The sequence below is a fragment of the Pristiophorus japonicus genome, chromosome 20 (assembly GCF_044704955.1).
Source record: "Pristiophorus japonicus isolate sPriJap1 chromosome 20, sPriJap1.hap1, whole genome shotgun sequence".
Lineage (NCBI taxonomy): Eukaryota > Metazoa > Chordata > Chondrichthyes > Pristiophoridae > Pristiophorus > Pristiophorus japonicus.
The window spans coordinates 13,931,963-14,220,320 of NC_091996.1; the positions used below are offsets into that span (position 1 = coordinate 13,931,963).

A 288,358-nucleotide genomic window follows, 5' to 3' on the forward strand; every position below is an offset into this window, starting at 1 on the left:
TAAGAACGAAGATCACGTAACAGGGTGGCCTGCGAGAAGGCTGTCATCATCCATCCCATTGTGTGCTGACCATGGGTTTGGGAGACTGGTGGGCTCCTGCCACCTCCTCTTGTTTGAAAGAAACCCAGTGTTTCATTTTTAAACCCTTTAATTTTCTCCCCGCCCTCCTCTTCTGCTGAAACCATTGACTCCTGCTGCAGTACAGTTCATCATTCAAGAGACCGTTCTTTATGTGTGAACTTGACACTGAGTGCAGTGGGCATCATAGCCTAGCCCAATTTCCATCCTCAACCCATCACGTCAGGGTGCTGAACCTGAGCTCGGCCTCTGAGCTAGGGATGAGAAAAATCAAGTCAGGATATTGCAGCTATTGAAAGGATACAGAAGAGGAAGACCAGAATCCTCGAGGAGGAGATGGAGCGATTGAATAATTATGAGCGATTCTGTAAATTGAATATATTCTCAATGGAAAAGGGATGGCCGAGAGGCGACATGATTGCTGTTAAGATTGTAAAGGGACTGGATAATGTAGAGCATAATGAGCTGTTTCAGCTTGTCCAGAACATAACCAAAAGACACGGCCTGCGCTTGAAGAAGGGATAAATGAAAAACTACTTTGCGGAAACTTTATTTCAGTGAGAAAATGGCCAATCTATGGAACAGACTCCCGAGGGAGGTGGTGGAAGCAGTTAGTGTTGATACTGTCATATACAAATTAGATTTCTTTCAGAAAATAATATTTTGGGATACACTATATGGGTAATTTGAGACCTGACGTGTGGCAAGTGTGTGCTTGGGAGGAAAGGTAACTTTGGACCTATGGTTCCCAAAGCTTTCCACCACGGGATTTCCTTGCATCATGTCTGGGTTATATTCCGTAGAAGGTTAAGAGGTGATCAGATCGAAGTTTTCAAGATATTCAGGGGAACAGATAGGGTAGATAGAGAGAAACTATTTCTGCTGGTTGGGGATTCTAGGACTTAGAGGGCATAGTCTAAAAATTAGAACTAGACCTTTCAGGAGGAAGTTAGGAAACACGTAGAACATAAGAAGATAAGAAATAGGAGCAGGAGTCGGCCATTTGGCCCCTCGAGCCTGCTCCGCCATTCAATATGATCATAGCTGATCTGATCTTGGCCTCATCTCCACTTCCCTGCCCGCTCCCCATAACCCTTGACTCCCTTATCATTCAAAATTCTGTCTATCTCCACCTTAAAGACATTCAATGACCCAGCCTCCACAGTTTTCTGGTGTAAAGAATTCCAAAGATTCACGACCTTCTGAGAGAAGAAATTCCTTCTCATTTCTGTTTTAATGGGCGACCCCCATTCTGAAACTATGCCCCCTAGTTCTAGATTCCCCCACGAGGGGAAACATCCTCTCTGCATCTACACTGTCAAGCCCCCTCAGAATCTTGTATGTTTCAATAAGATCACCTCTCATTCTTCTAAACTCCAATGAGTGCAGGCACAACCTGCTCAACCTTTCCTCATAAGAAAACCCCAAGATCTCCGGAATCAACCTCGTGAACCTTCTCTGAACTGCCTCCAATGCAAGTATATCCCTCCTTAAATAAGGAGACCACGATGGTGGTTTTGGAAAGTCCAGGTAAGAAATCAAGCTTCAAAGAGCACAGAAAACAGAGGGAGCTTTGAGAACATGTACACACAACTCCAGAGACAAAGTCAAACAGACAGGGGGAAGCACCTTGTTTTTATTTGGTCTTTTCCAGGTCTCTCCGCCATGGAATGTGCTAATTCCCTGCGTCCTTACTGCTGGCATTGATGACGCTTAACATTTACATCAATCGCTTTTCACATCAGTTGGCGGCTTTCCTTCAGTTGGTGGTTTGGATATTTCCCCTCTTCCAGTTCTGATTCAAGTCGTCCAGCAGATAATCGGTGCACTGTTCCAGCACCTGCATCACTCTGCACTGCTGGACTTCACTGAACTGGCCCAACTTATGATGAAGTAATCCACGCCTAGTTCTGTGCGGGGGAAAGCCAATGCCGATCAAGAGACGTGGCATAACCTTAAAAGATGCAAATACATTATTACACTATAGAAGGTATTTTGAAATGAACACTAAAGAAACCTGATTTGAAGCAGGTACCTAACTAACTAAGACTGGGAATAGGGTGGTGCAGTGACTTCGACACTAGTCTTTCACATCTGGAACCTGGATTCAAATCCAACCAATACTGAGGAGGTGAAAGTTCTGTCTACTGGTAGTAACAATTTTTCACTTTTTTTAAGATATTCAGGGGAACAGTTAGGATAGATAGAGAGCAACTATTTCCACTGCTTGGGATTCAAGGACTAGTGTGCATAATCTAAAAATTAGATCCAGACCTTTCACAGAGGGTGGGTAGAGGTTTTGAACTCTCTCCTGCAAAGGGCAATTGTTGTTGGATCAATTGTTTAATTTTAAATAGGGGATTGATAGCTTTCTATTAAGGGATACGGGCCGAAGGCAGGTATATGGAGTTAGGCAGCAGATCAGCCATGATCTCATTGAATAGTGGAGCAGGCTCGAGTGGCTGAATGGCCTCCTCCTGTTCCTACATTCTGAATTGTACAGGAAATGAGTTGTAGGCAGGCTCAAACCATTTCACAACTGTCATGGGTCAAAAGCTGACTGTCATTCAGCATCCCCACTCAGAGCGGTTGACCAGGAAAATGCTAAAATTCCTGGCGTGGTATTGCCCTTTTGACTTTGAAACTGAGACATGTTGTAGCAGAAGAAGCGAAAGTGGGAGCTTTATTTTGCACCTGACCTGCGGGTGCTTGATGCTGACACTTGGTTGAATGGTAAGCGGACCATGGTTCAATTGTACAAAAAAATACAAGTGGGGAAAAAAGCAATGAGGTACGGTTGATCAGAATTTCGGAAAGAAATAATAAGACTATAAATTAGGGGCTTTGAGGACATTCTAGCTACTAGATTAATCCCTGGGATGTCCTATGAGGAGAGATTGAGGAGCAGGAACCTATACTCTGGAGTTTAGAAGAATGAGAGGTGATCTCATTGAAACATAAGATTCTGAGGGGGATTTCCAGTGTTGATGCTCAGATTGTTTCCCCTGGCTGGATAATCTAGAACTCGGGCATAGTCTCAGGATAAGGAGTCGGCCATTTAAGACTGACATGAGGATGAATTTCTTCACTCGGAGGGTTGTGAATCTTTGGAATTCTCTACCCTAAAGAACTGGATGTTGAATTGTTGAGTGTATTCAAGGCTGAGATAGATGTTTGGACTCTAGGGGAAATCAAGTATGGAGATCGGGCAGGAAAGTGGAATTGAGGTCAAAGATCAGCCATGATCTTATTAAATGGTGGAGCAGGCTCGAGGGGCCGTATGGCGACTCCTGCTTCTATTTCTTGTGTTCTTATAAGTCAACCACAAATCTTGCCAAGTTTCCGCTCCCTCCTCCATAGAGGTACTGATTTTTGGTGCAGTAAATAGTACTGGTCTAGTACCTTTTGTATTGAAAAGATCCTGTTATGTTTCAAATAAAGTAATGTAACTGAGTACTGTAGACGTAAGTGTGACCTTAGTTCCTTTATTCTAACTCCAAAGTGCTGGTACAGCATGGGAGGCCTGCTTACATACAGTGCTCCCAAGGGATGCTGGGATCCCTTGGGACTCCAACAGGTACGCCCTCTGGTGGTGGTATAATACTGGTTACATAGGGTTGCATACATAGCATCACTCACTCCCAAAGTCAAAAGTACACTTATTTATAGAGTGAGACGATCTGGGGCCTTTCGCTCCCTAGTTGATCATCTCGGTACAAATGCAGGTGTAGGTGAGTTGGTTGGTTCTTCGCTGGGCTGCTGGAGATGGTGAGTTCAGCTTCGTGGTCAACCGTGATGGCAGTTGCCACTTGTGTAGTGTCGGAGGGTCGAAGTTGGTGGTGTCCTCTTCGGGTTACTCGTGATTGGTGATCATTTTCCAACAGTCCATCAACTCTTGGTCAGCTCCTATGGACTGGAGGGTAGCTAATGTAACACACTTTTTAAAAAGGGAGTGAGAGAGAAAGCGGGTAATTATAGACCGGTTCGCCTGACATCAGTAGTGGGGAAAATGTTGGAATCAGTTATTAAGGATGAAATAGCAGCGCATTTGGAAAGCAGTGACAGGATTGGTCCAAGTCAGCATGGATTTATGAAAGGGAAATCATGCTTGACAAATCTGGAATTTTTTGAGGATGTAACTAGCAGAGTGGACAAGGGAGAACCAGTGGATGTGATGTATTTGGACTTTCAAAAGGCCTTTGACAAGGTCCCACACAAGAGATTGGTGTGCAAAATCAAAGCACATGGCATTGGGGGTAATATACTGACATGAATAAAGAACTGGTTGGCAGACAGGAAGCAGAGAGTTGGGATAAACGGGTCCTTTTCAGAATGGCAGGCAGTAACTAGTGGAGTGCCGCAGAGCTCAGTGCTGGGACCCCAGCTCTTTACAATATACATTAACGATTTAGATGAAGGAATTGAGTGTAATATCTCCAAGTTTGCAGATGACACTAAACTGAGTGGTGGTGTGAGCTGTGAGGGGGACGCTAAGAGGCTGCAGGGTGACTTGGACAGGTTAGGTGAGTGGACAAATGCATGGCAGATGCAGTATAATGTGGATAAATGTGAGGTTATCCACTTTGGGGGCAAAAACACGAAGACAGAATATTATCTGAATGGCGGCAGATTAGGAAAAGGGGAGGTGCAACGAGACCTGGGTGTCATGGTTCATCAGTCATTGAAAGTTGGCATACAGGTACAGCAGGCGGTGAAGAAGGCAAATGGTATGTTGGCTTTCTTAGCTAGGGGTTTGAGTATAGGAGCAGGGAGGTCTTACTGCAGTTGTACAGGGCCTTGGTGATGCCTCACCTGGAATATTGTGTTCAGTTTTGGTCTCCTAATCTGAGGAAGGACATACTTGCTATTGAGGGAGTGCAGCGAAGGTTCGCCAACCTGATTCCCGGGATGGCTGGACTGACATATGAGGAGAGACTGGATCAACTGGGCCTTTATACATTGGAGTTTAGAAAGATGAGAGGGGATCTCATAGAAACATATAAAATTCTGAAAGGACTGGACAGGTTCGATGCAGGAAGAATGTGCCCGATGTTGGGAAAGTCCAGAACCAGGGGACACAGTCTAAGGATAAGGGATAAGCCATTTAGGACTGAGATGAGGAGAAACTTCTTCACTCAGCGAGTTGTTAACCTGTGGAATTCCCTACCGCAGAGAGTTGTTGATGCCAGTTCATTGGATATATTCAAGGGGGAGTTAGATATGGCCCTTACGGCTAAAGGGATCAAGGGATATGGAGAGAAAGCAGCAAAGGGGTACTGAGGGGAATGATCAACCATGATCTTATTGAATGGTGGTGCAGGCTCGAAGGCCCGAATGGCCTACTCCTGCACCTATTTTCTATGTTTCTATGTTTGGACTGCCCGTTCTGCCTGGCCGTTAGATGCGGGCTTGAATGGGGCAGATGTGACGTGCTTGATCCAATTGCGGGTCATAAATTCCTTGAATTCAGCACTGGTGAAGCACGGCCCATTGTCGCTGACAAGGACATCAGGCAGGCCATGGATGGAAAACATGACTCGTAGGCTTTTGATGGTGGCAGTGGACGTGCTTGCATACATTATTACACACTCAATACATTTTGAATAAGCATCCATAACAACCAAAAACATTTTGCCTAGAAAAGGGCCAGCGAAGTCAATGTGGATTGTAGACCACGGTCTGGACAGCAATGACCACAAATTTAGCAGTGCCTCCCTGGGTGCATTGCTCAGTTGAGAGCAAGTGTTTCAATGGCGCACACAAGACTCCAAATCTGAGCCGATGCCGGGCCACCGCACATGGGATCTGGCTATAGCTTTCATCATTACTATGCCTGGGTAGGTACTGTGTCGGTCACATATGAACGATTCCCTGCCTTTCTTAGGCAAAACCATATGATTACCCCACTAAATACAGTCCACCTGTATGGACATTTCATCTTTGCGCCGCTGGAACGGCTTGATCTCTTCATGCATCTCCGCTGGGACGCTGGACCAGCTCCCATGGAGGACACAGTTTTTTTACAAGACACAGTAAAGGATCCTGGATGGTCCAGGTCCTGATCTGGCAGCCCATAACGAGTGACTTTTTGTTTTCAAATGCATCCATCACCAAGAGCAAGTCTGCAGGCTGTGCCATTTCCACTCCGGTGGTGGGCAGTGGTAGCCGACTGAGAGCATCAGCGCAGTTCTCTGTGCCTGGCCTGTGGTAAATTACATAGTTATATGCAGACAGCGTGAGTGCCCATCTTTGGATGTGAGCAGAGGCATTGGTATTAATCCCTTTGGTCTCTGAGAATAGTGATATGAGCGGCTTATGGTCAGTTCCTAATTCTAACTTAAGCACAAACGGATACTGGTGCATTTTTTGCACCTTGTAAACACATGGCAGAGCTTCTTTTTCAATCATGCTCTAGGCCCTTTCGGCCTTGGACAAACTCCTGGATGCATAATCGACCGATTGTAATGTTCCCAATTCGTTTGCTTGTTGTAACACACACCCAACCCTGTATGAAGATGCATCGCAAGCTAGCACTAAACGTTTACATGGGTCATACAGAACAAGCAGTTTGTTGGAACATAACCGATTCCTGGCTTTCTCAAACGCAGTCTCTTGTGATTTCCCCCGTACCCTTGCTTAGCAACACATGTAGAGGTGCTAGCAAGGTGCTTAACCCAGGTAGGAAATTACCAAAATAATTAAAGAGTCCCAGGAACGACCGCAGCTCCGTCACGCTCTGTGGTCTCGGCGCGTTCTTGATGGCCTCCCGTCTTGGCGTCGGTAGGTCTGATGCTGTCTGCCGCGATTCTTCTCCCTAAGAACTCGACCTCTGGTGCCAGGAAAACACACTTCGAGCGTTTCAACCTGAGTCCTACACGATCTAGCCGACTTAGAACCTTTTCCAGGTTCTGCAAGTGTTCGATGGTGTGCCGATCTGTGATCAATATATCGTCCTGGAAAACCCCGGTGCGCGGAACCGACTTTAGCAGACTTTCCATGTTCCTTTGAAAAATAGCCGCGGCCGATCGAATCCCAAACGGGCATCTGTTGTAGATGAACAGACCTTTGTGCGTGTTGATGCAGGAGAGGCCTTTTGAAGATTCCGCCAGCTCTTGCGTCATGTAGGCCGAGGTCAGGTCCAACTTGGTGAATGTCTTCCCTCCTGCCAGTGTCGCAAATAGGTAGTGGGTACTGGTCCTGCAGAAAAAAACGGTTAATCATTACTTTGTAGTTCCCACAAATTCTGACGGTGCCATCGCCCTTGAGAACCGGAACAATCGGACTGACCCACTCGTTGAACTCAATCGGCGCAATGATGCCCTCTCGTTGCAGCCTGTCCAGTTCGATCTCCACTTTCTCTCACATCATGTGTGGCACCGCCCGTGCCTTGTGGTGGATGGGTCGTGTACCGGGAACCAGATGGATCTGTACCTGGCTCAAACAACGACGGGAACTTGCTCAAAACCTGGGTACATGAGGCATTGTCGATGGACAGTGTGGGGCCATCTCCTGGTACAATCCATAGTGGTCGTTCATGCACCACTCCATCATAGGAGACTTTTACTGCTGCACTGCCAATTACAGGGATCAGCTCTTTAGTGTAAGTTCTCAACTTGGTATGAATAGGGCTCAGCTTGGGCCTGTGTGCATTGTTGCACCATAGTCCCTCGAAGGCCTTTTTGCTCAGGATAGACTGACTTGCACCCATGTCCAATTCCATGGATACTGGAATTCCGTTCAGTTCAACTTTTAATATGATCAGTGGACATTTTGTGGTGAAGGTGTTTACCCTGTATACTTCTGCCTCCTCGGTTTTAGTCTCTAGTTCATTTTGATCAGCCATGGATCGGTCTACCTTTGCAACGTGGTGGTTTGCAGGGTTTGCAGCTCATCTGCACATTCACTGGAGGTGTCCCATTGTTCCACAGACTTTGCACGCATAGTGTTTGAAGTGGCATTGATGGACTCAATGATCACCCCCGCAGCGCCAACAAGATGTTAATTGCCTCGCATTCACACTTGATGGCGGACTCAGTCATCTGAGGTCGTGCAGCTGCAGGCGTGTACGTTCTGCCATATGCATTCCTGCCTGAAAACGACGTTACTTTGTGTACAGTACTTGCCGATGCTTCTTTATGCTGCGAAATTTGTTTGGTGTTATCGCTGATGGACATAAATGCCTGGGCTATCGTTATGGCTTTGCTCAGGTTCGGTGTTTCAACAGTCAATAGTTTGCGAAGGATAACCTCATAGCCAATGCCAAGCACAAAAAAAGTCTCTTAGCATTTGCTCCAGGAATCCACCGAATTCGCAATGTCCTGCAAGGCGCCTTAGTTCGGCGATGTAGCTCCTCACTTCGTGGCCTTCAAACCGTTGACATGTATAAAATCGATACCTTGCCATCAGAACGCTCTCCTTTGGATTTAGGTGCTCCCGGACCAGCGTACACAGTTCTTCATACGATTCGGTTGTTCGTTTCACCGGAGCAAGAAGATTCTTCATGAGGCCATAGGTTGTTGCCCCGCAGACGGTGAGGAGGATCGCCCTTCTTTTGGCAGCGTTCTCATTCCCTTCCAGCTCGTTGGCCATGAAGTATTGGTCGAGTCGCTCCACGAAGGCTTCCAAATCATCACCTTCTGAGCATTTCTCCAGGATACCAACAGTTCTCTGCATTTCCGCGTGATGGTTTGCTATCTATTACTCGTCGCCAGTTGTTATGCCTCAAATAAAGAAATATGACTGAGTACTGTAGATTTGAGTAAGTGAGACCTTAGTCTCTTTATTCTGACTCCAGAGTGCTTGCACAGCATGGGAGGCGTGCTTATATGCAGTGCTCCCAAGGGATGCTGGGATCCCTTGTAACTCCAACAGATGCGCCCTCTGGTGGTGGTAGAATGCTGGTTATAAGGTGCTGCATACATAACAGGTAACAGATAGCGAGCGGAGGGAACCTTCCCCCAAACTGCATTATGTTCTCTCACGTCCTTGATTTTGTACATTTAGAACTTGTACAGCATAACTGGCCACTAATAGTTCCAAAGTTGTCCTGCGATGCAGTGATTTATTTGGACTGTAGCTTTAAGAGGAAAGGGTTGGGTTTGGTGTGGTGGCACATTGTGGAGACGCACCGGTGCAGAGTAACAAACCTGGTTAGAGCTTTCAAGGGCAGGAAGGCATTAGCTAAGCTGATTCAAGGGGTTCTAGTATCAGGGATACAGGTTAAAAACTAAAGAGTGGAAGTAAGTAAGAAGGGAAGTGTTATGTATGCAACCCTATGTAACCAGTATTATTTTTTATATTATTATAATATATTGTATTATAGTATACTGTACCAACACTCTAGAGTTAGAATAAAGAAACTAAGGTCACACTTACTCACGTCTATAGTACTCAGTTACATTACTTTATTTGAAACATAACAACTGGCGACGAGATAACGAACCACCACGCGAAAATGCAGAGAACTGTTGGCATCCTGGAGAAATTCTCAGAAGGGGACGATTGGGAGGCCTTCGTGGAGCGACTCGACCAATACTTAGTGGCCAATGACCTGGAAGGGAGCACGAATGCTGCCAAACGAAGGGCGATCCTCCTCACTGTCTGCGGGACAACAACCTATGGCCTCATGAAGAATCTTCTCGCTCCGGTGAAACCAACAGCCAAATCGTACGAAGAACTGTGTATGCTGGTTCGGGAGCATCTAAATTCGAAGGAGAGCATTCTGATGGCAAGGTATCGATTTTACACATCAACGGTCTGAAGGCCATGAAGTGGGGAGCTACGTCGCCGAACAAAGGCGCCTTGAAGGACATTGCGAATTCGATGGATTCCTGGAGCAAACGCTAAGAGACTTTTTTGTGCTTGGCATTGGCCATGAGGTTATCCTTCGCAAACTATTGATTGTTGAAACACCGAACCTGAGCAAAGCCATAACGATAGCCCAGGCATTTATACCCACCAGCGATAACACCAAACAAATTTCGCAGCATAAAGAGGTTTCGGCAAGTACTGTACACAAAGTAACATTGTTTTCAGGCAGGAATGCATATTGCAGAACATACACGCCTGCAGCTGCACGACCTCAGATGACCCAGCGTCCGCCATCAAGCGTTACTGCGAGGCAATTGACACCTTGTTGGCGCTGCGGAGGTGATCATCGAGCCCATCAATGCCGCTTCAAACACTATGCATGTAAAGGCTGTGGAACAATTGGATACCTCTAGCGAGTGTGCAGACGAGCTGCAAACCTTGCAAACCACCACGCTGCAGAGGAAGACTGATTCATGGTGGATCAAACTGAACTAGAGACTAAAACTGAGGAGGCAGAAGTGTTTGGGGTCACACCTTCACCATGAAATGTCCACCGATCATGTTAAAAGTCGAACTGAATGGAATTCCAGTATCCATGGAACTGGACACGGGTGCGAGTCAGTCTATCATGAGCAAAAAGGCCTTTGACAGGCTGTGGTGCAATAAGGCACACAGGCCCAAGCTTAGCCCCATTCATACCAAGCTGAGAACTTACACTAAAGAGCTGATCCCTGTAATTGGCAGCGCAGCAGTAAAAGTCTCCTATGATGGAGCAGTGCACAAACTTCCACTATGAATTGTACCAGGAGATGGCCCCACACTGTTCGGCAGAAGCTGGCTGGGAAAAATCCGTTAGAACTGGGATGACATCTGAGCGCTTTCATACGTTGACGATGTCTCATGTCCCCAGGTTCTGAACAAATTTCCGTTGTTATTTGAGCCAGGCATTGGAAGTTTCTTGGGGGCGAAGGTGCAGATCCACCTGGTTCCCGGTAGACGACCCATTCACCACAAGGCACAGGCGATGCCATATCTGATGCGAAAGTGGAGATCGAGCTGGACAGGCTGCAACGAGAAGGCATCAGCGCGCCGGTGGAGTTCAAGGAGTGGGCCAGTCCAATTGTTGCGGTCCTCAAGGGCGATGGCACGGTCAGAATTTGTGAGAACTATAAAGTAATGATTAACCGTTTTTCGCTGCAGGACCAGTACCCACTACCCAAGGCAGACGACCTATTTGTGACGCTGGCAGGAGGAAAGACTTTCACCAAGTTGGACCTGACCTCGGCCGACACGACGCAGGAGCTGGCGGAATCTTCGAAAGGCCTCACTGGCACCAACACGCACAAAGGTCTGTTCATCTACAATAGATGCCCATTTGGGATTCGATCGGCTGCGGCTATTTTTCAAAGGAACATGGAGAGCCTGCTAAAGTTGGTTCCGTGCACCGTGGTTTTCCAGGACGACATATTGATCACAGGTGGGACATCGAACACTTGAAGAACCTGGAAGAGGTTCTATGTCGGCTAGATCGTGTGGGACTCAGGTTGAAATGCTCAAAGTGTGTTTTCCTGGCGCCAGAGGTCGAGTTCTTAGGGAGAAGAATCGCGGCAGATGGCATCAGACCCACCGACGCCAAGACGCGCCGAGACCACAGAACGTGACGGAGCTGCGGTCGTTCCTGGGACTCATCAATTATTTTAGTAGTTTCCTACCCGGGCTAAGCACCTTGCTAGAACCGCTACATGTGTTGCTATGCAAGGGAGATGACTGGGTATGGGGGAAATCACAAGAGGCTGCTTTTGAGAAAGCCAGAAATCTGTTATGTTCCAACAAACTGCTTGTTCTGTATGACCCATGTAAACGTTTAGTGCTAGCTCGCGATGCGTCTTCCTACGGGGTCGGGTGTGTGTTACAACAAGCTAACGAACCGGGAACATTGCAATCGGTCGCCTATGCGCCCAGGAGTTTGTCCAAGTCCGAAAGGGCCTAGAGCATGATTGAAAAAGAAGCTCTGGCATGCGTTTACGGGGTAAAAAAAAGTGCACCAGGATCTGGGCTTAAGTTCGAGTTAGAAACTGACAATAAGCCGCACATATCACTATTCGTAGAGAGCAAAGGCATTAATACCAATGCCTCTGCTCGCATCCAAAGATGGGCGCTCACGCTGTCTGCATATAACTATGTAATCCGCCATAGACCAGGCACAGAGAACTGCGCTGATGCTCTCAGTCGGCTACTGTTGCCCACCACCGGGGTGGAAATGGCATAGCCTGCAGACTTGCTCTTGGTGATGGATGCATTTGAAAATGAAAAGTCACCTGTTACGGCCCGCCAGATCAGGGCCTGGACCAGCCAGGATCCTTTACTGTCCCTTGTAAAAAAAACGGTGTCCTCCATGGGAGCTGGTCCAGCGTCCCAGCGGAGAGGCATGAAGAGATCAAGCCGTTCCAGTGGCGCAAAGACAAAATGCCCATACAGGCGGACTGTCGTTTGTGGGGTAATCGCGTGGTTTTGCCTAAGAAAGGTAGGGAAACATTCATACGCGACCTACACAGTCCCCACCCAGGCATGGTAATGATGAAAGCTATAGCCAGATACCAAGATTTGGAGTCTTGCGTGTGCCAATGCAACACTTGCTCTCAACTGAGCAATGCACCCAGGGAAGCACCGCTAAGTTTGTGGTCATGACCCTCCAAACCGTGGTCTAGGATCCACGTTGACTTTGCTGGCCCGTTTCTAGCCAAAATCTTTTTGGTTGTTGTGGATGCTTATTCAAAATGGATTGTGTGTAATAATGTCTGTAAGCACGTCCACAGCCACCATCGAAAGCTTATGAGCCATGTTTGCCACATACGGCCTGCCTGATGTCCTTGTCAGCGACAATGGGCCGTGCTTTACCAGTGCTGAATTCAAGGAATTCATGACCCGCAATGGGATCAAGCATGTCACATCTGCCCCATTCAAGCCCGCATCCTGCCAGGCAGAACGGGCAGTCCAAACCATCAAGCAAAGCTTGAAACGCGCGTCGGAAGACTCCCTGCAGACCCGCCTGTCCCGAGTCCTGCTCAGCTACTGCATAAGACCCCACTTGCTCACCGGGGTTCCCACTGCCGAACTGCTCATGAAAATGACACTCAAAACAAGGCTCTCTCTAATCCACCCTGATCTCCATGATCATATCGAGGGCAGGCGGCATCAACAAAGCATGTACTATGATCGCGCAAATTTGTCACGCGATATTGAAGTCAATGACCTTTATTTGTACTCAATTATGGACTGTCGTAGCCAAAGAAGGGAGTAGGGTGTTTGAGGTCAAACTTGCAAATGGACTAACTTGCAGAAAGCATTTGGACCAAACCACACTGTGATTCAGACAGCCCCGAGCAACCTGAAGAGGACACCACCAACTTTGACCCTCCGATACACACACACAAGTAGCAACCGACATCACGGTTGACCATGAAGCTGAACTCATCATCCCCAGCAGCCCAGCAAGGCCAGCTGTGCAGCAGCCCAGCGAGGGCCCAACCAACTCATTTGCACCTGTGTTTGTACCGAGACGATCGACTAGGGAGCGAAAAGCCCCAGATCAACTCACCCTGTAAATAAGTGTACTATTGACTTCGAGGGGGAGTGGTGTTATGTACGCAACACCTTGTAACCAGCATTCTACCGCCACCAGAGGGCGCATCTGTTGGAGTCCCAAGGGATCGCAGCATCTCTTGGGAGCACTGCATATAAGCAGGTCTCCCACGCTGTGCAGGCACTCTGGAGTCAGAATAAAGAGACTAAGGTCTCACTTGCTCAAGTTGACAGTACTCAGTCACATTGCTTTATTTGAGACATAACATTACCAACATCGACAACACAGCTTAGGTTATCTTTTGATTACTATTTGTACTGAAGTCGCAAATGCATTACGTTAGAATACTTTTACCAGTTTATTTAAAATCGTGAAGAACGGCTAGTGCTTACACCATATTTATGGTGTTGTTGACACAGTCACCAGAGGAAATCTTCACTCTGTTTACTTTATCTCTGGCTTTCAAAAGGGAATTGGATAAGTGCCTGAAGGGAAAAAAAAATGCAGGGCTACGGGGAAAGGGCGGGGGAGTTGGACTAGCTGACGTGCTCTTGCACAGAACTGGCATGAGCTCGACGGGCCGAATGGCCTCCTGTGCTGTAACCATTCCATGAATTATTATGCTGTCGGTAATTTTTTTAAGCTTCAACATCTCGGGCCCGGCCCAATATCTAAGTAAATTGTAGCACGTCCAGAGATTAAACAGCAGGCCTTTGTTACTCAATTGCGGTTACTGGTAATGTCAGGTTCCCTCACATGATCTCCCTCAACTTCTGAAGGCAATAGAATAAATACTTCACTAGACGGTGACATAGGCTATAAACAGCCAAATAGCTATTGGAGTAAACAGAAACATTGACGCACTGAAGATTTAACTATCTCCTCAGAAGATAAGAAAAATGATGAAGTTAGGTTTGCTGTGAAAAATTGCAGTACAAACTGGACCGGACACGATATTAACGAGCGGATTGTTGCTGACATTCCAAGGAGTTTCCTTGGCCACAGAAACAGGCCATTTGACCCGACTGGTCCATGCTAGTGTTTATGTTCCACACGAGCCTCCTCCCACCCTACTTCATCCCACCCTAATTCATATGAGAAAGAGTGAAGATTTCCTCTGGTGACTGTGTTAAGAGCACTATAAATATGGTGAAAACACTGCCGCTCTGCAAGATCTCTCTCTGATGGCTGTGGATCAACAATCAAATTTGGATAAGGCAAGCCGAGAAATGCTCCTTAAAAGATTTGACAGGGAGGAAGGAAATTTTAATACGGAAGCCACAGGGCCGTGATTTGCAGCCCCTATGGGTGTGAACGAGGTGCACAGGCGGCCACAAGGGCGCAAGCTCCGGGTTTTCGAGCACGAAGCGCATGCGTGAATGCCCGGAACTTGTGATCTGTCATGACAGATTGCACACATCCACGGGTGGAGATTTGGGCTATTTGCCCAATTTCTGCCCAGCCAATGCCCGTGAAAGTTTAAAAAAAATTAAAATAACACTTTTAGCAATCGTTTATGCATTAAAAATCCTGTGCAAAGAGGTAAGTTTATTTTTAGCCCCTTTAAAACATGTAAATAAATTTTGGGAAAAATTAAATTTTTGTTTTCAGTATTTAATTAAATGCCATTTTAATGAATTTTCTTACCATTGAGTGTATACTTCAAGACCTTCTTTTTCCTCACAAAATGTATTACCTCGTACCAGTTAACATTAAATTGCACCTGCCACCTGTTTGCCCATTCTGCTAACCTGTCAATAGCCCTGAATTAATGGTCGGAGGCTTCCTGCGGGGAAATGCCTCTGACCCACAAATAAAGTGCCCGCGTACCTGGTGGTCTGGCAGATACAGAGATTCACGATCCTGGGGCCTCTCCCGGTACCCACATGTAGAGGACCACGTATCTCAGGGCGCATGCGGTTCGCAAGCGCCCCTGGGATCACATGGGCCAGCCCAACCAATAAAAGAAGGGAATCCTCATTCATGCTTATGGGGATTTTGTATGTATGGAATATTTAATTTTGTGCCATTTTTCTTAATTTTACATATGTAATGGTTTTAAAAAAAAATTATTTGAAGTGTGGATGTCTTTTTTTGGGTAGTCCCATTCATACTTATCCGTTTATACAGGTACGAGGGCATTTTATTTAAAGCAATTAAAGTCTACACTTAATGGTAAGAAAGTCATCAAAAGGAGTACATCATCGTTGGTTTTATAAGTAGGGACACAGAGCACAAGAGTAAAGAAGCAATGAAAAATTTGTACAAAATATTTTAGGGGGTGCCATGTTAGAAAGGACATCAAAGCCACAGAGACCATACAGCATAGATTCACCAGGAAGATGTCAGGGATGGTAAACTACAGTTATGAGTTGCTGTCAGCCCATTATAAGTCAAGATGTTGATGCTGAAGAAGAACCGTATTGCTATCTGTGAGCTCCTCTTCAAGGAGGGTGTAATGGTGGCCAAGAAGGATGTGCATATGCCAAAACACCCAGCGCCGGCAGACAAGAACGTCCTTAACCTGCAGGTAACGAAGGCTATGCAGTCTCTGCAATCTCGTGGTTGTGTGAAGGTGCAGTTTGCTTGGCGACACGTCTGCTGGTACTTGACTAACGAGGGCATCCAGTACCTGTGTGACTACCTTCACCTTCCCTCCAGAAATTGTTCCTGCCACTCTACATCGCCAGACCCGTCCTGGGATAGCCAGGCCAAGGCCTAAAGGTCTGGGTGAAGACCGTCCAGCTTGTGGTGCTGCGGAAGCTGGCAGAGACACTTACAGGCAAACTGCTCCCCTTGGTTCACACAAGATGGCTGAAGCTGGTGCCAGTGTCGCTACAAACTTCTAGTTTAGAGGCAGATGTGGCCGTGGACAACCTCAATAAATGTATACAAATTGTTGTGCAAAATAAAGTCAATTGAAATATGTCGTGTATGTATGCTTGGGGTTACTAGCCACCAGGTGGCGCCACTGTCGGAGGTCACTGGGCCGTACGCACGTGTGTGCTGCCCAGGTATAAAAGGCAAGCCATCATGTAATGTAATCATTTTGGGCCCTAATAAAGCAGAGCCAGGTTTGTACCTGTGTTAGTTTAAGTATTCAGTCTATCGAGTTATTACATGCACAACATTTGGCAACGAAGACGGGGAAGATTTTGTAGCTCGCCCAGACCAGTACTTCATGGCCAACAAAATGGAGGAACCCACTGATGCAGTTATGTGCAGGGCGGTCTTCCTCACAGTTTGCGGTCCGAAAATCTACAGACTCATAAAGAATCTTCTCTCGCCTGCAAGTCCAACGGTCAAGAAATATGAGGAATTGTGTGCTCTGGTACCTGACCATCTCCAACCAGAAGAAGGCATCGTCATCTCACGATATCGATTCTACATGCACGTTCGTTCTGAGCGCCAGGATGTGTCGGAATTCATTGCCGACTTAAGACGTCTAGCTGGACCGTGTAAGTTCGAAAACACGTTGGCAGACATGCTGCGGGACTTCTTTGTAATCGGCATCAACCACGAGGTGATCCTGCGTAAGCTACTGGCGGCGCAGACGCTGGATTTGAGCAAGGCCATCGCGATTGCCCATGCATGGATGACGACGGACAAAAACTTAAAGCAGATATCATCGAAAAATCGGAACTCGGCAAGTACTGTAAACAAGATTGTATCGTTGTTTGGCAGAGCTGCATATGGCAGGCCCTATCCGACTGCGTATGCGAAACCTGTGGCTGCTCAAAGTCAGCCAACGGGAATTAATCCGATTTCACCGTGTTGGTGTTGTGGGGGCAATCATCGGCCTCATCAGTGTCGGTTTAAACAGTACATTTGTAAAGGCTGTTCGAGACTGGGGCATCTCCAGCGCAGGTGTCCGCAACTGAGCAAGCGTGCTGCGACACACCACATGAAGGATGATGACCAGTATAGCGCAGATCCAGATCTGCAATCCAAGATACCAGCGGAGGAAGTGTATGGACTGTATTCGTTCCTAACAAAGAGCCAACCGATAATGATCAACGTGAAACTTAACGGTGTGCCGGTACCGATGGAATTGGACACGGGTGCGAGTCAATCAATAATGAGCCAGAGGACATTCGACAAGCTGTGGGATACTAAGGCTGTGAGCCCTAAGCTGAGTCCAGTCAATGCCAAGTTGCGTACGTACACTAAAGAACTCATAACGGTGATTGGCAGTGCAGTAGTCAAGGTGTCGTATGATGGTGCGATTAATGATTTACCGTTAAGGATTGTTCCAGGCAATGGTCCAATGCTGTTTGGCAGGAATTGGCTAGAAAAAATCAAATGGAACTGGATCGAGATCAAAGCATTGTCATCGGAGGATGATACTCCATGTGCTCAAGTGCTGAGCAAGTTCCCCTCGCTGTTTGAACCAGGCATCGGCAATTTCACGGGAGCCAAGCTGCAGATCCACATGGAATCGGATGCAAGACCCGTCCATCATAAAGCTCGGGTGGTTACGTACATGATGAGGGACAAGGTCGAAATCGAACTGGACAGACTCCAGAGTGAAGGGGTCATATCACCGGTCGAATTTAACGAATGGGCCAGCCCCATTGTTCCTGTGTTGAAGAGTGATGGCACTGTCAGGATTTGCGGAGACTACAAGGTTACGATCAACCGAGTTTCGAAACAGGCTCAATACCCATTACCGAAGGCTGATGACCTGTTTGCTATGCTAGCCGGGGGGAAATCATTCACTAAACTGGATCTGACATCGGCCTACATGACACAGGAGCTGGTCGAGATATCGAAGAGACTTACGTGCACCAACACTCATAAAGGACTGTTTATCTACAACAGGTGTCCTTTTGGAATTCGCTCGGCTGCAGCCATATTTCAGAGGGACACGGAGAGTCTACTGAAGTCCGTCCCTAAAACCGTCGTGTTTCAAGATGACATCCTGATCCTAGGTCATGACACCGCCGAACATCTGAACAACCTGGAAGAGGATTACATCTTCTGGACAAAGTGGGACTCAGATTGAAACGTTCGAAGTGTGTCTTCATGGCACCGGAAGTCGAATCCCTGGGGAGGAAAATTGCTGCTGACGGCATCAGGCCTACGGACTCGAAAACCAAAGCCATCAAAAATGCACCCAAGCATCAGAATGAGACGGAGCTGCGTTCGTTCCTTGGTCTGCTCAACTACTTCGGTAATTTCCTACCTAGATTGAGCACTTCATTAGAGTCACTGCACACGCTGCTAAGAAGACAACTGGGTTTGGGGTGCGTCTCAAGATAGAGCTTTTGAGAAAGCTACTAATCTGCTCTGCTGGTACATAATGATCCGTGTAAGCGTCCAGTATTGGCCTGTGATGCTTCGCCATATAGAGTTGGTTGCGTGCTCCAACAAGTTAATGAGTCGGGTAAACTACAACCTGTTGCGTATGCTTCTAAAAGTTTGTCATAGGTGGAAAGAGCCGACAGCATGTTAGAAAAATAAGCATTCGCCTGTGTGTATGGGGTTAAAAAGATGCATCAGTACCTGTTTGGTCTTCGGTTTGAACTGGAAACAGATCACAAGCCACTCATTTCATTGTTTTCGGAAAACAAAGGTATCAATACCAATGCATCGTCCCACACCCAGAGGTGGGCGCTGACATTATCTACCTATGATTATGTCATTCGCCATTGACCTGGCACTGAGAATTGTGCCGATGCACTGAGCCGTCTGCCGTTGCCCACACCAGAGGTGGGGACACCACAACCTGCAGACCTATTGTTAGTTATGGATGCTTTTGAAAGTGAAGGAACCCCTGTCACGGCCCAACAAGTTAAGACCTGGACCAGCCAGGACCCGATATTATCGATTGTGAAACGTTGTGTCCTTAGTGGTGATTGGTCTGCCATACCCAAGCAAATGGGTGATGAGACCAAACTTTACAACCGTCGCAAAGACGAACTACCCATTCAGTCAGATTGTTTACTGTGGGGCAATCGTGTTGTTATGCCTAAGAAAGGCAGAGCGAAATTTGTACATGATCTACATAGCACTCATCCCGGTATTGTCATGATGAAAGCCATTGCCAGATCTCATGTATGGTGGCCTGGAATTGACTCTGATCTGGAATCATGTGTGCATCAGTGCAACACTTGCATGCAGCTAAGTAAAGCATCAGCGGAATCGCCGCTGAGTCTGTAGTCGTGGCCATCTGAACCATGGTCCAGGGTCCACATCGTCTTTGCAGGTCCCTTCCTGGGAAAGATGTTTTTAGTTGTGGTGGATGCATGTTCCAAGTGGATAGAGTGTATAATCATGTCATCCAGTACATCCACAGCTACCATTGAGAGCCTTCGTGCCATGTTTGCCACTCATAGTCTGTCCGACATCGTTGTAAACGACAACGGACCTTGCTTCACTAGTCTGGAGTTTCAAGAGTTCATGAAACTCAATGGTATCAAACATGTGAGGTCAGCACCATTCAAGCCCACATCGAATGGTCAAACAGAGCGTGCTGTCCAAACCATCAAGCAGAGTGTAACTCAAGGTTCACTGCAGACTCGCTTGTCACGCATATTGCTTAGTTACAGGACAAGACCCCACACGCTTACCGGGGACTTCCCTGCTGAACTATTGATGAAAAGAGGTCTCAAGACCAAGCTCTCTCTTGTCCACCCTGACTTGAACAATTATGTTGAATACAGACGTCAAAGTCAGCAGTGGTATCATGATCGCGCTGCTGTGTCACGTGACATTTCTGTTAACGATCCTGTGTATGTACTAAATTATGGTCAACGTCCCAAGTGGCTCGCCGGTACTGTTACGGCCAAGGAGGGTAACAGTGTTTTTACCGGTAAGCTCAAGAATGGGCAGACATGCAGGAAACATGTTGATCAGATAAAGTTGCGGCACACGGATGAACCGGAAGAGTCTGAGGAAGACACAATCAGTGACCAACCAACCTACCCTCAGTCATCAGAGGACTCCGCTGTCATCAATGAATCTGGACTTTCAATCCCTGACATGGTCATTGCCACTGCCATCAGATCGGCTACCCAGCCCCCAGTGAGAACAGACTCAGAACACTCGCCCAAGGCTGGAGTTGAACTGAGACGATCAACTCGGGAGCAGAAAGCCCCGGACCATCTCAATTTGTAAAAAGACTGTTACTAATATCTTAAAGGGGGATATTTTTATGTATGTATGCTTGGGGTTACTAGCCACCAGGTGGCACCACTATCGGAGGTCATTGGGCTGTACGCACGTGTGTGCGGCCCAGGTATAAAAGGCAAGCCATCATGTAATGTAATCACTTTGGGCCCTAATAAAGCAGAGCCAGGTTTGTACCTGTTAGTTTATAGCATTCAGTCTATCGAGGTATTACATACACAACAAAATACAAAAAAGAAAATGAGGAGAGATTTGAGATTCTGCAACTATGTCCACTGGATCAGAGAAAGCTGAGAGGAGATTTGATTGATTGAATAGGGGAATACCATTGGCTCTGGTTGGGGAGCCAGTGATGTGAAGGCATCAATTAAGAACTGTTATGAAGAAAGTAGGGTTGATAGAGCATGGAATACTTGGGCACAGAAAGTGGTTGTGGCAGTGACCATTACATCTTTTAATAGAAAATTTGACTAACATTTGAAGCAGAGGAAGATATGGGGCTGTGGGGAGATATCCAGGCAATAAAACTAGTTTTGGATTGTTCTAGCCCAAAGCTGGCACAGACACGTTGGGCCAAATAGTATCTTTCTGTACTGTAAACTACCCTGGTTCTGTGTATTTCTTAAACCCAATAGAGCTGCCAATCAAACATATATTCAAACAAAACCCACAAGATGCTTGTAATTGAATTAGATGCTTGCTTACCGATTGCAGAGGTGACATTTTTTCTGGGGCTATTAGATCAAAACAAGTTGGTCATTGTGTGTGTGTGTGTGAATCTAGTTCTAACCCCGTAGAAACATAGGGCCCAAGTTTCCACACGATAAAAAACGGGCTCCCCTCCGAGCTGGGCGCCCGTTTTTCGCGCCTAAAACGGCGCCGGAAACAAAACTCGCGATTCTGGAGAGCCCTGCAGCTCCTTGTCTGTTTGGCATGGCGCCCAGGGAGGCGGAGCCTACACTCGCGCCGATTTTGTAAGTGGGAGAGGGCGGGTACTATTTAAATTAGCTTTTTTCCTGCCGGCAACGCTGCGCGTGCGCGTTGGAGCGTTCGCGCATGCGCAGTGTGAAGGAAACATTGGCACTCGGCCATTTTTGTAGTTCTTTGTAGCTGTTTAATTTTTGAACATTTTTTAATAAAAGCACATTGCCATCAGCACATCAGCACTGAGGCTTCCTGCAGCCTTCTCACTGTCTCCCTCCCTCCCGCCGTTGGGAATGGCTTCCTTCCCCCCCCCCCCCCGCTGCGTTCGGGCGGGCCCACACTCCCTCTCTCCCACCGTCGGGAACGTCTTCCCCCCCCCCCCCCCCCCCCCGCTGTGTTCGGGCGGGCAGGCGGGCCCGCACTCCCTCCCTCCCGCCGTCGGGAATGGCTTCCTCCTCCCCCCCTGCCGTCGGGAACGAACGATCGAACTTGTGAGGCTGGCTGAAGCACTTTCACACAGGTAGGAAGATGGTTTATTTAATCTTTTCTTGGCTTATAAATGTTTATTCAGGTTGGATTTATTTGTATAATATTTGTAGAAGTATAAATAAGGATTTATTGTAGAATTTAATGACTTCCCTTCCCCCCCCTCCCCCCCCCCCACCTCGTTCTGGACGCCTAATTTGTAACCTGCGCCTGATTTTTTAATGTGTAGAACAGGTTTTTTTAGTTCTACAAAAATCTTCACTTGCTCCATTCTAAGTTAGTTTGGAGTACGTTTTCACTGTGGAAACTTTGAAATCAGGCGTCAGTGTCCGGACACGCCCCCTTTTGAAGAAAAAATTCTGTTCTAAAGTAGAACTGTTCTACCTGACTAGAACTGCAGAAAAAAAAATGTGGAGGATTGCGATTTCTAAGATAGTCCGTTCTCCACCAGTTGCTCCTAAAAATCAGGCGCAAATCATGTGGAAACTTGGGCCCATAGAAACATAGAAAATAGGTGCAGGAGTAGACCATTCAGCCCTTCGAGCCTGCACCACCATTCAATATGATCATGGCTGATCATGCAACTTCAGTACCCCATTCCTGCTTTCTCTCCATACCCCTTGATCCCTTTAGCCATAAGGGCCACATCGAACTCCCTTTTGAATATATCTAACGAACTGGCCTCAACAACTTTCTGTGGTAGAGAATTCCACAGGTTCACAATTCTCTGAGTGAAGAAGTTTCTCCTCATCTCGGTCCTAAATGGCTTACCCCTTATCCTTAGACTGTGACCCCTAGTTCTGGACTTCCTCAACATCGGGAACATTCTTCCTGCATCTAACCTGTCCAGTCGCGTCAGAATTTTATATACTTCTATGAGATCCCCTCTCATTCTTCTAAATTCCAGTGAATATAAGCCTAGTCGATTCAGTCTTTCTTCATATGTCAGTCCTGCCATCTCGGAAATCAGTCTGGTGAACCTTTGTTGCACTCCCTCAATAGCAAGAATGTCCTTCCTCAGATTAGGAGACCAAAACTGTACACAATATTCAAGGTGTGGCCTCACCAGGGCCCTGTACAACTGCAGCAAGACCTCCCTGCTCCTATACTCAAATCCCCTAGCTATGAAGGCCAACATGCCATTTGCCTTCTTCACCGCCTGCTGTACCTGCATGGCAACTTTCAATGACTGATGTACCCTGACACCCAGGTGTTGTTACACCTCCCCCTTTTCCTAATCTGTCACCATTCAGATAATATTCTGCCTCCCTGTTTTTGCCACCAAAGTGGATAACCTCACATTTATCCACATTATACTGCATTTGTCATGTATTTGCCCACTCACCTAATCTGTCCAAGTCACACTGCAGCCTCTTAGCGTCCCCTCACAGCTCACACTGCCACCCAGCTTAGTGTCGTCTGCAAACTTGGAGATATTACGTTCAATTCCTTCGTCCAAATCATTAATGTATATTGTAAATAGCTGGGGGCCCAGCACTGAACCTTGCGGTACCTCACTAGTCACTGCCTGCCATTCTGAAAAGGACCCGTTTATTCCTACTCTTTGCTTCCTGTCTGCCAACCAGTTCTCTATCCACGTCAATACATTACCCCAATACCATGTGCTTTAATTTTGCACACTAATCTCTTGTTTGGGACCTTGTCAAAAGCCTTTTGAAAGTCCAAATACACCACATCCACTGGTTCTCCTTTGTCCACTCTACTAGTTACATCGTCACATAATTCTAGAAGATTTCCCAAGCATGATTTCCCTTTCATAAATCCATGCTGACTTGGACCGATCCTGTCACTGCTTTCCAAATGCGCTACTATTACATCTTTAATAATTGATTCCAACATTTTCCGCACTACCGATGTCAGGCTAACCAGTCTATAATTACCCGTTTTCTCTCTCCCTCATTTTTTAAAAAGTGGCGTTACATTAGCTACCCTCCAATCCATAGGAACTGATCCAGAATGTATAGAATTTTGGAAAATGACCACCAATGCGTCCACTATTTCTAGGGCCACTTCCTTAAGTACTCTGGGATGCAGACTATCAGACTCTGGGGATTTATCGGCCTTCAATCCCATCAATTTCCCTAACACAATTTCCTGACTAATAAAGATATCCTTCAGTTCCTCCTTCTCGCTCGACCCTCGGTCCCCGGAAGGTTATTTGTGTCTTCCTTAATGAAGACAGAACCAAAGTATTTGTTCAACTGGTCTGCGATTTCTTTGTTCCCTATTATAAATTCACCTGAATCTGACTGCAAGGGACCTACATTTGTCTTCACTAATCGTTTTCTCTTCACATATCTATAGAAGCTTTTGCAGTCAGTTTTTATGTTCCCTGCAAGCTTACTCTCATACTCTATTTTCCCCCTCCTAATTAAACCCTTTGTCCTCCTCTGCTGAATTCTAAATTTTTCCCAGTCCTCAGGTTTGCTGCTTTTCGGCCAATTTATATGCCTCTTCCTTGGATTTAACACTATTCCTAATTTCCCTTGTTAGCCACGGTTGAGCCACCTTGCCCGTTTTATTTTTACGCCAGACAGGGATGTACAATTGTTGAAGTTCATCCACGTGATCTTTAAATATCTGCCAATGCCTATCCACCATCAACCCTTTAACTATCATTCGCCAGTCTATTCTAGCCAATTCACGTCTCATACCATCGAAGTTACCTTTCTTTAAGTTCAGGACCCTAGTCTCTGAATTAACTGTGTCACTCGCCATCTTAATGAAGAATTCTACCATATTATGGTCACATTTCCCCAAGGGGCCTCGCACGACAAGATTGCTAATTAATCCTCTCTCATTATACAAGACCCAGTCTAGGATGGCCTGCTCTCTAGTTGGTTCCTCGACATATTGGTCTGGAAAACCTTCCCTTATACACTCCAGGAAATCCTCCTCCACCGTGTTGCTACCAGTTTGGTTAGCCCAATCTATATGTAGATTAAAGTTACCCATGATAACTGCTGTACACATCCCTAATTTCCTGTTTGATGCCATCCCCAACCTCACTACCACAGTTTGGTGGTCTGTACACAACATTTTCTGCCCTTTGGTGTTCCGCAGCTCTACCCATACAGATTCAACATCATCCAAGCTATTGTCCTTCCTTACTATTGCGTTAATTTCCTCTTTAACCAGCAATGCTACCCCACCTCCTTCTCCTTTCTGTCTATCCTTCCTGAATATTGAATACCCCTGGATGTTGAGTTCCCAGCCTTGGTCACCCTGGAGCCATGTCTCCGTAATCCCAATTACATCATATCTGTTAACAGCTAAGTGTTCCATGTCTGCCATAAGGAAGCCAATAACAGAATATATCATCGACAAAATTACTTCATTTTTATCAAAGACGTCATCTGTACATCACATTGGATGATCAGTCATTTGCTTTTCAATCAGTTGGAACCAGTCTCAGTGGGTAGCGCTCTCGCCTCTCAGTCAGAAGGTTCAATTCCCACTCCAGAGACTTGAGCACAAAAATCTAGGCTGACACTCCAGTGCTGTACTACGGGAGTGCTGCACTGTCGGAGGTGCCGTCTTTTGGATGAGACGTTAAACCGAGGTCCCGTCTGCTCTCTCAAATGGATGTAAAAGATTCCATGGCACCATTTCGATGAAGAGCAGTGGAGTTATCCCCGGTGTCCTGCCAGTATTTATCCCTCAATCAACATCACAAAAAACAGATTATCTGGTCATTATCACATTGCTGTTTACGGGAGCTTGCTGTGTGAAAATTGGCTGCCGCATTTCCTACATTACAAGTGTCTACACTTCAAAAGAAAATTGGCTGTAAAGCCAATTGATGCCGTGGTCGTGATAGCTGCTATATAAATATAAGTCTTTCTTTGAATTTGGAAAAGTCTACATGGTAATTATGATATTTGAAAACATCCGGGTTCCGTCAGTGCAGTGCACTACATGTATGCTTAAAATGGTACCTAACTGCATGCAGATGAAATAGAGCTTGATCATGCACATGAAACATGGTCTGGTTCGCATATGTCTGCATTCGGGCCTGATCAAGCAGGCCCACTTGCACACACATAAAACACAAAATGGGCTTGCTGTGTTTTTGTGCATATGTGAACTTACTGCTTCGTGCCTATTCACAGCAAAAAAAATGCCAAGTCTGGTCACCAGATGATCAGGGCCATGAAAGGACTGCTAAGATGCAACTGTACCCAAGGAGAATGTTGTCCCTTATTCTGCCATACTCATACTTACATCGCTATTCAATGTGTTGATGCAGGAGATAACTCCATGGTGTCCCCTGCGAGGAAAGCACATGCTCATTTAGAACAGCGTTACAATCAGTACTCAATGGATATTAAGGGAATCAAGGAATATGGGGACAGTGCAGGAGAGTGGAAGTGAGGTAGAAGATCAGCCCATGATCTTATTGAATGGCGGAGCAGGCTCGAGGGGCTGAATGGCCTATTCCTGCTCCTTATGTACTTATGTAATACAATCCAGCAGACATTTGTGGCCAACCTCCCCTTCACCCGTGGGACCTCGGCAGACTTGTTGCTGTGTCTCTAAGCCCCCATCCATGAACTGTCTGGCCGAGAGATGTTGATCAAATGCTATTTGCTTTCCTTTTACTTGTGCTCCAGCAAAAGAAGGCAAGGAAGTGTTGCTCGGAGGCTAGCTACTTCGGTCTCCATGCAGCACATAAAAGGGCCCTTTTACAATCGCGCTATTTACTGCAGCTCTTGGTCCTATCATTTATTTGTGCCTACCTACGGGGGCCCCTTGTGCAGGAGTCACAGACGTCGACTCATGCCCTGTCACACCATGGTGTAATATTTGAGGAAAATTGGATAGGCTGGGTTTGTTTTCTTTGGAGGCTGAGGGGAGACCTTATTGAGGGATATCAAATTATGAGGGGCCGAGATAGAGTGGACAGGAAGGACCTACTTCCCTTAGCAAAGGGGTCAACAACCAGGGGCTTAGATTTAAAGTAATTGGTGGGAGGTTTAGAGGGGATTTCAGGAGAACCTTTAGAGGGTGGTGGGGGTCTGGAACTCACTGCCTGCAAGGGTGGTAGAGGCAGAAACTCTTAACCACATTTAAAAAGTACTTGGATGTGCACTTGAAGTGCCGTGACCTACAGGGCTCTGGACCAAGAGTTGGAAAGTGGGATCAGGCTGGATAGCTCATTGTTGGCCGGCGTGGACACGATGGGCCGTAATGGCCTCCTTCCGTGCTGTAAATTTCTATGGTTCTATGACTCCAGATGGAAAGCGCATTTGTGCGTGGCTAAAGAATGAGGACAGGATCGACTGTGATGCCTGTACTGATGAAAATAGTCTGTCGACATTTTCTAGTCTGAAGAATAGCCGCGTGGGTGAAGTGCCAGGTGTTGGTCAGTGCCGCTCAGCATGGGTCACATTTAAGTGCACATCCAAGTAATTTTTTTTAATGTGATGAGGGTTTCTGCCTCTACCACCCTTTTTAGGCAGTGAGTTCCAGATCCCCACCACCCTCTGGGTGAAGAAATTTCCCTTCATATCTCCTCTAAACCTCCCCCCAATTATTTTAAAAAGTAGAGTCCATGAATAACAATCAGGAGCAAGAACCACGACTGTTTCTCCTTTGGCTCTGCCCTGTGCCCAGAAACATTGAGGCCCACTGTAATGGCCCACTATGACCCGGGCTGGTATCAGCCTAATTTAACACAGAGTAGGGGCTCAGACCTGGACAATTCTCATGCTGTGTTAACCAGGTAGGTATTGTTTCTTTTCCTCCATTTTCTTCCCTTGCTCTCCTAAAGCCACTGATTTATGCAAACTTAGTCCCACTGGTACTAGCGGCTCTTTGGTCCGGTACCCAAGTGCTCATCTTCAAGTATGAGCCTTCACATTGAGTGATGGGCTATTTTACCATGGAGTGCATCACCGCTAAGTCCAATCCTGTCCTTAGTGATCAGGGGTGGACATCCTTGGCTGATATTTCCCTTCTTTAGCCCAGGGTCCTGCAAGTCAGCTCATTGAGCATAGACCAGGGTTTCTGTGGCTTAGTGGGTAGCGCTCTCGCCCCTGAGTCAGAAGGTTTTGTGGTTTCATTCCCACTCCAGATATTTGAGCTGAAAAATCTAGGCTGAAACTCCAGTGCAGTGCTGAGGGAGTGCTGCCCTGTTAGAGGTGCTGTCTTTTGGATGAGACGTTAAACCGAGGCCCTGTCTGCCCTCTCAGGTGGACGTAAGCGATCCCTTGGCAATGTTTTGAAGAAGAGCAGGGGAGTTATCCCCGGTGTCCTGGCCAATATTTATCCCTCAACCAACATTACTAAAAAACAGATTATCTGGTCATTATTACATTGCTGTTTGCTGGAGAGTGCTCATATATCCATAAAACCATATTTCTACATTCGAGAAAATGATAAGTACAACATTTTGCATTTTAATGTAGCATCTTTTGCATCGAGTAACATCCCAGAACATTTCACAAAAGAGAAAAGGTGTAGTTGCTGAGCCTTTGTGGGAAGGTTGGGAGAGGCGACTGAGGGGTCAGTCAAAGAGGTGTGTCTGGAGAAGTCTTTTAAAGGTTGGGGCAAATGGGGTGGAAACGTGGAGGTATCTTAGTGAGGGAGTTCCCCAGAGTAGGGCAAAAGGCAGCTGCAAACTTCACCACCAGAGGTGTCATGGAGGGAGGAGATGCACGCGAGGCCAGAGTCGGGAAGGCATGCGACGGGGCACAAGGCTGGAGGAGGTTCCAGAGTCAAGGGCGGCTGTGGAGGGATTTGTGGATGAGGGCGAAGATTTTAAATGAGATCTGTTGGAGGATGGCGGAGCCAGTATTCACTCGCGAGGATGGGAATAGTGAGTAACTATGGCTTGGTGTGGGACTGGATGTAGGAGGATGAGTTTTAGACAATTTGAAGTTTACAGCGGGCCATTAGGAGACTGCAAGGATCATGTTGAAGTTTAAACTACAGGTGACAAAGGCATGGATGAGGGTTTTGGGGGAGGAGGCAGGCAATGTTGCGTGGGTGGATGTAAGAGGTCCTGGGTGATGGATAGGATATGAGGTTTCAAACTCAGAGGTGGGCCAAGCAGAGCACTGAAGTTTCATGAAGTGCTGTTCCGCCTGAGTGAGCAGCTGGGCCTGGGGGGGGGGGGGGGTGGAGTTAATGGCAAGGGGTGCAGATTTTTTGGGGGGGCTGGGAAGAAAATCTTTGGTCATCTTAATTGGTGGAAAATCTGGCTCCTCCGTGATCTGATAGCATGATCACAAAGGTGGTCATTGAGACGTTGAGGGAAACGGCAGCGAGGTAGAGCTGCGTATCGCCAGCACACATGCGGAAGCTGTAGGCGATTTCAAGAAAGGGACAAAATACAGATGTGGAAAAGGAAGGGCCAAGGACGAAACCTTGGGGAACTCCAGAGGTGAACTGGAGAAGGGGCCATCACTGGAGATGTGCTGACCCAACCTTTTCAGACAAAGAAATCCATGAAAACTATGAATAGTCCTTAAACAAATTAAAGTGTGGTACCTTGAGCTTCCTCCTTCGTTTATGATAACAAATTTACCCAGCGATACAAATATTTGGTCGTGAATCATGTAAATGTCCTCTGGTGTTACCTGATATATGTCAGCTTGGGACAGAAAGAGGGAATTATTTTGCATATATAACATATAATATACCTTCACCTACTTTCTTTAATATACCTGCGTATTGCAACAACTACATTGTTTTTATTTATTCGTTCACGGGATGTGGGTGTCGCTGGCAAGGCCAGCATTTATTGCCCATCCCTAATTGGTGGTGAGCCAGCTTCTTGAACCGCTGCAGTCCCTGTGGTGAAGGTACTCCCACAGTGCTGCTACGGAAGGAGTTATGAAATAGGAGCAGGAATAGGCCATACGGCCCTTTGAGCCTGCTCCGCCTTTCAATAAGATCATGGCTGATCTGATCTTGGCCTCAACTCCACTTTCCTGTCTGTTCCCTTTAACGTTTGACTCCCCTATAGCTCAAGAATCTGTCGATCTCAGCCTTGATATATATTCAATGACTCAGCCTCCACAGCTCTCTGGGGTAGAGAATTCAGTGACCTGGCCGGCCTATGGAGGGGAAAGTCAGCCCGGGTTCTTGCTCTTCATTGATATCTAACGACCTCTGCTGGATGACAAGTGAAGACAGGAGTGGGCATGACTGCGATAGAATCAGACAACAGTACAGCACAGAAGGAGGCCATTCGGCCCATCGTGTGTGCCCCCCCCCCCCATGATTGAATAACCTGCTGACACTCACACTCTAGCCTCCCACATTAAAACAAGGTACCCGGGTTGCCTCTGGAGCCATGCCTCAGTGAAACAGGGCTGGTACGGTCTTGAATTTTTTTATTATTCATTTGGAACCATTTCTTCACCGATAAAAAGCCTTCACTTTCCTAACGCCCTCTCAAAATTCCTCGACCGCATGAATGAAATTGAGGGGCTGAAATTACCTTCACCACTTCTGGGGGGCAGGGGGCATTGACTCCCGCGAAGTTGTGCGTGAGTTACTGGAGGCGCGAATACAGTGGCGTCACGCTCCGCTTGTAGTGCCCGGGCCGCTGTGCCTCCAGCAATGACGTCATCGCCGTGCACACCGAACCCTTTTCGCCCCGCAGGTGGCCTCTTTCCACCCCATGGTTCGCGAACCAGGCCGCACGCTCATCGGCGGCGGGGGGGGGGGGGGCCAAAGGTTAAAGGGGAGGTGCGCCATTTCTTTTTATCCCCCCTTACCGTTCGGGCTGCTGCCCAGCGATGTCAAGGGGTTCCCGGCCACGATCGTGCGGCCACGGCACTCTGTCTCGGTGGAGGCCATCAAAGGGCCTGCAGGATTTGTAGCGTCCCTCCCCTTCAACGGAAGGGGAGGGGGGCGTTGAAATGAGTCAGCGCTACGCGGGTTGGCCGCTTAGCACCCGGGTAGCGCCCCCCCATCCCGCCCCGGAGCGTGCGACATTCCGCTCCACTTCCTGTGAGGGGCGGTAACCGCAATGTCGCTGCTGGGGCGAGACTTCCGCGCCGGGCACAGAATGTCTGGCCCTGGACAGGTTGCCGTCCCCAACTGGGGCGACGGGTAATTTCGGCCCCCGACTGTCTATTTCCAAGCATATCTATTGCCCAATTTCACCCAGGCTTACATAGAAACATAGAAAATAGGTGCAGGAGTAGGCCATTCGGCCCTTCGAGCCTGCACCACCATTCAACATGATCGTGGCTGACCATGCAATTTCAGTACCCCATTCGTGCTTTCTCTTCTTACCCCCTGATCCCTTTAGCCATATCTAACTCCCTTTTGAATATATCTAATGAACTGGCCTCAACAACTTTCTGATGGTAGAGAATTACACAGGTTCACAACTCTCCGAGTGAAGAAGTTTCTCCTCATCTCGGTCCCAAATGGCTTACCCCTTATCCTTAGACTGTGACCCCGTGTTGGGTTAAATCCCGCCACGCACAAGTGGTGAAACACAAAAAGTGACTTGCCTGCGTTCTTGACACTGATTCCAATCATGCTCAATAACATCTGGGGTTTCAGCAGGACGATTTGATGGTGTACATGTGTTGCAATCACAACCATTCCTGCACAACGGCTATCATAACACCACTCACTGTCGACACGCAGCTTTTTCGCCAGCATATTTACAGCTGACATTCCCACACTGCATCGACTACGTTGTATCTGATCGATGCCCATCCCGACCACCTGAAAGAAATTACACTTTAAAAATAAAAGTAACTCAGGCACCATGTTCACGAAAACCTATTTCCGTGCGTATTAATGCAAGCACTGGTTTTATCTACTGCCCGATTTAGAGCTGCGGAGGCTGGGTCATTGAATATATTTAAGGCGCAGATACACAGATGTTTGAGTGATAAGGGAGTCAAGGGTTATGGGAAGTGGGCGGGGAAAGTGGAGTTGAGGCCAAGATCAGATCAGCCATGATCCTATTGAATGGCGGAGCAGGCTCGAGGAGCCAAATGGCTGACTCCTGCTCCTATTTCTTATGGTCTTATTTACAGTGTCTCCACTTTCAGATCTGGGTGGTTTCTGTACTAGGCCTTTCCAATAAGTGTTTCCGTTCGAAAAAGGGAGGAATTATGCCACTCATCATCATCATCATAGGCAGTCCCTCGAAACGAGGATGACTTGCTTCCACGCCAAAAAAGGATGAGTTCACAGGTGTTTCAATGAAGGACCTAATATTCCAGGTCCTGAACTGCATGTTGAAGGGTGGAAGATGCCTGTGCGTGGATTTTTTTTAACATGGGGTGGTCATTGCACACCAGCCACCACACGGGTTTGACAGAGCTAGGTCTTGGTCCAGTGGCAAGGGTTAACCAAGATGACTGGAGACCAGCTCTGCTGCACGGACCTAGTGCGCACACATATCGCAGTGTGGCCTGGCCCGTGCTGCCCCTGGGCCCCTGGCCCCGAACTCACACCTCTCCTGCGCCCCGATCACGTCCCTCCACAGTCTCTCGCCGCTCCTGCTGTATCTGCCCACGCTCCAATCACCGACCTGGACTTTGATGACGTCACTCTTTGCTGCCGTCGCCCTGCACCAGCTCGCGCTGCTTCCTGAAGTGGTATGCCTCCACGCTGCTCCTGGGCCACTGCACCTCCGCTCCTTTTATGGCCCCGACCTGCCGCTGGTGTTCTCAGGTTGGAGCCTCCACGCAGTCATTATGAGATTGTTTGTACCGGTGAACAGGACTCATTAGTGATTTTATATCTCAAACTCACTATTTTAGAATATGCACTAGCAAGCTGATTGGGGTTTTATTGGTGGAAGTTGCTGGTGTGGCCAAGGGTGTACTGATGCAATCATCGCAGGCTAACCAGGAAATGGTCAACGGTTGATCACCACCAAATAATGTTGAGTAAATTATTACAAATTAGCACCATCACTCTGAGCGTGGTCAGAATGTGGAACCAGGAATTTGGAGCTCATAAATCGAGACTGACACTCCAGTGCAATACCGGTGATGCCATCTTTCGGATCAGATGTTAAAGCGAGGCCCCGATTGCTCTCTCAGCTGGATGTAAAATATCCCATGGCCACTATTTCCAAGAAGAGCAGGGGAGTTACCCCTGGTGTCCTGGCCAATATTTAGCCCTCAATCAACATAACAAAAACAGTTTAACTGGTCATTAACACATTGCTGTTGTGGGAGAGGTGGGTGGGGTGGATTGACCCATCCACCTCCACGGAGGTGTGTGGGGGACCTGACCCATCCACCTCCATGGCACGAACCAGGTATTGCAGTACTTCCAGGAACGGTGCAGTGGCTCTCGGCCTTTTGGCTAAGAGCATTGGCGCAGAGTGATCCTTGATGTGTGCAAGGTGACCTGTGGCGTTTGTGATTTGACAAAGAATTGGAAAGATTGGCTACGAATTAAAAAAAAAAAAAAAAAATTGCTGTTGTGGGAGCTTGCTGTGCGCAAATTGGCTGCCATGTTTCCTACATTACAACAGTGACTACACTCCAAAAGTACTTCATTGATTGCTAATCGGTTTGGGACATCCGGTGGTTGTGAAAGGCGCTATGTCTTACTTTCTTTGTTTTTTTAAATGTCCCTTGTATCTGTGATGATCCACAGTGTATATGTCCCAGTATCTCACTGATCCCCAGTGTAAATGTCCCAGTATCTCACTGATCCCCAGTGTAAATGTCCCAGTATCTCACTGATCCCAGTGTAAATGTCCCAGTATCTCACTGATCCCAGTGTAAATGTCCCAGTATCTCACTGATCCTAGTGTAAATGTCCCAGTATCTCAGTGATCCCAGTGTAAATGTCCCAGTATCTCACTGATCCCAGTGTAAATCTCCCAGTATCTCACTGATCCCAGTGTAAATGTCCCAGTATCTCACTGATCCCCAGTGTAAATGTCCCAGTATCTCACTGATCCCCAGTGTAAATGTCCCAGTATCTCACTGATCCCAGTGTAAATGTCCCAGTATCTCACTGATCCCCAGTGTAAATGTCCCAGTATCTCACTGATCCCCAGTGTAAATGTCCCAGTATCTCACTGATCCCCAATGTAAATGTCCCAGTATCTCACTGATCCCAGTGTAAATGTCCCAGTATCTCACTGATCCCAGTTTAAATGTCCCAGTATCTCACTGATCCCAGTGTAAATGTCCCAGTATCTCACTGATCCCCAGTGTAAATGTCCCAGTATCTCACTGATCCCCAGTGTAAATGTCCCAGTATCTCACTGATCCCAGTGTAAATGTCCCAGTATCTCACTGATCCCAGTGTAAATGTCCCAGTATCTCACTGATCCTAGTGTAAATGTCCCAGTATCTCACTGATCCCCAGTGTAAATGTCCCAGTATCTCACTGATCCCAGTGTAAATGTCCCAGTATCTCACTGATCCCAGTGTAAATGTCCCAGTATCTCACTGATCCCCAGTGTAAATGTCCCAGTATCTCACTGATCCCCAATGTAAATGTCCCAGTATCTCACTGATCTCAGTGTAAATGTCCCAGTATCTCACTGATCTCAGTGTAAATGTCCCAGTATCTCACTGATCCCAGTGTAAATGTCCCAGTATCTCACTGATCCCAGTGTAAATGTCCCAGTATCTCACTGATCCCAGTGTAAATGTCCCAGTATCTCACTGATCCCCAGTGTAAATGTCCCAGTATCTCACTGATCTCAGTGTAAATGTCCCAGTATCTCACTGATCCCCAATGTAAATGTCCCAGTATCTCACTGATCCCAGTGTAAATGTCCCAGTATCTCACTGATCCCAGTGTAAATGTCCCAGTATCTCACTGATCTCAGTGTAAATGTCCCAGTATCTCACTGATCCCAGTGTAAATGTCCCAGTATCTCACTGATCCTAGTGTAAATGTCCCAGTATCTCACTGATCCCCAGTGTAAATGTCCCAGTATCTCACTGATCCCCAGTGTAAATGTCCCAGTATCTCACTGATCCCAGTGTAAATGTCCCAGTATCTCACTGATCCTAGTGTAAATGTCCCAGTATCTCACTGATCCCCAGTGTAAATGTCCCAGTATCTCACTGATCCCCAATGTAAATGTCCCAGTATCTCACTGATCTCAGTGTAAATGTCCCAGTATCTCACTGATCTCAGTGTAAATGTCCCAGTATCTCACTGATCCCCAATGTAAATGTCCCAGTATCTCACTGATCCCAGTGTAAATGTCCCAGTATCTCACTGATCCCAGTTTAAATGTCCCAGTATCTCACTGATCTCAGTGTAAATGTCCCAGTATCTCACTGATCCCCAGTGTAAATGTCCCAGTATCTCACTGATCTCAGTGTAAATGTCCCAGTATCTCACTGATCCCCAATGTAAATGTCCCAGTATCTCACTGATCCCAGTGTAAATGTCCCAGTATCTCACTGATCCCCAGTGTAAATGTCCCAGTATCTCACTGATCTCAGTGTAAATGTCCCAGTATCTCACTGATCCCAGTGTAAATGTCCCAGTATCTCACTGATCCCCAGTGTAAATGTCCCAGTATCTCACTGATCCCCAGTGTAAATGTCCCAGTATCTCACTGATCCTAGTGTAAATGTCCCAGTATCTCACTGATCCCAGTGTAAATGTCCCAGTATCTCACTGATCCCAGTGTAAATGTCCCAGTATCTCACTGATCCCCAGTGTAAATGTCCCAGTATCTCACTGATCCCCAATGTACATGTCCCAGTATCTCACTGATCCCCGTATCTCACTGATCCCAGTGTAAATGTCCCAGATCTCACTGATCCCAGTATCTCACTGATCCCCAGTGTAAATGTCCCAGTATCTCACTGATCCCCAGTGTAAATGTCCCAGTATCTCACTGATCCCCAGTGTAAATATCCCAGTATCTCACTGATCCCAGTGTAAATGCCCCCTCAGTGGGACCAAAGCCTCCATCCGCTGTAAATACCCCCTGAGTCTCGGCGGCGCCGCACCATGATCCTGTCCAGGCCCTCGGGCGGCGGCGGGGCCAGCTCTTGCTGCTTCATCAGTTGGCGGAGACACACACAGCGGCACAGCGCCCAGTGCAGCGGGCTCGCAAACTTCTGATCCCCGGACATGCTCCTCCGAACCGCACAAGGTCAGGAGGAGGCGGACACAGACTGCCGGCTCAATGACCCCTACCCCACCCCCTGCAATTGTAGCATCGTTCCATGCTGCCTGTTGACGTCAGCAAAGAGCAGCAACGACACAATCGCACCTCGCCCTGCAGCTTGGGGCTCACTCAATTGGTGATCCTGGCAGTTTATTATATCGCAGAAACTATTTCAAACCTCAATGTTTTTTCTCCTTTCATTACTTTTGGAATGTGAACGTGTGTTCCTACTTTCTCTCTTTCTGTCTCTCTTTCCCTCTTTCTTTTTCTTTCTTTCTTTCTGTCTCGCTTGCCCTCTTTCTTTTCCTTTCTCTTTCTTTCTGTCTCCCTTTCCCTCTTTCTCTCTTTCGCTCTCTCTCAATCTCTCTCTTTCTCTCTTTCACTCTTTCTATCTTTCTTTCCCTCTTTCTTTCTTTCTCTCTATCTCTCTTTCTTTCTTTCCCTCTCCCTTTTCCATTCTTTCTCTCTCTGTGCCAGGCCTGCCTCACTGGGTAGCACTCTCCCCCTCTGAGTCAGAAGGTTGTACGCTATGAGCATAATATCTAGGCTGACACCCCCAGTGCAGTGCCGAGGGAGTGCCGCACTGTCGAAGGTGCCGTGTTTTGAATGACACGTTAAACTGAGGCCCCGTCTGTTCTCAGGTGGACGTAAAAGATCCCATGGCCACTATTTCAACAACAACAACTTGTATTTATACAGCGCCTTTAATGTAGTGAAACGTCCCAAAGCACTTCACAGGAGTATTACGAGATTATTTTAATTTCGAAGAAGAGCAGGGGAGTTCTCCCCGGTGTCCTGGCCAATATTTATCCCTCAGCCAACATCACTAAAACAGTTTATCTTGTCATTATCACATTGCTGTCTGTGGGAGCTTGCTGTGCGTAAATTCGCTATCGCGTTTCCTACATTACAACAGTGACTGTACTTCAAAAATATGTCATTGGCTGTAAAGTGCTTTGGGATGTCCCGTGGTCGTGAAAGGTGCTATATAAATGCAAGTCTTTCTTTTAAAAGGCCGACCCCTTATCCTGAGACTATGCCCCCCTAATTCTGGACTCTCCAGCCAGGGGAAACAACCTCTGTCAATCCCCCTCAGACTCTTGTATGTTTCAATGAGATCACCTCTCATTCCTCCAAACTTCAGAGAGAATAGGCCCAATCTACTCAACCTCTCCTCATAGAAACATAGAAAATAGGTGCAGGAGTAGGCCATTCGGTCCTTCGAGCCTGCACCGCCATTCAATAAGATCATGGCTGATCATTCCTTCAGTACCCCTTTCCTGCTTTCTCTCCATACCCCTTGATCCTTTTAGCCGTAAGGGCCATATCTAACTCTCTCTTGAATATATCCAATGAACTGGCATCAACAACTCTCTGCGGCAGGGAATTCCACAGGTTAACAACTCTCTGAGTGAAGAAGTTTCTCCTCATCTCAGTCCTAAAGGGCCTGCCCCTTATCCTAAGACTGTGTCCCCTAGTTCTGGACTTCCCCCTCATCGGGAACATTCTTCCCGCATCAAGCCTGTCCAGTCCAGTCAGAATCTTATATGTTTCAATGAGATCTCTTCTCATCCTTCTAAACTCCAGTGTATAAAGGCCCAGTTGATCCAGTCTCTCCTCATATGTCAGTCCAGCCATCCCGGGAATCAGTCTGGTGAACCTCCGCTGCACTCCCTCAATAGCAAGAATGTCCTTCCTCAGATTAGGAGACCAAAACTGAACACAATATTCCAGGGGAGGCCTCACCAAGGCCCTGTATAACTGCAGTAAGACCTGCCTGCTCCTGTACTCAAATCCCCTTGCTATGAAGGCCAAAATACCATTTGCCTTCTTCACCGTCTGCTGTACCTGCATGCCAACTTTCAATGACTGATGTACCATGATACCCAGGTCTCATTGCACCTCCCCTTTTCCTAATCTGCCGCCATTCAGATAATATTCTGCCTTCGTGTTTTTGCCCCCAAAGTGGATAACCTCACATTTATCCACATTATACTGCATCTGCCATGTATTTGCCCACTTGCCTAACCTGTCCAAGTCACCTGCAGCCTCTTAGTGTCCTCCTCACAGCTCACACCGCCACCAAGTTTAGTGTCATCTGCAAACTTGGGGATATTACACTCAGTTCCATATTTTAAAGAGCTGGGGTCCCAGCACTGAGCCCTGCGGCACTCCACTAGTCAGTGGCTGCAATTCTGAAAAGGACCCGCTAATCCTGACTCTCTGCTTCCTGTCTGCCAACCAGTTCTCTATCCATGTCAGTACATTACCCCCAATACCATGTGCTTTGATTTTGCACACCAATCTCCTGTGTGGGACCTTGTCAAAAGCCTTTTGAAAGTCCAACTACACCACATCCACTGGTTCTCCCTTGTCCACTCTACTAGTTACATCCTCAAAAAATTCCAGAAGATTTGTCAAGCATGATTTCCCTTTCATAAATCCATGCTGACTTGGACCAATCCTATCACTGCTCTCTAAATGCGCTGCTATTTCATCCTTAATGATTGATTCCAACATTTTCCCCACTACCGATGTCAGGCTAACCGGTCTATAATTACCCGTTTTCTCTCTCCCTCCTTTTTTAAAAAGTGGTGTTACATTCGCAACCCTCCAGTCCATAGGAACTGATCTAGAGTCGATAGACTGTTGGAAAATGATCACCAATGCATCCACTATTTCTAGGGCCACTTCCTTAAGTACTCTGGGATGTAGACTATCAGGCCCTGGGGATTTATTGGCCTTCAATCCTGTCAATTTCCCTAACACAATTTCCCGCCTAACAAGGATATTCCTCAGTTCCTCCTTCTCACTAGACCCTCGGTCCCCTAGTACATCCGGAAGGTTATTTGTGTCTTCCTTTGTGAAGACAGAACCAAAGTACGTGTTCAATTGGTCTGCCATTTCTTTGTTCTCCATTATAAATTCACCTGAATCCGACTGCAAGGAACCTACGTTTGTCTTCACTAATCTTTTTCTCTTCACATATCTATAGAAGCTTTTGCAGTCAGTTTTTATGTTTCCGGCAAGCTTCCTCTCATATTCTATTTTCCCCCTCCTAATTAAACCTTTTGTCCTCCTCTGCTGAATTCTAAAATTCTCCCAGTCCTCCGCTGCTGCTGTTTCTAGCTAATTTGTATGCTTCTTCCTTGGAATTAATACTATCCTTAATTTCCTTTGTTAGCCACGGTTGAGCCACCTTCCCCGTTTTATTTTTACTCCAGACAGGGATGTACAATTGCTGAACTTCGTCCATATGATCTTTAAAGATTTGCCATTGCCTATCCACCGTCAACCCTTTAAGTATCATTTGCCAGTCTAATCTAGCCAGTTCGTGCCCCATACCATCAAAGTTACCTTTCCTTAAGTTCAGGACCCTAGTTTCTGAATTAACTTTGTCACTCTCCATCTTAATAAGGAATTCTACCATATTATGGTCACTCTTCCCCAAGGGGCCTCGCACAACAAGATTACTAATTAGTCCCTTCTCATTACACATCACTCAGTCCAGGATGGCCAGCTCTCTAGTTGGTTCCTCGACATATTGGTCTAGAAAACCATCCCGAATACACTCCAGGAAATCCTCCTCCACCGCATTGATAACAGTTAAGTTAGTCCAATCAATATGTAGATTAAAGTCGCCCATGATTACTGCTGTACCTTTATTGCACACATCCCTTATTTCTTGTTTGATGCTGTCCCCAAGTTCATGACTATTATTTGGTGGCCTGTACACAACACCCACTAGTGTTTTCTGCCCTTTGGTATTCCGTAGCTCCACCAATACCGATTCCACATCATCCAAACTAATGTCCTTCCTTACAATTGCATTAATTTCCTTTTTAACCAGCAATGCCACCCCGCCTCCTTTTCCTTTCTGTCTGTCCTTCCTAAATGTTGAATACCCTTGTATGTTAAGTTTCCAGCCTTGGTCACCCTGGAGCCATGTCTCCGTGATGCCAATCACATCGTATCCGTTAACTGCTATCTGCGCAGTTAATTCACCCACCTTATTCCGAATACGCCTCGCATTGAGGCACAGAGCCTTCAGGCTTGTCTTTTTAACACACTTTGAATTATGCTGTAAATTGGCCCTTTTTGTTTTTGCCTTGAGTTTCTCTGCCCTCCACTTTTACTATTCTCCTTTCTAGCTTTTGCTTCTGTCTCCATTTTATTTCCCTCTGTCTCCCTGCATAGGTTCCCATCCCCCTGCCATATTAGTTTAACTCCTCCCAAACAGCACTAGCAAACACTCCCCCTCGGGCATTGGTTCCAGTCCTGCCCAGGTGCAGATCATCCGGTTTGTACTGGTCCCACCTCCCCCAGAACCGGTTCCAATGCCCCAGGAATTTGAATCCCTCCCTTCTGCACCACTGCTCAAGCCACGTATTCATCTGAGCTATCCTGCGATTCCTACTCTGACTAGCACGTGGCACTGGTAGCAATCCTGAGATTACTACTTTTGAGGATCTGTGCAGTACCTCACCCAAGTTGTTCTCCATGCGTGAGCCTGGACAGTGAGTATTTGACCATGAGTGGGTATCACAGCTGAATATGATCCTGCCCACACCCACTATCCACATACTTGTGCTGTGCAGCATGGAGCCACTTGTATAACTGTCAGCCCCAGGGATACTTGCTGGTTTTCCCCCTCAAGAGTGCTAAGGCCAACTATAGTACCCTCTACTGCTGTCCTGCTTGAGATCAGCTCACTTAGCGCAAACCAAGGCTCAAATTTCAGATCTTCCTGGAACTGTATGGGTTAGCTTAAATGGAGTTATTTGACTTTGTTAAAAGGATTTCCGATGGCAAGACCTCCTTCGGTCCATTAAGGACCACATTAATGTGGTCACCACATTACAGGAACGATGTGATCGCACTCGAGAGGGTACAGAGGAGATTTACGAGGATGTTGCCAGGACTGGACAATTTTAGCAATGAGGAAAAATTGGATAGACTGGGGTTGTTTTCTTTGGAACAGAGGAGGCTGAGGGGAAATTTAATTGAGGTGTATAAAATCATGAGGGGCCTAGATAGAGTGGATAGAAAGGATCTATTTCCCTTAGCAGAGGCGTCAATAACCAGGGGGCATAAATTTAAAGTAATTGATAGGAGGTCTGGAAGGGAGTTGAGAATTTTCTTCGCCCAGAGGCTGATGGTGGTCTGGAACTCACTGCCTGAAAGGGTGGTAGAGGCAAAAACCCTCACTACATTTAAAAAGTACTTGGATGTGCACTTGAAGTGTCGTAACCTGCAGGGCTACGGACCAAGAGCTGGAAAGTGGGATTAAGCTGGATAGCACTTGGTCGGCCGGCGCGGACAGGATGGGCCGAAATGGCCTCCTTCCATGCTGTAAATTTCTATGATTCCATGATTCAGTATGGCCGGTCTTTGGTTAGATGCAAAAGGTTGCTTTGGGGAAGAACTTCAATCAAACTTCTATGATTCCATGTTTAATGTAAAAACTGGTCAAATTCTCAATTTCCACCAGTAGATGGCAGCATCTTCCTGTGGACTATGGAACAAATGAAAGGTTATTTGGTCCCTCAAAGCTGCACTGTATAATTTTCACTATCAAAGACTCCCTGCTAACCGATAATTTGACTCTGATTCTCTTGAAAGAATGCTATCGTATTTCCTGATGCTTCAGTGGGTAGACACTTTCCTCATGCAGATCCAGGAAGATGCAAGGCTTCATCCCTATTTCTACACAGTGGATCTCAGCCTGAGTGCCGCTCGGAGCAGTTAAATTGGCCTCCAGCACTCGACTAGGGCTAGGGGGAAGAAACGCAGCCACCGTTCTTGCTCCAGTTGACTGTTCAAAACAATCTAAGGTATGTCAGCTGTGGCTCAGTGGGTAGCACTCTTGGCTCTCTGAGTCAGATGGTTGTGGGTTCAAGTCCCACTCCAGGGACTTGAGCAAAAAGAAAAGTCCAGTGCAGTGCTGAGGGAGTCCTGCACTGTCGGAGGTGCCGTCTTTCGGATGAAATGTTAAACCGAGACCCTGTCTGCCCTCTCAGGTAGATGTAAAAGGTCCCATGGCACTATTTTGAAGAAGAGTAAGGAGGGGTTATCCCTGGTGTCCTGGCCAATATTTATCCTTCAAAAAAACAGATTGTCTGGTCATTCTCACATTGCTGTTTGAGGGAGCTTGCTGTGTGCAAATTGGCTGCCACAATTCCTAACTTACAGCAGTGACTACACTTCAAAAGTACTTCATTGGCTGTAAAGCGCTTTGAGATGTCCAGTCATCATGAAAGGCGCTATATAAATGCAAGTCTTTCTTTCTTAACAAGGGAAGTGGTGGTTACAGAGCTGGAAGCTGGAGAGAAATTAAAAGAATATGACCTAAAGCATAGTCAAAGGGGTCAGCTACCAGGAGGCTTTGAAGATGGGGCAAGGTGTTGCCAGGCAAAGAAAGAGTCAGGGAGAGACTTCGAGTGCTGATGGTTCTGCCGCTGGAGGTGGGAGAGCATTCTGGGATAAGAATTAGGAGCAGGAGTAGGCCATACGGCCCCTCGATCCTGCTCTGTCATTCAATAAGATCATGGCTGATCTTCGACCTCAACTCCACTTTTCTGCCTGATCTCCATATCCCTTGATTCCACTCGAGTCCAAAAATCTATTGATCTCAGCCTTGAATATACTCAATGACTGAGCCTCCACAGCCCTATGGGGCAGAGAATTCCAAAGATTCACAACCCTCTGAGTGAAGAAATTCCTCCTCATTTCTGTCTTAAATGGCCGCCCCCTTATCCTGAGACTATACTCCCTGGTTCTAGACACGTCAGCCAGGGGAAACAACCTCTTGGTATCAACCCTGTCAATTCCTCTTCGACTTGTGTATGTTTCAATGCAATCACCTCTCATTCTTCTAAACTCCAGAGAGTATAGGCCCAATCTGCTCAATCTCTCCTCATAGGACAACCCTCTCATCACAGGGATCAGTCATGTGAACCTCTGCTGCACCGCCTCCAAGGCAAGTACATCCTTCCTCAGGATATAGGACTACATCAGGTGCAGACTCTACAAATCACACCGTAAGCTTTGTCTTTCTGGAATGTTGTTATGTGGAATGTCCAGTGTCATGTATTCAACCAGCATTGTAACCCATGTATAATCTGACCTAAGTTGTACACTGTGAGAACAATGACCACAAGATGGTGAACTTGTGGGAGACACTCCTAACCTGGACCTTCAGAAATAAAAGGGGAAGCTCCACCCACTTCCATCACTTGAGTGCTAACGAATAAAGGACAGGTCACAGACTGACCTTCTCTCAAGCATGGGCCTCGTGTGCATTTGTACTGTATAGCAAGGACGTATCAATGGCGACGAGAAACTGGGATTTAAACCACGCGAGCATGGCCACTAGCAGAACAGACGAGAGGTACTGTGTTAAGGAATGGTTGGGACAGAGATTCAACATTGTTAAAGCAGCACACATTTCTCCAGGCAGACAAGGGCAGTCAGGCATGCCCCAACATGTAGTCGAACCCAGAGTGGGAGTTCGACAGAGACAATGGCAAGCTGAATGGCGATTCACACCATTGCAAGGGACAATGCGGCCAGTAATGGGGCCATCAACACCTGTTAATGGCGCACTCAAGGACAATAACAGGGGAAGTCAGGGACGATCGACTGGCAAGGGACCTTTTGTTTCCAACAGCAGCTCATGTTGGAGGCGTGGAGGCACACACTCAGCCGGAGTTTGCAGAGATGAGCAAAATACCTGCAGAAATTGCAGAAATGAACGCTGGGGGAAATCGCTGGAAGCTGAAGTTCAGCGAGTTCATGTGGAGCACGTATACAGTTCATACACCAGGACACCACCGATAATGATGAAAGTGCTCCTCAATGGTATCCCAGTATCAATGGAGCTAGACACGGGGGCCAGCCAGTCCCTGATGGGTATCAAACAGTTCAAAAAGTTGTGGGTGTCCAAGGCCAGGAGACCAAAATTATCGCCGATTGACGCACAGCTACGGACTTACACAAAGCAGATCATTCCGGTGCTAGGCAGCGCCACAGTAGTTGTGACCCACAAAGATTCAGAGAACAGGTTGCCACTCTGGGTTGTCCCGGGGGATGGTCCCACACTACTGGGGAGGAGTTGGCTTGCTGTCATGAACTGGAAGTGGGGCGATGTCAATGCAATTTCCTCTGTGGAGCGAGTATCATGCTCACAGATCCTGGACAAATTTGACTCATTATTTCAACCCGGCATCGGCACCCTCATGGGGGCCAAGGTAGTGATTCACATAAACCCGGACGCCAGGCCAGTACACCAAAAGGCCAGAGCGGTGCCATACGTGATGCGGGAAAAGATAGAAGGCGAATTGGACCACCTGTTGAGGGAAGGCATCATCTCGCCAGTCGAATTCAGTGACTGGGCGAGCCCGATCGTATCGGTACTCAAGGCGGCTGGGTGGTTCAGGATATGTGGCGATTACAAGGCCACCATCAATCAGGTATCACTCCAAGACCAGTACCCGCTACCGAGAGCAGAGGACCTCTTTGCGATGCTATCCGGTGGCAAACATTTTTCAAAATTGGACCTGACCTCAGCTTACATGACCCAGGAGCTGGCGAGTGAGTCGAAGAAGCTGACCACCATCACGACACACAAGGGGTTGTTTGAGTACAACAGATGTCCGTTCGGGATTCGCTCGGCCACCGCGATCTTCCAACGATATATGGAAAGCCTCCTCAAGTCGATTCCAGGGACGGTAGTTTTTCAAGACGACATCCTCATCACGGGATACGATACTGAAGAACACCTCCACAACCTGGAGGAGGTGCTACGCAGACTGGACCGGGTAGGGCTGCAACTGAAAAAGGCAAAGTGCATCTTCCTAGTTCCAGAGGTAGAATTCCTGGGGATGAGGGTAGCAGCAGACGGGATCAGCCCTACTGCATCCAAGACGGAAGCGATCCAGAGAGCACCCAGACCCTATAACATCACAGAGCTGCATGCGTTCCTGGGGCTCCTGAACTATTTTGGTAACTTTCTTTCCAAATTGAGCACGCTGCTAGAGCCGCTACTCGTGCTCCTACGCAAAGGTTGCGAATGGGTCTGGGGGTACAGCCACGAAAGGGCTTTTAATAGAGCATGCAATTTGTTATGTTCCAACAATCTGTTAACGCTACATGACCCATGTAAGAAACTTGTGTTAACGTGCGATGCGTCGTCCTATGGTGTCGGGTGTGTGTTGCAGCATGTCAATGCCAAGGGTCAGTTACAGCCGGTAGCTTATGCCTCCAGAAGTCTGTCCCAGGCAGAAAGGGGCTACGGGATGGTAGAAAAGGAGGCGCTCGCATGTGTATATGCGGTAAAGAAAATGCACCAGTACCTGTTTGGCAGGAAATTTGAGCTGGAGACAGATCACAAACCGCTAACGTCCCTTTTGGCCGACAACAAGGCCATAAATGCAAACGCATCGGCCCGCATACAGAGGTGGGCACTCACGTTAGCCGCCTATGACTACACAATTCGGCACAGACCGAGCACCGAAAACTGCGCCGATGCACTCAGCATGCTGCTGAGATGGTCATGGCTGTTGAAGCTTTCGGAAGTAAAGGCTCACCCGTGACAGCCCGTCAGATTAAAGTCTGGACAAATAGAGACCCGCTATTGTCTCTAGTCAAGAAATGTGTCCTGAATAGGGACTGGGCAGCCACGTACAGGGCATGCCCTGAGGAATTTAAACCATTTCACAGGCGCAGGGATGAACTCTCGATTCAGGCCGATTGCCAACTGTAGGGAAATCGTGTAGTCAAGCCCCAGATGGGCAGAGAGGTGTTCATCAGAGAACTCCACAATGGGCACCCGAGCATTGTCATGATGAAGGCAATTGCCAGGTCACACGTTTGGTGGCCAGGGATAGACGCAGATCTGGAACTTTGTGTTCGCAGGTGCAACGCGTGTGCCCAGCTGGGCAATGCGCCCAGGGAAGCCCCCCTTAGCCCCTGGTCCTGGCCCGCCAAGCCATGGTCACGCATCCATGTGAACTACGCAGGTCCTTTCATGGGAAAAATGTTTTTGGTTGTAGTAGACGTCTACTCCAAATGGATCGAGTGTGACATTTTAAATTCAAGCACATCCTCTACCACGGTAGAAAGTCTACGGGCAATGTTCGCCGCCCATGGTCTACCGGACATCTTGGTCAGCGACAATGGCCCGTGCTTCACAAGTACTGAATTCCAGGACTTCATGGCAGGCAATGGAATTAACCATGTCAGAACGGCACCGTTCAAGCCGGCCTCAAACGGCCAGGCAGAACGAGCAGTGCAGATAATCAAACAGGGAATGCTCAGAATTCAAGGGGGTTCCCTACAAAGACGCTTATCACGCCATCTGTTGGCTTACAGATCCCGACCACACTCGCTCACAGGGGTTCCACCCGCAGAGCTGCTAATGAAAAGGACACTCAAAACCCGGTTATCCCTTATACACCCCACCATGAAAGAAATTGTCGAGAGCAGGCGCCAGTCACAATATGACTACCATGATAGGAATGCGAGGGCGCGATGTATTGATGTTTTTGTCCTCAACTACGCTGCAGGGCCCAAATGGCTTGCAGATACTGTGATTGCCAAAGAGGGAAATAGGATTCTGGTAGTTAAACTTACCAATGGACAAATCTGCCGCAAACATGTGGATCAAACAAAAAGGAGGTTCAGCAACCCCATAGAAGAAACAGAGGAAGAACACGATATAGAGTTCACTCCTCCACAGGTGACCGAACACAGGAACCAAGTGGAGGAGAGCCCAGTCACTGTGGGCAGTCCGGACAGGTCTGAGGCACCGCAAACAGCAGACACTCAGGCCAGCGCCCAACAACCGGAGCCCCAACTCAGGCGCTCTACAAGAGAGCGTAAACCACCAGAGAGACTCAACCTGTGATCCCATTAAGACTTTGGGGGGGGGAGGTGATGTCATGTATTCAACCAGCATTATAACCCATGTATAAGCTGACCTAAATTGTACACCGTGAGAACAATGACCACAAGGTGGTGAACTTGTGGGAGACACTCCTAACCTGGACCTTCAGATATAAAAGGGGAAGTTCCACCCACTTCCATCACTTGAGTGCTAAGGAATAAAGGACAGGTCACAGACTGACCTTCTCTCAAGCATGGGCCTCGTGTGCATTTGTACTGTATAGCAAGGACGTATCATCCAGCACAGAAACAGGCCACTCGGCCCAACTGGTCCGTGCCGGTGTTTATGTTCCACACGAGCCTCCTCTCACTCTGCTACATCTCACCCTCTCAGCATAACCCTCCATTCCTTTCTCCCTCGCCTGCTCACCTGGCTTCTCCTTAAATGCATCTGTGCTATTCGCTTCAACCACACCCACGTGGCAGAGAATTCCACATTCACACCACTCTTTCACTCCAAAAGTACTACATTGGCTGCAAAGCGCTTTGAGACGTCCGGTGACTGTGAAAGGCGCTATATAAATGCAAGTCTTTCTTATTTCCTATTTTCTTTTGGTCAAGAAGTTTCTCCTGAATTCCCTATTGGATTTATTAGTCACTACCTTCTGTTTATGGCCCACAGGTTTAGTCTCCCCGCAGGTGAAAACATTTTCTCTAGTCTACCCTATCAAATCCCTTTTCATAATCTTGAAGCCCTCTAACAGGTCTAAAAGAGCCCCGGTCTGTTCAATCTTGCCTGGTAGATAAAACCTCTCAGTTCTGGTGTCAGCTGAGGTTTGCTCCTGGCGTTTTGGGGGGGTCGGTGGGAGGCGGGGGGGGGGGGGGGTGGAGGAGGGCGAAAGCAGGAATGTTACAATGACTTTGAGTGCTGCCATCATATCCATAGCAAAATTGGAACACAGTTTTCCCACAGCACTTCTCCCCAGCAGGCTTGGCCTTTTATTGGGAGCATGAGAAAGGGCCCAGCCCAACAAGTCAGCTACCACCGAGTGTAATGTAGCCAAAGTTTGCTGATGATACAAAGATGGGTGGGAAAGCAAATTGTGAGGAGGGCATAGGGATATAGACAGGCCAAGTGAGTGGGCAAAAATTTGGCAGATGGAGTATAATGTGGGAAAATATGAGGTTATCCACTTTGGCAGAAAAAAAAAGCAAATTATAATTTAAATGGAGAAAAATTGCAAAGTGCTGCAGTGCAGAGAGACCTGGGGGGTCCTTGTGCATGAAACACAAAACGTTAGTATGCAGGTACAGCAAGTAATCAGGAAGGCAAATGGAATGTTGGCCTTTATTGCAAGGGGGATAGAGTATAAAAGCAGAGAAGTCCTGTTACAACTGTACAGGGTATTGGTGAGACCACACCTGGAGTACTGCGTACAGTTTTGGTCTCCGTATTTAAGGAAGGATACACTTGCATTGGAGGCTGTTCAGAGAAGTTTACTAGGTTGATTCCGGAGATGAGGGGGTTGATTTATGAAGATAGGTTGAGTAGGTTGGGCCTCTACTCATTGGAGTTCAGAAAAATGAGAGGTGATCTTTTCGAAACATATAAGATAATGAGGGGGCTCGACAAGGTGGATGCAGAGAGGATATTTCCACTCATAGGGGAAACTAAAACTAGGGGACATAGTCTCACAATTTAAAACTGAGATGAGGAGGAATTTCTTCTCTCAGAGGATTGTAAATCTGTGGAATTCTCCGCCCCAGTGAACTGTGGAGGCTGGGTCATTGAATATATTTGAGGCGGAGATAGATTTTTGAGCGATAAGAGAATAAAGGGTTATGGGGAGCGAGCAGAGAAGTGGAGCTGAGTCCATGATCAGATCAGCCATGATCGTATTAAATGGCGGAGCAGGCTCGAGGGGCCAAGTGGCCTACTCCTGCGCCTATTTCTTATGTTCTTATGTTCAAACCAGCATTGAGTGTCAGCTGTGGCTCAGTGGGTAGCACCCTCGCCTCTAAGCCAGAAGGTTGTGGGTTCAAGAGACTTGAGCACAATATCTTGACTGACACTTTAGTGCCAGCACTGAGGGAGTGCTGCACTGCCGGAGGTGCCGTCTATTGGATGAGACATTAAACCGAGGCCCCGTCTGCCCTCTCGGGTGGATGTAAAAGATCCCATGGCCACTGTTTAGAAGAAGAGCAGGGGGTGTTATCCTCGGTGTCCTGGGCCAATATTTATCCCAATATCACCAAAAACAGATTATCTGGTCATCTATCACATTGCTGTTTGTGGGAGCTTGCTGTGCGCAAATTGGCTGCCGCGTTTCCTACATTACAGCAGTGACTACACTTCAAAAAAAAACTTTATTGGCTGTAAATACTTTGGGATGTCCTGAGGTCATGAAAGGCGCTATATAAATGCAAGTCTTTCTTATTGTGACTTCCAACTGCAAGAAGCACTGAGAGACCCCTGCCCAACAGGTCAGCCATTGACCCAGCATTGAGCTGACTGCCCTGATAAGCCTCAATTTCCTCTGTTAATGAATAATAAATCGGGCAGGTTTTTTTTTCCCTGTAATTTTCTCTGTTTTTCATTTTATTTGCTCACAGACGGGAGGGAGGGCGATGGTCACAGTGGGTCGGAGAGGAGATCGCGCCATCAGTGCCAGAAGTGGCAGTGTCCCCATAATTATTTCATTCAAAGGTGGTAAATTAAAGGCTCCCAATCTTCTTCTTTGGCAGTCCCTCGGAGTCGAGGATGACTTGCTTCCACACGAAACTGAGTTCTCAGGTGACTGATGAGACCAATGTGGGACCTACAGTCTCTGTCACAGGTGGGGCAGATGGTGGTTGGAGGGACGGGTGGGTGGGGTGCTTGGGGTGCCGTGCGCTCCTTCCGCTGTTTGTACTTGGCTTCCGTGTGCTCCCAGCGAAAGAGACTCCAAGTATTCGGTGCCTTCTCGGATGCTCCTCCTCCACTTTGAGTTGTCTTGGGCCAGGGATTCCCAAGAGTCGGTGGGGATGTTACAATTTTACAAGGAGACTGTGCGTGTGTGTGACTGTATGCGTGAGACTGTGTGTGTATGAGACTGTGTGTGTATGTGTGAGACTGTGTGACTGTGTGTGTGTATATGTGACTGTGTGTGTGTATGTGACTGTGTGTGTGACTGTGTGTGTGTGTGTGTGTGTGAGACTGTGTGACTGTGTGTGTGTATATGTGACTGTGTGTGTGTATGTGACTGTGTGTGTGACTGTGTGTGTGTGAGACTGTGTGTGTGTGAGACTGTGTGAGACTGTGTGACTGTGTGTGTGTATGTGACTGTGTGTGTGACTGTGTGTGTGACTGTATGTGTGTGTGTGTGTGAGAGACTGTGTGACTGTGTGTGTGACTGTGTGTGTGTGTGTGTGTGTATGTGACTGTATGTATGTGACTCTGTGTGTGCGTGTGTGTGTGTGTAAATGCCTGTGTGTGCGCGTGACTGTGTGTGTGACTGTGTGTGTGTGACTGTATGTGTGTGTGTGATTGTGTGTGTCACTGTGTGTGTGTAAGACTGTGTGTGACTGTGTGTGTGAGTGTATGTGTGTGTGAGACTATCAAAGAATCATAGAAGGTTACAGCACGGAAGGAGGCCATTTCGACCCATTGTGTCCGTGCCGGCCAACAAGAGGCTATCCAGCCTAATCCCACTTTCCAGCTCTAGGTCCGTAACCTTACCGGTTAAGACACTTCAAGTGCACATCCAAGTACTTTTTAAACGTGGTGAGGGTTTCTGTCTCGACCATCCTTTCAGGCAGTGAGTTCCAGACCCCCACAACCCTCTGTGAGAAGAAATTTCCCCTCAAATCCCCTCTAAACCTCCTACCAATTACTTTAAATTTGTGCCCCCTGGTTGTTGACCCCTCTGCTAAGGGAAATAGGTCCTTCCTATCCACTATATCTAGGCCCCTCATAATTTTATACACCTCAAAGAGGTCTCCCCTTACCTCCTCTGTTCCAAGGAAAACAAATCCAGTCTATCCAATCTGTCTTCATAGCGAAAATTCTCCACTCCCGGCAACATCCTCGTAAATCTCCTCTGTACCCTCTCCAGTGCAATCATGTACTTCCTGTAATGCAGTGACCAGAACTGCACGCAGTACTCTAGCTGTGGCCTAGCCAGTGTTTTATACCCTTCTGCTCTTGTATTCTATGCCTCGGCTAATAAAGGCAAGCATTCCGTATGCCTTCTTAACCACCTTATCTACCTGGTCTGCTACTTTTAGGGATCTGTGGACATGCACTCCAAGGTCCCTTTGTTCCTCTACACTTTTCAGTGTCCTACCATTTAATGTGTATTCCCTTTCCTTGTTAGTCCTCCCCAAATGCATTGCCTCACACTTCTCCGGATTAAATTCCATTTGCCACTGTTCTGCCCTCCTGACCAGTTGATTGAAATCTTCCTGCAGTCCGCAGTTTACTTCTTCATTATCAACCACACTGCCAATTTTAGCATCATCTGCAAACTTCTTAATCATGCCCCCTATATTCAAGTCTAGATCATTGATGTATAGCACAAAAAGCAAGGGGCCCAGTACTGAGCCCTGCGGAACCTCACTGGAAACAGCCATCCAGTCACAAAAATAACCATCAACCATTACCCTTTGCTTCCTGCCTCTGAGCCAATTTTGGATCCAACTTGCCACTTTGCCCTGGATCCCATGTGCTTTTACTTTCGTGACCAGTCTGCCATGTGGAACCGTATCAAAAGCTTTGCTAAAATCTAAATACAATACATCATCCGCTTTGCCCTATGTGTGTGGCTGTGTGTATGTGCCTGAATGTGTGTGCGTGACTGCGCAGAAAATACCACGCCCTGTTTATACTATAACTAGTGCACCCTGTATAAATTATAGAGAATAGTGCACCCTGTATATATTATAGAGAATAGTGTACCCTGTATATATTATAGAGAATAGTGCACCCTGTATATATTATAGAGAATAGTGCACCCTGTATATATTATAGAGAATAGCGCACCCTGTATATATTATAGAGAATAGAGTACCCTATACATATTATAGAGAATAGTGCACCCTGTATATATTATAGAGAATAGTGCACCCTGTATATATTATAGAGAATAATGCACACTGTATATATTATAGAGAATAATGCACCCTGTATATATTATAGAGAATAGTGCACCCTGTATATATTATAGAGAATAGTGCATCCTGTATATATTATAGAGAATAGTGCACCCTGTATATATTATAGAGAATAGCGCACCCTGTATATATTATAGAGAATAGTGCACCCTGTATATATTATAGAGAATAGTGCATCCTGTATATATTATAGAGAATAGTGCACCCTGTATATATTATAGAGAATAGCGCACCCTGTATATATTGTGGAGAATAGAGCACCCTGTATATATTATAGAGAATAGCGCACCCTGTATATATTATAGAGAATAGTGCACCCTGTATATATTATAGAGAATAGTGCATCCTGTATATATTATAGAGAATAGTGCACTCTGTATATATTATAGAGAATAGTGCACTCTGTAAAGAAACATAGAAACATAGAAAATAGGTGCAGGAGCAGGCCATTCAGCCCTTCTAGCCTGCACCGCCATTCAATGAGTTCATGGCTGAACATGAAACTTCAGTACCCCCTTCCTGCTTTCACGCCATACCTCTTGATCCCCCGAGTAGTAAGGACTTCATCTAACTCCCTTTTGGGAATATATTTAGTGAATTGGCCTCAACTACTTTCTGTGGTAGAGAATTCCACAGGTTCACCACTGTCTGGGTGAAGAAGTTTCTCCTTATCTCGGTCCTAAATCGCTTACCCCTTATCCTTAGACTGTGACCCCTGGTTCTGGACTTCCCCAACATTGGGAACATTCTTCCTGCATCCAACCTGTCCAAACCCGTCAGAATTTTAAACGTTTCTATGAGGTCCCCTCTCACTCTTCTGAACTCCAGTGAATACAACCCCAGTTGATCCAGTCTTTCTTGCTAGGTCAGTCCCACCATCCCGGGAATCAGTCTGGTGAATCTTCGCTGCACTCCCTCAATAGCAAGAATGTCCTTCCTCAAGTTAGGAGACCAAAACTGAACACAATACTCCAGGTGTGGCCTCACCAAGGCCCTGTACAACTGTAGCAACACCTCCCTGCCCCTGTACTCAAAATCCCCTCGCTATGAAGGCCAACATGCCATTTGCTTTCTTAACCGCCTGCTGTACCTGCATGCCAACCTTCAATGACTGATGTACCATGACACCCAGGTCTCGTTGCACCTTCCCTTTTCCTAATCTGTCACCATTCAGATAATAGTCTGTCTCTCTGTTTTTACCACCAAAGTGGATAACCTCACATTTATCCACATTATACTTCATCTGCCACGCATTTGCCCACTCACCTAACCTATCCAAGTCACTCTGCAGCCTCATAGCATCCTCCTCGCAGCTCACACTGCCACCCAACTTAGTGTCATCCGCAAATTTGGAGATACTACATTTAATCCCCTTGTCTAAATCATTAATGTACAATGTAAACAGCTGGGGCCCCAGCACAGAACCCTGCGGTACCCCACAAGTCACTGCCTACCATTCGAAAAGTACCCATTTACTCCTACTCTTTGCTTCCTGTCTGACAACCAGTTCTCAATCCACGTCAGCACACTACCCCCAATCCCATGTGCTTTAACTTTGCACATTAATCTCCTGTGTGGGACCTTGTCGAAAGCCTTCTGAAAGTCCAAATATACCACATCAACTAGTACTCCTTTGTCCACTTTATTGGAAACATCCTCAAAAAATTCCAGAAGATTTCTCAAGCATGATCTCCCTTTCACAAATCTATGCTGACTTGGACCTATCATGTCACCATTCTCCAAATGCGCTGCTATGACATCCTTAATAATTGATTCCATCATTTTACCGACTACTGAGGTCAGGCTGACCGGTTTATAATTCCCTGCTTTCTCTCTCCCTCCTTTTTTAAAAAGTGAGGTTACATTGGCTACCCTCCACTCGATAGGAACTGATCCAGAATCAATGGAATGTTGGAAAATGACTGTCAATGCATCCGCTATTTCCAAGGCCACCTCCTTAAGTACTCTGGGATGCAGTCCATCAGGCCCTGGGGATTTATCGGCCTTCAATCCCATCAATTTCCCCAACACAATTTCCCGACTAATAAAGATTTCCCTCAGTTCCTCCTCCTTACTAGACCCTCTGACCCCTTTTATATCCGGAAGGTTGTTTGTGTCCTCCTTAGTGAATACTGAACCAAAGTACTTGTTCAATTGGTCTGCCATTTCTTTGTTCCCCGTTATGACTTCCCCTGATTCTGACTGCAGGGGACCTACGTTTGTCTTTACTAACCTTTTTCTCTTTACATACCTATAGAAACTTTTGCAATCCGCCTTAATGTTCCCTGCAAGCTTCTTCTCGTACTCCATTTTCCCTGCCCTAATCAAACCCTTTGTCCTCCTCTGCTGAGTTCTAAATTTCTCCCAGTCCCCAGGTTCGCTGCTATTTCTGGCCAATTTGTATGCCACTTCCTTGCCACTTTAATACTATCCCTGATTTCCCTAGATAGCCACGGTTGAGCCACCTTTCCTTTTTTATTTTTACGCCAGACAGGAATGTACAATTGTTGTAATTCATCCATGCGGTCTCTAAATGTCTGCCATTGCCCATCCACAGTCAACCCCTTAAGTATCATTAGCCAATCTATCTTAGCCAATTCATGCCTCATACCTTCAAAGTTACCCTTCTTTAAGTTCTGGACCATGGTCTCTGAATTAACTGTTTCATTCTCCATCCTAATGCAGAATTCCACCATATTATGGTCACTCTTCCCCAAGGGGCCTCGCACAATGAGATTGCTAATTAATCCTCTCTTATTACACAACACCCAGTCTAAGATGGCCTCCCCCCTAGTTGGTTCCTCGACATATTGGTCTAGAAAACCATCCCTTATGCACTCCAGGAAATCCTCCTCCACCGTATTGCTTCCAGTTTGGCTAGCCCAATTTATGTGCATATTAAAATCACCCATTATAACTGCTGCACCTTTATTGCATGCACTCCTAATTTCCTGTTTGATGCCGTCCCCAACATCACTACGACTGTTTGGAGGTCTGTACACAACTCCCACTAACGATTTTTGCCCTTTAGTGTTCTGCAGTTCTACCCATATAGATTCCACATCATCCAAGCTAATGTCTTTCCTAACTATTGCATTAATCTCTTCTTTAACCAGCAATGCTACCCCACCTCCTTTTCCTTTTATTCTATCCTTCCTGAATGTTGAATACCCCTGGATGTTGAGTTCCCAGCCTTGATCATCCTGGAGCCACGTCTCCGTAATCCCAATCACATCATATTTGTTAACATCTATTTGCACAGTTAATTCATCCACCTTATTGCGGATACTCCTTGCATGAAGACACAAAGCCTTCAGGCTTGCTTTTTTAACACCCTTTGTCCTTTTAGAATTTTGCTTTACAGTGGCCCTTTTTGTTCTTTGCCTTGGGTTTCTCTGCCCTCCACTTTTCCTGCTTCTCCTTTCTGTCTTTTGCTTATATATTATTGAGAATAGTGCACCCTGTATATATTATGGAGAATAGTGCATCATAGAAACATAGAAACATAGAAAATAGGTGCAGGAGTAGGCCATTCGGCCCTTCGAGCCTGCACCGCCATTCAATGAGTTCATGGCTGAACATTCAACTTCAGTACCCCATTCCTGCTTTCTCGCCATACCCCTTGATCCCCCTAGTAGCAAGCACCTCATCTAACTCCTTTTTGAATATATTTAGTGAATTGGCCTCAACAACTTTCTGTGGTAGAGAATTCCACAGGTTCACCACTCTCTGGGTGAAGAAGTTCCTCCGCATCTCGGTCCTAAATGGCTTATCCCTTATCCTTAGACTGTGACCTCTGGTTCTGGACTTCCCCAACATTGGGAACATTCTTCCTGCATCTAACCTGTCTAACCCCGTCAGAATTTTAAATGTTTCTATGAGGTCCCCTCTCATTCTTCTGAACTCCAGTGAATACAAGCCCAGTTGATCCAGTCTTTCTTGATAGGTCAGTCCCGCCATCCCGGGAATCAGTCTGGTGAACCTTCGCTGCACTCCCTCAATAGCAAGAATGTCCTTCCTCAGGTTAGGAGACCAAAACTGTACACAATACTCCAGGTGTGGCCTCACAATGCCCTGTACAACTGTAGCAACACCTCCCTGCCCCTGTACTCAAATCCCCTTGCTATGAAGGCCAACATGCCATTTGCTTTCTTAACCGCCTGCTGTACCTGCATGCCAACCATCAATGACTGATGTACCATGACACCCAGGTCTCTTTGCACCTCCCCTTTTCCTAATCTGTCACCATTCAGATAATAGTCTGTCTCTCTGTTTTTATGACCAAAGTAGATAACCTCACATTTATCCACATTATACTTCATCTGCCATGCATTTGCCCACTCACCTAACCTATCCAAGTCGCTCTGCAGCCTCACAGCATCCTCCTCGCAGCTCACACTGCCACCCAACTTAGTGTCATCCGCAAATTTGGAGATACTACATTTAATCCCCTCATCTAAATCATTAATGTACAGTGTAAACAGCTGGGACCCCAGCACAGAACCTTGCGGTACCCCACTAGTCACTGCCTGCCATTCTGAAAAGTACCCATTTACTCCTACTCTTTGCTTCCTGTCTGACAACCAGTTCTCAATCCATGTCAGTACACTACCCCCAATCCCATGTGCTCTAACTTTGCACATCAATCTCTTGTGTGGGACCTTGTCGAACGCCTTCTGAAAGTCCAAATATGCCACATCAACTGGTTCTCCCTTATCCACTCTACTGGAAACATCCTCAAAAAATTCCAGAAGATTTGTCAAGCATGATTTCCCTTTCACAAATCCATGTTGACTTGGACCTATCATGTCATCTCTTTCCAATTGCACTGCTATGACATCCTTAATAATTGATTCCATCATTTTACCCACTACCGATGTCAGGCTGACCGGTCTATAATTCCCTGTTTTCTCTCTCCCTCCTTTTTTAAAAAGTGGGGTTACATTGGCTACCCTCCACTCCATAGGAACTGATCCAAAGTCAATGGAATGTTGGAAAATGACTGTCAACGCATCCACTATTTCCAAGGCCACCTCCTTAAGTACTCTGGGATGCAGTCCATCAGGCCCTGGGGATTTATCGGCCTTCAATCCCATCAATTTCCCCAACACAATTTCCCGGCTAATAAGGATTTCCCTCAGTTCCTCCTCCTTACTAGACCCCCCGACCCCTTTTATAACCGGAAGGTTGTTCGTGTCCTCCTTCGTGAATACCGAACCAAAGCTAGGATAGATTGGCAAATGACACTTAAGGGGTTGACAGTGGATGGGCAATGGCAGACATTTAGAGACCGCATGGATGAACTACAACAATTGTACATCCGTGTCTGGCGTAAAAATAAAAAAGGAAGGTGGCTCAACCATGGCTATGAAGGAAAATCAGAGAATAACCCACCCTATATATATTATGGAGAATAGTGCACCCTGCATATATTATAGAGAACAGTGCACCCTGTATTTGTTATCGAGAATAGTGCACTTTGTATATATTATAAAGAATAGTGCACCCTGTATATATTATAGAGAATAGTGCACCCTGTATATATTATAGAGAATAGCCCACCCTGTATCGAGAATAGTGCACTCTGTATATTTTATAGAGAATAGCGCACCCTGTATATATTATAGAGAATAGCGCACCGTGTATATATTACAGAGAATAGTGCATCCTGTATATATTATAGAGAATGGTGCACCCTGTGTATATTATAGAGAATAGTGCACCCTGTATATATTATGTAGAGAATAGCGCACCCTGTATATATTGTAGAGAATAGCGCACCCTGTATATATTATAGAGAATAGCGCACTCTGTATATATTATAGAGAATAGCGCACCCTGTATATATTATAGAGAATAGTGTACCCTGTATATATTATAGAGAATAGTGCACTCTGGATATATTATAGAGAATAGCGCACCCTGAATATAGTATTGAGAATAGTGCACCCTGTGTATTATAGAGAATAGTGCACCCTGTATATATTATAGAGAATAGTGCACCCTGTATATATTATGTAGAGAATAGCGCACCCTGTATATATTGTGGAGAATAGCGCACCCTGTATATATTATAGAGAATAGTGCACTCTGTATATATTATAGAGAATAGTGCTCCCTGTATATATTGTGTAGAGAATAGCGCACCCTGTATATATTGTAGAGAATAGCGCACCCTGTATATATTGTAGAGAATAGTGCACCCTGTATATATTATAGAGAATAGCGCATCCTGTATATATTATAGAGAATAGTGCACCCTGTATATATTGTGGAGAATAGTGCACCCTGTATATATTATAGAGAATAGCGCACCCTGTCTCTATTGTAGAGAATAGTGCACTCTGTATATATTATTGAGAATAGTGCATCCTGCATATATTATAGAGAATAGTGCACCCTGTATATATTGTGTAGAGAATAGCGCACCCTGTATATATTGTAGAGAATAGCGCACCCTGTATATATTGTGGAGAATAGCGCACCCTGTATATATTATAGAGAATAGCGCACTCTGTATATATTATAGAGAATAGAGCACCCTGTATATATTATAGAGAATAGCGCACCCTGTATATATTATAGAGAATAGTGCACTCTGGATATATTATAGAGAATAGCGCACCCTGAATATATTATTGAGAATAGTGCACCCTGTGTATTATAGAGAATAGTGCACCCTGTATATATTATAGAGAATAGTGCACCCTGTATATATTATGAAGAGAATAGCGCACCCTGTATATATTGTAGAGAATAGCGCACCCTGTATATATTATAGAGAATAGTGCACTCTGTATATATTATAGAGAATAGTGCAGCCTGTATATATTGTGTAGAGAATAGCGCACCCTGTATATATTGTAGAGAATAGCGCACCCTGTATATATTGTAGAGAATAGTGCACCCTGTATATATTATAGAGAATAGCGCACCCTGTCTCTATTGTAGAGAATAGTGCACTCTGTATATATTATAGAGAATAGTGCATCCTGCATATATTATAGAGAATAGTGCACCCTGTATATATTGTGTAGAGAATAGCGCACCCTGTCTATATTATAGAGAATAGTGCACCCTGTATATATTATAGAGAATAGTGCACCCTGTATATATTATAGAGAATAGCGCACCCTGTATATATTATAGAGAATAGCGCATCCTGTATATGTTGTAGAGAATAGCGCACCCTGTATATATTGTAGAGAATAGTGCACCCTGTATATAGTATCGAGAATAGTGTACCCTGTATATATTATAGAGAATAGTGCACTCTGGATATATTATAGAGAATAGAGCACCCTGTATATATTATAGAGAATAGTGCACTCTGGATATATTATAGAGAATTGCGCACCTTGAATATATTATTGAGAATAGTGCACCCTGTGTATTATAGAGAATAGTGCACCCTGTATATATTATAGAGAATAGTGCACCCTGTATATATTATGAAGAGAATAGCGCACCCTGTATATATTGTAGAGAATAGCGCACCCTGTATATATTATAGAGAATAGTGCATCCTGCATATATTATAGAGAATAGTGCACCCTGTATATATTGTGTAGAGAATAGCGCACCCTGTATATATTGTAGAGAATAGCGCACCCTGTATATATTGTAGAGAATAGTGCACCCTGTATATAGTATCGAGAATAGTGCACCCTGTATATATTATAGAGAATAGTGCATCCTGTATATATTATAGAGAATAGTGCACCCTGTCTCTATTGTAGAGAATAGTGCACTCTGTATATATTATAGAGAATAGTGCATCCTGCATATATTATAGAGAATAGTGCACCCTGTATATATTGTGTAGAGAATAGCGCACCCTGTATATATTGTAGAGAATAGCGCACCCTGTATATATTATAGAGAATAGCGCACTCTGTATATATTATAGAGAATAGCGCACTCTGTGTATACTATAGAGAATAGCGCACCCTGTATATATTATAGAGAATAGTGCACTCTGGATATATTATAGAGAATAGCGCACCCTGAATATATTATTGAGAATAGTGCACCCTGTGTATTATAGAGAATAGTGCACCCTGTATATATTATAGAGAATAGTGCACCCTGTATATATTATGAAGAGAATAGCGCACCCTGTATATATTGTAGAGAAAAGCGCACCCTGTATATATTATAGAGAATAGTGCACTCTGTATATATTATAGAGAATAGTGCACCCTGTATATATTGTGTAGAAAATAGCGCACCCTGTATATATTATAGAGAATAGCGCACCCTGTATATATTATAGAGAATAGCGCACTCTGTATATATTATAGAGAATAGCGCACTCTGTGTATACTATGGAGAATAGCGCACCCTGTATATATTATAGAGAATAGTGCACTCTGGATATATTATAGAGAATAGCGCACCCTGAATATATTATTGAGAATAGTGCACCCTGTGTATTATAGAGAATAGTGCACCCTGTATATATTATAGAGAATAGTGCACCCTGTATATATTATGAAGAGAATAGCGCACCCTGTATATATTGTAGAGAAAAGCGCACCCTGTATATATTATAGAGAATAGTGCACTCTGTATATATTATAGAGAATAGTGCACCCTGTATATATTGTGTAGAGAATAGCGCACCCTGTATATATTATAGAGAATAGCGCACGCTGTCTCTATTGTAGAGAATAGTGCACTCTGTATATATTATAGAGAATAGTGCATCCTGCATATATTATAGAGAATAGTGCACCCTGTATATATTGTGTAGAGAATAGCGCACCCTGTATATATTGTAGAGAATAGCGCACCCTGTATATATTGTAGAGAATAGCGCACCCTGTATATATTGTAGAGAATAGTGCACCCTGTATATATTGTAGAGAATAGCGCACCCTGTATATATTGTGTAGAGAATAGCGCACCCTGTATATATCATAGAGAATAGCGCACCCTGTATATATTGTAGAGAATAGTGCACCCTGTATATCGTATCGAGAATAGTGCACCCTGTATATATTATAGAGAATAGTGCATCCTGTATATATTATAGAGAATAGTGCACCCTGTCTCTATTGTAGAGAATAGTGCACTCTGTATATATTATAGAGAATAGTGCATCCTGCATATATTATAGAGAATAGTGCACCCTGTATATATTGTGCAGAGAATAGCGCACTCTGTATATATTGTAGAGAATAGCGCACCCTGTATATATTGTAGAGAATAGCGCACCCTGTATATATTGTAGAGAATAGCGCACCCTGTATATACTATAGAGAATAGCGCACCCTGTATATATTATAGAGAATAGTGCACTCTGGATATATTATAGAGAATAGAGCACCTTGTATATATTATAGAGAATAGTGCACTCTGGATATATTATAGAGAATAGCGCACCCTGAATATATTATTGAGAATAGTGCACCCTGTGTATTATAGAGAATAGTGCACCCTGTATATATTATAGAGAATAGTGCACCCTGTATATATTATGAAGAGAATAGCGCACCCTGTATATATTGTAGAGAATAGCGCACCCTGTATATATTATAGAGAATAGTGCACTCTGTATATATTATAGAGAATAGTGCACCCTGTATATATTGTGTAGAGAATAGCGCACCCTGTATATATTGTAGAGAATAGCGCACCCTGTATATATTGTAGAGAATAGTGCACCCTGTATATATTATAGAGAATAGCGCACCCTGTCTCTATTGTAGAGAATAGTGCACTCTGTATATATTATAGAGAATAGTGCATCCTGCATATATTATAGAGAATCGTGCACCCTGTATATATTATAGAGAATCGTGCACCCTATATATATTGTGTAGAGAATAGCGCACCCTGTATATATTGTAGAGAATAGCGCACCCTGTATATATTATAGAGAATAGTGCACCCTGTATATATTGTAGAGAATAGTGCACTCTGTATATACTATAGAGAATAGCGCACCCTGTATATAGTATCGAGAATAGTGTACCCTGTATATATTATAGAGAATAGTGCACTCTGGATATATTATAGAGAATAGAGCACCCTGTATATATTATAGAGAATAGTGCACTCTGGATATATTATAGAGAATAGTGCACCCTCTATATATTATAGAGAATAGTGTACCCTGTATATATTATAGAAAATAGTGCACCCTGTGTATATTATAGAGAATAGTGCATCCTGTATATATTATGGAGAATAGTGCACCCTGTATATATTATAGAGAATAGTGCACCCTTTATATATTGTAGAGAATAGCGCACCCTGTATGTATTGTAGAGAATAGTGCACCCTGTATATATTATAGAGAATAGTGCACCCTGTATATATTGTAGAGAATAGCGCATCCTGTATATATTATAGAGAATAGTGCACCCTGTATATATTGTGGAGAATAGTGCACCCTGTATATATTATGGAGAATAGCGCACCTTGTCTCTATTGTACAGAATAGCGCACCCTGTATATATTGTAGAGAATAGCGCACCCTGTCTATAATGTGGAGAATAGCGCACCCTGTATATATTATCGAGAATAGTGCACCCTGTATACATTGTAGAGAATAGTGCACCGTGTATATATGATAGAAAATAGTGCTCCCTGTATATATTATAGCGAATAATGCACCCTGTATATATTATAGCGAATAGTGCACCCTGTATATATGATAGAGAATAGCGCATCCTGTATATATTATAGAAAATAGTGCACGCTGTATTTATTATAGAGAATAAGGCACCCTGTATATATTGTAGAGAAAAGTGCACTCTGTATAAATTATAGAGAATAGCGCACCCTGTATATATTATAGAGAATAGTGCACCCTGTATATATTATAGAGAATAGTGCATCCTGTATATATCATAGAGAATAGTGCACTGTATATATTATAGAGAATAGTGTACCCTGTATATATTATAGAGAATATTGCACCCTGTTTATATTATAGAGAATAGTGCACCCTGTAATTAATATAGAGTATAGTGCACCCTGTGTATATTGTAGAGAATAGTGCACGTTGTATATATTATAGAGAATAGTGCACCTTGTATATATTATAAAGTATAGTGCATCCTGTAAATATTATAGAGCATAGCGCATCCTGTATATATTATAGAGAATAGTGCACCCTGTAATTAATATTGAGAATAGTGCACCCTGTATATATTATAGAGAATAGTGCACGCTGTATCTATTATAGAGAATAGTGCACCTTGTATTTATTATAGAGTATAGTGCATCTTGTAAATATTATAGAGAATAGCGCACCCTATATATATTATAGAGTATAGTGCATCCTGTATATATTATCGCGAATAGCGCACCCTGTATATATTATCGAGAATAACGCACCCTGTACATATTACAGAGAATAGCGCACCCTATATATATTATGGAGAATAGTGCATCCTGTATCTCTTGTCGGGAATAGTGCACTCTGTGTATATATTATGGAGAATAGCGCACCCTGTATATATTATAGAGAATAGTGCACCCTGTAATTAATATAGAGTATAGAGCACCCTGTGTATATTGTAGAGAATAGTGCACCTTGTATATATTATAGAGAATAGTGCATCCTGTATATATCATAGAGAATAGTGCACTGTATATATTATAGAGAATAGTGTACCCTGTATATATTATCGAGAATATTGCACCCTGTTTATATTATAGAGAATAGTGCATCCTGTATATATTATAGAGAATAGTGCACCCTGTAATTAATATTGAGAATAGTGCACCCTGTGTATATTGTAGAGAATAGTGCACGCTGTATTTATTATAGAGAATAGTGCACCTTGTATTTATTATAGAGTATAGTGCATCTTGTAAATATTATAGAGAATAGCGCACCCTATATATATTATAGAGTATCGTGCATCCTGTATATATTATCGCGAATAGCGCACCCTGTATATATTATCGAGAATAACGCACCCTGTACATATTACAGAGAATAGCGCACCCTATATATATTATGGAGAATAGTGCATCCTGTATCTCTTATAGGGAATAGTGCACCCTGTGTATATATTATGGAGAATAGCGCACCCTGTAAATATTATAGAGAATAGCACACCCTGTGTACATTATAGAGAATAGTGGACCCTGTATATATTGTAGAGAATAGCGCACTCTGTATATATTGTCGAGAATAGCACACCCTGTATATATTATAGCACCCTGTATATATTGTAGAGAATAGCGCACCCTGTATATATTATAGCACCCTGTATATAATGTAGAGAATAGTGCACCCTGTATTGTCGAGAATAGCACACCCTGTATATATTATAGCACCCTGTATATATTGTAGAGAATAGCGCACCCTGTATATATTATAGCACCCTGTATATATTGTAGAGAATAGCGCACCCTGTATATATTATAGCACCCTGTATATATTGTAGAGAATAGCGCACCCTGTATATATTATAGCGCCCTGTATATATTGTAGAGTATAGCGCACCCTGTATGTATTGTAGAGCTTAGCGCACCCTGTATATATTATTGAGAATAGCGCACACTGTATATATTAGAGTATAGCGCATCCTGTATATATTATACAGAATAGTGCACCCTGTATATATTATAGAGAATAGCGCATCCTGTATATATTATAGAGAATAGTGCACCCTGTATATATTATAGAGAATAGTGCACTCTGTATATATTATCGAGAATAGTGCACCCTGTATATATTATAGAGAATAGTGCACTGTATATATTATGGAGAATAGTGTACCCTGTATATATTATAGAGAATATTGCATCCTGTATATATTATAGAGAATAGTGCACCCTGTAATTAATATAGAGTATAGTGCACCCTGTGTATATTGTAGAGAATAGTGCACGCTGTATATATTATAGAGAATAGTGCACCTTGTATTTATTATAGAGTATAGTGCATCCTGTAAATATTATCGAGAATAGCGCACCCTATATATATTATAGAGTATAGTGCATCCTGTACATATTACAGAGAATAGCGCACCCTATATATATTATGGAGAATAGTGCATCCTGTATCATAGGGAATAGTGCACCCTGTGTATATATTATGGAGAATAGCGCACCCTGTAAATATTATAGAGAATAGCACACCCTGTGTACATTATAGAGAATAGTGGACCCTGTATATATTGTAGAGAATAGCGCACTCTGTATATATTGTCGAGAATAGCACACCCTGTATATATTATAGCACCCTGTATATATTGTGGAGAATAGCGCACCCTGTATATATTATAGCACCCTGTATATAATGTAGAGAATAGCGCACCCTGTGTTGTCGAGAATAGCACACCCTGTATATATTATAGCACCCTGTATATATTGTAGAGTCTCGCGCACCCTGTATGTATTGTAGAGCTTAGCGCACCCTGTATATATTATTGAGAATAGCGCACCCTGTATATATTATAGAGTATAGCGCATCCTGTATATATTATACAGAATAGTGCACCCTGTATATATTATAGAGCATAGTGCACGCTGTATATATTATAGAGAATAGAGCACCCTGTATATATTATAGAGAATAGTGCACCCTGTATATATTATAGAGAATAGTGCACTCTGTATATATTATCGAGAATAGTGCACCCTGTATATATTATAGAGAATAGTGCACTGTATATATTATAGAGAATAGTGCACCCTGTATATATTATGGAGTATAGCGTACCCTGTATATATTGTAGAGAATAGCGCAACCTCTCTATATTGTAGAAAGTAGCGCACGCTGTATATATTGTCGAGAATAACGCACCCTGTATATATTGTGAAGAATAGCGCACCCTGTATATATTGTAGTGAATAGCGCACCATGTATATATTGTAGAAAATAGTGCAAACTGTATATATTGTAGAGAATAGCGCACCATGTATATTTTGTACAGAATAGTGGACCCAGTATATATTGTAGAGAATAATGCACCCTGTATTTATTGTAGGGAATAGTGGACCCTGTATATATTATAGACAATAGTACACTCTGTATATATTATAGAGAATAGTGCACCCTGTATATATTATAGAGAATAGTGCACCCTGTATATATTATAGAGAATAGTGCATCCTGTATATATTATAGAGAATAGTGCACCCTGTATATATTATAGAGAATAGAGCACCCTGTATATATTATAGTGAATAGTGCACCGTGTATATATTATAGAGAATAGTGCACCCTGTATATATTATAGAGAATAGCCCACCCTGTATATATTGTAGAGAATAGTGCACCCTGTATATATTATAGAGAATAGCGTACCTTGTATATATTGCAGAGAATAGTGCACCCGGTATGTATTGTAGAAAATAGCGCACCCTGTATATATTGTCGAGAATAGCGCACCGTGTATATGTTATAGAGATTAGAGCACCCTGTATATAGTGTAGAATATAGTGCACCCTGTATATATTGTAGGGAATAGCGCACCCTGTCTCTATTGTACAGAATGGCGCACTCTGTATATATCATAGAGAATAGTGCACCCTGTATATATTATAGAGAATAGCGCACCCTATGTATATTATAGAGAATAGTGCACCCTGTATATATTATAGAGAATAATGCACCCTGTATATATTATGGAGAATAGTGCACCCTATGTATATTATAGAGAATAGCGCACCCTATGTATATTATAGAGAATAGTGCACCCTGTATATATTATAGAGAATAGTGCACTCTGTATATATTATAGAGAATAGTGCACCCTATGTATATTATAGAGAATAGCGCACCCTGTATATATTATAGAGAATAGTGTACCCTATGTATATTATAGAGAATAGTGCACCCTGTACATATTATAGAGAATAGTGCACTCTGTATATATTATAGAGAATAGTGCACCCTATATGTATTGGAGGGATTATATTTCTGAAGAAAGCTCATCGAACTGAAACGTTAACTCTCTTTCTGTCTCTCACCACACATGCTGCCTGACCTGCTGACTATTTCCAGCACTGTTTTTATTTCAGATATCCAGCCTCCGCAGTATTTGGCTTTTTATGTTCTCGGGAGAGTGAAGGTGAAGTTCAACTTGTGGTCGGGGCACAAAGCGGGCGTTCGTGGATCGCTCGCCCGATTGACGGCGACGGAAAGAATGATTGGGCGGGTGTATCACAGGTGGCCGAGCCACTCCTGCCCCTTGTGTGTGGCCCCAGCAAGCGGTTGACTTTCAACCCACATTGTGCACTGAGATCAGACCCGACACAAGCGAGATGCTCAAAGCAAGCGCTGCGGCAGGAGACTCGGCTGAGCGGTGTTTCCATGGTAACCAATGTCGTACAATTGAAACTTCTGCATTGATCTATTAGCCTGATGTTCCTTTGAGAACGCAGCTCTGGCCAGGCACTTCACTCTGTGCTTAATGGGCTTTCTGTGATGTTTCATCTGCATTTTATTCAGTGAAGTAGATTTCTCCATTTATTAGCACAGGGAATCTCGGCGATTAGAATGCCACTCTCTCCTTTGGTGATCGCACTGTAGAACTGCTTTAAAGCCAGGCCCTATTATTGGGGGGAGGCTTCTTTTTCCCTTTAATGCAGGTTTGCTAATGAACGGGAGTCACAGATACAAAAGAACTATGCTGCGGATGCTGAAATAAAAACAGAAAATGCTGGAAATCTCAGTCGGACGGGCAGCAACGGTGGAGAGAGGAACAGATTTAACGTCTCGGGTCGACAACCCTTCGTCAGAACTGGCGAATGTTCGAAATGTAACAGATTCTTAAGGATTACTGAAAGGGGGACGGGGAGGCAAGAACAAAAGGGAAGGTCTGTGACAAGGTGGAAGGCAGGAGAGATTTGAGAGACAAAGGGGATGATGGGCCGACTTGAGATGGTAATGGCAGAAGTTAGAAAAAGATTCGTCTAGATAGGGTGAGAATGGTGGAATAATTGGCAACAGCCTTGGGAAACACAGAGAGAAAGATTCACCGTGGCTATGCTTTCTCTCTTTCCTTTCTCCCCGAGTGCAGGCCCTCGCTGGGCGAGATACCATGGGTACCAGCTCACCCCTCGGTGCCTCACTCAAGCGGCATGCTTCATCCAAAGAAAGACTTGCATTTCTATAGCGCCTTTCACGACCACCAGACGTCTCAAAGCGCTTTACAGCCAATGAAGTACTTTTGGAGTGTAGTCACTGTTGTAATGTGGGAAACGTGGCAGCCAACCTGTGCACAGCAAGCTCCCACAAACAGCAATGTGATAATGACCAGATAATCTGTTTTTATGACTTTGATTGAGGGATAAATATTGGCCAGGACACCGGGGATAACTCTGCTGCTCCTTTTCAAAATAGTGGCAGTGAGATCTTTTGCATCCACCTGAGAGAGCAGACCGGGCCTCGGTTTAACATCTTATCCAAAAGACGGCACCTCCGACATTGCAGCACTCCCTCAGCACTGCACTGCATGCATCAGCTTAGATTTGTGTGCTCAGGTCTCTGGACTTGAATCTACAACCTTCTGACTCAGAGGCGAGTGTGCTGCCCACTGAGCCACAGCTGACACTTCTGAATCTGGGAGGGTGTAGTGCTCATGGGTCAACTCAAACAGGGCGTATCAGCAGGGCTATTCGACTGTGGTGGTCTCAGCCCCGCCTGAAGGGCAGGTTGATCCAGTTGGTTGTAGTGCGGTGTTTATCATGCTCGAGTCCAAGGTTGGAGCCCTCCCTGAGTTAGAGGGAGTTGTGCCAAGATTATGTTCGTGCAATCATATAAAGGATACAACACCGAAAGATGCCATTTGGCCCATCGTGCTGGCTCTTTGGTAGAGCTGTCCAATTAGTCCAATTAGTTCTACTTTCCTATCGCCCTGCAAAAATTTATCTGTTGGCTGGAGAGGCCAGAACGAGGGGGCATTGTCTCAGGATAAGGTGGCAGTCATTTAGGACTGAGATGAGGAGGAATTTCTTCACTCAGAGGAATGTGAATCTTTGGAATTCTCTGCCCTAGAGGGCTGTGGATGTTGAGTTGTTGAATATTTTTCAAGGCTGAGATCGATGAGAATTTTGGACACTCGGGGAATCGAGGGATATGGGGATCGGGCAGGAAAATGGAGTTGAGTTCGAAGATCGCTGATGATCTTATTGAATGGCGAAGCAAGCTCAAGGAGCCATATGGCCTACGCCTGCTCCTATTTCTTATGTTCTTATGCACCTGCCCTCGCGCACTATTCAATGCGTAGGGCTTGCTGGGTAGAATCTAGGAGGGTGTAGTGATGACTTATTTTGAATTCCAAGGAGACGCTGAGGCCAACTGAGTTCAGGCCCTGCTTTAACCCACACTGCCCTCATGGAAGCTTTGCACAAACTGCTTTAAAACCAATCACATTTCATCAGGAGGTCGATGTCCCTTTCTTCATGAAATAAACTTGTATTTATATAGTGCCTTTCATGACCTCAGGACGTCCCAAAGCACTTTACAGCCAATTAATTATTTTTGAAGTGTAATTACTGTTGTAATGTAGGAAATGCAGCAGCCAATTTGCGCACAGCAAGCTCCCACAAACAGCAATGAAATAATGACCTGGTAATGCTTTTTTCAGTGATGTTGGTTGAGAGATAAATACTGGCCACGGACACAGAGGAGAACTGCTGATCTTCTTTGAATAATGCCATGAAAACTTTTACGTTCACCTGTGTGGGCAGGTGAGGGCCTTGGTTTAATGTCTCGTCTGATAGCGCGGCGCTCCCTCAGCACTGCATTAGAGTGTCAGTCTCGACTTTTGTGCTCAAATCTCTGGAGTGGGAGTTGAACCCACAACCTTCTGACTCAGTTGTGAGAGTGTTATCACCGAGCCGAGGAAGGATAGCTCTCCTCACTCTTGCTGCGGGTTTGTTAATGGAATAGGAATCACTGCCCTTCAGTAGCACTGAACCAAATTGAAAAATATAACACCCACCTCTTAATACCTGGAGGCTGCAGCTCTCGGGCAGTAACTTGCGAATTAAGATAAGTTTAAGGAAATGGTTCTGATCTCAGTGTTTCCTGCTGGTTACTCTCCGGCCAGGAGCTTCTGCTCGGTTGCGCTGTTTTGTTTCAGCGCAATTCACCTGAAATCAGCCAAACCAGCCTAAAAGATCAAAGAATTTCGAGCGCAAGTTACGTGCAGCGCAAGTTGAGTTTCCGCGATCTTTTGCGCTGGTTTAAAAATCATTGCGCAAGAAGCCGGCTCTGCCCACAAAACTGGCCACGCCCCCAGATCGAACCAATCACCATGGTGAGTTTCCGTTAATTATGCCCGAGGAGGCTCCGAAAATGAAGCTTTTTTTTTTGGCGCAAGGACACTAATGGGCGCCTTTTAAAAATGTTTTTTTTTAATGTAACTAGCAAATGGTTCTGTATAGATTATTTTAAAGTCATTTTCAGTTATTTAAAATCAGGTTATTCACAGGTGGTGGATGAGACACTAACTAAAATGCTTATTTTATGTGATAAACCAATTTTCAGCTGGATTACTCGAACTACACGGTCACCACTCTTAAATATACCAAGGATTGTTAAAAAATATGTTCCAAAACGCTGCCCAATCGTGCTGGTTCATGGAAGATATGGGGGTGGATTTTTTAGTGATGTCTGCCGCTGTTTTCACCCCGCCAGGGTTTTTGGGGCCGGTTTCGGCGGAGTGCGGGGCATTATCGCCCGGAAGAGGCGAACCGGTGTGCAACGCCACTGGTTGTGACACTGGCTCGATTTTTAAGTCCCACCTGACCCTTAGCGCCCTGTAGAGCGCCCCCTGCTGGCACCGCCTATGAAAACAGGCTGCAGAGCAGTAAGTCATGGCGACCTCGGGTAAGTGTGCGTGTTTTTTTATTTTTTATTGCGATTTATGTTGTGGTGGTGTGGTCTTATGTTTTGGGAATTTTTTTTTTCCACCACATACCTCTCTCGGAGCGCTCCGAGGCCGGCTGTTTAGCTCGGGACTTTCGCGTGCTCAGCCGGTCGAGCGCCCTGAGAGAGGTCTGCAACGCCTCCCTTAGCGCTCCGCCCCACACTCACGGCCCGGCTGCCCAATTTTGCTGACTGAGGCGCAAACTGTTCCCGGGCGCAAACTTTACCGTCCCGTCGCCATTACCGCCCCGAAATGAGCAGACGCTGAATATCCAGCCCGTGCATGTGTTTGGTGATATGCAAATGAGTTTTGAGTGGAAACTTGTGCAAAAATAAACACTTCTGAAAACTCGCGTAATTTTGAGCGCAACTCACGGCTCGATTGCTGATTGTGTCCAAAGCTGAAACTCTTGGCCTATGTGTCACGGGTCATTTCTTTGTCAAAGTAACGGGGTGGAAATTCGGTTGGGGGCTAATGAGGGCGCTGATGTCGACGGGACGGTAAATTTTGTGCCGGGAAATGGTTTGCGTCTCGGGCCACAAAATTCATCAGCTGAGCCCCGAGTGTGGGGCGGAGCGCTTAGGGCGCTAGGCCGGCTGAGCCACTGGAAATCCCAAGCTAAAGGGCCCAAGTTTCCACATGATTTGCGCCTGATTTTTTTAGGAGCAACTGGTGGAGAACGGACTATCTTAGAAATGGCAATTCTCCACATTTTTTTTTCTGCAGTTCTAGTCAGGTAGAACAGTTCCACTTTGGAACAGAATTTTTTCTTCAAAAGGGGGCGTGTCCGGCCACTGACGCCTGATTTCAAAGTTTCCACAGTGAAAACGTACTCCAAACTAACTTAGAATGGAGCCAGTGAAGATTTTTGTAGAACTGAAAAAACCTGTTCTACACATTAAAAAATCAGGCGCAGGTTACAAATTAGGCGTCCAGAACGAGGTCGGGGGTGGGGGGAGGGAGGGAAGAGAAGTCATTAAATTCTACAATAAATCCTTATTTATACTTCTATAAATATTATACAAATAAATCCAACCTGAATAAACATTTATAAGCAAAGAAAAGATTAAATAAGCCATCTTCCTACCTGTGTGAAAGTGCTTCAGTCAGCTCAGCGGTGTGGCGTCGTTCCCGTGAACGGGAGGGAGGGAGGGAGGGGCAGGCAGTAAGCAAGAAGCCTCAGTGCTGATGTGCTGATGGCAATGTGCTTTTATTAAAAAATGTTCAAAAATTAAACAGCTACAAAGAACGACAAAAATGGCTTGTTTCCTTCACACTGCGCGTGCACGAACGCTCCAACGCGCACGCGCAGCGTTGCCGGCAGGAAAAAAACTAATTTAAATAGTACCCGCCCCCTCCCACTTACAAAATCGGCGCGAGTGTAGGCTCCGCCCCCCCCCCTGGGCGCCGCGCCAAACAGACAAGGAGCTGCAAAGCGCTCCAGAATCGCGCGTTTTGTTTCCGGCGCCGTTTTAGGCGCGAAAAACGGGCGCCCAGCTCGGAGGGGCGCCCGTTTTTTATCGTGTGGGAACTTGGGCCCAAAGAGCCAGCCTTGGACCTAAGTGAGGCTTCCCTGGGAGGGGAAAAAAAAAATCGGCAAAAATAACACCAAAAACATTCCCAATGCCTTGCTGACCCCACATAAACATGAATCGCAAAAATAAACCAATCACACTTACCTCAGGTATTCATTCCTTCCCTGACCACGGCCGGAACAGCTCGGACCGCCTGCTTTCCCAGGCGGCCCCACTAGGGGGCGCAACGAGGTCCCCCAGAAATCAAATTTCAGCGCGGTGTCGCTACCGGGGGGGCGTTGTGCACTGGCTCACCTCTCCCGGGCGGTACTGCTCCACGCCACTCGCAAAACCGGCACCAAATGTCCCTGCGGGCTGCCGGAAGCTGGTCGGCCGCCCGTAAATCATTTCCGACGCCGTTACCGCCCCTCCACGGCATGAACAGTGGCGGCAACTAACCGAATTTCCACCCCAACAAGTTTTATTTCAACCTCCAAACACATCCTGCCATGCTGTGTATGTGTTTGTCTGCCACGTACAATTTGGCCACGGGTCTTAACCGATACCCAATTTTTGGAAACACCATTGTCAGACAGTAATTAGAGCAAGGTCTTTAAGCTCAGCCTAAATTCCAATTGGCATCAAATTTCCCTTCCATAATTGTGAATTACGGTATCGAAAGGTCAATAACACGGTCTGTGTGCTGGAGTAGCAACACATGGGCTCACACCTACAGTTCCGCATCGATTCCAACATCAATCTTGCCATCACGGGAGGTGTTGATCAGAGTTAGCTTCACATCAGCATTGGGGGAGGCTTGGGAAGGTGTTGAGCGGAATTGGTTGTACAACACTCATTGAAACGTTTAAGATTCTGAGGGGGATTGACAGGGTAGATGCTGAGAAGCTGTTACCCCTGGCTGGAGAATCTAGAACTAGGGGGCACAGTCTCAGGATAAGGGGAAGGCCATTTGGGACTGAGATGAGGAGGAATTTCTTCACTCAGAGGGTTGTGAATCTCTGGAATTCTCTGCCCCAAAAGGCTGAGTCTCTGAATATATTCAAGGATTCAAGGCTGAGATCGAGGGGAATCAAGGGATATGGGGATCAGGCGGGAAAGTGGAGTTGAGGTCGAAGATCAGCCATGATCTTATTGAATGGTGGAGCAGGCTCGAGGGGCTGTATGGCCTACTCCTGCTCCTAATTCTTATGTTCCTATTAATGGCATCGGGTGAGACTCGGGAAGGTGGTGAGCAGAGTTGGTTGTACATGAATATTGGGGGAGGTTTGAGAATCTTATCAGCCGGGGATGGTTTGTGCTACAGGGAGGCTATGAGAAGCAGGAGAGAAGGTAAAATACTAATATAAAAAAGCAATTTCCAAAGGCTGAATGGCTAAAGAGAGACTTGCATTTATATAGCGCCTTTCACAACCACTGAGCGTTTCAAAGCACTTTACAGCCAATGAAATGCATTTGGAGTGTAGTCACTGTTGTAATGTGGCAGCCAATCTGTACACAGCAAGCTCCCACAAACAGCAATGTGATAATGACCAGATAATCTGTTTTTGTTATGTTGATGGAGGGATAAATATTGTCCAGGACACAGGGAGCAACCCCCCTGCTTTTCTTCGAAACAGTGCCATGGGATCTTTTACATCCCTCGGCTCGGTTTAACGTCTCATCCAAAAGATGGCACCTCCAACAGTGCAGCACTCTCTCAGCACTGCACGGGGAGTGTCAGCCTGGATTTATGTGCTCAAGTCCCTGAAGTGGGACTTGAACCCACAACTGTCTGACTCAGATTTGAGTGCACAACCCACTGAGCCACAGCTGACAACTACAGTGCTGTCTGGTTCAATGACAGAACAGCTTTCATACAAGAAACAGATACGTGAGGTATGGGATTTGATCTTGGTAGCGTGGCAGCGTTGGAAGTTAGCATCCAGTTAGCACTTGTACACGATACGGAGACCTGATCCTGCCACAGAAAGGGAGGTTGAACGCTATTGGAATGGGCTGTGCAATGAGAACGTCGGGCTTGAGCTGAAAGGGCTGGAGTGACTGACGTCTTAATTATAGTAGCAAGTGGGCCATGCGCCGCAACAAAGGAACGTACTGGTGGGATAAGTGTGACATGTGGGGTGCGCATGCCATGTCTGAGGCGACGGAAAGGCCACAACTGGGACTGCGAATACATAACATAAGAAATAAGAGCAGGAGTAGGCCATTTGGCCCCTCGAGCCTGCTCTAGAACTAGGGGCCATAGTCTCAGAATAAGGGGTCCTCCCATTTAAAATGGAAATGAGGAAGAATTTCTTCTCTCAGAGGGTTGTGAATCTTTGGAATTCTCTGCCCCAGAGAGCTGTGGAGGCTGGGTCATTGGAGATAGACAGATTTTTGAACAACAGGGGAGTCAAGGTTTATGGGGAGAGGGCGGGGAAGTGCTTTACTCCTGCTCCTGTTTCTTATGTTCCCTGCCATCCAGCGACAGCCACTATGCTACTGTTTCCTTATTTGTGTTGAAGGACAGCGGTTCCTGTCTTCCTGGATGATTGACTAGAAGCCACATATAAACAAGAGAAAGAAAATGACTCGTTCAAAGCCGTGTTCATGGTCGTCCCTCTTTTTACATGATACAAAAAAGTAACAAAGACAACACATTTCACCGGACAAGAAAAGACCCATTGAGCAAACAGCAACTTAAATACACGTAATCGGTAACAAGTCAATATATTAAATAATATTCAACAGTAAGAAATTTACAATTCCACTCATCAATATAATGTCTGTACAATGAATAAATATTGCCCCAAAAAAGATTCAGGTTTTTTTTTTACAAAACAAACGTTAAAAAAAAATCAACACAGCTCATTTGAAAATGAGTCTTATTCTTTGCAAATAAAAAAAAACCAAATGTTTCCTGTATCAGCCAAAGAATGGCTCAGGATATAACTGTACAAGTCTGTCAGCTCCAGCCTAACTATTCACTAAGAACTGAGCGTTTGTTAGTATGTAATAATGAACCATCGAGTGTTGGCCGTCATTTCTTGCTCACCTAGACCTATCGCAGTTGACCATGGTTTAGCAGATGTCTTCCAGTCTTTGGTCTGATTGGTGATGTCAGGCCGAAAGAACGTTAGCCCTACTTCGCAGGTTAACATTCTCTGAGTTCCACATACTGTGCAGTCAGATAAACCTTCTGAGAGTTGTGGTATCTTTATTGTGGATTAAATGATGCCAGATAGCCTCGAAGGTGGAAAACTCTTCAAACAGGACCCAGAGACGGTCAGAAGGATTCTCCCACCCGGTCAAAAGCCATCTTTTTCTCTTAGCTCTCCTTGAGGAATTTCAAGGTGCATCATTGTGGGTTTCTGTACAAGCGCAGGCAATAGTTGAGTCACCTCCAGGGCGAAGAGTTCTGCAACTGAGGGACCAAAAGTTTCTATATTACGATGACAAGTTTAGCGTTCTCGTTGCACCTCGATAACCGCTGAGATCCTGGGTCAAAGCACTCTACTGTGCGAGTGTTGAATGGACAACGGTTCCTGGCTCCATGGAGAGCCAGTGTTTCTGGAGCGAGCCCCCCTCCTTCAGGCAGATAATGGAGAGACAGTTCCACCGTCACACCGCCGCGCAATGTGACTGATCGATTCGAAGCCACTTCACCGGATACATGACCGTTCCCTCACCGTACCCGCTCCCCAGACTGTGGAATGGGGCAGATCATTTGTCCGTCGGAGAGAGGTTCCTTCTCAACCCCACAATCCGTTCGAGGGCCATGCCTTTCAGTCTCTCACATAAAACTAAATCGGCATGATGTTTCCGGCAGTCTCAGTCGTGGAACATATTGCACATTTATTCGTAACACTGATTTTTTTTAATATAAAGTTTCGATGAGTCCAGCAAACGCAGAGAGCAGGTCCAGCCCGGAGGAGCTAGAAGATACTTTTCGTAATCTTCAGTCCCTTTTGTTTCATTCTAGGGAGCGTCGAGCTTGAAACATGTTTCGTTTTTCCTGCTTTTGAGTGACCCCTTTTCTTTAGCATAAAGTCATAATTGACGGACGAGTTCATAGCATAAAACACGTTGGCATTGTCAGGTATTTTCAGTTCTGTAATAGAAAGAAAAATGTAATAACAACAACAACTTGTATTTATATAGCGTCTTTAATGTAGTCAAACGTCCCAAGGTGCTTCACAGGAGTATCATGAGATAAGAATTTGGCACCAAGCCGCATAAGTAGAAACTAGCGCAGGCTTGGTCAAAGAGGTAGGTTTTAAGGAGGAGGAAAGAGAGGCGGAGAGGTTTAAGGAGGGAGTTCCAGAGCTTAGGGCCCAGGCAACAGAAGGCACGGCCACTGATGGTTGGGCGATTATAATCAGGGATGCTCAGGAGGGCAGAATTAGAAGAGCGCAGACATCTCGGGGGGCGGGGGGGGGGTTGTGGGGCTGGAGGGGATTACAGAGATAGGGAGGGGGCGAGGCCATGGAGGGATTTGAAAATAAGCGAGTACTGGGGGTACGGGTGATCGGGATGTGGTGTGAGACAAATGCCAGCGTCTCGCTCCGTGGCCACTGACTGCGTGCCAGCTTGGCAGCGAGCGTGGACTGTTGGCTGCATCCCCAACAGAGTCCACGGGCGCCCTCGAAGCCCGGGCAAATGGGGGCTGTCAGCGAATTGGTGAATGCCTCTCTGGGGCGACAGCATTGCCGCCATACCGGAGAGCTCAGTCCTCTTTGCCCCGCGTGTTTGTGCCACATACGTACCCCGGTCCTCGGCGATGATCTGCACCAGCTCGTACTCCTCTGGCCTGTCCCCATCTAAATTGTGTTTGGCCATCGCCTTTCGAATGACAACGGGCGTCTTATCCTGGCTCGTCACCTGCAACACAGAGTTTTAACCCTTTAAAGCATCAGCCGCTGTGCTAACAAGCTACATTACTGTTCATTCAGTAGATGAGAATATATAAAGAGTCCAGGTTCCATGGTTTTCTCACCTTCCCGTCTCTTTTTTTTTTAATCCCCCTACAAATGTTCTCCTCCCCCCCCTTGCGGTTGCAATGTATGCACCTGTGAATATGCTCACAGGTTTGTAGAGCTTATACAACAAAATAGTTGTACAACAAAATCGTTGTCGAGCTTATATGCATCATCACCCCCGGCAACCAAATTTTGATTTGAATTGAGTTGATGTCCAAAATGTAATTTGTTTATTGTGTCGGTTTTAGTGCCCCCCTCCCCCCCTTTTAGCCAGGGGGCACTTGTATAATTTGTGTGTTGGTGCCCTCAAAAAAAAAGGGGGCACTTGTTTGAAAGTTTCTGTTTTAGTGCCCCCCCCCCCCCCCTTTAATCAGGGGGCATTTGAGTTAACGATTTATGTTTTACAGATTACAACAAAATAGTTGTAGAGCTTATATGTATCACCCCCGGCAACCAAATTTTAATTTGATCCAAGTTCACTGTTAAAAGGTTGATTTGTTTAATTTGTCGGCTTTAGTGCCCCCCTTTAATCAGGGGGCACTTGATTATTGTTTGCAACAAAATAGTTGTAGAGCTTATAATTTAATTTGATTTCTCAAGGTTCCCTTTAAATGTTTCTTAGTTAATTTGTGGGTTTTGGTGCCCTTACAAAAGGGGGCCCTTGATTTAAAGTTTTAACCCAAAATAGTTGTAGAGCTGTTGCATTGTGAGTGACTTAGCCAGTCATGTGATGTTCACAAGACTCAATAAAACCCCAGTCAGTTGGGTCTAGGTCATCCACGATGAGGCAGGTGGTTGTGAGCCTGGTGGATGAACTGGTAATGTGCAGTGTGATTGTTAAACCTTTGCTAATAAACCAACTAGTTCTTAATAGCAATGTGTTGCTATAAATTCTTAAGCAAAGAACCCATGAAGCAAATACATTACAACCGTAAGACACCAACTCATGTTAATGGGGACAGTTCCATAGGGGCTGGCACCCTTCCGCCTGGTTAGCCCCTTCTTGATGCTCAAGCCTGGATGGTGATGATCAGCGGGCTACTCGATCATGGAGAGCATCACAACCAAGCCCACTTCTAACCTCATGCAACGGTTACACTTGTTCATCGGGACAGCGGTAAAGATGTGGAACGCTGGCTGATTTCTCTCTCTGTGGCGCAGGAGTGGTGGCGGGCGGAAGGCCTAGGCCAACTGTGGAATCCCAACCACGGCACCAATGAGGTCAGCTAACTCAATCTGGCCTAGCCTGGCCCCATGGGATGCGAGATCATCCTGGTCTGTGGGGTTCAGTAACACACTGCGTGGTTCAACGAGGCCACGAGGGAAGGCTCCCCCTTCTCCTTTCTTCATGACTGGATTGGCAGAGTTTGTGGCAATCGCGTCCTCATGTGATCGGCGGGTCTCAGCCGAGCCACCAGGGGGAGCTGCTGGTCGGAGGCTGGGATCCCACTCGCCCCCCCCCCCCCCCCCCCACGGGGAAGGTACATTCACCTACGGGCACCTCTTGGCAGAGGGTTCCACAGCAGCATTTGCAAAGTCCGGGCAGCAGTCTGCCCACATCTGCTCAGCTGGCACTAGTGCATGTGGTACACAGAACCAGGAGAAGGGGGAAGGTAGCAGGATGTGTTAAAGAGGATCGCTCGCTCTCAGAATGAAAGCAGGAATACCATTGGCAAATTTTAAGCTTTATTGGACAATTTGGGCTCAGTTTGGCTTGTAATTGTGCTCCTTTCCTTTATTACACTGGCCTGTCGCCTGTAGTCAATGTGGACAGGCACATAGCCTGCTCCCCATATTGTCACCAGTGAGCTCATTTGCTAGCCTCAGCCGCTCAGCATCTACCCTGTCAAGCCCTGTAAGAGTTTTGTATGTTTCAATTGAGATCACCGTTCATTCTTCTAAACTCTAGAGAACATAGGCTTAATCTACTCAATCCCTCCTCGAAACACAGAAATCTACAGCACAGAAGGAGGCCATTTCGGCCCATCATGTCCGTGCCGGCCGACAAAGAGCCACACGGCCCTTGGTCAGCAGCCCTGAAGGTTACATATAAACCTATGAACAATGAAGGAAAGGTAAAGAGCACCAGGGACAACCAGTCCGCCCCACACAACTGCGACACCTCTTGCACCGAAACATTCTACACTTCACCCCAACCGGAGCCATGTGATCTCCTGGGAGAGGCAAAAACCAGATATAAACTCAGGCCAATTGGGGGGAAAAAATCTGGGAAAATTCATCTCCGACCCATCCAGGCGATCGAAGCTAGTTCAGGAGATCACCCTGGCCATATTCAATTCCCTGCAGTACTTGCCATCGTATCTGCGCCGGCTAACAAGAGGTTATCCAGTCTAATCCCACGTACCAGCTCTAGGTCTGTGACCCTACAGCTTACGGCACTTCAAGTGCCCATCCAAGCACCTTTTAAATATGGCGAAGGTTTCTGCATCCACCACCCTTCCAGGCAGTGAGTTCTAGACCCCCACCACACGCTGGGTGAAGCAGCCTCATAGGACAACGTCCCCATCCCAGCAATCAGTCTGGTGAACCTTTGTTGCACTCCCTCAATGGCAAGTATTATCCTTCCTTAGGTAAGGAGACCAAAACTGTACCCAATGCTCCAGATGTGGTCTCACCAGGGCCCTGTATAATTGCAGTAAGACATAGAAACATATAGAAACATAGAAAATAGGAGCAGTAGTAGGCCATTCGGCCCTTCGAGTCTGCACCGCCATTCAATATGATTATGGCTGATCCTCTATCCCAACACCATACTCCTGCTTTTTCCACATGCCCCTTGATGCCCTTTGATTCTAGAAATTTATCTATCTCCCTCTTAAATATATTCAGTGACTTGGCTTCCACAGCCTTCTGTGGTAGAGAATTCCACAGGTTCACCACCCTCTGAGTGAAAACATTTCTCCTCATCTCAGTCCTAAATTTCCTACCCCGTATCCTGAGACTGTGACCGCTTGTTCTAGACTTCCCAGACAGGGGAAACATCCTCCCCGCATCCAGTCTATCCAACCCCGTCAGAATTTAATACGCTTCAATGAGATCCCCTCTCATTCTTCTAAACTCTAGTGAATACAGGCCTAGTCGACCCAGTCTCACCTCATACAACAGTCCTGCCATCCCAGGAATCAGTCTGGTGAACCTTCGCTGCACTCCCTCTATGGCAAGTATAAGAACATAAGAACATAAGAAATAGGAACAGGAGTAGGCCATACGGCACCTCAAGCCTGCTCCACCATTCAATAAGATCATGGCTGATCTGATCATGGACTCAGCTCCACTTCTCCACCCACTCCCCATAACCCCTTATCCCCTAATCGTTTAAGAAACCATCTATTTCTGTCTTAAATTTATTCAATGTCCCAGCTAACACAGCACTCTGAGGCAGCGAATTCCACAGATTTACAACCCTCTGAGAGAGGAAATTTCTCATCTCAGTTTTAAATGGGCGGCCCCTTATTCTCAGATCATGCCCCCTAGTTCTAGTCTCCCCCATCAGTGGAAACATCCTCTCTGCATCCACCTTGTCAAGCCCCCTCATAATCTTATACGTCGCGATAAGATCACCTCTCATTCTTCTGAATTCCAATGAGTAGAGGCCCAACCGACTCAACCTTTCCTCATAAGTCAACCCCCTCATTCCCGGAATCAACCGAGTGAACCTTCTCTGAACTGCCTCCAAAGTATATCCTTTCTTTATTCTGAACACATTGACCGGATGGACGGGTGCCTTGCAATTCGCCGAGACCGAGTCATTATCCGTTCTCTCCTGCGTTCCCGCCTCGCCCGCTCCGTAACGAAATACAATAGAGGGGCCTGGACCTGCACGGCACTCACCAAAATGCTCTTGTACATGTTTCCGTTGTCGACGTCCAAGCTGACCCGAATGATACAGCAGTCATCCACCTGCTGGTTATAAAGTGGCAGAGATAGTGTGGAGTAGCTGGATATTCCAGAGACCGAACGCTTGTGCGTCCTGGAGGACGTTAAGGGCGTGGAGGAGACCGAGGAAGAGGAGGCACTGCTTGACCCTGAGCCGATTCCGGACGTGTCCAATGAGGACAGCGACGTTGATTCCCAGAACTAAAAGAAAATTTAAAATAAAAAAAAAATAAGGTTTACCGCCGGGGACAGACGGGTAGCAAGATCGCTCAGTCCGGTCCGTCTCGGAATGCTGTACCAGCCGCTTCAAAGGCGGCACTGGTACCATCCAAAGATCAGTGCACAGAAAATTACAAGGGAATAAATTAAGGCTACGAGCCGCTAGGTCAGGACTGCAGCGGGTTTCCCGTGAACCTTGACCTGTGACCCCTGCACTGCCGTCGGCAGCCTAATCTTTTACCTACACTGGTGCCATGCCAAATTCAAAAAGAAAGACATGCATTTCGATAGCGCCTTTCACGACCACCGGACGTCCCAAAGTGCTTGACAGCCAATGAAGTACTTTTGAAGTGCAGTCACTGTTGTGAGGCAGAAAATGGAAACAGCCAATTTGCGCACAGCAAGCTCCCACAAAACAGCAATGTGATAATGGCCAGATAATATTTTTGCTTTGTTCCGTTGGTTGGGGGATAAATATGGGGCCAGGACACCAGGGATAACTCCCCTGCTCTTCTTCGAAATAGTGGGCATGGGATCTTTTACATCCACCTGAGAGAGCAGACGGAGCCTTGGTTTAACGTCTCTTCCGAAGGACGGCACCTCCGACAGTGTATGGCCCTCACTGGAGTGTTAGCTTAGATTTTGTGCTCAAGTCTCTGGAGTGGGACTTGAAGCCCCAACTTTTAGACTCAGTGGCGAGGGTGCTACGCACTGAGCCACTGGCTGACACTGCCTACCTTACAGTCAATGCCGAAGGAATTGGGCGTGTTTCCAAACGATCATTCCTTTTATTAAAATATTTTGTATGCACACGCATCTCCCAATCTATGCGGCCTCGGTAAACCTTGGCGGGAAGGTACAGCAGTTTGGGCTGCAGGCAGTCATAGAGCAAACATTAATGTCTGGTAGTTGGTCTACAAGGGATGAGTCTATGGGTCACCAACTCCGCCTCCTCCCTCCAATGACCTCGCCCCCACTCTCCCGCCATTGGTCGCCTAACATGTCCATCCTTGAGGCACAACACCCTCCAGCGCCAATTGGAAAGCGAATGGACTCTCTGTTAGCCGATTGGATGATTTTTTGACTGTCAGTCAAGCAGCCTTTTCTTTCCCAACTCCAACATTTGTATCGCTAACAGGCAAAAATTTAATGCCCCAATTATTTTTTTTTCCAGGGTGTTGTTCCCAGCAGTATCCTGGAGATTAATAACAACAACAACTTGAATTGATATAGCGCCTCTAAGGTAGTGAAATGTCCCAAGGCGCTTCACAGGAGTATTATTAGATAAAGAATTTGACACCGAGCCGCATAAGTAGAAATTAGGCAGGTGACCAAAAGCTTGGCCAAAGAGGTAGGTTTTAAGGAGCGTCTTAAAGGAGGAAAGAGAGGTAGAGAGGCAGAGAGGTTTAGGGAGGGAGTGCCAGAGCTTAGGGCCCAGGCAACAGAAGGCACGGCCACCAATGGTTGAGTGATTATAATAAGGGATGCTGAAGAGGGCAGAATTTGAGGAGCGCAGACATCTCGGGAGGTTGTGGGGCTGGAGGAGATTACAGAGATAGGGAGGGGGCGAGGCCATGGAGGGATTTGAAAACAAGGATGAGAATTTTGACATGGAGGCATTGCTTAACCGGAAGGCAGTGTAGGTCAGCGATGGGTGAGCGGCACTTGGTGCGAGTTAGGACGCGGGCAGCCGAGTTGTGCATCATCTCAAGTTTACGCAAGTTAGAATGTGGGAGGCCAGCCAGGAGTGCATTGGAATAGTCAAGTCTAGAGGTAACAAAGGCATGGATGAGGGCTTCAGCAGTGGATGAGCTGAGGCAAGGGCGGAGACGGGCGATGTTACGGAGGTGGAAATAGGGGCTGTTAGTTATGCTGCGGATGTGTGGTCGAAAGCTAATTTTGGGGTCAAATATGACACCAAGGTTGCGGTCAGTCTGGTTCCGACAGAAGTTGGAATCTTCAATTCCTGGAGACCCCAGGACAATCCTGGGGGATTGGCAACCCTAGCGGATGGGCAAGCCTGCAGTGTCAACTGGAAAAGTTAAATTGGATCAACGTTGGGAGACAGACTGAGCAGAAGGTAGGGATGGCCCTTGGACTGAGTCTACAACTAGGAGCAGGGACACCTTAGCCCATTCTAACAGGCCTTCCTGTAGCGTGGTTTTTTAAAAAATCTACGCTGCCAGGCCTCTTTAGAGAGACAGGCTGCTGCTTTACACTAGGCCCTCGCATGCAGAGCACCCTGCCGTCTGTTCTTGCCTGGCTTCGCAGTGCCGGTGGGCAGAGGCATTTCAGCCTACGCGAGCGGGCCCCCCCCTCCCCCCTCCCCCCGCTCAAGTAACGGGCGCGGTTTTAACCATTCCGACGCCACACACAGCTACTCCCCTACCTTTTTCTCCTGGGAATCCGGCGATTCCGAGATGAAGCTGATGTTGATCTCTTCCACGTCGGAGTTGCTGGAGCCGGCGGACGTGACACTGACCGAGTCAGCTGCATCCCCACCGCCCAGGAACGGCGCGTACTTGAGCTGCTCGCAGGATCGGGACTGGGCGCCTGAGCTCGGAGCGTCCACCGTCGGTGTCTGCCTGCTGTAACAGCCAATGGGAAGGAAGCAGAAAGCAATTCAAAAAAGGCGGACTTATCCAAAGTCGTAGCCGAGTGTCGAACTGAGGACTCAGAACATTTTGGTAGATTTTGACTTGAGCACAACAAAATCTAGGCTGACACCCCCGTGCAAACTAGATCCTAAATAGTGTTAAATGACGTAAACTACTTTAATAAAAAAGCTGGAGCACTCTTCAGTCTAGTAGCCTGGAGACTTCCAAAGATGTTCATATAACACCATTTGTGCTGCACTGTCAAAGGTGCTGTCATTTCGGATGAGATGTTAAACCGAGGCCCCGTCTGGTCTCTCAGGTGGATCCCACAGGCACTATTTCGAAGAAGAGCAGGGGAATTATCCCCGGTGTCCTGGCCAATATTTACCCATCAATCAACATCGCTAAAACAGATCATCTGGTCATTATCACATGGCTGTTTGTGGGAGCTTGCTGTGCACAAATTGGTTGCTGGGTTTGCTATCCTACAACTGTGATTACACTTCGAAAAGTACTTCATTGGCTTTAAAGTGCTTTTGGGACGTCTGGTGGTCATGAAAGGTGCTATATAAATGCAAGTCTCTCTCGCATGTCCCATACAGAGAGGATCACCACACGGCGACCAGGGACAGAAAGCCTGCTTTGGCCTCTCCCTCTCCAGGAACAATATGGCCAATTGTAGTAAACCCCAGGCTGAAATTAACCAGCTCAGCACGGACCAGGGAACGGCCATGGGGCCTACCCTTCCATCTGTGTGGCTCAGCCTCACACCAGGCAGTACAATTACCAATTCAGCCACTGGGGGGGGAATGTCAAAGAGTTTTTAAAATAAAGAGCTTTCAAGGGCTCCAGCACTGCCCCTCAGCAAGTACACTGTAATATATGCACTTGTGAGTATGCTCACATGCTTACAGGTTTGTAGAGCTGTGCAGTTGGGAGTGACTTAGCCAGTCACGTGATGTTCACAAGACTCAATAAGACCCCAGCCAGTTGGGTTCGGGGGATCCACGATGAGGCAGGTGGTAGTGAGTTGTTGGATGAACTGGTAATGTGTAGTGTGATTGTTAAACCTTTTGTTAATAAACCAACTAGTTCTTAACAGCAATGTGTTGCAAGGAATCCTTAAGCAAAGAACCCACAAAGCAAATACATTAATACACCATCCAGTGAGCCTTTGGGGGAGAAGGTGGCAGAACAAGCTGTTAAAAAAGCATACGGAATCCTTGGCTTTATTAATAGAGGCAAGGAGGTTATGCTAAATCTTTATAAAGCACTGGTTAGGCCTCAGCTGGAGTAATGTGATTAATTCTGGGCACCCCACTTTAGGAAGGCTGTCAAAGCCTTAGAGAGGGTGCAGGAGAGATTTATTAGAATAGTTCCAGGGATGAGGGACTTCAGTTACGTGGAAAAATTGGAGAAGCTGGGGCTGTTCTCCTTAGAGCAGAGAAGGTTAAGAAGCGATTTAATGGAGGCGTTCAAAATCATGAACGGTTTCGATTGAGTAAATAAGGAGACACCAGAGGACACAGATTGAAGGTGATTGGCAGAAGAACCAGAGGGGAGATGAGGAGATCCTGTTAACGCAGGGAGTTGCTGTGATCGGGAATGCGCTGCTTGAAAGGGCGGAGCAAGATTTAATAGTAACATTCAAAAGGGAATTGGATAAATACTTGAATGAGAAATAATTTGCCGGGCTGTGGGGAAAGGGCAGGGGAGTGGGACCAATTGGCCAGCTCGCCCAAGGAGCCGGCTCGGGTATGATGGGCCGAATGACCTCCCTCCCGTGTCGTATCACGTAACAAAGGCAAGGCAGCAAATGACACTCACTCGCTCCATCGCTTAATGATGCCGGAGTTCTTCTTGGCCTTCAAAGTGTTACTCGCTGACTCTGCCAAAGGCTCGATTTCACAGGACAGATTGTAACTGGAATAATAACAATATTAGAATAAGGAACAAAGCAGCCAAAATATCCCCTCTCAGAAAGGCCCCGGAAGGCGCTATCGGGGTGCGAAAGGGTTTTAGCGCCCGGGCATATGGCGGCCAGAGCGCCCTCCCTCCCCCAGAATTGCCCCCCAGGGTTCCACCGGCGGAAAGTGGTTTGTGCCGCGCTCCGCGATCAGCGCACCGGTGCGGCGAGCGCACGGCGATGACCCCTGATCACCCCGCGGGACGCGAGGTCGGTGGCAATGCCACCGACAGATTCTCGGGGCGAGAAGCTGGGGCGTCCCGGCCGCCCTCAGCGGGAAGGTGGCAGCCGCCATCTTTTTCCAGCCGGCCCGCCGATCCCGCTGGTGGTCCCGGCGGGCGCCGCTTAAGCGGCTGCAGAGCTCACAGCGGCCCGCCCCTTCAACTGAAGGGGGGGGGGGGGGGGGGGGAAACGTTGTGATGTGTCAGCGGGATGCGGCAGGTCTACGGCGCGCCGGCGTGCTGACACGGCGTCACGCCAACGCCCCGTTACTGACCCCAGCTATTTTTTTTTTCTACAGGTGTGATCTGACCACAGCGCCAACGGCTGCAGTTGGCGTCCTGCTCCAACGCTCCCGTTAAACTGCGCGGCTGCACAGCGGTCTGGAGGTCCCGCGCAGGCCGCTCACCGCTGTTTATACGGGAGAAACCGCGCAGCCGCAAAACGTTACAAGGGCCGGCGCGGCCCAGTAAAGGACCCGCGCACCGAGAAAATAAACAAGAGGGAAAGTTGGTCCGTTCCATATTAGCGCAAGCGCTCCCCCACCTTTCAGCCTCAGTCAGCCGCTCCACGCTGCGAAACCACTCCACAAAGCCGTGGTCCGGTGTAAACGAGTAGTTATTGCAGGCAGACTGCAGCAACTTAATCTGGGCAATCACTTCAAACTCCTGGCAAAAGAAAAGAAACGTTCGCTGAACACGTTAATTAGTATCGCGGGAGTACGCCGGGCAAAGAACGGACAATTCCTGAACCGAGTGGCATCTCTTGTGTAAAGTTTGAATTTTCTTTCTCCCCCACTCCCGCCAGGGCCTCTGTCTATCCCCTCGGTCTCCTGCTCTGTACACTCAGCCTGTAATATCCCATTTTAGACTTGGGAGCTGTTCTACAATACGAAGGGGGACTTCGATCACTGCATTCTCCCCACTGACAGTGCCAGGGCCTTGTTTCTGAGTACCAGCAGCAACATTGCAACATTACACGTTCCCAGTGACTTAAACAACAACAGCCTGTATTTATATAGCGCCTTTAATGTAGTGAAAGTCCCAAGGTGCTTCACAGGAGAGCTACGAGCCGCATGAGGAGAAATTAGGGCAGGCGACCAAAAAGCTTGGTCAAAGAGGTATGTTTTAAGGAGCGTCTTGAAGGAGGAGAGAGAGGTAGAGAGGCGGAGAGGTTTAGGGAGGGAGTTCCAGAGCGTGGGGCCCAGGCAACAGAAGGCACGGCCACCGATGGTTGAGCGATTACAATCAGGGATGCTCAGGAGGGATTAGAGGAGCGCAGACATCTCAGGAGGTTGTGGGGCGGGAGGAGATTACAGAGATAGGGAGGGGGCGATGCCATGGAGGGATTTGAAAACAAGGATGAGAATTTTGAAATCAAGTCGTTGGTTAACCGGGAGACAATGTAGGTCGGCGAGCACAGGGGTGATGGGTGAGCAGGACTTGGTGCGAGTTAGGACACGGGCAGCCGAGTGTTGGATGACCTGAAGTTTACGTAGGGTGGAATGTGGGAGGCCAGCCAGGAGTGTGTTGGAATAGTCAAGTTGCATTTGTGGCATTACAATTCTGGGCCTGCATCTTCTCCAACGTCGTGGGGAAGAAGTCAACGTTGGGTAGCAACATGGGAACCCCACGACTGTGGCCTGTACAGTCCGGCTAAAGACATTGGCAGCTCTGTTGTCTTGCAGCTCTGGCATCACACTGCCTCCAGCGGGCAGAGAGCAAACCCAGCCCTCTGTGAGTTGGTGCTCAGAGTGCCTCCAGAGGCAAGTACACTGCCTTGTTTACACTGCATCGCTGCTCCAAAGCACTGAGATATACATGGGCTGCAGGTGGTGTGTAGTATTGGGTTGGAGTTGGGCGGGGGGTTTGGAGTTTATCTCTGCTCAATGCCCGAGATCAGACCTCGCTGTGCGAGCTGGTACAGAGGCCTGCCCGCGTCTTAACCCCACTTCATGGGCACCACATGCCCTGCGGCATTGACCGCCCGTGGTGAACACTGCATTTTGCACCCGAGCGCTCAATAATGAAGCGGGCGGTTAAATGGCTTACCTTTCTCCGTTTTTCAAAGTTGATCAAGCCTCCCTGTGAATTAGAAATGAACAGGTTAGAACAGAAGATAAGAAAGACGTGCATTTCTATAGCGCCTTTCACAACCTCAGGACGTCCCAAAGAGCTTTACAGCCAATGAAGCACTTTTGAAGTGTAGGCACTGCTGTAATGCAGAGAACGTGGCAGCCAATTTGCGCAGAGCAAGATCCCACAAAAATCCCACCGATAATCTGTTTTTTGGTGATCTTGGTTGAGGGATAAATATTGGTCAAGACAAGGGGGGATAACTCCCCTGCTCTTCTTCGAATAGTGCCATGGGATCTTTTACATCCAATGGAGAGTGCTGATGGGGCCTCGGTTTAACGTATCATCCAAAAGACGGCACCTCCGACAGTGCAGTATTCCCTCGGCACTGCACTGGAAAAGCAACCTAGACTTCTGTGCTGGAGTCAGACTCGATCACACAACCTTCTGTCTCGGAGGCGAGAGTGCTACCCACTGAGCCATTGGCTGACAGTGTAGAGGTCAAACACTGCCTGCTGTATGCCCATTTGCCTCTCTCCCCACAGTCTCCCCTCTCTCCTGGGATACGGGACCCCCAGGCGCCAGTGACCATTCTTCATGTGCCGCCTGGAGTGGCAGATCAATTGAACAAATACTTTGGTTCTGTCTTCACGAAGGAAGACACAAATAACCTTCCAAAAGTACTAGGGGACCGAGGGTCTAATGAGAAGGAGGAACTGAAGGATATCCTTATTAGGCAGGAAATTGTGTTAGGGAAATTAATGGGATTGAAGGCCGATAAATCCCTGGGACCTGATAGTCTGCATCCCAGAGTACTTAAGGAAGTGGCCCTAGAAATAGTGGATGCATTGGTGATCATTTTCCAACAGTCTATCGACTCGGGATCAGTCCCTATGGACTGGAGGGTAGCTAATGTAAACCACTTTTTAAAAAGGGAGGGAGAGAGAAAGCGGGTAATTATAGACCAGTTAGCCTGAAAAAGGTTGGAATCAATTATTAAGAATGAAATAGCAGCGCATTTGGAAAGCAGTGACAAGATTGGTCCAAGTCAGCATGGATTTATGAAGTGGAAATCATGCTTGACAAATCTTCTGGAATTTTTTGAGGATGTAACCAATAGAGTGGACAAGGGAGAACCAGTGGATGTGGTGTATTTGGACTTTCAAAAGGCTTTTGACAAGGTCCCACACAAGAGATTGGTGTGCAAAATCAAAGCTCATGGTATTGGGGGTAATATACTGACGTGGATAGGGAACTGCTTGGCAGACAGGAAGCAGAGAGTCGGGATAAACGGGTCCTTTTCAGAATGGCAGGCAGTGACTAGTGGAGTGTCGCAGGGCTCAGTACTGGGACTCCAGCTCTTTACAATATATATCAATGATTTGGATGAAGGAATTGAGTGTAATATCTCCAAGTTTGCAGATGACACTAAACTGGGTGGCGGTGTGAGCTGTGAGGGGAACGCTAAGAGGCTGCAGGGTGACTTAGACAGATTAAGTGAGTGGGCAAATGCAGTATAATGTGGATAAATGAGAGGTTATCCACTTTGGGGGCAAAAACACGAAGACAGAATATTATCTGAATGGTGGCAGATTAGGAAAAGGGGAGGTGCAACGAGACCTGGGTGTCATGGTTCATCAGTCATTGAAAGTTGGCATGCAGGTACAGCAGGCGGTGAAGAAGGCAAATGGTATGTTGGCCTTCATAGCTAGGGGATTTGAGTATAGGAGCAGGGAGGTCTTACTGCAGTTGTACAGGGCCTTGGTGAGGCCTCACTTGGAATATTGTGTACAGTTTTGGTCTCCTAATCTGAGGAAGGACGTTCTTGTTATTGAGGGAGTGCAGCGAAGGTTTACCAGACTGATTCCCGGGATGGCCGGACTGACATATGAGGAGAGACTGGATCAACTGGGCTTGTATCCACTGGAGTTTAGAAGAATGAGAGGGGATCTCATAGAAACATATAAAATTCTGATGGGACAGGACAGGTTAGATGCGGGTAGATTGTTCCCGATGTTGGGGAAGTCCAGAACCAGGGGACACAGTCTTATGATAAGGGGTAAGCCATTTAGGACTGAGATGAGGAGAAACTTCTTCACACAGAGAGTTGTGAACCTGTGGAATTCCCTGCCGCAGAGAGATGTTGATGCCAGTTCATTGGATATATTCAAGAGGGAGTTAGATATGGCCCTTACGGCTAAAGGGATCAAGGGGTATGGAGCGAAAGCAGGAAAGGGGTACTGAGGGAATGATCAGCCATGATCTTATCGAATGGTGGTGCAGGCTCGAAGGGCCAAATGGCCTACTCCTGCACCTATTTTCTATGTAAGCGGTGGTCGGCTATCCGGCTTTGGAAGTCATCGCAGGCCAGCCTTATCTCGTCCGCACCCAACATCTTTACAAGTGCGCTTTCTAGTGGGGGGGGGGGGTGGGGGGAAATTAGATAGTGATCGGAAGTGGTGGGGTGGGGGTAGGATGAGCCTTTTGTTTACACTTTGCCTCTTTAGCGCAGGCACATTAAAGCCAATTAATCTGATTGTTTCCTTTTCAGCTTGCAAGCCAGATATTCCTTTGGCAAAAAGTCCCTTTAAGAACACAGTTCCAAAATGTCAGCAGTCTGAGAGCAGGGAGATTGTGACTTAAATTAAACTTGCTAATTCGGAATAAGCGGAATGGTCCAAGGCAGACCAGGCTGCGATATTTAACAGGCATGACTGAAATTGCACACCGCTGTGTCAGGATCTGTACTTCAGTGTAGTTCAGCCGTGAGGGAGTTCTGAGCGTCGCACATCCTTTAAACCCCGATTACTGTTGTGTGATAGTCCACAGTGCTCCCCCCACCCACCCTTCTCCTGATGGTACTGGCCCCTTGCTTTACTGGACACACTAGTGTCAACAGCCTCACCCAAATGGTAGCTTCCCATGTGTGCGCGCTCAAACACTGGATATTCAGTCATGGGAGCCTACCACACCGAAAAAGAAAGATTTGCATTTATATAGCACCTTTCATGACCGCTGGACACCCCAAAGCACTTTTGAAGTGTAGTCACTGTTGTAATGCGGGAAACGCGGCAGCCAATTTGCACACAGCAAGCTCCCACAAACAGCAATGTGATAATGACCAGATAATCTGCTTTAGTGACAGCACCTCTGACAGGGCAGCACTCCCTCGGTACTGCACTGTGAGCGTCAGCCTAGATTTTAAGCGCTCAAGTCCTGGAGTGGGACTTGAACCCACAACCTCCTGACGAGTGTGCTGCTCACTGAAGCCACTTTAGACACTGACACTGGCTGAAGCCCGAGTCTGTCCTCGGCTGAGGCCCAGCAGCACGCAAGTCCCAGGAGGAGTCGCTGGATAGTGCACGGGAACTCTGGGAGCTGTTTTCCTTCCCTAGCCCAGGGGCACTGAATCCGATGGTCGCTGATCACAGTTGGGAGTGATGGTGGGGACTCTAGCAGCATAGGGCGGGGATTAGACTCCAACAACATCCTGCATTTATATAGCGTCTTTAACACAGTAATACATCCCAAGGGGCCTCACAGGAGAGTTATCAACAAAAAAAACTGACACCAAATAAGGACACGTGACCAAAAGCTTGGTCAAAGAGGTCAGTTTTCAGGAGCGTCTTAAAGGAGGAGAGAGAGCTGGAGAGGCGGCGAGGTTTAGGGAGGGAGTTCCGAAGCTTGGGGCCCAAGCAGCTGAAGGCACGGCCACCGATGGTGGAGCGATGAAAACTGGAGTTGCACAAGAGGCCAGCATTGGAGGAGCGCAGAGATCTCGGAGGGTTGTGGGGCTGGAGGAGAATACAGAGATAGGGAGGGGCGAGGCCATGGAGGGATCTGAAAATAAGCCTTTGATTCTCCTGGTCTGTGTGACGCTAACTGAGCCATTAGGGAAGCCGTTTTATTTTTAAGAAGCATAAGTCTAGAAATTATCATTTGTGATATTCGCAAATTGTTGTCTAACACATTTATATGACGTTTAAACAGAGGCATTAACCCATTTAAAATCAACAGTTAACTCCTTAGTTAGATTAGGGGCGAGAGAGAGCATATGACGTGTCCGTTAGTGGGTATGGTAGCATAGTGGTTATGTTACTGGACTAGTAATCCAGAGCCCTGGTCTGATGATCCAGAGACATGAGACATTGCAGCAAGGCTACACACCACGGCAGCTGGGGGGGACTTAAATTCAGTTAATGAAATAAATCTGGAATAAACAAAAGAGCTAGTATTAGACACGGTGTCCATGAAACTGTCGTCAAAAACCCATCGGGTTCACTGAGGTCCTGTGGGGAGGGAAATCTGCCGTCCTTACCCGGTCTGGGCCTATATGTGACTCCAGACCCACAGCAATGTGGTTGACTCTTAACTGCCCCTCTGTCATGGCGGCTCACCACCACCTTCTCGAGGGCGATTAGGGATGGGCAATAAATGCCGGCCTTGCCAGCGACGCCCACATCCCGTGAATGAATTTTTTTTTTTAATCCAACTCGCGATGAGGAGAAATTACCGAGATGAGGAGGAACTTCTTCACCCAGAGAGTGGTGAACCTGTGGAATTCTCTACCACAGAAAGTTGTTGAGGCCAATTCACTAAATATATTCAAAAAGGAGTTAGATGAAGTCCTTACTACTAGGGGGGGATCAAGGGGTATGGCGAGAAAGCAGGAATGGGGTGCTGAAGTTGCATGTTCAGCCATCAACTCATCGAATGGCGGTGCAGGCTCGAAGGGCCGAATGGCCTACTCCGGCAGCTATTTTCCATGTTTCTATGAATATCACAAGCAGCGGTTTCTCAGCTGTAGCCGTTTGTTATATAAATCGAGAGCCTCGTTTGCAAGACTATCCCAGGCTGTTTCTCACTTACGTCCAAGTGATCTTTCACCGCAGTGTCCAACATGACCAGGTCTGTGAGAAAGGTCCCCAGGTATGGGATCGTACCCTGCATGACGCCCTAGAGAAACACAACAGACATTGTGAATTAAGGACAGACACTGACAATGTGAATTCACAACAGCTCTCTGAGCGAATTACTGATCACCAAGTTGGGATGCTGCCAGGGTGTGGCGGCGTGTTGGAGCAGGACGGAATGGGGGCGACAGCGGATGGGTCTGTCGCCGTGGCAATCTGCACAGGTGCCTCCCCCTGACACCGTGCACATTCCCCCTCGCCCGTCCCCGGAGGATCCCACGTTGCCGGTGCAGGCACCGGGCTCCCGACTGAGCGGCTCCCTTGCCCTGTCGGGAGGTTTTGGCCTTGACCAGTGGGAGTTGGAGCCAGCCCAGTGTCGCCTGCTTCTGTACTGTGAAGGTACAGCAAGCCGCCACCAGAGGGCAGTCAGCTGAGGGCAAGGCAAGAGAAAGAAAAAAGACTTGCATTTATATAGCGCCTTTCATGACCACCCGGACGTCTCAAAGCGCTTTACAGCCAATGAAGTACTTTTTTGAAGTGCAGTCACTGTTGTAATGTGGGAAGCGCGGCAGCCAATTTGCGCACAGCAAGCTCCCACACACAGCAATGTGATCATGACCAGATAATCTGTTTTTGTTATGTGGATTGAGGGATAAATATTGGTCAACACTCCGGGGATAACTGCCCTGCTCTTCGTCAAGATAGTGCCATGGGATCATTTACGTCCACCTGAGAGAGCGTACGGGATCTCAGCTTAATGTCCCATCCGAAAGACAAGCTTCAGAAACCACCAGCGGAGAAAATATATTATACAGAGCGCCTTGTCCTCCAAAACAAAATTGAGGAGATGCCGTAAGATTAGTGGGATCTCGATTATCAGCGTTCCCATAAGAAATAGGGGCAGGAGTAGGCCATTCGGCCCCTCGAGCTTGCTACGCCATTCAAAAAAATCATGGCTGATCTTCCACCTCAACTCCACTTTCCCGCACTAGCCCCATATGCCTTGATTCCCTCAATATCCAAAACTCCATCGATCTCTGCCTTGAATATACTCAATGACTGAGCTCCATAGCCCTTTGGGGTAGAGAGTTCCCATTGTCCTTGCTCTCTCAGTTACTCCTCTTAATTGAAAGTTGCTTAATTCACATTCTGACTCTGCAAGCTCTGCAGCACTAAATCCCTATTTTGCTTTATTCAAACTATTGATTATGTTAGTGTAAAAATAACCAACTTTGAATAATCAGCTGCCAATTTTTGCATCAGTTGGTGGGAGGGGCTTGGATCATGGCGGACAATCAAAATACAGGATAGTCCCAACACGCAATCGTCAAAGAAACTTGACTCGTTTTCAGGTTTTGCTGTAAAAATGGTGTGAGCATGATTTAGAAAACAAAAGTCCATTGTCTTGTGACCGGCAAATAGAGCTCATGAGCAAACCTACCAGTTCCTTTTGCTGCTGCTGCCGTTTCTGCGCTTTCTTTGGGTTGATATCGAGTGTGGCGAATTTCGAGGTCCCCTCCTGGAGTTCCAGGGGTAAAAAGAAAAGTGAGAGACAAGAGAACAGTGAGCACCTTGGCATTGGGACAGGCAGACAGACTCTCCCACCAGCTGCTAAACCAGACCTTTCCTGCAGGCGGCAGCACCGCACTTGACAATGGCATTTTGCCTGGGATGCAACCAATGAAAATGAATCTAGCCGTATCCTTGGCAACCACAATACGTGCATTTATATAGGGCCTTCCACGACCTCAGGGCGTGTCAAAGCCCGTTACACCCAATGAAGCACTTTTGAAGTGCAGTCACTACTGCAATATAGGACAGGCGGCAGCCAATTTGCGCACAGCAAGATCTCACAAACAGCAACAACTTGTATTTATATCGCACCTTTAACGTAGTGAAACGTCCCAAGGTGCTTCACAGGAGTATTATGAGACAAAACACTTGTCCATATCCCTTTGCAGATTTTTTGTGTCCTCCTCACAATTTAAATTCCCCAGTTGCCGTGGTGGGATTTGAACTCATGTCTCGCGATCGTTAGGCCAGGCCTCGGGCTTACTAGTCCAGTAACAATACTATATGCTACCATTCAGTACAACAGCATATACTGTACTTTAAAGCATAACATTTAAAGCAGCCCTTGAAGAGCCCAAAACACAACAGCTCAGCAACAACACCTAGTATTTATATAGCGCCTTTAACATGGTGAAACACCCCAAGGCGCTTCATAGGAGTATTATGAGATTTAAAAAATTTACACCGAGCTGCATAAGAAGAAATTAGTTCAGGTGACCAAAAGCTTGGTCAAAGAGGTAGGTTTTAAGGAGCGTCTTGAAGGAGGAAAGAGAGGTAGAGAGGTTTAGGCAGGGAGTTCCAGAGCTTGGGGCCAAGGCACAGTCACCAATGGTTGAGTGATTACAATCAGGGATGCTCAGGAGGGCAGAATTAGAGGAGCGCAGACATCTTGGGGGGGTTGTGAGGCTGGAGGAGATTACAGAGATAGGGAGGGGCGAGGCCATGGAGGGATTTGTAAACAAGGATGAGAATTTTGAAATCGAGGTGTTGCTTAACCGGACAATATAGGTCAGCGAGCACAGGGGTGATGGGTGAGCGGTGTTCTCACCCCTGTGCTTTCTGGCCGACATAGCGGCCGGTCAGGGCCATAAAAGGAGCGGAGGTGCAGCGGCCTGGGAGCGGCGTGGAGGCATACTACTCCAGGTAGCAACACGAGCTGGTGCAGGAGGGCGACGGCAGCCAAGAGTGACGTCATCAAGGTCCAGGTTGGTGATTGGAGCGTGGGCAGATACAGCAGGAGCGCCAAGGTCGGGGCGAAGGAGCGGCGAGAGACTGTAGAGGGACGTGATCGGGGCCCAGGGGGAGGCGAGAGTTTGGGGCCAGGGGTCCAGGGGCAGCACGGGCCCAGCCCACACTGCGATATGTGTGCACTAGATCTGTGCAGCAGAGCTGGTCTCCAGTTGTCTTGGGGAATCCTTGCCATTGGACCAAGACCGAGCTCTGTCAAGCCCGTGTGGTGGCTGGTGTGCAACGGCCACCACACGTTAAAAAAATCCACGCACAGGCATCTTCCACCCTTCAGGATGTAGCTCAGGACCTGGAATTTTAGGTCCTTCATTGAAACACCTGTGAACTTATCCTTTTTTGGCGTGTAGGCAAATCATCTTCGTTTCCAGGGACTGCCTATGATGATGATGATGTGTGAACAGGACTTGGTGCAAACAATTTGATAAGGGCCAGTTAATCTGTTTGTAGTGACGTTGGTTTTGGGATAAACACTTGCACCAGCAGAGAACTCCCCTGCCTCTTCTTCGAAATAGTGCCATGGGATCTTTTACGTCCACCCGAGAGAGCAGACGGGGCCTCGGTGTAACGTCTCATCCGAGAGACGGCACCTCCGACAGTGCAGCACTCCCTCGGCACTGCACTGCAAAGTCAACCTGGATTTTATTTTCAAGTCTCTGGAGCGGGACAGTGCACGGACAAGCTTCTGACTCAGGTGAGTGAGTGGTACCCACTGATCTACGGCTGATAGCTCGGGAGAACGACTTTTGCAACTGGCTCATAAAGTGTGAATATTTATTATATTCCGTGTCTGGCCTGAGCATGTTCCATTTGCAACTCAACATAAGAACAGAAGAATTGGGAACAGGAATAGGCCATCTAGCCCCTCGAGCCTGCTCCGCCATTCAACAAGATCACGGCTGATCTGGCCTTGGACTCAGCTCCACTTACCCGCCCGCTCCCCGTAACCCTTAATTCCCTTATTGGTTAAAAATCTATCTATCTGTGATTTGAATACATTCAATGAGCTAGCCTCAACTGCTTCCTTGGGCAGAGAATTCCACAGATTCACAACCCTGTGGGAGAAGAAATTCCTTTTCAACTCGGTTTTAAATTGGCTCCCCCGTATTTTGAGGCTGTGCCCCCTAGTTCTAGTCTCCCCGACCAGTGGAAACAACCTCTCTGCCTCTATCTTGTCTATCTCTTTCATTATTTTAAATGTTTCTATAAGATCACCCCTCATCCTTCTGAACTCCAACGAGTAAAGACCCAGTCTACTCAATCTATCATCATAAGGTAACCCCCTCATCTCCGGAATCAGCCTAGTTAATCATCTCTGTACCCCCTCCAAAGCTAGTATATCCTTCCTTAAGTAAGGTGACCAAAACTCCAGGTGTGGCCTCACCAATACCCTGTACAGTTGCAGCAGGACCTCCCTGCTTTTGTACTCCATCCCTCTCGCAATGAAGGCCAACATTCCATTTGCCTTCCTGATTACCTGCTGCACCTGCAAACTAACTTTTTGGGATTCATGCACAAGGACCCCCAGGTCCCTCTGCACCGCAGCATGTTGTAATTTCTCCCCATTCAAATAATATTCCCTTTTACTGTTTTTTTTTCCAAGTTGGATGACCTCACATTTTCCGACATTGTATTCCATCTGCCAAACCTTAGCCCATTCGCTTAACCTATCTAAATCTCTTTGCAGCCTCTCTGTGTCCTCTACACAACCTGCTTTCCCACTAATCTTTGTGTCATCTACAAATTTTGTTACACTACACTCTGTCCCCTCTTCCAGGTCATCTATGTATATTGTAAACAGTTGTGGTCCCAGCACCGATCCCTGTGGCACACCACTAACCACCGATTTCCAACCCGAAAAGGACCCATTTATCCCGACTCTCTGCTTTCTGTTCGCCAGCCAATTCTCTATCCATGCTAATACATTTCCTCTGACTCCATGTACCTTTATCTTCTGCAGTAGCCTTTTGTGTGCGACCTTATCGAATGTCTTTTGGAAATCTAAATACACCACATCCATCGGTACACCTCTATCCACCATGCTCGTTATATCCTCAAAGAATTCCAGTAAATTAGTTAAACATGATTTCCCCTTCATGTTGCGTCTGCTTGATTGCACTATTCCTATCTAGATGTCCCGCTATTTCTTCCTTAATGATAGCTTCAAACATTTTCCCCACTACAGATGTTAAACTAACTGGCCTATAGTTACCTGTCTTTTGTCTGCCCACTTTTTTAAACAGAGGCGTTACATTAGCTGCTTTCCAATCTGCTGGTACCTCCCCAGAGTCCAGAGAATTTTGGTAGATTATAACGAATGCATCTGCTATAACTTCCGCCATCTCTTTTAATACCCTGGGATGCATTTCATCAGGACCAGGGGACTTGTCTACCTGAGTCCCATTAGCCTGTCCAGCACTAAGCCCCTAGTGATAGTGATTGTCTCAAGGTTCTCCCTTCCCACATTCCCGTGACCAGCAATATTTTGGCATGGTTTTTGTGTCTTCCACTCTGAGGACCGAAGCAAAATAATTGTTTAAGGTCTCAGCCATTTCCACATTTCCCATTATTAAATCCCCCTTCTCATCTTCTAAGGGATCAACATTTACTTTAGTCACTCTTTTCCGTTTTATATATCGGTAAAAGCTTTTACTATCTGTTTTTATGTTTTGCACAAGTTTACTTTCGTAATCTATCTTTCCTTTCTTTATTGCTTTCTTAGTCATTCTTTGCTGTCGTTTAAAATTTTCCCAATCTTCTAGTTTTCCACTAACCTTGGCCACCTTATAGGCATTGGTTTTCAATTTGATACTCTCCTTTATTTCCTTGGTTATTCACGGCTGGTTATCCCTTCTCTTACCGCTCTTCTTTTTCACTGGAATATATTTTTGTTGAGCACCATGAAAGAGCTCCTTAAAAGTCCTCCACTGTTCCTCAATTGTGCCACTGTTTAGTCTGTGTTCCCAGTCTACTTTAGCCAACTCTGCCCTCATCCCACTGTAGTCGCCTTTGTTTAAGCATAGTACGCTCGTTTGAGACACTACTTCCTCACCCTCAATCTGTATTACAAATTCAACCATACTGTGATCACTCATTCCGAGAGGATCTTTTACTAGGAGATCATTTATTATTCCTGTCTCATTACACAGGACCAGCTCTAAGATAGCTTGCTCCCTTGTAGGTTCTGTAACATATTGTTCAAAGAAACAATTCTATGAATTCCTCCTCAAGACTACCCCGTGCGATTTGATTTGACCAATCGATATGCAGGTTAAAATCCCCCATGATTACTGCCGTTCCTTTTTCACATGCCTCCATTATTCCCTTGATTATTGTCCGCCCCACCGTGAAGTTATTATTTGGGGGCCTATAAACTACACCCACCAGTGACTTTTTCCCCTTACTATTTCGAATCTCCACCCACAATGATTCAATATTTTGTTCATTGGAGCCAATATTGTCTCTCACAACTGCCCTGATATCATCCTTTATTAACAGAGTTACCCCACCTCCTTTCCCTTCTTGTCTATCTTTCCGAATTGTCAGATACCCCTGTATGTTTAATTCCCAGTCTTGGCCACCCTGCAACCACGTTTCTGTAATGGCCACCAAATCATACCCATTTGCAAACCAGGTTTGTAATTCAGTTTTGCATTTCCTCATTTTTTTTTTTTGCATTTCCCCCCTCCCCCTAAAGGTGCTGATGGATGCTGGGATAGTCCCGCGTGAACTGACCACTTTCCCGATACCTCAACCGTGTGCCTGTTCTACACGCGTGGGCCTCGATATCGAGTCTTCGCGGACTATCTGAACAAGGAAGGCAGCACTGCCAAGCCCGACAAGTGCGAAACTAGAAAACTAACAATAGCTGATGCGCCAAACCCACCCTAAAAGGTGAGAGAATTCCAGAGCAGCCACCAACTGGCTCCCTCGTTTCCACTGACGAGCTGAGCCATACAGACCAGGCTCAGTCAACAGTCGGTTCAGAGCTCGCTGGTCTCAGGCTGGGCAGCAATCGAGCACTAGAATAATCCCTCCATGGCCTCACCCCTCCCGATCTCTCTAATCTCTCCCCAACCCGACTACTACCCTCCGCGATCTCTGCGCTCCTCCAATTCTGGCACCTTGCGCATCCCCCGATTTTAATAGCTCCACCATCAGTGGCCGTGCCTCCAGCTGCCTGGAATTCCCTCCTTAAACCGAAGACTCTCATCCGTGGTTCTCAAATCCCTCCACGGCCTCGCCCCTCCCGATCTCTACAAATCCCCTCCAGCTCTTCAACCCTCCAAGATCGCTGCGCTCCTCCAATCTTGCGTATCCGATTATAATCGCTGCACCATTAGCGGCCGTGCCTTCAGCTGCCTGGGCCCCAAGCTCTGGAACTCCCTCCCTAAACCTCTCCGCCTCTCTACCTCTCCTCCTTTAAGACCCTCCTTGAAAACCTCCCGCTTTGACTAAGCTTTTGGTCATCTGCCATAATAGCTCCTTATGTACGGCTCGGTGTCAAATTGGGTTTGATAATCGCACCTGTGAAGCGCCTTGGGATGTTTTACTACGTTAAAAGGCGCTGTGTAAGTGCAAGTTGTGGTTGTCGTTAATGCCTCTGGGCTGGGGAAAGAGGGAGAAATCGGCCAGGCTTCCTGAAGTGGGGCTTTCAAGCTCTGCTGTAATTAAAGGGTTAAGAATGGGTCTCGGGAACTAAAAAAGAGCTAAAAGTTGCTTAACGGGCAGAAGAGATAACGCTAAAAATAACGTTGGAATGATTAGTTGTTGCGAGCTGTGTACCGTGATGACAATTACAAATATCTCATCCCATCTCATAGGCGGTCCCTCGTATCAAGGATGACTTGCTTCCACACCAAAAAGGGATGAGTTCACAGGTGTTTCAATGAGGGACCTAATATTCCAAATCCTGAACTACATATTAAAGATGCCTGTGCATGGATTTTTTAACGTGGGGTGGCCGTTGCACACCAGCCACCACACGGGCTTGACAGAGCTAGGTCTTGATCCAGTGGCAAGGGTAGTGAAACTGTTAAACAGCAGGAGGCCCAGTGGGGCAGTTAAACAGGGCAAGGGGTCAGAAGTAACATGTTGGAGAACCTCCACTTGGTATGAGACATAGGTGAATGATTGTGTAGCACGAAAAGGAATTTGTCAAGCAGCAATTGTGCACGTGGGCTTTGGGCCAATTAAACAGCATGGAGGGCCGTGCACAAGGCTGACATGCATCATTCAGTGTATAAAAGGTTGCTTGGAACTTTGTATCGTCGGAAAAGCCTGGCTACAGACAACCAGCAGGCCGACTCCCCGCCAGTGCAAAATAAAGACTGTTTGAATCTTCGAACACAGACCTGGTAGTGAGTGTTTATTTGAAATACTCCACTACACTTCCTGCTCCTGCTTTTCAGTGACCCTGCCGGGTAGCGCTCAAGTGCAGGCCGTGAGAGTTGGCAGTGTGTCTCTGTCGGATCGTAAGGGGATCATTGCTGACCCCAATCCAGGCCTGATCCACACACACACACACACACACACACACATACACACACACACACGTACACACATACACACTCACACACACATACACACTCACACACACACACACACACACACACACACATACACATACACACACACACACACACACACACACTCACATACACACACACACATACACACACACACACAAATACACACACACACTCACACACACATACACACACTCATACACATACAGACACACACACACACACACTCACACTCACACTCACACTCACACACACACTCACACACACACTCACACACTCACAACTTGCCAGCAGTCATCAGTGGGTTGTAATCAGGAGTGGGAACCCCCTCCCTAGCCCAGAGACACCAAACCCAGCCGTGGTATCCAGGCACCTGCCCTGCCCGAGACTTAAATGAAAGGGAACAAACTAAGTTTAAGCCCATTAATTGTGACCATTCAGTAGAAGGAATTAAATGTTTGGGACTTCCCTCAAACTGCGTATTATGCCCACACAGATGCTGGAGCTTTTCTGTTACTCGACAAACAGCACTGGGAACTCCCTCCCAGCCCGAATTCCACCATCATATCAGTGACACACAGGCTCCTGCCCTTTGTGGTGATCAGACAGCGTCAGAGATAGTTCTTTCCGACGGAATCCCCTCGCGTTTTTTTTAATATCTTGACACTTTTTAATCTGCCGTGTCGCTCCCCTTCCTTCCGCTCCTGGGGGTAATGCGAGCCCCCTTGTCGGGCCTCTGTGTCTTTGGGCCAAGTGACCATGGTCTCCTGTGTGACCTTTGCCAGCGGCTGTCTTTCCAACACACCTATTCAGTGCATCTGCCCTGCTCCACAGTGCTGGAAGTCACCAAGTCCCGCTCACCCTTCACCCTCTGTGCTCGCTGACCTACATTGGCTCCCGGTTCAGCAATGCCTCAATTTCAAAATTCTCATCCTTGATTTCAAATCCCTCCATGGCCTTACTCCTCCCTATCTCTGTAATCTCCTCCAGCCCCTCCCCCCCCTCGATATCTATGTTCCTCAAATTCTGCCCTCTTGAGCATCAATCACGCTCAACCATCGGTGGCCGTGCCTCCTGTTGCCTGGGCCCCAGGCTCTGGAATTCCCTGTCTAAACCTCTCCGCCTCTCTACCTCGCATTCTTCTTTTAAGACGCTCCTTAAAACCTATCTCTTTGACCAAGAAATTTCTTCTCATGTGGCTCGGTGTTAAATTTATTAGTTTTATCTTATAACACTGCTGTGAAGCGCCTTGGGACATGTTAATTACGTTGCAGGCACTATGGGCCCAAGTTTCCACATGATTTGCGCCTGATTTTTAGGAGCAACTGGTGGAGAACGGACTATCTTAGAAATCGCAATTCTCCACATTTTTCTTTCTGCAGTTCTAGTCAGTTAGAACAGTTCTATTTTGGAACAGAATTTTTTCTTCAAAAGGGGGCGTGTCCGGCCACTGACGCCTGATTTGAAAGTTTCCACAGTGAAAACGTACTCCAAACTAAAATAGAATGGAGCAAGTGAAGATTTTTGTAGAACTGAAAAAACCTGTTCTACACATTAAAAAATCAGGCGCAGGTTACAAATTAGGCGTCCAGAACGAGGTGAGGGGGGAGGGGGGGTGAAGGGAAGGGAAGGGAAGTCATTAAATTATACAATCAATCCTTATTTATACTTCTACAAATATTATACAAATAAATCCAACCTGAATAAACATTTATAAGCAAAGAAAAGATTAAATAAACCATCTTCCTACCTGTGTGAAAGTGCTTCAGCCATCGTTCGTTCCCGGGGGATGGGGAAGGAAACCGCCGTTTGTTGCCGCGGAGGGGAGGGAGGGGGGGGGAAGGAGACAGCGGTTTGTTGCCGCGGAGGGGAGGGAGGGGAAGGAGACAGCGGTTTGTTGCCGCGGAGGGGAGGGAGGGGGGGGGGAAGGAGACAGCGGTTTGTTGCCGCGGAGGGGAGGGAGGGGAAGGAGACAGTGAGAAGGGAAGCCTCAGTGCTGATGTGCTGATGGCAATGTGCTTTTATTAAAAAATGTTCAAAAATTAAACAGCTACAAAGAACTACAAAAATGGCCGAGTGCCAATGTTTCCTTCACATTGCGCGTGCGCGAACGCTTCAACGCGCACGCGCAGCGTTGCCGGCAGGAAAAAAACTAATTTAAATAGTACCCGCCCCCTCCCACTTACAAAATCGGCGTGAGTGTAGGCTCCGCCCCCCCTGGGCGCCGCGCCAAACAGACAAGGAGCTGCAAAGCGCTCGAGAATAGCGCGTTTTTTTTTCTGGCGCCGTTTTAGGCGCGAAAAACGGGCGCCCAGCTCGGAGGGGCGCCCGTTTTTTATCCTGTGGAAACTTGGGCCCTATATAACTACAAGTTGTTGTTGTCGGACTGAACAGAGGGTGTGAAGGAGCGTTTGGCACACTTCTCTCCCTGGCTTGTTTACAATGATTTGATGCCGCATGTATCACCATGGCGCTCGTGTGTATCATTGTGGAAGGAAATGACACACGCTCGCCTGTCTCTTGCAACAATTTGCTACACTGCTTTGCAGGAAAGTAGCGGCCCTTTCGAAATATTTATTTTTGTAAGTTTGCGATATTTTTCCTTCTTTCCTTTTTCATTCCCCCCCCCCCCCGCCCCCCACCCAGCCCCACAAGTTGGTCTCCCTCCTCTACTTGAATGCTGCAATGAGTGCTGGCGTAGTGTTACTTCCACTCCCTGATTTCTCACCCGAGTGGCCCGCCCCTCACGCGTGAGACGAGACAATAAGTGTGCGACCGTGGAGGCTGTAATGTATGCACCTGTGAGCACGCTCACAGGTCTGTAGTTGCAAGTGTGGCCAAGGTGGCGGTCGAGGGGGCCGTTCAGCCCGACTGCCTGCCTCTCTTCCGCGGTTACGTCTGCACCAAGGTGTCCCTGGAGATGGAGCACACAGTGTCCACCGGTACACTCGCGAGGGAGGGACTGAAGTGCATCATTACCCCCGGCAACCAAATTTTAATTTGATTGGTTAACGTTCCATTTAACGTTTTCATTTGTTAATTTGTCTGTACTAGTGCCCCTTTAATAAAGGGGCACTCGGCTTTATCTGTCTATTTAAAATAGGAACTGTTGCATTGTGAGTGGCTTAGCCAGTCACGTGATGTTCACAAGACTCAATAAAACCCCAGCCAGTTGGGTTCGGGGGAGCCACGATGAGGTATGCAGTTGTGAGCCTGGTGGATGAACTGGTAATGTGTAATGTGATTGTTAAACCTTTGTTAATAAACCAACTAGTCCTTAATAGCAAGGTGATGCTATAAATTCTTAAGCAAAGAACCCTTGAAGCAAATACATTTCAGGTGAAGTGACTGCAGGGCACGTGGTGCCCAACACTGTCCGCACCCGACCTCCACACACACACACACCACTTAGAAAAAAGAAAAGACTTGCATTTATATAGCTCCTTTCATGACCACCGGACATCCCAAAGCGTTTTACAACCAATGACGTACTTTTTGAAGTGTAGTCACTGTTGTAATGTGGGAAACAGGGCAGCCAATTTGCGCACAGCAAGCTCCCACAAACAGCAATGTGATAATGACCAGATAATCTGCATTTTGTGATGTTGATTGAGGGATAAATATTGGCCAGGACACCGGGGCTAACTCCCCTGCTATTCTTTGCCATCTTTCGGATGAGATGTTAAACCAAGGCCCCGTCTGCTCTCTCTCGGCTGGACGTAAAAGATCCCGTGGCACTATTTTAAAGAAGGGGAGTTATCCCCGGCGCCCTGGTCAATATTTATCCCTCAATCAACATCACTGAAACAGATTATCTGGTAATAATCACATTGCTGTTTGTGGGAGCTTGCTGTGCGCAAAATGGCTGCTGCGTTTCCCACATTACAACAGTGACGACACCCCAAAAGTACGTCATTGGCTGTAAAGCGCTTTGAGGCGTCCGGTGGTCATGAAAGCTGCGATATAAATGCAAGTCTTTCTATACGGGATCTTTTACGTTCATCTGAGAGAGCAGACGCGGCCTCGGTTTAACATCTCATCTGGAAGACGGCACCTTTGACAACGCCATACTGGGAGTGTCAGCCCAGATTTAGTGCTCAAGTCGCTGGAGTTGGACTTGAACCCACAACCTTCTCCACGTGCCGGTAAGGCTCACTGGACCGTGAGCAGGAGCAGGAAGCTTGGCGGATTTTGACTCCTCCCAGGCGCGGGATGCTGAAGCCGTTTGTAGCTGCCCCACCACCACTGTGCCCGAGCTCACAGAATCTTACAGAAGACGTTCGGCCCGGCGTGCTTGCGCTGGTCCTTTGTCCAATTTAGTCCCGCTCCGCAGCTTTTTCCCCATAGGAAAAGGGGAGATGCAACGAGACCTGGGTGTCATGGTACATCAGTCATTGAAGGTTGGCACGCAGGTACAGCAGGCGGTTAAGAAAACAAATGGCATGTTGGCCTTCATAGCGAGGGGATTCGAGTACAGGGGCAGGGAGGTGTTACTACAGTTGTACAGGGCCTTGGTGAGGCCACACCTGGAGTATTGTGTACAGTTTTGGTCTCCTAACTTGAGGAAGGACATTCTTGCTATTGAGGGAGTGCAGACTGATTCCCGGGATGGCGGGACTGACATATCAAGAAAGACTGGATCGACTGGGCTTGTATTCACTGGAGTTCAGAAGAATGAGAGGGGATCTCATAGAAACGTTTAAAATTCTGACGGGTTTAGACAGGTCAGATGCAGGAAGAATGTTCCCAATGTTGGGGAAGTCCAGAACCAGGGGTCACAGTATAAGGATAAGGGGTAAGCCATTTAGGACCGAGATGCGGAGAAACTTCTTCACCCAGAGAGTGGTGAACCTGTGGAATTCTCTACTACAGAAAGTTGGCCAATTCACTAAATATATTCAAAAAGGAGTTAGATGTAGTCCTTACTACTAGGGGGATCAAGGGGTATGGCGAGAAAGCAGGAATGGGGTACTGAGGTTGCATGTTCAGCCATCAACTCATTGAATGGCGGTGCAGGCTCGAAGGGCCGAATGGCCTACTCCTGCACCTATTTTCTATGTTTCTATGTTTCTAACCCTGCCAATTGGGCCTCTTTAAGTACATGTCTAATTGAGGTCAGCTAACTCAACACGCAGCAGTGATCGAAGCTGGGATCCTTTTCATCTCTACGACTCGATACCACACCAGACTGTGTCTTTACCCACCAACTTCCCTCCCCCTTTTCCATTTCTCTTCCACCCCTGCCTTAAGCAGCAGTCCTCTTACTGGCTGCTCAGGAGTGTGTAAGGGCAGTTCCCAATGAGTCACTCTTCTTTTCTTCACTAACTCAATGAGTCGGAGATAGCACAAAAATCTAGGCTGACCCTCCCAGTGCAGTGCTGAGGGAGCGCTGCTCTGTCGGAGGTGCCGTCTTTCGGACGAGACGTTAAAACCGAGGCCCCCGTCTCAGGTGGATGTAAAAAAAATCCCACGGCCACTATTTCGAAGAAGAGCAGGAGAGTTCTCCCCGGTGAACTGGGGCCAATATTTATCTCTCAACCAACAGCACTACAACAGATGATCCGATCGTTGTCACTTCGCTGTTTGTGGGAGCTTGCTGTGCGCAAACTGTCTGCCACTTTCCCCACATTGCGACAGCGACTGCACTTCAAAATGTACTTCCCCTGACGTCCTGTCGTCGTGAAAGGCACGGTACAAATGCAAGACTTTCATTCGTTTTCTTTTTCTGTGCCACAAACCTGCCACTCTGTTGACCTTGTAGACTTACTGTCGACAGAATTAAATGAGTGGCGGGGAGTGTGGGCGGGGGGTGGGGAGGGCGGGGGAGTCCGGGGAGAAATCGATATCTAATAATGGCCTCTTTTTTTTTCCAATATGCCGTGGCGCATGCAAACTTTCCCCGAGCTGAGTCACCCGGGCTTTGCCAGGAACCGGGTTCGGCTGCTTACTTCCCCGCCGACACCAAAACCCATTTCAGAGCTGGGCGGCCTGCTGGCCTGCCTTTAGCGAGGCAGCCTCTCGGAGAGGCCCCGTCGGCAAGAGCAATGTGTGAAAACATCAGTTGTTGAGCACTGGGCTTTCAACCACATCCTGCCATCAGATCTCCACTGCTCCTCAAAACAAGCATGAAAGCACTGACCACGCTGCTACTTCCAAGAAACGAAAGGCTTGTGGCCTTCACTCTAACCGCACTGCAGTCCTTATGCAACAGTTTAGTCGGTCACCTCGTACGCTCCGGCTACCTGCAAGTTTGTTTTGATGTTAAGAGCCCTTCTGGTGCCCAGTGCTTTTCATTTTCACTGGTGAGCTCGTTAAACTAACACCTAAATGGCAGCATTACAGATTCAGGTGGACTGTCCATCAGCCGGTCCAGGCAGCGGGCGGTCGAGGGGGTCGTTCAGCCTGACTGCCTGCCTCTCTTCCGCTCTTACATCCGGGCCAGGGTGTCCTTGGAGATGGAGCACGCGGTGTCCACCGGTACGCTCGCGGCCTTCCGCGAGAGGTGGGCACCGGAGGGACTGGAGTGCATCATCACGCCCAGCAACCAAATTTTAATTTAATTTTACGTTTTAAAGTTTAATTTGTTTTAATTGCCGGTGCTTTTAGTGTCCCCCTCCCCTTTTATAGGGGGCACTGGAAAAAATTTGATTTTAGCGCCCCAAAAAAAAAAACCAAAAAAAAAAGAAAGAAAAAAAGGGGGCCTTGAAAATGTCTGGTGTGTCACCCAGGTCGGGTGGCACGGTTTAATGTTTTATGTTTTTCCAGATAAACTCAAAAGAGTTTCAGGTGGGCTGTCCATCAGCCGGTCCAGGCAGCGGGCGGTCGAGGGGGTCGTTCAGCCTGACTGCCTGCCTCTCTTCCGCTCTTACATCCGGGCCAGGGTGTCCTTGGAGATGGAGCACGCGGTGTCCACCGGTACGCTCGCGGCCTTCCGCGAGAGGTGGGCACCGGAGGGACTGGAGTGCATCATCACGCCCGGCAACCACATTTTAATTTGATTTTACGTTTTAAAGTTTCATTTGTTTTAATTGCCAGTGCTTTTAGTGTCCCCCTTCCCTTTTATAGGGGGCACTGGGGAAAAATTGTGATTTTAGTGCCCAAAAAAAAAAACCAAAAAAAGAAAAACACAAAAAAAAAGGAAAAAAAAGGGCCTTGTAAATGTCTGGTGTGTCACCCAGGTAGGGTGGCACGGTTTAATGTTTTTTGTTTTTGCAGATAAACTCCAAAAAGAGTTTCAGGTGGGCTGTAAATACCCGCTCTCGGGTTCAACAGCTTGCATTTATATAGCGCCTTTAACCTACCAAAACAGCCCCACGGCACGTCACAGGAGCGTTATCGGGCAAGTTTTGACGCTGAGTCATGTAAGGAGATACTAGGTCAGGTGGCCAATAGCTTGGTCAAAGAGGTAGGTTTTAAGGAGCGTCTCTAGGGCAGAGAGAGAGGTGGAAAGATGGAGAGGTTTAGGGAGGGAATTCCAGAGCTCAGGGCCCAGGCATGGCCGCCAATGGTGGAGCAATTAAAATCAGGGATGCGCGCGAGGCCAGAATTCCCTGTTGGATTTATTACTGACTATCTTATGTTGACGGCCCGGTGTTTTGGTCTACCCTATCAAACCCCTTCTTATTGTTCGTAAGAGTCAAAAGTCAATCACATTGCTGTGAGTCTGGAGTCACATATAGGCCAGACCGGGTAAGGTCGGCAGATTTCCTTCCCTAAAAGAACATTAGTGAGGTAGCTGGGCTTTTATGACAATCTGGTAGTTTCATAGCTTTTTATTCCAGGTTTATTTAATTAACAGAATTTAAATTCCTCAGTTGCTGTGGTGGGGATTTGAACTCGGATCTCGGGATCGTTAGACCAGGCCATGGGATTACTCGTCCAGTGACATAACTACTATGCTACCATTCAGTACAACAACATATACTGTACTTTAAAGCATAACATTTAAAGCAACCCTTGAAGATCCCAAAATACAACAGCTCAGCAACAACTTGTATTTATATAGCGCCTTTAACGCAGTGAAACGTCCCAAGGTGCTTCACAGGAGTATTATGAGACATAACGTTTGACACCGAGCCGCATAAGTAGCAATTAGCGCAGGTAAGCAAAAGCTTGGTCAAAGAGGTAGGTTTTAAGGAGCGTCTCGAAGGAAGAAAGAGAGGCAGAGAGGCGGAGAGGTTTGGGGAGGGAGTTCCAGACCTTGGGGCCTAGGGTGCTTTAACCACTCTCGGTGCCCCTGGGCTGGGGAGTGGAGGAGCTCAGTCCAGATTGCCACTTCCGATCACTATCCAGTGACCTATCGTGTTGGGAGTGAGTGCGTGAACATAAGAACATAAGAAATAGGAGCAGGAGTAGGCCCTACGGCCCCTCGAGCCTGCTCCGCCATTCAATAAGATCATGGCTGATCACTGACCTCAACTCTACTTTCCCGCCCGATCTCCAAATCCCTCGATTCCCCTCGACTCTAAAAAATCTATCTATCTCAGCCTTGAATATATTCAAAGACTCAGCATCCACAGTCCTCTGGGGCAGAGAATTCCAAAGATTCACAATCCTCTGAGTGAAGAAATTCCTCCTCATCTCTGTCTTAAATGGCCGACCCCTTATCCTGAGACTGTGACTCCCCCTAGTTCTGGACTCTCCAGTCAGGGGAAACATCCTCTCAGCATCTACCCTGTCAATCCCCCTCAGAATCTTAAATGTTTCAATGAGTGTTGTACAACCAATTCTGCTCAACACCTTCCCAAGCCTCCCCCAATGCTGATGTGAAGCTAACTCTGATCAATGAGATCAACTCTCATTCTTCTAAACTCCAGAGTGTATAGGCCCAATCGACTCAATCTCTCATCATAAGACATCCCTCTTATCCCAGAAATCAATCCTGTGAACCTCCATTGTACTGCCTCCAAGGCAAGTATACCAGGTGTGGTCTCATCAAGGCCCTGTACAATTGTAGCAAGACTTCCTTACTCTTATACCCCAACCCCCTTGCAATAAAGGACAGCATGTCATTTGCCTTCCTTATTGCTTGCTGTACCTGCATGCTATCTTTCTCGCACGAGAACACCCGAACCTCTCTGAACACCAACATTTCAAAGTTTCGGTATGGATGGCGATTGAGAACTGGCTGTGATCTCCTGCACCTCTGGGCTCACACATGACCAGCTACCACTTGGGTGATGCACCGATACGCTAACGGACTCCGGCAAAAGTCGGGGAAAGAAACTCATGGCGGGGGGGGAGCAGGTTTGTAAGATGAATGTCGAATCCTTACCTTGATAAGCAGCTCACGGCTCAAGGAGTGGTTGTTGTCATCAGAGAAGATTTCCGACAGTTCCAGGAATATCCGGAAGTTCTCTCTGTGCAGTTCCAACCAGAGGTACAACATGTTACAAACAACACTTGATAGTCACAAGAAAACCGATAACCACTGCGTATCTATCAATTCGCTTAAACAGAATTATCAGAAGAGGTCAAATCATTATTCCAGGAAGGACACGTGTAACTAGAAGCTGAAGGCTGGAGATTCTGGACTTGTCCTGCGCATAATTCCCGGGAGTCCACTGGCCAAGGTCTGTCACACAGAGTACTGGCTGAGTACATGGAGTACCTGTTAAGCCCAAGATAGTGATGAACTAGTTCCAATCTGTTCCCTCCTCAATGGAGTTTATCACAGAATCCTAGAATGGTTACAACACAGAAGGAGGCCATTCGGCCCATCGAATCCGTGCCGGCTCTCTGCAAGAGCACCTCAGCCAGTCCCACTCCCTCACCCTTTCCCTGTAACCCTGCAAATCTTTTTCCTTCGGGTACGTAATGTATACACCTGAGTATGCCCACAGGTTTGTGGAGCTGTTGAGCTGGGAGTGGCTTAGACAGTCTTGTGATGGTCACAAGACTCAATAAAACCCCAGCCAGTTGGGTTCGGGGAATCCACAATGTAGCAGGTGGTTGTGAGCCTGGTGGATGAACTGGTAATGTGTAGTGTGATTGTTAAACCTTTGCGAATAAACCAAGAGTTGGAAAGTGGAATTAGGCTGGATAGCTCTTTGTTGGCCGGCGCTGGCACGATAGGCCGAAATGGCGTAAATTTCAATGCTGTACATTTATATGATTTATGTACATAGGATATAGGGCACAGAAACAGGCCATTCGGCCCAACCAGCCCATGCCAGCGTTTATGCTCCACTTGAGCCTCCTCCCGTCTTTCCTCATCTAAATCTATCAGCGTAACCCTCTATTCCCTTCTCCCTCATATGCTTGTCTAATCTCCCTTTAAATGCATCGATACTATTTGCTTCAACCACTCCTTGTTTAAAGGCAGCCCCTAGTAGGCACTACACTGGAAGGACCCAGACTCAACTTACGGTCTCTGAAGTATTAGCTGCTATTGGCAGAGGTAGAAGCTACAATTGGTCTCAGGCCCCTTGGCTGGGGCTAGGTCTTGATGTGCACACGAAAAGGCGCAGCTATGAAATGCCACTGTCAAGCAGACTGCCAACACTCACACACAAAGGATGCCCACTCAGCCAAGGAATGGGAGGCGATCATACAACAAATCAACAACAACTTGCATTTATATAGCGCCTGTAATGTAGTAAAACGTTCCAAGGCGCTTCACAGGAGCGTTACCAAACAAAGTTTGACACCAAGCCGCATAAGGAGACATTAGGACAGATGACCAAAAGCTTGGTCAAAGTAGGTTTTAAGAAGTGTCTTAAAGTGCAGCGAAGATTCACCAGACTGATTCCCGGGATGGCGGGACTGACCTATCAAGAAAGACTGGATCAACTGGGCTTGTATTCACTGGAGTTCAGAAGAATGAGAGGGGACCTCATAGAAACGTTTAAAATTCTGATGGGTTTAGACAGGTTAGATGCAGGAAGAATGTTCCCAATGTTGGGGAAGTCCAGAACCAGGGGTCACAGTCTAAGGATAAGGGGTAAGCCATTTAGGACCGAGATGAGGAGAAACTTCTTCACCCAGAGAGTGGTGAACCTGTGGAATTCTCTACCACAGAAAGTAGTTGAGGCCAATTCACTAAATATATTCAAAAGAGAGTTAGATGAAGTCCTTACTACTTGGGGGATCAAGGGGTATGGCGAGAAAGCAGGAAGGGGGTACTGAAGTTACATGTTCAGCCATGAACTCATTGAATGACGGTGCAGGCTAGAAGGGCTGAATGGCCTACTCCTGCACCTATTTTCTATGTTTCTATGTTTCTATGAAGTAGAGAGGCGGAGAGGTTTAGGGAGGGAATTCCAGAGCTTAGGGCCCAGGAGGCTGGACACGGCCGCCAATGGTGGGGCAATTAAAATCAGGGATGCTCAAGAGAGCAGAATTGGAGGAGCGCAGACATCTCGGGGGATCGTGGGGCTGGAGGAGATTAGGGCTGGTGGGGCGAGACCACGGAGGGATTTGAAAACTAGGATGAGAATTCTAAAATTGCGAGACTGGGAACCAATGTAGGTCAGCGAGCACAGGGGCGATGGTCAAGACTTGGTGTGAGTTAGGACACGGGCAGCAGAGTGTTGGATGAGCTCAAGTTTATGGAGGGTGGAAGATGGAAGGCCAGCCAGGTGCGCGTTAGAATAGTCACGTCTAGAGCTAACAAAGGCAAAGGGATGAGGGTTTGAGCAGCAGGTACACGTGAAGCCCCACCTGAACGTGTCAGCACTTTCGGCATGGAGAGAGAAAACCGGGTGACTAGATCAAAGAATAAAAATGAAAACTTTTTCCCGCTCTTACCTGGATACCTCATCCCAGCTTTTCCTGAGCCGGTGGACCGAGTTACATTGTAAAGCGGAGAGAATGGCTCGTAACGAGGAAAAATTTTTGAAGATTCTGCACTCCTGCGGTAAAGAGAAACAACGAATAAAGACGGCTGAGAGGGAATAATGTTTTCAACTCAGCACCCTTTGTGTATTATTTCCCCCCCACCCACGAGATTCTTAATTAGCTTCCATCCCCAGAACTGCTCACAAGAAGCTCCACGTATTCTGCTCCTGCTCGGGTTGCCAACCCTCCAGGATTGGCCTGGAGTCTCCAGGAATTGAAAATTAGTCTCCAGCATGCTGCTGGGAGGAAAATCATGGGGCAGGGAAAAAGAAATTGTGCATTTTTTTCATTTTCTTTGAACACTTCTGTGTATTTACTAATAAGAAAATTGGAGATGGGGGCAGGGGGGGGGGGGTGGTGGGGGTGCGGGAGGCTGTTTGACTGACAGTCAAGAATCATCCAATCGGCTAACATCCAATGTGTGTCAGCCGTGGCTCAGTGGGTAGCACACTTGCCTCCGAGTCAGAAGGCCTTGGGTTCAAATCCCACTCCAGGGACTCGAGCACAAAAATCCACTGACACTCCCAGGGAGTGCTGCACTGTCGGAGGTGCCGTCTTTTGGATGAGATGTTAAATCGAGGCCCTGTCTCCCCTCTCAGATGTAAAAGATCCCATGGCACTATTTCGAAGAAGAGCAGGGAAGATATCCCCGGTGTCCTGGCCCAATATTTATCCCTCAATCGACATGACGAAACAGATGATCTGGGTCATTATCACATTGCTGTTTGTGGGAGCTTGCTGTGCGCAAGTTGGCTGCTGTGTTTCCCATATTACAACGGTGACTACACTTCAATAAGTACTTCATTGGCTGTAAAGCACTTTGAGACGCCCGGTGGTCGTGAAAGGAGCTATATAAATGCAGGTCTTGCATTTCTAATAAGCAGTCTTTTCACTTTCCAATGGGCCGTGGAAAGGCAGGGCAGTGGGAAGCAGGAGGTCATGTGATGCACCTTCCAGGAATACATCCCACCAGAGTTGGCAACCCTAACTCATGGGCTTCTTTTATCAATCCCAGCCTTTAGGAGGGGCACTGACACGTTCATGATTTCCCCCTCCTGAGTGGCCCATCAGAGACTGGGATCCCACTGTGTGGGACGATCACAGATACCATCCTGCCCCTTATCCTTCCATGACGCACTAGGCCCCAGGCTCTGAATGAGCTCTAAATTGACGCTCTGCCATTAGGCACTTACCCTGGCCACCTCGATCCACCTCTCAAGGATCTTAGCTCGCTGCTGGGGCTTCAAGGTCTTGTCACTCAAACAGGTTGCAATGACGCAGTTCGTGACGCTGTTAAACTGCGTGACGGTAGCCCGGATTGTGGGCGCCAAATGCTCTTTCCCCTTCTTATCCCTCTGTGACCAGATGCTTCCCAGACAGTGATATGGAACTACTTTCTTGAACAACTCCTGCATAGAAAAAAAAAATCAGAATCTCAGAATTGACGCCTTTGGAAAACAGATAAAGCACAGAAACTCGACTACGCTTCAGAAATTCAATCGCTCAATTTATTTATTAAAGTCTGAACACCACAATTTAGAAAGGAAGTGAAGGCTTCGAACAGGGTACAGAAGTGATTTACTAGAATGGTTCCAGGGATGAGGGAATAGAGTTAGAAACATTGAAATTTACAGCACAAAGGAGGCCATTTCGGCCCATCGTGTCCGCGCCGGCCGACAAAGAGCCGCACGGCCCTCGGTCAGCAGCCCTGAAGATTACATATAAACCTTTGAACAATGAACAATGGCGGAGAGGTAAAGAGCACCCGGCCCAACCAGTCCGCCCCCACACAACCGCAACACCCCTTACACTGAAACATTCTACACTCCATCCCAACCGAGAAGCTGGTGTTTTTCTCCTTGGAGCGGAGAAGGCCAAGAGGAGATTTGAGAGAGGTGTTCAAAATCATGAAATAGTTAGATTGTTTCCAATGGCTGAAGGGTCGATAACTAGAGGACACAGATTTAAGGCTTTTGGCAAAAGAACCAGAGGCGACACGAGGAAAAACTTTATGCAACGAGTGGTTAGGATTTGGAATGCGCTGCCAATAGGGTGGGGGATACAGTTTAAATAGTGGCTCTCAAAAGGGAATTGGATAAACACTTGAAGGAGAGGATATGGGAATAACCTGGGTTGCTCTTTGAAAGAGCCGGCGCAGACTCGATGGGCCGAATGGCCTCCTTCTGTGCTGTACTCTTCTGTGGTTCATTTCCATATGATTTATCAACAATTTAAGAGCATTCTGATTGAATGGTGGAACGGGCTCGAGAGGTTGAATGGCCTACTCCTGTTGCAATGTAAATGGTAATATGCGGCACATATCGTGAATGAGTGCGCTGAGATTGTAACGTATGCCCCTGTGAGCATGCTCGCAGGTTTGTAGAGCTGTTGAGTTGGGAGTGGCTTAGCCAGTCACGGGATGTTCACAAGACTCAATAAAACCCCAGCCAGTTGGGTTCGGGGGATCCACGATGAGGCAGGTGGTTGTGAGCCTGATGGATGAACTGGTAACGTGTAGTGTGATTGTTAAACCTTTTGCTAATAAACCAACTAGTTCTTAATAGCAATGCGTTGTTATTCATTCTTAAGCAAAGAACCCATGAAGCAAATACATTACAGAGATCATCCATTAAAATGAAGGAACAGTAAGTTCTGCAGGGGCTCATTAACCTCGATACATTCCGAGAGGGTGGAACCCCACATGACATTGCTTGACATTGTAAAATCTACCCAGTGCCTTTAAGCAGGTGGAAGGGTTACAACGTGAAAATGTTCACTCAGCAACAGCGCTGGGGTTTTTTTTTTAATTTTAAAGTCGTTGTCATGGAAACCAAAGGGAGCCAAATCTAACCCATTGCGATGGAAAATCGAGAGCTGCCAAAAGGTTCGGCAGATGCTGGAAACACAACGTGAGCGGTAATGAAACTAAGACTGAGGGCGGCAGCAGTTCGGAGAGCACAGGAAGGAAGTGTTGGGGCTGGTTACCACGCTCGGTCGGTCGCGCGCTTTCGCAATAGAATCAGTGAGGAGCCGCAGACGCTACTCACCGCGTCCATCAAGGTAAACTGTTCGGCCACCACGTTGGCAAGGAAGGAAAGGAAGTCAGGCTTTCCGTCTTCAAACCCGTTCTCCTCCACCATCGTGAATGTGCAGCTGCTGTGATCGCCCGCTGTAACAACACAACCAGGCGCCTTTTAACTCTCATCAAAGTTACCCACTGACGCACACTGGGATTGCTCATTTAAAAACAAGACTTGCATTTATACAGCGCACCTTCCGCGACCACTGGACGTCCCAAAGCGCTTCACAGCCAATGAGGTACGTTTTGGAGTGCAGTCGCTGTTGGAATGTGGGAAACGCAGCAGCCAATTTGCGTACAGCAAGCTCCCACAAACAGCAACGTGAGAATGACCCAGATAATCTGTTTTTTTTAAAGTGATGTTGATCGAGGGATAAACATTGGCCAGGACAACCGGGGAGAACGCCTCTGCTCTTCTTCGAAAATAGATCTTTTACGTCCACCCGAGAGAACAGACGGGGCCTCGGTTTAACGTCTCATCCGAGAGACAGCACCTCCAACAGTGCAGCGCTCCCTCAGCACTGCGCTGGAGTGTCAGCCGAGATTTTATGTGCTCAAGACCCTGGAGTGGGACTTGAACCCACAACCTTCTAACTCAAGAGGCGAGGATGCTACTCACTGAGCCACGGCTGATTAGGGGACCACCTCTGATCTTCCCCTATTCTGGGGAATTGTGCATCCCCAATTTAATCATCACTATCGGTGGACGTGCCTTCAGCTGCCTGGGCCCCAAGCTCTGGAATTCCCTCCCTAAACCTCTCTGTCTCTCCACCTCTTCTCCTCCTTTAAGACTCTCCTTAAAACCTACCTCTTTGACCAAGCCCTGTTCTAATATCTCCTTATGTAGCCTGGTGTCAATTTTTGTTTGATAACATTCCTATGAAGTGCCCTGGGACATTTTAAGAAGTTAAAAGGACTATATGAATGTAAGTTGATGTTGGTCACAATTGTTTGGGAGTCACTGCAATCAAAACAGACAGGAACCGGCAGAGCCACCACTGACTGCTGCCACCTAACCATCTGGTGCACGCCCCTCACAGTTAAAATAGTTTGGTAACAATCATTGTCTGGACTTCTTTCGGATGAGACGTTAAACTGAGGCCCCGTCTGCTCTCTCAGGTGGACGTAAAAGATCCCACGGCCACTGTTTCGAAGAAGAGCAGGAGAGTTATCTCCGGTGTGCTGGCCATTATTTATCCCTCAATCATCATTATAAAAAAACAGATAATCTGGTCATTACCACATTCCTGTTGTGGGAGCTTGCTGTGCGCAAACTGGCTGCTCCGTTTCCTACATTACAACAGTGACTTCATTTCAAAATGCACTTCATTGGCTGTAAAGCGCTTTGGGACATCCTGAGCTTGTGAAATGCGCTTTAGAAGTACAGTCTTTCTTTTTTATATTTGACATATTGGCACTTGGATGAGGTAGCAATTGCTGCCAATTAGTGATGGAACTATGCCCCCAGCAGGAGTCAGTGTTGGGTTTGAGGTGCGGGACGGGGGGATGGGGGGAGGGGGGGGATAGACCTACCATCCTGATCAGGTTCTGGCTCTTTGAGCTTTTGGAATGTGCCGAGGAGGATATGGGCGCGGCGTTGCAGATCCGAACCCGGAAAGATCTGATGGATGTAGGCATAGAGATGCTTCAGGCAGGAGTAATCTGGCGGTTTCCTGAAATCTTCGGAATACTGATCGAGCCAGGCGCCAAGGATGGACGAAATGGTGCTGAAAGAAGAGGAGAGAAGCGTGTCAGCACTCGGTCATGAACAATAGGTGGTTTCTGCGAGTCCCCAAAAAGGGCTGGTTGCTACAGCTCCAATTTATGGGTGGCCAAGGAGAGACCGTACAGGGCACATGGACATGAGAAAGCATGCAGGGAGGAGGTCCATTTGGCTCGACAAGCCCTTTCCTTTCACAGAGTGGCAACAATCCACACTCGATCATGGAAGCTACACTAACAAATCTCGGGAGGAAGCTTTTGCGGTGTTTCTTTCTGCAACAAAACCCAATCTTCAGAACATCAGTCTATTGTTACACCCTGCATTACTCATCCTCAACCTTTGGCTCCTTTGAAGAATTGTCGACCTTTGTTTATTGGCAAAGTTCAATTAGATACAAATGGTTTCCAAATGTATGTGAAACTTACTACCAGCATTGAAAGAGACGTAAACAACCTTGGCCCATTTCCCCGTCACAGCGCAAACGTGCGGAGGAGTTAAACGTGGAAGCTGATGTCTCCCAGAAGGATGGTTTGGCCTTCCCAAACAAAAGAATATTCAAATTTGGAGACACTGCCCCTTTAAGAATGCGGCAAGTAATAGCAAACTCGTTACTCGGCATTCTGGGTATCAAGAACTCACGCGGCACGGCAAGAACTACCAGCAGAAGAAGCCCTTACTTTTTCAATTCCACCCTGTCGTCTGGTGTAAGCTTGGATATGTCTCCATTCATTTGATGCAAGTTTCCATATCTGTGAGATACAAGAGAGAGATAGAACAGAGGAGTCAATGTTGTTTGAAAAGAAAGGATTTAAGAGCTTTGTGGGCCGTGTCAGTGGGTGATTGGGTTGTCCTGTCCCAAAGGTCTCAAATTTGGTCCATGGGTCTTGTACTGGGTCAGTTGGTCCAGGACAAGGGGTCAGTGACTTATTCCGGGCTATAGTTCCACCAAGTGATACCTCCACCCAAATGGCCATTCTTCAAGCGAGGACTCAGCAAGAATGGAGAAGCATTAGCATGGCAACTCCGGCTGACTGTATTCCAGCCCTGGCCTCAAGGACGATATTGTGGAGCCTTGGTGTGTGTCTCATCACCTTAAATCACCACGGGCAACTCTGTGGAATCTTCTGGTTACATACAATGTCCAGCACAGGAACGAGCCATCGGCTCATTGGTCCATTCCGGTGTTTATGCTCCACACGAGCCTCCTCCCAGCCCTCTTCATCTCACCTTCTATTCCTTTCTCCCTCATGTGTTTATCTAGCTTCATCCTTAAATATATCTATGCTGTTCGTTGCAAGACTCCTTCAGGCAGCGAGTTCCACATTCTGACCACTCTCTGGGTAAAGAAGTTTCTCCTGAATTCCCTATTGGATTTATTAGTGACTATCGTACATTCATGGCCCCTAGATTTGGTCTTCCCCACAAAGTGGCAACATCTTCTCTACGTCTACCCTATCAAACCCTTTCATAATCTTAACATAAGAACATAAGAATTAGGAGCAGGAGTAGGCCATTCGGCCCCTCGAGCCTGCTCTGCCAATCAATAAGATCAAGGCTGATCTTCGACCTCAACTCCACTTTCCTACACTGTCCTCAAACCCCTTGATCCCGTAAAATATTCAAAAAGCTATCGCTCTCTGTTTTGAATATACTCAAAGACTGAGCCTTTACATCCCTCTGTGGTAGAGAATTCCAAAGATTCACCACCCTCTGAGTGAAAAGGTTTCTGCTCATCTCAGTCCTAAATGACTGACACCTTATTCTGAGACTGTGACCCCTGGTTCTAGACTCCCCAGCCAAGGGGAACATCCTCCCTGCATCTACCCAGTAAAGCCCTGTAAGAATATTGTATTTTTCCAATGAGATCACCTCTCGTTCTTCTAAAGTCTAGAGAATATAGGCCTCGTCTACTCAATCTCTCCTCATAGGACAATCCCCCCCCCATAACCCAGGAATCAGTCTGGTGAACCCTCATTGCACTCTCTCTCTGAAAACCTCTATCAGGTCACCACACTAGAGCAAAGAACCCTGGCACATTCAGTCTTTCCTGATGGGTTAAACCTCTCAGTTCTGGTATGAGCGATAAGAGAATAAAGGGTAATGGGGGTTCGGGGCCCAGGAGAGGCAGGAGTTCGGGGCCAGGGGCCCAGGGGCAGCACGGGCCAGCCCACACTGCGCTATGTGTGCGCACTAGATCCGTGCAGCAGAGCAGGTCTCCAGTCTTCTTGGATAACCCTTGCCACTGGACCAAGACTTAGCTCTGTCAAGCCCGTGTGGTGGCTGGTGTGCAAAGGTCAACACATGTTAAAAAAATCCACGCACAGGCACCTTCCATCCTTCACGATGTAGTTCAGGTCCTGGAATATTAGGTCCTTCATGGAAACCCTTGTGAACTCATCCCTTTTTTGACAATGGAAGCAAGTATTCCTCGTTTCGAGGAACCGCCTGTGATGAGGATGGGAAGCGGTCGGGGAAGTGGAGCTGAGTCCATGATTAGATCAGCCATGGTCTTATTAAATGGCGGAGCAGGCTCGAGAGGCTGTATGGCCTACTCCTGCTCCTAGTTCTTACGTTCTTATGTCTCGGTCCACCCTGTCCATTGCAGTTACCTGTTGAGCAGCAGGTCTAACACTTGTTTGGTCGATGCGAAGGCTCGGTAGGTGCACAGGAAGATGGTGACGTAGGTTGAGTCGTTGCCTTTGAAGGCTGACACCAGGTACTCCACGAGTTTGTCCAGCGTCCCAGCCTTGATGGTGCGCACTTTGCACGTTTCGTACAGGTTCATGGCCGACTCACTCTCCACCTATCGGGGGGGGGGGGGGGAAGGAAAGGCACGTCATGTTGACATGGGCGGTTGCCAGGTTCCGAGGCAGTCAAGATTGTGAGAAGGACATTCTGCAACCGTCCAACGCACTCGGGAGCGAACTGAACACCCTGTTATCACCCTGTTCAAATAGTCAGGAACACTACGAGCTTCTTGTCCATTGTTGTTTGGCACAGCACGAACAATAACAAGAATATTATTAGAGCCCTAAATGAAGCTCCCTCAATGACTCAGGCAAGTTTATCCAGGGAGCGGCTGCACAATAGAAACCAGAAAAGCCTCCAGTTCAACTGTGCGGCAGCGCTAATGGGTCTGTGGTGAAAGAAAGGGCGTCGCAAATAATTTACAGCCAACGAAGTACTTCTGAAGTCTAATGTGGGATACGTATCAGCCAAGCTCCCACAGGCAGTAATGTTATATGACCAGATAATCTGTTTTTTTTGTGATGTTGATCGAGGGATAAATATTGGCCAGGACACCGGGGAGAGCTCCGCTGCTCCTCTTCAAAACAGTGCCCATGGGATCTTTTACTTTCACCTGAGAGAGAGCAGACGGGGCCTCGGTTTAACGTCTCATCCGAAAGACGGCACCTCTGACAGTGCAGCGCTCCCTCAGCACTGCACTGGGTGTGTCAGTCTAGATGTTGTGCTCAAGTCCCTGGAGTGGGACTCGAACCCTACAACCTTCCGACTCAGAGGCGAGAGTGCTACCCACTGAGCCACAGCTGACACTGTACGATTAACGCTGGGTTATAGGGGAAGAAAATTGGCTACCGCTCCCACTTCAGATCATAGTGCAGTGACACCCCCCCCCCCTCCCTCCTGATCATGGTGCAGTGACCCCCCTCCCCCCCCCCCCACTCCTGATCATGGTGCAGTGACACCCCCCCCCCCCTCCTGATCACGGTGCAGTGACACCCCCCTCCCTCCTGATCATGGTGCAGTGACACCCCCCTCCCTCCTGATCACGGTGCAGTGACACCCCCCCCTCCTGATCATGGTGCAGTGACCCCCCTCCCCCCCCCCTCCTGATCATGGTGCAGTGACACCCCCCCCCCCCCTCCTGATCATGGTGCAGTGACACCCCCCTCCCTCCTGATCATGGTGCAGTGACACCCCCCTCCCTCCTGATCACGGTGCAGTGACACCCCCCCCTCCTGATCATGGTGCAGTGACCCCCCTCCCCCCCCCCTCCTGATCATGGTGCAGTGACACCCCCCCCCCCTCCTGATCATGGTGCAGTGACACCCCCCCCCCCTCCTGATCATGGTGCAGTGACACCCCCCCCCCCCCTCCTGATCATGGTGCAGTGACACCCCCCCCCCCCCTCCTGATCATGGTGCAGTGACACCCCCCTCCCTCCTGATCACGGTGCAGTGACACCCCCCCCCCCCTCCTGATCATGGTGCAGTGACCCCCCTCCCCCCCCCCTCCTGATCATGGTGCAGTGACACCCCCCCCCCCTCCTGATCATGGTGCAGTGACACCCCCCCCCCCTCCTGATCATGGTGCAGTGACCCCCCTCCCCCCCCCTCCTGATCATGGTGCAGTGACACCCCCCCCCCCTCCTGATCATGGTGCAGTGACACCCCCCCCCCTCCTGATCATGGTGCAGTGACACCCCCCCCCCTCCTGATCATGGTGCAGTGACACCCCCCCCCCCTCCTGATCATGGTGCAGTGACACCCCCCCCCCTCCTGATCATGGTGCAGTGACACCCCCCCCCCTCCTGATCATGGTGCAGTGACACCCCTCCCCCCCCCCCTCCTGATCATGGTGCAGTGACACCCCCCCCCCCCCTCCTGATCATGGTGCAGTGACCCCCCTCCCCCCCCCCCTCCTGATCATGGTGCAGTGACACCCCCCCCCCTCCTGATCATGGTGCAGTGACACCCCCCCCCCCTCCTGATCATGGTGCAGTGACACCCCCCCCCCTCCTGATCATGGTGCAGTGACACCCCTCCCCCCCCCCCTCCTGATCATGGTGCAGTGACACCCCTCCCCCCCCCCCTCCTGATCATGGTGCAGTGACACCCCTCCCCCCCCCCTCCTGATCATGGTGCAGTGACACCCCTCCCCCCCCCCCTCCTGATCATGGTGCAGTGTCCGCCCCCCCCACCGCCCCCCCTCCTGATCATGGTGCAGTGACACCCCCCCCCCTCCTGATCATGGTGCAGTGACACCCCCCCCCCCCCTCCTGATCATGGTGCAGTGTCCGCCCCCCCCACCCCCCCCCTCCTGATCATGGTGCAGTGACCCCCCTCCCCCCCCCCCTCCTGATCATGGTGCAGTGACACCCCTCCCCCCCCCCCCCCCACTCCTGATCATGGTGCAGTGACCACCCCACCCCCCCCCCGCTCCTGATGCAGTGATGCCCCCCCCCCCCCGCTCCTGATCACTATACAGTGTCTCACCTCCCCCTCCCACGACAGGTGCACTGCTCACGTGGGCATCAGGTGCGGACTGTGAACATGGCTGTGGCAGCTCGAATGGTGCGATACACTGCCGACACTCACCGCCTCGGCCACAGGTGTAGTGTGGGACTTTCCCGGTGTTTATGCATCAGTTGCACAACAGGCGGTGCACTTACGGCCTGCACCACGGGGGTGCTTTTAATGCGTGGATTGCAGCACATAATCCAGGCTGACACTCCCAGTGCAGTGCTGAGGGAGCGCTGTACTGTCGGAGGTGCCATCTTTCGGATGAGACGTTAAACCGAGGGCCCCGTCTGCTCTCTCGGGTGGATGTAAAAGATTGAAGAAGAGCGGTGGAGGTGCACCCCGTGTCCTGGCCAATATTATCCCTCAACGAACACCAAAAAACAGATTATCTGGTCATTATCACATCGCTGTATGTGGGAGCTTGCTGTGCACAAATTGGCTGCCGCGCTTCCCACATTACAACAGTGAGCACCCTTCAAAAAGTACTTCATTGGCTCTAAAGTGCTTTGTGCCGTCCTGAAATGAAAGTTCGCCCTTATTCTTTCAAATTTAAAAGACTTCTCCGCAAAACATTTAATTGAAGCAGTGCTGTCAGCGTTGCGAGGACACTGATGGTAACCGGGGAATTTCAGCAATAAAAAGCCGAGCAGTGGGGTAGGGTGGAGGACAGTGAGGTCTCCCATCTCCCGGCGCTGCGGGAGTCCACGTGGTAATTTGTGTCCCGACGCTGCTTACCCCTAGCCATCGCTGCCCTTTGCTGGCCGCCTGGTGCACCTGCACTCTCCTGAGCGTTATCGTATAGATGGCGCCGTCTTCCGTCTCCTCGCCAATCTCCTGCGCAGCGCTCTGAAAGGGAAATCAATCGGTGTCAGTGCGATGCTCCCCGCGGCCGAATAGTCCGCCGGCGCTCACTGTCACGATGCACGCCGGCCCGTGAAGTCCCAGGGCAACTCAGCTGGATTTGTGCATAGATTTTATTATTATTTTTTTTTTTTACACTCAGCGCTTTGCCCTGTTTGAATTTCACAGGGCCGGGAGGGTTTGGAAAGGGGCTGTGTGACTCTGAATGCTGTTGGGCTTGTTTAGTAGCTAAAACCTAAATCAGAACACTGTGACCTGCTCCCATTGTGTGCTTGAGATAAAGGCAAATTAATGGGAACATGGGTTACAACCTTCGTACGCAGCGCCTTGAGGTTCCAGGGTGTGCAACTAATTGACACACCAAGACATAACACTTGGAACATGCTGGTCTAACATAAGCGGGCGCTCTCGATGATGTTCCCTCCTCCCCCTACCCCAAGGGGCCACTCTTGCGAGACCCTGGCTACCATCGGCGCATTGCGTCTGTAATGTATGCACCTGTGAGTATTCTCACAGGTTTATTCTGGTTGCACTTCAGTCCCACGCTCCTGATCTTTGGGCGTCCTGTGTGGAGGGCAGCGGGCAGGTCGGAAGGCCTCCTCGTAGGACTGCTCCTGGGCCTGGCCAAGGCAGTGGGCAGTCGTTCAGCCCGACTGCCTGCCTCTCTTCCGCGGTTACGTCCGAGCCAGGGTGTCCCCGGAGATGGAGCACGCGATGTCCACCGGTACGCTCGCGGCCTTCCGCAAGAGGTGGGCGCCGGAGGGACTGGAGTGCATCATCACCCTGGGCAACCAAATTTGAATTTGAATCAATATTATAAAAAGTTAATTTGTTTAATTTGTCGGTTTTAGTGCTTCTTTTATAAGGGGGCATTTGATTTATTGTTTCAACTTAAAATAGTTGTAGAGCTGTTGCATGGTGAGTGGCTTAGCCAGTCATGTGATGTTCACAAGACTCAATAAAACCCCAGCCAGTTGGGTCTTGGTCAGCCACGATGAGGCATGCAATTGTGAGCCTAGTGGATGCACTGGTAGTGTGTGGTATAATTGTTGAACCTTTGTCAATAAACCAACTAGTTCTTAATAGCAATGTGCTGCTATGAATTCTTAAGCAAAGAACCCATGAAGCAAATACATTACAAGGTCCTAACTCGTCAACGAGGAGTGGAACTTAAAACAAAAGAGGAACACGCATAAGGAACAAGGGGAGAGGCCAGTTAGGGCCCATCAAGCCTGCCCAGGTCTTGGCTCACCCCTGAACAATGTCAAGTTGAATGTTGTACCGGCATCTGTACCCAGCGAGAGTCAGTGCTTTCAGAAGAGGTAGGGGTTGGGGTGGAGAGACTAAGGCGTTTAAAAATAAAGGTTTCTCTCACAATTCGGGGGCGGGAGACAGAAATAAAGACTGTTGCTCTTCATTTTTTTCAAGGGAACGGAAGCTGAAAGCAGCTTGTCCCATAAGATGGGGAGGGGGGGGGGGCGGTAACAAAAAGAGTGCCCAGCGTGACATCAATAAGCCACTCTGTAACGACCATGTTCAGCTTTGGCTCTCCCACTGGTTGAGCAAGGTGATTTCTGGGTAATTAAATTGTCCCCTGTTGTTTGCCCTGCCCCCAAAAATGAATGGATGGCTAGACAGCCATTGCCAAGTGGGGGAGGACATCGCCATGGTGATACGGGCACGATATTCCTCATTAAAAGCCCTGCTGTTAGATACAAATTGTACTTGCCATCCCATCTCGCAACTGCTACAATAGTCACTTCTTCGAACAAAAAGAAGGAAACTTCAAAAGTGACCTCACTGAAGTTTGAAAGATTGTGAAGGAGGCCGACAGAAGCTGACCCAGGTCAAGTGGTTACTATCGCAACAGCTTCAGCTGCCAGAGATGGGGATGGGTTTGTCACAAAGCAGCAGGCTGGTTGGGCCTAATGGCCTTTCCCTGTTCCTAAAATGTATTAATATGTTTTTATATTCCTCTTTGTTTGCACAGTGTGACGCATAAAAAGTCAGCTGACCTCAACCAGGTGGCACACAGCGTCCTAGTGCTGGAGTGCGCGGGCGTAGCAGGTAAGGATGTTGCCTGGACTGGAGAATTTTAGCTGTGAGGAAAGATTGGATCGGCTGGAGTTGTTTTCTTTGGAACAGAGGAGCTGAGGGGAGAGCTTATTGAGGTGTATAAAATTATGAGGAGCCTGGATAGAGTGGATAGGAAGGACCTATTCCCCTGAGCAGAGGGGTCAACAACCAGGGGACATAGATTTAAAGTAATTTATCGGAGGTTTAGAGGGGAGTTGAGGGGAAATGTTTTCACCCAGAGGGTCTGGAACTCACTGCCTGAAAGGGTGGTAGAGGCAGAAACCCTCAGCACAATTAAAAAGTACTTGGATGTGCACCTGAAGTGCCGTAAGCTACAGGGCTACGGACTGAGAGCTGGAAAGTGGGATTAGGCTGGATAGCTCTTTGTCGGCCGGCACGGACACGATGGGCCGATATGGCCTCCTTCCATGCTGTAAATTTCTATGATGATTCTCTGATGAGGTCAGGCTTGGTTGGGATGTCCTTCCATCAGTCGGCCTCTGTCAATTAACAAGGCCACATATAAAGACGGACCACATGGATGAACATACTGTATCCCAATAGGAGTAGAGTCGCCAACTCTGGTTGGACATATTCCTGGAGGTTTCATCACATGATGCCTCCCCATCACCTCGCCTCCAATTGCCTCACCCTGTCAAACAGCCTTTTACCCCTATTTCCAATATTTTTATAACCAATAAACAAAAGTGTTCAAAGAAATTGAAAAACACTTACATTTTTAATGCAACAGTGATTTTTCTCCCGGCAAAGTCCAGGAGTTTAATTATTAATTCCTGGAGAAGCCAGGCTAATCCAGGAGGGTTGGCAACTGCAAGTAGGAGCCAGCACTTTTCTGAGAGGGAGAAAAATGTCCATGGAGTCAGAGGGAAACAGGTGATGCCAATACTGTGGACTGAAGGCCCTTATCATTTCTAGAGCATTGTTATCAAACAGCGGGCACAGGGCTGTAACAACAGAAGAGGGTGAACTAATTGGTAATGAAACCTGTTCAAATAAACAATAATGAATCCGCCTTTCAGGATCCAAGCGGGCGCGGTTTGATACACAATACACACTTCCTTGGCCTCTCTGGTCTCCCATCTCACGCATCTGGAAGCATCATCGCTATAAGGGACCATCTACAAATCTCATCCCTTTCACTCGGTGTGCAAAGGAGACTCTTTGAAAGGGGATTCATATTCCCATGTACGGTTTGCGTTACATCAAACGGACAATTTTCGTCACTGAACCTTCAAGGGGGAAGAAGCACGCTGGGGGAGAAAAGTAAAGACGTGCGTCTTTGAACTTTTGTGGGGAAGGATGAAATTTAGGGACGGTCCCTAACACCACAATCACCTGTTGTGCACTCGTGGCTTTGTTCAGTCAAACGTTAGTGAGCTATCACTGTGTGCATGGTTGTCCGTCACAGCAAACGAGCCAAAGGTGGACAGAGGAAATGTTTCAAGGACACCCTCAAAGCCTCCCTGATAAAATGCCACGCACTACCGACACCTGGGAGACTCTGGCCAAAGACCGCCCGAAGTGGAGGAAGTGCACCCGGGAGAATGCTGAGCACCTCGAGTCTCATCGCCGAGAGCATGCAGAAAGCAAGCGCAGGCAGCGGAAGGAGCGTGCGGCAAACCAGTCCCACCCACCCCTTCCCTCAACCACTGTCTGTCCCACCTGTGACAGGGACCGTGGCTCTCGTATTGGACTGTTCAGCCACCTAAGGACTCATTTTAAGAGTGGAAGCAAGTCTTCCTCGATTCCGAGGGACTGTCTATGATGGTTTGGGGAATCTAGAACACGGGGTCACAGTCTCAGAATAAGGGGCCGGCCATTTAGGACTGAGATGAGGAGAAATTCCTTCGTTGAATTTTCCCCTGATCAGTGTCCGCTGTAACTCACTGATAGCTCCCCTCGCTAAAAGACATCACAAACGCACAGATGTGCGCCTTGTCTTCAGTTATCGCCAAGACTATTCTTAATTCGGACAGTCGGTAGAATACTGTGTACAGTGGCTCGACTGAACGCTGCTCAGAAACTAGAAGGTGCAAGGTGGCAGAGCCGGCAAGGTAAAAGCAAAGTCCGTCGAATGTAATCATTTGACACCAGCAGAGTGTGAATGAATCGGCTCCCCTGTGCCCGGGTAGAACTCACCCAATCACCATTCATCATCTTTCCCAGTTAGTAACATAAGAACATAAAAATTAAGAACAGGAGTAGGCCATCTAGCCCCTCGAGCCTGCTCCGCCATTCAACAAGATCATGGCTGATCTGGCCGTGGACTCAGCTCCACTTACCCGCCCGTTCCCCGTAACCCTTAATTCCCTTATTGGTTAAAAATCTATCTATCTGTGATTTGAATACATTCAATGAGCTAGCCTCAACTGCTTCCTTGGGCAGAGAATTCCACAGATTCACAACCCTCTGGGAGAAGAAATTCCTTCTCAACTCCGTTTTAAATTGGCTCCCCCGTATTTTGAGAATGTGCCCCCTAGTTCTAGTCTCCCCAACCAGTAGAAACAACCAGTAGAAACAACCAGGAGAGGGAAATTCGTAGCTTCTTGAAGTTTGGAATGAAACTCTTCAATTGTCAAGGTAGAATTCACTAACCCAAGCACCAAGGTTCGTACTCTCTCTCGAATTTCTGGTGAAATGTCATTGCCAAATTGTTGCAAGGTCGTTAGAAACCTCTTCAGCTTGCTGAGCTGTCGAGCACCGCAGGCTGGTGGCAGCTGCTGATTTGCCAGTGAGGAAGAAGAAGAGGTTCCATTACTTAAGCCATTTGGAGGAGACGGTGCCCCATTCAATGCAGTGGGCGAGTGACTGCTGCCATTTGTTAATGTTGTTGGTGTGAATGAGCTCGTTCGAGGTGCTCCTTGGTTGGTTGGAGGAGGTGGCATTGTTGGAGGTGTCAACCTGCCTCTATCTTGTCTATCCCTTTCATTATTTTAAATGTTTCTATAAGATCACCCCTCATCCTTCTGAACTCCAACGAGTAAAGACCCAGTCTACTCAATCTATCATCATAAGGTAACCCCCTCATCTCCGGAACCAGCCGAGTGAATCGTGACTGTACCCCCTCCAAAGCCAGTATATCCTTCCTTAAGTAAGGTGACCAAAACTGCACGCAGTACTCCAGGTGCAGCCTCACCAATACCCTGTACAGTTGCAGCAGGACCTCCCTGCTTTTGTACTCCATCCCTCTCGCAATGAAGGCCAACATTCCATTCGCCTTCCTGATTATCTGCTGCACCTGCAAACTAACTTTTTGAGATTCATGCACAAGGACCCCCAGGTTCCTCTGCACCGCAGCATGTTGTAATTTCTCCCCATTCAAATAATATTCCTTTTTACTGTTTTTTTTCCCAAGGTGGATGACCTCACATTTTCCGACATTGTATTCCATCTGCCAAACCTTAGCCTATTCGCTTAACCTATCTAAATCTCTTTGCAGCCTCTCTGTGTCCTCTACACATCCCGCTTTCCCACTAATCTTTGTGTCATCTACAAATTTTGTTACACTACACTCTGTCCCCTCTTCCAGGTCATCTATGTATATTGTAAACAGTTGTGGTCCCAGCACCGATCCCTGTGGCAGACCACTAACCACCGATTTCCAACCCGAAAAGGACCCATTTATCCAGACTCTCTGGTTTCTGTTAGCCAGCCAATTCTCGATCCATGCTAATACATTTCCTCTGACTCCGCGAACCTTTATCTTCTGCAGTATCCTTTTGTGTGGCACCTTATCGAATGCCTTTTGGAAATCTAAATACACCACATCCATCGGTACACCTCTATCCACCATGCTCGTTATATCCTCAAAGAATTCCAATAAATTAGTTAAACATAATTTCCCCTTCATGAATCCATGTTGCGTCTGCTTGATTGCACTATTCCTATCCAGATGTCCCGCTATTTCTTCCTTAATGATAGCTTCAAGCATTTTCCCCACTACAGATGTTAAACTAACCGGCCTATAGTTACCTGCCTTTTGTCTGCCCCCTTTTTTAAACAGAGGCGTTACATTAGCTGTTTTCCAATCCGATGGTACCTCCCCAGAGTCCAGAGAATTTTGGTAGATTATAACGAATGTATCTGCTATAACTTCCGCCATCTCTTTTAATACCCTGGGATGCATTTCATCAGGACCAGGGGACTTGTCTACCTTGAGTCCCATTAGCCTGTCCAGCACTACCCCTCTAGTGATAGTGATTATCTCAAGGTCCTCCCTTCCCACATTCCCGTGACCAGCAATTTTTGGCATGGTTTTTGTGTCTTCCACTGTGAAGACCGAAGCAAAATAATTGTTTAAGGTCTCAGCCATTTCCACATTTCCCATTATTAAATCCCCCTTCTCATCTTCTAAGGGACCAACATTTACTTTAGTCACTCTTTTCCGTTTTATATATCTGTAAAAGCTTTTACTATCTGTTTTTATGTTTTGCGCAAGTTTACCTTCGTAATCTATCTTTCCTTTCTTTATTGCTTTCTTAGTCATTCTTTGCTGTCGTTTAAAATGTTCCCAATCTTATAGTTTCCCACTAACCTTGGCCACCTTATACGCATTGGTTTTTAATTTGATACTCTCCTTTATTTCCTTGGTTATCCACGGCTGGTTATCCCTTCTCTTACTGCCCTTCTTTTTCACTGGAATATATTTTTGTTGAGCACTATGAAAGAGCTCCTTAAAAGTCCTCCACTGTTCCTCAATTGTGCCACCGTTTAGTCTGTGTTCCCAGTCTACTTTAGCCAACTCTGCCCTCATCCCACTGTAGTCCCCTTTGTTTAAGCATAGTACGCTCATTTGAGACACTACTTCCTCACCCTCAATCTGTATTACAAATTCAACCATACTGTGATCACTCATTCCGAGAGGATCTTTTACGAGGAGATCGTTTATTATTCCTGTCTCATTACACAGGACCAGATCTAAGATAGCTTGCTCCCTTGTAGGTTCTGTAACATACTGTTCTAAGAAATTATCCCGTATGCATTCTATGAATTCCTCCTCCAGGCTAACCCATGCAATTTGATTTGACCAATCGATGTGTAGGTTAAAATCCCCCATGATTACTGCCGTTCCTTTTTCACATGCCTCCATTATTCCTTTGATTATTGTCCGCCCCATCGTGAAGTTATTATTTGGGGCCTATAAACTATGCCCACCAGTGACTTTTTCCCCTTACTATCTCTAATCTCCACCCACAATGATTCAACATTTTGTTCATTAGAGCCAATATCGTCTCTCACAACTGCCCTGATATCATCCTTTATTAACAGAGCTACCCCACCTCCTTTCCCTTCTTGTCTATCTTTCAGAATTGTCAGATACCCCTGTATGTTTAATTCCCAGTCTTGGCCACCCTGCAACCACGTTTCTGTAATAGCCACCAAATCATACCCATTTGTAATGATTTGTGCCGTCAACTCATTTACTTTATTTCGAATGCTGCGTGCGTTTAGATAGAGTGTTTTAATACTAATTTTTAAACCATGATTTTAGTTTTGACCCCTCCTGCAGCCCCTTTATATTCATACATATTGTCCCTTCCTATCACCTTGTGGTTTACACTTACCCCAGTGCTACTCTGCTCTGTTGCCTCCTGCCTTTTACATTCTTTCTTGGGGTCCTGTTCATCTATGCTCTCACCCACTCTAACTAGCTCAGAGCCCTCTCCTTGGTTCCGAATACTCCTCGCGTTGAGGCACCGAGCTTTCAGGCTTGCCTTTTTATTACACTTTGACCCTTTAGAATTTTGCTGTACAATGGCCCTTTTTGTTTTTTGCCTTGGGTTTCTCTGCCCTCCACTTTTACTCATCTCCTTTCTGTCTTTTGCTTCTGTCTCCATTTTGTTTCCCTCTGTCTCCCTGCATTGGTTCCCATCCCCCTGCCATATTAGTTTAGCTGAACCCGTCGGCGAAGGACGAGGTGTCAGAAGCTAACGTAAATTGGGCCTCCTCTCTCATACCACCAGAGACAACAACAACTTGTATTCATAGAGCGCCCTTAACGTGGTAAAACATCCATCCCAAGGCGCTTCACAGGAGTGATGCAAAATATCTGACACCGAGCCACAGAAGGAGAAATTAGGGCAGATGACCAAAAGCTTGGTCAAAGAGGTAGGTTTTAAGGAGCATCTTAAAAGGAGGAAAGAGAGGCGGAGAGGTTTAGGGTGGGGGTTCCAGAGCTTGGGGCCCAGGCAACAGAAGGCACGGCCACCAATGGTTGAGCGATTATAATCAGGGATGCTCAAGAGGGCAGAATTAGAGGAGCGTAGATATCTCGGGGGGTTGTGGGCTGGAGGAGATTACAGAGATAGGGAGGGGCGAGGCCATGGAGTGATTTGAAAACAAGGACAAGACTTTTGAAATCGAGGCGTTGCTTAACCAAATTGACTGGTTGTTTATTTTATTGCTGTTTGTGGGATATACCAGGCACAGGGTGCTTGCTGAGTTTGCCAACGCAATAACTTGCATTTATATAGCGCCTTTTATGTAATAAAATGTCCCAAGGCACTTCATAGGAGCGTAATCAGACAAAATATGTCAACAAGCCACATAAGGAGACATTAGGACAGGTTGGTCAAAGAGGGAGGTTTTAAGAAGCGTCTTAAAAGGAGGAAAGAGAGGCGGCGAGGTTTAGGGAGAGATTTCCAGAGCTTGGGGCCCAGGCAGCTGAAGGCACGGCCACCAATGGTTGAGTGATTATAATCAGGGTTGTGCAAGAGGCCAGAATTGGAGGAGCTGGACTTTGAAAGTAATTCACAATGTGAAGCAAGTTGCGATGGAATAAGGTGCTATATAAACCCAAGTTTTTGTTGTTGCTATTTTTGGTTTAATTTGAATAGATTGCTTATTATGAATGGCCAAATGGGCAAACTAATTTTTTTTGGGGGGGGTGCGGGGGCGTGAGGGGGGAATGGGAGTTCAGCCTATGGGATCAACGCCTTCAGGTGAAAGTCAGGGAAAGAAAATCAAGGCAGCACAGAACCTAACTGAAGCCAGTTCTGTTGCTCTCTTTCTTAGTGCTTGCATGTGTTTTTATTTTGCTGACCAGTTTCAGCACGAGTTCCACTGTTGGGACTTCCACGTTTCAGGAGAACGGTTGCTAATTTTATGACAGTTGGCTCTCAGCAGGTTTGGTGAATTATGATGAGGCTGCGACCACAAAAAACTTCCACTAAGTCAGCATGCACAAATACTTCCCCTTGCTCCCCCGCCCCAATGCAGCTATTTTCGGGAGGCCCAGTTCCTTCGAGGCCACTTCTCGTTTGGTCGCTGGGTTTATTTTTACCCTCAGTCCGCGTTGCTTCACATGACTGGGGTTTCCCTCGCGACGACGTCTCGTGCCCGCTCTGCCCCAGCAACAGCGATTCCCCGCTTTGAGAAATGTTTACACAATGGCTGCTGAGTCAAGGAGCTTCAAGCTTGCAAGCCAATCGATTGCTCTCAACAACAGTGCCCTTAACGTGGTAACAGACGCACCAACATCAGCGTCCTCGACCAGGCCCAACATCCCCAGCATCGAAGCACTGACCACATTCGATCAGCTCCGCTGGGCAAGGCCACGTTGTCCACATGCCAGACACGAGACTCCCAAAGCAAGCGCTCTACTCGGAACTCCTTCATGGCAAACGAGCCAAAGGTGGGCAGCGGAAACGTTACAAGGACACCCTCAAAGCCTGCCTGATAAAGTGCAACATGCCCACCGACACCTGGGCGTCCCTGGCCAAAGACCGCTTTAAGTGGAGGAAGTGCATCCGGGAGGGCGCTGAGCACCTCGAGTCTCATCGCCGAGAGCATGCAGACATCAAGCGCAGGCAGCGGAAAGAGTGTGCGGCAAACCTGTCCCACCCACCCCTTCCCTCAATGACTATCTGTCCCACCTGTGACAGGGACTGTACTTCTCGTATTGGACTGTGCAGCCACCTCAAGACTAATTTTTGGAGTGGAAGCAAGTCTTCCTCGATGCTGAGGGACTGCCTATGATGATGATAACATGGTAAAACGCCGCAAGGCGCTTCCCGGGAGAGTAATCAGACAAACACTGCTTGCTGCTCGCTGCCAGTCGCTGCAAGGTAACCTGGGGATGGATGAGAGTGCAGTTCTTAAACTAAAGGGTCGAAATTTGGTACCGCCATTTTTGAGGGATTTTACCGCCTGGCGTTAAGTGCAGGCTCCAACTGGCAAATTCAGTTTTTACGCCCAAAGATGAGAGAGCCGCGCTAAAAGGTGGCATTGCACACTCACCCTCGAGCGGGAGCTCAGGAGGCCGGCTGAATTTCCCGACAGGAAGCTGACGGCATGGGAGCTGGAAAAACGGGGACCAAAAAAAAACACAAAAACCTCTCCGACCCACACTTACCCGCTAGTAAATAAAAGCTGAAATAAATACAGAAAAAAACCGTCTCTGGGCGATTCCGCCCAAGATCCGCCATGTTGACACCACGTTTTTCCCAGGCTGTATGGGCCGTTAGGCCCTCCCCCCCCCGGACAAACCAAACATCGCGGGAGCGGCCACAAGGGGGCGCTGCAGGCCGGGTGACATCACCAGGTGGGTGGCGTTAGAAGGTGCAGCGTTACCTCTTGGCGCCTCCACCAACAACCAACTCAATTGGCTGGCAGGCATGGCCTTTGCCGTCCGCTAGCTGCCCATCGCCGGTGGTAACGGGCGGCGATATCAAGGGAATTTCAGCCCCCCCCACCCCCCCCCCCCCCCAAGTCTTTGGATAAACTGGATGCACATAATCCAGGGCTGACACGCCCAGCGCAGTGCTGAGGGAGCGCTGCACTTTCATCGTGTTTCGCGGAGGAGACGTTAAAACCGAGGCCCCGTCTGCCCTCCCAGGTGGACGGAAAAAATCCCACGGCCGCTATTTCGAAGAAGAGCAGTGGGAGTTCTCATCGGTGTCCTGGAAAATATTTATCCCCCGACCCAAAAGCAGATTTATTCATCTCGTTTGCTGTTTGTGGGATCTTGCTGTGTGCATATCGGCAGCTGCGGTTACAGATTATAGCAGTGACTGCACTTCAAAGGTAATGTGTGCAAGAGCATTGAAAAGATTCTCAGGGGCGTGGCGAGGCACAGTATAAATGTAGGACTGTCTACATCTTGCCCTTCGCTATCCCAAAATGTTTCTGGAAAGTATATTATGCATGATGATATTTACTGGATTCTTTCCTGCTTAGGTTTATGGAAGTATACCTGCGGTTACAATTTCCATTCGTGGAATCGTTCAGTAATGTACACACACACACACACACACACACACACGTACACACACACACACACGTACACACACAGGTACATACACACGTACATACACACACACAAACATGTACTTGGGGCAGTTCCAACACCATACCTTAAGCCCATGAAAAAAAAAACTTTATGTTCTTTTTTTCTGTGGACATAATGTTTACTGAAAGGACCTCTCCGTTCGCTGCTCCACATCTCCTCGTCCCTTGGGACCATGCCAGCTGAGGCACCATGGTTACCATAAATATTTGCTATCCAAATATAAAAATAAGCATCCATTTTCTGTCAATGAAAAATGTTCCGTTGCAGTTTAATTCCATCGAGATTGACTGGTATTTAGTGAGGTTTCCCTCTTCCCCTTTTTGCCGTGGCTCTAGACATGGACTGACACCTGGGAGTCCCTGGTCAAAGACCGCCCTAAGTGGAGGAAGAGGGCGCTGAGCACCTCGAGTCTCGTCGCCGAGAGCATGCAGAAACCAAGCGCAGGCAGCGGAAAGAGCATGCGGCAAACCAGACTCCCCACCCACCCTTTCCCTCAATGACTATCTGTCCCACCTGTGACAGAATTTGCGGTTCTCGTATTGGACTGTTCAGCCACCTAAGGATTCATTTTAAGAGTGCAAGCAAGTCTTCCTCGATTCCGAGGGTCTGCCTATGATGATATGGGTGGGGGTCCACAGATGCCAGCAGTCCTCGGGACCGTGCCCAAGTGGTCACTCCGTGTGCGCGAGCTGGGATGGGTAGTGCGGACAGGCTGCTGGACTGTGGTGGAACAACCCCGGCTTTGGAGGCAGTTCAGAGAAGGTTCACTCGGTTGATTCCAGAGATTGGGGGTTTGATTTATGAGGAAAGGTTGAGGAGGTTGGGCCTCTACTCATTGGAATTCAGAAGAATGAGAGGTGATCTTATCGAAACATATAAGATTATGAGGGGGCTTGACAAGCTGGATGCAGAGAGGATGTTTCCACTGATGGGGGAGACTAGAACTAGGGACATAATCTTAGAATAAGGAGCTGCCCATTTAAAACTGAGATGAGGAGGAATTTGTGGAATTCGCTGTCTCAGAGAGCTGTGGAAGCTGGGACATTGAATAAATTTAAGACAGAAATAGACAGTTTCTTAACCGATAAGGGAACACGGGGTTATGGGGAGCGGGCAGGGAAGTGGACCTGAGTCTATGATCGGATCAGCCATGATCTTATTGAATGGCGGAGCAGGCTCGGGGGGCCGTATGGCCTACTCCTGCTCCTAATTCTTATGTCTTCGCCCAAGGTTCATGCACATGCTTACCCAGTGGGGGTGTGTGGTGGCGAAGAGGGTTCAGAGGATCAGGTGCTATGGCCAACATTTACTCTCTATTGCCCAGGGACCCCCCACCCCCCTGCTCATCCCCACCCATCCCCAAATGGGATCAGGGAGCTGAGCACAGAACAGGGGGTTGAACCGGGGACCTTCCTGCATTGATCAGTGTGAGATATCGTGAAGAGAAGGCCCGAGATCTACTTCATTAACACTATGGCAAATATCAGAACTTGAGAGCGCACGATACACAAGAACATAAGGAATAGGAGCAGGAGATGCCATACTGCCCCTCGAGCCTGCTCTGCCATTCAATAAGATCACGGCTGATCTGATCTTGGCCTCAACTCCACTTCTCTGCCCGCTCCGCATAACCCTCGACTCCCTTATAGTTCAAGAATCTGTCTATCTCTGCCTTAAATATATTCAATGACCCACCCTCCACAGCTCTCTGGGGTAGAGAATTACAAAGATTCATGAGAGAAAAAAATGTCTCCTCATCTCCGTTTTAAATGGGTGGCCCCTTATTCTGGGACTATGCCCCCTAGTTCTAGATTCCCCCACGGGGGGAAACATCCTCTCAGCATCCATCCTGTCAAGCCTCCTCAGAATCTTGTACGTTTCAATAAGAGCACCTCTCATTCTCCAATGAGTATAGGCCCAACGATGCCCATCAAATGGACAGCTCCCATTTATTGGAGTTCACCATAGCAGATTGATTCTGGTGTCCTCCTGGAGTCTAGGACTAATGCCACAAGCTTCACTCCATGTTTGGGCACAAACTAGATTCGGGTGACAAAGCTGGTAGTTAAACAGAGATTATGATGAACTTTTATAAAACACTGGTTCGGCCTCAACTGGAGTATTGTGTCCAGTTCTGGGCACCGCACTTTAGGAAGGATGTGAAGGCCTTAGAGAGGGTGCAGAAAAGATTTATGAGAATGGTTCCAGGGATGAGGGACTTCAGGTTACATGGATAGACCAGAGACGCTGGGGTGAGAAGGTTGAGAGATTTGACAGAGATGTTCAAAATCATGCGGGGTCTGGACAGAGTAGGTGGAGAGAAACTGTTCCCACTGGCGGAAGGGTCGAGCACCAGAGGACACAGATTTAAGGTGATTGACTGAAGAACTAAAGGAGCCACGGGGAAAAATGTTTTTACGCAACGAGTGGTTAAGATTTGGAATTCACTGCCTGAAAGGGTGGTGGAGGCAGACTCAATTGTGGCTTTCAAAAGGGAGTTGGATAAGTAGCTGAAATTAAAAAAATTTCCAGGGCTATGGGGAAAGAGCGGGGGAGTGGGACTGGCTGAGGTGCTCTTGCAGAGAGCCGGCATGGGCTCGACGGGCCGAATGGCCTCCTTCTGTGCTGTAACCATTCTGTGATTCCAGGAGAGCTTTAGAGAGGCTCCGCGTTGTATAGCCAGCACCCATACACATCAACCCTTTCATTGAAGTTGATGACTTTGTTCCAGAGTTTTTGTAAGAACGGAACGAGGGGTTGAACAGCTTGGAGCGGAACAAATGTGGAGACTCTCTCCCAGCTTTAGGTTCCTCACACCTTTCTGGATCAAGTTCAGGTGCACAAAAATGGAGAACAGAAATCACAAGAAGTTGAGCTTGTTAGAAATGTTATGTATTTGCTTCATGGGTTCTCCGCTTAAGAATTCAGAGCAACACATTGCTATTAAGAACTAGTTGGTTTATTAACAAAAGGTTTAACAATCACACTACACATTACCAGCTCATCCCTTAGGCTCACAACCACCTGCCTCATCGTGGATGACCCAGACCAAAACTGGCTGGGGTTTTATTGAGTCTTGTGAATATCACGTGACTGGCTAAGCCACTCACAACGCAACAGCTCTACAAACCTGTGAGCATGTGCATACATTACAGCCTCCACGGTCGCACACTTATTGCCTCATCTCACGCGTGAGGGGCGGGCCACTCGGGTGAGAAGTCAGGGAGCGGAAGTAACACTGCGTCAGCACTCATCACAGCATTCAAGTAGAGGAGGGGGACCAACTTGTGGGGCGGGGGGGGCGGGGGGAATGAAAAATGAAAGAAGGGAAAATATTGCAAACTTACAGAAAGAAAAGTTTCGAAAGGGCCGCTACTTTCCTACAAAGCAATGTAGCAAATTGTTGCAAGAGACAGGCGAGCGTGTGTCATTTCCTTCCACAATGATACACACAAGCGCCATGGTGATACATGCGGCATCAAGTCATTGTAAACAAGCCAGGGAGAGAAGTGTGCCAAATGCTCCTTCACACCCTCTGTTCAGTCCGACACCATGGAGCAGAGCAGATGCCCGAACAGACGCTTCTGACAGACAGCCGCTGGCGAAGCTCACACAGGAGACAGTGGTCACTCGGCCCGAAGACACAGAGACCCGACAAGGGGGCTCACATTACCCCCAGGAGCGGAAGAAAGGGAAGCAACGTGGCAGAGGGAAAAAAAAAAGTGTACAAAATAAAACTTGAGGGGAATCCATATCCCTTGATTGGCGAGAAAGAACTCCAAGAAATGGGAGATTCTATTTGCTGGATGTAATGCATTGACTTCATGCGTTCTTGCTTAAGAATTCAGAGCAACACATTGTTATCAAGAACTAGTTAGTTTATTAACAAAGATTTAACAATCACACGACACATTACCAGTTCATCCACCAGGCTCACAACTGCACATCTCATCGTGGATGATCTAGACTCAACTGGCTGGGGTTTTATTGAGTCTTGTGAACATCACATGACTGGCTAAGCCACTCACAATGCAACAGCTTTACAACTATTTTTGTAAAACTTTAAAAATCAGTGCCCCTTTTTATTAAGGGCACAATCAACAGGTCTACAACTTTTGAAGTTGAGACCATCAATCAAATCAAATTAAATCAAATCAAATTAAATGCCCCCTTACAGCAGCTCTACAACTCTTTGGGGGGGGGGGGGGGGAGACTAAATAAACATTAGATCGAGTGCCCTAAAGGGATGTGTCTCACTGTATTGGCCAGGCTGCATTGCAGCATCTATTCACAGGTGCGACTCAACTACTGACCAACACGGGGGCTTTGACCTGCTCCGTTTCCGACCTGGGCCAGTTCACCCCTCATCATCGGACCTGGTGATCCCAGGTTAACCGAGGCCCACCATGTGGATACTGGTCTTAGTGCGGACACCTGATCGGCAGAGGCGACAGCAGCCCAGAGCTCCTGACCACAAGCAATCATACAGCCTCAGCCTCCCAGCGGTGGGATCACAGGCGCCCGCCATTGCACCCGGCAACAGCTCTACAAACCCGTGAGCATACTCACAGGTGCACACATTACAAGAAATCTTCAAGTTACCTATTTATTGGAGGGATATTGTTCAAACACAATCGTTCTGTAACATTACATCCGAATGTACCAGACAAAGGACTGGACAGAGCTTGTTGAACTAGTTTATGGAGATAAATGTAGATATAGTAGTCGGAGCATACTATCATGACATAGTGTTTGATCATGAGTCAAGCAGCACCCGAAACCAAACTGGCAGCAGCGAAAAGGTCACTCTTCTAAAAGACCAATCTAAAAGGCAGACAGCAATGTGGGGAGGACTCGTTTGGAGTTCCGCCATCGATCTGCTCACCTCAAACTAATAATAATCTCAAAGCTGCTACGTGGGGCAAGGAATGACATTTACACGCTCTCCAGAATGTGGCAAACTTCCTCCTTCGCCCTGCTAATGTTCTTCGCCCCTCAAGACGCCGACTCATGCTGTTCCACGGCCACCAGCTACTCCCCGATACGCTCAGCCAACTGGCCGCTCCTCACCGGCGAGCCTCAGCGGTGAGCGCCGGTGGGGTATTCAACTGCAGTGAGCATCACACTTGACGTACACACATTTCAACCGGGGCGGGGAGCGGGGGGTGCTGGGAATGGCGCCACAAGCGATCAGGAGTGGCGAACCTGGGCGATTATTTGCACTGCCTAGCCCTGAAGGGAAATGCAGCAGAAAATCTATACCAAGTCTTCTGGGATTGAGGTTAAAGTGGGGCAGAGAACAAGGAGAGAACTGTCCTGCTCCCTGAATGCGACGCTGGCATTAGATACCCTAAGAGGGGGGGGGGGGGGGGGGAAAGTAAGCTGATATACGGCACTGCCATCCCTCATCTTAGCGCGCACAAGAAATAATTATGAAAGAGAATAAAATGAAGACAGTGGCATAATGGGAACAAGCGCAGTGCAGCAGATAACCACATCTACTGAAGGACAGGCGTGCCTTCGCCAGCTGAGATAGGGGACTTTTTGGAAGAGTCGGTTCACAGAACTAAGTTAGCCGGACCACTCCTCGATTATCCATTTAAAAGGAGTTTCCAGTATTTGTACAACGTGGTACAAACAGAGACAGCAGGGTTCCATTGCCGGTCCGGTCCGGGTTACCGAGAGCAGATCAGCGGCGAGGAATGAGAGAAGCAGACAGTCCTGCTGCCCGACATTCCTCCGAGAACCACACTGACAACTTGTGTCGCTTGCGGAAACATTGTGCACTGCTGCCTCACCCAGGATTAAACCACCTTCCTCATTCACGCTCAGAACCCCATGACTATCTTTAAGTGTAATTTATCTCCAGTAAAATTAGCAAAAGAAAGCTTTAGCCATTTTTTTTTCTTTCCCAGTTCCTCCCCCGTCTCCCCCCTTGTCTCCCGAGATGGTCTCTTTCTGTCGGGGTGTGGGCTTCACAAGTGCCACCCACTCCCCATAACCACACTCAAGAAGTCATTCTTCCTATGAGAGCTTAGGCACCAGCCTTGGCTTCGTTGGCTGGCACTCTCGCCTCTGAAGGTTGTGGGTTCAAGTCCCGCTCCAGAGACTTGAGCGCATAATCCAGGCTGACACTTCAGTGCTGTGCTGAGGGAGTGTTGCACTGTCGGAGGTGCCGTCTTTCGGATGAGACGTTAAACCCCATTTGCTCTCTCAAGTGGATGTAAAAGATCTCGCGCCACTATTTCGAAAAAGAACAGGGGAGTTATCCCTGGTGTCCTGGCTAATATTTATCCCTCAATCAACATCTCTAAAAAAAGTAGATCATCTGGTCATTATCACATTGCTGTTTGTGGGAGCTTGCTGTGCACAAACTGTCTGCTGCCTTTCCGACGTTACCATAGCAATGACACTTCAAAAGTACTTCATTAGCTGTAAAGCGCATCGGGACATCCTGAGGTCATGAAAGACGCTATATAAATGCAAGTTCTTTCTTTTAGACGGCAAGCATCAAGAGACTATTCGACTGTGAGGGAATCAAAGCTGAGCCCAATTCTATCCTCACCTGACAATCACATTAAAAGGCACGATCTGGCTTGGGACCCGGGACTGTGATCAAGGCCGTTTGCTAACCCGGTGTTTAAACCAATTGTGGCACCACCTCCCTCACTTCTGTATACCACAGTCCCACATTGTGCAACCCACTTAATAATTGGACCCTTGGGGGAAGCTGGGGAAAACTCCAGATGCTTAGTTTTACTGTCCATGTCTACCACAACAACAACAACAACTTGTGCTTATATAGCACCTTTAACGTGGTGAAACGTCCCAAGGTGCTTCACAAAAGTATTATGAGAAAAAATTTTGACATTGAGCCACATAAGGAGAAATTAAGGGTGAGCAGAAGCTTTGTCAAAAAGGTAGGTTTTAAGGAGCATCTTGAAGGAGGAAAGAGAGTTAGAGAGGTGGAGAGGTTTAGGCAGGGAGTTCCAGAGCTTGGGACCTCAGCAACAGAAGGCACGGCCACCGATGGTTGAGCGATTAGAATCAGATATGTTCAAGAAGGCAGAATTAGAGGAGCGCAGACATCTCGGGGGGGGGGGTTGTGGGGCTGGAGGGGATTACAGAGATAGGGAGGGGCGAGGCCATGGAGGGATTTGGAAACAAGGAGGAGAATTTTGAAATCGAGGCATTGCTTAACCGGGAGCCAATGTAAGTCAGCGAGCACAGCGGTGATGGGTGAGCGGGACTTGATGCGAGTTAGGACACGGACAGCCGAGTTTTGGACCACCTCGAGTTTACGTAAGATAGAATGCGGGAGGCCAGCCAGGAGTGCATTGGTATAGTCAAGTCTAGAGGTAACAAAGGCACAGATGAGGGCTTCAGCAGCGGATGAGCTGAGGCAAGGGCGGAGATGGGCGACATTACGGAGGTCGAAAAAGGCGGTCTTAGTTATGCTGCGGGATATGTGGTTGAAAGCTCATTTTCAGGGTCAAATATGACACCAAGGTTGCAAACAGTCTCAGACAGAAGTTGGGGAGAGGGATGGAGTTTAAGGTGGGGACCAAAAACAATGGCTTCAGTCTTCCCAATATTCAATTGGAGAACATTTCTGAGTCTCGGGAGAGCATTCCCCATACACCACTCCTCCTTCACTCCCCAGCCTTTTACTTAAAGCCAGGTGTCACTCACACTTGTGTATTGCAGAGATTCAAGTGCAAAAATTGGGGAAACAGCTCCCTGGGTTGATTTTGCTGGCTCAAGCTTAATCCAATAGCAGATTCGGAGAGGCACATTTTCATGCCTTACATTCCGGGAGCTTTTTACTGAAGGGACCAGCCGACAGGGGGAGAACAGTCGTCTGCAGTGTTGAGATTGTAAAAGACCCTAAAATGTCAGGAAAGCAATAATCTCGTCCCGGTCCCAATTTTCGGATGAACGCAGCGCACTGATAGCTCGATGTATCGGCACCACCATTTAAGGGTCACAGGTCTTCTCAATTACTGAATGCTAATTCTGTCGAAGGCGCATTCATATTCACAATTGCACTATTAATGCCTAGTCTGATGCCTTGCAATAACCCCTGCTCGTTCTCCACTCCCAGTCCGGATCGTATGACTAGCAGTATTCATAAACCCCAACAATTGTTGCTGTACACAATACGGGGTCTATGAGAGCAGATTTCAAAAACACATTCGCTCAATAATGTATTGTTATCTTGTTATTTGACAGGGCAGGCAAATAGGCCAAGGCTTTCAACCGAATACAGGGACACAGAAAGAAATATAAGCACACTGCAGTTTTCTCTCTCTCTCTCCCAACAGAGGACAGGATGGAATCAATGAGATACAGTGGCTGGGTCACCCTGGAACAGGCACGAATATACCCAAAAAGAAATGAGCTTTTTCCAAATGTAGGCAGCTTGTTAATAAAAGCTGCAGTGTGAAGGAAGGACAGATCCCTTTTTTTTTCCCAACCATCAGTGCTCATAAACACAAACGCCTCTATTTTCTCCCTGATCTCCCACCACTAACATCTTCCTTTGCAACCTCCCTCTGTCTCCTCCAATGGGTCAGTACCAGCGCCTCAGTCAAGTGCCCCTAGTGAGCCTAGACAATGACAACAACAACTTTCATTTATATAGCGCCTTTAATATAGTGGGAGCTTGCTGTGCGCAAGTTAGCTGCCACGTTTCCCACATTACAACAGTGACTACATGCCAAAAGTACTTCATTGGCTGTAAAGCACTTTGAGATGTCCGGTGGTCGTGAAAGGCGCTATATAAATCCAAGTCTTTCTTTCTTTCTTAGTACAACCGTCCCAAAGCGCATCACAGGAGCGATTATCAAACAAACTTTGACACCCAGCCACGTAAGGAGATATCAGGGCAGGTGATCAAGAGCTTGGCCAAAGAGGTTGTTTTTAAAGAGCGTCTTAAAAGTAGATAGGTGGAGAGGTTTAGGGAGGGAATTCCAGAGCTTACGGCCTTGGCAGCTGAAGGCACGGTCTCCAATGGAGGAAGCAAAAACAAAAAATCAGGGATGTGCAACAGGAGAGAATTGGAGGAGCGCAGAGATCTCAGAGGGTTCATAGAATCAGAGAAATTTACAGCACAGAAGGAGGCCATTCAGCCCATCGTGTCCGTGCTGGCTGACAGAGCGCTATACCGCCTAATCCCACTTTCCAGCTCTTCGTCTGTAGGGTTATGGCACATTAAAAGTATATCCAAGTACTTTTTTAATGTGAGGGTTTCAGCCTCTGACAACCTTTCAGGCAGTGAGTTCCAGACCCTCACCACCCTCTGGGTGAAAACATTTTCCCTCAAATCCCCTCTAAACCTCCTACCAATTACTTTAAATCTATGCCCCCTGGTTGTTGACCTCTCTGCTAAGGCAAATAGGTCCTTCCTATCCACACCCCTCATAATTCTATACACCTCAATATGGTCTCACCTCAGCCTTCTCTGTTCCAAAGAAAACAATGGCAGCATATCTAATCTTTCCTCATAGCTGGTGGTTGTAGTGCTGAAGAAGGTTAAAGAGGTGGCGAATGCTAGCGTGCTATTTCATTGTGTGTGTGTGTGTGTGTGTGTGTTTGGAGGGCATGATATCCGAGCTCCATTCGGTACCGTCCTGATCTCACGTTGGGCCCCCTGTACATCCCCCCCGTACTTTCTCCAGCAATATAGTGTCATTCCCCTCTATAAGCTAAACAGACACTGTCCCTTTAAGAGTTTCTTCAATTTAAAAACAGGCTGCAATCAGGTTTTCATTCACAAGAGACAGCGAGGACAGAACCAATGCTCAGGAAGGTGCATTTATCTCCCCATCCCCCCCACTCCCGTGTTGTGAGTAATTTATTTTCTGCATTGCAGGCCAACGCAACAGCCAATCTGCAGTGTTGCGCATTTCGCTAAAGTCGTTCATTTGTTCCAGCCCATTATTTCGGTGCATATTCCAGTAGTTTCCTTTCCAGTTTGTTAACTGCGCGCAGGGCATGGCCTGTTGTCACCATTTCACTGATCAAAGAGCCAGGAAGAGTGGAGTAAGTTCCCATTGGTCAGAAGGGTCAAGGTTCACACACACACACACACACAAACTCATTGTTCAGGACGCTCTGAAAGTCCTGTAAATATCCTTTTAAAGGGCTGGTGCCATTTTTGGTAAACTGCCTCGTCAGACAAATTTACTTGGTCATTAAATGTACACAAGTCCTCATGAAAAAGTCTTTGACAAATCTCACCCCCCCCCCCCCCCCCCCACTTGCTTGCAGACACACCGGTGGTGGTATGGATTTTGGCCGTCCCAGTGTATCACCCAGTGCATTCGCACTGACTGCACCACACTAGCTCCGGTTGGCAATCTCGCTCAGACAGGGTGGCTGGATTTTGGAAATGGGAAAATGTCCCACTGGCACAGTACGGAAGCTCTCCTGGGCTTGGCCTGAGGCATACTGTGCAGTGCGGTGGGATCGGTTCCATATCAAACCGGATCTAGGAACGCACACTGGGGCAGAATAACTTTACAGATCTGATCTAGCAGTTCTTTATGCTAATGTGGGAAGAACTCACATTTATGATCGCAGCTTTCCTGAACTCAGGACGTTCCAAACAGCTTTACAGCCAACAAAGTACTTTTGCAGTATTGTAATGTAGGGAAACGCGGCAGCCAATTTGCGCACAGCAAGCTCCCACAAATCAGCAATGAGATATTTGCCAGATAATCTGTTTTAGTGATGCTGATTGAGGAACAAATATTGGCCAAGACACCGGGGAGAATGCCCCTGCTCTTCTTCGAAATAATGGCCATGGGATCTTTTACATCCACCTGAGAGGGCAGACGGGGCCTCGGTTTAACGTCTCATCCGCAAGCCGGAAGAGGCATCATTCCCAGCCTCGACGAGCATAACATTCACAAAATAATGTAAGAAAGATTCCATGCAGATACATACAATTACCTGTAAAACAAAATATTACACACAATTGAAAGTATTTCAAGTCAAAAATATTTCAAATATGAATAAATTAACTATCCTACACTTTGACAGTATTTAGCTGAGCTAATTCTCGGCCAGGGGCTTAAATCAAGCAGGCTCAAGGGGGCGACAGAGGGTTCATTAGACGTTGGATGCGAGATGGTATCTGGTCTCTACCAGGGCTTTAGGAGGCCAGTCGGATTTCTCTGAACTGCCCATTCATTGGGTTGATTGTGGACTGCCTTTGGTTATGGAGGCTTGACGAGAGTGGGGGGGGGGGGGTGGGGGGGGAGCAATGGGTGTAATGTATGCACTGTGAGAATGCTCACAAGTTGGTGGAGCTGTTGAGTTGGGAGTGGCTTAGCCAGTCACGTGATGTTCACAAGACTCAATAAAACCCCGGCCAGTTGGGATAGTGGAGGTCCACGATGAGGCAGGTGGTTGTGAGCCCGGTGGATGAACCGGGAATGTGTAGTGTGATTGTTAAACCTTTAGCTAATAAACCAGCTAGTTCTTAATAGCAATGTGTTGCTATGAATTCTTAAGCAAAGAACCCATGAAGCAAATACATTACACTGTTCAATATGGTGGCCCAGGCAAGATAACTTGATTCTCAAATTCAAACTGATTTGTTTTCTTTTCAGTGGCTGTGGTTCCTTCCTTTTCGCAGTCACTATGAGCCAATGAGAGATAGAAAGCCTCGAAATCTTCTGCAAGTCTCAAAGCAATCCAAAAGATCACGAGATAATTACGGAATACGGCTCATCTCAGTTCATCCGTCCAAAATGGCCCCCGCGCGACACCATTCAATTGCTTCTTAAATGATTCCAGAGGTTCCGCCTCCACTATCCTATCCCGTTGTGTCAGCTGTGGCTCAATGGGTAGCACGGAGTCAGAAGGTTGTGGGTTCAAGTCCCGCTCCAGAGACATCAGCACATAAACTAGGCTGCCACTCCAGTGCAGTGCTGAGGGAGCGCTAGGTGCCGTCTTTCGGATGAAAAGTTGAACCGTCTCGTGTGGACGTAAAAGATCCCACTGCCATTATTTCGAAGAGGAGCAGGGGAGTTCTTCTCGGTGTCTTGGCCAATATTTATCTCTCAAACAACAACATCACTAAAAGCAAATTATCTGGTCATTATCATATGGAAATGTTTGTGGAAGTTGCTATGAGTAATTGACTGCCTCGTTTCCTACATTACAACAGTGACTACACTCAAAAAGTACTTTTTGAGTGTAAAGTGCTTTGGGATGTCCTGAGGATATGAAAGATGCTCTACAAAAGCAAGTCTTTCTTTCCCCTTCCTGATCGGAGTCCGAAATTTGCCTTTTACTAGTTTGAATATTGTTCTAGTCTCAATTTAGCCTGGAGTAATTTTCCAGATCTACCCTTCCCTTACCAGTGTGAATGTTGATCGGATGTCACTCTGCAACTTCTCAATTGCCCTCATTATGTTACTCTACAGCATTCGGAGATTGATATAGGGGAATTCTGTCCATGCTATGCTAATGATGTTGTAACATCTGGATATTTGGAACCGAGAATTGGCTTGCAAGGTGAAGTCCCCTGACTGTGCTGCCGATGAATTTCCACTTTAACCTGATGGATGGTACAAACTATGTCAAACCTATTTATCTGGGAATCTGTATAAACAAATCCAACAAAATATAGCTCACTTTTCTTTTCTCTTTCATTGGGAGCCGGTGGTTTCTGTATCGTCAAAGTAAGATATCACAACTGTGGGGTTGAATATTTTCCATGTCTGTACACCGTGTGGTACCACCCACACCCAGGTTAACTGTAGAGAGAACCTCCCTCCAAGCCCACCCATTAATGTGCTTTCACCCCTACCCAGAGCAGCGGTCCCTACAGCACAAGTGCACCATCCCAGTCGCTCCCACTCGAGTGAGGCTGCGAGTTAGTGCCAAATATGTGCTGCATCCAACCACGAATTGGGTTAAAACCATCCAGACCGCCAGCAGATGGAGGGGACAGTCATCCCATTAATCCGCTTTGGATTCAAGCTCGGAGCTGAGAAGGAAGAAAAGAAAGAAAGGAAGGAAGAAAAAAGAAAGGGAAGAAAAAAGAAAAAAGGGAGGGAGGGAGGGCAGGAAGAGAAAGAAAAAAAGAGAAAGAAAGGGCATCTAAAGAAAGAAAGAGAGAGAAGGGAGGGATGGAAGGAAGGAAAGAAGGAAAAGAAAGGAAGAAAGGAAGGAAGGAAAAAAAAAAAGAGAAAGAAAGGGCATCTATTTGGTGCCTTACACAATCTCAGGATGTCAGAAGAGCTTTGCAACCAATGAAGTACTTTGGAAGTGCAGTCACTGTTGTAATGTAGGAAATGCCAGTGGTTGCTGCCCCTGATGGGCCATCTGGTAAATGTTGGGTACTGAACATTACAGGAAGATAGCAGGCCTGATCATCAGTGTGAGCCGGTTAGTCTCAGCCTGGGTACCGATAGGCAGTCTCTTAGCAGCTACCCCACTGCTGGAAACTGCGCACCACTGGATGTTGGGGAAGGGCGGATCGGGCTTGGCTGTGATTCCCCCCCCCCCCGCCCCCCCTCCCATGGTCCAACATCCTGCCAATATCCAATTAGCCCCGCACCACACACACATACACACACACACACACACGAAGAACGGCGGCTTGGTCGGGAAACCAGGCCCACCACGCAAGGGCTTCAGAAGAGGCAGAAAGAAGACGAGCCAGTGATCTGTACGCGATGGTGCTGCTTCTTCTTAGGCATTCCCTTGTATCGAGGATGACCCCCGCTTCCACACCAAAAAGGGATGAGTTCATTCTAGGTGTTTCAATGAAGGACCTGACATTCCAGGTCCCGAACTACATGTTGGAGGGTGGAAGATGCCTGTGCGTGAATTTTTTTTAACGTGTGGTGACCCGTTGCACACCAGCCACCACACGGGCTTGACAGAGCTCGGTCTTGGTCCAGTGGCAAGGATTAACCAGGACGACTGGAGACCAGCTCTGCTGCACGGGCCGAGTGCGCACACACACATATTGCACAGTGTGGGCTGGGCCCGTGCTGCCCCCTGGACCCTCGCCTCTTCTGGGCCCCGAACCCACGCCTCTCCTGGGCCCCTGGTCACGTCGCTCTGCAATCTCTCGCCGCTCCTTCGCCCCGACCTCGCCGCTCCTCTGCTGCTTGCCGCCTCACCTGCCCGCGCTCCAATCACCGACTTGGGTTATGGTGACGTCCAATCCAGTCGCCCTTCTCCAAGTCGTCGCTCTCCTGTACCAGCTCACGCTGCTCCCGGAAGTGGCCTGCGAGAATCCACCAGCCGCAGAGCGGGGGGGTAAAAGGAGCGGAGGTGCGGTGGCCCGGGAGCAGTGTGGAGGTGTGCTTCCTATAGAATAACAGTGACTGCTCATCCAAAGTACTTCATTGGTTGTAAAAGTCCTCAAGGCATATTTAATTTTTCCCGCATATAGACATTTAATCAGAACCAACTGACTAAATGAATAAATAATTTGATTAAAAATTTGCTACTGTGGCCTTGACTGCCACAGGCAATGCAGTCCTGGCTGAGCTGCGACGTCAGAGTCTGCCTTCCATGAGGCCGCAGATCTCCGACGATCTCCTTGGTAAAGCGCAGCCCGTTCATGCACTGGTCTTGGGTCAGGTGACTGTCGGAGTAGCGCTCTCTAAAGACCGTGGACGGATAGGGCTTCCTGCAGAGAGCCCTCCGGTCCCTCTGCTCCTCCAGCAGCTGATGCTGCTCGGCCTGGCGGATGAGCGTCCAGTGGAAGCGGTGAGTGGAAGAGAGCACATGTGGCCGTGAGAAGCCCGCCACTCGGCTCACTGGCCTTTCGCCAGCCTGGTTCAAGGAATCAGAGCGAGAGGAAATCGGCGCGATCCCGGCCTGCGAGACCATCAGCAGGCCGGGGCCATTGGAGGGAGCAGCGTGCGGCGGTATACCACTGCAGGGAGCAGCGCGTGCGGCTGCAGGAGGGCGACGGCTGCGAAGCCAGGTCGCTGATTGCAGTGCGGGGCAGGCACAGCAGGAGGGGCGAAGGAGCGGCGAGAGTTTGCAGAGGGAAGTGACCGGGGCCCAGGAGAGGCGTGAGTCCGGGGCCCAGGAGAGGCGAGGGCCCAGGGGCAGCACGGGCCCAGCCCATACCACGACGATGCAGGCAATCACTGAGTAACGTACAGAGCAACCTTCCTGCTGTGCTGGCAATATCATTTTTGTTGAAGGCCGCTGAGGTTAGTTTCCAGGTATTGCAACTTCCTTTTAGTCTTTTTACTTTTAATGTGAGTGTCCTTGAGCAAAAAAACACAATAAAGCATCTGTGCAGAAGATTACATTTCTGTACAGTCCCTCCGCCAAGACTGCGAGGAAACGCAGGCTAGTTTTTCCACTTGTGATATTCCCTGAATCTGAAAAAAATCATTAAAAAAAAATGTTCCATCAGCCCTTAAAGGCTCAGCACTGGATCTGGCTCGCTGGTTAAGGGGATCTCCTCATGTAGTCCTCAGCCGTTCAGAGGGGAGGAGACCCCCAGGTTTATGCTGAGCACTGAAGGGGTGTTACAACTGGCCTAGGCATCACCCCAACTCCCCCGCCCCCACCCATTCCCCTCAGCCCCCTCAGAACTAGGGAAAAGAAAAAGAGATATCAGGCACGGTTTTTTGGTTGTTGATTGCTGTCGAGTGACTGTTCGTGTGTGTGTGGATAGCTGGTGAGGGCAGGAGCAAGCTCAGCTGTGATGCCTTCCATGGTCAAATAATCTTCCAACACTCACATGTGAAAGAAGACAGACTTGCATTTATATAGCGCCTTTCACGACCACCGGACGTCCCAAAAGGCTTCATAGCCAATGAAGTACTTTTTGAAGTGTAGTCACTGTTGTAATGTGGGAAACGCGGCAGCCAATTTGCGCACAGCAAACTCCCACAAACAGCAATGTGATAATGACCGGATAATCGGTTTTATGTGATCTTGATCGAGGGATAAATATTGGCCAGGACACCGGGGATAACTCTTCTTTGAAATGGTGCCCATGAGATCTTTTACGTCCATCTGAGAGGGCAGACGGGGCCTCGGTTTAATGTCTCATCTGAAAGACGGCGCCTCCAACAGTGCAGCACTCCCTCACGCAGTAAAAATGGTCACTGAGATACAGCTGGAACTAGTGGACAAGGGTGGGTGGGGGGAATTGGCTGGAAAAAACAACCATAGACTTCATTTAAAAAATCTTTTGGGGGGGTGGAGGGGGAGGGGGAGGGGGGGCGGGGGAAGGGGAAGGGATCCCATTGAGCACTGCATCATTTTCACCTCAACATCATCGCGCGCAATGATACAATGATGTGGACCCACTGCCCGTGCCCGGTCTTGCCTACAGGTGACCCCATTCCCACGCCAATGCGGTTGACTCTTGAACACCCTCTGAAGTGACCTAGCAAGCCACTTAATTGCATCAAACCCTAGGAGGTGGTCCACCGTCACCACCACCTTCCCGAGGCCAGGCAACAAATGCCCGAGGCCTTGCCAGTGACGCCCACCTCCCAGGAACGAACAGTAAGAAGAAATATGGGATCCACTTCAATGCACTGGGTGCTGGTCAAAGATTTGCCAACCATGCTCCCTCTGTAGACATTGGCCCTTTAAGAAGAAAAAAAAAACAATCGATGGGAAATGTTCTGGGCCCGGGTCACGATTCCTGTGCCCCAATCGAATAAATGCACAAACAGGGAAACAAAGCTCGCTACCAAAAGCGAGACTGAGTGGAAGTCTTGCAAAGCCTGGCCAGCTACAAAGTTGGCCGCTCTGTGCTAATCCTTTCGAGTGCATTAATGCACTGTCTGAAAACAGACTGAATAACAACATTCAAAAGGGAATTGGATACATGTTCGAAAGGGGAAAATTTGTGGGGCTATGAGGAAAGAGCAGGGGAGTGGGGCTAATTGGAAAACTCTTCCAAAGAGCTGGCACAGGAACAAAGGGGCCGAATGGCCTCTATAACATATGCAGCTGTGAGGTTGCTCACAGGTTTGTAGAGCTGTTGAGAGGTGGACACCGGAGGGACTGGAGTGCCTCATCACCCCCGGCAACCAAATTTTAATTTGATTACTATTGCTTAAAGTTTAATTTGTTTAATTGCCAGATTTTAGTGCCCCCTCCCCTTTTAGCCAGGGGGCACTTGTAAAATTTGTATTTTTTTTTAGTGCCCTCAAAATAAAAACATTTTAATTTAAAAAAAGGGGGCACTTGTCTGAAAATGTTTGGTGTGTTCCCCCCCCACCCCCCCTTTTAATCAGCGGGCACTTGATTTATTGTTTGACAACAAAATAGTTGTAGAGCTGTTGAAGAGGTGGGCGTCGGAGGGACTGGAGTGCCTCATCACCCCCGGCAACCAAATTTTGATTTGATTTAAGTTACTGCCAAAGTTTAATTTGTTTATTGTGTCGGGTTTAGTGCCCCCATGCACAGCCCTCCGTTTAGCCAGGGGGCACTTGTATAATTTATGTTTCTAGTGCCCTCAAACAAAAAAAACAAAAAACAAAAAACAAGGGGGCACTGGATTGAAGTTTTTGGAGTGTGCCCCCCTTTTTTATACCAGGGGGACACTTGATTGGTTGCAACAAAATAGTTGTAGAGCTGTTGAGTTGGGAGTGGCTTAGCCAGTCACGTGATGTTCACAAGACTCAATAAAACCCCAGCCAATTGGGTTCTGGGGAAGCCACAATGAGGCGGGTGTTTGTGAGCCTGGTGGATGAACTGGTAATGTGTAGTGTGATTGTTAAACCTTTGCTAATAAACCAACTAGTTCTTAATAGCAATGTGTTGCTATGAATTCTTAAGCAAAGCACCCATGGAGCAAATACATTACAGCCTCCTTCTGAGCTGTATTATTCCCCTCCACATTTTGCATCTCAACAATAACAACCTACACTTATATAATGAATTTTAAACACCTCACGGCATTTCACAGGAATATAATCAAATCAGAAATAATTGACACTGAGCCAAAGAAGGAGACATTAGGCCAGGTGACCAAGAGCTTGATCAGAGGTAGATTTTTAACAGCCTCTTGAAAGGCAGAGAGGTTTTGAGGAGAGAATTTCAGAGCTAAGCTGAAGGCACTGGTGGAGCGATGGAAATCAGGGGACGAACGAGAGGCCAGAATTGGTGGATCGCAGAGTTCTCAAAGGGCTGTAGAGCTGGAGGAGGTTACAGAGACAGACAGGGCGAGGTCAGAGAGGTTATTTGAACACCATATGTTTATGTAATAAAACGCGTGCTGTTTTACAGGGAGAGAGAGATGGACATTAAGCAGGAGAGAAGTCAGGGGAGGCAAGGTGACTGCAGGCACGGCTAGAAGCAAGTTTTGAAACAGAGTGCTTGAGGGGTCTTACATTTGTTAGGACGGGAGCGTTTTGTGATGCAGTTTTGAGGGGGGGGGGTAAAATTTGCAATTACATCAGCAATCATACCTGATAACCTCTCACGAGAGCGTTTAACCAAACCAGCAATGTCCCTTTAAATAATATGCTGAGGCTGAGAAGGTGATGCTTCTTATACCAGATTACAGGAAAGATGTGATTGCACAAGAGGTGATTTACGAGGATGTTGCCTGGACTGGAGAATTTTAGCTATGAGAAAAGATTAGATAGGCTGGGTTTGTTTTCTTTAGAACAGAGGAGGCTGAGGGGAGACCTGATTGAGGTGTATAATATTACGAGCGGCCTAGATAGATTGGATAGGAAGCACCTATTGCCCTTAGCAGAGGGGTCAACAACCAGGGGGCATAGATTTAAAGTAATTGGTAGGAGGTTTAGAGGGGATTTGAGGGGAAATGTCTTCACCCAGAGGGTGGTGGGGGTCTGGAACCCACTGCCTGAAAGGGTGGTAGAGGCAGAAACCCTCACTACATTTAAAAAGCACTTGGATGTGCACTTGAAGTGCCGTAACCTACAGGGCCACGGACCTAGAGATGGAAAGTGGGATGAGGCTGGGTAGCTCTTTGTCGGCCGGCGCGGACACGATGGGCCGAAATGGCCTCCTTCCGTGCTGTAAATTTCGATAATTCTATGATTCTATCAGCACAGATTGTGGAAACTGATACCAGTAAGAAATTAATTAAATGTACACACGCACGCATGTATTTGGCGTGCATACACTCAGGCACATGCCACACGTGTGCTTTGCCCTGATACAGGGCTGCCAGTTCCCACTCTGAATAAACACGGAATTACTGAATCACCTCGGCCATCTCGGATGTTCCCAGGGCAACACGGAGACACCGAGTTAATGAGTATCAACAGTCGGCTCTTCAAACAAAATAGCAAGCACGCCCACACCACGTTTGTTTTACTGCGCTGCTGCTGAAATTCTCCACCCTCCTCTCCTGACGATGCCATCTCCTGCTGGAGGTCCAAAGGTTCTACCTCACCCAAGTGACCATCATCAGAGGAGAGCTCTGACTGTAAGAGTCAGCCAGACAGCAGTGCCTGTGCACAAGCTCAGGATGTCCCAAACGGGTTCACAATCAATGAAGCAGCTCTGAGGTGCAGTCACTGTTGGTGTGTAGGCCAATGCAGCAGTCAGTTAGTAGGCAGCAAGGTCCCACACACAGCAAATGGCGAACAAATCTGATTTTGAAGGTATTGGTTGAGGGAAGAATGTTGGCCAGGTATACTGGGAGAATTTTCCTCCACCCCCTCGCTCTTCCTCAAAAGGAGGCAGCGGCCTAGACATTCGGGCACGCCAATTATTGGGCACGCGGAGGGACGCAGGGAACAGTCCACGCGCTCGACGGGTGAGGCCCGAGGCGCTCCCGATTATTGGGCCTTGGGCCTCACGAGCTGCGGGCATTAACAGGCAGCTCGCCGGGGACGGGGAAGGGATGATCGGTCCACTGCGATGCCAGCAGCGGCCCTCTGGTAACTGAGTAAAGGGGACAGGGAAGGGAGCTGCACGTGGCCCCGGTTTTCCCTCAGGACAAACCCATCTTACAGCGGGGAGTCTCGAACAGGCTTTGGGCCCCCGTATTTGCACACCCAAACGAGACTAATGCCTGCTTCAGGCATGGGCACTGCCTTTACCAATATGGCGGCCGGCGCACTGCTGGCTCGTAACGAGCGGGCGCTGCCATTGCCGCCATGTTGGAGGCTGTCTAGCGTCCGAGAAACCGGCGCTTCTCAGTTCCATGGCCGGCATGTCGCCCGAACAGGCCAGGTGGGGCCGCGGTTCAACATCTTCTCTGGTAGAACAGCGCGTTGAACAATACGGCCCGCCCTCAAAGCTCCCACTGCATCGTCAGCCCAGACTGGGTGCACAACTTTCTGTAGTGGGGTTTGAAGCCCCAAACCTTCTACCCCGGGGGCACGAGCCAAACTGACATCTCCAGCACAGCACTCACGGACTCCCAGGGCGAGTGCACGCCGATCTCGCCCGTGTTGTCGTGGTAGCGATGGGAGACCGACAAAATAAAATTCTACACGCGGTTCCAGGATGTGCAGAGCTGAGGGAATTCTCCCTCTTCACTGTCCCCCTCCAAAAGACTCCATACAGGATGTTCCGTGGGGAAGGGCTGCGTTAGAGGGGGGTGGGGGGGGAGGGGAGGTTTATGTTTTGAAGCATTTGCCCCTCGAGGTTTATGGGGAAGGGGTGGGGAACCATGGAGGGGTGCTTGACTGCTGAGCACCTCGTGTCTAATCGACGAGAGCATGCAAGAATGTCCTTCCTCAAGTTAGGAGACCAAATCTGTACACGAAGGGATCCAAATTTGCGGATGACACTAAGTTGGGTGGCAGTGTGAGCTGCGAGGAGGATGCTATGAGGCTGCAGAGTGACTTGGATAGGTTAGGTGAGTGGACAAATGCATGGCAGATGAAGTATAATGTGGATAAATGTGAGGTTATCCACTTTGGTGGTAAAAACAGAGAGACAGACTATTAGCTGAATGGTGACAGATTAGGAAAAGGGGAGGTGCAACGAGACCTGGGTGTCATGGTACATCAGTCATTGAAGGTTGGCATGCAGGTACAGCAGGCAGTTAAGAAAGCAAATGGCATGTTGGCCTTCATAGCGACGGGATTTGAGTACAGGGGCAGGGGGGTGTTGCTACAGTTGTACAGGGCCTTGGTGAGGCCACACCTGGAGTATTGTGTACAGTTTTGGTCTCCTAACTTGAGGAAGGACATTCTTGCTATTGAGGAAGTGCAGCGAAGGTTCACCAGACTGATTCCCGGGATGACGGGACTGACATATCAAGAAAGACTGGATCAACTGGGCTTGTATTCACTGGAGTTCAGAAGAATGAGCGGGGATCTCATAGAAACGTTTAAAATTCTGATGGGTTTAGACAGGTTAGATGCAGGAAGAATGTTCCCAATGTTGGGGAAGTCCAGAACCAGGGGTCACAGTCTAAGGATAAGGGGTAAGCCATTTAGGACCGAGATGAGGAGAAACTTCTTCACCCAGAGAGTGGTGAACCTGTGGAATTCTCTACCACAGAAAGTTGTTGAGGCCAATTCACTAAATATATTCAAAAAGGAGTTAGATGTAGTCCTTACTACTAGGGGGGATCAAGGGGTATGGCGAGAAAGCAGGAATGGGGTACTGAAGTTGCATGTTCAGCCATGAACTCATTGAATGGCGGTGCAGGCTCGAAGGGCCGAATGGCCTACTCCTGCACCTATTTTCTATGTTTCTATGCGGAAATCAAGCGCAGGCAGCGGAAAGAGCGTGCGGCAAACCAGTCCCACCCTGCTTTACTCTCAACGACTATCTGTCCCACCTGTGACAGGGATTGTGGCTCTCGAATTGGACTGTTCAGCCACCTAAGGACTCATTTTTGAGAGTGGAAGCAAGTCTTCCTCGATTCCGAGGGACGGCCTGTGATGCTGATGACGACTGCCTTGCCAACTATTGAAACCGTGCAGTCATTCTGCAGAACCCAGAATCCCAAGGACAGTTTGAACTTGGCCATTGGCTGAAAAGCGAGGGGAGGGGGGAGGCCAGCCCTGCGGTGCAGAGCTGCCAAACTCAAGTCCTGCACTCCCAGCCCGGGAGGGCAGGACCTGGGATTGAGCAAGTTCGCTGTAAATTGTCTCCTCGCCATTTGCAGTGCCAGGAGAGGTCCTGGGTGAGCGATGTGGAGCAGTACCACAGAGCCGTTCCCGATAAACGGATTAATGATTTCATTACACACAGTAAAGAGGGTCAAATCTCCTCCTGTTGTGGTGTGCGTAACTGTCACGCTACTCCTTAAGTAATTATTGTGCGAAGTTTTGGCAATTGAGCGTATTAATAATGACACGCGTCGTTCGATTTATTTTCACCATTTATCTGATCCTATTATCGTTGAGAATGTAATACTTTACCAGCCCCACTTTCTCTATGATCAGCGCAGATTGAAGCAAAATCACAACAAATGGGTGGAGGGGGAATGATGGGGTCATGTTCCCCCCCCCCCCCATTTAATCCAGAGATTGCTCTCCATATCCGCTCCTCCCCACCAACTATTTAAAGACCAGACTGCACTGTGGATTACAGTAAGGAGTGTTAAACCTCTGACTGTACAGCAATAACTGACATGAGTGTAAACTCACAATACAGGCAAGATACCCCCCGGCCACCCACCATACATAAACAAATCAGTCACAGTTCCATCGCAATCGCAGAATGCTGGCGCTCAGCAGTTAAAGAGGTCTTTCCTCTGCAAAGCAAGTACATAGCAAACATCTCCGAGCCCTTCCCTACCTCGGTGAAGGGGAGATCAGGATCCAGCTGGGTGATGCTGTTCAGAATCACAGAGCTGGGATCTCCAGTCACCTCCAGCCTCACGCCATCCCAGATGTTCCTCATGCGTCGGGAGCTGTCAAACATCTTTTGCCCGCTGGCTGCGTAGTCATTTTGCAACTCTGGCCACATCAGGTAAACCATGTGAAAAGGTTGGCTTCCCCCTCCCACCCAAACACCGCCCCCCCCTCCTCGTCTGTTTAAAGGGGCCTGGGTCCAGCCATCCCTCCGTTCTAGTAAACACTGCTTGCTGAGTGTGTTTAAAGGGAAGGCTCTCTGGCTGTCTTCCCCACTCTCTGAAGACGCTGAGCTGTGGGCGAAGCCATAAATGAGATGTGGCAGCCAGTCACGGCAATGCCATCCCGCCCCTCTCGGGCAGGCCAATGATGTCAGCATTGTTCAGCAGTGCTGCGTGCAGCCTCACAATCATGGACTGGAGCTTCCAAGGCACTGGATTGGACTGAATCTTAGAGAAAAAAAAGTTAAAATTATGCTAGAACTAAAATTTGTTAAAGTAAAAAATGGTCTGAAAGTTATTCATAATCTATCGATTCAAATACTTAACAGAGCGGAATGTTTTCTTTTTAAAAAATGTACAAAATTATTAAGCATGTGCTTTTTAGATCTATACATTTTTTTTAAATTGTATTGATGTTTGTTGCTCCAATTCCCCTGGAATCCAGCCTGCGCTAGCTACCGCCACTGCTTCCGGAATTGTGGTTTTCGAACTATTCTGTATGGGGCGCCCCCTGCAAATATTGACACTTCCTTGTGGATCCCCTTAACGTCATACAGCCCACCCGTGGTACAGCCTACCGTGGAACTGCCACAGCCCGCCCGTGGTACAACCCGCCGTGGTACAGCTGGTACAACCCGCCATGGTACAGTCTGCCCATGGTAAAGTTGGTACAACCTGCCATGGTACAGTCTGCCCATGGTACAGTTGGTACAGTCTGCCCATGGTACAGCAAATGCTTTATGCGGAGCTCCTTCGTGGTAAACGAGCCAAAGGAGGACAGCGGAAACGTTATAAGGACACCCCCAAAGCCTCCCTGGTAAAGTGCGACATCGCCACTGACACCTGGGAGATCCTGGCCGCAGACCGCCCGAGGTGGAGAAAGTCCATCCGGGAGGGCGTTGAGCTCTTCGAGTCTCAACGCAAAGAGCATGAAGAGGCCAAGCGCAGGCAGCGGAAGGAGCGCGCGGCAAACCAGCCCCACCAACCCCTTCCCTTGACGAATGTCCCATCTGTGACAGGGTCTGTGGCTCTCGTATCGGACTGTTCAGCCATCAAAGAACTCACTTTGGGAGTGGAAGCAAGTCCTCCTCGATTCCGAGGAACTGCCTTTGATGATGATGGGTACAGCCTGCCCATGGTACAGCTGGTACAGCGCACCCATGATACAGCCTGCCCATGGTACAACCCGCCATGGTACAGTCTGCCCATGGTACAGCTGGTACAGCCCGTCCATGGTACAGTGCGCCCATGGTACAGTCTGCCCATGGTACAGCTGGTACAGCACACCCGTGATACAGCCTGCCCATGGTACAACCCGCCATGGTACAGCCTGCCCATGGTACAGCCTGCCCATGGTACAGTCTGCCCATGGTACAGCTGGTACAGCGCGCCCATGGTATAGCCCGTCCATGGTACAGTCCGCCCATGGTAAAGCCCACCTGCCCGTGGTACAGCCCGCCCGTGGTACAATCCACCTGCCCATGGTACAGTCCGCCCGTGGTACAGTCTGTCCGTGGTACAATCCACCTGCCCGTGGTACAGCCCGCCCGTGGTACAGCCTGCCCGTGGTACAGCCCGCCTGTGGTACAGCCCGCCCGTGGTACAGCCCATCCACCCACGGTACAGCTGGTACATCCCGCCGTGATACAATACGACCGTGGTACAGCCCACTGGGATACAGTACGCTTGTCGTACAACCTGCACATCAGCAACCAAAAAGGGAAGCAGTGAAGTCATTGCCGAAAGTTTGGATACGGCACAGAATTAACATGCTAACAAGTCGACAATTAGAGAAGTTTGACCACCCCCTGAGGACCTGCGAGCTAGAGTGATAGACACTCTGCTCGCCCCTCCTCCTCCTCCTCCACTCTCCCCACCCCCTCCGCCCCCTCCCATGTTGCCCCAGTACAATGGCAGTGTGCAAGACTGGGCCCATGGAGTTTCCAATCTCAGTCTATCCACCAGGAGTCACCCAAGGGTTGCTGTTATGTTGTCCCCTAGTGGTCAGCTCCAGAACCACATGGCCTTCAAGGAGTTTACCCATTCACTTTCTCAAGTGGAGACGGTGCGCGATGCAGAGAGAGGCTCGTAAATATAGAAAGAATTAGCATTTCTATTGCGCCTTTCACTACCTCAGAAGTGCCTTACAGCCAATGAAGTGCTTCTGAAGTGCAGTCACCGTTGTAATGTGGGAAAGGCGGCAGCCAATCTGTGCACAGCAAGCTCCCACAAACAGCAATGTGATAATGACCAGATAATCTGCCTTCTAGTGATGTTGGTTCAGGGATAAATATTGGCCAGGACAATGGGGAGAGGTCTTTGAAACAGTGCCACAGTGTCTGACACTCCAGTGCGGCACTAAGGGAGTGCCGCCTTTCAGATGAAACGTTACACCACAGTCCCGTCTGTAAAAGATCCCACGGCACTATTTCAAAGAAGAGGAGGGGGGAGAGACATCGCAAAGGGCTTCACAGCCAATGAAGTGCAGTCACTGTTGTAATGTGGGGAACACGGCAGCCAATTTGCACACAGCAAGCTCCCACAAACAGCAATGACCAGATAATCTGTTTTTTGTTATGGAATAAATATTGGCCAGGACATCAGGGATAATCCGCTGCTCTTCGAAATAATGGCCGTGGGATCTTTTACGTCCACCGAAGAGAGCAGACGGGGCCTCAGTTTAACATCTCATCCAAAAGAAAGCACCTCCGACAGTGCGGCACTCCCTCAGCACTGCACTGGGAGTGTCGGCCTAGATTTTATTTTACATGCATAAGTGCTTGGAGTGGGACTCGAACCCACAACCTTCAAACTCCGAGGTGAGTGTGCTACCCACTGAGCCATAACTGACACTTGTCAAATGCTGCAGGGAAATATTATACCATGTCGCTATTATTGTACAATATCGATCAGCATGTATTCTTACACCTCCAAAGCACTTGCAGTGCTATAAACGTCCCTTGAGTTGTACCGAGTTTTATAGATTCCAATGAACTGCATCACTGGGTTAGCATGATGTTTCCAGATTAACACTGGGTGTCCCCCGGACATATTAATCACATCTTAGTCGTTTATTATCTACGTGAGCTCTGAGGGAATCATCAGACTGGAGAGAGATATTGATGTGTTGCTAGACGCATAGATAAAGGAGTTCTCAATGTCGACACTGGAATTTAAAATATCCCACCTGACGTTTGTGACGGCAGTATTGTCATTGGGGATTTCGGCGATGAACTGAACGGTTGTACCCACCATACAATTAAAGACTTTCTTCTTCCAAACTTGGGGTTGTGTTTGGCGAGAGTATTTGACACCAGAGGGGTCACAAGAACCTCACCGGTGGTGAGAGAGCACTTTGAAGTGGTTGGTTCGAGAACGTAGCACTGCTTCAGGATTATACTCCCATCTCTCCCACCACTTCCTGTTTGAGACTCTCTAATCCAGCTTTTCCCCTCTACGCAGGATGGAGATGGCATTGATCAAAGTTACAAAATGGTGTCCGCTCCAACTGTGCCCATGGCTCTCGCCCTCCTCAAGCTCCCCACTGCCTCAGAAACTTGGTCCACTGCTCACTCCTGATTCTGTTCGTATCTGTCTCAATGCAGACATTAGACGACCTTCAAATGCTTGGGCATGGTCTGATATTTTTTTTGACATCACAAACACACACACACAAGATGGCTCTACAGGAACTTATCATGTGACCTTGGCACATGATCCTTTTATTAGTTACATCAGCAGTTGCATTACCACAGTAGTCCACTGGGTGGAGCTCTATCACACATGGTCACCTCTGGTGTATCTCAAAGTATGTCTGCAGTCCCATCTTTATTTTTTTTTATCAACATCGTATAAATCAACCAGAAACATGGGGTCAGCTTCCACTTGTACATTGATAACAGCCAGCTCTACCTCGCTGCCTTCTCCATTGTTCCAAACACTGCACTCTCCCATCCTCTCCAAACTCCACCATCCCATCCTCTCCAAACTGTGTCAGCTGTGGCTCAGTGGGTAGCACTCTCACCTCTGAGTCAGAAGGTTATGGGTTCAAGTCCCACTCCAGGATCTTGAGTAGCAAAATCTAGGCTGATACTTCAGTACAGTGCTGAGGGAGCGCTGCATTTTTGGATGTGCCATCTTTTGGATGAAATGTTAAACCGACTTGCTCTCTCAAGTGGATGTAAAAGATCCCATGGCCACTATTTTGAAGAAGAGCAGGAGAGTTATCCCCGGTGTCCTGTTCAATATTTATTCCTCAATCAATATAACAAAGAAAAGATTATCTGGTCATGATCACATTGCTGTTTGTGGAGTCATACATGTATGGCTCAGAGACATGGACCATGTACAGTAGACACCTCAAGTCGCTGGAGAAATACCACCAACGATGTCTCTGTAAGATCCTACAAATCCCCTGGGAGGACAGAAGCACCAACATTAGCATCCTCGTCCAGGCCAACATCCCCAGCATTGAAGCACTGACCACACTTGATCAGCTCCGCTGGGCAGGCCACATTGTCCGCATGCCAGACATGAGACTCCCAAAGCAAGCGCTCTACTCGGAACTCCTTCATGGCAAACGAGCCAAACATTGGCAGAGGAAACATTACAAGGACACCCTCAAAGCCTCCCTGATAAAGTGCAACATCCCCACCGACACCTGGGAGTCCCTGGCCAAAGACCGCCCTAAGTGGAGGAAGTGCATCCGGGAGGGAGCTGAGCACCTTGAGTCTCATCACCGAGAGCGTGCAGAAATCAAGCGCAGGCAGCGGAAAGAGCGTGCGGCAAACCTGTCCCACCCTCCCTTACCCTCAACAACTATCTGTCTCACCTGTGACAGGGACTGTGGCTCTCGTATTGGACTGTTCAGTCACCTAAGGACTCATTTTAAGAGTGGAAGCAAGTTTTCCTCGATTCCGAGGGACATCCGATGATGATGATGATGCTGATGGTTTGTGGGAGCTTGCTGTGCGCAAATTGGCTGCCGTGTTTCCCACATTACAACAGTGACTACACTTCAAAAGTACTTCATTGATTGTTAAGCGCTTTGAGACATCTGGTGGTCGTGAAAGGAGCTATATAAATGCAAGTCTTTTTAAACTCCGTCAACGGGTTGACTTCAAATTTGGCACTTTTGTTTTCAAATCTCTCCCTGGCCTTGCCCACCCTACCTAAGTGAGCCCCCCCGCCCCAACCTTCTGTCCTTGCATGCTCCTTCCACTCCGACAAAACTTGGCTACTCTCTCATCACTGCTCCCCTTCGCATCATCACATGCTCGGCTGTTATGTTGCCGTCCTCTGGAACTCGCTTCCGAGCTCCTTCTGCCTTTCACCCTCCTCTGCTTTCAAAACATTTCTCAAAACCAGCTCCATTGTATCATTTCCCTCCTGCCCAACATCCATCGTTGTCCCGCTCCAGTGTAAAGAGCTTTGAGACATGTGATGCTCATGATAGAATTGAAAGTCGTTGTGGTTGTTGCCGGCAACAGGAAACCAAATTGGTTCAAGTACAGCTTTCAGTTTGGTATTAAAAAAGGGAAAGAAAGGCTTGCATTTATATCGCACCTTTCACGACCTCAGGACATCGCAAAGCACTTTACAGCCAATGAAGTACTTTTTGAAGTGCAGTCACTATTGTCACGTAGGAAATGCGGCAGCCAATTTGCATTTGGCTGTAAAGCGCTTTGGGACGACCGGTGGTCGTGAAAGACGCTATATCAATGCAAGTCTGTCTAACATAACAAATTCTTTATTGAAAGTTACTACTGAATCTGCTTCCACCACCCTTTCAGGCAGTGCGTTCCAGATCATAACAACTCGCTTCGTAATTTTTTTTTAAATTCTCCTCGTCTCCCCCTAGCTTTTTTGGCGATTATCTTAAATCTGTGTCCTGTGGTGAGCGATGTGTCTGCCAGTGGAAATAGTTTGTGCCGATCTACTCCGGCGGAGTATGAGGTGTGCACAGTAAGGTGGGAGCAGATGCCTACTAACGGGCAGCTTGTGAAGGCAGGGGCTTTAAGTTGGCTCTGCTGCAGTTCCCTCCCCTGCAGTGCGCTGCCACTGCCAACTGCTACAGAGCACAGCGTTAATCATTAAAACCTGCCGGACTAACGGCCGAATCTAATTAAAGACAGTCACTGCCGGCCTTCCAGTGGGAGGGGCAGCCCATTAACCGAACAAAACAGCATCACATCGGGTTGCTAACTCTGTCTTAGCCGCATGCCAGCAGGCCTGATCACGTGACTCGAAGGACTGGGCTGGGTAAAATGAGACAGCTCCGACCTTATGGCATCAGCGTAATTCACGGCGGCGCTTTAACCGATACTGCCTTTCAGCGTGGCCGCGCAGTGCTCCGGGGATCCCCACGCAGCCGGCTTTTCAATGTAAAAACCGCGCTTGTATTTTGAATGGCCTGCAGAGTCCCTTAAAGGGACCGCGCGGCGCCAAATGAAATGACAGGGAACATTAAGTGTAACCGCAGCTCATGATGCTCCTTCAAAATGTCGGAGTGAGGGGACGAAAGACAGACTTGCATTTATATAGCGCCTTTCACGACCACCGGACGTGTCAAAGCGTTTTGCAGACAATGAAGTACTTTTGGCGTATAGTCACTGTTGTAATGTGGGAAACGCGGCAGCCAATTTGCGCTCAGCAAGCTCCCACAAACAGCAACGTGATAATGACCAGATAATCCATTGATATATGTTTATTATGTTGATTGAGGGATAAATATTAACCAGGACAGCGGGGATAGCTCCCCTGCTCTTCTTCAAAATAGTCCCATGGGATTTTTTTACAAACTTGGTTTAACGTCTTATCCAAAAGACGGCACCTCCAACAGTGCAGCACTCCCTCAGCACTGCAATGGAGTGTCAGCTCGTTTTTTTTTGTGTGTTCAAGTCATTTGAACCCATGACTTTCTGACTCAGAGGCAAGTGTGCTGCCCACTGAACCACAGCTGACACAGAGAGAATGTGGTAACAAGATAATTCCGATGTTCCCATTCAGTATTAATTTTGAGCATTCCCTGTGGTTATTTCCCCCGGGCAGCTCTCACTTTGTGCCCGGGAGATTCATCTGTCATTCCTGGAGACACCAGGACAATCCAGCAGGGTTGCCAAACCCCAAAGTCACGGGGAGCTATCCGGCTGCACTCTTGCTATCTGTAACCAAGTGGCTGGAATGAGATCATGTGGAGGCTCGAACCGTCCTAACTTCCCTACATGGCGAGTTCCGAAACTCAGTACTCCATCAGTGGATGATGCTGGGAGAGTGCCTTATGCATTCCTTGTGTGGACAGCCATCGCAAGCTGCCTGCATCGACTTCTGAGCCAGTGATCACAGAGCAACAGAGGAGAAAGAAAGAGATGGAGAGAAAGAGACCGTAGCAAGTCCCATAGCGAATTAAGTACTTTTAACGTATAGTCATTGTTGTTGTGTAGGAAACACGGCAGCCGATTTGCGCACAGCAAGCTCCCACATCCAGCACAGAGATAATGGCACCAGGGATCCGGTGGTCGTGAAAGGCGCTATATAAATCCAAGTCTTTCTTTCGGTGAAAGGAAGACTTGCGTCACTGCTGTTTCAGTCATGTGACACTGTGGTTTACACTCATGAGTGCAGTATGTCCAGTTTTTAACGTGTTTGTTTTCTTCCTGGAACGCACTGCACTCCTGACATGCTTTGAGGTCATGCATGAGTCGAGTCACTGAATGGCCGGCAAGCTGCTCAATCGCGGACAGCTTCAGAGGCCAGCCCAAACCTCACCCTGTCTTCATTCAATGTCCAAGCCTGCTCACTTTCCCATCAAGGGTCACTGGACAGCGATCCGAAGCCCTGGCTGAATATCCCCCGGGATATGGAGCCGGGTGTCACACCTCCAGCGCCTAGCCTGACTGAGATCGGCAAAATCAGTTCAGACGAGGGCCGACATCTGGGGTCCTCCTGCACCTAGAGGTGACCCAAGACTCGGCTGCCCCCGTGTCCTAACTCGCACCAGGTCCCGCTCACCCATCACCCCTGTGCTCACTGAGCTACGTTGGCTCCCGGTTAAGCAACGCCTCGATTTCAAGATTCTCATCCTCGTTTTCAAATCTGTCCATGGACTCACCCCTCCCTATCTCTGTAATCTCCTCCAACCCCACAAGCCCCCCGAGATCTCTGCGCTCCTCTAATTTTGCCCTCCGAAGCATCCCTGATTATAATCGCTCAACCATCGGTGGCCGTGTCTTCAGCTACCTGGGCCCCAAGCTCTGGAACTCCCTCCCTAAACCTGTCCGCCTCTCTACCTCTCTTTCCTCCTTCAAGACGCTCCTTAAAACCTACCTCTTTGACCAAGCTTTTGGTCACCAGCCCTAATTTCTCACTTATGTGGCTCAGTGTCAAATTTTTTAATCTCATAATTCTCCTGTGAAGTGCCTAGGGATGTTTCACTATGTTAAAGGCGCTATATAAATACACGTTGTTGTTGTTCTATATGGCTCAGTGCCTTTGTTCTCAGTATGGTTCAGTGCCGCTCTGTTCTACACGGTTCAGCAAAGTTCACTATGGGAACAGCCACCTTCTACGAACCAGTGCTTCAGTCAGTGATGCCGTGTGCAATGTGCAGTCCGCCAGAATGAACATGGCTGCTTAATCTCCATGGAATTTTGCTGGATGAATGATTTGGTTCGACCTCCTCCCCATGCAGTTTAAAATATAAATCAGCTGCTCTTGTTCTTTTTGATCTGTTAGCCTAAAGGACCGGCGCTTCCCTCTCCCTCCCCAACCCCCCCCCCACCCCCCACTCTCCCCCCCCCCCTCCGCCCCCCACCCCCCGAGGAGGGAGGAAGGAGGAGGGCTGCTCCATATAGTCAACGGCTGGAGAGCAGACTGCTGGCGGCCAAACTGCTGACTTCCGTTCCTCGGACATAGAATCAGAGAAAATCACGACACAGAAGGAGGCCATTCGGCCCATCGTGTCCGTGCCGGTCAAAAAAGAGCCACACGGCCTGATCCCACCATCCAGCACTTGCTCCGTAGCCCTGTAGGTTACCGTCCTTTAAGTGCATAATCAAGTGCTTCTTAAATGTGATGAGAGTTTCTGCCACCCTTCCAGGCAGTGAGTTCCAGGCCCCCACCACCCTCTGGGTGAAGAAACGTTTCCCCATCTCCCCTCTAATCCTTCTACCAACTACTTTAAATCTATGCCCCCTGGTTGTTGACCCCTCTGCGAAGGGAAATAGGTCCTTCCTGTCCACTCGATCTAGGCCCCTCATAATTTTATACACCTCGGCTAAATCTCATCGGGACTAAACAAATGGCCGGTGGCCCGACCCCTCCCTCAAATGCGGCTGCCGAGATCTGTGGGGTCGAGCAAGTGTTCAACCAATACCATTCTGCGGGGCTCCTTCATTGCACTCGCACAGCCTGGCAAACCTTTATCGATTGCAAGCGTACCCCAACGTAAGAAGTAGGAACAGGAGTAGGCCACACAGCCCCTCGAGCCTGCTCTGCCACCCAACAAGATCATGGCTGATCTGATCAGGGACTCAGGTCCACTTCCCTGCCCGCTCCCTATAACCCCTTATCCCCTTATCGTTTAAGAAACTGTCTATTTCTGTCTTAAATTTATTCAATGACCCAGCTTCCACAGCTCTGGCAGCAAATTTCACAGATTTACAACCCTCTGAGAAGAAATTCCACCTCATCTCAGTTTTAAATGGGCGGCCCCTTATTCTAAGAATATGCCCCCTAGTTCTAGTCTCCCCCATCAGTGGAAACATCCTCTCTGCACCCACCTTGTCAAGCCCCCTCATAATCTTATACGTCGCGATAAGATCACCTCTCATTCTTCTGAATTCCAATGAGTAGAGAGGCCCAACCTACTCACCCTTTCCTGGTGGCTTCCACTCCTCGCTGGGTATTCGGCCACACGAGCAGGAAATGCTGGACATAGCAGGTCCATCAGCATCCGACGGAGGGACGGCCTGTTACCAGTTTGGGTGGAGGTTCTGCGTTCAGCTCTAATACAGGGGCTGAAACGTGTACCTGCCTCTCCCGCAGGCGTTGGCTGAGTCGCGGGGCACCACCAGCGGCTCGTTCACATTGCTGCCGTTTTTCCTTTCATTTCTAACGTCTCATTTAAACTGGCAAAGTTTTCCTAATTATTGTGCATTCTTAATTGACAAAACTGACAACGTTTTTGCTAGTTATTATGTACTGGTAATCGGTGAAACTGTCAAAGTTTTGCTAGTTATTGTGTACTGGTATTTGACAAGAATGAAATGTTTTGCCAGTTATTGTGTACTGGTAATCGATGAACTGACAAAGTGTTGTTGGTTATTGAGTACTTGGAATCGACAAGGACTACACGTTATTTTCCTCGGTTCATTATGAGCACGGATAAAACTCCGATCAGTGCCTGTGCAATTGGCAAGGTACGTTAATTACGGTGCTCCTGTTATTGACTGTTCACAAGTTGGTTTCCAGGACTGCGCTTCGGCATATTTTCACCGAGGGAATTCCCTGAGCAGAGATTAGGGATTCCCCCTGTCCCAGGAAAAAAACAACACAAGTGAAGATTCCCCTTCCCTGGTTAAGGAGGCAAGAAAGTGCTAAGGTTTAACCCGGGCTGCGTTAGTTAATCTCAGTTGGGGAAATTGGCAGGGGTGTTACAATTGGCCGCAGCACCTCTGAGCTGGGAGGAGAGATAGTCAGCCAGGGATCCCTGCTGGAAAGCATACATTTGGGTCGGCTGTGATTCCTCCCCACCCCCAACACAGGTGTCAGCTGTGGCTCAGTGGGTAGCACCTTGGCCTCTGAGTCAGAAGGTTGTGGGTGCAACTCCCACTCCAGAGACTTGAGCACAAAAATCTAGGCTGGCACTCCCAGTGCAGTGCTGAGGGAGCGCTGCGTTGTCAGATGAATGAGGCGTTAAACCAAGTCTGCCCTCTCAGGCGGATGTAAAAGATTCCACGGCCAATATTTGTCCTGCAACCAACACCTGTTATCTAAAGAAAGAAATAGAAAGACCTGCATTTATAGAGCACCTTTCACGATCACCAGACGTCTCAAAGAGCTTAGTCATTTATCACATTACCGTGGAAGCTTGTGGAAGCTTGCTGTGCGCAAATTGGCTGCCGCGTTTCCTGCATGACAACAGTGATTACGCTTCAAAGAAAATATTTCATTGGCTGCAAAGCACTGTGGGGTGTTCTGAGGTTGTGAAAGGCGCTATATAAATGCAAGTTCTTTCTTTCACGGTTGAACAGCCTAGATGTAGACAAAGGCTGCCAGCACCTGTGGAATCAGGACCTCCGCACTGGTCAACACCCTTCGCAAATATTTAAAAACCCCAAATCTGAATTTTCCTTTTTAATTCCTTATGAGATTTATTGATGCGCAGAGTTGAGAACGATGCAGCACTTTTAAACATTACATTTGATATTGCGATGAAGGTCACCGTTCAGTCACTGACGTTTGTTAATAATCGGTAAAGAAATGGGTTTTGGCATTTCAGTCCAGGCTAGTTCCCAGTGAACAGTCGCAGCGATCATAAAACTGCAAATTTGACAGCCTCGGTCTTCGGGGAGCTGGCCTGAGCACAAGGAAATGAAATGCGTCTTCCCCTTCCCCTCTGTACTTCATTCTTAAATGGAGAAAGGTTAGCACGAAAATAAAATCACTAAGCCAGTGATTGGCATAATTATACACAGGTGGGAGCGTGTTATACACAGGACAACACAGGTGGGAGCGTGTTATAGACAGGACAATATACAGGTGGGAGTGTGTTATAGACAGGACGACACAGGTGGGAGCGTGTTATACACAGGACAACATACAGGTAGGAGTGTGTTATACACAGGACAGCACAGGTGGGAGCATGTTATACACAGGACAGCACAGGTGGGAACATGTTATACACAGGACAACACAGGTGGGAGCGTGTTATACACAGGACAACACACAGGTGGGAGCGTGTTATACACAGGACAAGACGCAGGTGGGAGCGTGTTATGCACAGGACAATTTAAAGGTAAAGGTGTATTGCAAACATAAAGGGAACTTGTATGATGGCATGAAGTGTGAAATTAAAGTTGGATTCATTGTTCAATGCCCATCCCAAGATGTGTTGACTCCCTTGAAATACTCTACGCTATGCCATCCTGTTAGAGGACTGGGAAATGGAACACTTTCCCCTTTCAGACCCCCAATGTCAGCATCAAGTTAGGAATAACACAGTTCAGTACAGAGTATACCACCAGCAGCTCAGTCCCAACAATCTGCCTTCACTCCAACATCAGGACAGCACACTTTACTGCACCCGTTTAACACCAAATTCAGGACAGTCTTCCGTTGGGGCACCTATCTTCACCGGGTTCGAACCACTCAAACTCATTTCCCACGGGACTCCTCCAGCCGGCAGAGAGAATAGAGGAGAGACTTTCATCCCATCACTGTGGACTGCATTCTATCCGGGCCCCGAGGGGGACAAGAAACGGTGCACTTAACCACAGCACCATGAAGTCCCCATGGAAGCACGGTTCAATACTTCCTATCAATCCTCATGTCGGGTCAGCTCTGACAGGTCTGGCTAATGACGTGAGGGATCGGAGCAGAGCAGTGAAACTGGAATGCCTCTTTTCTTATTATTGATTCTTGGGATTATGGGCGTCGGTGGCAAGGCCAGCCCATCCCTCATGGTTTTCAGAAGGCGGTGGTGGGCCTTCTTGTACCACTGATAGCAGTTTGATAATAGAACGGCCTCTTCCTTCAGCTAAGAGTCAACCACATTGACCTTCAGGGAAGGAAACTTGCCATCCTTACCTGGAGTCACATATAGGCCTGAAGGGCCATGAGTGAACGGTTTGTATCTTTTCTTTGAAACTTCAGTCCTTCATGTTCACTTCGACTGATATCAGATTTTTTCTTTAAAACTTAATTCATATTGCCACAGCAGGATTTGAACTCGCTATACTGAATGTTTAACCTCTGCATTACTAGTCCAGTAACATAACCGCTATAGCACTGTAACCTTGGGGATTAAACTGCTATAATGCTACCACTCATAATAATATTATAACCTTTTAAGTTTCAGCTTGATATCCAACCTGTGAAATGATATTATCAGATCACATTCTAATTACTGTCATCAGTTTAAAAATTAACTATGAGGAATGATTGGATAGGCTGGGGTTGTTTTCTTTGGAACAGAGGGGGCTGAGGGGAGACCTAAATGAGGTTTATATAATGATGAGGGGCCTAGATAGAGTGGATAGGAAGGACCTATTTCCCTTAGCAGAGAGGTCAACAACCAGACGGCATGGATTTAATGTAATTGGCAGAAAGATTAGAGTGGAGATGAGGAGAACTTTTGCACCCAGAGGGTGGTGAGGGTCTGGAACTCACTGCCTGAAAGGGTGGTAGAGGCAGAAACCCTCACTGCATTTAAAAAGTACTTGGATGTGCACTTGAAGAGCCATAACCTACAGGGCTACAGACCAAGAGCTGGAAAGTGGGATTAGACTGGATAGCTCGTTTTCAGCCGGCGCGGATACAATGGGCCGAAATGGCCTCGTTCTGTGCCTGTGTAAAACTGATGCAGTAAAGTGTGTTGTCCTGATGTTTCCCTGATTGCTGGGGTCAAGTGCCTCTCGATTGTCTCTCAGGTCAGTGTGAAGTAACCCCTCCTCATCAGACCAATGGAGGCACTCGGTGGCGTCTCCACAATAGTGTCGTGACGGAGGGACCTTGCAGGGAGATGATGCAGGTCTCTGGTTAGATGAGAAAGGTTGTTTTGGGGAAGAACGTTGATCAAGGTAAACACCCCCATTACTTGTTGCCCTACCGCTGGTAAACACGTTCCCTTGACCCACTGGATTGGCAAGATACCCATTATCATGTCCTTGCCGATGCCAAGGTCACCGGGACAAGTGTGAGACTGGCAGTGACCCACCCTCGCTCCACAGATAGCAACACGTCGTAACTTGTCCCATACATAGGAGAAATAGGAGCAGGAGTAGGCCCTACGGGCCCCTCGAGCCTGCTCCGCCATTCAATAAGATCATGGCTGATCATCGACCTCAACTCCACTTTCCCCGCCCGATCTTCATATCCCTTGATTCCCCTCGAGTACAAAAATCTATCGATCTCAGCCTTGAATATATTCAGAGACTCAGCATCCACAGTTCTCTGGGGCAGAGAATTCCACAGATTCACAACCCTCTGAGTGAAGAAATTCCTCCTCATCTCAGTCTTAAATGGCCGACCCCTTATCCTGAGACTGCGCCCCCTAGTTCTAGACTCTCCAGCCAGGGGGAAACAGCCTCTCAACATCTACCCTGTCAATCCCTTCAGACTCTTGTATGTTTCAATGAGATCACCTCTCATTCTTCTAAACTCCAGAGAGTATAGGCCCAATCTACTCAATCTCTCCTCATAGGACAGCCCTCTCCTCCCAGGAATCAATCAAGTGAACCTCCATTGTACCGCCTCCAAGGCAATGATATCCTTCCTTAGATAAGGAGACCCAAACTGTGCACAGTCCCCCTCCCAAAACACCAGAGTGATGCTGGAACCTCGAATTGATGCCTGCAATTCTCCAATCATTTATCAATTTTTATTTTCCCTGAACAACTTTACAGTTAAAAAAAACCTCGTTAAGGACCTTTGACCTGGACGAAAAAGAGTGAAGAGCTTTACATATAATGAGGTCAAGGCTTATAATCGACTAATGAGGTAAATTATCTCTGGATTTTAATTAATGAAGCTACTCCCCTTCAACCCCTTGCCTTTAGTCTCTCTCCAAAGCACAAGGATTCCTGCAGGGCACTTTTTCATTATTAAGGCTGGAATCATTTGTGTTTCAGCCAATGCTGGGATGACAAGGATATTCTTGGGTATCGATTTCCTTTTGAAGCAACTGAGACGCTGGAGCAATCATAGGCTGCACACTTCAATCTGCACCGACAAACAGCCATTAGACAAATGGCCGTCCTTCCACAGTTCCCCAGTGCAACCCGAAATCAGATTTACCCATTACCAACGCGCACTAATAAACTAACATTTCCTCTTAGAGCTCCTGCAGATAAAATGGCAGGAAGCGCAGTCAACCGTCTCCCCCTCACCCTTCAAACTGAGACGAGCTTCCAGGGAAGTGATGAGGGATGTACAGGAATACAGTTCAATGAGATGATACAACAACAACAACTTGTATCTATATAGCGCCTTTAACGTGATGAAACGTCCCAAGGTGCTTCACAGGAGTATTATGCGATAAAGATTTGACACCGAGCCGCATAAATAGAAAGTAGTAAGAGGTATGTTTTAAGGAGCGTCTTGAAGGAGGAAAGAGAGGTAGAGAGGCGGAGAGGTTTAGGCAGGGAGTTCCAGAGCTTGGGGCCCAGGCAACAGAAGGCATGGACACCAATGATTGAGCGATTATAATCAGGGATGCTGAAGAGGGCAGAATTAGAGGAGACAACAATGACTTGCATTTATATAGCACCCTTAATGTAGTAAAATGTCCCAAGGAGCTTCACAGGTGCGATTATCAAACAAAATTTGACACCGAGCCGCACAAGGAGAGACTAGGGCAGGTGACCAAAAACCTTGATCAAAGAGGCAAATTGTTGTGCTCGTGAGCTGACGTCAGAAAATTGGGTGCAAACAGCCCATTGCTATTGCAAGTGTTTGCTGTGGCTCAGTGGATAGCACTTGCACCTCTGGGTTAGAAAGTTGTGTGGCTCAAGTCCCACTCCAGTGACATGCGCACAAAATGGCTGACGCTCCAGTGCAGTCCTGAGGGAGTGCTGCACTGTCGGAAATGCCGTCATTACGCTCTCATAGGAAAAGCTCCCCCTATTTTGAAGAAGAGCAAGGGAGTTTCCCCTGGTCTCCTGGGCAATATTTATCCCTCCATCAACAACAGATTATCTGCTCATTATCACATCGCTGCTTCAAAAAGTACTTCTTTGGGACGTCTGGAGGTCACGAAAGCCACGATAAAAACGCACGCCTTTCTTTCTACAAAACCCACCTATAGCTATTTGGATCGAAACTGCATCCAGTGATAGTCTGGGCTTGAGGTTCACTGTACTTCCGCTTTCTCTCATCCTCACTGATGGGGGAGGGAGGAAACGCAGTGTATGGGAGAAAATGCCCAGCAGCGAGATAACCGAATGCTAAATAGAAATTAAAGCAGGACACTCTTTCCTCCGGGGATGAGGGCAGTAACTCTACAATAAAAATTGAATGTTCTGAAAATATTATAGCAAACGCTACCATTACAAGCCCTACCTGACTTTACAACAGTGACTACACTCCAAAAGTACTTCATTGGTTGTAAAGCGCATTGAGATATCCGGTGGTCGTGAAAGGCGCTATATAAATCCAAGTTCTCTATTTCTTCACCCTATACTTTAGCTTATGCCAGAATTGGAGAAAAATAGAAGATCCAAATGCATTCCCTCCCACCACCTCTCTTCTGGTAACAAAATCGACAGCACTGGCCTTTCTGCCCAACTGGTCCCTGCCGGGGTTCATGCTCCACACGAGCCTCCTCTTACCCTACTTCCCACGTGTCAGCTGTGGCTCAGTGGGTAGCACTCTTGCCTCTGAGTCAGAAGGTTGTGGGTTCAAGTCCTACTTCCATGGTTCTTGAATGCATAAATTTAGGCTGATACACCCCATGCAGTGCTGAGGGAGTACTGCACTGTCGGAGGGGCTGCCTTTCAGATGAGACGTTAAACAGAGGCCCCTGTCTGCTCTCTCAGGTGAATGCAAAATATCGTGGCACTATTTTGAAAAGTAGGGGTGTGCTGGTCAATATTTATCCCTCAATCAAAAACACGAACAGATTATCTGGTCATTGTCAAATTGCTGTTTGTGGGAGCTTGCTGTGCACAAATTGGCTGCTGCGTTTCCTACATTACAGCATTGATTATACTTCAAAAAGTACTTAATTGGGCTGTAAAGTGCTTTGAAATGTCTGGTGATCATGGAAGGTGCTATATAAATGCAAGTCTTTCTTTGATCATCTAACCCCATATCCTTCTATTCCTCATTTCTTTGTCCCTTGAACAAGAATCATTCTTCTTATTTTCTCCTACACTTTCGATCTCAGTGAGCTTTGACCTGAACTTTGAGCCCTGACCTTACACATCGGCTTCTAAATTAACTTACAGACGAAACGCCCCTCTGTACTCTCTGGTGCCAGTACAGTACTCGATGGGTAAAGAACAGGCAATATGTACTCACATCTGGTACTGTACAAGTCAGTGCAGTCTCAGTATCAAAGCATGCACGGGGCGTGTGGAGCCATGAATGTCAGGAGCGAGATTAAGAGCAAGACAGATGGCATACATCCGTTAAACACAAGAGGCTGAGCTTTTTTGAGACATGTTAAAACAGGCGACATTGTTAAACTAAAAGGAGTGGGAGCTGGGAGGATTAATAAAAAGGCATCAGTTCAGTGACCTATTTGTTATTCTAGTTCGTCTTTGAAACTTGAATGGCCGATTGCAACGTGAGATCATAAATAGATTGTAAAATAAATAGTCGTTCAGAGAATTCCCATTAAAAAGCACCCAATGTATTTCTGTAGCAAGTAAAATCAGATTTTAACTCCTTTTCCTTGTAATATATATATATATATATATATAGCTCCACCCAGTGGACTACTGTGGCATTGCAGCCATTGCTGTTTACAACAATAAAGAGGGAACAAGTCATGTGACTGGGTTCCTGAAGTTACCAGTCATCTTACAGCCTGTGTGTTTGAGATGTCGTATTGAAAACATAACACTCCTGCTGGTGTGCATCTCACGGTGATGGAGATCAAATATTAGAACATAAGCCTTCAACGTTCTCCATAACCCTTGACTCCTTTCTCGTTCAAAAATCTATCTCCACCTTAAATATATTCAATGACCCAGCCTCCACAGCTCTCTGGGGTAGGGAATTCCACAGATTGACGACCCTCTGAGAGAAGAAATTCCTCCTCATTTCTGTTTAAAATGAACGACCCCTTATTGTGAAACTGTGCCCCCTAGTTCCAGATTCTGCCACGGGGGGGGGGGGAAACATCTTCTCTGCATCTACCGTTGAGCCCCCTCAGAATCTTATACGGTTCAATAAGATCAATTCTCATGATGCTCGCGTTTAGCCTCTTCCCTCCTCGCTCCTCCCAACAATTTTTTCTTTTAAATAGCAGAGGAGGGTGGGGTAATTAAAAAAATACTTGAAGTGCCGTAACCTACAGGGCTATGGACCAAGAGCTGGAAAGTGGGATTAGGCTGGATAGCACTTTGTCGGCTGGCGCAGGCACGATGGGCCGAAATGGCCTCCTTCCGTGCTGTAAATTTCTATGATTCTATATGGGTCTTGCGTGAGGCAGATGCAATGTCAGAGAGCTGAGTTAACCCCTGTGCACCCTGTGACAAACGGCACACTTATTTTTGCTGCAAGATAAGCCGTGACTCAGAGAAGCAGCATCTCAGATGCAGGCGGCTTCCGAGAACGAGACAGAACGAGAGAGAGAGAGAGAGAGAGACGCTCCTCTGGCACGCAGCAGGCCTGCAGCACGCTGGCTCTGTTTATGGGCCGACTGGAGAACAAATATTTCATTACGTGGCAGCCACACGACCTCGCAACTGACAGCAGGAAAAGCCAGGCCCGGAGTGAATGGGGAATTAATCAGTTGTCAGGAACGGCTAGCAGGACAAGAGAGGGCCTGGCTGAGGGCCAGGGAGCACAGCGTTTTACTCAGTAAGAAGCAGCTAAAGAGGCCTCTCAGCTTCTTGGGTCTAGCCTGAAGGGACGGAGTTACATGGGATATACGGCACAGAAACAGGCCATTCGGCCCAACCAGTCCATGCCGGTGTTTATGCTCCACTCGAGCCTCCTCCCGTCTTTCCTCATCTAAATCTATCCCCATAACCCTCTATTCCATTCTCCCTCATATGCTTGTCTAGCCTCCCCTTAAATGCATCGCTACTATTCGCTTCAATCACTCCCTGTGGTAGTGAGTCCCACATTCTCACCACTCTCCGAGTAAAGAATTTTCATCTGAATTCCCGATTGGATTTCTTGGTGACTATATTATACTAATGGCCTCTAGTTTTGCTCTTCCCCACAAGGGGAAAAACTCTCTTTCTATCCACTCTATCAAAACCTTTCAGAATTTTAAAGACCTCTATTTTGTCACCCTTCTTTTTTCAAGAGAAAAGAAACCCAGTCTGTTCATCCTTTCCTGATATGTATACCCTCGCATTGCTGTATCATCTTTGTAAATCTTCTCTGCTCCCTCTCCAGTGCCTATGATATGGCGACCAGAACTGTACGCAATACTCCAATTGAGATCTAACCAAGGTTCGATACGAGTTTAGCATAACTTCCCTACTTTTCAGTTATCTGCCATTCTCTCAGGAGAAAATCTCCCATTTAAAAAAATCACCTCAGAGCAGTGAGATAACTGACCAGTTCGTCTGTTTTTTTTTCTTAAGTGATCTTGGTTGAAGGATAAATGTTGACCAGCGAACATTGAGAGAGCTCCCCTGCTCTTCTTTTTGCAGTGTCAGCTGTGGCTCAGTGGGTAGCACACTTGCCCCTAAGTCAGAAGGTCGTTGGTTCAAGTCCCACTCCAGGGACTTGAGCACATCAATCTAAGCTGACACTCCAGTGCAATGCGGAGGGAGTGCTGCACTGTTGGATGGTGCTGTCTTTTGGATGAGACGTTGAACCGAGGCCCCATCTGCTCTCTCAGGTCGATGTAAAAAATCCCATGCCACTTTCTTGAAGAGCAGGGGAGTTGTCCCCAGTGTCCTGGCCAATATTTATCCCTCAATCAACATAGCAGAAACAGATTATCTGGTCATTATCACATTGCTGTTTGTGGCAGCTTGCTGTGCCGAATTGGCTGCCCCGTTTCCCACATTACCACAGTGACTACACTCCAAAAGTACTTCATTGACTGTAAAGTGCTTTGAGACGGCTGTGAAAGGCGCTATATAAATGCAAGTCATTCTTTCTTCAAATCGTGCCGGGGGATTCTTTATATCCACCTGAACAGGTAAACAATTCGATATCTCATGTGAAAGGCAGCAGCTCTGATAATGTAGCGCTCCCCCAGTTACTGCACTGTAAGTGTTCGCCTAGATAATGTCCTCAACTGAGTGGGACTTGAACTAACTCAACTCAACATAGGGCACTCAGTATAGCTCTGTACTAAAGAAGGATAGAACTTGCATTTCTATAGTGCCTTTCACGACCTCAGGTCATCCCAAAACCCTTTAGGCCAATGAAATACTTTTGGAATGTAGTCGCTGTTGTAATGAGGTAAATGGTCAGATTTTAGATCTTGATAGGACATCAGGGAGAACTCCCCTGCTCTTCTTCAAAATCTTTTCTGCCTATCTGTGAGAGCAGACGGGGCCTCGATTTAACGTTTCCTCTGAAAGATGGCACCTCCGACAGTGCAGCACTCCTTCAGCACTGCACTGGAGTGTCAGACTGGATTTTGTGCTCAAGACCAAGACCCTGGAGTGGGACTTGGACCTTCAGTGTGACTGAGCCACAGCTGACACCTGTGGCGGGGGTGGGGAAGAACCACAGCTGGTCCTGACATCCACGCATGTGTTTTCTAGCAGGATTGTCCGGACAGAGATCACCAGTGGGTTCCACGGCCGAATAATGTCGGAAATGCGGCAGCCAATGTACAGAGTGTGAAATAAAGATTGGGACATACACATACGATTAAGTTAGAAGGTGCAATATCATAAATGAACTTAAATATATTATATTCAAAACTTGTAGTTCTTAATCATATTAATAGGAAAAATTTGACATTGGACAAATATAAAATTAGTTTTCAGGGTTGGAATGGTGGTTTAGCAGTCAGTATGCCATTAAAAACCCAGTTAACCCTCTTTCAACAAGGCTTAAAGTTTTAGGGGGTTTCACAACAGCGATATTCCATCGTCAAAGGGGAAGTTTTCATTACATGTGCTTTCACTGATTGTCGGCTCTGGGGAATTCCACAGCACAATCTGTGACTGAGCTGGGAATGACTGACCACTACTTCAGGATGTTTGTGTTTATCTGCGCATGCGCTAAATCCTGAAGTTGCAGTCAGTTTCAGAGGGTGTCTATCCGTGAACGCTGAGAGTTTGTCATCATTACCACCGCAAATTCCGGACCATGATGTCTCAGTGAATAATGTCTATTGTTCCTCAGTGCACAAGGAGGGACCTGCGGGCTCCATCGGACTGTGAAAGCAGCTGTGTGTGCCAGGAGAGCGTACGGGGAATTTGGGCGAGGAGATCAGCTGCAGCTGGCAGGGCCTCTCAACTCCTGGTGAGCAGGTGAACCTCTCAAATTCCTCACGCGCACTCCTGGCGTGTAAAGCTTTGCGCTGGGGGCTCAAAGTCATTGAAGGCTCCTGTAATGTATGCACCTGTAAGCGTGCTCACAGGCTTCTGGAGCTTTTGCACTGTGAGCGGCTTAGCCAGTCACGTGATGTTCACAAGACTCAATAAAACCCCAGCCAGTTGGGTTCAGGTTCTTCACGATGAGGTGTGCAGTTGTGAGCCCGGTGGATGAACTGGTAGTGCTCAGTTTGATTGTTAAACCTTTGCTAATAAACCAGCTAGTTCTTTACAGCAAATGTGTAGCTGTGAATTCTTAAGCAAAGAACCCTTGAAGCAAATACATTACAGTACCCTCCCGTCCCTCAGTGTGACTGCTCATACTCCACAGCACTGGAACCATACAGGTGCCAGCTGTGGCTCTCACATCTCCAAGTCACAATCCAGGCTAACTGAGGAAGTGCTGCATTGTTGGAGGTGTTGTCTTTCGGATACACAACCTTTCTCTCTCTCTTCCTTCCAGCTTTCAGCTCTCCCTATAATATGTAACCTTGCTTGCTTCTCCCTGTGCTACATTAGTCAATGCTCCTCCAAAATCTCATCTCTTGTATGTCCCCAAGTGTAATGTATTTGCTTCATGGGTTCTTTGCTTAAGAATTCACAGCTACACATTGCTATTAAGAACGAGTTGGTTTATCAGCAAAAGTTTTAACAATCACACTACACATTACCAGCTCATCCACCAGGCTCACAACCACCTGCCTCAGCGTGGATTCCCCCGAATTCAAACCCAACTGGCTGGGGTTTTATTGAGTCTTGTGAACATCACGTGACTGACTAAACCACTCCCAACTCAACAGCTCTACAAACCTGCAAGTATACAGGTGTATATTTTACACCAAGCTTGCATAATATCCAGTACACACATCCTCCTCACTCTCTCCCACTCGTGTCTAAACATCCTACATCCTTCCCTTTCTCCAAAAATCTATAGGCTTTAAAAACCAAAGCTTGATGTCACCTTATAAGAAATAGGAGCAGGAGTAGGCCATTCGACCCCTCGAGCCTGCTCCACCATCCAATAAGATCATGGCTGATCTTCAACCTCAACTCCACCTTTCCGCGCCACCCCCATAATCCCTTAGCTCCCCAAAATTTATTAACCTCTGCCTTGAATGTACTCAACGACTGAGCATCCACAGCCCTCTGGGGTAGAGAATTCCAAATATTCAAAACCATTTGAGTGAAGAAATGTCTCCTCATCTCAGTCCTAAATGGCCGACTCCTTTATTGTGAGACTGTGACCCCGTGTTCTAGACTCCCCCAGCCGGGGGAAACATTTTCTCAGCATTAACCCTATCAAGCCCCTGATCGCTACTATATAATATAATATATCGCTACTTCCTGATCTCCCTTCGCTACTTTCTTGAACCTTAACGTTCTCTTTCACTGTGGGTTTTCTGTATTAAATCAACACACACAAAGCCTGTATTAAATGGAATTCCCCAAACGGGTCCAATAGTAAATTGCTCGCTTTTCCTGCTGTGCTGTGCCAATTATAATCGGCAACGGAGATTTAACAGAGAATGAACACTAATTGCCTGGAATTTCCAGTGAGGGGTTTTCAGCACCCGGGTCATGTTTTCCTGGGAATGGACTTCTCTCGATTTCGGAGACAGAAGAAAGGGACACATTCCAGGTTAACGAGAGGGAATGCTGACCACCTGCTGGTCCCATGTCCAAGTCTGGACCGGTGTAGAATCAAAGAATAATACAACACAGAGGGAGTCACATTTCCCTGCTCTTTCCCCCAGTCCCGCCAAATATTTCCTTTTTACGTATATATCCAGTTCCCTTCGGAAAGTTAATAGTGAATCTGCTTCCTTTGGGGCAGCACACTCCGGATCACAACAACTTGATGCGGAAAGAATATTTTCCTGATATCCTCCCTGCCTTTTTTTCGGCAATTATCTTAAATCTGTGTCCTCTGCCAACTGATCCGTTTGCCGGTTCCTCCCTATCAAAATCTCTCATGATTTTGAACACCTCTATTAAATGTCCCCTGAATTTTCTCTGCTCAAAGGAGAATAATCACAGCTTCATTCAACAATCTTGCTGATTATCAGTGCGGATAATGTAGCTTGGCCCCAGAGCTGATGCAGGGCACTGTGAAGGAACATTGCTTCATTCATAAAACATATTGTATGTGTACACATGGTGGTTCTTGCCCAAGTCTGGACTGGACGCAGAAGGAAGCCATTCTGCTATACACTCCCCTGCTCCTACAGAGGAATATATACACGTGCAATATTTTTATGAATGATATACATGAAGTACTCCCTCAGTCATGCCTGACACGAGACTCCCAAAACAAGCGCTCTACTCGGAGCTCCGTCACGGCAGGCGAGCCCCAGGTGAGCAGAGGAAACACTTCAAGGACACCCTCAAAGCCACCTTGAAAAAATGTGTAACCTCCCCACCGACACCTGGGAATCCCTGAACCAAGACCGCCCAATGTGGAGGAAAAGCATCCGGGAAGGCGCTGAACACCTCGAGTCTCTTCACCGAGAGCAAGCTGAAGCCAAGCGTCGACAGCGGAAGGAGCACAGGGCAACCCAGGCCCCCCCACCCACCCGTTCCTTCAACCAACCGTTTGCCCCACCTGCGCCAGAGACTGTAGGTCCCACATTGGACTCTTCAGTCACCTGAGAACTCATTTCTAGTGTGGAAGCAAGTCATCCTCGACTCCGAGGGACTGCCTATGATGATGACTGAACTAGTCTCTGGAATGGAACCTGCACCCACAGCTTTCTGGCTCGGAGAGTGGAAGTGCTGCCTGCCCACTGAGCCACGGCTGACACTTGGCCAACCGAGCACACAAGCCTGAGGTAAAGTGAAACCGCTCTGTCCATACCTACCCCAGCGCACCACTTCGCTCGTTTCTTTCCTTTCCTGTTCCAATGCTCTGCCGGTTTGGGCGGCTGCCACAGGAACATCCTTTCTCACAGCTTTCTGGTGGAATTGACATTTACTAGCACAACAGCATGGAGACAAAGGAATGAGCTGATTGGATAAGCAGATTTCACTGTCACAAATAGCACAGTCTCTTAGGCTGTGTAATCCCTCTCCCAAAGATCTGCTTAGCAATTTCACGTCAATTGCATAACATCCGAATTAGAAAGCTGCCACTCGGAGCCATGCCCGACGCACAACCTGGCTATCATGTTTCTAAAAGCAATACTTATTCTTTCTCTATATCGTGCCCTCCTGCTCCAAAGAATTGTGGGTTCAAGTCCCACTCCAGGGACTTGAGCACAAAAAAAAAATCTAGGCTGACGCTCCCAGTGCAGTGTTGAGGGAGTGCTGCACTGTCAGAGGTGCTGTCTTTCGGATGAGATGTTAATGAGGCCCCGTCTGCTCTCTCAGGTTGGATGTAAAAGATCCCGTGGCGCTATTTCGAAGAAGAGCAGAGGCGCTATCCCCGGTGTCCTGGCCAATACTTATCCCAAAATCAACATAACAAAAACACAGATTATCTGGGTCATTATCACATTGCTGTGTGTGGGAGCTTGCTGTGCACAAATTGGCTGCCACGTTTCCTACATTACAACAGTGACTACACTCCAAAAGTACTTAATTGGCTGTGAAGCACTTTGAGACATCTGGTGGTCGTGAAAGGCACGATATAAATCCAAGTCTTTCTTTCTCTCTTGAAGACAGTGTGTCCGATTGATGAATAATTTTGAGCAAAGTTTCCAACAGTAGCTTAGCTGAACTAGGGAAAAACGAGCCTACACAGCAGGCCCCGTAACCATGGTAGCATCGTAGCCAGGCTCCATCCTGTCCTCACCCAACAGTCTGCGCAGGTGGATGTTAACTTGACGCAGTAGGCAGCATTCACACCTTGGAGTCAGAAGGTCATTGATTCAAGCCCCGCTACAGATGTCAGCATATAATTTAGGTTGACAACAATTAAGCAACACCTACATTTCAAAATTCTCATCCTTCTATCAAAATCCCTCAGTACCCTTGCCCCTCCCGATTTCTGTTATCTCCTCCAGCCCACAACCCTGCACTCCTCTAATTCTGATTATAATTGCTCAACCATTGGTGGCTGTGCCTTCTGTTGCCTCTGCCCTAGGCTCTGGCATGCTCTCTCCTCCTTTGACCAAGCCCTAATTTCTCCTTATGTGGCAATTTTTTTGCTTTATAATATCCTTGTGAAGCACCTTGGGACATTTTACTCCGTTAAAGTATTGTTGTTGTTGTTGTTGATATTTCACTGCAGCATTGAGGGAGTGCACTATTTAAAGAAGGTTTGAGAGTTCAGTTGGTTTCTTGGCCAACATCCTCTCTCAACCACCAAAACACTGGCCAGTACATTCATTCGCTGTTGTGTGGAACTTGCAGATGTAAAAGGAGACAACCACTTGCAAATATATAGCGCCTTTAACGTAGTAAAACATCCCAAGGTGCTTCACAGGAGCGTAATCAGACAAAATTTGGCACCCAACCCCATCGGGAGGTACTAGGACAGGTTTGCTCAAAGAGGCAGATTTTAAAGAACATCTTAAAAAGAGGAGAGAGTGGCAGAGAGACTTAGGGAGGAAATTCCACAGCTTCAGGCAGCTGAAGGCACGGCCGTCAATGCTGTGTGAGCTGTTTGAACAAAATCATTAACCCGTTGAAAATAAATAGTACCGGGAGGAAGTTTGACTGTGGGGACGGGAGGGTAGCAAGAGCCAAAGACCAGGGATTTCTGCCCCACTGTAGGCATCACACAGCATTTCATGACGACATTGGGCAAGCTCTCGCACCAAGCCGACTGACTCCCCATCCTAGCCGCCAGACTGAGGGAGGCCTGAAAGGAAGAAGTTTGTCATTTGTTTTTCCCCCCCCCCAAATATTCCCATTCATTTAAAAAAAAAATCCCTCCTTTCAAAAGTGTCCATGTTTTTTTCTCTCTGAAGATGATAAATGGCTTATTCCCACTGGACCTTGGCCCCTGAGTATAATCGCTCAACCATTCTGTTGCCTAGGCCCTAAGCTCTGGAACTCCCTGCCTAAACCTCTCTACCTCTCTCTCCTGCTTTAAAATGCTCCTTAAAACCTACCTCTTTGACCAAGCTTTTGCTCATCTGTCCTAATTTCTCCTTGTGTGGCTCGGTGTCAAATTTTTGCTGTTGTCTTATAACACTGCTGTGAAGCGCCATGGGACATTTTACAACAGTGACTACATTCCAAAAAGACTTCATTGGCTGTAAAGCGTTTTGAGACATCCGGTGGTTTGTGAAAGGAGCTATATATATGCAAGTTACTGTTCTTGTTGGTTATTCTAGTTTAGTAACACTGTCCTCCCAGTTATCAATCAAATGGCTCTCTATGAACCACAGACGATGCGGTGAATGGGCAGTGCCTGCTGGCCTTCCAGGAGTCCATGCTCCAAGTGTTATACTTTGATAAGGACGAGCTTGGGTCAGACGCCAGGAAGTATTTTAGAAAAAGAGTGTAATCAACAGCTGAAATCCATTGCCAGGAAGAGTGGTTGGGGCCAGAACACTGGCCTCATTTAAGAAACGGCTCAATGCTGTAGTTGGATGATGGTATCGGGTTGGTATTCTGGAAGAATGAGATCAAATTGGCCGACAGACCTTCTGCATCCAAACATCTTGTGTGATCTCAGCCTCGTGAGTTGATGGGAAATGCTCAGTCTTTTGTTGCTTCTTTGCTAGTAACCTGTCCAAGTGGTGATGTGATTTGCTGGCTCTCAGCACTGCACTAAAGTCACAGAATGAGCGCTGTTGCTCTCCAAGTCACCTCAGACTTTGCAGTCAAATCCTGTCAGGGGTCGTTGGCAATATAGTCAGGGTATTTCACCGAGGCATACAAGAGCATGGGCCTTACGCTAAACATCCATAAGACAAAGGTCCTCTACCAACCTGACCCCGCCACACAGCAATGCCCCCTGATTATCAAAATCCACAATGAGGCCTTGGACAATGTGGGCCATTTTCCATACCTCGGGAGCCTACTGTCAGCAAGAGCAGACATTGACAACGAGGTCCAACACCGCCTTCAGTGTGCCAGCGCAGCCTGAGGAAGAGTGTGTTTGAAGACCAGGATCTCAAATCTGGCACCAAGCTTATGGTCTACAGGGCGGTAGTGATACCTGCCCTCCTATATGACTCAGAGATGTGGACTATATACAGCAGACACCAGAAAACGTTGGAGAAGTAGCACCAATGCTGCCTCCACAAGATCCTGCAAATCCACTGACCAATGTCAGTGTTCTCGCTCAGGCCAACATCTCCAGCATCGAAGCACTGACCACACTCGATCTGCTCCATTGGGCGGGCCACATCGTCCACATGCCTGACATGAGACTCCCAAAGCAAGCGCTCTACGCGGAACTTCGACGCGGCAAGCGAGCCACAGGTGGGCAGAGGAAACGCTTCAAGGACACCCTCAAAGCCTCCTTGATAACGTGCATCCCCACCGACTCCTGCGAATCCCTGGCCCACGACCGTCCAAAATGGAGGAAGAGCATCCGGGAGGGCGCTGAGCACCTCGAGTCCCATCGCCGAGAACAAGCAGAAACCAAGTGCGTCAAACCAGGCTCCCCACCCACCCTTCCTTCAACGACTGTCTGCCCCACCTGTGACAGAGACTTAGGTCCCGCATTGGACTCTTGAGTCATGTGAGAACTCACTATTAGAGTGGAAGCAGAGGGACTGCCTATGCTGACATGCATATCCCATGCATACATCCCCATATCCCTTTGGTTAACAGAAAGCTATAAATCTCCGATTTTAAATGAACAATTGACCCAGCATCAATTGCTGTTTGTGGAAGAGATTCCAAACGTCTACCACCCTTTCTGTGTAGAAGTGTTTCCTAATTTCACTCCTGAAAGGTCTGGCTCTAATTTTTAGACTATGCCCCCTCGTCCTAGAATTCCAAACCAGTGGATATAGTTTCTCTCTATCTGTTCCCCTTAACATCCTGAAATCTTCGATCAAATCACCAATTAACCTTCTAAATTCCAGGGAATACAACCCTAGCTTGTGTAATGTAGCAGCTTATTTTGGTCACATCTGTCCAAGTGATGAAAGCACAACGTAGCACCCAGTTCCTCTCGAGGTTATTTAGATGCTACTATACAGTGGAAGAGACCTCTGGTAGGCTCCTTGGCTTTCTCAGCAGCTCAAAGCATAATCCAGGTTGATGGTAGGCTTGATGCCACAATCTGGCACTCCCCAGCGAGGAAAGGCTCTTGTCAGCAGACCTGTGGTGGGGGGGGGAAATTACCAGCTTGAAGCCAGTGAGTTCTCAAGGTGAGCTTGCTGCCAGCAAAGACCCCCACCCCCACCCCGCGGGCATTGGATCACAAACTCATCCCGACTGCACTGCCTGGACTGGGGAGGTCACTGGCTTAATTCCCGGCCTCTGCTAAGATACTGATCACAGCTGTGGCTCAGTGGGTAGCACTTTCGCCTTTAAGTCAGAAGGTTGTGGGCTCAAGTCCCCCTCCAGGGACTTGAGCACAAAAATCTAGGCTGACACTCCAGTGGAGTGCTGCATTGTCGCAGGTGCTGTTTTTAGCATGTGATGTTAAACCGAGGCCCCATCTGCCCTCTCAAGTGGACGTACCTAATTTAAAGAAGAGTAGGGGAGGTGTCCTGGGGCCAATATTTATTCCTCAATCAACATAACAAAAACAGATGATCTGGTCATTATCACATTGCTGTTTGTGGGAGTTTGCTGTGCGCAGATAGGCTGCCAAGTTTCCTACATTACAATAGTGACTATACTTCATTGTCTGTAAAATGTTTTGGAACTTCCTGAGGTCGTGTAAGGCTCTATATAAATGCAAGTCTTTCTTTTTATAATTGACCTCAGTGTCATTGGGCTGGGGGGGGTTAGGGAATCACGGGATGTGGCTGTTAATTGTGGACAGGTTGCTATTGCGAGGCCCGCACAGTTGAATGCCCTGCTGCCACTTAGTGCATAGACTCGCGCATAAGAACATAAGAAATAGGAGCAGGAGGAGGCCATTCGCCCCTCGAGCCTGCTCCGCCATTCAATAGGATCATGGCTGATCTTCTAGCTCAACTCCACTTTCCTGCACTATCGCCATATCCCGTGATTCCCTTAATATTCAAAAATCTATCGATCTCTGCCTTGAATATACTCAATGACTACCCCATAGGGCTGTGGAGGCTCACAGAATTCCAAAGATTCACCACCCTCTGAGTGAAGAAGTTTCTCCTCATCTCCGTCCTAAATGGCCGACCCCTGGTCCTAGACTCCCCAGCCAGGGGGAAACATCCTCCCTGTATCTACCCTGTCAAGCCCTGTAAGAATTTTGTATGTTTCAATGTGATCACCTCTCATTCTTCTAAACGCTAGAGAATACAGGCCTAGTCTACTCAATCTCTCCTTATTGGAAAATCCCCCCCATCCCAGGAATCAGTCTGGTGAACCTTCGTTGCACTACCTCAATGGCAAATATATCCTTCCTTGGGTAAGGAGACCAAAACTGCACACAATACTCCAGAAGAATAAGGACTGGACAGGGCACCAGAATTGGGGGCCTGTGGAGCTGTACCCCAGCAGGAGTCCGCAACCTTCGCAGACCAAGGGAGAAAATTGGAGGAGTTGGGGGCGGGAGGAGGGATAAGACGATTATTATTCCGCTCGGTGTTTTTCAAGCAGGCTGAAGCAGAAAACCGGCCCCATAGCACATTACCAGTTCCCTGTGAAACACTTTCATTCTGAACATCCTGTGAGAAACACACTGATATTTCTGTCTAATGAGCGACAATTAGCAACTGCAGGTAAAACAGAAGTGCTTGTGGCAACTCTAATTACTTAACACTGCTAACAGGCGAGGCAGAAACCTGGCACTCGGTGGAAATTACTCTCATCAACAGTGACAGTTTTATTTTTGGGACAGTCTCACTGTGTGCCCACATCCTGTAACCAAGGCCGCTGGTGTACAGTGCCTGAAGTACAACAACAACAGCTCACATTGATATAGCACCTTTAACGTAGCAAAACATAGCCCCACTGTCAGCTATGGCTCAGTGGGTTGCACACTTGCCTCTTAATATTAGAAGGTTGTGGGTTCAAGTCCTACTCCAGGGACACTAAGCACATTAATCTAGGCTGACACTCCCAGTGCAGTGCTGAGGGAGTGCTGCACTGTTGGAGGTGCTGTCTTAAAAGATCCCATGGCACTATTTTGAAGAAGAGCAGGGGAGTTATCCCCGGTGTCCTGATCAATATTTATCCCTCAATCAAAAAACAGATTATCTGGTCATTATCACGTTGCTGTGTGTGTGGGAGCTTGCTGTGCACAAATTGGCTGCCGCGTTTCCCGCATTACAACAGTGACTACGCTCCAAAAGTATTTAATTATCTGTAAATGCTTTGACACACAGTGGTCGTGAAAGGCGCTATATAAATGTAAGTCTTTCTTTTACACGGGAGTAATTATCACACAAAATTTCACATCAAGCCATCTAAGGTGAGGTCTAGGGAGCGTCTTAAAGGAGGAGTGAGTGTTTGAACAAGGCAGGGGGGTTTAGGGAGGGAATTCCAGAGCTCGGGGCCTAGGCAGCAGAAGGCACAGCCACCGATGGTGAAGGATTAGTCAGATTCTGTTTTCAATTAAGAGATTCTGTTTTTTTTTAAACCAGTGTTGTTTGAGATCACATTCTGCACTTCCATCTGTTTATAATCACGGCAGGAGTTTCTGGTGACTCATGCAGTCAAAATCCATTTTTATTATTTGGGAGATTTTTTAAACCAATGTTTTAAGGATTAAATTCTGTAATTTTCTCCATTTATAAGAATTTTTTAAAAATAAATCAGGCATTTTAGAGTCATTTACTCTGCCCAGCCATATAGCTGCCTTTTACCATCCAGCCATCTCACTCAGCTTTTCACCACACTGCATGAGACCCTTCGGGGCCAAGTGGCAGCTGGCTAAACCTGTGCTCGCTGACCTACATTGGCTCCCGGTTAAGCAACGCCTCGATTTTAAAATTCTCGTCCTTGCTTTCAAATCCTTGCCTCGTCCCTCCCTATCTCTAATCTCCTCCAGCCCCACAACCTCCTGAGATAAGAACATAAGAACGTAAGAATTAGGAACAGGAGTAGGCCATCTAGCCCCTCGAGCCTGCTCCGCCATTCAACAAGATCACGGCTGATCTGGCCGTGGACTCAGCTCCACTTACCTGCCCGCTCCCCGTAACCCTTAATTCCCTTATTGGTTAAAAATCTATCTGTGATTTGAATATATTCAATGAGCTAGCCTCAACTGCTTCCTTGGGCAGAAAATTCCACAGATTCACAACCCTCTGGGAGAAGAAATTCCTTCTCAACTCGGTTTTAAATTGGATCCCCCGTATTTTGAGGCTGTGCCCCCTAGTTCTAGTCTCCCCGACCAGTGGAAAAAACCTCTCCGCCTCTATCTTGTCTATCCCTTTCATTATTTTAAATGGATCTCTGCGCTCCTCCAATTCTAGCCTCTTGAGAATCCCTGATTTTAATCGCTCTGCCATTGGCGGCCATGCCTTCAGCTGATGAGGCCCTAAGTTCTGGGATTCCCTCTCTAAACCCCTCCGCCTCTCTTTCCTCTTTCAAGATGCTTCTTAAAACCTACCCCCATCTGCCCAAATATCTCCTTATGTGACTCGATGTCCAATTTTGTTTGATAACGCTCCTCCTTGGGACGTTTTACTACATTAAAGGCGCTATATAAATACATTGTTGTTGCAAACGATGGCCTTTTTTGCTTAAGGAGCTGGCACATGCGACAACTTATTTTAAGGCGTTTGGATCAATAGGATCAGCTCAAGGATGTCCAAACTTTCTCTCTTTGGGTGATGGGTGAGTACGTGAAGCCTCGGAGATCTGAAGTTTAAATCCATGCTCCTAATAATCGGCATATATCTAACATTTGAAGACGCTAATAGATCTTGATGTTCTGATTTAGGATTCAACAGCCCTTTCCAAACCTACAGACCCACAAACAGGTCGAACCAGCAAATAAGAAATATACTAATTGGCAAAAAAGCCAGGGGGGGGCGGGGGGGGGGGGGAGTTGGAGGAAAGACAAGGAGAAACCATTTTAGGCAATAAGTTGTTACGATCTGGAGTTAGAAGCAGATTTAATAGTAACTTTCAAATCGGAATTGGATAAATACTTGAAAAGGAAGTATTTCCAGGGCTGTGGTGCCTCGCCGAGAGGCACTGACCTCCACCCCCTGATCCGACCCGGCATCCTCCGTTATCAATCAGGTTACAAAACCGGCCCAAAAGCTTTGTTGAGGAGTGCACAGAACGGTTTCGGAATCCATTCCACGGTTCCGACAGTTCAGCTTTCCGCACATTCAGTATCACGTTAGGTTTATGGGGATTTGCAAACATGGATCCGATGTATAATCGATCGTCTGTTAGCCGCCAAATATCACATTCATGCGGCAAGCTGTGAACTTCCGGCAATCAGAAGAATCAAGTATCACCTCTGCATCTCCGCTCTCAACAAATGCTGTTAACCCGTTCCTGTCTCTTACAGTGTAGGGAGCTGCTCTCAGTCCACAGTCACACAGTAAAATGCCTTTGGGTTGCTAAAGTTCTTTAAAGGGAGGTGTCCTCCCAGTGAAGTCTGATTCACTGAGTTAGTGCGAGATCTTTACCCAGAGAGTGGTGAGAATGTAGAACTCGCTACCACAGGGAGTAGTTGAGGCGATTAAGAGATGGATGCAGTTAGGGGGAAGAAAGACTTGCATTTATATAGCGCCTTTCACGACCTCAGGACGTTTCAAAGCGCTTTATGGCCAATGAAGTACTTTTGGAGTGTAGTCACTGTTGTAATGTTGGAAACGCGGCAGCCAATTTGCGCACAAGCAAGCTCCCACAAACAGCAATGTGATAATGACCAGATAATCTGCTTTTAGTGATGTTGATTGCAGGATAAACATTGGACAGGACCCGGGGGAGAACTACCCGTGCTCTTCCTCGAATATCAAAAAGCATTATTTCGAAGCTAGAAAAGCACGTGAGGGAGAAATGATTAGAAGGATATGTTGATCGAGGGAGATGAGGCTCATGTGGAGCATAAACAATGGCCTGTTTCTGTGCTGTACATAAGAACATAAGAAATAGGAGCAGGAGTAGGCCCTATGGCCCCTCGAGCCTGCTCCACCATTCAATAAGATCATGGCTGATCATCGACCTCAACTCCACTTTCCCGCCTGATCTCCATATCCCTCGATTCCCCTCAACTCCAAAAATCTATCTATCTCAGCCTTGAATATATTCAGAGACTCAGCATCCACAGCGCTTTGGGGAAGAGAATTCCAAAGATTCACAACCCAATGAGTGAAGAAATTCCTCCTCATCTCTGTCCTAAATAGCCTACCCCTTATCCTGAGACTGCGCCCCCTGGTTCTAGACTCTCCGGCCAGGGGGAAACAACCTCTCAGCATCTACCCAGTCAATCCCCTTCAGAATCTTGCATGTTTCAATGAGATCACCTCTCATTCTTCTAAACTCCAGAGAGTATAGGCCCAGTCTACACAATCTCTCCTCATAGGACAGCCCTCTCATCCCAGGAATCAATCCAGTGAACCTCCGTTGTACCGCCTCCAAGGCAAGTATACCCTTCCTCAGATAAGGAGATCAAAAATTCTATGGAATTCCGTAATTGGTCAGTGCACCGCACTCTGCTGCACTCAGTCACAGAGAAGGGTCCCAGATTCGATCTCTAGTTTGTGCTCAGTTAGCTGACCTGAACTGTGACAGCACGAGAGATGCTACAACCAGACGTGGGCTCCGGTCACAGGATATCAGCGCTGCCCTGTCTGAACGGGGGGGGGAGTCTGCTCAAAAGGAAGATCGGTTCAGCCCTACTGCAAACAAGTTGTCAAAAGTAATTGAGCCGGTTGAAGAGATTTGCCGTTACTTGCTGCAATTATAAGCCGGCTGAATGACAGGCCAAGCCAGGCCAGACTTCGCCCCTGCACCCTCCTCCCCTCCCCTCCCCTCCCCTCCCCTCTCAGGGAAGCACCCCTCTGTGTCCTGCTCATGTAACAGCTGGTCATTTTGCTTAATGCCCGGACCTGCAGCTGAGATTTCTGGCTTGCAAGCCAGGAATATCTCCTCATAAATGTACAAAGCCAGCGATGACTGCAAGCAAATGCCGACCGGGCTTACGAAAGCTCTTCTAAAATTAAAGAAAAAGACATTTGAAACACGTCCATGGCTATCCAGCACCATCTGGAGCAGTCCAAGGCGTCCTCTGTACACAGTGAGCACTATAAAAAAGCAACGATTTCCATTTTACCGTTTTTACCCTCCGTCAATTTTCTGCCCCTTTTTTCCTCCAGGTGCTGACTCAAGTCAAGAGGAGAGTTTTCACAGAATGTACGGCACAGAAACAGTCCATTCAGCCCAACTGGTCCGTGCCGGTGTTTATGCAGCACACAAGCCTCCTCCCACCCCTCTTCATCTCACCCTAACCATATCATAGAAACATAGAAAATAGGTGCAGGAGTAGGCCATTCGGCCCTTCGAGCCTGCACCACCATTCAATAAGATCATGGCTGATCATTCACTCAGTACCCCTTGATCCTTCTGTTTCTTTCTACATGGCTCAGTGGGCAGCACTCTCGCCTCTGAGTCAGAAGGTTGTGGGTTCAAGTCCCACTCCAGGAACATGAACTGAAAAATCTAGGCTGGCAGTGCTGAGGGAGTGCTGCACTGTTGGAGTTGCTGTCTTTCGGATGAGACGTTAAATGCCTGCTCTCTCAGGTGGATGTAAAAGATCCCATGGCACTATTTCGAAGAAGAGCAGGGGAGTTATCCCTGGTGTCCTGGCCAATATTTATTCCTCAATCAACATAACAAAAAACAGATTATCTGGTCATTATCACATTGCTGTTTCTTTACAACAGTGACTACACTCCAAAAGTACTTCATTGTCTGTAAAGCACTTTGGTCCCAAGGTCGTGAAAGAAAGAAAGACTTGCATTTATATAGCGCCTTTCACGACCACCGGACGTCTCACCCAAAAGACGGCACCTCCGACAGTGCAGCACTCCCTCAGTACTGCACTGGGAGTGTCAGCCTAGATTAATGTGCTCAAGTCCCTGGAGTGGGACTGGAACCCACAACCTTCTGACCCAGAGTGGAGAGTGCTGCCCACTGAGCCACGGCTGACAAACTGAAAGTATTGTAAGTCTTTCTTTTTCCCCTCCTGTGGTCATATAGTTTTCCCTTAAATAAATCTACGCGGGCACTGGTCGACTTTTAGGGTAACTCGCCCACGTGTAAACAGTGAGAGCGAGTGTTGGCAGGCTATTCAACCATGGGGGGTGGGGCATTGCGGCAAAGCCTGGTTCTGCCCCAGCCTGACTTCCCCACAGGGTGAGTGCTGAGGCCCAGTTGGCATGTTGCCCAGTTGCTGTCCTTCTCCCCCCCCCGCCCCAGCCACCTGTGGTCGCCTAACTCAGCACTGACTTTGAACGGAAGCAGCTCTGCACGGTTCAGTGCCCCAGCAGGCAAGAATTTCCATGTAAAATTCCGTGCCAAGAAAGTCAAGCCCACCCCCCTCCAACGACATGAATGCAGCTGCTTTCTGCGTTCTTCTTTACACAGAATCAAAATACATTTGCCTAAAGGAGGAAAAGAAAGAAGTTGCATTTATATAGCGCCTTGCACGGCCACCGGACAACCCAAAGCTAATGAAGTACTTTTGAATTGTAGTCACTGCTGTAATGTAGGAAAACACAGCAGCCAATTTGCACACAACAAGTTTCCACAAACAGCAATGTGATAATGACCAAATAACCTGTTTGTGATGTTGATTAAGGGATAACTATTGGCCGGGACAAACTACCCCTTGCTCTTCTAAGTAATAGCACCATGGGATCTTTTTTACATCTGAGAGTGCAGACAAGGCCTCAGTTTAATGTCTCACCTGAACGACGGCACCTCCCTCAGCACCGCACTGCAGCGTCAATTTGGATTTTGTGCTCAAGTCCCTGGAGAGCGACTTGAACCCACAACCTTCTGACTCAGGGGCGAGTGCGCTACCCACTGAGGGATAGCTGACACCTAACTCATCTAAATCATAGTCCACTTCAATATCTCACTACTTCTAATCCTCCCCCCTTCCATTCAATAATGCACATGTATCACATCCGACCGACCCAATCCTACTCATGTACCGCTGTAGGGAGAAGGCACTGTGGAGAAAGAGAGAGAGATTAGATTTCATTTTGTTATGTATCTAATAACTCGATAGACTGAATACTGTAAACGAACATAGGTACAAACCTGGCTCTGCTTTATTAGGGCCCAAAGAGATTACATTACATGATGGCTTGCCTTTTATATCTGGGCTGCACACACGTGCGTACAGCCCAATGACCTCCGACAGTGACGCCACCTGGTGGCTAGTAACCCCAAGCATACATACATGACACATTCCACTAAATGGAGGGCTGGAATTTGACCCCCTGTCAAAAGCTGGTGTATGTTTCTTGCTCTCTCATCTCTCTCTCTCATGTTGTCTGAACACTACGGAGCACACACCAGGCAGTCACACACTTCTCAACCTGCACAGAGTTAAAAGCAGACCTGCCGAGTCTCACTCATTTGGACTTGACCTGGTTTAAAAAACTCGCCCTATTTTGCCACCAGAAACTTAACCGGATCAGCCACACAAATACTGTGGCTACAAGAGCAGGTGAGAGGCTGGGTATTCTGCGGCGAGTGTCTCACCTCCTGACTCCCCAAAGCCTTTCCTACAAGGCACAAGTCAGGAGTGTGATACTCATTGGGACCCAGGTCGCCGTTAGGAGTGGGGCAGGAGCATCGGCGGGGCCCTGTTACAGCAGAGAAGCGGGAAGGTTGTGGCGGACTTGCGACGAGTGATCAGGGCGGAGGGGCGATGAGGGATCGTGGCTGAGATTTGGTGGGTGATCGTGACGGAGGTTCGGCGAATGTCTGGTGTGGCACATGTTTGCGGCAGCGGAACGGCGAGAGATTGCGGCAGAGGTGCGGCGAATGAGGATACAGGGCCCAGAAGAGGCGAGGGCCCAGGGGCAGCACGGGCCCAGCCCACATTGCGATGTGTGTGCGCACTAGGTCCCTGCAGCAGAGCAGGTCTCCAGTCATCTTGGATAATCTTTGCCACTGGATAAAGGCCGAGCTCTGTCAAGCCCGTGTGGTGGCTGATGTGCAACGGTCACCACACGTTAAAAAAATCCACGTACAGACATCTTCCACCCTTTCAACTGGAGTTCAGGACTGGAACATCGGGTCCTTCATTGAAACATCTGTGAACTCATGTGGAAGCAAGTCATCCTCGATCAAGGGACCGCCTATGATGATGATGATGATAACACTCTCCACTTGCCTGGATGAGTGCAGCTCCAACAACACCCCAGAAGCTCGATACCATCCAGAGCAAAGCAGCCCGCTTGATCGGCACCCCATCCACCACCTTCAACATTCACCCCCTCCACCACCGGCGCCCCCTGGCTGCAGTGTGTATCATCTACAAGATGCACTGCAGCAACTCGCCAAGGCTTCTTCGGCAGCACCTCCCGAACCCGCGACCTCTACCACCAAGAAGGACAAGGGCAGCAGGCGCATGGGAACACCACCACCTCCACGTTCCCCTCCCAGTCACACACACCATCCCGACTTGGAAATATATCGGCGTTCCTTCAACGTCGCTGGGTCACAATCCTGGAACTCCCTCCCTGACAGCACTGTGGGAGCACATGGACTGCAGCGGTTCAAGAAGGCGGCTCACCACCAACTTCTCAAGGGGCAATTCAGGATGGGCAATAAATGCCGGCCTTGCCAACGTCGCTGGCATCCCACGAACACATTTTTTTAAAAAACCTTATCTATCCTGCTGATTTTAATCACAAATTTCGCTCTAAACAGCTCCTTGCTCTTGAAAGCAATGTGAAAGGGTTGGAATTTGGGTCAGGGTTTAAGGGGGGCGGGAGTGCAGCTTTCTGTGACCTTGTTTAGCCTCGGGAGTCTGATGCATCACAGCTGTTGTTCTCAGTCACCGTGCTTCACGTCAGGATATCCTGATGAAGACAGACAATGCTCGGTGCAAAAAATATCAACACCATTTCACCCCAAATTATACAGCGCAGCAGGAGGCCATTTGGCCCATCGTGCCTGTGCCGTCCCTTCAAAGAGCAAACCAATTAATCCCACACCCCTTTGCTCTATCCCCATAGCCCTGCAAATATTTCCTTTCAAGTATATATCTAATTCCCTCAATATAAAGATTTCTTAATTGTATAGTTTAGATGGGATGATGATGTACAGGTATATATATATTCCTTTCAAAATAATACATTTAGATTACTACAGTCTGGGTTCTAATTTTTGAACCTTACAACGGCATTGTGCCCAGTCTGTGGAACATAGGAACACGAGGCGGTCATTTAGTCCCTGGAGCCTGTTCCGCCATTCAATGAGATCATGGCTGATCTGTGATCTAACTCCATATACCCGCCTTTGGACCGTAACCCTTAATACCTTTGGTTAACAGAAATCTATCGATCTCCAATTTAAAATTAACAATTGACCTAGCATCAGTTGCTGTTTGCGGAAGGGAGTTCCAAACTTCTACCGCCCTTTGTGTGTAGAAATGTTTCCTAATTTCACTCCTGAAAGGTCTGACTCTAATATTTAGACTATGCCCCCTCGTCCTAGACTCCTCGACCAGCAAAAATAGTTTCTCTCTATCTACCCTATCCGTTCCTCTTAATATCTTGAAAACTTCGATCAAGTCACCCTTTAGCCTTTTGAATTCCAGGGAATACAACACTAGTCTGTGTGATCTCTCCTCGTAATTTAACTCTTGGAGTCCAGGTATCATTCTGGTAAACCTACGCTGCACTCCCTTCAAGGAAACTGTGATCTCACTGGTCCGAGAGGCTCAGTTTTTGCGCTAGTCAGTGCATTTAATAAATGACTGAACCATTTGGTTTTGCTGTGGTTGTCCTTATGAGTGAATAGCCTGTTAACACACAAAGTCAGGATCTATGCTTGTAGTCAGATGTAAAGAAAAACTTGCATTTATATAGCACCTTTCACAACCTCAGAACATCCCAAACTGCTTTACAGCCAATGAAGTACTTTTGAAGTGTAGTTACTGTTGTAATGTGCCAATTTGCGCACAGCAAGCTCCCACAAAAAGCAATGTGAGAATGACCAGCTAATCTGTTTGTTTTAGTGATGTTGATTGAGGGATAAATATTGGTCAGGACACCAGGGATAACTCCCGTGCTCTTCTTCGAAATAGTGCCATGGGATCTTTCACGTCCCCCTGAGAGAGCTGACAGGGCCTCGGTTTAACGTCTCATCCAAAAGACCGCATCCGGGGACAGTTTGCCCCCATGGGCCCACATTCTACGATGAGGCCTACCAGACAGCAGGGGAGAACAGCCCAAGAAAATTCCAACACTGCCACGCAAATCCACTCTTGCATGGGTAACAAAACCGGAGGACTGTGTAATCAATCCCATTCATTGGATAATCTTAAAATTCCCCGTGAAGCATGTATTATTTATGAGGGACTATATACTGAGCCCGAGCTGCTGACACAACAACAATGTCAGTTCCACTGCCTCATCTTCTTCTTCAGCAGTGCTTCCACACTAAAATAAGTTCTCAGGTGACTGATAAGACCAATGCGGGACCTACAGTGTCTGTCACAGGTGGGGCAAACAGTGGCCTACAGTGTCGGTCACAGGTGGGGCAAACAGTGGCCTACAGTGTCGGTCACAGGTGGGGCAAACAGTGGCCTACAGTGTCGGTCACAGGTGGGGCAAACAGTGGCCTACAGTGTCGGTCACAGGTGGGGCAAACAGTGGCCTACAGTGTCGGTCACAGGTGGGGCAAACAGTGGCCTACAGTGTCGGTCACAGGTGGGGCAAACAGTGGCCTACAGTGTCGGTCACAGGTGGGGCAAACAGTGGCCTACAGTGTCTGTCACAGGTGGGGCAAACAGTGGCCTACAGTGTCGGTCACAGGTGGGGCAAACAGTGGCCTACAGTGTCGGTCACAGGTGGGGCAAACAGTGGCCTACAGTGTCGGTCACAGGTGGGGCAAACAGTGGCCTACAGTGTCGGTCACAGGTGGGGCAAACAGTGGTTGAAGGGACGGGTGAGTGGGGTGTTTGATTTGTCGTACGCTCCTTCTGCTGTTTGTACTTAGATTCTCTTCGCCGGGAGCAAGCAGAAGCCAAGTGTTCAGTGCCTTCCCGGATGCTCCTCCTCCACTTTGAGCAGTCTTGGGCCAGGGATTCCCAAGAGTCGGTGGAGATGTTACATTTTTTCAAGGAGGCTTTGAGAGTGTCCTTGAAGCGTTTTCTCTGCCCTCCTGGGGCTCGCCTGCCATGACGTAGCTCGGAGTATCGGAGCTGATCAAGCGTGGTCAATGCCTCGATACTGGGGATGTTGGCCTGAGAGAGAACGCTGATGTTGGTGCATCTATCCTGCCAATGGATTTGCAGGATTTTGCATATTATTGCACTGGGCACCATGACTCCTTGTGGGATTCTGCAATCCTCTGTTGCAAGAATTGTTTCTCCCACTCTCCCTCTCCTAAATTGAGAATCACTAGTAGTGTCAGGGCACACAGGACAGGACTCGAAGCAGTGGCTGGAGACAGCAATCTCAAGGCTTTCGATGGTGTCACAAATCCCAGAAGTGAAGATCGAACAGTTTATAGGTGTGATTTGAACCCCAAAATGAGATAACAGCTTAGAATTTGTCACAAGGTGATTTTTAATAATATATACAGGTTGCGCTATTCTCTATAAGAAAAGTCTCACATTTATATAGCGTCTTTCACGACCACTGACCGTCCCAAACAGCTTTACAGCCAATGAAGTACTTTTTGAAGTGTAGTCACTGTTGTAATGTAGGGGCAGCCAATTTGCTCCCATAAGTAGCAATGTGATAATGACCAGATAATCTGTTTTTGTTATGTTGATTGAGGGATAAATATTCTCAACAATATATACAGGGTGCACTATTCTTCATATTTACGAAAGGATATACTTGCTTTGGAGGCAGTTCAGAGAAGGTTCACTAGGTTGATTCCGGAGATGATGGGGTTGACTTACGAGGAAAGGTTGAGTAGGTTGGGCCTCTACTCATCGGAATTCAGAAGAATGAGAGATGATCTTATCGAAACGTATAAGATTATGAGGGGGCTTGACAAGGTGGATGCAGAGAGGATGTTTCCACTGATATGGAAGACTAGAACTAGGGGGCATAATCTTAGAATAAGGGGCCGCCCATTTAAAACTGAGATGAGGAGGAATTTCTTCTCTCAGAGGATTGTAAATCTGTGGAATTCGCTGCTCAGAGAGCTGTGGAAGCTGGGATATTGAATAAATTTAAGACAGAAATAGACAGTTTCTTAAACAATAAGGGAATAAGGGGTTATGGGGAGCGGGCAGGGAAGTGGACCTGAGTCGATGATCGGATCAGCCATGATCGTATTAAATGGCGGAGCAGGCTCGAGGGGTATGGCCTACTCCTGCTCCTATTTCTTATGTTCTTATGTTCTATAATATATACAGGGTGCCCTGGTCATTATATTTGTCGGGTTCCTTATTCTTCTTTAAATAGTGCCATGGGTTCTTTTATGTCCACCTGAGGGGAAAGGCAGGGCCTCGGTTTAATGTCTCGTCTGAAAGACGGCACCTCCGACAGTGCAGCACTCCCTCAGCACTGCACTGGAGTGTCAGCCTAGACTATGTCCTCACCTCAGGGACAGTGTTAGCAACTGAGCAGAGCTGCCAGTGTCTTACTGAGTTACAGTGCTTCTCCGGAATTATATTATCCATTTAATATGCCATTAAAGTGAAACGGCTGTTATATTCAGATATTAAAATCAATTAAAAAAATGGTATTCTTTTGGACACTTAAAGATGACAATTTGGCTCTGTACCAATGTGTCTTGTATTGGAACAGTGGTGGCTAATCGCTGCAGCGCAGTGCTATTACAATGAGTTGTGTTGTTCCGGTCTTATCCTCATTTGACACTGTTTCAATACAATCAGCTCGGGTGAGGTATGCGGGTTGAATACTCAGCACGTAGCACTTGTATCGTCTCCCCATGCCACAGAGTGCTGGGTCAGAGGGGCCCCTGGGCAGGATGTAAAAACAAATGTCGGCCTAGATGTTCTGCTGGAGTTATGTCGGCAAACCAGCGTAACTCCAGCAGAATGTGCAGGAAAACCGTTTCTCAGCGACCACCTCCGCTCTCCACTTGTCCTCCTGACGTTATGAATAAAAGCATAGCGAGCCGAAATTGGACCGCAGCCCGATTGGGGCTGCATAATTTGAATGATATGAAAATGTATCGCCCGCCACGAAGTATAGGTAAATGATCCGGAATTCGGGTCTTTCACTCTGAAAAATGTCCGGGGTGCTATCCGCGGGACGGTAGAGGGCCGATGTGGAGTCAACGTGCTGCGTAGCGCTGATGCGTCACAACGTCCCTCCCCCTTTAATTAAAGGGGAAGGCCGCTGTTGTCTGCAGTCCCTTTGGGCGACCATCGCTAGGCCACCAGGGACGCCCTCAACAGGGCCAACAGCTCAACACCCAGATAGAGCGCCGCGCCGCAGCAGGCCGACCCATGGCGCAATTGGCCTCCCCTTTACGGGTAGCCCCGGCGGCGGATGTCCGCCACTGCGAAGCTGGCGGTGACATCGGCCGGCACCATCCTCGCCAGGCCGGTGGGCAATTCCCCCGTGAATGACACCAGAAGTCTACCTTTATATTTCCCCCCCCAGCCTTTTCTCTGGTTTTCTTTCCTCTCCTTCTGAAGGCAGTCATTTCCCATTGGATACGGTTCCAAGGATGTTGGCTGCCCTACAATAGGTCATCCGAGTGACCATTCCTCACGTGTCATCTCAAGAGACTGAGGGGTCACAAGGCTCTGGAGAAACGGCAAAGTTACGACGGACGATTAGAAGAACCTCCACAATGCAATGTATTTGCCTCATGGTTTCTTTGCTTAAGAAATCATAGCAACACATTGTTATTAAGAACTGGTTGGTTTATTAGCAAAAGGTTTAACGATCACACTGCACATTACCGGTTCATCCACCAGGCTCACAACCACCTGTCTGATCGTGGATCCTCTGAACCCAACTGGCTGGGGTTTTATTGAGTCTTGTGAACATCACGTGACTGGCTAAGCCACTCACAATGCAACAGCTCTACAACTATTTTAGTTTTGCAACAGTTCTACTAACCTGTGAGCACACTCACAGGTGCATACATTACACACAGGAATTCAACCTTCGGTGTTGGGACAGCTTCAAGGCAAATCTAATCCCAACATCTATATTAATGTATTATCCACTGGAGATTACCAGATAAAAAATCAGGAGTGGAAACCCTGGCTGATTTTTCCTCCCCATTTCATAGGCCTGGAGGCCAATGTTAGAGTCCCTACTGCCACCCTGGCTGACACCAAGGGAGTTAGCCACGGTGTCCTGGCCAATATTTCTCCCTCAACCAACATCTAAAAATAGATGATCTGGACATTTATTTAATCGCTGTTTCTGGGAACTTGCTGTGCGCAAATTGGCTGGCGCATTTCCTACATTACAACAGTGACATGGGGTGGGGGGGGTGGTTGGAAGAGAGACACGGGGGAGGAGGAGACATGGGGGGAGGGGGAGAGAGAAAGGGGGGGGAAGCGAGAAATGGGGGGTGGTATCTCATTGGTTGTAAAAGTGTTTTGGGATGTTCCGAGGTGGTGAAAGGCGCTATATAAATACAAGGTCCTTGTTTCTTCCTTTACCAACTAATAGCAAAGATCAGTGATTGAATCCGAGGCCAAGTCTGTATGGCTTGGCGACTCAGTTGCTAAAATCAAAGCAGCCATGTTAAATATTTTTTCATGTAGGCAGTGGCCCTTTAAGGAGGTGACGATGTAAACTTAGATGCAAAAGGAATGTCCCGAGAACACCAGCAGCCCCAAGCCACACACTATCTTGGAAATACATTATTGCTCTTTCATCATCGTTGGGTGAAAATGCTGAAATTCGCTTGCTAACACTGTTGTGGGAAAACTATCACCGCATGGATTGCAGTGGTTCAAGGGGGCTGTCAATTCCCAACTGCTCAAGTCAACTATGGAGGGCAATAAATCTGGCTTTGCCAGCGACACCCACATCCCAAGAACATTTTTTTTAAATCCAAGTGCGTGAAAGTAAAAGCACCGCAAAGCAGTGACCTGCTAATTTTCCTGCCTTCGTCTCCTTCATTAGCTGTGACCTTCGACACAATCCATATTATTTATGGCTTCAACACCTTGGCTAACCCTTCCACTTTCCGGAGTGCCACCGCCCTTGATATAAACGCAGGCTATTTATGACTTGTTCACAGGAGGATCACTCTAGGGCGTGAATTCTGCATTTCTCCAGGTCTGGCCTCTTGCACCTCCCCCACTCCCTCTTTTTTATATAACCCTCTGAAAGAAAACATTTCTCCTCATCTCAGTTTTAAATGGGCGGACCCTTATTCTAATACTATGTCCCCTAGTTTTAGTTTCCCCTATGAGTGGAAATATCCTCTCTGCATTCACCTTGTCAAGCCCCCTCATTATCTTAAAAGTTTCGATAAGATCAAGTCTCATTCTTTTGAATTATCCTCAACCTATCCTCATAAGTCAACCCCCTCATTTCCGGGATCAACCCAGTGAACCTTCTCTGAACAGCCTCCAATGCAAGTATATCCTTTCTTAAATACGGAGACCAAAACTGTACGCAGTGTTCCAGGTGTGGCCTCACCAATACCCTGTACAGTTGTAGCAGGACTTCTCTGCTTTTATACTCTATCCCCCTTACAATAAAGGCCAACATTCCATTTGCCTTCCTGATTACTTGCTGTACCTGCATACTAACTTCTTGTGTTTTATGCACAAGGACCCCCAGGTCCCTCTGTACTGCAGCACTTTGCAATTTTTCTCCATTTAAATTGTAATTTGCTTTTCTATTTTTTCTGCCAAAGTGGATAACCTCACAGTTTCCCACATTATACTCCATCTGCCAAATTTTTGCCCACTCACTTAGCCTGTCTATATCCCTTTGCAGATTTTTTGTGTCCTCCTCACAAATTGCTTTCCCACCCATCTTTGTATCATCAGCAAACTTGGCTACATTACACTCGGTCCTTTCATGCAAATCATTAATATAGATTGTAAATAGTTGAGGATCCAGCGCCGATCCCTGTGGCACCCCATTAGTTACTGTTTGCCAACCGGAAAATGACCCATTTATCCTGACTCTCTGTTTTCTGTTAGTTAGCCAATTCTCTATCCATGCTAATATATTATCCCCAACTTTTATCTTGTGCAGTAACCTTTTATGTGGCACTTATCGAATGCCTTCTGGAAATCCAAATACACCACATCCATTGGTTCCTCCTTATCCACCCTGCTCATTACATCCTCAAAGAACTCCAGCAAATTTGTCAAACATGATTTCCCTTTCATAAAACCATGCTGGCTCTGCTTGATTGAATTATGCTTTTCCAAATGTCCCGCTATTACTTACTTAAAATGGACTCCAGCATTTTCCAACGACAGATATTAGGCTAACTGGTTTATAGTTTCCTACTTTTTGTCTGCCTCCTTTTTTAAATAGGGGCATTACATCCTCTGGGACTGCCCTAGAATCCAGGGAATTTTGGTAGATTACAACCAATGCATCCACTATCTCTGCAGCCACCTCTTTTAAGACCCTAGATGTAAGCCATCAGATCCAGGGGATTTGTCCACCTATAGTACCATTATTTTACCAAGTACTACTTCATTAGTGATAGTGATTGTATTAAGTTCCTCCCTCCTTAAAGCCCCTCGATTATCCACTATTGGGATGTTTTTGTGTCTTCTACTGTGAAGACCGATACAAAATATTTGTTCAATGTCTCTGCCATTTCCCTGTTCCCCATTATTAATTCCCCAGTTTCATCTTCTAGCGGACCAACATTTACTTTAGCCACTCTTTTCCTTTTTATGTACCTGTAGAAACTCTTACTATTTGTGTTTATATTTTGTGCTAGTTTACTCTCATAATCTATCTTCCCTCTCTTTATCATTTTTTTAGTCGTTCTTTGTTGGCTTTTAAAAGTTTCCCAATCCTCTGGCCTCCCATTAGTCTTGGTCACATTGTATGCCCAATTTGATATCCTCCCTTATTTCCTTAGTTAGCCACGGATGGTTATCCCTTCTCTTACAGCCTTTCCTTCTCATTGGGGTATATTTTTGGTGCAAGTTATGGAATATCTCCTTAAATGTCTGCCACTGCTCATCAACCGTTCCATACATTAATCTATTTTCCCAGTACACTTTAGCCAACTCTGCCTTCATACCTTTCTGGTCTCCTTTATTTAAGCTTAGGACACTGGTTTGAGAACCAACTTTCTCACTCTCCAACTGAATTTGAAATTGAACCATGTTATGGTTACTCATTGCTAGAGGATCCTTTACTACGAGATCATTTATTAATCCTGTCTCATTACACAGTACCAGATCTAAGATAGCCTGCTCCCTGGTTGGTTCCGCAACGTACTGTACAAGGAAACTATCTCGGATACACTCTATGAACTCTTCCTCAAGGTTACCCTGGCCAATTTGCTTTGTCCAATCAATATGAAGGTTAAAATCGCCCATGATTATTGTCGTTCCTTTATTACAAGCCTCCATTATTTCTTGATTTAGCTACTGTTGGGGGCCTAAAGACTACGCTCACCAGCAATTTTTTTCCCTTTATTATTCCTTATCTCCACCCAAACTGATTCAACATCTTGATTCTCTGAGCCAATATAGTTTCTCACTAATGCACTGATCCCATCCTTTATTAACATAGCTACCCCACCTCCTTTTCCTTTCTGTCTGTCCTTCCGAATTGTCAAATGCCCCTGAATATTTAGTTCCCAGTCCTGATCACCTTGCAACCACGTCTCTGTATGGCTATCAGATCATACCCATTTGTATCTATTTGTGCCGTCAACTCATCTGTTTTGTTACAAATGCTACGTGCATTCAGATAAAGAGCTTTTAAATTTGTTCTTTTTAACCATTTTTTCCTGCTTTGACCCCACTTTCTGATTCACTTTTATGTTTATACATTCTGTCCCTTCCTGTCATGCTCTGGTTTTCATTTCCCCCAGTGCTTCCCTGCTCTATTGCCTTCTCCTTATTCTTTGACTTTTTAAAAATTTTCGCTCAGCTGAATCCTCCCCCCCTCGAATTAGTTTAAAGCCCCCTCTACAGCCCTAGTTATTTGATTTGCCAGGACCCTAGTCCCAGCACGGTCTAAGTGGAGCCTGTCCCAACAGAACAGCTCCCACTTACCTCAGTACTGGTGTCAGTGTCCCACGAAGCAAAACCATTTCTCTCACAACAGTCTTTGAACCATGTGTTTAACTCTCTGATCTTATTGACCCTATGCAAATTTGCTCGTGGCTCGTAATCCAGAGATTATTACCTTTGTGGTTCTGCTTTTTAATTTGGCCCCTAGCTGCTCATAATCCCTCAGCAGAACCTCTTTCTTTGTCCTACCTATGTCGTTGGTGCTCACGTGGACCATGATAACTGGATCTTCCCCCTCCCACTCCAAGTTCCTCTGCAGTTATCCTCGGTCGGTGTACTGGGCCAATATTTATCCCTCAATCAACATAACAAAAAAATAGATGATCTGGTCATTATTACATTGGCGGAGCAGGCTTGAGGGGCCAAATGGCCTACTCCTGCTCCAATTTCTTATGTTCTTATGTTCTTATGATCACAATGCTGCTTGTGGGAGCTTGCTTGTGTGCAAATTGGCTGCCACGTTACCCACATTACAAGAGTGACTACACTCCAAAAGTACTTTGAGACGTCCGGTGGTCGTGAAAGGCGCTACATAAATGCAAGTCTTTCTTTTTTTTCTCTTTCCTCCTTTAAGACGCTCCTTAAAACCTACTTCTTTGATCAAGCTTTTGATCAGCTACCATAATTTCTTCTTATCCAGCTCGGTATCACATTTATTTGTTTTGTCTTAAAACACGCCTGTGAAGCTCCATGGGACGTTTTACTACGTTAAAAGGCGCCATATAAATACAAATAGTTGTTGTTGTTCTAGTGGACAAAAATATCAGTCAGCTGTCACGGACCAAGAGCTGGAAAGTGGAATTAGGCTGGATAGCTCTCTTTCGGCCGGCAAAGACACGATGGGCCGAATGGCCTCCTTCTGTGCCGTAAATTTCTGAGATTGGAGCGAGGTAAACATAATCCATAAACTTAGACCCTGTTGCCAAAAGAGGGTTTCGGTATCACAATTACCACAGTGCAGTCATAATGCTTTTACTGTACAGGTATTTAGAGTGGAACATGAAACCCACGCAGACCAACACCACATTCAAATCTTTCCTAATTGAAAAATCCCCATCATAAAATAGAACAACTGAGCTGCACAGTGTGAACTGTGTATTGCACATTGTTTATGGCTCTTTCCGTGATCATAAAATACCCTCTCTATTACACGTCTCTCACTGCTGTGCTCGCTGAGGTAACATGACCTTTGATACGACACACTCTGTATCCGGCTCGCTCACTAAAGAAAGAACGCCTGCGTTTGCACAGTGCCTTTCACGACTACCAGACGTCTCAAAGCGCTTTACAGCCAATGAAGTACTTTTCGGGATTGTAGTCACTGTTGCAATGTGGGAAACGCGGCAGCCAATTTGCGCATCAAGCAAGCTCCCACGAACAGCAATGTGATAATTGTAATGTATTTGCTTCATGGAGTGGGAAGGTGGAGCTGAGGTAGAAGATCAGCCAAGATCTTGCTGAATGACGCAGCAGACTCGAAGGGCCAACTGGCTGCTCCTGCTCCTATTTCTTTTGTTCTAAACACTACTGTGGCCATCGACCCTTTAAACTTCCCTCTTCCATGTGCTGAATACATCGCCCAAAACAGTCTTCCTCCTCACCCTAGTCTCACTACGTTGAAATTGAGACTCAGTGTAATGTATTTGCTTAATGGGTTCTTTGCTTAAGAATTCATAACAACATATCGCTATTGAGAATTAGTTGGTTTATTAGCAAATGATTTAACAATCACACACACATTACCAGTTCATCCACCAGGTTCACAACCACCTGCCTCATCGTGGATCCCCTGAACCCAACTGGCTGAGGTTTTCTTGAGTCTTGTGAACATCACATGACTGGCCAAGCCACGCCCAACTCAACAGCTCCACCAACTTGTGAACGTGCTCACGAGTGCATACATTACAATAATGATCAGATAATTTGTTTTTTGTTATGTTGATTGAGCGATAAATATTGGCCAGGACAAGGGGGATAACTCCCCTGCTCTTCTTCAGGATAGTGCCATGGGATCCTTTACGTCCACTTGAGAGAGCAGATGGGGTCTCGGTTTAACATCTCATCCGAAAGACGGCACCTCCGACACTCTCTCAGCACTGCACTGGAGTGTCAGCCAAGATTTTTTTGTGCTCTAGTCCCTGGAGTGGGACTTGAACCCACAACCTTCTGACTCAGAGGCAAGTGTACTACCCACTGAGTCACAGCTGACACACTAAAACACAATCCGTATAAGACAATCTGTGCAGAGTTCGAAAGCCAGTTCTGGACAATCCCAGCGAGCAGAGGTTGGAACTCCGGCTGGGAATTCTGGCTCGATATCCAGCAGGATACTCGTGTCCAGTGGTTGCGGGTGGCATCTCTCTTCGTCAGGGTTGGGTGAGCCCATTAGACCCTCATGCACCAGTCTAAGCACCTTAAAGACGTCACCACTGACAGCGCAGAACACCATCTGGACTAGTCCTATCCTTAAGTGGGCTAGCGGAGGGGGCTACGAGACAGCCGTGATTTCCAATGGAGCATGATGCTGCTGGAGAAAGTTCAGCTGGGTGGCAGTTCTGTCTGACAGTTTTGTGTTGGGGGTTGTGGGTTGGGGGTGGGGTTAAACCCAAGCCTGGAGCTGGGTCAGGTGCTTGCCAGAGAGCAAGGCTGGTCGTTTCCCACATTACGACAGTGATCACACTCCAAAATAAGTACTTCATTGGCTGTAAAGTGCTTTGAGACGTCCGGTGGTCGTGAAAGGTGCTATATAAATGCAAGTCTTTCTTTCTTTTGCCCGAGAGTGGAGTCAGGTCAAGGGTCTTGAGAGAGGGCAGTCTGGGCAGTGTAAGGCAGGACTCACCTGAACAGTGGGGTCAGATTGACGCCTGCTTGTTTGAGACAAAACCATTACCATCGATTACTGGCAAAGAGGGCGTGAGCTGCATGTAAACTTGGCCGATGGGTTCTAGGATATTGACGCTTGTTTTATATAGGTGGGGGCTGGGTGGGAATTATAGACCTTTTCAGTTGAAAGTGTGTGGGGTTGGCGGGGGGGGTGGGAGCTGTATTAGACACAGGAGGCCTTGTATATGAGTATATACAGTAAACCAGGGGCTACAACATCAGTAAATAAGATGATTCAGAGGAGCATGATATCAGCAAGGCATGGTACATATAAATATACACTGCAACGAGGAAGTTACAGGCAGATCTCAGAGAAAATTATATGAATTTATGTCTAATAATATGATCTATTTATACGTAAAGTTAAGGAATTTTATACAAATATATACATCTGCCATTATGTAGAGTTATGGGTCGTTGAATATATTTAAGGTGGAGATAGACAGTGTTTTGAACGATGTGAGTCAAGGGTTATAGGGAACAGGCAGTTGAGGCCAAGATCAGATCAGCCATGATCTTATTGAATGGCGGAGCAGGGTCGAGGGACCAAATGGGTGACCCCTGCTCCTATTTCTTGTATACTTCTATCATTCGATATATTTATATTTCGTGTCAAATCTCCAAAGATGTTGCTCACTGTAAATCACATGATACGCTGTTTCGAACCTATAATGCACCGTATAATAACACACTGTATAACATCCAGTGTATCATTCTCGCTTTTAGTTCAGAAAAAACAAGCACAAAATTATGGCTTTCCTGCTCTCTTTTTTTTAGTAGTCGTGACACTTAAAGTACGATGTCTAGATTGTGACAGATCTGTGCCAGACACAAGAACCATAGAATCTTACAGCACAGAAGGAGGCCATTCTGCCTGTCGTGCCCATGCTCGCTCTTTGAAAGAACACTGGTGCTCAGTCCCACATCCTTGCTTTTTGTCCATAACCTTGTAAGCTCCTCATCCTCAAGTACTCAAAATCCACAATATTGGCCAGGACCAAAGCAGCACTGTCAAACTGCAGTTATAGAACTGCATGTCTTTTGGATATCAAAGACAGTTGTGTTCCCAATGGATTTTAAATTGAGAAATGAAGACAGCAGACTTAAAGGTACACATCTAGCCCCACGCCCCACCCCCCGCCCCCCACACACATCTCCTTAACAATTACATGCATTTCTATAGCGCCTTTAACTTGGTAAAACGTCCCAAGGCGTTATCACAGGAGCGTTATCACACAGCATGAAAGGCACAGTGTAACTGACGGGTGTTAATAACGTTTTTAGAGCTTTGATGAATTCGCATATCCTTCCCCCACCACACCCCAGGGTGAAATTAAATGTTGAAAGTTCAATTCTGTCTGGTTCTGCAAAGGTGATCAATCTTAGATGCATGGCCCACAGAATGAGGAACCGTTGTTCAACAGTAATCTATGTTACTGTGTGTGCTGCTCAAGTCATTTCCTCCTCTCAGTGTCCCCCGCCTCTCTATACACACACACACACACCCCTCCCGATCCACGCATTTATTACATAAATACCCAGTGCTGAATTCCTCTGGAGACTTGACTTAGCTTTTGGCGAGCGGGGAATTGGGCTGTGCTGAGACAGCGAGCTGTCAATTTCAACCCAGGGAGATTTGGAAATTCACTTACCACTCCGTCGAGCAGGTCAAACATGCAGACTCTGACAGGTTGCGCCAGTGCCTTCTGAAGATTAAACAGCGATTTGGTCTCCATTTCCTCCCCCTCTCCAGTGTAGCGAATGCTGCAGTGTGGAGCGGTGCTTCACATGCTGGCTTTTCCCCAGGCACTCAAGTTGTGAGCGGGGCAGGATGGCTTTTGTGAGCGATGACTGTCGCGGAGGAACTTCCCCCACTTTCTATTTCTCACCCAGTCTGGCGGATGCTGTAACAAAGCTTCCTTCCTTTTCAGCTCCTGGTCCCACTGCAGCCCTCAAGAAACCCGCAGCTAGCTGTGCATCTCATGGCCCTCCCTTTTACATGCTGCAACACGCTCCCAGATTTGCATCTGGCTGACAGGTAACACTCCAGCCTCATAACAATGCACACCACACAGTTCAATATGTTAGGCTGCTTCTCTCAAAACAGCTACCCGCAAGTGTCCATGTAAAGGGAAAGAAAGGCTTGCATTTATATACCTCCTTTCACAACAACCAAAGCACTTCACTGCCAGTACTTTTGAAGTGTAGTCACTGTTGTAATGAAGGAGATTATATGTTGAAGTCAGGAACTTGGAGGATATGGTGTTCCAATGAACCTTCTGCCCTTGTCCTTGTCGGTCAAAGTGTAGTCACTATTGTAATGCACAAAGCAAGCTCCCACAAACACCAATGTGATCATAGAAAATAGGTGCAGGAGTAGACCATTTGGCCCTATAAGATCATGGCTGATCATTCACCTCAGTACCCCTTTCCTGCTTTCTCTCCATACCCCTTGATCCCTTTAGCCGTAAGGGCCACATCTAACTCCCTCTTGAATATATCTAACAAACTGGCATCAACAACTGTCTGTGGTACAGAATTCCACAGGTTAACAATTCTTTGGGTGAAGAAGTTTCTCCTCATCTCAGTCCTAAATTGCTTACCCCTTACCCTTAGGCTGTGACCCCTGGTTCTGGACTTCCCCAACATTGGGAACATTCTTCCTGCATCTAACATGTCCAGTCCCGTCAGGTAATCTTTTTTTTAGCGATGTTGATTGAGGGTTAAATATTGGACAAAACACCAGGGATAACTCCCCCTGCTCTTCTTCAAACCTGAAAGGACAGACAGGATCTCGGTTTAACATCTCATCCGAAAAGAGACACCTCCGACAGTGCAGCACTCCCTCAGCGTTGCACTGGAGGATCGGCCTGGATTTTTGCACTCGAGTCTCTGGAGTGGGACTTGAACCCACAACCTTCTGATATCAGAGGCAAGAGTGCTGCCCACTGAGCCACGGCTGACCATACAACAGGGACAGGTAACAGAATGAACAGATGCTCCGATTTACAGTAAGCATCACCACAGCACATTGGGCTCAATTTTCCCCAAAGCAATTTTTGGCGTACTTGAAGAGTTACGCCCGATGTTTGGGGGCCTAAGTACGGCAAAAAAAAAATTTCTAAGTTTCCCCGTTGGACTTCTTCATTTTGGCGTGATGTAACCTGCCCTTTAGTTTTGGGAGTGGAGCCTTGATCTGCGCCAAAAAGATCAGGCTGCCATGGTAACCAGGGACACAATGCAAAATGAAGCATACAGTCAGCTCCCAACACATTAAAAGAATTGAAAAATACATAGCTCTCTCTCTCTCTCTCTCTCTCTCTCACCGAGAATGGGTCTGGACAAGGGTCGGAGGTAAGTTACTGCTGCTATGTGTTTTTCAATTCTTTTAGTGTGTCCGGGCATCTGCTGTGCTGATTTCATTACCTGCGCCGATTCCTTAACTCTCTGGGAGGTTTTTCTGCAGAGGCCACATACTCTGGCCTAAGCACAATTGGAGTAACTCTCAGCTGGGCAAACTTCCCTAAATGGTGTAGGTGGCTGGTTACGCCCCTTTGGCTGAAAAAAAAACTGACCTAAAAAAATCGTAACTAACTCGTAAAAATCGTAAGTTATGCTGGTGCAAATTGATTTGAAAAACCACAGTTTCCCCACTTAGGCCAAAAAAAGCAGCCTGCTCCAAAAAAACGGCGCAAATCACTGGGGGAAAATTGAGCACATAGACTGGCGTTTTAAATATGTTCCACGATACGACAAAATACACAGTGCACGCGCCTGTTGTTGACCTTGTCTGAAAAATACCATCAGAGAGTTGCAAAAGAAAAGTATAATTGACAAATGGTCTTCGGAATGATTCAATGAAATACAGATTCAGACTAGATGCAGATGAGTCAGTGATGGGCAGACCAGTGCAGCTTATTGATGTAGTTCACCCTCACTACAAGACACTTTCGATCCAGTATTGACAATGTGTCACCTAGTGTCCTCGTCTGGCTAGAAAAACAGGCTCCGATGGTCAAGACAATAACATGGTTTGCTCCACACCTGAATAGGACCCAGTAACACAGTGGATCGGAGCAGACAGGAACTGGGGCGAGGGTCGACAACAGAGCTGGGGGCAAAGGAGTACAGTCAATAGACAGAAAATGTTGGTGCAGCTACGTCGCAAATCCGGCTGTCCGAAAACCGGAGAAAATCCCATTTGATATTCAATAAAATAAAATCTTGGATTATTGTCCAAGAACCAGTTATCGGCTTCACAGCTATGTTTTAAATGGCCCGCGATCGGTCCCAGACTTGCCGAGCATATCATTTGTAATAAATAGTTAATTTACTTTAAATGCATATTATTTTATCCTTATATTTACCTTACAATAATAGACTTTATTCTACATCATGTTTTCCTTGTTTCTCTTATCCATTCAAATAAGCCGAAGGTAGGCTACTGATGTTATTGATTTTCCTGTCCGAAATCCGAAAAAATCCGAAAGCCGGCATGGTCTCGGTCCCGAGGTTACCGGATTTGAGACGTACCTGTCGTACACAGCAGGTTCATCTGCATTTGTAAGGAGAAAGGTTGGTTAACACCCTTCATCACAGCTTGAAACGTTAGCTTATCCTTTCTCTTTCAGATGACAGGCCTGTTGTGTATTGCCAGCATTTTCCTGTTTTATTCTTTGTTTTTGTCAGTGGTATCCTGTCAAGGCAGCCACCTTGGCTTGGTGTAGGCCCAATAATGCTAGGCTAACAGGGTTACTGAATAGAATTACATAGAATTTACAGAGTGGACACAGGCCATTCCACCCAACTGAAGTCTCTGCCGGTGTTTATGCTCCACACGAGCCTCCTTACCAGCATATCCTTCTATTCCTTTCTCCCTCATGCGTTTATCTAGTTTCCCCTTAATGTAACTATGCTGGTCGACCCAACCACTCCCTGTGGTAACGAATTCCACATTCTCACCACCCTCTGGGTATTACATTACAACAGTGACTACACTCCAAAAAGCACTCCATTGGCTGTAAAGTGCTTTGAGACATCCAGCGGTCATGAAAAGCGCTATATAAATACAAGTCTTTCTTTCTTCTGAATTCCCTATTGGATTTATTAGTGACTATCTTATCCGTATGTCCTCTAGTTTTTTGGACTCCTCCAAATGGATCGGAGGGGAATTATCCCAGATTTTTTCTCCCTAAATTGGCCTGGGTTTTTATCTGTTTTTGCCTCTCCCATGAGATGACATGGCTCCAGTTGGGGTGGAGTGTAGATATTTTTAGTATAAGGGGGGTTGCAGTGGTGTGAGGTGGACTGGTTGGGCTGGGCGTTCTTTGCCTTTCCGTTATTGTTCATGGGTTTGTATGTAACCTTTAGGGTTGCTGACGAACAGTCGTGTGGCTCTTTGTCAGCCGGCGCGGACATGATGGGCCAAAATGGCTTCCTTCTGCGCTATAAATTTCTATGTTTTCTATAAGTAGAAACACCTTCTCTACGTCTCTACCTTAGCAAACCACTTTCATCATTTTTAAAGACCTCTATCAGGTCACCACCCACCCCCCCCCCCCCCCCCGCCCCCCCCTCCCTTCTCTTTTCTAGAGAATAGAGCCCCAGCCTGTTCAGTTTCCTGATAGTTCGAATCTCTCGGTTCCGGGGTCAGTAGTGGATGCAGCTCAGAGAAGCAGTGGAGTGGTGGTGTCTCCATTCACCACCATAAAAATTCCCTGCTTTGACCAAAAATATCCACGAGACATTCGGCAAGACTGCACAGGTCGGGAGATGTTCTATTTGCAACGTAAACGGAGCGCTCCCAGCAGTGTAGTGGCTTTGCAGTATGCTTGACAGAGCTGCCTCTTTCAAAAACTAAAGTGCTCTCTGAAACTCCCCAGCTGAGTGACACTGTCCCCTTAAAATGCCATGGATTCCAGTGAAGATAACGGTCTTACAATTTTATAAATGGACAATCAGATTCAATTCAGATAAGACTTGGTTACCGTTGCTATGCAAAATGAAGCACTATTGTTTATGACAAGTATCTGCGTGTTTCCTCATTTCCTGATAGCAGACTGAGGGATCAGAGGTTAAGGTTCAGAAATGTTCCTCAGTTGCTGCTGCAAAAACTCACAAAATTGCATTCGGCCCCTTTTGACACTTGGCTGCTAAGATTACAGGCCAATCGCTTACATTAACAAAAGCTCCTTACAGCAAAAAACATGAATGCATATCCCTGCCTCTTCTTGGAACTTCAAAAAGTACTTTATTCCCGAAAATTTCAAACGAATGTTGGCCATGCAATCCCGCAGATTTGATTCGGAGTTCCTGGTGTCGGCCGTGGCCTTCACCTCTACATCAGAAGGTTGTGGGTTCCAAGTCCCACTCCAGGGACTTGAGCACATAAATCTAGGCTGACACTCCCAGTGCAGTGCTGAGGGAGTGCTGCACTGTCGGAGGTGCCGCCTTTCGGATGAGACGTTAAACCGAGGCCCCGTCTGCTCTCTCAGCTGGACGTAAAAGATCCCATTGCACTATTTTGAAGTAGAACAGGAATGTTATCCCTGTTGTCCTGGTCAATATTTATTCCTCAACCAACATCTAAAACCACATGGTGCGGTCATTATCACATTGCTGTTTGTGGGAGCTTGCTGTGCCCAAATTGGCTGCCGCATTTCCTACATTACAACAGTGATTAAATTTTTTTTAAAACGACTCCATTGGCTATCAAGTGCTGTGAGACGACCTGAGGTTGAGAAAGGTGTGCTATAAATGCAAGCTCTATCATTTCCTCTCCTGAATTCCTTGGTGTTTTTGCTTTCTACCTTTCTCTGTGATAAGACAACAAAGATACTTTTAAACTTGCTTTGCACCAGTTTGACAAGCTTGGCACTTTAATAAGATATGTATGTTTCCTGGCACTGAAACTCCATGGTGCGATATTATCATAGGCACACATAGTGAGTTTCTGTCAAATTCCTCTAATGTATTTGTGGCATTTGTGGTCAGCTACCAGTGAAACTGAAGGACAGTACGCAGGTACAGCAAGTGATCAGGAAGGCCAATGGAATCTTGGCCTTTATTGCGAAGGGAATGGAGCATAAATGCAGGGAAGTCTTGCTACAGCTATACAAGGAATTGTTGAGGCCACACCTGGAATACTGCGTGCAGTTTTGGTTTCCATATTTACGAAAGGATGTATTTGCTTTGGAGGTAGTTCAGAGAAGGTTCACTAGGTTGATTCCGGGGATGAGGGGGTTGACTTATGAGGAAAGGTTGAGTAGGTTGGACCTCTACTCATTGGAATTCAGAAGAATGAGAGGTGATCTTATCGAAACATATAAGATTATGAGGGGGCTTGACAAGGTGGATGCAGAGAGGATGTTTCCACTGATGGGGGAGACTAAAACTAGAGGGCATGATCTTAGAATAAGGGGCCGCCCATTTAAAGCAGAGATGAGGAGAAATTTCTTCTCTCAGAGGGTTGTAAATCTGTGGAATTCACTGCCTCAGAGAGCTGTGGAAACTGAATACATTTAAGACAGAAAGACAGTTTCTTAACCGATAAGAGGATAAGAGGTTACGGGGAGCGGGGAGGGAAGTGGAGCTGAGTCCATGATCAGATCAGCCATGATTTTATTGAATGGCGGAGCAGACTCAAGGGACCGTATGGCCGACTCCTGTTCCTATTTCTTATGTTCTTATGTTAAACTGGTTTACAAGAAATAGACACCTCCCCTGCTCTTCTTCAAATAATGCCATGGGATCTATTACAAACACCTGAGAGGGCAGACGGGCCTCAGGTTAACATCACATCGGAAAGGCAGCACCTCCGACAGTGCAGCACTCCCTCAGCACCGCACTGGGAGTGTCAGCCTGGATTATATACTCAGGTCTCTCGAGTGGGAACTCAACCACAACCGTCTGCCTCAGGGATGAGAGTGCCACCCACTCAGTCATGGCTGGATTCCCTCTCTGCATTCTCACTGTGTTTAAATCTGGTCACGTGGAGCCCTACCCGAAGGGATCTCAGGCAGATAGCTGCAACTCGGCCTTAAACTGGCCAATAGTCTACACCATGCCTGGCATGATCTTCCCAATCTTGTTGTCCAGGGCAGAACTCCTCTCTCAGAGTGTGTGGGGGGGCCAGTGATCTCTGCACTCACTAACAATTTAACTTAACGAGAAAGTGCTGTCAGGGGTGGGGGGTAAAGGGGAGTCCCCCAGAGCACTTTTAAAATCTGGCTCGACACCATGCTGCGGTGTAAAACCAAGTTCCTCTGGAGAGCCTTGCCTCTCGCCTCTCGTCTTGGTCGGGCCACAACTTTAACATCAAGGTGAAACCGCTTCACAGCAACAATAAACCTGCAGTTTAAACACACCCTTACACTGCCCTAAGACCTCAAACCATAGAACACCCTCCCGCTGCCCCCCCCGGTCCCGCCCCCGAAACGCATTTGCTTTATGGGATCTTTGCTTAAGAATTCATAGCAACACATTGCTATTAAGAATTAGTTGGTTTATTAACAAAGGTTTAGCAATCACACTACATATTACCAGTTCATCTACTAGGCTCACAACTGCATACCTCATCGTGGATGACCTAGGCCCAACTGACTGGGGTTTTATTGAGTCTTGTGAACATCACGTGACTGGCTAAGCCACTCGCAATGCAACAGCTCTACAACTATTTTGTTCCTGAGAGCATGCTCACAGGTGCATACGTTTCCCCCACCACCCCCCCCTCCCCTCCCGCCACCCCCCTCTTCATCACTCTTTTCCTCTTGGCTTACGCTGTTTTCTTACATTTTTGAACATTATATAAATGCCACCTGTTGTCTTAACTCCTCTTTTCAACCCTGACAATGGGTTTTGATCCTTCATTTGGGTTCTGAGGAGGGAAACTTCAAATTATGAATCATAATAAAGTAAAGATAGCACCATTGCCACTAGATTAACATCACATTGTCACAAACAACAAAAACAACATGTATTTATATAGCGCCTTTAATGCAATGAAATGTCCCAAGGCCCTGCACAGGAGTATTATGGGATAAAAATAATTTGACACCGAGTCGCATAAGGAGAAATTAGGGCAGATGACCAAAAGCCTGGTCAAAAAGGTCGGTTTTAAGGAGTGTCTTGAAAGAGGAAAGCGAGACGCAGACATTTAGGCAGGGAGTTCCAGAGCTTGGGGCCTAGGCAACAGAAGGCACAGCCACCAACGGTTGAGTGATTATAATCAGGGATACTTGAGAGGGCAGAATTAGAGGAGTGCAGACATCTCAAGGGGGTTGTGGGGCTGGAGAAGATTGCAGAGATAGGGAGGGGACGAGGCCATGGAGGGATTTGAAAATAAGGATATGAATTTTGAAATCGAGGCATTGTTTAACTGGGAGCCAATGTATGTCAGCGAGCACCGGGGTGATGGGTGAGTGGGACTTGGTGCGAGTTAGGACACGGGCAGCGAGCACAGGGGTGATAGGTGAGCGGGACTTGGTGCGAGTTAGGGCACGGACAGCGAGCACAGGGGTGATAGGTGAGCGGGACTTGGTGCGAGTTAGGACACGGGCAGCGAGCACAGGGGTGATAGGTGAGCGGGACTTGGTGCGAGTTAGGGCACGGGCAGCGAGCACAGGGGTGATAGGTGAGCGGGACTTGGTGCGAGTTAGGACACGGGCAGCGAGCACAGGGGTGATGGGTGAGTGGGACATGAGTGGGACATGATGCGAGTTAGGACACGGGCAGTGAGCACAGGGGTGATAGGTGAGCGGGACTTGGTGCGAGTTAGGACACAGGCAGCGAGCACAGGGGTGATGGGTGAGTGGGACATGAGTGGGACATGATGCGAGTTAGGACACGGGCAGTGAGCACAGGGGTGATAGGTGAGCGGGACTTGGTGCGAGTTAGGACACGGGCAGCGAGCACAGGGGTGATGGGTGAGTGGGACATGAGTGGGACATGATACGAGTTAGGACACGGGCAGTGAGCACAGGGGTGATAGGTGAGCGGGACTTGGTGCGAGTTAGGACACAGGCAGCCGAGCCAGACTAACCCGTCTGCAGAATGGTGTCTCGCTATTGTTACTTTGTGAATTAATTCATGGCAAGGTATAGAAATGTTCCCCCTTTTTTCTAACCAGTTACAAGTCCCAAGCACTCAAAAAGGGGAAGAGAAAACGTGCAACACCATCGTACCAGCTGACTGAGGTTACACGTCTCCAGATTGAGTGGTACAGTGAGGTTTATTGAATAGCGGTCTTATAACTCATTCTCCACTCTGTGTTCCTCAGGACTGTTGCTCCTGTTGTTAGCATTTTATTGTCTCTGAGTCAGGAGACAGTCCATGGGTTCAAGGCCAACACCAGGACGTGGGCCTAAATGGCTACGGTGCAGCACACACTGAGGGAATGTTCCAATATATTCTTCGGGTGAGACTTGAATTGAGATGAAAGATCCTCCAGCACTACTCGAAGAGGAGGGGACAGATTATTTTTTTGCCTCCTGGCTAATATTCCTCCCTCAACCAACATCTTTAAAATAAAACAGATTAGCTGGTCATTCATCTGATGGCTATTAGTGGAATATCGCTGTGCAAAATGGCGACCATGTTTACCTACACAATAGCAATTGCAGTTTAAAAGTAATTCATTGTGTGTAAAATGCTTTGAGACATGTCTAAGGGGGAGGGGGGGCGGGCGTATTAAGGTGCTCGAGAAACGCAACAATTTATTGGTAATTTTACTAGACTGCGAGATGGGTTTTCGCTGTTTCTCTCACCCATCATCCCTGTGCTCGCTGACCTACATTGGCTCCCGGTTAAGCAACAAATTGATTTCAAATTTCTCATCCTCTTATGCGGCTCGGTATCACATTTTTTATCTCATAACACTCCTGTGAAGCGCCTTGGGATGCTTCACTGTGTTAAAGGCGCTATAGAAATACAATTTGTTATTGTTGTTTTCAAATCACTCCATGGCCTCTGCCCCTTCCTTTCTCTGTAATCTCCTCTAGTCCCACAAACCCCCCCGAGATCTCTGCACTCCGCCAATTCTGGTCTCTTGAGCATCCCCGATTTTAATCGCTCCACCATTGGTGGCTGTGCCTTCAGCTGCCTGGGTCCCAAGCTCTGGAATTATCTCCCTAAACTTCTCCGCTTCTCTACCTCTCTCTCCTCCTTTAAGACGCTCCTTAAAACCTACCTCTTTCCTGCCTAATATCTCATGTGACTCAGTGTCACATTTTTTTGATAACGCTCCTGTGAAGCGCCTTGGGACATTTTACTACGTTAAAGGTGCTATATAAATGCAATTTGCTGTTATTGTTTTTGTCACTCCACTTATTTCTTTTGAAGGTTTAAAAATTTGAGGTGTCAGCTGTGGCTCAGTGGGTAGCACTCTCACTTCTGGGTCAGAAGGTTGTGGGTTCAAGTCCCACTCCAGATACTTCAGCACAAAATATCTAGGCTGACACTTCCAGTGTCCCTGAGGGAGTGCTGCACTGTCGGAGGTGCTGTCTTTCAGATGAGACGTTAACCTGAGACCCCGTCTACTCTCTCAGATGGACATAAAAGATCCCATGGCCACTATTTCAAAGGGCAGGGGAATTATCCCTGGTGTTCTGGGGCCAATATTTATCCCTCAATCAACATCACTAAAACAGATTATCTGGTCATTATCACATAGCTGTTTGTGGGAGCTTGCTGTGCGCAAATTGGCTGGCGTGTTTCCCACAGTACAACAGTGATTATGCTCCTAAAGTATTTCATTGGCTTTGAGATGTCCGGTGGTCATGAAAGGCACTACATAAATCCAAGTCTTTTTAAAATGAGCTGGGTAATTGGCTCAGTGGGCAAGTTCACCACATGATGCTGTAATGTGCCATTGGCAATGGTTGACCCTTGACAGTGATTGGCTATTAGATGGGGAGTATATGATTCCCAAGCCTAACCTGTGCTGACCCAGTGTTCACTGTATAGCGGTTGGATCAGCAACTCTAAGGCCGATTGTTTGCCTATCTTCCCCCACCCCAGAGGGTGCATTTACACGCTTTGGGAGGGCGCGGGGGGGGGAATCAAGTTTCGATGAGCTTAGTCCGAGATTTCAATATGGGACTTCGAGGACCATTCATCGTTGCTTTTTCAAAACTGCTGTGAAGTGAAATGTTGTGACTATTGTTTAATGCGTTTCTATAGAAACTCTCCTTCCTGTTCCAATTTCGCTCACAGGGGAACTATGCAGAATCTTGTACAATCCCTCTAGTCCTGATTGAATCTGTCAAATGCAGAAACTTAGCCTCTTACTTCTGTTTTCCATTGAAATCTGCTGAGATGGCAGCGGTCCATTGTCAACAGCGCTTCAATCGATTATTCCCGTTCCTGCCTCTCCTTACATGAACCCTAGCTTACTGTTATTTGCTTTGTTCATGTTGGCTCACTGGCAGCAGCCTCTCTCACCCCACCATTTTGGGGCAATGTACATGTCACCACTAGTACAGTTTTTAAGCCCCGTCTCATACTGTTGGCAACGCAACAGCTGCTGGTACACTCTTTGCTCCTGAATTTGGATGACTTCGAAGTCTGTTGCGGTACTGAAATATTTCCCCTCCAATACTCTCTGTTCAGCAACTTCCCAACCAGTTAAAAATACCACTTGGAGCAGCTCCTCACTGCAATGATGGAGGGGGGGGGGGGGGAGCGGGGGTTGATTCAGGTCAAGGACATAGAGCCTTGGCTAGCACAGTAAGTCCACTATTTAAAAAATGTTTTTTTTAAATTATTGTGGGCGTCGCTGGCAAGGTCGGCATTTATTGCCCATAAGAAGGTGGTGGTGAGCCGCCTTCTTGAACTGCAGTGGGCAATTAAGAGTCAACTACATTACTCTGGATCTGGAGTCACATATAGGTCAGACTGGGTAAGGACAGCAGATTTCCTTTGCTAAAAGACATTTATGAACCTGATGGGTTTTTACAACAATCCAGGAGTTTCATAGTCACCATTTCGGAGACCAGCTTTTTAATTCCAGATTCATTTAATTAACTGAATTTAAATTCCCCAGCTGCCGTGGTGGGATTTTAACCCATATCCCCAGACCATTAGGGCAGGCCTCTGGATTAGTAGTCCAGTAACATAACCACTATGCTACCGTACCATATTTAGAGGCCAAGCTGAAAGCCCAAGATGCAGGGGCATCAACCCAGGCTGGAAAGAATAAAAGGGAAGACAGGATAATTCAAAGGCGGTGGTGGTTAATTGGCAGCAAGTTGGGGTTTGGTCAATGTCACTGGCTGATACCAGGGGAGTTATTCCCGGTGTCCTGGGGCAATATTTATCCCTCAACCAACATCACTAAAAACAGATTAGCTGGTCATTATCACATTGCTGTTTGTGGGGGCTTGCTGTGCGCAGATTGGCTGCTGCCTTTCCTACATTACAACAGTGACTGCACTCCAAAAGTACTTCATTGACTGTAAAGCGCTTTGAGATGTCCTGAGTTCGTGAAAGGCGCTATGTAAATGCAAGTTCTTTCTATACATACTAGCCTCTCTCTGCATCGCGCACCGTCTAGAGTTAAGAAAGTGAATGGGTAAACTCGTTGAAGGCCATGTGGTTCTGGAGCTGACCACTAGGGGCAGCATAACAGCAACCCTTGGGTGACTCCTGGTGGATAGACTGAGATTGGAAACTCCATGGACCCAGTGTCACATACTGCTTCTGTATTGGGGCAACATGGGGGCTGCGGGGGGGGGGGGGGGTGGGGGTGTGAAGGTGGGGGTAGTGAGGATGGATTCAGGGGTAAACTCAATGGGTTCACTCTAGCTTGCAGGTCCTCAGAGGATCTTCAGGCTACATTACAACAGTGACTACACTTCAAAATAATTTCATTGGCTGTAAGGCTCTTTGCGATGTCCCCAGGAGGTGCAAGGTGCTATTTAAATGCAGACTGAAATGGATGAGGATTTCCACAGTGTTCAGCTCCTGGGAATCAATGCATTAAAGCAGGAAGCAATACAATGTTCTAGACTCCCCAGCCAGGGGAAATATTTTCTCAGCATTAACCCAGTCAAGCCCCTTAAGAATTTTATATATTTCAATGGGATCACCTCTCATTGTTCCAAACTCGAGGGAATACAGGCCTAGTCTACTCAATTTCTCCTCATAGGGCAATCCCCTCATCCATCCCATGAACCATCTAGTGAAGCTTCATTGCACTCCCTGCGAGGCAAGTATATCTTTCTTTAGGTAAGGAGATCAGCACTGTACGCAGTATTCCAGGCGCGGAGAGTTAAGAGAACAATAACCAGAGAAGTGCTGAGGATGCACAGCAAGCCCATCAACATCTGATAGGACAAAAGATCGAGTATTATCTCAGGACCTGCTGTTTATTTACAGAGTGGTAGGGAGGGTTCTGAGCCAGTACAATGTCATCTAAACTTGCACGACAGGTTCAATTCCAAGAATTGGAATGAGCAGCCAGCTGCTGTTGCACTGGAGACATCAAGAGCAGGTCGAACCCAACTCGGCCTGGGAAATTCAGCAGTCCCTAGTGCTCATGATTTGCTGCCCGCATTACAGCCCACACAAAACTCCCAGCACCCTGACCTTGGCTCCAGCTTTTCTCTCCGCCTCGTAGTTTCGTAATCCTCTCATTCAATACTCTCCCTAGATCGTCCCTATTATTCCAACCACTTCCTGCCCCACTTTCCCGCCTGTTCTTCCAATGCTAGTCTGCCGTGTGCTCCCCCCTCTCTCTCCGCTGAGCCATCTTGCCCTCACTCTCTGGAACTCCCTCCCTAAACGCCTTTGCCTTGCTATGCCTCCCCCAAGCCCCCTTTAATCCTTCCTCTTAGACAGCACCTTTGGCTATACCACCCAAGCTCCCTCCTACTTCTTGTTTGGGTCTGATGCCCCTCCCCTGTGAAACACCTTGGGATACTTTGCTACATTAAAGGTGCTGTATAAATGCAAGTTGTTTCCTCAAGAGAGCCTTATCCCTGCAGAATGCACACACACACACCAATAACCTCAAACAAGAAACCACCCAGACATGCACAATCCTACTGCGGTTTCTTAATAAGAAGTCTTCATTATTTTTGAACCACGCAAGATTTCTCCTCCAATTTTCTAATGTTCTCACTCTTGCAGGTGTTGACTCTTGCTGGGGCTCGGGGGACCCTCCAGCACCTCACAAAGTGGCCCAGGCAGCATCAGCGGGATATTTGACTTGGCGAAGTTGGGGCTTCATGGCCTAGCATGGTAATGCCACACACACACAAACACACACACGGTCAGCTGTGGTCCTTGCCTCTGAGTTAGAAGTCTGTGGTTTCAGGTCCCACTCCTGAGCACGAAAATCTCGGCTGACACTCCACTGCAGTACTGAGGGAGTGCTGCACTGTCGGAGGTGCCATCTTTGGGATGAGACGTTAAACCGAGCCCCCCATTTGCTCTTTTAGGTGGACGTAAACGATCCCACGGTGCTATTCAAAGAGGAGGTGAGTTATCCCCAGTGTCCTGGTCAAAATTTATCCCTCAAACAATATTTTAACATAATCTGATTATCCGGTTTGCTATTTGTGGGAGCTTGCTGTGCGCAAATTAGCTGCTGTGTTTCCTGCATTACATCAATGACTTCAAAAGGTACATCATTGGCTGTAATGTGCTTTGGGACTGCCGGTGGTTGTGAAAGGCGCGATATAAATGCAAGTCTTTTTCTTTTATCAGGGCCTGAGAATGAGGCGAATGCTGGGATCCCCGACCCATCACCCACACTCAGACTGCAAGGCTCCAGGTAGGATGGGGAATGCAGGGCATCATGAGACACCAAGGCATCACAGCTGTATGGGGCAGGCTGGATGGAGCAGCAGCACTTCTGCTGCCCACCATTTGCTGCTCGTTGATCAGATCAGCTGCCTCAGCACAGACCATGAATCAAGCCTTGGTCCTCTTATGGTCCAAAGCCATTGTTTCCGGTCCCCGTCACAAACTCCATTCCCTAGCCACCGACTCCAACCCTCACCCCAACTCCTGTCTGAGGCTGAACCAGACTGTTCGCAACCTTGGTGTCATATTTGACCCTGAAATGAGCTTCCGACCACATATCCGCAGCATAACTAAGACCGCCTATTTCCACCTCCGTAACATCGCCCGTCTCCGCCCTTGCCTCAGCTCATCCACTGCCGAAACCCTCATCCACGCCTTTGTTACCTCTAGACTTGGCTACTCCAACGCACTCCTGGCTGGCCTCCCACATTCTACCCTACGTAAACTAGAGGTGATCCAAAACTCGGCTGCCCGTGTCCTAACTCGCAACAAGTCCCACTCACCCTGTGCTCGCTGACCTACACTGGCTCCCGAGCAAACCCACAATTTCAAAATCCTCATTCTTGTTTTTCAAATTACTCCATGGCCTCGCCCCTCCCTATCTCTGTAATCTCCTCCAACCCCACAGTACTCACACCCACCCCCACCACCCCCCCCCCCCCCCGCCCCAGATGTCTGCGCTCCTCTAATTCTGCCCTCTTGAGCATCCCTGATTTTCATCGTTCAACCATCGGTGGCCGTGCCTTCTGTTGCCTGGGCCCCAAGCTCTGGAACTCCCTGCCTAAACCTCTCTACACCTCTTTCCTCCTTCAAGGTGCTCCTTAAAACATACCTCTTTGATCCAGCTTTTGGTCACCTGCGCTAATTTCTACTTATGTGGCTCGGTGTCAAATTTCTTATCTCATAATATTCCCGTGAAGCGCCTTGGAACGTTGCACTACATTAAAGGTGCTATATAAATACAAGTTGTTGCTGTATGGTTCAGTGCCGCACTGCTCGGGGAGATTACCCAGCCAGCTGGCAGATAACAGCCACCCACCCCCTTTCGGAAAACATTTCCACAGGACGCAGTTTCAGTGTCAGCACAAGTATTATTTTTTGCAGAACTGCATGTTTTTCCTTTTTTCTTTCCATCGCCGAGCGACTGAAACTATTTACGATGACTCATTCCCCTCAACATGTTTTGAGCTTCAGGTATGTTTGCCAAAAAAAACGCCGCAGGCCAGAAACCAGCTTATTTCCTTGATGTGAGATAAATAGATTTCCAGGGCAACGTTTCAGAGAACAGTCCATAATAACATGCCATTCATACCAGCGATGTCCATCATTTCTCATTGTACTGATAGCATTGAGAACACAATAACGTTGTATCATTCTGGTAACTAGGTGTGTACTCCCTGACAATCAACTTAACCACTTCAACACCGCATCGAATTCATCACTCTGCACGGTTCTTAAAGCTACACTGTCCCTGGGGAAAAGAACAGCGGAGATACTCAGTGAGCCCCTGCACAGATGTTAATATCTCGGGTATCAGTCTTCAGACAGATGTTCAGCACTTGCTCAATGTTTGGCTTGTAGTTTGTATCCTCCCTGGGTCAAAAGTGCAGAGAATAATACCACAAGAATGCAAGGGGCACTGGTTTGATTCCCTTCCCCCACTTCTTATTTTACCCCTCTTTTCTCTGAGGTTCTATTCCACACTGGGGTACAGTTCCACAGACTCTATCCCACACAGGGGTACAGTTCCACAGGCTCTATCCCACACTGGGGTACAGTTCCACAGGCTCTATCCGACACTGGGGTACAGTTCCACAGGCTCTATCCCACACTGGGGTACAGTTCCACAGACTCTATCCCACACTGGGGTACAGTTCCACAGGCTCTATCCCACACTGGGGTACAGTTCCACAGACACTATCCCACACTGGGGTATAGTTCCACAGACACTATCCCACACTGGGGTACAGTTCCACAGACTCTATCCCACACTGGGGTACAGTTCCACAGACTCTATCCCACACTGGGGTACAGTTCCACAGACTCTATCCCACACTGGGGTACAGTTCCACAGACTCTATCCCACACAGGGGTACAGTTCCACAGACTCTATCCCACAGTGTGGTACAGTTCCACAGACTCTATCCCACACTGGGGTACAGTTCCACAGACTCTATCCCACACTGGGGTACAGTTCCACAGACTCTATCCCACACTGGGGTACAGTTCCACAGACTCTATCCCACACTGGGGTACAGTTCCACAGGCTCTATCCCACACTGGGGTACAGTTCCACAGACTCTATCCCACACTGGGGTACAGTTCCACAGACTCTATCCCACACTGGGGTACAGTTCCACAGGCTCTATCCCACACTGGTGTACAGTTCCACAGACTCTATCCCACACTGGGGTACAGTTCCACAGGCTCTATCCCACACTGGGGTACAGTTCCACAGACTCTATCCCACACTGGTGTACAGTTCCACAGACTCTATCCCACACTGGGGTACAGTTCCACAGACTCTATCCCACACTGGGGTACAGTTCCACAGACTCTATCCCACACTGGGGTACAATTCCACAGGCAGTGGCCTGTCCCACCCAGCCACATACACCATCGATCCGGCCCCAGCCTGGTAGCGCCTAACCACAACTTCCTGATATACCTTCTCTTGTGTCAGCTGTGGTTCAGTGGGTAGCACACTCGCCTCTGCGTCAGAAGGTTGTGGGTTCAAGTCCCACGCCACAGACCTGAGCACAAAAATCTAGGCAGACACTCCAGTGCAGTGCAGTGCTGAGGGAGCGCAGCACTGTCGGAGGTGCTGCTTTCAGATGAGACGATAAACCGAGGCCCCGTCTGCTCTCTCAAGTGGAGGTAAAAGATCCCATGGCACTATTTTGAAGAAGATCAAGGGAGTTATCCCCGGTGTCCTGGCCAATATTTATCCCTCAATCGACATAACAAAAAACAGATTATCTGGTCATTATCACATTACTGTTTATGGGAGCTTGCTGTGTGCAAATAGGCTGCCGCGTTTCCCACATTACAACAGTGACTGCTCTCCAAAAGTACTTCATTGGCTGTAATGCGCTTTGAGACGTCCGGTGGTCGTAAATGACGCTATATAAATGCAAGTCTTTTTTTCAGCTACTATCCCACTCTTTTCAATCTCAGTGGCATCCTGTGCCACGGTACCTTCTTTTCTCAGAGTCATCGTCCTCCGGAACAGGTGGGCAGAGTGTGGGGTGAGGACAACAGTGTCCCGTAGTCCTTCACAAGTTCCTGAGAGGAGAAGACTTTGCCATGCCCCACACAGCAAGATCTCACAAACAGCAAATGAGACAATTAATTAGTCGATCAGTGTATTTATTTTTGGGTGATGGTCCTGTTTGAGGGAAGGACACTGGCCAGGACACTGCAAGACTCCTCCGCTCTTCTTTAAATAGTTCATGGCATGGCCTGAGCAGGCAGACAGGACCTCGGGTGAATGTCTGACCCAAGGTAGTAGATTGGAAGGGAAGGTTGAGCGAGGCAAGGAGTTCCCGTTTCGGGGCTCTGGCAAAGAACAAATCTTGTTCTTAAAACCTGTGCCTGACCATAGAATGCCTGAAAAGATAATCTAAGTAACCGAGGTGAAAGAGGAGGATTTCACAGGATAAGAACAGAAGAAATAGGAGCAGGAGTCGGCCATTTGGCCCCTCGAGCCTGCTCCGCCATTCAATAAGATCAGGGCTGATCTGATCTTTGCCTCAACTCCATTTCCCTGCCCGCTCCCCATAACCCTCGACTCCCTTATCGATCAAAAATCTGTCTATCTCCATCTTAAATATATTCAATGAGCCAGCCTCCACAGCTCCCTGGCGCAGAGAATTCCACAGATACACGACCCTCTGCGAGAAGAAATTCCTCCTCATCTCCGTTTTAAATGGGCGACCCCTTATTCTGAAACTGTGCCCCCTAGTTCTAGATTACTCTCCGAGGGGAAACATCCTCTCTGCATCAAACCTGTCAAGCCCCCTCATAATCTTATACGTTTCAATAACTTCCCTACTTTTATACTCTATCCCCCTTGCAATAAAGGCCAACATTCCATTTGCCTTCCTAATTACTTGCTGTACCTGCATACTAACTTTTTGTGGACAAGGGCCAGCATCCTTTGCTGCACAACACTCACTGAGACAACAATTAACATGAGGTTTTCCAACTGGGCTCAGATCCAAATTTGGGACAAGTTTACAGCCAAATGAAGGAATTTATTGGATACAGAACTGTGCTGTGCACTTAGCGTGTCTACCCAAGGAAGGAATTCGATCTTGTGCACTGAGCCCTGCGGGGAAGGGCCTTCCACTGTTTACATGTATAAAAGAAACTTCCAGCCAATCCAAACACTGATGCAGCCGGATATTTCCGCTTCCCTGCAGAAGCTCCAAACACTTGACGTAACGCAACAAGGCAGAAGCCAAACACTCGACACAATAGCAGCAAAGGAACACACCGTAGTGTGACGCAGGTATGGAGCTCACCAGCCTGGAGGCATACAGCCAGTATGTCCCAGACAGAGGTCAGACATGTTGTTCTGTGTGGAGAACACACCGGCAGATCAAAGTTTCTACGCTGGTGTACAACTGAAGTCGTGTTAACACATTCCGATGGAGGGGAGGACCCAGCCAAGTCCCAAAACCTCAGGGCTAAATCCAAAGGGCTAGGGATTGAGACCCTCATCAGTTTTGGGTTGTCAAATTCCGTTCAATGCAAAATTACATCAAGTTTACAGCACAGAAACAGGCCATTTGGCCCAACAGGTCCATGCTGGTACATCCCAGACATTCTCCACACAACCCTCCTCCCACCCTTCTTCATCTCACCCCATCAAGATATCCTTCTATTCCTTTCTTCCTCATGTGTTTATCTAGCTGAGAGTCGGCACGGGTTCGACAGGCCGAATGGCCTTCTTCCGCGTTGTAACCATTCTATGATTCTATGAAACGCAGAATGGGAGGACAGCGTTTGAAACCATTCCTTGATCATTTGTTTTAGGCTTTCCATTTCTCCACCCTACTCTCCTGAAGACCCAGACCCGTGCTGGACAATGGTCCCCGAGGTAACCCATGGGTGGCCTCCAGTACACAACCTTCATGTGCGAACCTTCTGGTTGAATTGAGAACCCTGGCTGGAAGGACCAAGGTTCAGGGTGCGAAACACCATCAAGGTTGAAATGTGCAGGAGTCGATGGAGAGTTGGTGACCAAAAACAGGTAGTAGAACAGAGCCAAGACCGAGGGAGGCAAAGAGTTCATAGGAACAGGAGTAGGCCATTCAGCCCCTCGAGCCTGTTCCGCCATTCAATGAGATCATGGCTGATCTGCGACCTAACTCCATATACCTGCCTTTGCCCCATATCCCTTAATACCTTTGGTTAACAAAATTGCTGAATTAAAATTAATTGATCCAGCGTCAATTGCCATTGCGGAAGAGAGTCCCAAACTTCTACCACCCGTTGTGTGCAGAAGTATTTCCTAATGTCACTCCTGAAAGGCCTGGCTCTAATTTTTAGACTATGACCCCTAGTCCTAGACTCCCCAACCAGCAGGTATAGTTTATCTCTATCTACCCTATCTTTTCCCCTTAATATCTTGAACACTTTGAATAGATCACCCTTTAACCGTCTAAATTCTAGGGAATACAACCCTAATTTGTTTAATCCCTCCTCGCAACTTAACTCTTGGAGTCTGGGTATCATTCTGGTAAACCTACGCTGCACTCCCTCCAAGGCCAATATATCCTTTCTAAGGTGTGGTGCCCAGTACTGCTCACAGTGCTCCAGGTGTGGTCTAACCAGGGTTTGTACAGCTGCAGCATAACTTCTACCCCCTAGTATTATAGTCCTCTAGATATAAAGGCCAGCGTTCCATTAGCCTTTTGAATTATTTTCTCTACCTGTTCGTGACGTTTTAATGATCTATGTACCTGGACCCCCAAGTCCCTTTGGGCCTCGACCGTTTTTAGCTTTTCACCATTTAGAAAGTACCCTGTTCCATCCTTTTTAGGTCCAAAGTGGATGACCTCACATTTGCCTTTATTGAAATCCATTTGCCACAGTTTTCCCATTCACTTAATCTATCGATATCACTTTGCAATTTTATGCTTTTATCTACACTGCCTACAATGCCGCCTATCTTTGTGTCACGGCATATTTGGATATATGACTTTCTATTCCATTATCTAAATCTTTAATAAATACTGTGAATAGTTGAGGCCCCAATACAGATCCCTGCGGGACACTACTCGTCATCTCCTGCCAATTTGAGTATCTGCCCATTATCCCTACTACTTGTCTCCTGCCGCTCAGCCAATTTCCTAACCAGGTCAATCATTTTCCCTCAATTTAACAGTCTCTTATGAGCGACTTTATCAAATGCCTTCTAGAAGTCCATATAAATAACTTCATAGACATTTCCCTGTCCACTACTTTAGTCACCTCCTCAAAAAATGCAATCAGGTTTGTCAGGCATGACCTATCTTTCACAACTCCATCCTGGCTCTCTCTGATCAACTGAAAATGTTCGAGGTGTTCAGTCACCCTATCCTTAATCATAGACTCGAGCAGCACCATCGTCATTGGCAGTCCCCCCGAGTCGAGAGAGCAGGCCGGGGAGCGGAAGGAGCAGCGTGCCGGTGTACCACTGCAGGGAGCAGCACGTGCTGGAGCAGGAGATCAACAGCAGCGAAGAGGGCAACTGGACTGGACGTCACCAAGATCCAGGTCGCTGATTGGAGCGTGGGCAGGTACAGCAGGAGCGGCGAGGTCGGGGCGAAAGAGCGGCGAGAGATTGTAGAGGGATGTGATCGGGGCCAAGGAGAGGCGTGAATTCGGGGCCCAGAAGAGGTAAGGGCCCGGGGGCAGCACGGACATGCCTACACTGCGATATGTCTGTGCACTAGGTCCGTGCAGCAGAGCAGGTCTCCTGACTCTAGCAATTTCCCAACAACAGATGTTAGGCTAACTGGTCTATAATTCCCTGGTTTCCCTGAAGGTTGAGGGTGTAATTCTTAAATAGCAGAGCGACATGGGCAATTTTGCAATCTAAAAGAAACGGTTCCTGAACCGAGAGAGCTTTGGAAGTTTATAGTTAGGGCATCTGCAATGTACTCACCTACTTCCTTTAATACCCGAGGATGGAAACCATCTGGTCCTGGGGATCTGTCCCTCTTTAGTGCCATTATTTTCTTCATTTCTGTTACTTTACTTACATTAATTTTATTGCGTCTCGGTCCCTGATTTAATATTAGTTTCCTTGGGATTTCTGGCATGCAATCCTCTTCCTCTGCTCCAAATACTGACATAAAAGTAATTATTCACCATTTTCTTATCATTGACAATACCATCGCTTTCAGTTTTCAAGGGGCCCACATTGCCCCTGATTATCACCTTTTTCCCAATATAACTGTAAACATTCTTTGTGTTGAATTTGATATCCCTCGCAAGTTTCTTTTCATTTTCCCTTTGTGTAGCTCTTACTGACTGTTTTGTGATAGAAACATAGAAAATAGGTGCAGGAGTAGGCCATTCGGCCCTTCGAGCCTGCACTGCCATTCAATGAGTTCATGGCTGAACATGCAACTTCAGTACCCCATTCCTGCTTTCTCGCCATACCCCTTGATCCCCCCTCGTAGTAAGGACTACATCTAACTCCTTTTTGAATATATTTAGTGAATTGGCCTCAACAACTTTCTGCGGTAGAGAATTCCACAGGTTCACCACTCTCTGAGTGTTTTTGCTGTTTTTTGTATCTTTCCCATTCGCCAGGATCTGTGCTTTTTTTTTGCACTTTAGTCTGCTTTTTATTTTAATTTTATGATGTCCCTGACCTCTTTAGTCATCTATGGCTGATCTTTTTTTGGCAAGTAGAGCTCTTGCCCCTCAGGGGTATAAATTGGTTCTGTATCAACTTAAATAATTTTTTGATCAACTCCCACTGATCTTCTGTCGTTTTACCCATTAACAGATTTGCCCAGTTTAGTGTGGACAGTCTCTGCCTCATCTCATCTCAGCTTTACCCAAATCTAGAATCTTAGTAGCCGTTTTGTGTTTCTCCCTTTCAAACATTACGTTGAATGCGATCATGTTATGATCGCCATTGGAGAAACATTCTCGCACAGTTAGGCTGTTAACTAAATCTGGCTCATAACGCATTACTAAAAGTAGCAGGACAGGTAGATAAGCTGGTTAAGAAGGCATACGAAATACTTGCCTTTATTAGCCGAGGCGCAAATACAAGAGCAGGGGGGTTATGCTTGAACTGTATAAAATACACTAGTTAGGCTACAGCTGGAGTACTGCGTGCAGTTCTGGTCACCACATTACAGGAAAGATGTGATTGCACTAGAGAGAGTGCAGACGAGATTTATGAGGATGTTGCCTGGATTGGAGAATTTTAGCTATGAGGAAAGATTGGATAGGCTAGGGTTGTTTTCTTTGGAACAGAGGAGGCTGAGGGGAGACCTGATTGAGGTGTATAAAAGTATGAGGGGCCTAGATAGAGTGGATAGGAAGAACCTATTTCCCTTAGTAGAGGGGTCAGCAACCAGATTTAAAGTAATTGGTAGGAGGTTTAGAGGGAATTTGAGGAGATGTTTTTTCATCCAGAGGGTGGTGGGGGTCTGGAACTCGCTGCCTGAAAGGGTGGTAGAGGCAGAAACCCTCACCACATTTAAAAAGTACTTGGAATGTGCACTTGAAGTGCCATAACCTACAGGGCTACGGACCAAGAGCTGGAAAGTGGGATTAGACTGGATAGCTCTTTGTCAGTCGACACGGACAAGATGGGCTGAAATGGCCTCCTTCCGTGCTGTAAATTTCTACGATTCCATGATTTAAAATCTAGTATGGCATGTCCCCTTGTTGTCTCTAGGACTATCCCAGACACACTGAACTATCCCAGACACACTCAGTTTGGAGCACCTGGGAAAGAACAATTTGGGATAGGAGTTTTAGCCTTTAAATAGTTAAAATCTTCTGAAAAGACAACATTTAAAAAAAACATTAAAGGCACAAAATAAAGAGTATTTCAAAAGGATGCCAAGGCTCCACAGTCTGAGAACACAACATGCCCCTGCCTCTGATGTGTAACATTCACTGGGACAAGAAGTCATCAGGCCTTCCCATGGGATCACATCCAAACTCGGAGTTTACAGTAAACGAAGGAACTTATTGGATACAAAATTGTGCTGTGCACTTAGTGAGGAAGGAATTTGATCATGTACACTGAGCCCTGTGGGGTGGAGCCTGCCACTGTTTACATGTGTGAGAGTAAGAGTTCCCCTAGGTCAACAGAAACTTCCAGCCAGCTCCAAACACAGATGCCGACGGATATTCCCATTTCCGACAGAAACTCCAAACACCGACATAATGCAACAAGACAGAAGCCAAACCCTCGACACAAGGGGGCAGAAATCACAGCCTCTCTGGGTAGGGAGTGTCTACAGACCCAGGAAGTCATCGCAAAAGCCGGTTTTCAGTGCACAATGCGCATGCGCTGAAAACTGGCTTTTCCGATCTGTCAAGCTGGAGCCTGACAGATCATCCTTCTGGATATAAAAGGGGTCAGAGGGTCTAGTAAGAAGGAGGAACTGAGGGAAATCCTTATTAGTCAGGAAATTGTGTTGGGGAAATTGATGGGATTGAAGGCCGATAAATCTCCAGGGCCTGATGGTCTGCATCCCAGAGTACTTAAGGAGGTGACCTTGGAAATAGCGGATGCATTGACAGTCATTTTCCAACATTCCATCGACTCTGGATCTGTTCCTATGGAGTGGAGGGTAGCCAATGTAACCCCACTTTTAAAAAAAGGAGGGAGAGAGAAAACAGGGAATTATAGACCGGTCAGCCCGACATCGGTAGTGGGTAAAATGATGGAATCAATTATTAAGGATGTCATAGCAGCGCATTTGGAAAGAGGTGACGTGATAGGTCCAAGTCAGCATGGATTTGTGAAAGGGAAATCATGCTTGACAAATCTTCTGGAATTTTTTGAGGATGTTTCCAGTAGAGTGGACAAGGGGGAACCAGTTGATGTGGTGTATTTGGACTTTCAGAAGGCTTTCGACAAGGTCCCACACAAGACATTAATGTGCAAAGTTAAAGCACATGGGATTGGGGGTAGTGTGCTGACGTGGATTGAGAACGGGTTGGCAGACAGGAAGCAAAGAGTAGGAGTAAATGGGTACTTTTCAGAATGGCAGGCAGTGACTAGTGGGGTACAGCAAGGTTCTGTGCTGGGGCCCCAGCTGTTTACATTGTACATTAATGATTTAGACGAGGGGATTAAATGTAGTATCTCCAAGTTTGCGGATGACACTAAGTTGGGTGGCAGTGTGAGCTGCGAGGAGGATGCTATGAGGCTGCAGAGTGACTTGGATAGGTTAGGTGAGTGGGCAAATGCATGGCAGATGAAGTATAATGTGGATAAATGTGAGGTTATCCACTTTGGTGGTAAAAACAGAGAGACAGACTATTATCTGAATGGTGACAGATTAGGAAAAGGGGAGGTGCAACGAGACCTGGGTGTCATGTTACATCAGTCACTGAAGGTTGGCATGCAGGTACAGCAGGCTGTTAAGAAAGCAAATGGCATGTTGGCCTTCATAGCGACGGGATTTGAGTACAGGGGCAGGGAGGTATTACTACAGTTGTACAGGGCCTTGGTGAGGCCACACCTGGAGTATTGTGTACAGTTTTGGTCTCCTAACTTGAGGAAGGACATTCTTGCTATTTAGGGAGTGCAGCGAAAGTTCACCAGACTGATTCCCGGGATGGCGGGACTGACATATCAAGAAAGACTGGATCAACTGGGCTTGTATTCACTGTAGTTCAGAAGAATGAGAGGGGATCTCATAGAAACGTTTAAAATTCTGACGGGGTTAGACAGGTTAGATGCAGGAAGAATGTTCCCAATGTTGGGGAAGTCCAGAACCAGGGGTCACAGTCTAAGGGTAAGGGGTAAGCCATTTAGGACCGAGATGAGGAGAAACTTCTTCACCCAGAGAGTGGTTAACCTGTGGAATTATCTACCACAGAAAGTTGTTGAGGCCAATTCACTAAATATATTCAAAAAGGTGTTAGATGTAGTCCTTACTACTAGAGGGATCAAGGGGTATGGCGAGATAGCAGGAATGGGGTACTGAAGTTGCATGTTCAGCCATGAACTCATTGAATGGCAGTGCAGGTTCGAAGGGGCGAATGGCCTACTCCTGCACCTATTTTCTATGTTTCTATGTTTCTATCCGTATCTCGGGAGCGAGGACATTTGCATGGGCAAGATTGCGGTAGTTACCCATATCTTGCCCAGCAAATGACCTCAAAACTCTTGCGCCTGATAAAAGTAGGCGCATATTCTACTTTTATAGGCGTTAAGAGTTTTAAAATACACAAAAACATTTTAAAATAAAATTATAAAAACACATTTTATTGTTAAAAACCCTCCCAACTACTGTAAGTTTATTTTAAACTATAATTAAAAAAACTTTTAAAAATTGGAATATATATATTTTTTAAATACATAAGTAACTAATTTAAATTAATAAAAATATGTAGTATATTTTTTCTATTATTTATTATTGGTTGTGTGTGTTTGGGGGCGGTTTCTCATTCATAATAATGGGAACTCCAACTTAGAGTTCCCATTATTATGAATGAGACCATACTTTACTTTGATTGGCTGCCTAGAGCCATGTGACTGCAGCTGTACGCGCTGCGACACGCAATCAGTGGAGGCCTCAGGACCGGGAACTCGCGTGGGCGCAGCAGGATAAGGTAAGTGCGCATCTTTTTAAAGTTTTTCCCTCGATCACCCGCAGGAAGCAGCAGACCGGGATTTCTGGGAAAATAGCAGCAAAGGAAAACACAGTGTGACGCAGGTATGGAGTCTGATCACCAGCCTGGAGACTCGAAGTCAGCATGCCCCACACAGAGGTCAGACATTCTTCCTTCGCACAGGGTCACAGGTCCTGCTCTGGTGTCCAATTGAGGCCATGTTTACACAGGGCCATCCACCCCAACACATAGGCCCTGAAATCGTGCCCCCCCCCAGGTCGGTACGGAGTGTGTATGGACCCGGGGAGGCATCACAAAAGCCAGCTTTTGGCGCGCAATGCGCGATGCGCCGAAAACCGGCTTTTCCGATCTGTCAAGTTCCGGCTCGACAGATTCTCGGCATTCTTGGGGAGGACATTCGCGTGGGCAAGACTGTGTTATTTACCTATCTCTTGCCCCTTCGAACTCTTGCGCCTGTAAAAAGCAGGCGCATAGCCTACTATTACCAACGTAAGAGTTTTAAAACATGTAAAAAAAAAATTTTAAACCCGTTTTTGTTACAAACCCTGTCCACTAAGGTAAGTTTATTTTAAACCCTAATTAAAACACTTATTTTCTCCTGAAACATTTCATGAACTTTAATGTTAAATATGTGAGTTTTTATGTTATTTTTTATGTTGTGTTTGGGTGTTTTGGGCGGGAGGGTTCTCATTGATAGTAATAGGAACTGGGAGTTATAGAGCTCCTATTGCTATGAATGAAAATACTTTACCTTGATTGGATGTCCAGGCCCACGTGAATCCAGCTCCAGTTACGTACCTACAAGACGTGAACACGCTCCAATGCACATGAAGAAGAGGCCGAAAACCGGAATCGCTGATGGGCGCCCGAGCAAAAGGTAGGTGCGCATCTTTTTTCTTCTCTTCAGGCGACTGCCCGCGGGAAGCCCAGAGACGGGATTTCAGGTCCGTTATGATTGTGAAGATTCAGCCAAGTGCTGGAGGTTGTGGGTGCAACTAAGTTGTTACAAACCCATCACATGTTACATTTGACACAAGAATATCATGGTGAGATAACTGTCTGTGCTTCCCTGGCCAACATTTATCCCCCAACCAACATCAATAATCTGGTCATTATGCGGCCAATATAAAATAAAGGCTTGCATTTATATAGCGCCTTTCACCAGCCCAGGACATCCCAGAGCGCTTTACGGCTCATGCAGTACTTTTTGAAGTGTAGTCACTGTTGTAATAGAAACATAGAAAATAGGTGCAGGAGCAGGCCAATCGGCCCTTCAAGCCTGCACCACCATTCAATATGATCGTGGCTGATCATGCAACTTCAGTACCCCATTCCTGCCTTCTCTCCATACCCCTTGATCCCTTTAGCCATAAGGGCCATATCTAACTCCCTTTTGAATATATCCAACGAACTGGCCTCAAGAACTTTCTGTGGTAGAGAATTCCACAGGTTCACAATTCTCTGGGTGAAAAAGTTTCTCCTCATCTCGGTCCTAGATGGCTTACCCTTTATTCTTAGCCTGTGACCCATGGTTCTGGACTTCCCCAACATCGGGAACATTCTTCCTGCATCTAACCTGTCCAGTCCCGTCAGAATGCAGGAAACAGGGCAGCCAATTTGCGCACAGCTTCCACAGTACTATGATGAACAGATATATATTTTTCATGATGTTGATTGAGGGATAAATATTGGCCAGGACACCGGGGATAACTCCTCTGCTCTTCTTCAAAATAGTGCCATGGGATCTTTTATAAAACATCTGAGAGAGCAGACGGGGCCTTGGTTTAACGTGACATCCAAAAGATAGCACCTCTGACAGTGCAGCACTCCCTCAGCACTGCTCTGGGAATGTCAGCCTAGATATTTGTGCTCGAGTCCCTGGAGTGGGACTTGAACCCACAATCTTCTGACTCAGAAGCAAGAGTGCTACTCACTGAGCCACAGCTGTCAGATTGCTGTCTGTGGCAGCTTGCTGTGTGTATAATGGCAGTTGCGTTTCCTACACTACAACAGTCACTACACTTCATAAGGTACTTACTTCATTGGCTTGTAAAGCGCTTTGGAACATCCTAAGGTCGTGAAGGGTGCTATATAAATGCAAGTTCTTTCTTTCACATGACCAAACGTGGGCAATTATTAGAAAGGGGTGCTTAGCGTTAAAATGGGGTGAATTGGAGTCTGGACTTCAAGTGCTGGGGATATGGGGAGTGGAAGGAAGTTACAGAAATCACCCCTTCACCCCCTCAGTTACCCTCAAAACTTATCTTTAGTGGTTGGAATGTTTCATTTATCCTAATTGCTGACACTGGGACGTCAGGCAATGTTTTCTAGTTCGGTGCCTCAGGATTCACGGAGCAGATAACACGCAACACTACACGCGTCACTACACGCAACACTTATCAGTCACGACATGTAACACGTGTCAGATACTACACGTAATATGTATTAGTCACCACACGTAACATGTGCCAGTCACTACACATAACACGCAACTCTACACGCAACACCTGTCACTACATGCAACTACACACAACACTCAGTCACATGTAACACATGTCAGTCACTACACGTAACATGCAACACTACACGCAACAGACATCTCCCTCACACCTCCACACACCAACCAATTACCAAGTCCATCCAGCAGTGCGCTGGGACCTAAATAGCTCGCGTGCTGAGGTCACTGTGCTGCGGAAGGTTAAGTGTTATACGCTGCAGTAAAGGTGCCAGCCCCCCATCAGTGTGCTGGAATCTCCGGGAATGAAAGATTCATCCCCTGGACACTACTGCGAGCAACACCCGGGAGAAGAATCACAGGGCCATCAAAAAGATTGTGGGTTTTTCCCCCATTTACTTTCCTTTAATGGTTTTATATTGGAGATGGGGAAGAAAGGCTGTTTGACCGGACGAGCTGGTTGGAGGCAAGTGCTCATGTGATCAACCCTCCAGCAATACCTTCAAGCGGGAGTGGATGGGAGCGGGAGTGGGGATGGGACCGGGAATGGATTGGGAGTGGGGATGGGAGCGGGAGTGGGGATGGGACCGGGAGTGGGGATGCGACCAGGAGTAGGGATGGGACCGGGAGTGGATTGGGAGTGGGGATGAGATTGGGAGTGGGGATGGGACCAGGAGTGGGGATGGGACCGGGAGTGGATTGGGAGTGGGGATGGGACCGGGAGTGGGGATGGGACCGGGAGTGGATTGGGAGTGGGGATGGGATTGGGAGTGGGGATGGGACCGGGAGTGGATTGAGAGTGGGGATGGGACCGGGAGTGGATTGGGAGTGGGGATGGGATTGGGAGTGGGGATGGGACCGGGAGTGGGGATGGGACCGGGAGTGGATTGGGAGTGGGGATGAGATTGGGAGTGGGGATGGGACCGGGAGTGGGGATGGGACCGGGAGTGGATTGGGAGTGGGGATGGGACCGGGAGTGGATTGGGAGTAGGGATGGGACCAGGAGTGGATGGCACCAGAGACCTACAAGATATGGGTCCCAAGAATCTACCGTCTTTAGGATGAAGAATCTGTGGTTGACCTGTGTGGCCCCACAATGAGTTACTCAAGCCCCTGCTCTGATTGGACGAGGTACCCCCATCATATGTAACCTTAGAGCCCACACTGCTTTAGCAAACCCCTCCAACCTGCCCAGGAACTGCTTCTCTGCATTTCTGTGGAGGGAGGATTCCTCACAATGCTGAACTCTGGACGTGTTCCCAGACTTGCTGAGCCTGGGCTTTTGTATTTTCATTCCAATTCATCTCACGATTCCTGGGAGCAACATTAATACTGTTCGCTATTCAATGATGGACATTTCTGTGCCCCATTTCTCTCTTATTACAATCAGGCCTTTCCAAAGTAGGTGACTCATAGCAGTCTTCCAGCAACAGATTGGACTGGAACCAAGTGGCCAGAGGTGAAAGCCAGTGCTTTACTGCACCACCTGGTATGACTGAAGCTCCAGCTCATTGGCCAGACTGGAGGGCAGTAAAGAATACCTGAACCGGATTAATTGCAGACTGGATGGGACTGAATGGTAAAGAAACAAAGACTTGCATTTATATAGCGCCTTTCACGACCACCGGATGTTTTAAAGCGCTTTACAGCCAATGAAGTACTATTGGAGTGTAGTCATGGTTGTAATGTAGGAAAAGCGGCAGCCAATTTGTGCACAGCAAGCTCCCACAAACAGCAATGTGATAATGACCCGATGAGCTGTTTTTTTGTAATATTGATTGAGGGATAAATATTGGCCAGGACACCGAGATAACTCTCCTGCTCTTCTTCAAAATAGTGGCGTGGAATCTTTTACATCCACCTGAGAGAGCAGACGGGGCCTCGGTTTAACGTCTCATCCAAAAGATGGCAACTCCGACAGTGCAGCGCTCCCTCAGCACTGCACGGAGTGTCAGCCTTGACTTTTACAGGGATTTATCCCCGGTGTCCTGGCCAATATTTATCCCTCAATCAACATGAACAAAAACAGATTATCTGGTCATTATCACATTGCTGTTTGCGGGAGCTTGCTTGTGTGCAACTTGGCTGCCCCGTTTCCTACATTACAACAGTGACTACACTCAGTAAAAGTACTTAATTGGCTGTAAGGCACTTTGAGACGTCCGGTGGTCGTGAAAGGCGCTATATAAATGCAAGTTCTTTCTTTCTTTACAATCTACGTTGCTTGATGGATTGCTTGTTTTGTGATAACAATCCCCAATTCACGTGATTTCATCCCAGTTGACGCTGAAAAAACGATTGTTCCTGGTGCTGACAGGGCCCATATCAGCACAATGTGCACACAGTAACAAAACACAGTGAATGGGCAAAGAAGGGACTTGTGTTTACCGAGCGCATTATGACATCCTTCACAAACGGCATTTTACTTCTGAAGTGTCGATGCCATCGTTTTGACGGCAAACACGGCAGCCAACCTGTGCACAGTAAGTTTGCACAAAGACCAAATAAGATCAATGATTGCTGTGGGTGCCGTATATTCAAGGCCGAGATCGATTGATTTTTGGACTCTAGGGGAATCAAGGGATATGGGGATTGGGCGGGAAAGTGGAGTTGAGGTCAAAGATCAGCCATGGTTTTATTGAATGGCGGAGCAGGGTCGAGGAGCCGTATGGACTACTCCTGCTCCTATTTCTTATGTTCTTATTGTGTTATATCCTTGCTGAGAGAGAGAGAGAGAAAGATAGAGAGGGTGCTCCCCTGCTAGTTTGGAATAGTGCCATGTGACCATTGGCAACCCCTGAACAGGCATACCCTGGGGCCTTGGTTTAACGTCACATTCAAAAGATGACAGAGTCAACAATGCGGGACTCCCTCTGCCCTACACTAGAATGCCTAGAATGGGTGCTCAAATCCTACGCTGGTTTATCAACCTCTAACTTGCTGACTCCAAGGCTGGAGCGTGACTAACTGAGCCAAGCTGACAGGCAGCAGCTGCAGTTACAATTCCCAGTGGAGCAACATTCTCTCTGCAATGAACATCATCTGTAATCGTGTTTGTGCAATGTAGTCTGTGCACTGCTACTCACAGCTCACAAAGACATTTCATTAAAAGAATACAGCGGCCTCATTCGACAGGAAGTGGTGAGCGGGGTCAGACATAAACAGAAGAAATCCTCTAACTCTCGGTGCTCAAATTAACCCAGGGACAGGATGGAAGGGTGAACTGGTCATCTGGCAGATTATCTGTAATGTATTTGCTTCATGGGTTCTTTTCTGAAGAATTCATGGCAACACATTGCTCTTAAGAACTAGTTGGTTTATTAGCAAAGGTTTAACAATCACACTACACATTGCCAGTTCATCCACCAGGCTCACAACCACCTGCCTCATCGTGGATCCCCCTGAACCCAACTGGCTGGGGTTTTATTGAGTCCTGTGACCATCACGTGACTGGTTAAGCCACTCCCAACTCAACAGCTCTACAAACCTGTGAGCATCCTCACAGGTACATACATTACGTTATCCCTCTCCCCCTTCTAACCTTCATCATCCTTCCTTGTCTCACCATTTTTTATTTCCCTCTCTCTATCTTATCCATGTTACTACAGCCAAGACTCCACTGAATATGTGGGCACAGGAGGAGGCCATTCAGATGCTTCGATGACGTTCTGCCATTCAATTAGATCTTGGCTGTTCTTGTTGCGTATGCAATAACTCAATAGCTTAGTACCCTGAACTCAATCAGGTGCGACCTGACTCTACGTAATTAGCTCTCAAAGTGAGGATTAAACATGGAGGCTTTCTTTATATACAAGGGCTGCACGTGTGTGTCTGTGGCCCAATGACCTCTGACGGTCGCTCCCCCTGGTGGCAGGTAAACCCAGGCATACATACATTACATCATTCTCCCCCCAAGATCTTGGTATCAGTCCTATTTACAAATTGAGACGGTCTGGGGCTTTCCGCTCCCTAGTTGATCATCTCAATTCAATTCCAGATCTGGGTGAGCTCTCCGAGTCATTTATGACTTGAGGCTGGGTAGCCGAACTAATGGGAGTGGCAGTGTTCATGTCGGGGATTGAAGGTCCAAATTCGTTGACAACAGCAGGGTCTTCTGATGGCTGAATATGAATCGGTTGTCATTGATGGTGTCTTCTTCAAGCTGTTCCGGTTCGTCTGTGTGCCGCAATTTTGTCTGATCAATGTGCCTCCTGCATGGTTGCCCATTAGTGAGCCTGACAATAAGCACCCTGGTACCCTCCTTGGCCGCAACAGTGCCAGTGACCCACTTGGGGCCTTGACCATAATTTAGCACATACTCAGGATCATTAATAGAGATGTCGCGTGACACAGCAGTGCGAACATGATACCACTGTTGATGATTGACGTCTGTTTTCGATGCGATCGTTAAGATCAGGGTGGACAAGTGAGAGCCTGGTCTTGAGACCTCTTTTCATCAACAGTTCAGCGGGGGCACCCCGGTAAGCGTGTGGGGTCTCGTCCTGTAACTAAGCAGTATGCGTGACAAGCGAGTCTGCAAAGAACCGTGAGTTACGCGTTTCAGGCTCTGATTGATGGTCTGGACGGCCCGCTCTGCTTGACCATTGGACGCGGGTTTGAATGGTGCTGACATTACGTGCTTGATACCATTGAGTCTCATAAACTCTTGAAACTCCAAACCCGTGAAGCACGATCCGTTGTCGCTCACAATGATGTCGGACAAACCATGAGTGGCAAACATGGCACGAAGGCTCTCAATAGTGGCTGTGGATCTGCTGGATGATATGATTACACAGTCTATCCATTTGGAATATGCATCACCACCACCAAAAACATTTTGCCCAGGAAAGGACTCGCATAGTCGAGGTGGATCCTCGACCATGGTTTGGATGGCTACGATCACAGACTTAGCGGAGATTCCACCGGTGCATTGCTTAACAAGACTCCAAATCAGAGTCAATGCCAGGCAACTAAATGTGAGACCTGGCAATGGCCTTCATCATCACACTATCGGGATGGGTACTGTGTAAATCCCGTGCAAATCCCTCCCTGCCTTTCTTGGGCATAACAATATGATTACCCAATCGCAAACAATCAGATTGAATGGATAGTTTGTCTTTGCGATGGTTGTAAGGTTTGGTCTCATCACACACTTCCCTGGGAATGGCTGACCAATCACCACTAAGGACACAACGTTTTCCAACCGATAAGATCGGATCCTGGCTGGTCCAGATCCTAACTTGTTGAGCAGTGACAGGCGACCCTTCACTCTCAAAGGCATCCATGACCAACAGTAGGTCTGCGGGCTGAGGCGTTTCCACCTCCGGCGTGGGCAACGGTAAACGGCTCATGCATCGGCACAATTCTCTGTGCCAGGTCTATGGCGAATATCATAATCATAGGCAGATAATATCAGTGCCCACCTCTGGATGCAGGTCGACGCATTGTTATTGATACCTCTATGTTCTGAAAACAAAGATATGAGCGGCTTGTGATCGGTTTCAAGCTCAAAACGAAGCCCAAACAGATACTGGTGTATCATTTTAACCTCATATACGCAGGCTAAAGCTTCTTTCTCTACCATGCCGTAGGCTCTTTCCGCTTTAGACATGCTTCTCGATGCGTACGCAACGGGTTGTAGTTTGCCCGACTCATTGGATTGTTGGAGCACGCAACCAACCCCATGCGATGAAGCGTCACAGACCAATACTAAACGCTTGCACGGGTCATAATGTACCAGCAATTTGTTGGAACAAAGCAGATTTCTAGCCTTCTCGAAGGCCCTGACTTGAGATACACCCCAAACCCAGTTGTCGCCTTTTCTGAGCAGCATGTGCAGTGGCTCTAATAATGTGCTCAATTTAGGTAAGAAATTACCGAAGTAGTTGAGCAGACCAAGGAACGAATGCAGCTCCGTCACATTCTGGGGTCTGGATGCATTTTTGATGGCCTGCCTCTATTTTCGAGTCCGTAGGCCTGATGCCGTCTGCAGCAATCTTCCCTCCCAGGAATTCGACTTCCAGTGCCATAAAACGCACTTTGAACCTTTCAGCCTGAGCCCCACTTTGTTCAGACAACGTAGAACCTCTTCCAGATTGTGCAGGTGTTCAGCAGTGTCACGACCTGTGACCAGAATGTCATCTTGGAACACCACAGTTCTAGGGATGGACTTCAGTAAACTCTCCATGTTTCTCTGAAATATGGCTACAGCGAATTCCGAAAGGACACCTGTTGTAAATGAACAGCCCTTTATGCGTATTGATGCACGTAAGTTTCTTCGACAATTCGACAAGCTCCTGTGTCATATAGGCCGATGTCAGATCCAATTTGGTGAACGACTTTCCTTCTGCTAGCGTTGAAAACAGGTCATCAGCCTTTGGTAATGGGTACTGATCCTGTTTCAAAACTCGGTTGATCGTAACCTTGTAGTCTCCACAAATCCTGACAGAGTCAGCACTCTTCAGCACAGGAACAATGGGACTAGCCCATTTGTTAAATTCGACCGGTGAAATGACCCCTTCACGTTGGAGTCTGTCCAGTTCGATTTTGACCTTCTCCCTCATCATGTACGGGACCGCCCGGGCTTTGTGATGGATGGGTCTTGCATCTGAGTCCAGGTGGATCTGCACCTCGGCTCCTGTGAAGTTGCCGATGCCCGGTTCAAACAGCGAGGGAAATTTGCTCCGCACTTGAGCACACGAAGTGTCATCCACCGATGACAAAGCTTTAATATCGTTCCAGTTCCACTTTCTTTTTTCGAGCCAACTCCTGCCGAACAGCATTGGACGATCCACAGCGATAGATCATGAACCGCCCCATCGTACGACATCTTGACTGCTGCACTGCCAATCACTGGTATGAGCTCTTTGGTGTAGGTACACAATTTTGCATTTACTGGACTCAGCTTGGGTTTCACGGCATTGTTGTCCCACAGCTTTTCGAAAGTCCTCTGGCTCATAATTGACTGACTCGCACCCGTGTCTAATTCCATAGATACCGGCACGCCGTTCAATTTTACTTCAATCATTATCGGTTGGCTCTTTGTCAGGAACGAATGTACACTGTACACTTCCTCCTCGGGTATTGCATTGCCGGATCCGTCTGGATCGGCCATCATCATCCACGTGGTGTGTCGCAGCACGCTTGCTGAGCTACGGACACATCCGCTGAAGGGGCCCCATTTTCGCACAGCCTCTACAAATATACTGCCTGAAATGGCGCCGATGAGGCCGATGATTGCCCCCCACAACGCCAACAGGGTGAAATCGGATTCGTGCCCAATGGCGGACTTCGAGCAGCTAAAGGTTCCGCAAACACAGTCGGGTAGGCCCTGCCAGGTGCAGCTCTGCCAACCGACGACACAATCTGGTGCACAGTACTTGCCGTGGAGTTCCGTCTCTGCGAGGATATCTGCTTTGTACTATCGACCGTGGTCAGGCAAGCCTGGCCGATCGTGATGGCCCTGCTCAGATCCAGCGTCTCCGCAGCCAGCAGCTTCCACAGGATCACCTCGTGGATTATGCCGATTACAAAGCCGTCACGCAGCATGTCCTCCAACGCGGGTCCAAGCTTACGCGGCCCAGCGAGACGTCTCAGGTCGGCAACAGATTCCGCCACGTCCTGGCCCTCAGAACGAACATGTTTGTAAAAGCGACATCTCGAGATAACGATGCCTTCTTTAGTTTTGAGATGGTCCCGAATCAATCAGAGCACACAATTCCTCATAGGTCTTTTCCATTGGATGTGCAGGTGAGAACAGATTCTTTATGAGGCCATAGATTTTTGGACCATAAACCGTGAGGAAAACTGCCCTGCGCCTAACTGCGTCAGCGTCATCATCCATCTTATTGGCCATGAAGTACTGGTCGAGGCGATCTGTAAACTCCTCCCAGTCTTCTCCCTCCACGAATCGCTCCAGGATTCCAACGGTGCTCATTTTTTTTGTGTGCGTGAAAGTTCGTATTGTACCTGGTCGCCAAATGTTGCGTATGCAATAACTCAATAGGCTTAGTACCGTGAACTCAATCAGGTGCGACCTGACTCTACTTTATTAGCTCTCAAAGTGAGGATTAAACATGGAGGCTTTCTTTATATACAAGGGCTGCACGTGTGTGTCTGTGGCCCAATGACCTCCGACGGTTGCTCCCCCTGGTGGCAGGTAAACCCAGACATACATACATTACAGTTCTGTACCTCAACCCCACTTATCCACCTTTGCTCCATATGCCTTGACACTCTTGCTGAACAAAAATCTATCAATCTCAGTCTTGAAAACTTCTATCGGCCCCCAGCATCCAAAGCCTTTTGGGGGAGAGAGTTCTAGATTTCCACCAGCCTTTGTGTGAAAAGGTGCTTCCTGATTTCACTCCTAAATAGATGAGCTCTAATTTTAAGATTATGCTCACTTCCTCTGGGTTCACCCACCAGTGGAAACGGTTTGTCTGTTTCAACCCTAAAAAATTCCTTACGATGCCCCACACACTCTCACTCCACACTTCCTTCACTATCCTGGGGGTCCCCATTGACCAGAAACTTAACTGGACCAGCCATATAAATACTGTGGCAACAAGAGCGGGTCAGAGGCTGGGTATTCTGCGACAAGTGTCTCACCTCTTGACCCCCCCAAAGCCTTACCACCATCTACAAGGCACAAGTCAGGAGTGTGATGGAACACTCTCCACTTGCCTGGGTGAGTGCAGCACCAACAACACTCAAGAAGCTCGACACCATCCGGGACAAAGCAGCCCACTTGATCGGCACCCCGTCTACCACCTTCAACATTCACTCCCTCCACCACCGGCGCCCCCTGGCTGCAGTGTATACCATCTACAAGATGCACTGCAGCAACTCGCCAAGGCTTCTTCGACAGCACCTCCCGAACCCGCGACCTCTACCACCTAGAAGGACAAGGGCAGCAGGCGCATGGGAACACCACTTCCTCCAAGTTCCCTTCCACACCATCCTGACTTGGAAAAATATCGGCGTTCCTTCATCGTCGCTGGGTCAAAATCCCGGGACTCCCTCCCTGACTGCGCTGTGGGAGCACCTTCACCACACGGACTACAGCGGTTCAAGAAGGCGGCTCACCACCACCTTCTCCAGGGGCAATTAGGGATGGGCAATAAATGCCGGGCCTTACCAGTGACACTCACATGCCGTGAATGAAATTTAAGAAAACCTTTGCCAAGGAGGCCACAGCTCTTTGGTGCATACACAATGTACTGGTTCGATGCAGAGATCTCTCGGGGCACCGGGGGGATATTGAATTGCACAGATGCAGTGCATCCTCAAAGGGTTGCCCAATCACAGCCAGCTGGAGATGTGCTTTAAATGCTTCCCATGGGTTTTTTGTTAAACCTGCTGACACAACCCGATATTTATCCGTCGCTTTGAGGTGAAATTCCAATGAATTTTATGCAGCTACAATTACAGTCTGTGGCACATCGCCATGGCGCAGTCTTGTACGGGAAACATTGTGTGTCATCCTTCCCACAATGCCTTGTGCAGCGAAGGAACAATGCCGCCACTCTCTCCCGCCCCCAACTCATGCAGGGGGCCACGGGGGTGAAGGGCAGTGTAATGTAAGCACCTGTGAGGATGCTCACAGGTTTGTAGAGCTGTTGAGTCTGGAAGACTCCGTGTTCCACGTTTTTACTGAATGTGCGAGGTTGCAGCCCCTGTTCCATTATTTGAAGGGGCTGCTCCTCAAATTCTGGCTGCACTTCAGTCCCACACTCCTGATCTTTGGGCACCCTGTGCGGAGGGGAGCGGGTATGTCCGAGGGCCTCCTCGTAGGACTGCTCCTGGGCACGGCACAAGGGGGCCATCAGCCGGTCCAGGCAGCAAGCGGTCGAGGGGGTCGTTCAGCCTGACTGCCTGCCTCTCTTCCGCGCCTACATCCGGGCCAGGGTGTCCCTGGAGATGGAGCACGCGGTGTCCACCGGTACGCTCGCGGCCTTCCGCGAGAGGTGGGCGCCGGAGGGACTGGAGTGCATCATCACCCCCGGCAACCAAATTTTAATTTGATTTTATATGTTTTAAAGTTTAATTTGTTTTTTATTGCCGGGTTTTAGTGTCCCCCTCCCCTTTTATAGGGGGCACTTGTAAAATTTATGGTTTTACTGCCCAAAAAAACCCCCCAAAAAACCCCACAAAAATCACCAAAAAACAAAATTAAAAAAAACACACAAAAAAAAGGGCATTGATAAGTGGTTGGAGTGTCCCCCAGATCAGGGGGCACTTGATTCAATTATTTATGTTTTCTACAAAAGAGTGTAGAGTTGTTGAGTCCAGAGGAGTCCGTGTTCCATTTATATGTTGAATGTGTGAGATTGCAGCCCCTATTCCATTATTTGAAGGGGCTGCTCCTCAAATTCTGGTTGCACTTCAGTCCCATACTCCTGATCTTTGGGCATCCTGTGCGGAGGGGAGCGGGCAGGTCAGAAGGCCTCCTCGTAGGACTGCTCCTGGGCCTGACCAAGGTGGCCATCGACCGGTCCAGGCAGCGGGCGGTCGAGGGGGTCGTTCAGCCCGACTGCCTGCTTCTCTTCCGCAGTTACAGCCAAGCCAGGGTGTCCCTGGAGATGGAGCACGCGGTGTCCACCGGTACGCTCGCGCCCTCCCGCGAGAGGTGGGCACCGGAGGGACTGGAGTGCATCGTCACCCCCGGCAACCAAATTTTAATTTGATCCACGAAATGTCTAAAGTTTAATTTGTTTAAGTTTGTCGGTTTTAGTGCCTCCCCCCACCCCCCATTTATTCAGGGGGCACTTGATTTAATAATTTATTGTTTTACGGGTGCAACTACAATAGTTGTAGAGCTGTTGAGTTGGGAGCAACTAGCCAGTCACATGATGTTCACAAGTCTCAATAAAACCCCGGCCAGTTGGGTTCGGGGGATCCACGATGAGGCAGGTGGTTGTGAGCCTGGTGGATGAACTGGCAATGTGTAGTGTGATTGTTAAACCTTTGCTAATAAACCAACTAGTTCTTAGTAGCAATGCATGCCATGAATTCTTAAGCAAAGAACACTTGAAGCATGTACATTACAGGCGGGAATTAAATCTTGATTCACCACAATACTGCTTCAGAACACACAACATTTGTAGCGGCTTATGACGAGACATCTCAAATTTGCAACTGTTTTTTTCCCCCAAAGAAACGGGTTAACTACCCCTTGAAACTGTTGCTTGGTGTTGAACAGGGGCAGATAGTGTGGACAATGGAGCTTTGCACATTTCTATCTGATTCATTCAAACTCATTTGCTTAAAGATTGCTTAATCTGCATTTCCAGCAATGACACAGTCCAGGCAAGCATAGGCCAGAGAGTAATTGAAACACACCAGTAGGCTCGAGTCAGACTGCTGATTTCAATCAGGTGTGGTAAAGAAAAAGGAACTTGCATTTATATAGCGCCTTTCACGACCTCAGGACGTCTCAAAGCCCTTTACAGCCAATGAAGTACTCTTTTGAAGTGTAGTCACTGTTGTAATATGGGAAACGCGGCAACCAATTTGCGCAAAGCAAGCTCCCACAAACAGCAATGTGATAATGACCGGATAAGCTGCTTTTATGATGTTGATTGAGGGATAAATATTGGCCCAGGATATCGGGGTGAACTCCCCTGCTCTTCTATGAAATAGTGCCGTGGGATCGTGGGACCTGAGAGAGCAGACGGGGCCTCGGTTTAACGTCTCATCCGAAAGACGGCACCTTTGACAGTGCAGCACTGCACTGGAGTCTTAGCCGGGATTCTGTGTTCCAGTCTCTGGAGTGGGACTTGAACCCACAACCTTCTGACTCCGAGGCGAGAATGTAGGGGCTATAACTGGTCTCAGTACCACTCGGCTAAGGAAGAGAGAAAAAAAGCATCTCTGTTTATTCTTCCTGTCTGATCAGTGTCCTGTGACACCCCCCCCCCCCCCACCCCACTCCTCCCCCCCCCCCCCCGCCTTCCCTCAACTCCCACCCCTCCCAAGCTGGACAGTGTAGGCAAGGGCAGCATCAGGCTGGACATACGATGACCCACATGGTTGAATAGCCTGTTAACACTCACTGTCCAAGCTCACACGTGGGCAAGGTACCCAAGGGCAGCTGGCATCCGTGCTAAGTGAAATCCATCAGCGGTCTGTCCCTTGGGGTGAAGGGGGTGCTGGTGGTATAGCATGCTCACAGGTTTGTAGAGCTGTTGATCCAATGGAGAGCTCTCTACGCGGGAGTCCTGCCACTATTTATTGGGGACTTGGCCTGGAGGGTGTTGCATGGGGCAGTCCCGTGTAATCGGGTTTTAAGTCGGTTCACGGACTCCCATGCTACCTGCAATTTCTGCGGTCTGGAAGAGTCCATGTTCCATATGTATATTCAATGTGTGAGGTTGCAGCCCCTCTTCCAATATTTGAAGGAGCTTCTCCTCAAATTCTGGTTGCACTTCAGTCCCACACTCCTGATCTTTGGGCACCCTGTGCGGAGGGGAACGAGGTCGGAAAGCCTTCGTAGGACTGCTCCTGGGCACGGCACAAGGGGGCCATCAGCCGGTCCAGGCAGCGGGCGGTCGAGGGGGTCGTTCAGCCCGACTGCCTGCCTCTCTTCAGCGGTTACATCCGAGCCAGGGTGTCCCTGGAGATGGAGCACGCGGTGTCCACTGGTACGCTCGCGGCCTTCCGCGAGAGGTGGGCGCCGGAGGGACTGGAGTGCATCATCACCCCCCCTGGCAACCAAGGTTTCGTTAAAGTTTAAAATGTTAATTTATGGGTTCTAGTGCCCTTCCCATAAGGGGGCAGTTGATTTACGTTTCAACTAAAATAGTTGTAGATCTGTTGCACTGTGAGTGGCTTAGCCAGTCACGTGATGTTCACAAGACTCAATAAAAACCCAGTCAGTTGAGTCTAGGTCATCCACGATGAGGTATGCAGTTGTGAGCCTGGTGGATGAACTGGTAATATGTTCTTTTTCTCCTTAGGCGGTCCCTTGTATGGAGGATGACTTGTTTCCACACCAAAAAGGGATGAGTTTACAGGTGTTTCAATGAAGGACCTGATATTCCAGATCCCGAACTACATTTTGAAGGGTGAAAGATGCCTGTGCGTGGATTTTTTTTAACGTGTGGTGGCCATTGCACGGGCTTGACAGAGCTAGGCCTTGATCCAGTGGCAAGGATTAACCAAGACGACCGGTAATGTGTGGTGTGATTGTTAAACCTTTTGCGGAAAAAGTGCAACATCCCCACTGACACCTGGGAGACCCTGGCCAAAGACCGCCCTAACTGCAGGAAGTGCATCCGGGAGGGCGCTGAGCACCTCGATTCTCATCGCCGAGAGCATGCAGGAATCAAGCGCAGGCAGTGGAAAGAGCGTGCGGCAAACCTGTCCCACCCACCCTTTCCCTCAATGACTATCTGTCCCACCTGTGACAGAGACTGTCGCTCTCGTATTGGACTGTTCCGCCACTTAAGGAATCATTTTTAAGAGTGGAAGCAAATCTTCCTCGATTCCAAGGGACTGCCTATGATGATGATGATTTTGCTAATAAACCAACTAGTCCTGAACAGCAATGTGTTGCTATGAATTCTTAAGCAAAGAACCCATGAAGCAAATACATTACACGTGGGAATCAGTTGTATCTTAAAAGAGTGATTTAATGAGTGATTGTGAAACTTGCCAGTGCAGAGTAGTAAATAACAGTCCGTCACTGAAGCTAGTTGCTTGGGGCAACAAGGGGGAAAAAAAACACACTCGCCTGTCTCTTTTTTAGAAATATGTTGAGTCTTGCGCGGAAGCTGACGCAAGCTGTGCTGGGCTGTCCTGATGTTGGAGGAGTAGGTTTGATGACAGCAATACATACGCACGTCCTCCCAGTCAGGCACTCAGCTGAGCTCCTCAAACCACCAGGGAAACCTGGGACAGCCGAGCATGGCATGTTGCACAAGGAAAGCAATCAATAAACAAGGCCCGATACAGATTCCCACGCGCTCACTCCCAGGCTGAAGGCTCAGCATGTAATTCTATACTTCCAGACAAACACATACACACGTAGGCAGACAGATAATTACGTGGGTGGGGACACTAATTTACTGAAGCACGGCTAATGTCGCTGTCGGATGCAAGGGTGCACAATCCCCTCCCCCCCCACCCCACCCCATCCCATTTGCCCTGAAGGTGCTGTCTCTTGTGGAGTTAGGTTTTCACAGACATCAGGCGCCCTCGTGGTCATTATACATGTCTGCGCCTCAGTGATGAGTGCGGAGGTAGAAAGAGAGGGAGAGAGGCTGTCTGTGCCCCAAGTTCTCCCTAACAAGGGGTCAGCCATTTAGGACTGAGATGAGGAGAAATTTCTTCACTCAGAGGGTGGTGAATCTTTGGAATTCTCTGCCCCAGAGGGCTGTGGAGGCTCAGTCGTTGAGTATATTCAAGGCAGAGATTGATAGATTTTTGGACACTAAGGGAATCAAGGGATATGGGAATAGTGCGGGAGGGTGGAGTTGAAGTCAAAGATCAGCCATTGTCCTAATGAATAGTGGAGCAGGCTTGAGGGGCCGAATGGCCTACTCCGATTCTTGTGTTGTATGTAAATATTGGCTCAGGACACCAGGGATAACTTCCCCTGCTCTTCTTCGAAATAGTGGCCAAGGGATCTGTAACGTCTGCCCCTGAGAGCATGCTCGCAGGTTTGTTGAGCAGTTGAGTTGGGAGTGGCTTAGCCAGTCACATGATGTTCACAAGACTCAATAAAACCCCAGCCAGTTGGGTTCGGGGGATCGACGATGAGGCAGGTGGTTGTCAGCCTACTGGATGAACTGGTAATGTGTAGTATGATTGTTAAACCTTTTGCGAATAAACCAACTAGTTTTTAATAGCGATGTGTTGCTATGAATTCTTAAGCAAAGAACCCATGAAGCAAATACATTACAAGATCTTTTACGTCCACCTGAGAGAGCAGAAGGCGCCTTGTTTTAACATTTTATCTGAATGACGGCACTTCCGACAGTGCAGCACTCCCTCAGCACTGCACTGAGAGTATCAGTCTAGATTTTTTTTTGTGCTTAAGTCTCTGGAGCGGGACTTGAACCCACAACCTTCTGAGGCAGAGGTGAGTCAGTGCTGCCCACTGAGCCATCCTCTGAAATGCTACCGAAAGTATTTATAGTGCTCCGCCGGGTCACGTGGTATTGCAGCATGACCCGTGTTTAAAGTTAGCGGTGATTCCCGCTGTTTGTATCGAGTCAGCCCCATGAGCAGAAGATGTAAATAGCCAGCCCTGTCTCCCAAGACATCCGCAGCTGCCTGAGGTTGCTGTCCGTATCGATCGACCGTTCGAGCGCAAGCAGGAGAGGTGCTCCAGAAATCAATGTGCGTGTGTCTTATCACTGGAAAAAAAAAGACTAGTTTCAGTCGGTATATTGAAGACTGCCACATTGCAACAAAGAATTTGAAGGCAGTCTTTGGTTCTGACCAACGTTCCCTCTAATTTCTTTTTGGGGGTGCGTGGCCCCTTTAAGGGGCTGTACGGGCTATTGAGGTTTCCGCGCATGTGTTGTTTTTCCCATTGAATAGCCGGTGAGCGGCCTGCCCGGAACCTCAGCATGGCCGCACAGCTTAACGGGAACACTGGTGCTCAGCACTTCACTTTTAAAAAAAAACAGTCATTTTGACCGTGACTTATATTGTTAAACACCGACAATTTTCAACGTTGCATACTCTCTCATTTCATGAAATGCCTCACTCTCTCCTCCTGCCCCGCCCAGCCCTCTTTCCTCCTGCCCCGCCCAGCCCTCTTTCCTCCTGCCCCGCCCAGCCCTCTTTCCTCCTGCTACAACACTCTCCGGCAGTCGACCCATCCTCCAGATTTGAACTTGAAACTTAAAAGGGAGTGAGGGTGGGCTATTTGACTGTGTGTGGCATCACCCTCCAAAGCGCTATAAGAATTAGGAGCAGGAGTAGATTATTCGGCCCCTCGCGCCTGCTCCGCCATTCAATAAGATCACGGCTGATCACCGACCTCAACTCCACTTTCCTGCCCGATCTCCACATCCCTGGATTCTCCTAGAGTCCAAAAATGTAATCGATCTCAGCCTTGAGTATGCTCAACAACTCCGCATCCACAGCCCTCTGGGCAGAGAATTCCAAAGATTCACAGCCCTCTGAGTGAAGAAATTCCTCCTCATCTCGGTCTTAAATGGCCTTCCCCTTATCCTGAGACTGTGACTCCTGGTTCTAGACTCTCCAGCCCAGGGGCAAACAACATCTCAGCATCTATCCTGTCAATCCCCTTCAGAATCTTGTACGTTTCATTCTTCTAAACTCCAGAGAATGTAGGCTCAATCTACTCAATGAATAATCACTACCCAATGACCGGTGCTGGAATGTGGGCATCAGGAAGGGGCCAGGTTCAGGTGGGATTGCGTTGACACTCACATCCCGCCAACACTAATTGTCCAGGCTCACGTCTCAGTGCCGCTGATTTCATTTGTCACGCGTGGGATCTTGCTGTGCACTGTTTAGCTGCCACATTAAATGGTCGGACACTGAGAAGTGTGGAGGAACAAAGTGACCAGGGAGTGCATGCCCACAGATCCCTGAAGGTAGCAGTCCAGGTGGATAAGGTGGTTAAGAAGGCATACGGAATACTTGCATTTATTAGCCGAGGCATAGAATACAAGAGCAGGGAGGTTATGTCTGAACTGTACAAAACAACGGTTAGGCCACAGCTGGAGTACTGCATGCAGTTCTGGACACCACATTACAGGATAGTGGTTGCACTATCAAGGGTAAAAGATTTACGAGGATGTTGCCAGGAGTGGAGAATCTTCGCTATGAGGACAGATTGGATAGGCTGGGCTTGTTTCCCTTGGAACAGAGGAGGCTGAGGAGAGACATTATTGAGGTGTATAAAATTATGAGGGGGCTAGATAGAGTGGTTAGAAAAAGCCTATTTCCTTTAGCAGAGGGGTGAACAACCAGGGGGCATAAATTTAAAGTAAATGGTAGGAGGTTTAGAGGGGATTTGAGGGGAAATTTCCTCACCCCGAGGGTGTGGGGGTCTGGAACTCACTGCCTGAAAGGGTGGTAGAGGCAGAAACCCTCACCACATTTAACAAGTACTTGGATGTGCACCTGAAGTGCTGTAACCTACAGGGCTATGGACCAAGAGCTGGAAAGTGGGATTCGATGGGCCGAAATGGCCTCCTTCCATGCTGTAAATTTCTACGAACACTAATTACCCAGGCTCACGCCTCAGTGCCACGGATTTCATTTGTCGCTCGTGGGATCGTGCTGTGCACCGTTTGGCTGCCGCGTCGGCTGACACAACAACAGTGGCAGCCCCTCATCACAACCCAAGAACGCTTCACGACCAATCCACTCACCGTTGTTATCTCCAGCCCACCTGGCAGCCAATCGGCGCACAGCAAGATCCCGCAAACCACGACTAAAATTAGACGCAGCTGCTTTGCGCTCATGGCGCTCTCGGTTGGGAGAGGAAGGTTGAGCAGAGACGGAAGAACGCCCAGCTCTTTTACTAATTCGGTCATGGCGGCCTGCCTGCCCTGTGATTCTCCTCACACCAAAACCCAGACAGACCTGACTGAGATGTTGCCCTCCCATTAGATGCTGGGTAGAGAAGGAACTGAGCATCAAGGAGGTCCCTCCCATCCTTCCATAGCCCAGGTTACCACACAGCATCCCCTCCAGCCAAGCCCAGCCCTGGGAATGGGAATATTCACCAAAAACAGTACTTAGAAAAAGTATCCTGGGAGCGACAATTGTGCACTTACCCCGACCTGGAGATTGTCCTTTGAAAGGGCTACTGGAGAAGCTTCACTTGATGCACTCCCGATTGTGACACTGAACCACAAGGTCCCGGGTCTGACCTCTGCACTGTGCTGGCTTTTTCAAACGTCAGCTGTGGCTCAGCAGGTAACACTCACTCGCCTCTGAGTCAGAAGGTTGTGGGTTCAAGTCCCACTCCAGCAACTTGAGCACATAAATCTAAGCCGACACTCCAGTACAGTGCTGAGGGAGTGCTGCACTGTCGGAGGTGCCGTCTTTCAGATGAGATGAGAGGCCCTGTCTGCTCTCTCAAGTAAATGTAAAAGATCCTATGGCACCATTTTGAAGAGGAGCAGGGGAGTTATCCCTGGTGTCCTGGGGCCAATGTTTATCCCTCAATCAACATGACAAAAACAGATTATCTGGTCAGTATCACATTGCTGTTTGTGGGAGCTTGCTGAGGGCAAATTGTTTGCTGCATTTCCCACATTACAACAGTGACGACACTGCAAAAGTACCTCATTGGCTGAAAAGCACTGTGAGGTGGTTGTGAAAGGTGCTACACAAATGCAAGTCTTCCTTTCCTTGAACTCCACAGTGGCAGTGAAGGACTCAAAGCCACTGGGGTTAGAGAGACAGACTCCTGCCCTACTTCCAATCCTGGATAGCTTGTGCATTACAACAGTAACTACATTTTAAATAAAATACTTCATTGGCTGTAAAGTGCTTTGAACATCCTGAGGTTGTGAAAGGTGCTATAAAAATGCAAGTCTTATTTTTAAAGATTATTTGCATGGATGCCAGGTAAGGACAGGTTTGGTCTTGTCGCACTGAGTCCCGCTCACCCATCACCCTCTGTGCTCACTGTCCATGTCTGAACTCACGCCGAGTCCCGCTCACCCATCACCCTCTGTGCTCACTGCCCATGTCCGAACTCACACCGAGTCCCGCTCACCCATCACCCGGTGCTCATTGCCCGTGTCCAAACTCACACCGAGTCCCGCTCACCCATCACCCTCTGTGCTCACTGTCCATGTCTGAACTCACACCGAGTCTCGCTCACCCATCACCCTCTGTGCTCACTGCCCATGTCCGAACTCACACCGAGTCCCGCTCACCCATCACCCGGTGCTCATTGCCCGTGTCCGAACTCACACCGTGTCCCGCTCACCCATCACCCTCTGTGCTCACTGCCCGTGTCCGAAATCACACCGTGTCCCACTCACCCATCACCCTCTGTGCTCACTGCCCCGTGTCCAAACTCACACCGAGTCCCGCTCACCCATCAACCTGTGCTCACTGCTCGTATCCGAACTCACACCGAGTCCCGCTCACCCATCACCCGGTGGTCATTGCCTGTGTCCAAACTCGCACCGAGTCCCGCTCACCCATCACCCTCCGTGCTTACTGTCCCGTGTCCAAACTCACACCAAGTCCCGCTCACCCATCACCCTGTGCTCACTGCCCATGTCCGAACTCACACCGAGTCCCGCTCACCCATCACCCCGTGCTCAGTGACAATAACCGAGCTCACACCAAGTCCCGCTCACCCATCACCCTGTGCTCACTGCCCGTATCCAAACTCGCACCGAGTCCCGCTCACCCATCAACTCCTGTGCTCACTGCCCATGTCCGAACTCACACCGTGTCCCGCTCACCCATCACCTCCTGTGTTCACTGCCCATGTCTGAACTCACACCGAGTCCCGCTCACCCATCACCTCCTGTGCTCACTGCCCATGACCGAACTCACACCAAGTCCCGCTCACCCATTACCCCGTGCTCACTGCCCATGTCCGAACTCACACCGAGTGTCGCTCACCCATCGCCCCCTGTGCTCACTGACTCGTGTCCCAACTCGCACCGAGTCCCGCTCACCCATCACCCTATGCTCACTCCCCATGTCCGAACTCGCACCAAGTCCTGCTCACCCATCACCCAATGATCACTGCCCATGTCCGAACTCACACCGTGTCCTGCACACCCATCACCTCCTGTGCTCACTGCCCGTATCCAAACTCGCACCAAGTCCCGCTCACCCATCACCTCCTGTGCTCACTGCCCATATCCAAACTCGCACCGAGTCCCGCTCACCCATCACCTCCTGTGCTCACTGCCCATGTCCAAACTCACACCGAGTCCAGCTCACACATTACCCTGTGCTCACTGCCCCGTGTCCTAACTCACACTGAGTCCCACTCACCCACCACCCCGTGTCCGAACTCGCACCGAGTCCCGCTCACCCATCACCCCGTGTCCGAACTCGCACTGAGTCCCGCTCACCCATCACCCTGTGTTCACTGCCCATGTCCGAACTCACACCAAGTCCCGCTCACCCATCACCCTCTGTGCTCACTGCCCATGTCCAAACTCGCACTGAGTCTCACTCACCCATCACCCTCTGTGCTCACTGACCATGACCGAACTCACACCAAGTCCCACTCACCCATCACCCTGTGCTCACTGCCCATGACCGAACTCACACCAAGTCCCGCTCACCCATCACCCTCTGTGCTCACTGCCCATGTCCAAACTCGCACCGAGTCTCACTCACCCATCACCCTCTGTGCTCACTGACCATGTCCGAACTCACACCAAGTCCCGCTCACCCATCACCCTCTGTGCTCACTGCCCATGTCCAAACTCGCACTGAGTCTCACTCACCCATCACCCTCTGTGCTCACTGACCATGACCGAACTCACACCAAGTCCCACTCACCCATCACCCTGTGCTCACTGACCATGACCGAACTCACACCAAGTCCCACTCACCGATCACCTCCTGTGCTCACTGCCCGTATCCAAACTCGCACCAAGTCCCGCTCACCCATCACCTCCTGTGCTCACTGCCCGTATCCAAACTCGCACCGAGTCCCGCTCACCCATCACCTCCTGTGCTCACTACCCGTATCCAAACTCGCACCGAGTCCCGCTCACCCATCATCCTGTGGTCGCAGTCCCGTGTCCGAACTCACACCAAGTCCCGCTCACCCATCACCCCCTGTGCTCACTGCTCCGTGTCCAAACTCACACCAAGTCCCGCTCACCCATCACCCCGTGCTCACTGCCCATGTCCGAACTCACACCAAGTCCCGCTCACCCATCACCCCGTGCTCACTGCCCATGTCCGAACTCGCACCGAGTCCCGCTCACCCATCACCCTGTGCTCACTGCCCATGTCCGAACTCACACCAAGTCCCACTCACCCATCACCCTGTGCTCACTGCCCATGTCCCAACTCACACCAAGTCCCGCTCACCCATCACCCTCTGTGCTCACTGCCCAGGTCCAAACTCGCACCGAGTCTCGCTCACCCATCACCCTCTGTGCTCACTGACCCGTGTCCCAACTCGCACCGTGTCCCGCTCACCCATCATCCTGTGGTCGCTGTCCCGTGTCCGAACTCACACCAAGTCCCGCTCACCCATCACCCGCTGTGCTCACTGCTCCGTGTCCAAACTCACACCAAGTCCCGCTCACCCATCACCCTGTGCTCACTGCCCATGTCCGAACTCACACCAAGTCCCACTCACCCATCACCCTGTGCTCACTGCCCATGTCCGAACTCGCACCAAGTCCCGCTCACCCATCACCCCCTGTGCTCACTGACCATGGCCAAACTCGCACCGAGTCCCGCTCACCCATCACCCCGTGCTCAATGCCCCGACGGAACTCGCACCGAGTCCCGCTCACCCATCACCCCCTGTGCTCACTGGCCATGGCCAAACTCGCACCGAGTCCCGCTCACCCATCACCCCGTGCTCAATGCCCCGACGGAACTCGCACCGAGTCCCGCTCACCCTGTGCTCACTGCCCGTGTCCGAACTCGCACCGAGTCCCGCTCACCCATCACCCCCTGTGCTCACTGCCCATTTCCTAACTCACACCGAGTCCCGCTCACCCATCACCCTGTGGTCGCTGTCCCATGTCCGAACTCGCACCGAGTCCCGTTCACCCATCACCCTGTGGTCGCTGTCCCATGTCCGAACTCGCACCAAGTCCCGCTCACCCATCACCCCGTGCTCACTGCCCCGTGTCCGAACTCACACCTAGTCCGGCTCACCCATCACTCCCTGTGCTCACTGCCCATGTCCTAACTCACACCGAGTCCCACTCACCCATCACCCCCTGTGCTCACTGCCCGTGTCCCAACTCACAGCAAGTCCCGCTCACCCATCACCCCGTGCACACTGCCCATGTCCGAACTCACACCGAGTCCCGCTCACCCATCACCCCTGTGCTCACTGACCCGTGTCCCAACTCGCACCGTGTCCCGCTCACCCATCACCCTGTGGTCGCTGTCCCATGTCCGAACTCACAGCAAGTCCCGCTCACCCATCACCCCCTGTGCTCACTGCTCCGTGTCCTAACTCGCACCGAGTCCCGCTCACCCTGTGCTCACTGCCCCGTGTCCTAACTCACACCGAGTCCCGCTCACCCATCACCCTGTGCTCACTGACCCATGTCCAAATTCACACCGAGTCCCACTCACCCATCACCTCCTGTGCTCACTGCCCATGTCTGAACTCACACTGAGTCCCGCTCACCCATGACCCCGTGCTCAATGCCCCTGTCCGAACTCGCACCGAGTCCCGCTCACCCTGTGCTCACTGCCCGTGTCCGAACTCGCACCGTGTCCTGCTCACCCATCACCCGCTGTGCTCACTGGCCATGTCCTAGCTCACACCGAGTCCCGCTCACCCATCACCCTCTGGTCGCTGTCCCATGTCCGAACTCGCACCGAGTCCCACTCACCCATCACCCTGTGGTCGCTGTCCCATGTCCGAACTCGCACCGAGTCCCGCTCACCCATCACCCTCTGTGCTCACTGCCCGTGTCCCAACTCACACCTAGTCCCGCTCACCCATTACCCCGTGCTCACTGCCCATGTCCGAACTCATACCAAGTCCCGCTCACCCATCACCCTGTGCTCACTGCACATGTCCGAACTCACACCAAGTCCCGCTCACCCATCACCCTGTGCTCACTGCCCATGTCCGAACTCACACCAAGTCCCGCTCACCCATCACCTCCTGTGCTCACTGCCCATGTCCGAACTCACACCGAGTCCCGCTCACCCATCACCTCCTGTGCTCACTGCCCATGTCCGAACTCACACCGAGTCCCGCTCACCCATCACCCTGTGCTCACTGCCCATGACCGAACTCACACCAAGTCCCGCTCACCCATCATCCTGTGCTCACTGCCAATGACCGAACTCACACCAAGTCCCGCTCACCCATCACCCTGTGCTCACTGCCCGTATCCAAAGTCGCACCGAGTCCCGCTCACCCATCACCCCCTGTGCTCACTGCCCATGTCCGAGCTCGCACCGAGTCCCGCTCACCCATTACCCCGTGCTCACTGCCCATGTCCGAACTCACACCGAGTGTCGCTCACCCATCGCCCCCTGTGCTCACTGACCCGTCTCCAAACTCGCACCGAGTCCCGCTCACCCATCACCCTATGCTCACTCCCCATGTCCGAACTCGCACCAAGTCCTGCTCACCGATCACCCAATGATCACTGCCCATGTCCGAACTCACACCGTGTCCTGCACACCCATCACCTCCTGTGCTCACTGCCCGTATCCGAACTCACACCGAGTCCCGCTCACCCATCACCCTGTGCTCACTGCCCATGTCCGAACTCCAACCAAGTCCCACTCACCCATCACCCTGTGCTCACTGCCCATGTCCGAACTCGCACCAAGTCCCGCTCACCCATCACCCCCTGTGCTCACTGACCATGGCCAAACTCGCACCGAGTCCCGCTCACCCATCACCCCGTGCTCAATGCCCCGACGGAACTCGCACCGAGTCCCGCTCACCCATCACCCCCTGTGCTCACTGGCCATGGCCAAACTCGCACCGAGTCCCGCTCACCCTGTGCTCACTGCCCGTGTCCGAACTCGCACCGAGTCCCGCTCACCCATCACCCCCTGTGCTCACTGCCCATTTCCTAACTCACACCGAGTCCCGCTCACCCATCACCCTGTGGTCGCTGTCCCATGTCCGAACTCGCACCGAGTCCCGTTCACCCATCACCCTGTGGTCGCTGTCCCATGTCCGAACTCGCAACAAGTCCCGCTCACCCATCACCCCGTGCTCACTGCCCCGTGTCCGAACTCACACCGAGTCCGGCTCACCCATCACTCCCTGTGCTCACTGCCCATGTCCTAACTCACACCGAGTCCCGCTCACCCATCACCCTCTGTGCTCACTGCCCGTGTCCCAACTCACAGCAAGTCCCGCTCACCCATCACCCTCTGTGCTCACTGCCCGTGTCCCAACTCACACCTAGTCCCGCTCACCCATCACCCCGTGCTCACTGCCCATGTCCGAACTCACACCGAGTCCCGCTCACCCATCACCCCTGTGCTCACTGACCCGTGTCCCAACTCGCACCGTGTCCCGCTCACCCATCACCCTGTGGTCGCTGTCCCATGTCCGAACTCACAGCAAGTCCCGCTCACCCATCACCCCCTGTGCTCACTGCTCCGTGTCCTAACTCGCACCGAGTCCCGCTCACCCTGTGCTCACTGCCCCGTGTCCTAACTCACACCGAGTCCCGCTCACCCTGTGCTCACTGACCCATGTCCAAATTCACACCGAGTCCCACTCACCCATCACCTCCTGTGCTCAATGCCCCTGTCCGAACTCGCACCGAGTCCCGCTCACCCTGTGCTCACTGCCTGTGCCCGAACTCGCACTGTGTCCCGCTCACCCATCACCCGCTGTGCTCACTGGCCATGTCCTAGCTCACACCGAGTCCCGCTCACCCATCACCCTCTGGTCGCTGTCCCATGTCCGAACTCGCACCGAGTCCCGTTCACCCATCACCCTGTGGTCGCTGTCCCATGTCCGAACTCGCACCAAGTCCCGCTCACCCATCACCCTGTGCTCACTGCCCATGTCCTAACTCACACCGTGTCCCGCTCACCCATCACCCGCTGTGCTCACTGGCCATGTCCTAGCTCACACCGAGTCCCGCTCACCCATCACCCTCTGTGCTCACTGCCCGTGTCCCAACTCACACCTAGTCCCGCTCACCCATCACCCCGTGCTCACTGCCCATGTCCGAACTCACACCAAGTCCCGCTCACCCATCACCCTGTGCTCACTGCACATGTCCGAACTCGCACCGTGTCCCGCTCACCCATCACCCTGTGCTCACTGCCCATGTCCGAACTCGCACCGTGTCCCACTCACCCATCACCCTGTGCTCACTGCCCATGTCCGAACTCACAGCAAGTCCCGCTCAACCATCACCCCCTGTGCTCACTGCCCCGTTTCCGAACTCACACCGAGTCCGGCTCACCCATCACTGTGTGGTCGCTGTCCCATGTCCGAACTCGCACCGAGTCCCGTTCACCCATCACCCTGTGGTCGCTGTCCCATGTCTGAACTCGCACCAAGTCCCGCACACCCATCACCCCGTGCTCACTGCCCATGTCCGAACTCGCACCAAGTCCCGCTCACCCATCACCCTGTGCTCACTGACCCGTGTCCCAACTCGCACCGTGTCCCGCTCACCCATCACCCTGTGGTCGCTGTCCCATGTCCGAACTCACAGCAAGTCCCGCTCACCCATCACCCGCTGTGCTCACTGCTCCGTGTCCTAATTCGCACCGAGTCCCGCTCACCCTGTGCTCATTGCCCCGTGTCCGAACTCACACCGAGTCCCGCTCACCCTGTGCTCACTGACCCATGTCCAAATTCACACCGAGTCCCACTCACCCATCACCCCCTGTGCTCACTGCCCCGTGTCCGAACTCACACCGAGTCCCACTCACCCATCACCCACTGTACTCACTGCCCATGTCCTAACTCACACCGAGTCCCGCTCACCCATCACCTTCTGTGCTCACTGCCCGCGTCTGAACTCACACCAAGTCCCGCTCACCCATCACCCCCTGTGCTCACTGACCATGGCCAAACTCGCACCGAGTCCCGCTCACCCATCACCCCGTGCTCAATGCCCCGACGGAACTCGCACCGAGTCCCGCTCACCCTGTGCTCACTGCCCATGTCCTAACTCACACCGAGTCCCGCTCACCCATCACCCTGTGGTCGCTGTCCCATGTCCGAACTCGCACCGAGTCCCGTTCACCCATCACCCTGTGGTCGCTGTCCCATGTCCGAACTCGCACCAAGTTCCGCTCACCCATCACCCCGTGCTCACTGCCCCGTGTCCGAACTCACACCGAGTCCGGCTCACCCATCACTCCCTGTGCTCACTGCCCATGTCCTAACTCACACCGTGTCCCGCTCACCCATCACCCGCTGTGCTCACTGGCCATGTCCTAGCTCACACCGAGTCCCGCTCACCCATCACCCTCTGTGCTCACTGCCCGTGTCCCAACTCACACCTAGTCCCGCTCACCCATCACCCCGTGCTCACTGCCCATGTCCGAACTCACACCAAGTCCCGCTCACCCATCACCCTGTGCTCACTGCACATGTCCGAACTCACACCGTGTCCCGCTCACCCATCACCCTGTGCTGACTGCCCCGTGTCCGAACTCGCACCGTGTCCCACTCACCCATCACCCTGTGCTCACTGCCCATGTCCGAACTCACACCAAGTCCCGCTCAACCATCACCCCCTGTGCTCACTGCCCCGTGTCCGAACTCACACCGGGTCCGGCTCACCCATCACTGTGTGGTCGCTGTTCCATGTCCGAACTCGCACCGAGTCCCGTTCACCCATCGCCCTGTGGTCGCTGTCCCATGTCCGAACTCGCACCAAGTCCCGCACACCCATCACCCCGTGCTCACTGCCCATGTCCGAACTCGCACCAAGTCCCGCTCACCCATCACCCTGTGCTCACTGACCCGTGTCCCAACTCGCACCGTGTCCCGCTCACCCATCACCCTGTGGTCGCTGTCCCATGTCAGAACTCACAGCAAGTCCCGCTCACCCATCACCCCCTGTGCTCACTGCTCCGTGTCCTAACTCGCACCGAGTCCCGCTCACCCTGTGCTCACTGCCCCGTGTCCGAACTCACACCGAGTCCCGCTCACCCTGTGCTCACTGACCCATGTCCAAATTCACACCGAGTCCCACTCACCCATCACCCCCTGTGCTCACTGTCCCGTGTCCGAACTCACACCGAGTCCCACTCACCCATCACCCACTGTGCTCACTGCCCATGTCCTAACTCACACCGAGTCCCGCTCACCCATCACCCTCTGTGCTCACTGCCCGCGTCTGAACTCACACCAAGTCCCGCTCACCCATCACCCCCTGTGCTCACTGACCATGGCCAAACTCGCACCGAGTCCCGCTCACCCTGTGCTCACTGCCCGTGTCCGAACTCGCACCGAGTCCCGCTCACCCATCACCCCCTGTGCTCACTGCCCATGTCCTAACTCACACCGAGTCCCGCTCACCCATCACCCTGTGGTCGCTGTCCCATGTCCGAACTCGCACCGAGTCCCGTTCACCCATCACCCTGTGGTCGCTGTCCCATGTCCGAACTCGCACCAAGTCCCGCTCACCCATCACCCTGTGCTCACTGCCCATGTCCGAACACACACCAAGTCCCGCTCACCCATCACCCCGTGCTCAATGCCCCTATCCGAACTCGCACCGAGTCCCGCTCACCCTGTGCTCACTGCCCGTGTCCGAACTCACACCGTGTCCCGCTCACCCATCACCCCGTGCTCACTGCCCATGTCCGAAATCGCACCGAGTCTCACTCACCCATCACCCCATGCTCACTGCCCGTGTCCGAACTCGCACCGAGTCCCGCTCACCCATCACCGTGTGGTCGCTGTCCCATGTCCGAACTCGCACCGAGTCCCGTTCACCCATCACCCCGTGCTCACTGCCCCGTGTCCAAACTCACACCGACTCCCGTTCACCCATCACCCTGTGGTCGCTGTCCCATGTCCGAACTCACACCGAGTCCCGCTCACCCATCATCCCGTGCTCACTGCCCATGTCCGAACTCGCACCAAGTCCCGCTCACCCATCACCCTGTGCTCACTGCCCATGTCCGAACTCGCACCGTGTCCCGCTCACCCATCACCCTGTGCTCACTGCCCATTACCGAACTCACACCAAGTCCCACTCACCCATCACCCCCTGTGCTCACTGCCCATGTCCTAACTCACACCGAGTCCCGCTCACCCATCACCCTCTGGTCGCTGTCCCATGTCCGAACTCGCACCGTGTCCCGCTCACCCATCACCCTGTGCTCACTGCCCATGTCCGAACTCACACCAAGTCCCGCTCACCCATCACCCCGTGCTCAATGCCCCTGTCCGAACTCACACCGTATCCCGCTCACCCATCACCCCGTGCTCACTGCCCATGTCCGAACTCGCACCGTGTCCCGCTCACCCATCACCCCGTGCTCACTGCCCATGTCCGAACTCACATCGAGTCCCGCTCACCCATCACCCCGTGCTCACTGACCCGTGTCCAAACTCGCACCAAGTCCCGCTCACCCATCACCCCGTGCTCACTGTCCCATGTCCGAACTCACACCGAGTCTCACTCACCCATCACCCCATGCTCACTGCCCGTGTCCGAACTCGCACCGAGTCCCGCTCACCCATCACCCCCTGTGCTCACTGCCCATGTCCTAACTCACACCGGGTCCCGCTCACCCATCACCCTGTGGTCGCTGTCCCATGTCCGAACTCGCACCGAGTCCCGTTCACCCATCATCCTCTGGTCGCAGTCCCATGTCCGAACTCGCACCAAGTCCCGCTCACACATCACCCCGTGCTCACTGCCCCATGTCCGAACTCACACCGATTCCGGCTCACCCATCACCCCGTGCTCACTGCCCATGTCCGAACTCGCACCGAGTCCCGCTCACCCATCACCCTCTGTGCTCACTGCCCGTGTCCCAACTCACACCTAGTCCCGCTCACCCATCACCCTGTGCTCACTGCCCATGTCCGACCTCGCACCGTGTCCCGCTCACCCATCACCCTGTGCTCACTGCCCATGTCCGAACTCACACCAAGTCCCGCTCACCCATCACCCTGTGCTCACTGACCCGTGTCCCAACTCGCACCGTGTCCCGCTCACCCATCACCCTGTGGTCGCTGTCCCATGTCCGAACTCACAGCAAGTCCCGCTCACCCATCACCCCTTGTGCTCACTGTTCCGTGTCCTAACTCGCACCGAGTCCCGCTCACCCTGTGCTCACTGCCCCGTGTCCGAACTCACACCGAGTCCCGCTCACACTGTGCTCACTGACCCATGTCCAAATTCACACCGAGTCCCACTCACCCATCACACCCTGTGCTCACTGCCCATGTCCTAACTCACACCGAGTCCCGCTCACCCATCACCCTCTGTGCTCACTGCCCGCGTCTGAACTCACACCAAGTCCCGCTCACCCATCACCCCCTGTGCTCACTGCCCATGTCCAAACTCGCACCGAGTCCCGCTCACCCATCACCCCGTGCTCACTGCCCATGTCCGAACTCACACCAAGTCCCGCTCACCCATCATCCTGTGCTCACTGCACATGTCCGAACTCACACCAAGTCCCGCTCACCCATCACCCTGTGCTCACTGACCCATGTCCAAATTCACACCGAGTCCCACTCACCCATCACCTCCTGTGCTCACTGCCCATGTCTGAACTCACACCGAGTCCCGCTCACCCATGACCCCGTGCTCAATGCCCCTGTCCGAACTCGCACCGAGTCCCGCTCACCCTGTGCTCACTGCCTGTGTCCGAACTCGCACCGTGTCCCGCTCACCCATCACCCGCTGTGCTCACTGGCCATGTCCTAGCTCACACCGAGTCCCGCTCACCCATCACCCTCTGGTCGCTGTCCCATGTCCGAACTCGCACCGAGTCCCGTTCACCCATCACCCTGTGGTCGCTGTCCCATGTCCGAACTCGCACCAAGTCCCGCTCACCCATCACCCTGTGCTCACTGCCCATGTCCTAATTCACACCGTGTCCCGCTCACCCATCACCCGCTGTGCTCACTGGCCATGTCCTAGCTCACACCGAGTCCCGCTCACCCATCACCCTCTGTGCTCACTGCCCGTGTCCCAACTCACACCTAGTCCCGCTCACCCATCACCCCGTGCTCACTGCCCATGTCCGAACTCACACCAAGTCCCGCTCACCCATCACCCTGTGCTCACTGCACATGTCCGAACTCGCACCGTGTCCCGCTCACCCATCACCCTGTGCTCACTGCCCATGTCCGAACTCGCACCGTGTCCCACTCACCCATCACCCTGTGCTCACTGCCCATGTCCGAACTCACACCAAGTCCCGCTCAACCATCACCCCCTGTGCTCACTGCCCCGTGTCCGAACTCACACCGAGTCCGGCTCACCCATCACTGTGTGGTCGCTGTCCCATGTCCGAACTCGCACCGAGTCCCGTTCACCCATCACCCTGTGGTCGCTGTCCCATGTCTGAACTCGCACCAAGTCCCGCTCACCCATCACCCTGTGGTCGCTGTCCCATGTCCGAACTCACAGCAAGTCCCGCTCACCCATCACCCCCTGTGCTCACTGCTCCGTGTCCTAACTCGCACCGAGTCCCGCTCACCCTGTGCTCATTGCCCCGTGTCCGAACTCACACCGAGTCCCGCTCACCCATCACCCTGTGCTCACTGCCCATGTCCGAACTCACACCAAGTCCCGCTCAACCATCACCCCCTGTGCTCACTGCCCCGTGTCCGAACTCACACCGAGTCCGGCTCACCCATCACTGTGTGGTCGCTGTCCCATGTCCGAACTCGCACCGAGTCCCGTTCACCCATCACCCTGTGGTCGCTGTCCCATGTCTGAACTCGCACCAAGTCCCGCTCACCCATCACCCTGTGGTCGCTGTCCCATGTCCGAACTCACAGCAAGTCCCGCTCACCCATCACCCCCTGTGCTCACTGCTCCGTGTCCTAACTCGCACCGAGTCCCGCTCACCCTGTGCTCATTGCCCCGTGTCCGAACTCACACCGAGTCCCGCTCACCCTGTGCTCACTGACCCATGTCCAAATTCACACCGAGTCCCACTCACCCATCACCCCCTGTGCTCACTGCCCCGTGTCCGAACTCACACCGAGTCCCACTCACCCATCACCCACTGTGCTCACTGCCCATGTCCGAACTCACACCGAGTCCCGCTCACCCATCACCTTCTGTGCTCACTGCCCGCGTCTGAACTCACACCAAGTCCCGCTCACCCATCACCCCCTGTGCTCACTGACCATGGCCAAACTCGCACCGAGTCCCGCTCACCCATCACCCCGTGCTCAATGCCCCGACGGAACTCGCACCGAGTCCCGCTCACCCTGTGCTCACTGCCTATGTCCAAACTCACACCGAGTCCCGCTCACCCATCACCCTGTGGTCGCTGTCCCATGTCCGAACTCGCACCGAGTCCCGTTCACCCATCACCCTGTGGTCGCTGTCCCATGTCCGAACTCGCACCAAGTTCCGCTCACCCATCACCCCGTGCTCACTGCCCCGTGTCCGAACTCACACCGAGTCCGGCTCACCCATCACTCCCTGTGCTCACTGCCCATGTCCTAACTCACACCGTGTCCCGCTCACCCATCACCCGCTGTGCTCACTGGCCATGTCCTAGCTCACACCGAGTCCCGCTCACCCATCACCCTCTGTGCTCACTGCCCGTGTCCCAACTCACACCTAGTCCCGCTCACCCATCACCCCGTGCTCACTGCCCATGTCCGAACTCACACCAAGTCCCGCTCACCCATCACCCTGTGCTCACTGCACATGTCCGAACTCACACCGTGTCCCGCTCACCCATCACCCTGTGCTGACTGCCCATGTCCGAACTCGCACCGTGTCCCACTCACCCATCACCCTGTGCTCACTGCCCATGTCCGAACTCACACCAAGTCCCGCTCAACCATCACCCCCTGTGCTCACTGCCCCGTGTCCGAACTCACACCGAGTCCCACTCACCCATCACCCACTGTGCTCACTGCCCATGTCCTAACTCACACCGAGTCCCGCTCACCCATCACCCTCTGTGCTCACTGCCCGCGTCTGAACTCACACCGAGTCCCGCTCACCCTGTGCTCACTGCCCGTGTCCGAACTCGCACCGAGTCCCGCTCACCCATCACCCCCTGTGCTCACTGCCCATGTCCGAAATCGCACCGTGTCCCGCTCACCCATCACCCCGTGCTCACTGCCCATGTGCGAACTCACACCGAGTCCCGCTCACCCATCACCCCGTGCTCACTGCTCTGTGTCCTAACTCGCACCGAGTCCCGCTCACCCATCACCCCGTGCTCACTGTCCCATGTCCGAAATCACACCGAGTCTCACTCACCCATCACCCCATGCTCACTGCCCGTGTCCGAACTCGCACCGAGTCCCGCTCACCCATCACCGTGTGGTCGCTGTCCCATGTCCGAACTCGCACCGAGTCCCGTTCACCCATCACCCTGTGGTCGCTGTCCCATGTCCGAACTCACACCGAGTCCCGCTCACCCATCATCCCGTGCTCACTGCCCATGTCCGAACTCGCACCAAGTCCCGCTCACCCATCACCCTGTGCTCACTGCCCATGTCCGAACTCGCACCGAGTCCCGTTCACCCATCACCCCGTGCTCACTGCCCCGTGTCCAAATTCACACCGAGTCCGGCTCACCCATCACTGTGTGGTCGCTGTCCCATGTCCGAACTCGCACCGAGTCCCGTTCACCCATCACCCTGTGGTCGCTGTCCCATGTCCGAACTCACACCGAGTCCCGCTCACCCATCATCCCGTGCTCACTGCCCATGTCCGAACTCGCACCAAGTCCCGCTCACCCATCACCCTGTGCTCACTGCCCATGTCCGAACTCGCACCGTGTCCCGCTCACCCATCACCCTGTGTTCACTGCCCATGTCCGAACTCACACCAAGTCCCACTCACCCATCACCTCCTGTGCTCACTGCCCATGTCCTAACTCACACCGAGTCCCGCTCACCCATCACCCTCTGGTCGCTGTCCCATGTCCGAACTCGCACCGTGTCCCGCTCACCCATCACCCTGTGCTCACTGCCCATGTCCGAACTCACACCAAGTCCCGCTCACCCATCACCCCGTGCTCAATGCCCCTGTCCGAACTCACACCGTATCCCGCTCACCCATCACCCCGTGCTCACTGCCCATGTCCGAACTCGCACCGTGTCCCGCTCACCCATCACCCCGTGCTCACTGCCCATGTCCGAATTCACATCGAGTCCCGCTCACCCATCACCCCGTGCTCACTGACCCGTGTCCAAACTCGCACCAAGTCCCGCTCACCCATCACCCCGTGCTCACTGTCCCATGTCCGAACTCACACCGAGTCTCACTCACCCATCACCCCATGCTCACTGCCCGTGTCCGAACTCGCACCGAGTCCCGCTCACCCATCACCCCCTGTGCTCACTGCCCATGTCCTAACTCACACCGGGTCCCGCTCACCCATCACCCTGTGGTCGCTGTCCCATGTCCGAACTCGCACCGAGTCCCGTTCACCCATCATCCTCTGGTCGCAGTCCCATGTCCGAACTCGCACCAAGTCCCGCTCACACATCACCCCGTGCTCACTGCCCCGTGTCCGAACTCACACCGATTCCGGCTCACCCATCACTCCCTGTGCTCACTGCCCATGTCCTAACTCACACCGTCGTCCCGCTCACCCTTCACCCTCTGTGCTCACTGCCCGTGTCCCAACTCACACCTAGTCCCGCTCACCCATCACCCCGTGCTCACTGCCCATGTCCGAACTCGCACCGAGTCCCGCTCACCCATCACCCTCTGTGCTCACTGCCCGTGTCCCAACTCACACCTAGTCCCGCTCACCCATCACCCCGTGCTCACTGCCCCGTGTCCGAACTCACACCGAGTCCGGCTCACCCATCACCCCTTGTGCTCACTGCCCATGTCCTAACTCACACCGAGTCCCGCTCACCCATCACCATCTGTGCTCACTGCCCGTGTCCCAACTCACACCTAGTCCCGCTCACCCATCACCCTGTGCTCACTGCCCATGTCCGACCTCGCACCGTGTCCCGCTCACCCATCACCCTGTGCTCACTGCCCATGTCCGAACTCACACCAAGTCCCGCTCACCCATCACCCTGTGCTCACTGACCATGTCTGAACTCACACCGAGTCCCGCTCACCCATGACCCCGTGCTCAATGCCCCTGTCCGAACTCGCACCGAGTCCCGCTCACCCTGTGCTCACTGCCTGTGTCCGAACTCGCACCGTGTCCCGCTCACCCATCACCCGCTGTGCTCACTGGCCATGTCCTAGCTCACACCGAGTCCCGCTCACCCATCACCCTCTGGTCGCTGTCCCATGTCCGAACTCGCACCGAGTCCCGTTCACCCATCACCCTGTGGTCGCTGTCCCATGTCCGAACTCGCACCAAGTCCCGCTCACCCATCACCCTGTGCTCACTGCCCATGTCCTAACTCACACCGTGTCCCGCTCACCCATCACCCGCTGTGCTCACTGGCCATGTCCTAGCTCACACCGAGTCCCGCTCACCCATCACCCTCTGTGCTCACTGCCCGTGTCCCAACTCACACCTAGTCCCGCTCACCCATCACCCCGTGCTCACTGCCCATGTCCGAACTCACACCAAGTCCCGCTCACCCATCACCCTGTGCTCACTGCACATGTCCGAACTCGCACCGTGTCCCGCTCACCCATCACCCTGTGCTCACTGCCCATGTCCGAACTCGCACCGTGTCCCACTCACCCATCACCCTGTGCTCACTGCCCATGTCCGAACTCACACCAAGTCCCGCTCAACCATCACCCCCTGTGCTCACTGCCCCGTGTCCGAACTCACACCGAGTCCGGCTCACCCATCACTGTGTGGTCGCTGTCCCATGTCCGAACTCGCACCGAGTCCCGTTCACCCATCACCCTGTGGTCGCTGTCCCATGTCTGAACTCGCACCAAGTCCCGCTCACCCATCACCCTGTGGTCGCTGTCCCATGTCCGAACTCACAGCAAGTCCCGCTCACCCATCACCCCCTGTGCTCACTGCTCCGTGTCCTAACTCGCACCGAGTCCCGCTCACCCTGTGCTCATTGCCCCGTGTCCGAACTCACACCGAGTCCCGCTCACCCTGTGCTCACTGACCCATGTCCAAATTCACACCGAGTCCCACTCACCCATCACCCCCTGTGCTCACTGCCCCGTGTCCGAACTCACACCGAGTCCCACTCACCCATCACCCACTGTGCTCACTGCCCATGTCCGAACTCACACCGAGTCCCGCTCACCCATCACCTTCTGTGCTCACTGCCCGCGTCTGAACTCACACCAAGTCCCGCTCACCCATCACCCCCTGTGCTCACTGACCATGGCCAAACTCGCACCGAGTCCCGCTCACCCATCACCCCGTGCTCACTGCCCCGACGGAACTCGCACCGAGTCCCGCTCACCCTGTGCTCACTGCCTATGTCCAAACTCACACCGAGTCCCGCTCACCCATCACCCTGTGGTCGCTGTCCCATGTCCGAACTCGCACCGAGTCCCGTTCACCCATCACCCTGTGGTCGCTGTCCCATGTCCGAACTCGCACCAAGTTCCGCTCACCCATCACCCCGTGCTCACTGCCCCGTGTCCGAACTCACACCGAGTCCGGCTCACCCATCACTCCCTGTGCTCACTGCCCATGTCCTAACTCACACCGTGTCCCGCTCACCCATCACCCGCTGTGCTCACTGGCCATGTCCTAGCTCACACCGAGTCCCGCTCACCCATCACCCTCTGTGCTCACTGCCCGTGTCCCAACTCACACCTAGTCCCGCTCACCCATCACCCCGTGCTCACTGCCCATGTCCGAACTCACACCAAGTCCCGCTCACCCATCACCCTGTGCTCACTGCACATGTCCGAACTCACACCGTGTCCCGCTCACCCATCACCCTGTGCTGACTGCCCATGTCCGAACTCGCACCGTGTCCCACTCACCCATCACCCTGTGCTCACTACCCATGTCCGAACTCACACCAAGTCCCGCTCAACCATCACCCCCTGTGCTCACTGCCCCGTGTCCGAACTCACACCGAGTCCCACTCACCCATCACCCACTGTGCTCACTGCCCATGTCCTAACTCACACCGAGTCCCGCTCACCCATCACCCTCTGTGCTCACTGCCCGCGTCTGAACTCACACCGAGTCCCGCTCACCCTGTGCTCACTGCCCGTGTCCGAACTCGCACCGAGTCCCGCTCACCCATCACCCCCTGTGCTCACTGCCCATGTCCGAAATCGCACCGTGTCCCGCTCACCCATCACCCCGTGCTCACTGCCCATGTGCGAACTCACACCGAGTCCCGCTCACCCATCACCCCGTGCTCACTGCTCTGTGTCCTAACTCGCACCGAGTCCCGCTCACCCATCACCCCGTGCTCACTGTCCCATGTCCGAAATCACACCGAGTCTCACTCACCCATCACCCCATGCTCACTGCCCGTGTCCGAACTCGCACCGAGTCCCGCTCACCCATCACCGTGTGGTCGCTGTCCCATGTCCGAACTCGCACCGAGTCCCGTTCACCCATCACCCTGTGGTCGCTGTCCCATGTCCGAACTCACACCGAGTCCCGCTCACCCATCATCCCGTGCTCACTGCCCATGTCCGAACTCGCACCAAGTCCCGCTCACCCATCACCCTGTGCTCACTGCCCATGTCCGAACTCGCACCGAGTCCCGTTCACCCATCACCCCGTGCTCACTGCCCCGTGTCCAAATTCACACCGAGTCCGGCTCACCCATCACTGTGTGGTCGCTGTCCCATGTCCGAACTCGCACCGAGTCCCGTTCACCCATCACCCTGTGGTCGCTGTCCCATGTCCGAACTCACACCGAGTCCCGCTCACCCATCATCCCGTGCTCACTGCCCATGTCCGAACGCGCACCAAGTCCCGCTCACCCATCACCCTGTGCTCACTGCCCATGTCCGAACTCGCACCGTGTCCCGCTCACCCATCACCCTGTGTTCACTGCCCATGTCCGAACTCACACCAAGTCCCACTCACCCATCACCTCCTGTGCTCACTGCCCATGTCCTAACTCACACCGAGTCCCGCTCACCCATCACCCTCTGGTCGCTGTCCCATGTCCGAACTCGCACCGTGTCCCGCTCACCCATCACCCTGTGCTCACTGCCCATGTCCGAACTCACACCAAGTCCCGCTCACCCATCACCCCGTGCTCAATGCCCCTGTCCGAACTCACACCGTATCCCGCTCACCCATCACCCCGTGCTCACTGCCCATGTCCGAACTCGCACCGTGTCCCGCTCACCCATCACCCCGTGCTCACTGCCCATGTCCGAATTCATATCGAGTCCCGCTCACCCATCACCCCGTGCTCACTGACCCGTGTCCAAACTCGCACCAAGTCCCGCTCACCCATCACCCCGTGCTCACTGTCCCATGTCCGAACTCACACCGAGTCTCACTCACCCATCACCCCATGCTCACTGCCCGTGTCCGAACTCGCACCGAGTCCCGCTCACCCATCACCCCCTGTGCTCACTGCCCATGTCCTAACTCACACCGGGTCCCGCTCACCCATCACCCTGTGGTCGCTGTCCCATGTCCGAACTCGCACCGAGTCCCGTTCACCCATCATCCTCTGGTCGCAGTCCCATGTCCGAACTCGCACCAAGTCCCGCTCACACATCACCCCGTGCTCACTGCCCCGTGTCCGAACTCACACCGATTCCGGCTCACCCATCACTCCCTGTGCTCACTGCCCATGTCCTAACTCACACCGTCGTCCCGCTCACCCTTCACCCTCTGTGCTCACTGCCCGTGTCCCAACTCACACCTAGTCCCGCTCACCCATCACCCCGTGCTCACTGCCCATGTCCGAACTCGCACCGAGTCCCGCTCACCCATCACCCTCTGTGCTCACTGCCCGTGTCCCAACTCACACCTAGTCCCGCTCACCCATCACCCCGTGCTCACTGCCCCGTGTCCGAACTCACACCGAGTCCGGCTCACCCATCACCCCTTGTGCTCACTGCCCATGTCCTAACTCACACCGAGTCCCGCTCACCCATCACCATCTGTGCTCACTGCCCGTGTCCCAACTCACACCTAGTCCCGCTCACCCATCACCCTGTGCTCACTGCCCATGTCCGACCTCGCACCGTGTCCCGCTCACCCATCACCCTGTGCTCACTGCCCATGTCCGAACTCACACCAAGTCCCGCTCACCCATCACCCTGTGCTCACTGACCCGTGTCCCAACTCGCACCGTGTCCCGCTCACCCATCACCCTGTGGTCGCTGTCCCATGTCCGAACTCACAGCAAGTCCCGCTCACCCATCACCCCTTGTGCTCACTGTTCCGTGTCCTAACTCGCACCGAGTCCCGCTCACCCTGTGCTCACTGCCCCGTGTCCGAACTCACACCGAGTCCCGCTCACCCTGTGCTCACTGACCCATGTCCAAATTCACACCGAGTCCCACTCACCCATCACACCCTGTGCTCACTGCCCATGTCCTAACTCACACCGAGTCCCGCTCACCCATCACCCTCTGTGCTCACTGCCCGCATCTGAACTCACACCAAGTCACGCTCACCCATCACCCCCTGTGCTCACTGCCCATGTCCAAACTCGCACCGAGTCCCGCTCACCCATCACCCTGTGCTCACTGCCCATGTCCTAACTCACACCGGGTCCCGCTCACCCATCACCCTGTGGTCGCTGTCCCATGTCCGAACTCGCACCGAGTCCCGTTCACCCATCATCCTCTGGTCGCAGTCCCATGTCCGAACTCGCACCAAGTCCCGCTCACACATCACCCCGTGCTCACTGCCCCGTGTCCGAACTCACACCGATTCCGGCTCACCCATCACTCCCTGTGCTCACTGCCCATGTCCTAACTCACACCGTCGTCCCGCTCACCCTTCACCCTCTGTGCTCACTGCCCGTGTCCCAACTCACACCTAGTCCCGCTCACCCATCACCCCGTGCTCACTGCCCATGTCCGAACTCGCACCGAGTCCCGCTCACCCATCACCCTCTGTGCTCACTGCCCGTGTCCCAACTCACACCTAGTCCCGCTCACCCATCACCCCGTGCTCACTGCCCCGTGTCCGAACTCACACCGAGTCCGGCTCACCCATCACCCCTTGTGCTCACTGCCCATGTCCTAACTCACACCGAGTCCCGCTCACCCATCACCATCTGTGCTCACTGCCCGTGTCCCAACTCACACCTAGTCCCGCTCACCCATCACCCTGTGGTCGCTGTCCCATGTCCGAACTCACAGCAAGTCCCGCTCACCCATCACCCCTTGTGCTCACTGTTCCGTGTCCTAACTCGCACCGAGTCCCGCTCACCCTGTGCTCACTGCCCCGTGTCCGAACTCACACCGAGTCCCGCTCACCCTGTGCTCACTGACCCATGTCCAAATTCACACCGAGTCCCACTCACCCATCACACCCTGTGCTCACTGCCCATGTCCTAACTCACACCGAGTCCCGCTCACCCATCACCCTCTGTGCTCACTGCCCGCGTCTGAACTCACACCAAGTCACGCTCACCCATCACCCCCTGTGCTCACTGCCCATGTCCAAACTCGCACCGAGTCCCGCTCACCCATCACCCTGTGCTCACTGCCCATGTCCGAACTCACACCAAGTCCCGCTCACCCATCACCCTGTGCTCACTGCACATGTCCGAACTCACACCAAGTCCCGCTCACCCATCACCCCGTGCTCACTGCCCATGTCCGAACTCACACCAAGTCCCGCTCACCCATCACCCTGTGCTCACTGCCCATTTCCGAACTCACACCGTGTCCCGCTCACCCATCACCCTGTGCTGACTGCCCATGTCCGAACTCGCACCGTGTCCCACTCACCCATCACCCTGTGCTCACTGCCCATGTCCGAACTCACACCAAGTCCCGCTCAACCATCACCCCCTGTGCTCACTGCCCCGTGTCCGAACTCACACCGAGTCCGGCTCACCCATCACTGTGTGGTCGCTGTCCCATGTCCAAACTCGCACCGAGTCCCGTTCACCCATCACCCTGTGGTCGCTGTCCCATGTCCGAACTCGCACCAAGTCCCGCACACCCATCACCCCGTGCTCACTGCCCATGTCCGAACTCGCACCAAGTCCCGCTCACCCATCACCCTGTGCTCACTGACCCGTGTCCCAACTCGCACCGTGTCCCGCTCACCCATCACCCTGTGGTCGCTGTCCCATGTCCGAACTCACAGCAAGTCCCGCTCACCCATCACCCCCTGTGCTCACTGCTCCGTGACCTAACTCGCACCGAGTCCCGCTCACCCTGTGCTCACTGCCCCGTGTCCGAACTCACACCGAGTCCCGCTCACCCTGTGCTCACTGACCCATGTCCAAATTCACACCGAGTCCCACTCACCCATCACACCCTGTGCTCACTGCCCATGTCCTAACTCACACCGAGTCCCACTCACCCATCACCCTCTGTGCTCACTGCCCGCGTCTGAACTCACACCGAGTCCCGCTCACCATGTGCTCACTGACCCATGTCCAAATTCACACCGAGTCCCACTCACCCATCACCCCCTGTGCTCACTGCCCCGTGTCCGAACTCACACCGAGTCCCACTCACCCATCACCCACTGTGCTCACTGCCCATGTCCTAACTCACACCGAGTCCCGCTCACCCATCACCCTCTGTGCTCACTGCCCGCGTCTGAACTCACACCAAGTCCCGCTCACCCATCACCCCCTGTGCTCACTGACCATGGCCAAACTCGCACCGAGTCCCGCTCACCCATCACCCCGTGCTCAATGCCCCGACGGAACTCGCACCGAGTCCCGCTCACCCTGTGCTCACTGCCCGTGTCCGAACTCGCACCGAGTCCCGCTCACCCATCACCCCCTGTGCTCACTGCCCATGTCCTAACTCACACCGAGTCCCGCTCACCCATCACCCTGTGGTCGCTGTCCCATGTCCGAACTCGCACCGAGTCCCGTTCACCCATCACCCTGTGGTCGCTGTCCCATGTCCGAACTCGCACCAAGTCCCGCTCACCCATCACCCTGTGCTCACTGCCCATGTCCGAACTCACACCAAGTCCCGCTCACCCATCACCCCGTGCTCAATGCCCCTATCCGAACTCGCACCAAGTCCCGCTCACCCTGTGCTCACTGCCCGTGTCCGAACTCACACCGTGTCCCGCTCACCCATCACCCCGTGCTCACTGCCCATGTCCGAACTCGCACCGTGTCCCGCTCACCCATCACCCCGTGCTCACTGCCCATGTGCGAACTCACACCGAGTCCCGCTCACCCATCACCCCGTGCTCACTGCTCTGTGTCCTAACTCGCACCGAGTCTCGCTCACCCATCACCCCCTGTGCTCACTGACCCGTGTCCAAACTTGCACCAAGTCCCGCTTACCCATCACCCCATGCTCACTGTCCCATGTCCGAACTCACACCGAGTCCCGCTCACCCATCACCCTCTGTGCTCACTGCCCATGTCCCAACTCACACCTAGTCCCGCTCACCCATCACCCCGTGCTCACTGCCCCGTGTCCGAACTCACACCGAGTCCGGCTCACCCATCACCCCCTGTGCTCACTGCCCATGTCCTAACTCACACCGAGTCCCGCTCACCCATCACCATCTGTGCTCACTGCCCGTGTCCCAACTCACACCTAGTCCCGCTCACCCATCACCCCGTGCTCACTGCCCCGTGTCCGAACTCACACCGAGTCCGGCTCACCCATCACCCCCTGTGCTCACTGCCCATGTCCTAACTCACACCTAGTCCCGCTCACCCATCACCCTGTGCTCACTGCCCATGTCCGACCTCGCACCGTGTCCCGCTCACCCATCACCCTGTGCTCACTGCCCATGTCCGAACTCACACCAAGTCCCGCTCACCCATCACCCTGTGCTCACTGACCCGTGTCCCAACTCGCACCGTGTCCCGCTCACCCATCACCCTGTGGTCGCTGTCCCATGTCCGAACTCACAGCAAGTCCCGCTCACCCATCACCCCTTGTGCTCACTGTTCCGTGTCCTAACTCGCACCGAGTCGCGCTCACCCTGTGCTCACTGCCCCGTGTCCGAACTCACACCGAGTCCCGCTCACCCTGTGCTCACTGACCCATGTCCAAATTCACACCGAGTCCCACTCACCCATCACACCCTGTGCTCACTGCCCATGTCCTAACTCACACCGAGTCCCGCTCACCCATCACCCTCTGTGCTCACTGCCCGCGTCTGAACTCACACCAAGTCCCGCTCACCCATCACCCCCTGTGCTCACTGCCCATGTCCAAACTCGCACCGAGTCCCGCTCACCCATCACCCTGTGCTCACTGCCCATGTCCGAACTCGCACCGTGTCCTGCTCACCCATCACCCTGTGCTCACTGCCCATGTCCGAACTCACACCAAGTCCCGCTCACCCATCACCCCCTGTGCTCGCTGGCCATGTCCGAACTCACACCAAGTCCGGCTCACCCATCACCCCTTGTGCTCACTGCCCATGTCCTAACTCACACCGAGTCCCGCTCACCCATCACCATCTGTGCTCACTGCCCGTGTCCCAACTCACACCTAGTCCCGCTCACCCATCACCCTGTGCTCACTGCCCATGTCCGACCTCGCACCGTGTCCCGCTCACCCATCACCCTGTGCTCACTGCCCATGTCCGAACTCACACCAAGTCCCGCTCACCCATCACCCTGTGCTCACTGACCCGTGTCCCAACTCGCACCGTGTTCCGCTCACCCATCACCCTGTGGTCGCTGTCCCATGTCCGAACTCACAGCAAGTCCCGCTCACCCATCACCCCTTGTGCTCACTGTTCCGTGTCCTAACTCGCACCGAGTCCCGCTCACCCTGTGCTCACTGCCCCGTGTCCGAACTCACACCGAGTCCCGCTCACCCTGTGCTCACTGACCCATGTCCAAATTCACACCGAGTCCCACTCACCCATCACACCCTGTGCTCACTGCCCATGTCCTAACTCACACCGAGTCCCGCTCACCCATCACCCTCTGTGCTCACTGCCCGCGTCTGAACTCACACCAAGTCCCGCTCACCCATCACCCCCTGTGCTCACTGCCCATGTCCAAACTCGCACCGAGTCCCGCTCACCCATCACCCTGTGCTCACTGCCCATGTCCGAACTCACACCAAGTCCCGCTCACCCATCACCCTGTGCTCACTGCACATGTCCGAACTCACACCAAGTCCCGCTCACCCATCACCCCGTGCTCACTGCCCATGTCCGAACTCACACCAAGTCCCGCTCACCCATCACCCTGTGCTCACTGCCCATTTCCGAACTCACACCGTGTCCCGCTCACCCATCACCCTGTGCTGACTGCCCATGTCCGAACTCGCACCGTGTCCCACTCACCCATCACCCTGTGCTCACTGCCCATGTCCGAACTCACACCAAGTCCCGCTCAACCATCACCCGCTGTGCTCACTGCCCCGTGTCCGAACTCACACCGAGTCCGGCTCACCCATCACTGTGTGGTCGCTGTCCCATGTCCAAACTCGCACCGAGTCCCGTTCACCCATCACCCTGTGGTCGCTGTCCCATGTCCGAACTCGCACCAAGTCCCGCACACCCATCACCCCGTGCTCACTGCCCATGTCCGAACTCGCACCAAGTCCCGCTCACCCATCACCCTGTGCTCACTGACCCGTGTCCCAACTCGCACCGTGTCCCGCTCACCCATCACCCTGTGGTCGCTGTCCCATGTCCGAACTCACAGCAAGTCCCGCTCACCCATCACCCCCTGTGCTCACTGCCCCGTGTCCGAACTCACACCGAGTCCCACTCACCCATCACCCACTGTGCTCACTGCCCATGTCCTAACTCACACCGAGTCCCGCTCACCCATCACCCTCTGTGCTCACTGCCCGCGTCTGAACTCACACCAAGTCCCGCTCACCCATCACCCCCTGTGCTCACTGACCATGGCCAAACTCGCACCGAGTCCCGCTCACCCATCACCCCGTGCTCAATGCCCCGACGGAACTCGCACCGAGTCCCGCTCACCCTGTGCTCACTGCCCGTGTCCGAACTCGCACCGAGTCCCGCTCACCCATCACCCCCTGTGCTCACTGCCCATGTCCTAACTCACACCGAGTCCCGCTCACCCATCACCCTGTGGTCGCTGTCCCATGTCCGAACTCGCACCGAGTCCCGTTCACCCATCACCCTGTGGTCGCTGTCCCATGTCCGAACTCGCACCAAGTCCCGCTCACCCATCACCCTGTGCTCACTGCCCATGTCCGAACTCACACCAAGTCCCGCTCACCCATCACCCCGTGCTCAATGCCCCTATCCGAACTCGCACCAAGTCCCGCTCACCCTGTGCTCACTGCCCGTGTCCGAACTCACACCGTGTCCCGCTCACCCATCACCCCGTGCTCACTGCCCATGTCCGAACTCGCACCGTGTCCCGCTCACCCATCACCCCGTGCTCACTGCCCATGTGCGAACTCACACCGAGTCCCGCTCACCCATCACCCCGTGCTCACTGCTCTGTGTCCTAACTCGCACCGAGTCTCGCTCACCCATCACCCCCTGTGCTCACTGACCCGTGTCCAAACTTGCACCAAGTCCCGCTTACCCATCACCCCATGCTCACTGTCCCATGTCCGAACTCACACCGAGTCCCGCTCACCCATCACCCTCTGTGCTCACTGCCCATGTCCCAACTCACACCTAGTCCCGCTCACCCATCACCCCGTGCTCACTGCCCCGTGTCCGAACTCACACCGAGTCCGGCTCACCCATCACCCCCTGTGCTCACTGCCCATGTCCTAACTCACACCGAGTCCCGCTCACCCATCACCATCTGTGCTCACTGCCCGTGTCCCAACTCACACCTAGTCCCGCTCACCCATCACCCCGTGCTCACTGCCCATGTCCGACCTCGCACCGTGTCCCGCTCACCCATCACCCTGTGCTCACTGCCCATGTCCGAACTCACACCAAGTCCCGCTCACCCATCACCCTGTGCTCACTGCCCATGTCCGACCTCGCACCGTGTCCCGCTCACCCATCACCCTGTGCTCACTGCCCATGTCCGAACTCACACCAAGTCCCGCTCACCCATCACCCTGTGCTCACTGTTCCGTGTCCTAACTCGCACCGAGTCCCGCTCACCCTGTGCTCACTGCCCCGTGTCCGAACTCACACCGAGTCCCGCTCACCCTGTGCTCACTGACCCATGTCCAAATTCACACCGAGTCCCACTCACCCATCACACCCTGTGCTCACTGCACATGTCGGAACTCACACCAAGTCCCGCTCACCCATCACCCTGTGCTCACTGCCCATGTCCGAACTCACACCAAGTCCCGCTCAACCATCACCCCCTGTGCTCACCCATCACTGTGTGGTCGCTGTCCCATGTCCAAACTCGCACCGAGTCCCGTTCACCCATCACCCTGTGGTCGCTGTCCCATGTCCGAACTCGCACCAAGTCCCGCACACCCATCACCCTGTGCTCACTGACCCGTGTCCCAACTCGCACCGTGTCCCGCTCACCCATCACCCTGTGGTCGCTGTCCCATGTCCGAACTCACAGCAAGTCCCGCTCACCCATCACCCCCTGTGCTCACTGCTCCGTGTCCTAACTCGCACCGAGTCCCGCTCACCCTGTGCTCACTGCCCCGTGTCCGAACTCACACCGAGTCCCGCTCACCCTGTGCTCACTGACCCATGTCCAAATTCACACCGAGTCCCACTCACCCATCACACCCTGTGCTCACTGCCCATGTCCTAACTCACACCGAGTCCCGCTCACCCATCACCCTCTGTGCTCACTGCCCGCGTCTGAACTCACACCAAGTCCCGCTCACCCATCACCCCGTGTGCTCACTGCCCATGTCCAAACTCGCACCGAGTCCCGCTCACCCATCACCCTGTGCTCACTGCCCATGTCCGAACTCGCACCGTGTCCTGCTCACCCATCACCCTGTGCTCACTGGCCATGTCCGAACTCACACCAAGTCCCGCTCACCCATCACCCCCTGTGCTCGCTGGCCATGTCCGAACTCACACCAAGTCCCGCTCACCCATCACCCTGTGCTCACTGCACATGTCGGAACTCACACCAAGTCCCGCTCACCCATCACCCTGTGCTCACTGCCCATTTCCGAACTCGCACCGTGTCCCGCTCACCCATCACCCTGTGCTCACTGCCCATGTCCGAACTCGCACCGTGTCCCACTCACCCATCACCCTGTGCTCACTGCCCATGTCCGAACTCACACCAAGTCCCGCTCAACCATCACCCCCTGTGCTCACTGCCCCGTGTCCGAACTCACACCGAGTCCGGCTCACCCATCACTGTGTGGTCGCTGTCCCATGTCCAAACTCGCACCGAGTCCCGTTCACCCATCACCCTGTGGTCGCTGTCCCATGTCCGAACTCGCACCAAGTCCCGCACACCCATCACCCCGTGCTCACTGCCCATGTCCGAACTCGCACTAAGTCCCGCTCACCCATCACCCTGTGCTCACTGACCCGTGTCCCAACTCGCACCGTGTCCCGCTCACCCATCACCCTGTGGTCGCTGTCCCATGTCCGAACTCACAGCAAGTCCCGCTCACCCATCACCCCCTGTGCTCACTGCTCCGTGTCCTAACTCGCACCGAGTCCCGCTCACCCTGTGCTCACTGCCCCGTGTCCAAATTCACACCGAGTCCCACTCACCCATCACCCCCTGTGCTCACTGCCCCGTGTCCGAACTCACACCGAGTCCCACTCACCCATCACCCACTGTACTCACTGTCCATGTCCTAACTCACACCGAGTCCCGCTCACCCATCACCCTCTGTGCTCACTGCCCGCGTCTGAACTCACACCAAGTCCCGCTCACCCATCACCCCCTGTGCTCACTGACCATGGCCAAACTCGCACCGAGTCCCGCTCACCCATCACCCCGTGCTCAATGCCCCGACGGAACTCGCACCGAGTCCCGCTCACCCTGTGCTCACTGCCCGTGTCCTAACTCACACCGAGTCCCGCTCACCCATCACCCTGTGGTCGCTGTCCCATGTCCGAACTCGCACCGAGTCCCACTCACCCATCACACCCTGTGCTCACTGCCCATGTCCTAACTCACACCGAGTCCCGCTCACCCATCACCCTCTGTGCTCACTGCCCGCGTCTGAACTCACACCAAGTCCCGCTCACCCATCACCCCCTGTGCTCACTGCCCATGTCCAAACTCGCACCGAGTCCCGCTCACCCATCACCCTGTGCTCACTGCCCATGTCCGAACTCGCACCGTGTCCTGCTCACCCATCACCCTGTGCTCACTGCCCATGTCCGAACTCACAGCAAGTCCCGCTCACCCATCACCCCCTGTGCTCGCTGGCCATGTCCGAACTCACACCAAGTCCCGCTCACCCATCACCCTGTGCTCACTGCACATGTCGGAACTCACACCAAGTCCCGCTCACCCATCACCCTGTGCTCACTGCCCATGTCCGAACTCACACCAAGTCCCGCTCAACCATCACCCCCTGTGCTCACTGCCCCGTGTCCGAACTCACACCGAGTCCGGCTCACCCATCACTGTGTGGTCGCTGTCCCATGTCCAAACTCGCACCGAGTCCCGTTCACCCATCACCCTGTGGTCGCTGTCCCATGTCCGAACTCGCACCAAGTCCCGCACACCCATCACCCTGTGCTCACTGACCCGTGTCCCAACTCGCACCGTGTCCCGCTCACCCATCACCCTGTGGTCGCTGTCCCATGTCCGAACTCACAGCAAGTCCCGCTCACCCATCACCCCCTGTGCTCACTGCTCCGTGTCCTAACTCGCACCGAGTCCCGCTCACCCTGTGCTCACTGCCCCGTGTCCGAACTCACACCGAGTCCCGCTCACCCTGTGCTCACTGACCCATGTCCAAATTCACACCGAGTCCCACTCACCCATCACACCCTGTGCTCACTGCCCATGTCCTAACTCACACCGAGTCCCGCTCACCCATCACCCTCTGTGCTCACTGCCCGCGTCTGAACTCACACCAAGTCCCGCTCACCCATCACCCCCTGTGCTCACTGCCCATGTCCAAACTCGCACCGAGTCCCGCTCACCCATCACCCTGTGCTCACTGCCCATGTCCGAACTCGCACCGTGTCCTGCTCACCCATCACCCTGTGCTCACTGGCCATGTCCGAACTCACACCAAGTCCCGCTCACCCATCACCCCCTGTGCTCGCTGGCCATGTCCGAACTCACACCAAGTCCCGCTCACCCATCACCCTGTGCTCACTGCACATGTCGGAACTCACACCAAGTCCCGCTCACCCATCACCCTGTGCTCACTGCCCATTTCCGAACTCGCACCGTGTCCCGCTCACCCATCACCCTGTGCTCACTGCCCATGTCCGAACTCGCACCGTGTCCCACTCACCCATCACCCTGTGCTCACTGCCCATGTCCGAACTCACACCAAGTCCCGCTCAACCATCACCCCCTGTGCTCACTGCCCCGTGTCCGAACTCACACCGAGTCCGGCTCACCCATCACTGTGTGGTCGCTGTCCCATGTCCAAACTCGCACCGAGTCCCGTTCACCCATCACCCTGTGGTCGCTGTCCCATGTCCGAACTCGCACCAAGTCCCGCACACCCATCACCCCGTGCTCACTGCCCATGTCCGAACTCGCACTAAGTCCCGCTCACCCATCACCCTGTGCTCACTGACCCGTGTCCCAACTCGCACCGTGTCCCGCTCACCCATCACCCTGTGGTCGCTGTCCCATGTCCGAACTCACAGCAAGTCCCGCTCACCCATCACCCCCTGTGCTCACTGCTCCGTGTCCTAACTCGCACCGAGTCCCGCTCACCCTGTGCTCACTGCCCCGTGTCCGAACTCACAACTAGTCCCGCTCACCCTGTGCTCACTGACCCATGTCCAAATTCACACCGAGTCCCACTCACCCATCACCCCATGTGCTCACTGCCCCGTGTCCGAA

At 49.0% G+C, this 288,358-nt stretch overlaps 2 protein-coding genes and 1 pseudogene across 6 annotated transcripts; 1 reads left to right on the top strand and 2 right to left on the bottom strand.

The window, feature by feature from the left end:
• Nucleotides 1–1,728: 1,728 nt before the first annotated feature.
• Nucleotides 1,729–36,090, bottom strand: ptrh1 (peptidyl-tRNA hydrolase 1 homolog). Its single transcript, XM_070863606.1, has 5 exons — nucleotides 35,965–36,090; nucleotides 31,510–31,729; nucleotides 29,528–29,630; nucleotides 26,258–26,303; nucleotides 1,729–2,032 (listed from the first exon to the last, which is right to left on the bottom strand). The coding sequence occupies exons 1-5, from the start codon at nucleotides 36,088–36,090 to the stop codon at nucleotides 1,838–1,840; spliced, it is 690 nt and encodes a 229-aa protein (XP_070719707.1). The 3' UTR covers nucleotides 1,729–1,837.
• LOC139232875 (putative ribosomal protein eS10-like) lies at nucleotides 15,869–16,356 on the top strand (annotated as a pseudogene).
• A 39,042-nt stretch (nucleotides 36,091–75,132) lies between the features above and the next one.
• LOC139233169 (ral guanine nucleotide dissociation stimulator-like) lies at nucleotides 75,133–211,525 on the bottom strand. Of its 5 annotated transcripts, none has more exons than XM_070863764.1 (18): nucleotides 211,199–211,525; nucleotides 124,375–124,485; nucleotides 120,985–121,178; nucleotides 119,053–119,124; nucleotides 118,186–118,379; nucleotides 116,621–116,742; nucleotides 114,767–114,982; nucleotides 113,484–113,587; nucleotides 111,010–111,094; nucleotides 94,832–94,909; nucleotides 93,347–93,433; nucleotides 88,454–88,486; nucleotides 86,949–87,070; nucleotides 86,045–86,140; nucleotides 84,010–84,208; nucleotides 81,357–81,602; nucleotides 77,292–77,406; nucleotides 75,133–76,636 (listed from the first exon to the last, which is right to left on the bottom strand). In XM_070863764.1, the coding sequence occupies exons 1-18, from the start codon at nucleotides 211,280–211,282 to the stop codon at nucleotides 76,461–76,463; spliced, it is 2,334 nt and encodes a 777-aa protein (XP_070719865.1). In that variant the 5' UTR covers nucleotides 211,283–211,525; the 3' UTR covers nucleotides 75,133–76,460. The 5 variants fall into 5 exon arrangements, with proteins under 5 accessions (XP_070719865.1, XP_070719870.1, XP_070719868.1 ...); XM_070863769.1 differs by lacking the exon at nucleotides 211,199–211,525 and adding an exon at nucleotides 158,588–158,910; XM_070863767.1 differs by lacking the exon at nucleotides 211,199–211,525 and adding an exon at nucleotides 158,588–158,785 and having other exon boundaries at nucleotides 81,357–81,425.
• Between the last annotated feature and the right edge of the window lie 76,833 nt (nucleotides 211,526–288,358).

What these genes read in the sequence shown, in the direction of transcription:
- LOC139233169 (XM_070863769.1), bottom strand. Translation starts at nt 158,770, where the DNA reads ATGGTTTACCTGATGTGGCCAGAGTTGCAAAATGACTACGCAGCCAGC. An exon ending in AGCTGGGATGAGGTATCCAG is followed by an intron (nt 111,095 to 113,483) that starts GTAAGAGCGGGA and finishes GGAACTGCACAG; the next exon opens with AGAGAACTTCCGGATATTCC. An exon ending in ATCATTAAGCGATGGAGCGA is followed by an intron (nt 84,209 to 86,044) that starts GTGAGTGTCATT and finishes TGGCTGTTACAG; the next exon opens with CAGGCAGACACCGACGGTGG.
- ptrh1 (XM_070863606.1), bottom strand. Translation starts at nt 36,090, where the DNA reads ATGTCCGGGGATCAGAAGTTTGCGAGCCCGCTGCACTGGGCGCTGTGC. An exon ending in AATCAGTGTCAAGAACGCAG is followed by an intron (nt 29,631 to 31,509) that starts GCAAGTCACTTT and finishes TTCTGTCCCAAG; the next exon opens with CTGACATATATCAGGTAACA. An exon ending in TCAACACATTGAATAGCGAT is followed by an intron (nt 2,033 to 26,257) that starts GTAAGTATGAGT and finishes GCATCTTTTAAG; the next exon opens with GTTATGCCACGTCTCTTGAT.